Source organism: Natrix helvetica (genome assembly GCF_964273705.1).
Source record: "Natrix helvetica genome assembly, chromosome: 1".
Taxonomy (NCBI): domain Eukaryota; kingdom Metazoa; phylum Chordata; class Lepidosauria; order Squamata; family Natricidae; genus Natrix; species Natrix helvetica.
The window spans coordinates 115159128-115403488 of NC_138548.1; the positions used below are offsets into that span (position 1 = coordinate 115159128).

Sequence of the window (244361 nt, forward strand, 5' to 3'; positions counted from 1 at the left end):
CACCTGCATGCAGAAGACTAAATCAAGACTGGGCCTCTGCCCACTTGGAGTAGCTTCATGGCAACAAAGAAAACCTATATATATCCACTATGATTCAACTGAGTAGTACGCCAGTGAAGTTTATCTGGCTATATAAAATCTTCTTTTCTGCAGTGGAGAACTGCCTGATACAATTTCTAATTGAGCCAGTTACAACAGTAACTGATGGAAGAGAGTATTTTGGCTCCAGGTTGAACTGTGGCGTCCTCTCTGAACTTGGTTGTTTTCTTGCACTCATTTCACTACCAAACACTGATGATGTTACCTAGTTTGGCAATGAAACATCTGCAAGAAAACAACCAAGTTCAGAGAGCACCAATACCCCATTTACCCCAGTGTTATATATTGTGTTTAAACACTGTTCCCTATAGAAACTGCTCTACTAATCCAGATGCCTTGGGCATTGTATCACATTTCAGCGTATCAAGAATAGCAGGAATTATCAAACTGAGTTGGGATTCCGGGAAGGACTCACAAGTACAGTATCTTAAAGAGGAAGATCATGGTGGTTTTTTGTTTTAAACTTGATCATGCCATATAGGCCAAAAGAGGACCCTACCAAAAACTGCATTGGCTTTGCTCCATCTTTGCCTATGAAAGTCCAGTTTTGGTTCCTCAAAGTTTAAGTGCAGCTGTGATAAACTAATTAAAATTCAATAACTATTTATTACTTGACCAATTCTAACCCCAATTAACCTGTTTGCTTCATTCAGAGGACTCACATAATTATCATTTTGAGGGGTTGCAGAACCACACTAATGTATGAGAATAGCTTAACATTTGGGGGTACACTTCATGACCCCATGTTGAGGCAAATTATTGAAATACTGAACTTACAAATATTGAACTTTACAAATATTCAAAAATTCAGGACTGATATTTAAAAACCCACAATTACAGAAATAGGGCCAATCATATTTATTTTTCCAATCCACAGTCTATTGGGATAATCTGTTAACGAAGTTTGAGACTTTGTTCAGTGACCAAATTATAGCTATTGAATATTTAAATGTATTTTGAAATCATGTCATACTAAGTTCAAACCATGTAGTGGTAGAGGGCAAATTGTCCAGGGTTTCAAAATGTTTTTTTGTTCGCAATTCAAAATTGAGCAAATTCCTCTTTTATTTTGTGCAACTGAATTAGTACATTTATCCTTGGGCTCTTTTTATTTATTTGGTAAACAGTCATAGATGGAAAAATCACAAACCATTATATATACACAAGAAATAGATGTCACTATACATTTCATCTGACTTATTAGGACAGAACAAGGCAAATTTCAAAGTATATAGAGTTTAATAAAAAATGGATATAAAATGTTCAAGAATCACAAAGTACACACTTAATCCAGACTTAATTCACTGTGGAATATACCAGTAATTTTTCATGGTAATAGCAACACTAGACATTTTGCAATTCTGCTGGAGATTTTGACACATTGATCTTCCAAGTAGTTGATCAGTATAACTGCTGATTGAAATTGGTCTGCAAATTTGCTAAAAGCACCTTAATAATCTTGTAAAACCAGGTGTGATATAAAAGCCAGTTCTGTTAAGATATAACAAAACAGCAATCTCTAAATAGAAGAAGTGATTCTGGTAAAAGATAGCATATCTTTCCAGCATCAACTTTGAAAACACAGACTTAATTCATGCTAATGTAAATGCCCTTCTATGCAAGGAGGATTTTATAGAAATATCTATGTATAACAAAGGAAGCACAAATAAAAGTTGCAATAGCAAAATTGATCTATTTAGACATGTAGATTTAAATCTTTTCATCTGAGGTCTGCCATGGCTTTCCATGGGCCTTGTATAAATATAGGGGGGGGGGGTGCGGCGCAATCTGCAGTGGAGCCAACTGAGGTCTGTTTGCTTTATAAAAGAAAATATATAATTATCTGAAAGAATAAAATGGGTTAAAGATGCACTTTCAAGTATTTATTTTATTAGGTACAAATTTAAGTTGGCAGGCTTCAAACGAGCCTCAACAGAAATCTAACCAAAGTTCAACCGAAGGGTTGCATTTACTCTTGAGCAAAAGATGTGGATGATGACTCTCAAAACTTTAGAGTAAATAGCTTCTAAGGTGTGTATGTATATATATATATATATATATATATATATATATATATATATATATATATATATATATATATATATATATATATATATATATATATATATATATATATATATATATATATATATATAATCTTTATATACAGAATTGGGTCATTACATACACATTCTTAAGGCCATTCCCTTAAATAGTGTGATTGCAGTGGGAATGCATTTATTGTCCTTATAACTTGGAGAACTGATGATTGTAAAAACATGAGCTTTCAAGACTCAATGTGAGCATCTTCATTTGATAGGTCTACTAAGAGGCAGAAAGTTGCCTAATTTTCCCAATTAATTTATCAGTACAGTGTTTTGGAGTATTTATCTTTTTGCTACAAGATAAAAATATGCTATCACAGCGAGGTACTTGCAGAGGCCAACACAAGACCCCTGGGAATGGGGCAGTTAGTTTGCCATTGCTCTAACATCTGATTTGCAGGAAGGATTTTACATGTCATGTTATTATCAGTTTGAGCAGACAATCCTTGATGGAAAGAGATTACCCCATAATCTTTCAGATAATTCAATCAACGGAGAGCTCCTTGGAAAACTAGAAAACTCCTTTGCCATGTGATATAAATTTGCACACTGATGTATAGTTGAATACATCAAATGTTGAATACATCAAATGTTTTCCCTCTCTCAGCAAATCAGCAAAGTTATAATAAATGTTTCGTCTAAAACTTGCTAATTTTACCTAAAAGGCTAACTCACTTCTAATTGGGCAGTTTCTTCTTTTTTATAGATAGGTAATAGAATAATTCCTATTTTGGGGAACCAATAAGGAGTACTAGTAAATGGGGAGAGTGGGGTGGTAGGAGACAGATCCTTTAGTAATGGTTTATTTTCAATAATCTTGGAGGAATTAATTTCCTTGCCACCACTTTACCATTTTTCAGTAGAGTGATTAATTGTTAAGTATGTCTGAATTTGAAACCAGAGGCCAATCAGATACTCTTTGAAGGGGCAATGATCATGCTCCCTTTTCTTTAGCAATACATTCTGGTTGTAAACTAACTTTTTCATTCTGAAAGAAAGACTGAGACAAACAATAGTTAATGAGGAAGGAGGGTAGGCTGTAAAATCAAGGTGGTACAGTATAATTGTGCTACACAGCATATATTTGCATTATATTGCAGGCACAAGTAGACCAGAAAACAGGTAGTCTTTGACTTATGACCACAACTGATACCACAATTTCTGTTGTTAAGCAATTAAGTAAGTCATGCCTGATTTTATAATCTTTTTTTGCTACAGTTGTTAAGTGAATCATGCAGTTGTTAAGTGAACCTGCTTCCCCGTTGACTTTGCTTCTCAGAAACCAGATGGGAAGCTTGCAAATGGTGGTCATATGACCCAGGGATGCTGCAACTGTTGTAAATACATACAAGTTGCCAAGTTTTGATCATCTGACTGTGGGGATGCTGGAGTGTTGTAATGGGAGAGAATGACTTTTGCAAATGACTTTTTCAATGCCACTCAATAACTTTGAATGGTTGCTAAGTGAATGTCTATGAATTGAGGACCGTATTCATCAAATTCATCAATTTACCCAGTAAGTTAAGTTTATATTACTTCTATATCAACTGTACAGAAAACCCCCCTACAATTCACAGTTCTGTACCTATTACAAAATTTAACACGATTCCTGCCTAATAATATTTCTAAATGTATGTTATAATAACTAAATAACTAAAATACAATTATTTCAAAATAGTAGTGAATAAAACAGCCTTTATCATTTAAAGGTGTACTGATTCCTGCTCTAAGGTACTTTATGTAGAGATATGCTTACCTATGATTTTGTCAGCAATATGTCTGAAAATTACATATGATGATTTAAGTAATCTTTAAACAAATTGCTCAAACAATCACAGTAAGAAAATCCTTTTCTGAAAACCCAGTCTCTAAACTTCTTTGTACAAAAACACCAAATCTCTTGCATCTACCTATCTGGAATTTGGCAGGCAATGCTTACTCTGAAGTGGCAACTATGCCTGTAAATATAATCCAGCTCTGTTAAACAATAAACATCAAATAAATCCCTCTTTTAATACATTTTAGAAGCCATTTCCATGAAGATAATTGAGAGTATGTTATATAATTTACCTGCTTTAGAAATATATAGCGTGCTTTATACTAGCAACAATATCCCAGCAACATAATATCCACATAATTGTAATTTGTGTTATAATTAAAACAAACCATATACTAAAATTGCTTGGAGGCATCATAACAATATTTTTATATTTGCATGATACTATAAGAATGAATGATCATGATTCTAAAAATGGCATTGCATTAAATATGGCTTAATGATACACCAGACAATATGGTAAATCCAGTGGTGGGATTCAAATAATTTAACAACCGGTTCTCTGTCCTAATGACCAGCTGAGATAGGCATGGCTTGGTGGTCATGCGACTGTGTGGGCATGGCCAACTTAACGTCACTCATGTCGATGGGCACTTTGCCTTAGTTGTAATAAGGGTTAACCAGAGAGGCAGTTTCTGTAAGCAGAGCAATAAAGATTAGGCTAGAAACAACTCCAGAATGTTTCCTTCCTGCCTTCCTTACAGGATTAGCCCTGTAAAGTGGAAAAAAACAAAATAAGATTTCTTCCAACAACCGGTTCTCCAAACTGCTTAGAAAGTTAACAGCCAGTTCTCCCAAATAGGTGAGAACTGTCTGAATCCCACTACTGGGTAAATCTGTTTGCAGTATTCCAGGCACCTGTTTATAAATAGACACCAAGGTGTTTTCATTCATCCTAGGACTACTGGTTGTGTGTTGGTATGACAGGTGGAAACTGAGTCTCACTTCACCCTGTTTATGTCTCTCTTTTAAAACTTATGTACTCCCACAGAATAAAATTAACTAACTAAAAGCAGCAGAGATGCTGCAAGAGGTAGGACTGTTTTATAGTTCTTCTTGTAAGCATATTATTTTCCCATTTTCCAAGATCTGACCAGACCAAGTTAAATAAGCCAACCAAAATCAAGCCATGGGCACAGATTGTGGTTAAAATGGAGCATCTTTATCAAAATATGACCAACAGCTTCAGTTCAGACAATACACCAAATTAAATCAAGTATGACTTACCATATCATGTAATACAAACAGATCGGTTTCTATTCTGGTCTGCACAGGATAATTCATTGTGATAATAATTGGAAGACGTTGGGTTCTGCATTCTAAAGAAATTGAACTGATTCCAATTTTGTCCATCTAATTCTTTTACATTTTTGTTCTGCACATTTTCTACTGAACTTAAAGTCCTTATCCAAATGCCCAAAAATATTCTGAGATTATTATTAAAAAATTATAAATAGATAAGGCTTGGCTACACTCGTTCTATAGTATCTAATAATTGATTTCTTGGCTACTGAATGTAGTTAGCATGACTGTTTCAATTTCCTGTACACAAAAATAAATGTTCCCAAGTATTCAAAGGAGTTTGTTTGGAATTGTGTCTGCTAGCCATTACGTGATAAATTATGAACTGTAAAGATGAGTCTGAAAATAAAGGTTCATAAATTAATTTGCTTGATGTTAGGAACATGTCATCAGAATATAGCACTTGTTCCTTTCTTTTTTTTTCATGGACATCATATTGTTTCAATATGTGATTCACTTCCATCCTGAATAAGAAGCATCTAGCAGGTATCTTTTGTTTTACCCTGTTTATACTATGAAAAAGAAGAGTAAAAAAGCACTAGCTCAGCCTTAGTTTATCCAGGATGTCATACAGAGGATGTACAGAAACTGAAGAATTAAAAAAAAAAATCTTAGTAAAGGCCACATCATAACAGAGAAAGGGCATCTTATGCAGTGCCAATAACGACTTGCTATAGTAGAAATAGTCCCAAACACGTTAAAAATAAACCCTCTTCTGAAATCTTCACAGTTGTAGACTTCAAGAAGAAAGAAAGGGCTCATTTAAAAATTGAGTTATAGAAAGGTCTCACTCAAAAAGAAACAGCAGATCGTTCATCAGGAAGGGTTTACTGGATTGTTACTAGGGGCTGATATTCTGTTGTTGATTAGACTAGTAGCTGGATAAACATGAACTATACCATGAAAATGTTATCTGGTGTTGCATCATCAGATGGTGCAACTGCAGGGTAGAGACTGGGGGGGGGAACTAAGGCCACTGACCAATTGGATGATGAAATATGTGCCGTTCTTCACAGAGCTGATTTGTGTGAAGACAAGATTAGGCTCTACAATTCGGTGCTGCAGACATTTCTAAAGCTAATCTGACAAAGCAAATTTGAAAAGAATAGGCTGAATCTCATTTATCTGCCAGAAGATCCTTGACCACAGCCATCTCCACAGACAAAACAATGTATGATGTCCTAGGGTAGAATAATAAAACAACTACAGAGTTGGAACTTCTCATCCAACTCCCTGCACAAGCTGGAGAGCCTATATTATTTCAGACAAAATAGTTGTCCAGTCTCATGAAAGCCTCTAATAATGGAGCACCAACAACTTCTGAAGGCAAGCTATTGCTCTAACCATTAGGAATTTTCTCCTGAGTACTAGCTTCCTTGTCTTCTTGGTTAATTTCAAACAATTAATGGAAAATAATTTGACCCCCTCGTCTTTGTACAGTGATGTGGGCACACATTACAGGAATAATGCTGAAAATGAAATAGCATCAGGACATTTTAGCATGGGATGTCTGTAGCACCTTTTTATGCAGAGGTGTAACTATTCCTAATGCTAACATTTTAGACTTGGCAAAAGGGGCCTTGCAACACTGAGCACATGCTGATAAACAGAAACTTCAAGGTTGGGATTAATTTATGAATGCTATGGCATAGATGAATGTTCCAACAGCCATGCTGGATTCTACCTCTGTTAAAGAACAGCTAGAAAGCTGCAATAATCTGTGGCTCTTAAGGATATAGATGCTACTAGTCCTGGTTCTGTTATGCCTGTGCTTATTGCAACAGATCAAACTCAGACCATTTACTGGCACCAAACCCAGACTGTTTACTGGATGCTAAATCCTAGAAGTAGGCTAAGGTTTGGTGATTGGCTCAACTTGTAAAACGATTACAATCATTGTGAAACAAGCAAATAGTTTGAATTTTTGTCTTTATTTTATAGCAAGGCAGGCAAGTTTGCATACATTGATAATGGGCACATGCTCCAAGCCCCCTTTCCAACTTTATACCTTTTACAAACTGCTTTACTATTTGATCCTACTTTCTAGTTCTTATGAGTCTCTATAAAAATATACACTTATAGTACTGAGATACATAATACTAAAAAAAAAACCTTTCAAACTTGTAAAACTCCCAAATACATGCAAAACACATTTTATCACAACAGTTAAAAACAGAAAGCTTTGGGGCCACTTTGCCTGGGAATCAGTGTGCTGTACCATCTTCCCCCTGATATATTTCATTCTTAGAGAGAAATTTAAAAAAAAACCCTTTTGGTTCTATTTGACTGAGGAAGACACACAATGCAAAAAAAAAAAAAAAATTCTGGACTTTTATGTCCCACATGGAATCCTAAGAACTTATGCATTTAACTCACTATGAAAGTTACAAACTGTAGAGAAGCATGAAGTCGGTAGGGCCATAAACAACAAATCTAAAATAAGGAAATGTTCATTTTCTTATTTATAACAGAATAAGCCAGCTCATGTGCAACCATTTTCAATTGGGCCAAAGCTGAAATAAGCATTCCTGTTTAAATAGATTACCCAAATGCCAGTCTGGCTTTAGAACATGTGTCTAGCCATGAAATCTATGGCCTAGTCTAGCCTGCTTTCAGGTTTTGACAGGAGTAGATTGACAGAACCTGAGCCCTCTTTAAAAATGTGCCTGCTTCTAGGTCCTTTGGAAACAGGGGGCGGGTTATTGGATTGATTCAGGGTACTACAAAAATGCTTTTACTTGAAATATAGTGGTGTGGTTGGTTTTTACTTGTCACAAAACGCTCAATGCATAAATAACTCTGAAAACCTTAATACCAGTACAGTATCACTCCACAAATATTTAAATGGAGGGACACAATATAGTGGACCGGTGAGCATACTTAGGGTTTTGGGAGTGTCACGATATTGTGCCATTATGGACCCATACAATTGCTTAGGAATACACTTGCACCCAAGGCAAATGGATGAGATTGGTACCCACCGTTCTCTGCAACTGATCTAATTTCTAATTTTTAGGAACCAGGCAAATTTAAAACAAAGGCCTGGATTGTATCTAATCTCCCCTTGTTTGAAATATAGGATCTTTTGTATGTTTCCCTTCAGAACATTATTTCCTTATTTTTTTTAACACACAAGGCTGGTACTTTGCAGCATACCTGCTTTCTATTATTTTATTCCTATTTCGAAGAATCTAAAAATAATCAGTCAGATGCAGCAGAGAGCCTCGTGGCGCCAAGGGTGGTGTCTGTGTGGCACATTGCCTACCCCTTCGGTGGCAAAGGTGCTTAAAATGCAAAGCATTTTTTGTTCAGTGAGCCCCGTGCCATATGTGCTGGGCTACAGCCACCTTGGGCCTGCCAAGGGTTAGACAGGTGCAGGCTTTCCAGGAACGAATGCAGCGATGGCCCCAATCACCACCTTCCTGTCTGGCAGCTTCCCAAGATTCAAAAGCTCCGGCTAGCAGAAGGTAGCCATCACAACAGCCTTTTGTCCCTCAAGTTCTTACCAACGGCTTAAATACCTAGTTGGTGGGTACTACTGAGCCCCTACTGGCGACCCAGTGAGGGTCTCCAGCCCGCGAGGGAGGCAGTCAGTCATCTTACTAGCCCGACTAGCCCTGTGGGATGTTACCTAGTTTAGATAATGAAACATCTGCAAGACGACAAGCAAGCTCAGAGAGCACCAAAGAGCCCCCCCCCCCCCCCGGCAGTCTCCTTAAACTAGGCTCCTCGGAACTGGGTTTCACAGGGTTTGACTCTGTCCAAAGGATTCAGAAATAAAACTTCTAGCAAACGTGTCTGGGAGAGAAACTTAGCTAGTTTAAGGACTGCCCCCCCCCCCCTAAAGAGGGAAGCGGTTGGTGGTACCTTCGCTCCCTTCCTCCCCCCACGCCCCGGGTGCTCCTCCTTTTTGGGGGAGGTGACTTGTTGAATTTAAAACCTGAAGGGCGAACTTCACACCTGGCGCTCTTTCCTCAAGCAGGCGCGTCGGGACAGGGGCATCGGGCGGGGGGGTGAGGTGTCCCAAGCCAGGAAAGAGGCGGAGCGCCTCGTTGGCTTCCGTTCCGCTCCTCCTCGGCTTGGATTTGGAGCGAGAGGCTCCCATTCTCTCTTTCTCAGAGCGACGGCACCGACGACGACGAGGAGGAGGAGGAGAAGGAGGAGGGGGCTCCGGGGAGTGCCCGCCTCCTTCGCTGCCGAGCGCGGTGCACACGGGGCATGGAGCCTGCCTGAGCCAGTCCGCGGGCAGCTGCTGCTGCAGCACAACATGGAGGCGGCAGCGCCGCCGCCGCCGCCGCCGCTTTTGGTCCTGTTCCTGATCGCCGCCTCGCTACTTCGGTGCAACTTGGGGTCTGCCACGGGTAGGTTTCTGGGGCCGCTTCTCGCCCTTCCCGCCCCCTTGCCGGCTGTTCCGATCCCGCGCTTCGGGGAGAGGGAGCCCTTTTGTTGTGGAGATGGAAAAGTTCTTTGCAACTCGGGGAATGGGAGCGGGGGAGAAGGCGTGCGTGCGTGCGTGGGGGCCCCGCGAGGGCGAGCAGAGTGGGCGGCAGGGGAAGCGCCGTGGCTGGGACCGTGCGTTGCGGCGGGAAGAGGGGCGCAAGGCTGCGGGTGGGGTGGCTGTAGCCCTGCCGAGTCAAAGCTTCGGCCGCCTTCTCTAGGAGAGACGGTGCAAGGGGGAAGGACGGCCGTACTTCATGTCAGCCTAGGAGAGAAGGAGACCGACCGACCGACCCGTTCCCGATCGGGCAGAGGGGGAAAAGGAAGGAAGCTCCTTGGTTAGGTCTCCTCCAAAGCTTAAGTTCTGAACTAAAAGTGGAGGGCGTTTCCGTGCCTCGGTCAACGTAGCATTTCGGGGCGCCTGCCTCCCTCCCCCCCAGGAAAGGATTCCCTCGGCCTTTTTGCGTCACGGGGCTCCCGAGCTCAGCCTGTGCCTCGAGAGCCAGACAAAAGTGTTACTTTCCTAGCGCTTTGAGGCCCTGGGCCGCGGAGATTTCCCAGGAGTTCGGAGGAGCGGGTGTCGGGTGTCGATCCCGGGCTAAATCAAAACTTTTTGGCATCGGCTTTGGCGGAGGGGGTTGGGAAAAGAGCAGATCTAATTTCCTTTTATTTTAATAGTTGTAACCGGGGCGGTGGGGGGGGAGAGAAGCGGGGAGGGGGAGAGAAGAGAGACTTGCCTGACTTGTGAAACGTAACACTTGGCAAAACAGACTTCTGGGAAGAGTTTTGTCTGTCTGGGGGTTTACCCAGACAAAACTACAGTGAACATTTGTTCCCTTCCTTGACTAGAGGGAGTGATCAGACAATCACGTACATTCCCATATGCCGTTCGGATAAAATTTGAATAAAATTCATTTTATTCATATTTTAAGAAGGAGTTTCTGGCTTGATTTTGCTGAAATGTGCTTGGCTAGTATGTGGCCCCGATCTGTTCGATCATTAATCTTGAATGTATAAATAAAGAGTCCTCCCTCCTTAATAGGCTACTCTGTGTGTGTTCTTATTATGAACATTTGCGTTGATGCAAGAGGTACAGGAAGATTTGAGGAAAGAAGCCAGAACGGTGTGTTTCCTTATGGGATCTTCCACATCAATAAGGATATAGGGTGCTTTTCTTCTTTATTTTGTAGCTGGTATTCCATGTGCTGAGAAATCATACATTTTGTTTTGTAGTCCATTTTGTTTATAAAGTCTCTTGTGTTCTTGTAGCAATCCCCAGCACTACCACAAAAGGAGTGTTATGATATTATAGTTTGTCACATAGTCAGCCAGATGTTTAGATTGGATTTGGTGTTTTTATCCACCTTTTGAGATGTACTCAAGGACCTGGAATATGGAGATGTTGTTCTACTTTGTTAAAAGTTTTTATTATCTGTTAACAACAATTTGAAGTCACAGCTACCAGTTCTTTATCTAATGCTGGCCTCAAATCCTTCTCAAGAACCTACCCTATTGTGATGTATCAACAGATCAAGCAGTGTGACCTTTTGCAATTCATGGGTGGAATTTTTTTTCAATGTGCTGATGTTCTAAGTACTATCCAAGATTTTTTTGGTATGGCATCCTGTGTGTCAATAACCATTAGGACTATCACAGCTGCTTTGTGCCATGATTTTTCAATCTTGATTTTTCAATCTTGAGCTTTGTGATATTCTCCAATTCTTTGTCTTCTATTCTGCTATCTCCTCTTATTGCCACATCAGTTATCCACATTTTCTTTTCAACAGCAGTTAAATCTGGTGTGGTTATGACCCAAGACTTTATCAGTTTGTGTTCAGAAATCCCACAATATTTTAATGTGCTTGTTCTTGAGCACTGATGTTTTATTACTGGTTCATGATATTTTTTTACAAATGTTCTTCTAGTGAATAATTAGGGTGACTGTGTTACATTGTTTATACTCAGTTTGTGCAATCTTCTTGCAGGAGCTTGAGTATATGATCTACTGTTTTTCTTTGCACCATCTGTACTTTTAATAATTTGTTTTCCCCCCAATTCTGGCCTTGATTGCATTAAGCAACCAAAATGAAGCCTTCAGTTTCTTTTTAAAAAATGTTTCAGTTGTAAGCCATTGCCAGCTTTTATCTTTATCCTCTTTCCCAGGGGTGTCCAAGCATGGCTGGCTGGGAAATTCTGGGAGTTGAAGTCCACAAGTCTTAAAGTTCTCAAGTTTGGACACCCCTGCTCTTTCCCCTTGCTCTTTTAGAGAAATAGATTGTGTCTGTGTGTAAGTCGCCCAACTCGAGTAGATTCTGACAATTATACAGTAATTCAGAGGCTGCTACAAAAAGGGAATTAACTGTCTTTTTTGCTTCTTACTTGTACTATTACTTGCAGGAAAAAATATTTTTATATATAAAAACCTCTCAAATAGCCTAGCGTTTGTCTTCAGTTTAGCAGTCCTCAGCAAACTGAAGTTTTGACATACTAATGAATGTTAATTGTTGTAATTTTTCAATTAGTTGGAGAAATATACTTGTGGCTAATAATGCAGTCTCTTAGAGTAGTTATTACTGGAATTCCCCCTTTTCTTGAAATTATCTTTACTTTCCAGAATTGCTATCTAATAGGGGAGCTCTAACCAGTTTTTCCAAAGGCTATTGTGTTTTGTTTGGGGATGTGATTTGTTTTAGATATACAATAACATCTGTGTGCAGCTTTAATTGTAAATAAAATAAATCATTCACACACTTGATAATTAGCAGTGGGGGGGGGTCAATTTTCCAGTAGAGTTTTAAGTCAATTGATCCATCAGTTTGTTCCAGTGTTAAGAAAAAGGTGGTTATTGTGCTTTTTAAAATGTTCCTTAGAGAGAATCATAGTTAGGCCAATGAGTCCATCTCCTTAAGTCAGTGCAGAAATCCAAGTGAAAATATCCCAAAGGCATAGTTGTTTAGCCTCTGATTGAATGTGTTCAATGAAGAACAGCTCATCACCTCTCTGGGAGTCTAGTTTCTCTTGGCAGAATCTGCTTTTCTTAAAACTTAAACTTAACAATTATTTAAACCTTAAAAATTTTGAGGTGTAATGTTATTTAACCTAAATGATTATTTCTCATCTTTATGGTGTCATATGTACATCAAAATAAGCCCAAATGGGCATTCTTCTCTGACACCTAATTTAAATGTTTTATTTATTAAAAGTGGACCCTGCACTTGGGAAAAACACAGGAAGAAAAAATATATGTTATAAAAACGAAGGGTGTAACTGCTTTGTATTGCTACATGGGCCAAAGTCATTTTAGCTTGCATCAATGTATCCAGTAGGGGTGTATAGTTTCTATATTTGGTAACAATTCAGTTAATGTATATTTTGAGCAATCAAAGAAGGAATTTCCTTGAGGTAAAAATGCTTATACATAAAATATACACTAAATGCAGCCAAGCAGAGAAATTCATCTTGGCTTTTAAGTAAGAAAATGTTAGTCCCAGCTATTTGTTTTAGTTAAACAATATATAGTTAGTATATATATATATATTCTTTCTTTCTGTAGTGTTTGGCATAAGAACTTTACAATCCTAAAAACTCATTTTCGTCTTTAGTTACAGCGTACTAAAGCGTACTCAGCATTTTGTTTGGAAATTGGGCAGCATGTCAGAAAAATATTACTATTTTTCCCAATTAGATTTATTTATATGCAACAAGTTACAATGTATACCTTTTTAGGTGGAGAGTAAAAAAATGGATTCTGTTTTTCCAGAATATTTGTGTATCTTATACTGACCATAACTACAGGTAGTCCTTGATTTACAGCAACAGTTCATTTAGTGACCTTTCAAAATTAAAAGAGCACTTAAAAGTGACTTATGACTGTTTTTCACATGGTGACATGATCAAAATCCAGATGCTTCACAACTGTCTCATATTTAAGGCTATTATGATGTCCCAGGCTTATGCGATCACCTTTTGTGACCTTCTGACAAGCAAAATAAACAGGGAAGCCTGATTCACTTAACAACTGTGGCAAGAATGGCAAGAAAGGCTGTTAAATGGGACAAGTCACTTAACCATCTCGCTTAACAACAGAAAGGTGGGCTCAATTGTGGTCATAGGTCTAGGACTACCTGTATTAGCAGTATCTACTTACAGAAAAATGTTTGGTACATATCTATATTTCTCTTTAAGATAAACCTATTCCAGTGATTAAACTTTCATACAGGATTTTTAATAATTGTCCTAATTGGTAATATCTAATAGTTTTCTGTTTTATAGAGTAATTTAAATCAAGGCTGTAATATTTTTTAAATAGCCAGGAAAACATCTCAATTATAAAAGTTTGAATCTGCTTTTGTTTTTCTTTATATTGTACATTTAACACACACACTCTCTCTCTCTCTCTCTAATGGTTTTAAATAGAACCTTGATACTTGGGAAGATGTTCAATCAGCAGGAGTTGAAACTGTGTTTCTTTCAGAAATTATTTTTCACTGACTGTCCTTCCTCTTGTGGTCTTCCATTGTATTCTGATGGAATTCTCATCATCTAGATCAGCGGTGTCAAACTCCTATCATGATGTACCATCACGTGATGTATCGGGACTCCCCCCCCTTCCGCTAAAGCTAAACCAAGTGTGGCCAGTGCGTGACACATCCATCCTAAGGCCCAGGAGTTTGACTTGATCTAGATAGATAGAGATTTGGAACTTCAGGAGAAGGAGATATGAGAAAAATCTGGGGTTCCTCGGTTTTGAACCTCTGATGGATATGTCAGTAAAAGGATGCACATTGGTATAAAGTTGATAATACTAAATAATGTGTGCTATTTCAGGACTCAACTGCCAGATGACTGCTTAGTTTAAAAAAATTATCATGAGAATAAGGGTCTGCTAGTCTTAACAGGTATGTATTGCTTCCATTATTGGAGTTGGTATGCATCACAATACCACTTGTTGGAGATTATAAGTAGAAGGCGCTGCTGCACTTAATGCATTATTTGTAAGTTTCCTGCAGGCATTTATTGATTTGTGTGGGAAAGGAATGCTAAACTAAATAGGCTTTTGATCTGAACACATATTCACATATTCTTAACCAAATCTCCTAATCTTACACAGAATAACAGAGTCGAAAGGGACCGTGAAGGTCATTTAGTCTAGTCGCTGCTCAAGCAGGGGACCCCGGCCTATACCATTTCTGAAAAGTGGCTGGCCTGTCTCTTCTTGAAAGCCTCCAGTGATGTTTTGAAGATCAGGAAAAAAAAGTTTGAACAAAGTAAAGAAAGGGTGTGCAAGTCTTACAGCTGGATTCCTGACATAATCTGAAGATGTTTTGTAAAACAGTGTTGAGCAGATTTATATATTATGAATCAGTTGAAGTTTGTGTAATTGAATGTGACTCAAATGTCACTCAATTTAATCCATTTAATTCATGCATATTTTTAAATGCAGCTCATGTAAGGCAAACCAATGTGTGGATGATGCTCAGTTTTTTATGTCAGTCTCTGATGATGCCTTGAAACCCTTTTTCTTGGGTACTTGAAACTGATTTTAAAATGATAGGTAAAAATAAGCTTTAGCAATAAGACCAAGTGGCTTTTCAATGATGTACCTTCTATAGTTTTTACAATGAGAATTGCCATTGTTACAAAATGTGATCACGTGATGTCCCATTTTATGACTGTATTGCTTAGCGATGGAAATTCTGGTCCCAGTTACTGTAGTTAAGTAAGGATTACCTTTACTTAATTTGTTCCTGAAGAAAGAAACTACATTTCTGAATATGTTGATTGTTAATAGATTAAGACAGTGTAAGTACTAATTACCTTGTCTCTAAAGCCTAGAAAGGATAGACTGGGAAAGTTGTGGTTTAATGTAATTGGGTTTCTCAAAAGAGAGAATTTATGCCTTTAAAAAAAGAATAATTTTTGCATTAGCTTCATTTAAGACACGAATCTTCAATCTGATTCTGAAAAATACCTTGAAGCTCTCACTGATTGTGCCCTTGGGCTTTTCTTGGATCCCATTCCCATCACAAGAAACAGGATGTTGTCAGCCATGGTAGTAGTAGGGAACTCCTGGTAATAAAATATTTATTGACTATTCAGAAAAATGTGGAAATCCACCTGAAAGTCCGAACTCATGGTTTGATGTACAAAGATGTCACATTTGGGAGGTGAATTTAATTTCTTTCCTGTTCTTAATTTAATTGGCTATGTTTGCGTAACACAGAAAACATAAACAATGAATAATGACCCACAGTGGCTAAGATGGAAGCAAACAAATCACTTTATCTTGTTGTTTAAAACCATTAGGCTTTTTGTTTAGCATATTGTATGAACTATTTCTAGCATGTTCTGTGAACAAAGCTAAATGTGAGATCATAGAGAATGTTTTAATGTCCAATTGACTCATTTTCTGGATAATAAATAGTGGCTAATAATAGTTTCAATGTAGGCATTTTTACTTGTGATCCCTCATTGTATAAAACAAATGATAATTTGTTGAAATCTATATGTGAATCTATAGCAAAATCAGTTGAAGTTTGTTTTTCTAGTCTGTTTCACTGAAGGAAAACCAAATGCTATGCTGCTTACTAACCATTTCCCCATCCCACCCCCATCCAGTTGTATGTGATTCCTCAAAACTGCAAGGACAAGTCCCTGCAGTTTTCTTGGCAAGGTTTTTCAAAAGTGTGGTTTTCCATTATCTCCTTCCTAGGGCTGAGAGAGACTGACTGGCTTAAGGTCACCTAACTGGCTTTGTGCCCAAGGCAGGACTAGAACTCATAATCTCTCTATTTCTAGCCTTTATCAATCCTCTAAACTGGTTCACATACTAACCAGTTAATTTTTAAATCATCTGACAATTTCCTGAACTTTACTCTTTTAACAGTGTTATTTTGTAGCAGAACATATGCTGCATATGAATCATTATACAGATATAAAATTTCAATTTTGTTTGGCATGTTCGAAAAATGTAATACTCAGGCTAAAGAAAATAAATTATATACACACAAGTTGATTTCAGTTTTTAAATGTCTTGTATTAATGTGGATGCTTAGTCAGTGCTGTGTTTGTATTATGTGCATATGTATTTTAATTTGCTCACTCTCCCTCCTTTTTTCATTTACACACGGGCTGTCAAACTCGCGGCCCGTGGGCTGGATGCATCATGTGCTGGTCACGCCCATGCCCAGTTTAGTGAAGGGGGGAAAGTCCCAATACATCACATGATGCTGTGACAACGCGAGATTGACACCCCTGCTTTACACCATGCATCTGGCTGTCTAGGTATAAAATAAAACACTCAGCTCCTGCTTTCTAAAGTTATATGTACTATATGTGAATCACAAGTTCAGAGATGTATTTGAAGATTATTGATACCTTAGTTCTGTGATGGCGAACCTATGGCACACGTGCCAGAGGTTGCACACAGCGCCCTCTCTGTAGGCATGCGAGCCCTCACCCCAGCTCAGCTCTGCTGTGCATGTGTATGCGCCTCCTGCCGGCCAGTTGGTTTTGGGGTCTCTGCTGCACATGCACATGGGGTGGGGCACATGCAGGGGGGGCCAGGTGCGCATGCGAGGGGGCCATGCATGCATTGCGTTTTGGGGGTTCGGGCATGCTTTGGGCACTCGGTCTGGAAAATATTAGCCATCACTGCCTTAGCTTATGAAGACAAGGAGCTTGAATGTTATTAATTCTTGGCTGTTTCTTTTGCTTTGAAAAAGTACATGGTTGGAAAAATTTAAAGTTCAGAAATAGACTTCATAAATCAGCTGAGCTGGCTAATATATAAATTTCATCATAGTTCAGAATTATGAATATGAGCCAAAATTTTATTTGAGCTTCCATTGTTCTTATACATAGGCAGACTATCTGAAGTAATTAATGAAAGCGAGCATCTTTATGGTTTAAATTTGGTTTATTCTCACCAATGTTACACAACTGAAGTTAATGTAGAACTTGAATAAAACTGCTTTTAGTCTGAAGCGGAAGCCTTTGGTGTGCATGGAGAATGCTAGACATGATCATGTAACCTATATGCATGTTATCTATATGCATGTTATCTATATGCAACCTATATGCATGTTATCTATATGCAAGAATTGTGAAAAGAAGTGTGTCTTGGCATTATCCATAAACCACACCTTTGAGAAGACAATAACATGTGGCTCAGCTGAAATAACACATTTATCTCTATACAGGAGCCCTACAGTGTCACACGTACAGAAAAATAGTTTTCAGCTGGTTCAGATGCCACTTTCAGTACAATCACCATTTCATATACTCTCTCATACAAATATTAAAAGGTAATTTGTGCTGAGTTCCTATATAAATTTGAGCAATGTATGCAAATAAGGTATACTCTGAACTCTAAGATCTTTATTAAGGTAGGCAACTTTATGCCCTTCATATGGTCCGGACTTTAGCTCCTATTAACATCAGTCAGCGTAGCCAACAAACAGCAAGGCATTGAAAAAATTGTAATAAAATCTGGAAGATACCCTATGCATAGACTGGCATTCTCCCTAAAAGATTGTAACTAATTCCTTTAGAGTTACAAATACTTGTTCCTGCCTACTTATAAAACATGAGAAGTCCTTCAAAAGCTATAGCTGTGACTAATTGAAAACTTTTGATTATCACAATTGGGAATTTCTGGGCTTCTACAAGCAGTTTTGGTTCAGGTGTTGCCCGCAGTCTTCCAATGTCTTGGGTGTAGTTCCTAAATCTCATCTAAATATTGCTATTGAATTGTTAACTGAAATGCAGCAGAAACCAAATATAACATCAAATACATGCAGAATAATCATGGTGACTATATTTGGTTCCCCACGCAACTGTTTTTGTCCTGGCCCAACTCATTTTTGGAGTAAAATGCCCAATGTGCTGTTCATTTATGGTGTTTGAAAGAATTGCACTGGTTCAGCATAAAATAACTACACTGTTCTCTCAAAAATTACATTTTTTTCTTTTGATTTGTAAAAATAAAAGGCATGTTAAAATTGATTGCTCATTCAGCTTCAGCTTCAGCTAGCTTTATATACCTGTGCTTCTATATTGTATGAAAACCTGTTTACATTTAAGTCACTTCACCTGACATTAAAAGGAGAGAAGAAAACAAATGTATAAGTAATTCTGTATTAGGTGAATCTCTCATAGTTCCAGTGTATTTGAATTTTGCTGTATCAAACTTAACTTTAGATCTAATTAAATGTAACTTGAACAAATATTATAGTATTTGAACAAATAGGTTTTAAGGGAGTTTTGAGCACTCTTATGCCGCATTGCACGGATATTGAAAAAAGAGATATTTGGTGAACAGAGCAAATATGGGGGTTAGCATCTAAACACAAGTTGCAATTTACAGAAATGAGACCGTTTTCCTATATATGATTTGTAGTTCTTTTCTCAGTATCCTTGTGATGGTATGCAAACATTGTTTCATGAATAGAAGGGAACTTGTGAATACAAGTCAGTGTCTTTCGGTATTTAAAGGTTTGCTGGGCTTAAATGGCATGAGTTATATTGAACAACAGCCATATCTGGGTGTTATTATTTAAGCTGCATTTAGTGAGGTATAAGAAGAGTAGAGGAAATAGGTCCTTTATACTGTATAGTTCAGCAGAAGTTACATGCTCCAGTCTCTGGAAGCGGCTCCGTGTAACTTAACACATTGAGGTTGTATGATTTCTCCTTCTCTCATACCTGTCTTTTCATCCTTTGACAGTCAGCCCAGGAGTTGCTGAATTGGTTGATCTCATAGGATTGGTAGCACTCCAGTTGTTGATGCATATTTAGGGTTTTAATATCTTAAAACTTGCATATATTACATGGCAAATTTGGATATTGCCCAGTGTCTGATTTAAGCATATTTTTAATTTAAGATTTCAGTGATTAATGCACCAGTGTGTAAGTTAATAAGATGGTGCATTTAGATTGAATGCTTAAAGCAAGGTACACTTGTTAGTTGTGGGGCTGCAACTCTCTTGTGCCCTTTGTTTAACAAAGAAAAAGAAAAAAGAAAGCCTACTGTATGGGCAGATATATAACACAGATTAGTAATAAGAATGTATAAAACCCCTCAACAATTAAAAGTATTCAAGGAAGGCTACTCTGCAATTTGCAGTCCTTTCCAAAGCTCGTAATATTTGGAAGAATACTATTTTTATCTCTCTCTCGCTATTGCTGCTGAGCAAGTTATTTCAATCTGGAAGGGGTAACTACTATATGCTGATCAGTCTCACAATCCTTCATCTAGAGCAGGAGTGTCAAACTCGCAGTGTCACATTGTTGTCACGTGAACTGACTCCCCCTCTTCACTAAAATAGGGATGGGCATGGTCAGGACATGATACATCTGACCCGCGGGCCGCGAGTTTGACACTTCTGATCTAGAAGTTGCTTTTCCAGCTGTACTTTCTGGAATGATCATATGACCATTAGTGCATGACAAGCAATGACTCGTTTTCAACCCCCCCCCCCCAATATGTTTTGATGGGCCCTTAAAGTTAGATAGAATGCTGGTGTTCATACATAAACCTTTTGACCATAAACTTGGTGACCTTTTGAGAGCTGCATGCAACGAAATTTCATTTTAATGTATGCTGATTATTGTACATTCAGAATGACAATAAAGTTATTCCATTCCATTCCCCCATTTCAAGCAATCAATAATTGCATGAATTGTATGAAAGCTGTTGGGAAAGTTTGCTGTGCTCCATCCACCTACTTTCGCCTTTACATTGATAGAGGAAGTGTCTGAAATAAAACAATGTTTAATTTATAAAAAATATGAATATAAAATGTAATTATAAATATAATTCTAAAAATATAATTAAAAAAAATAAAAAAACAATTTTGTTGGCTAGTCATATTATTTCACAGTATTGGGAATCTTCTCTAGTCCCATAGAGTGTTATAACCATGTTTAGCCATATGCAGTCTCACATGATCTTTGTTTCTTCAGAGTTAGAACAAGTATTCTTGTCTCCTATCTGTTAATAATGACAGCATGCTTGTCATACTTTTCATACAACTGTAAATGGAACTTTTGAATTTTGACAATTCAGTCATAGAGACATTAGAGGGAGGAGCTTGAATAATATTCTGTGGGCTGTGTTTGGAATTAGAACTGGCTAAAACCATTGTCTTATTTCACCTGTCCAGCCACTTCCAGAAGAATCCGAAAGCTCACGTTCGTAAGTGCAGCACTTCCTCAATCAAAGTTCAAATACATGTAAAAAAAAAATCCCGGGAGGAAGGAGAACTGATTCCAGTGCAGTCACATTTGATTCTTTTATTTTCTACCTTATAATGGCGCTGCAGCAGCCTTCCTCAGCTGGAGTGCTTTCTAATCTTCAGTTGAGTAGGACAACACAATTTGGAGAACTTGAGATTAAAGCGTAATGCTGATATGAATGGGTTGGTGCATAAATAAACACTCAGGTTCGCCTGCATGTGTCAAACTTGTGCATGAGGAAGTCTCGGTCTATCCCATGGTTTTTAAAATAACGTCTTTCAGTCTGCTGTGAGCCTGATGGTGGTTATGGTGCTGGGGAGTGGTTATAATTCTTTTAATTAAAATAACCACATAGGCAAACCTAAGGAGAAACCTGTTAAGCAGCATTAGTAGATATGAGAAGGCTGCAGACACCTTAAACAGTCCTGGGACTAGCTCCTGTTTCCTTAAATGACAAACACCTGAACAGCCTGTTTTGAAGCTGGAGTGGGGGAGCTTGGACAATTCAGCAAAGAAATCATTTTGTAGTGGTTTAAAAATAGAGGTTTTCAACCTGGTTTCATTGGCAGTTTTTGCAAAACCATAAATGTAAATAAACAAAGGCTTATTTTAAGGAAATAAGTAATTCTAAACTATGATTTGCTATTGGCCCAGTCATTTCAGCTGCAATTTAGCATGCTTTCAAATAATAAAGCATAGATTATTGTGGGTTTCTGGATTATTCTTATCCACAACCAAATCTCTAATCAATTTACAGCAGTTAAAGTGAAGAGTGCTAAAAGAAAAGAAAGCAAACCAGGAACTGGCCAATCAAGTCATGAATAGTTTACTACTTGCAATATTATTGGCTTCAATAATATTCACCAATTTATTCACCATTGGCTTCAACCATGACTTAAGAATGCAACCTGTGTCTTAAGAGCATTTAGAAAGGGCAGGCTTGGATTTCCCCCCATCGTTCTGTCAGCTCTGCTGAAAGACTAATAATATATAATTGCTATTATTAATACGTAATATATAGTTTGCATATAAGCCTTGTAAGAGGTTTTGGGCGAATGTAACTCTAGCATAAAGCAAGGGAAACTTTATGCTAGGGTTCTGTTCTCCTAAAACCTCATAATTCTCCTGTGCGCAGCTTGGAAAGTCCAAGCATGGGTTAACAGAGTCTATCTGCCCGCGTGAATTTTTCTTTGACCACACCTCCCTTTGCCTCATTGAGATCAGTTTAAAAACTCAGTCCGCCCTTTAGGACTAATGTTGGGGAGCTCTTCAGTTCTAGGTCAGATAGATTGGACTCTCCAAATTGTACATAGAGAATTATCTCCCTTTTTTATTTTTGTATAGAGCTCTCTTTAGATAGATATACAGTAGGTATAAATGAGAAACGTGCACCTTTTGAACTGCTGAGAGGGCTGCCGGGTGCCAGTGAGCTGCTGGTCGAATGCAGAGTGAGAACAAGGGAGTTGCTTGTCTGGCAGCTGGCAGCGAGCAAGGGGGTGGTGGGAGGCTTCCTGTCCATTTTTCCCCAGCTGCTGTTGTTAATAGTGCCGCCAGGAGCGCTTGAGAGCTCCAGCGGTGTCGGTGGTGTCTCCTCAGCCCGGCAAGTGCGGCGGCCATTTTAAAGAATTTCACGTGCTTTTTGCTGGTTGCTAACTGTCATCTTGAACTCTGTGAGCGGTGGTGGCAGTCATTTTAAAGTGATGATTTACATTGAGAGCCGTTTGGAGCCGCTGGAAGATACACGAAGTTGCACTTAAGCCCCTCAGCTGCAGATCGCCGCCAGGAAGCATTTGGCCTTGTCCGGGACGCTGGCAAGGTCTACCTTCCCACACCGACCACTCAGGGACCTTGAGGGCGGCCTGAGGAGGGTTTTGACCAATGGGTGTCCCTCCTCTCAGATGTTGATCTGCGGGCGTTCCGTAGCCGGCTGGCTCGCGCCTGGTGCCTGTCTACTGCTTCATTACCTGAGAGGTGCCTGTCACCTCTGCTTCAAGCAGCTACACCATCAAGGCTTCTGCAGATCATCATGGCAGATGGAGGTTCAGAGGCACAGAAGGTGTAGGCAGGGGCCTCCTCCAAACACAGTAGGCTAGATCCTCCACCCAAAGGGGGGAAGGGAGGAAAGGGCACCACAAGGAAGGCCTCACTGGGACCCTTAGGGAATAAGGATAAACCCAGGGAGGGAACCCGGAAGCATAAGTCTGTGGAGCACAAACTCCAGCAGGCCCAAAGGCAGAGCAAATCCCCTGAGCAGAGGGATTCATTGCCATGCCCACCCTTTGGCCAGATGGAGGAGAGAGAACCTGGTTCGCTTCAGGGGAACAGGTCTCCCTCATTAATTGGGGAGGAATCGCTGGAGTCTTCCCCCGATGCCTCCTGGGGCTACCCTGAATCACCCAGTTTGTCCCTCAGAGAGGAGCTGGAATCCTTTCAGGGCATCCTCCCAGCGGAGAGGGAACTGGCTCGATTGGGAACAGGGGCCGGATTGCTCCATCGAGGGCTCGACCCAGGGAGGATAAAGGCCCAGCCCTGTCCACAGAGATGAAGGAAGTGATTGCCCAAGCCATCTCCCAGGGCATAGCCGAGGGGATCAGGCAGAAAGATGCCCGCATGGTGGGTACATCTAAATCAAGACCGCCCCCAGATCAGGTCAGGGACCAGGCCCCAGCCTCTCCTGGCACCTCGGTTGCCACAGAGGAATCAATCTGGGAGGAGGAGGACGCCAAGGAATTTGAATTATCTGAGGATGAGGATCTTCCTCCCGATAAGCCCACCTTCACCGGGTTGTTCAAGCCATCCTTGTTTAAGGCCATCCTACACAAGGCCAAAGCATCCACCGAGCTAGGGTCTACTCCTAAGAGTACGACCATACCATCCTCCTCCTCTAAGTACCCCAAGGAAGGTCTGTTCAAGGAGAATGCTCCTACTCAGCTGATTCCAGTTCCAGATTTATTCATGGATGTTGTCCAAAGACAATGGGCACAGCCTGGTACTTTGACCAATCCTAGCGGTGGGGATAAATCCTTGTATTCTGTAGAGACTAGGATGGAGGATATTTTGAAGTTACCTGAGATAGATGCCCCGGTGGTCTCCTTGACATCCAATCCGAACCTGCCGGTGGACCTACTGGACAGTCTCAAGGCGAAAGACAAAATATCCGAGAAGGCCTGTCATAAGACGCATCAGGCGGCCGCTTGGGCCATCAGGGCATCCACCTCTGCCTCGTTTTTCACCAGGGCCTCCCTCCTCTGGCTGAGACAACTGAGATCCAAACCTCCGTCTGAGGGATCTCGGTGGTGTCACGATCTCAGTAAAATTATTACCGCAGTAGAGTATTCGGCCAACACCTCGCTGAATGCGGTGAAGTTCGCGTCCCGTGCGTTGGCATCCAACGTAGCTTCACGCCGCCTGCTGTGGCTTCACAAAGGCAAAATGAAAGCTTGATTCTGCTCCCTGCAAAGGAGGACAGCTTTTTGTCAAATTTGTGATTGAGATGAAGGACCAACGGAAGGTCCTTCCAGCCACTCTGAAGAAAAATGAGCGGGAAAACTCCGGCTCGTTTAGAAAACAGTCCTTTCGAACGTAGGAGTCCGCCCAGGCGTCCACCTCCTCTTCCTACCATAGACTGTCAGGCAGGTGACAGGGCTCAAAATAAGAATTCCTTCAGAACACGGGGTAGGCAACAACAGCATTCCTTTTGGAAGCCATTTCATGGCGGTTCCAACCCCTGCCAATTCCAACGTGGCAAGTGACCATCACCGCGTCCCTCCCATAGGGGGTCGGCTGCAACTTTATGCCGACAAGTGGGAGGAAATCACCACAGACTTGTGGGTTCTCAACACTTGTGGGTCTAGTCTTAGAATTCATTCATTGTCCAACTCCCAAGAATCCCCTAAAGAGATCCCTCATGCAGGCGGAGATTCGCCACCTTCTCCAAAAAGGGGCATAGAACCTGTACCGAGGGATCAGAAAAAGCAGGGATTTTATTCCATTCTTTTCCTGGTCCTGAAAAGCTCAGGGGGGGTGGAGGGCCATCTTGGATCTAAAGCGCCTGAATCAGCATCTGGCCTACAAGCGATTCAAGATGCAATCCCTCTACTCCATCCTGGATTGCATAAGGCAAGGAGACCTGCTCACTTCCATAGACTTAAAAGAGGCTTACCTGCATGTTCCCATTCATGAAGCGCACAGGAGTTTCCTGCAGTTCCACTATGATGGGAGGCATTATCAGCACAGGGCTCTCCCCTTCGGCCTCTAGTCCGCACCCAGGACTTTCACAAAGCTTCTTGCAGCTGTGGCGGCCCACCTCCGGTTCCATCCCGTCTGATTCATCTGGAATGTTACCTAGATGACATCATCATTCAGTCCTCAAGCCATGACCAGTCCCGACGAGACGTTCAGGTGACCATACGACCCTTGCAACAACACAGCTTCTCGGTGAACCGGAAGAAGAGCCATATCAAGCTGACCACACGGATCCAGCACCTCAGCATCATCATAGACTTGGTTTCTTGCCAGGTGTTCCTGTCCCCAGACCATCTGCGCAACCTCAGGAGCAGAGTACATCAGTGCCCGCAGTCCAGGTCAGTGCCGATCATCAAACTTTCACAGCTTCTCGGCATCATGATCTCCTGCTTAAAGGTAGTTCCCTGGGCACGTCTTAATGCCAGGGAACTACAGTGGTTCCTCCTGCCGATGCAGAGGTCAAAAGACAACAACTCTCCGAGACGGGTCCGTCCGTCGCAGAAGGTGATTTGCTCCCTCAATTGGTGGCGATCAGCAGCAGTAGAGGGGGGGTGCCAGTTCAAAGAGCCCAAAAGACCTCAGATGCCAGCCTCTATGGATGGGGGGCATATTGTCAGGGTCAGCTGACGCAGGGCAGATGGACACAGAGGGAGGCAGCTCACAGCATAAACTGGCTGGAGCTGAGAGCTGCCTGGCTTGCCCTATGACGGTTTTCAACACAGATTGTGGGCCGCCATGTACTGTTACTAACAGACAACGTAGCACAAGACTCACATAAACTGGCAGGGCGGCACCCACTCCAGGAGACTCATGACAGAGGCGGAGTATCTGGGCAGGTGGGCGGAACGCCACCTAGCGTCCATCATAGCGGACCACATTTCCAAGATAAGCAACATGAAGGCAGACTGGCTGAGCCAGCAGACAATCGACAACTCCGAGTGGTGTCTGCACCCAGAACTATTCCAACAGATCGTTCGGAGATTCGGCCAACCGCAAGTAGACCTATTCACTACTGACGCCAACACACACCTGCAAGTAGTAGCCAAACTACTAGAGGAGGAAGTGGAGATCCTCCTTGTGGCACCACACTGGCCCAGGAGGTCCTAGTATGCGGACCTTGTCAGCCTGGGTCACTGGGCCGCAAGGCATCATCTTCCACCATTGGGCGTTGGCTGCGGGCCTGCATCAAGATGGCCTATGAACATCAGGGCAGGGCTGTGCCAGGTCGCATGACAGCACACTCCACGAGGAGTGCTGCCATTTCAGCAGCGTGGGTGACCCAAGCGTCCATCATTGACATTTGTAGAGCGGCTACGTGGGCTTCTCCCACAGCATTCATCAGAAATTATAAAATTGATACCTTTGCTTCAGCTGAAGCCTCCTTTGGAAGAAAGGTTTTGCAAAAAGTTGCCGAGGCTCTGGACAATCTGGACACTTCCCGCCCTGGAACACAATAGCTTGGACTCTCCAAGCAGCGCACAGGAGAAAGACCATTGGCTTACCTGAACGGTCATTCTCTGGGCGCTGCGGGAGAGTCCAAACCCACCCGGGGTCTTCTGAGGTGTTCAAGACTCTTATTTTTCAATTGACTATGGGATGGGTGTCCCACAATGGATACTTCTTCATTTTTAAACTGATCTCAATGAGGCAAAGGGAGGCATGGTCAAAGAAAAATTCACTCAGTCCTAGGGCAGATAGACTGTGTTAACCCATGCTTGGACTCTCCCGCAGCGCCCAGAGAACGACCGTTCAGGTAAGCCAACGGTCTATTTACATAAATGTACATAAAGTCATAGAAAAACAAGATTGCAGGATATACTGTGAAATGTTGTAACCCAGGTGCATTGACAAATGTGCTCATAAATTTTTAGAGCCTTCCTTCTTTTTAAGCACTGTTATTCAGACACGCTTTCTTCCTCATGTCATAGTTTATGTATTGTACAAGGAAACCATTTTAAAATTTATTTTATTTTTCACATTTCTGAACCTTAAATCTCCCTCAAAGAGGGACTCCTTTTCTCAATTTTCTCCTTCTTTTTTCCAGCTGGATTTCTAATGCAAGTGGTTATCATGTCAAAGAGGCAACATGCATCATGATACTTCAGATTTTATTAGCATTTTCATTATGTTACACACAGTAGATTTGCTTGGGTTAAAGAGTCATTTTAGAGCTGAGGAGCCTTACCGGATTCAGCACAATGTAGTTTGTTCAAATTTATTTCAAGAGATCCTTTTTCTCTTCCTTCTGAGTAAGGGGTTTGGACAAAATGGTGATGGCTATTTTGATCCCCATAACAATGGTTGCAATGGTTTGCAGGTATGGGAGTAAGCAAGCAAGGGAAATCTGTACTTCATTCAGTGGTTTGTGCAAATACTGAAGGACAAATCCAATGCAGCATGAATTCATGTTTGTGTGTAGTATGCAAGATGCTCAAAGATGTAAAATCTGGTTTGTCAAGAGTCAATTTCTTTATCGTGATGAAACAGTTGCTGATGAGTCTGTTATGGCAAGGTGAATAATTTATAGGATTAGCATAGGAAGATTGAGGCTATAAAAATGTTCATTGTTTTTTTTTCCCCACTAGTATTTTTTACAGAGGAAAGTGGATTACAGTGAGTTTTGCATTTTTTTGGTCATCTCCTTTTTCCTATCTAGGAGCTTCGAATTAAAAAGAAAACCAATCAAAGGAATGTGCTGGTTGTCTAGATCTTTGATTTGTCCTCCAAATTCACTTATTGTTAAACAATCTGGCAGACAGATCCTTGGAGGCAATTATTCAGCTGGCACTCCAGTTCTGGAGTATATTGTTCTCTGGTGTAACAAGTGCTCATCTTGAAAATAGCAATCAGCAGGAACCATAAGTATTTCTGAATTTGGATGCATGCATACATGTAATTTGCTTTTCTAAAGCCAAATGAATGGTAACAGGATACTTTCCCAACTGTTTTCCTTCTTGAATATGCCATATCTTCTGTATCTTGAGTATCTATTCCAATGCACCATTTAACTCCCAATTTTACTGGGAGCTTTAAATAGGAGCTAAGTTAATACAAAAAATAAGTAAAACTACTCAATTAGCTTTTACTGTGTTTTGTTTTAAATTGATATATCATCTTTTTTTTGGGGCTTTATACATTTTCAATGGCAGTTTCTTCTATTTGTTTCCAGTATGATGGAACTTGTTTGGTTAAAATTGGAGACATATTTAACTAATAGTAAATAAGAGACCAGCTGTAGTTTGACTCTCTATGTTTTATTTCAGGAAATCTAGAAATTTGGAAACTATTATAGCAATTGATTTAGAATAAATTGAATACTTGTAATCTCCCACATTTCATCCTAAATGTGGATTCTGTGACCAGTGCATTATCTTCTCCCCATTTTTAAAATATCTTATAGCACCTTTAAAAATCTTTCACAGTATTTTGTGATATTTAAATTTGTTTGGAAATTATTATCCTAACATGGATTGCAGAATTTTTCTTTTGACTAATACAACATTTTGGATTTTACTATACTTTTTCACACCTGAATCGTCTGGTTCTCTCTCCCCTCCCCCCATGAAAAAGTATTCTGTGTTTAATTAATCATACCAGACTGCCTCTGTCAATTTTGATAGTTGCACTTAATCTAGTCAGCCTTTTTCTTTTCAAATTCTGGCATGCATTGAACAGTAAAGAGTTTTCTTTTTATGATAAGAAATCTACCGATAGTCCTCAAGTTACGACCACAATTATACTCAAAATTTATGTTAAGTGAGTTTGCCCCATTTTATAACTTTTCATGCGACACTTGTTAAGTGAATCATTGAATTTCTTAAGTTAGTAACATGGTTGTTAAGTGAATCTGGATTCTCCATTGACTCTGCTTATCAAAAGGTAAAAAAGCTGACCACATGACCCCAGGATACTGCAACCGTCATAAATATGAACCAATTTCCAAGCATCTGAATTCTGATCATGTGACCATTGGGATGCTTCAACTATCATAAGTGTGAAAAACGGTCATAAATCACCTTTTTCAATGCCATTGTAATTTTAAACGGTCACTAAATGAACTTGTAAGTAGAAGACTTCCTGTACACACCTATTTCTTTTCTGCTTAATTATTGCTAAATACACCTTCTATTACTTCTTAATTTGGCAGTTTACATTGTACCATTAAAAATGTTAATTTATGTATCAGAAATTGAAAATTTCCATATCACAGTAATTGTTTCCAAATAATGAGTCCTTTGGGTGAATAGAAGTAAGCAAATAAGTTTAGCAAGAGAATTCAGGGAGATATTCTTAACAAATATTTCTTCAAACTAGTTAGTGCCGATAGTCCTTATAGTCAAAAAAGGTGACTTATGAACATTTTTCACATTTATGATCGTTGCAATATCACCATGGTAACGTATTCAAAATTCAGCATTGGTGAGAGACCCGGTCTTGTATATGGTGCCCAGCTTTGGACATTGCATTTTAAGGACTCAGGGAAAATGAAATCAATGAAAAGAATAGCTTTGAGGAGGATTGGGGTCTGAAAACCAAATCTGGCAGAGATTGAAGGATTGGAATAGTTTTAGGTTTGAGATAAGAAAACAGGACAGGCAAAGGGACTCCCTGACTCATTTGTTGAATGGGTGGCCATATAAATAAATTAAATAAAGAAAATAAATAAAACCTTACACAGACTCTCTTAGATTTAACACAGAAGAATGAGCCTAAATTACATGAAGACGAGCTGTAGTTGAATGTGAAAAAAATCCTAATATTAAGAGCGGTTCATTTGTAAAATTACTGAGAGAAATAGTGGGCTTCCCTTTGTCAGAAGCACCAAGTATCTCTGAAGGATCCTTGAATTGGGATTTCTGCACTGCAGAACCATACAATTTTGTGACCTAAATGCAAATGATAAAACCAGAATTGAATATTACATACTGGTATTAAGTTCCTCCGCATCCCCACTGCTAAGACTTCAGTCCTTTTGTGTGATTTTCCCTTTATGTCTGATTTGCCAATTACATATTCTGCTCAACTTTTAGAAATCTCTTCAAATCCTGTGGTAATATAACTTGAATCTAGAAATGTCACTAAACAGCAGTGTGTCCTTTCAGTTTGAAAATAACAAATATAAACCGAGAAGACATAGTGCTATTTGTTGAATAAAGTATCTCACAGGAAATTGCTCTTTTGACTTGTTTCGTTGTAAGTTACTATAAAATGTTGCTATTGGCCAATGCTTAGTACTGCAAGCTTTGTCCAAAACCTGGGGATGAGGGAATAAAAAATGTGTTATTAATAAAAGTAAAGCACAAGATATATGAGTAAGTGTGCATGTATTTGGTGCATAAATTCATAGGAATTGGTATTCAGTTGGGGGTATTAATATTTTTATTCCATTTGTTTGGTCTGAATTTATATTTGCCACATTTTGGTGTCTGTGTGAATAATATGCTAGCTAATAAATTAAAGGAATTATTGTTTTTAAATAAACTTACTTTGTTTTGGAATAATTCAATTCATTCCATATTTTAAAAGGTTCCAGGTGCCATAAATATGCAAGGAATGGTATTCCCTAGACATCTGTTTATATTTGTGTGTGTGTGTCTGTTTTTGTGTGTGTGAATTAAGTTTGGTTTGGACAGTACTGTAGTTAATAGACTTTACAATAGGAGGGCTTTTAATGACTGTATTAAATGATGGCTTAGTTACCATGGAAAATTTGACTTTCAAAAGCAGTATAAGATGTCAGGAGATAAAAGACTTTACAAAGGTATGCTTGTTTCAGATGTGATCTTATTTCTAATTCCAGATGTTTGCTCTGCTCACCCAAAGAACTTCACTGGCTTTTAGGATATTTAGACAGATACAGTATATTTCTGTTAGAATGCAAACCTGGAATGCAAAACTGAAATCAATCTCATATATAAAATGTTGCTCAGAAAAATACTTAAGGTAGGAGGAGGGAAACCCCTGTAGAGTGAAACTTTCATATTCTATGTTGGTATATTTTTGTATTTTCTTATAAAGGTAAACTTGCTATGTTTTTAGCCCTTTTAAGCTTTGATGTTGAACTGACTTGATTCTGTATACTCACAGTCCACATTGTACATGAAGAACACAATTAAAAGACTCAGAATCATTAAATAGACATTGAACAGTACTAACATAATAGGGACAAATCATCCTAGATAAGGTGGGTCTCCGTGGTCATTCACTAACAGCTTGATGATACATAATCAGTACATAGATATTATAACAGGATGTGTCTTTTGTTTAGAGACATAACATTTTAAAAGACATGTTTAAGCTGGGAAGTTTATTTTAAAGGTATTTTGAGGGAAATGAAATACACAAACTTTTTATCTGTTCTAAATTGTACAATATTTGTGCATCAAATTTAGCAAATAATTTGCTATAATTCCCTGGTAGCCATGGAGTTTTCTGATACCCCCCCCCCCCACACACATTACAAGGAGGAGGGACCTATTTGATCCATCCATCCCAGGGGCCTGATGGACCCAGCTGAATACCAGAGGGAATTTCAAATTTAGCAAATAATTTGCTGTAATTCCCTGGTAGCCCTGGAGTTTTCTGATACCTGCTAAAGTTCTGGTGCACGGTTCAAGTGAGGCCTGGTGTAGAGAGTAAGGGAGGAAAGCTTGACAGAAATATGTAAGAATTGTTACCTGAGTAAGAGGTTCTTTAAATCCTGGCAAACCAGATAATATTCAGAAGCAGCAAATACTTCCCTGATTCACTGGGGTATATCACACAATCATTCTTGCAAGATTCTGTTATTATAGCTGATCTCACTAAAATTAATTCTCGTCATCCTGTACAGTTGATTTTTTGGGTCAGGCAAACTTACTGGGGCTGACATCTAGTCACTGTTTGGACTGAGTAGATGTTGGCACCCTTACCTTGGATGATACCTAAATATAGTGCTGGTTGCCATATTTAAGGCCCTACCAGTCTTGGAGTCAGGTAAGTGGCAGGACTCCTTTTTCATCATGGCTTATACCCTTCCCACCTGGCAGATTGGGCATGTTTCAAGTCCTTTTGGGGAAGCAGTGTAATCTGGTAGGCCCTATAAATATAGGTAGGCCTCAAATTGCAATAGTTCATTTAGGAACTGTTCAAAGTTACAATGATGCTGAAAAAGTCACATGACATGACATTGTCATGACATTTTCACATGACATTGCAGTATCACCATGGTGATTATATCACCATGGTCATATAATCAAAATTCAATTGACAACTGATATTTATGACAGTTGCCGTGTCCCAGGGTCATGTGATCTGCTTTTGCGACCTTCTGACAAGCAAAGTCAATGGGAAAGTCATATTCACTTAACAGCCATGCGGTTACTCGGTATTTCATTATTTATTAAAATATTTCTTTTGGGGCTCATGCAGTCTTTAACACTGGGTACCTAATTATTAAAACAACTAAAACCCCAAAGCAGTTTCAGAACTGAGCAAAAGACCTTCCAAAAAAGTAAAATTCGGAGTTGCCTCCAGATGAGATGAGCAGCAGATAAATCCAATAAATAAATAATTAATAAAATACAATTGTCTCTCTTAAGCTGAAATTCAAATGTATTTGTTAATCTTGTAGCCCTGAAGAAGAAGAAAAATCTTCCCACAATAATTTCGCTATTTTCCCACCAGAACATTGCTGGGAAGAGGACTCAAATGGGGTAGTGGGGGTTTCATGTTACCCACCCATTCCAAGCAGTATGTAATAAACTTTATTTATGATAAAATGTGCAATTTTATGAATCTCTTGCTTGTGCAATTATTTGGGATTCCTTTCCAAAAAGGTACTTTGGAACGCAAAGAGGCCCAATCAAAACACCTGCCAGACAAGTCTAAAAAAAGATGCAGATGGTCTAAATCACAGGTGTCAAACGTGTGGGGTCACGTTGCCATCATGTGACAATTTTCCCCTTGGCGGAGCTGGGATGGGCATGGCCTGTCTATGACACCTCCAGCCTGTGGGCCCCCATTTGGTCTAAATGGTGACATCCCATATAATTTCTAATTATATTTTTTTCCATATTATTTCTAAAACACTTCAATACAACACAATACAATACAATAGCAGAGTTGGAAGGGACCTTGGAGGTCTTCTAGTCCAACCCCCTGCCTAGGCAGGAAACCCTATACCGTTTCAGACAAATGGCTACCCAACATCTTCTTAAAGACTTCCAGTGTTGGGGCATTCACAACTTCTGGAGGCAAGTTGTTCCACTGATTAATTGTTCTAACTGTCAGGAAATTTCTCCTCAGTTCTAAGTTGCTTCTCTCCTTGATTAGTTTCCACCCATTGCTTCTTGTTCTACCCTCAGGTGCCTTGGAGAATAGTTTGACTCCCTCTTTCATACAATATGTGCTTAATGAACAGCGTACTCTCTGGGTCAATTCATTTACATCAGTGGTTACCAACCTTTTTTTGGCCATGCTCCACCTAAGCATCTCTAAAATTCTGACCCCCCCCCTGACATATAATTCTTACTTTACTCAAAAGTGAACTCTACTCACGCAGAGGAAGCCTAAAAGGCCATTAACTTGGTTTAAACAAGGTTCAAATTGCCCCCATTAAAAATCAAATTGCCCCCCTGTGGGGCGTGGGCTCTACATTGGGAACCACTGGTTTACCTAGTAATACTTTTTAAGTTCCTAATTTCTACCCCTTTTATCCAACCTTTGATAAAACAAGTCCCAAGTTCAAAAATATTATGTCTTTTTACAATAATATTGTAAAACGTTATTTATACAATAACTTCAGTTTCATTCTACCTAAAATATATCACAACATATTCCAATCCAGTAAAATTTACCTCAAAAAATCCAAACCAAAGTTCCCTTGACTTATAACCGCCATTGATTCCAAAACATCTATTGCTAAGTAAGAAAATGCTGATTTTTTTTTCAATATTACTAATTTATTATACTCATAGTATGAGGTTTACCTTCTTTGGCATCATATTCTTCTAAAAATATGTCTTTTTGCAAATAGCGGTATATTTTTTTTAAAAAAAAACCAGCCCTCATATTTTAAGATATAAATTCCAACTTTTCCTTTGAACTATTTGGAGAAAATGTTTTAAGGAGGACAGAAGACAGGGAAAAAGAATTCTGCATTTTTGTGTTAGTGTAATTATGTATTATACATTACATATGGAAGAACTGGTTGGAGTAGTATGGATGCTGGGCAGGAAGATCAGAATTCTGATACTGGAACCTCAAAAATTCCAAACCCTGCTGATGACAGATGGAGAGGATGGTTGCTTTATTACCTCTAATGCAATGGAATGCTGCAAAAGAATTAATGGAAAAAGGCTCAGGACATTGTCAACAGGATTATTCTCTTTAAAAGAAAACATAACAGAACTGGATCAAATTTGGTATGGCAAGAGAAACCAGAAAAGGAAAGATCTAATTTTTTTAAAAAAAGAGCTGGATCAAGCTGGGGATTGCACTGATCAGAATTATTCAGGAAAAAACTCTGGTTGGGCAACAGCTCAAAAGTTTGCCATCTGCTCCATTCTCAGACTGCCATCCTCATTATGTGACCCAGATTAAAGTATATATGGTCCACCCTGAGCTTCTCATGCATATATTCACACAAGAATGCTAACCAAGGGAGAAACATAGCCATACACAGATGCAACTGATAAGTACTTTCCATAATTTGACCCTCACATAAACCCAGGCAAGCAGACACATAAGCTGACGTGATTAGTCCTATAGGGGAATAAAATCATACATAGATACATGTTATATTGCTGCACTGAAGGAAATAGTGGCTTCCTGTGGCCACTGCTATAATCTGCATGCTGCTCCTGCTTTGTTTATTACGACAGTTGTTGGACAATTGTATAACATAAGTTGGGGATTTATAGCCAAATGGGGAAGGTTTCTTCATTTAAAATAAGATTTCTCCTTGTCAGACTTGCCTTAGGGGGAAAAGCAAAAGAGTCTTTCTCAGGTAAAGTATCCTCACAAAGGAGTATAATCCAAAGAATTCTATGATCATAAGGAACATCCTCTCTGTAGAATTGGGAGCTGCAGTCTTAAGTGTGGAAAAAGTGTGTGGTTGCAATTACTACAATTTTTTTTTTAAATCTAAAAGCCGTTTGGGCTCTTTCTTGGCTTTGTATGGCAAATTTGGTGGGAAAAGAGTTAAACAATAGTGGTGTGTGTGTGTGAGTGTGTGTGGCCTTTCTTTAGAAATATATGACAAACTTCTTTCTTGAATATAATTCTGCTTTAGTCGGGAACATACTGATTATGGTCAATTCGGTCCTTATGACATCTGTTCCCAAGGGATCGCTTTATATTCCTGGAACTACATGAAGGGAGATTCACAAGTTTCTTTTCTATTGTTGTTCATAAATCCCAAGTGCTGCTTTCAGTACTACAGAGACAATGTCTGTGGGGTTTCTAAGATGAGTCTTTTCTGCAGCCACATGTGGCATAAGCCCAATTGTGATTGATGCGTTACCAATTTCAGCCTGTTTCTTTTGAACTGATTTGTTAACTTTAAAAAAAAATCAGTGTTGAACAAAACCAAAACTGGTTATAAAAATTCCTAAGGCTATGTCAAAGATTCCCTCTTGTCTTCCCACTCTTACCCCACCCTTTTCACTTTGTTAGCATGTATATGCACTGCAGGCTTGCATTGTGACCAGAAAAACTCTGCTTTTATTAAAATAAAAGGCTTTATGTCTTAGTAATAGAAAGCCTGAAAAATATAGCCATGTGCTTTGGAGCCATAGATTCTACATATTTCATTTCAGGTCATCTGCTTTCTCAGCCACTTTTGCTGAGATGCCTGGCCATTATTTTGAAAATTAGAACATTCCAGAAAATATTTCAGGAAGAGCATATTTGAAGCACAACTAAAAGGCAAGGAATTGTTCCATTAAAATGGGAGAGCAAGAGTTCATGCATACGTGGCAAGGCTTGTTGCTTCAGTGAAGAAACTGTGATTGGCATGTGACTATTTTGTTTTAAGGGGCTACGTAGTACCCTGCCTTTTATTCAAAGGTTTGATAAGTGGGTGAATGGGTGGGGTTGCTCTGCCACTTTGAGAATGCCAAATTGCTGTTATGGGTCTTAAATCGGGAGTGGCACATATAGCAACACAAAATGGTAGTGTTGTTTATCAACCCCTGACTTTAGGCATATTATTTATCACATTTTTGTGAAATACAGACAGGTAAATTAGTTACAGCAATTAAAGAGGCAAGCTGGCTTATCAGTTAATTGATAGTTTCATTAAGTGAAATTCCAATCCTGCACCTTAAGAGATTAGGTGGCCTTAGGCAAGCCACTCTTTCTGGGTCTCACACTTGATGTTGGACCTATTTAAGATAATCTCAAAATCCTGTCAGCAGTAAACTCATTTAACCTAGTTTTGTTTTGTGTAAGCTAAACTCTTGGACTTAAATGAAATGGAGGAGACATTGACCATGGCCTAATTTATAACCATAGTCTAATGTCTGGGAAGGAGAATGGGCTCCCCCCAATGGCCTACTGGAAGCAGAGGTGGGTTGCTCCCGGTTTGGCTGAACTGGGATTGGTGGCGGCGGGAGGCTCTGCCCAGACGCTTCTGTGCATGCACAAAAGCGTTGCACGCGCGCATGTGAGCACAAGCAAACTGGTAGTAAACCGGTTAGCAACTCACCGCTGCCTGGAAGGCATATTTAAACTTCGCTTTGCCAGTTGTTGGCTTGGGGCTCCAAGTGGGCACTCACTGCTGAAGGCGGTTGACAGAGTATAAAAAGTCTTTGTGCTTGTGTTTTCTGTCTCTTAGTCATGATTTGTTTGGTTCTAACATTTTAATTTGCAGAGTTTTAATATTTTAATTTTTTTTTCTATTTTTAAAAATCTGTACACTGCCCAGGGTTACCCTATAGGGGAGATGGATGGCATAAAAAATTTGATTGATTGACTGATTGATTAAAATCACTTCCTTTATATTTGAAGTAAATTCATGGCTATGAAACTGTGCTTTCCAATTTCTAGCCCCTTTTGCTAAACCTATACAACAAAGTGCAAAGTTAAAGCCAGTGTCTGCATTTTTGAACTAAAAAAAATGGAAATGTGTTAAACAAACTTGCAGAGTTGTGGTTAGATGGGTGGTGGTGGTTAGTATTGTAGCCAGGCTAGTTGATTTATACATGTGCATTTAATTTCACTAGGGCCACTTTATCTTCTATAGCAATATAGAAGATATTGCAAATAGCAAATCAGGACCTTTTCATCTCTCCATTACCTGTATGAGTCCTTTCTGAAAAGGAAGGAAGACAAAATTCTATTATTCATCAGTTGTATCAATTTGGGGGGGGGGGGAGAAGAGTGGTTTGCAAGCTGGAACTCCAGAACATGTGCATAATTTTTATAATAGGAACTTTTAGTATTTCAGTATTCATAATAGAGGAGCAAAATTGGAAGGAAGATGGAAAACCACAAACTGGAAAGGAAATAAGCTTGGTGGACTAAGCTATGGAGGGAAGTAGGGAAGCTTAAAGACAATTTCCAAATAGCTGGAGGAACAAGAAAGTATAAGAGAAAGAAAGTGAAATGAGGCACGTGCAGGAAAAAAAGATTGAGGACATAGTTAGGACAGAGAAGCTACGCAGAAATACGTGAATTGCAATTGCAAAGTGAAGGGCTAGGTTATGGCTAAGATAAAGTGTCTGGATTTGATTGGTTTATCTTTGTCATTATCCAGTAAAGCTGCCACAAAAAGTGGGAGTTGCCTAGATAAGGAGTTAACCAATGGTTAACTTCTCCTTTCTAGTCTCTAGGCACAATTGAACAGAGGAATTACTGAATAAACTGCTTCTGCAACTATAGTACTCTAGGTTTTTTTTTTAAAATAAAAATGTATATGTAAGTTTCAGGCTTCCCCTACTAATATCAGGCCACCCAGATCTCAAATCAGCCTTTGTTTTTTGCTTTAAAAAAGAAAACAAATGGGAGTTCTGGCCAGCCATCCTTGACATTGGCAGAAGAGGAGAGAGAAATACTTCAGTCAATTGCAGTTAAAGGTTCCTTTGATAAATATCTGGTACATAATTGATGCTAATTTAGAATTAATTTATCCTACCAATGGAGTCCTTTGAGTAGAAGGAAGGTCTTGTTATGGTCCCTGTCCTGCAATAATCTGGACATCTGAAATTTGAAGGAAGTAGGAATCACAAATCCAGATGCTTTCAAAGCCAAGGTACTGAAAAATCCTGCCCAGGGATTCGTTGAACCTAATTCACCAAAACCCAGGTTTGATGTGCCAGTCTTCCTGAGTACAGATAGTCCTTGACCTGTGACCACAATTGAGCCCAAATGCTGAGCAAGATAGTTCTTAAGTGAGCTTTGCCCCATTTTACCTTTTGCCACAGTTCTTTCTTGCCACAATTGTTAAGTGAACCATTGCAGTTAAGTTAGTAAAACAGTTGTTAAGTGAATCTGGCTTCCAATTGACTTTGCTTGTCAGAAAGTCGCAAAAGGCGATCACATGACCCCGGAACACTGCAACCATCATAAATACATGCCAGTTGCCAAGCACCCAAATTTTGATCACATGACAATGGGGGCCGCTGCAATGGTTATTAAGTATGAAAAATAGTCATAAGTCACTTTTTTCAGTGCCATTGTAACTTTGTCACAAAATGAATGGTTGTAAGTACTCCAGCTTTGCAGGCTTTCAATCTGCAGTCTATGTAGTTGTGCATCTGTCATTAGGGGTGCGAGAGATGGAGTGCTGTTTCCAGGCCACATCGCTTTAAAAAAAGGGATGGAGTTTAAAAAGTGCTGTATCAGCCAAGGTGTAACCTGTTTGAATTTAATCTCATCCTCATTAGATCAGGAAGTTGTTTCTTTGGAGCTCTCCGTGGTACTGCAACCACTGGGCTGCCTTGCCACAATCTATGCTTCCTAGTGCTATAGCAGAGGCTATAATTAAGAGACCCCATTAGAATACTGAATGAATGAGGTTATATATAGTACACAAATTGATAACAACTTGAGACACTTCTTAAAAAATAAAACACATTTTTATTATGTCCCTTTATCAGCTTTGCCAGAAAACATCGACTTTTTGTTTTGCACAATGTCTTTTAGATGCAAGTGTCCCCTGGGAAAGAAAGTAAGTTTGTCCAAATGAAATAGCATATAATCAGCGAGCTATATTTCGTTGTAAATAATAACGTTAGTAGTAACAAACTGTAGACTGCCAAGTAAAACCAGGATTCTGAAATAAATCTGTCTGGTTTCTGAAACCTATAATTAGTGCAAAAGATTTAACCTACACAGTGCCAAATATGCATCTTTTACAATATTCCAGAAAATATGCAGCACTTGACTATGCAAAATAAATAACCAAGACTAGCTGCCCAAATCGCCTGATCTTTGAGAAGGTGTTAACTATTTGAAGTGGGAGTTTGGAATGCAAATAAAAATTACAAATGTAATTACATTTGTTTTAAAACGTGTTGTTTTAATATAGCCTTGGGATAATTTTATATCCTATAAAAACCCTGGGATAGGAAAAACACATTTCTAAAACATGCCCTTTTCATATCAGCTGTCAGTTATTTCTACAGCAACCTGCTTCATTCTATCCCTGATGTTTATGTTTTGTAAAACTGGAATAGCAGGGCAGGTAAAAAAATGTATACCTACTTCCCATTAAGAGGAGGGAGCTGTTATTTTCTCATGTACTCAGTTTAGCTAATTGTGGCTTATAAATCTTTTTGTCTTTCTAATAAAGGATTTTGACTGTTTGAATAATGACGGAGTTACATGCATTGAGCTAAGCTGGTTAAATAACTGTGGTTTAAGAATACACCAAAATTAGCTGGATTTGCATATGCTAAATCATAAATTGGAATGTGCAAATGACAATGTGTGAACTCACACACCAAAACCACATGGGCTATGTTTTGGGTATATTAACCTAGCCAGTGTTGTCCTGAGATCTGGATGAATATAGAAAATTGATTTTGTAATTGATTTATTATGGTGATCTTAGGTAACTTCTAAACAGAAGTTGCCAAAATATCTTGAACTACAAAAAGATCCAAAATCAAATAATACAATACAATACAATAGTAGAGTTGGAGGGGACCTTGGAGGTCTTCTAGTCCAACCCCCTGCCTAGGCAGGAAACCCTATACCGTTTCAGACAAATAGCTATCCAACATCTTCTTAAAGACTTCCAGTGTTGGGGCATTCACAACTTCTGGAGGCAAGCTGTTCCACTGATTAATTGTTCTCACTGTCAGGAAATTTCTCCTCAGTTCTAAGTTGCTTCTCTCCTTGATTAGTTTCCACCCATTGCTTCTTGTTCTACCCTCAGGTGCTTTGGAGAATAGTTTGACTCCCTCTTCTTTGTGGCAACCTCTGAGATATTGGAATAATGCTATCATGTCTCCCCTAGTCCTTCTTTCTCTTAAGCTAAACATACCCAGTTCCTGCAACCGTTCTTCATATGTTTTAGTCTCCAGTCCCCTAATCATCTTTGTTGCTCTTCTCTGCACTCTTTCTAGAGTCTCCACATCTTTTTTACATCGTGGCGACCAGAACTGAATGCAGTATTCCAAGTGTGGCCTTACCAAGGCATTATAAAGTGGTATTAACACTTCACGTGATCTTGATTCTATCCCTCTGTTGATGCAGCCTAGAACTGTGTTGGCTTTTTTGGCAGCTGCTGCACACTGCTGGCTCATATTTAAATGGTTGTCCACTAGGACTCCAAGATCGCTTTCACAGTTACTACTACTGAGTAAGGTATCACCTATACTGTACCTGTGCATTCCGTTTTTGTTGCCTAAATGTAGAACCTTACTCTTTTCACCATTGAATTTCATTTTATTAGATAGTGCCCAATGTTCAAGTTTGTCAAGATCCTTCTGTATCTTAAGCCTATCTTCTGGAGTGTTGGCTATTCCTGCCAGCTTGGTATCATCTGCAAATTTGATGAGTTCCCCATTTATTCCCTCATCCAAATCATTGATGAAGATGTTGAAGAGTACTGGGCCTAAAACAGAGCCTTGGGGTACTCCACTGCATACTTCCCTCCATGTAGATGCAGTTCCATTGAGAACTACACGTTGAGTGCGGTTGGTCAGCCAGTTACCAATCCATCTGGTGGTGATGCTGTCTAACCCACATTCTTCTACTTTATCTAGTAGTAGGTTATGGTCTACCTTATCAAAAGCCTTACTGAAGTCCAAGTAAACTATATCAACGGCATTCCTCTGGTCCACTAATTTTGTCACATTATCAAAGAATGCAATAAGATTAGTCTGGCATGATCTGTTTTTGACAAATCCATGTTGGCTTTTGGCTATTACTTTGTTTGCTTCTAGGTGTTCGCAAATTCGTTGCTTGATTATTTTTTCCAGAATCTTTCCTGGTATTGAGGTTAGGCTGATAGGTCTGTAGTTTCCTGGATCTAATTTTTTCCCTTTTTTGAAGATGGGAACCACATCAGCTCTTTTCCAGTCCTCTGGTAGTTCCCCGGTGTTCCAGGATCTCTGAAAGATATAGTTCAGTGGTTCTGAGATCTCGTCTGCTAGTTCCTTCAGAACTCTGGGGTGTAATCCATCCGGTCCTGGTGATTTGAACTCATCTAGGGTAGACAGGTGCTCACTTACCATTTTCTTCCCTATTTCAATTTGTGTTCCTAATTTTGTGGTGCTGCTTTTGATAGGTTGGACTGTTTTATCCCTTTGTGTAAAGACAGATGCAAAACATGAGTTAAATAGTTCTGCTTTCTCCCTGTTGCTTGTCACCTTCTTGCCACTTTCTCCTAGCAATGGACCAATTGTTTCCTTAACTTTTTTCTTGTTTTTAACATGTTGGAAGAAGCTTTTTTTGTTAATTTTTACTTTTGTGGCAAGCCTTTCTTCATTGTGAGCCTTAGCTTTCCTCACTTCATCTTTACAGGCTCGGGCTATTTGCTGATATTCTGCCTTAGTTATGTCCCCCTCCTTCCACTTTTTATACTTACTTTTTTTGTCTTTCAGTTTGTCAGATAGTTGTTTATGCAGCCATGCTGGTTTCTTTTGGGAGCTGTTGTTTTTCTTCTTCATTGGTATTGTGTTAGACTGGGCTTTTCTAATCTCATTTTTCAAAATTTCCCAAGCTTCTTGAGTTGTTTTCCCCTCGAGGATTCTCATCCATGGAATTTTTCCCAAGCTCTCTCTAAGTTTATTGAAATTAGCTTTCTTAAAGTCCAAGACTCTAGTTTGACTTTGTTCTACTACTTGTGTTTGGATAATGTTGAATTCCAATATTGCATGGTCACTTGCCCCCAGGGTTCCTATGACTTCAACACCTTCTATCATTTCCTCTCTGTTAGTGAGAATTAAGTCCAGTATGGCTGATCCCCTTGTTTCCTTCTCTACTTTTTGGAAAACAAAGTTGTCTGCTAGGTTTGTTAGGAACCTGTTGGATCTTCCACTTGGTGCAGAGTTTGTTTCCCAGTTGATGTCAGGGTAGTTAAAATCTCCCATTACTATTGTGGTGTGCTTCCTACATACCTTAGTTAGCTGACTAGCAAAAAGTTCATCTTCTTCCTCTGCTTGGTTGGGTGGCCTGTAGTATAGACCTATGGCAATGTCATTTCCCCCACAACCTTTAATATTGACCCAAATGCATTCAAGATAGTTCTCATTATTGTTGTGCTCTATTTCTGTAGAGACATAGTTATTTCTTATATATAGTGCAACTCCACCTCCTCTTTTATTTGGTCTATTTCTTTTAAATAATTTAAATCCTTCTAGCTGTATGTTCCATTTGTCAGTTTCATCCCACCAAGTTTCTGTAATGGCAATAATATCATATCTGCCCTCTTTTACTTGAATTTCTAATTCTCCCTGTTTATTCCTCATGCTCTGTGCATTGGTATATAGACATTCATTCAAATAAGTTCATAAATTGTATGTGGTAGGTAAGATAGCTTAGTTTTCCAACAAAAAAAGTATTATGGGAAAGAGACACAATAGGCAGGTTATTATTATACCTGAATTTAGTCATTCTTCTGCTATATCAGGGGTGGCGAACAAGCGGGTCGCGAGCAGCATGCGGCTCCCGGCCAAAATAAATGAGGCTCTTTGCCTCTTATCATTATTTAGTATACTGTGGCTCAGATCGCGCGCTCCCTTTCGGAAGCTGGGAAGGTCCTTTGCAGGCAGCTAGAACGGGCCGCCTGCAAAGGACTTCCCCAGACTTGCTTTGAGGAGCACGGGGCGACTGAGGCTAGTTGTGAAGGCCCAAAGCCCCCACCGCCACCGGAAGAACTGCTGCCACCACCTCCTCCTCCTCCTCCTCTAACAGGCAGCACTGCCGGATTTGCTGCCCGGCGCTGCGGCTGAGATGAAGCCGCCAAAGCTCCAGCCGGCATCTCTGCGCGTGGCAGCGGCGCCTCCCCTCCGCTCGGAGCAGCTGAGCTCAGTCAGTGCTGGGTTACCCCTGCCCCCTCCTCCTCCTCCGCCGTGCTTTTGAGGAGCCATGAGGCTGCAGGAGCCAGTAGGAAGGCGGGGGGGGAGCAGGGGAAAAAAAGCCTCATGGCTCCTCAAAAGCACGGAGGAGGGGGAGGGGGCAGAGGTAACCCAGCGCTGAGCTCAGGAGCAAATCTGGTGATTCTGTTGGAGGAGGAGGAGGAGGAGGAGGTAGCAGCAGTTATTCTGGTGGCAACTCGTACTCGTCGGCATCTTCAGTAGAAGCCCTGCCCACAATGAAGAAAGCAAAGATGGAGCAGATCCACGCAGATGACGTCGCTGCAACATGACTGGAGGAGGAATTCTGGGAGTTGAAGTCCACAAGTGTTAAAGCTGTCAGGTTTGAAGACCCCTGGGGTTTTTCCCTAAAGGGTTAGGGGTGCAAGGGTCTTGTAACTTGACAGCTTTAAGAGTTGCGTGCTTCAAATGCCAGAGTTTCTGAGCCAACATTTTGGTTGCTAAGCAGGAGCGTTGTTAAGTGATACTGATATTATATAACACTTTGAATTAAGCGGGTACCTTGAAGAAACATAACTTTGAGTTTCAAATAATACTGATTTCGTTGTTGTCTTAGGTGACATCTGTGAAAAAAATTCGGGTGCTCAGGCATGAAAATGTGCCGCTCAAACACTATACTTTTCTGCTCACATCGAAAAAAAATTAGAGGGAACATTGCTTCCGGGTCTGTTTTGGCAGGTCACTGCGTGGTGTGGCTCTCTGACTCTCACAGTTTAAAATTTTGGCTCTTTTTGTCGAACTTGTTCGCCACCCCTGTGCTATATAATCTACAGTTGTTGCATTTGTATGCAAATAAATACTAAGCCATAAATCTTGAGTTTATAAAATCCTATAACTACATTCACACAGTAGTTTAATCTAAAACAAATAATAAATGAGCACAATGGATGAACTTTTTCATTTTGTCACAATCAAGTTATAAGTGATTAAACAAAAACCAAATATTAAGCAGAAGGATTTATATACTGTACCTTCCTTAAATATAATTCTTATTTTTTCTCAAAAGCTATGAAAAGCAATAAGCTAATTAACCGGCTTAGTTCAAGAATACTATTTCATTCAATTTGTATACATTTGGACTCTGAAATTTAAGGAGGGTATATGTCTGAGGGTTTTTGCTTTATATGATGATTGAATTCTTTATTAAGTAGTTTGCTTCTAGCTAGCAGTAGCGGAAGTCATATTCTTCAATATTTTTGAGGGCACCAGGAGGATTGTTCTGTAGTAATATTATTTTGATATATTTAGAGTTCAGATTGTATCTCTTCAACAATATAGTTGTTCAACAAAATGTTTAACATAACTAGAACTTATACTAAATGTAATTTGTACTTTGATACACTTCCTTCAATAGAATTGGTTCACAGAAATTGGCTATGCATAGCAACAATTTTCAAATCATAGCCTATTGAAATTTAAAACAAGGTTGAAGAGCCAGCTGCTGACATCTGTTGAAAATTCGGTGCATAAATTATTGTTGGGCTGAAATTTTATGTTAGTCTTCTCTTTCTCCAAATTTTAAACAGAGTAGAATAAGGTAAATCTTCATCTACAGTTTTACCTTACTGTGCCCAAATGGAAAAAGATGTGAAATTAATCTAACCTCTTCAAAAGTGGTTTTTAATGTGAATAAATACTGTCTTTTGAATACTGTTAAGGTGAGGATTTGTGTGTGTGTGTCTGTGCATGTGTGTGTTTGCTATTTATTTGCTGATGCTGGTAGGCCACAGGATTTCAGAAGGGCTGAGTGGATTTTGTCTTCAAATTCCATCAATTCCAACTCGTACACTAATTGGCAAGGGAGGTAGGAGTTCACATCTCAGGTTATATTTATCAATATACTGTATCTACCTGTTTCACTATGTAGAAATGTAAGTTCTTTTTGGGTCTAGGACAACTCCCCGTGGTTTCTCTTCAGAACGTATAAATCTTTCGCCATTGCCAACTCACTGCAGGACAACTTGCTGCATCCAACTTGCTGTGGGACAACTCACCATGGGGCAAGAGATACGCTAATATTGAAGAAATGGTGGAATAAAATAATTAAAGAAAGGATGCAAGAGGATGGGCAAAATGAAATGTGAATGGCAAAAATTAAAATATTTTTTTTATTATTAAATTGAATTGTTCCACAGCGAATTGGTCTGCAACGAGTTAGCCGGGGCAAGTTGGCAGAGGCAAGTTGGCTTCAGTGAATTGTCCCATTCTGTTTTGTTGTTGTTGTTTGCACATAATTTTGTATTAATTTTAGCTTTTGCCCTTTACTGGCACTGCTGAGGTATGTTAAATGATTATTCTTTTATACTATGTATTGCATAATCTCTGCCTTAATAAATTAATGTTGTAAATCTAGATTATAATATAATATTGTATTGTGTTTTATACCTCCTCTGTACAATGTGTACAATGTGTAATTTTTATAATATGTGTTTTATTTATTGTACGCCGCCCCGAGTCCCTTTGTGGAGAGGGAGCGGCTAACAAATTTAATAAAATAAAGAAAGAAAGAAAGAAAGAAGAAAAGACAGTATGGGGGAGTTAATATTAAGAAGAGGCTACCATTTTTAGGATTCCTAGTAGTGTTTTAATACTACAAGAAGCTCTCAGATGAAGGAGAAATCCCTGAAGTATTTGGCAGGGTTGGACCATGTTGTGCTATAAGGGCACTGTTTACATTTGGCACGGCATGATAGGCAAGCTACCCATTTTTTCCTAGTGTTCCTTGCAGGTTAGGCCACTACAGCTGCCAAAACAGAGTTCAAAATAGTTTTGTATTTTACGTCTGTGGAGGTCCTCAATCATTCAGGTCATGGTTGTCCTCTAGAAGCTTCTTAAATGAGAAGCAAAATATTTTCAAGGGGGGAAAAAAGCGAGGAATCCAGCTGCCTTTCGAAAAGTACCTTTGAGGGAGCTTTGTGTTATGTGTCAATGCAGTCTACATTTCAGCTATATACTTCCACACATTTTAACATTTTTTTTCTTTTTAAAAAAACTTTTTTTTTTGCTTTTCAGTCATTTAAAAAAATTATTCTATGGTAACTGTTGAGGGGGGACGAGTGGGGGGTTGGTGATAACCATGGAATTTTCATTCCATTTTTATGTTCTATGTTTTGTTGATCATTGCTTAAATAATAACATTATAACTTGCTATAATTATAAGTAGGTTACACAACACACACACACACACACGCACGCACACACACACACACACACACACACACACACAACACACCACAGAATAAGAATTCAGGCTTCCTGAACTGTTTCCTGGATTAATTTCCCACTTACAGTTTTTGTTTACTTCAGAGGGACAAAAATACCCAATAAGCCACTGTGTACTTTTGCAAGGTGAATTCCCCCTATACTTGTACACCCTTTTCCAAGATAAAAGGAATAATTTTCCATTCTTCACAAGGCAATACTTGACAAGTTTAAACTCAGGTTAAATATGAAGGCTCACTGCATGAAAAACAATGTTTAATCTATCTTTTGAAGTTAGTGATCAATGGATTTCAGGTGTTCTACAGTAGTAGCTGCCAATGAATAGCAAAACACAAAGCTGGGTTGTTTTGAGCAGCAATCCCAACTATTGTAGTATTTTAAAAAGGCTTTCTTTCCTGGTCTTTTGACTGATTCAGATTGAAAACGGCCCATTTTTCGCTCATTTCTGCCCTCCCCAACTCCCAGGAGCTTTCTGAAAGCCACCTAAAGGCTATGCCTAGCCATTTTGGTGAAGGGGGCGGGAGGCAAAAAATGCTGTATTTAATGTATAAGACGCACCCAGATGTTCAGCCTCTTTTTTGAGGGGAAAAGGGTGTGTCTTATACTCTGAAAAATACGGTATATTTTCCTGAGATAACTAAGCAGAAATACACAGTCCTGGTCTGTGTGTGGGTAATCCCTGTCATGCTATTCATAGGCTGTGTGGCCTTTAGAACAGTGAAGTTGGTTACTCCTGTCCATATCAGTGATTCCAGACTGGAATGTATCATTCTACCTTCACCAGTTGAACAGGCAGATTAGTCTTGCTGATTTCAGTTTGAGCATTTTTTGAATGTCTAAAGGCATTGTTAAGGGGAAAAAACTCATTCAATTGTATCTGACACAATTGTGGTATATTTGGCTTATCCGGTTTTAAAAACACGCCTGTCTTTATTCCATTATCAAAACCAGTATTGTTAACCACCTAATTCCTTTGGAGTCAAGTGTTGATATCACATTTCATTTATAATTCTGAGTACTTAGGGACATAATTGAACAAAACTCAGATAATTGAATTAAGAAAATGATAACAGGCATCCTGATAATGTTACAACAGTTTCATGTTTAAAAAATGCAATTTTCAGTGCAGTTGTTAGATCTGGCTATCTGTGTAAGTGGAGATGGTGCTTGAATAGGCAGTTTGTTCATAAAGACGTGTAATTTTCCCCAAGGCATACAGTAATTCTTGTCTGCAGCAGACCACATCCTGCCTTTTTTTTTCATTTGAGTATCAAATAATCTTCCTAACTGTTCTAAGTCTTAGTTACATTTCCTTTAAAAAGGGTGTGTGTGTGGCTTTTCTGGATGGAGACTGTACACCTGCCATATTTTATTCTCTCCAAAACAGCATTTGTCTGTTGAGGATGTTTGAGTGGTGTTTGTTTGACTGAATGGTTGTTGAAAAGCTTTAGATATTATTCCTGTTTTTCAGCTGTAGGAATTGTACTGTCTCCCCAGAGTTAATACAATACAATAGTAGAGTTGGAAGGGACCTTGGAGGTCTTCTGGTCCAACCCCCTGCCCAGGCAGGAAACCCTATACCATTTCAGACAAATAGCTATCCAACATCTTCTTAAAGACTTCCAGTGTTGGGGCATTCACAACTTCTGGAGGCAAGCTGTTCCACTGATTAATTGTTCTAACTGTCAGGAAATTTCTCCTCAGTTCTAAGTTGCTTCTCTCCTTGACACATTTAAGTGTCAAACTCTGGGGTTTTCAGGTTTTCCAACCAATTTTTTTCTCTAGTAATATGAATGAGGTGGATAATAGGAGAGGAGACTACTGTGAAAAGAGAAGTGAGAACTGGTGTGATATAGTGGTTAAATTGTTGTACTAGAAGCAAAAAAAATCTGCTGAGCCACATAATATCATTGTGTAACTTTGAGCCAGTCACTCATTCCCTCGGCACCGCCTGCTTCACAGGATTGTTGTGAGAGAAAATAGGAGGAAGGAGAAATATGCGTGCTACCTTATGTTCCTAATTAAAAGCAGAATATAAGTCAAATAAATGCATGCAAGAGGTCATCAATTGGAAATAAAAACAGGTCTATTAACATTGTAATGTTCTATGTTATATTTACATCTGCACTGTATAAGATTCTGGTCACTGCATTTGAAAAGGGACATAACAGAACTAGAAAAGTTTCCAAAGAAGGCAGCCAAAATTATTACCTTCCCTATGGGAAAAGGGTAGAATACTCAGGAATTTTTAACTTGGAGAAAATATTATGGAGACATGATAAAACAGTTGTAGAAAGAAAGTTGGCATGGAGATTTTCTCTCTGTCTTAAGAAATAGGACCAACTGTCATTTAATTGGAAGGAAGATATAGATCAGATAAAAGAAAACAGTTCATATGGTACTTAATTAATTTTGTAGAATTCATTATTACAAGACATGATTATGGCTACTAATTTGTTTGTATTTGAAAAAAGATTGGCTTCATTCATGGAGAACAATTCTCTAAAAGGCTTGAAAACTCAGTGTAATTTCTGGATTGGAATTACACTGTTTTTCCATTTCATTTGCAGAGGAACAATGCATGCTTTACATGTTTTTCAAGAACCCCTGAAATGTACGCTTGGCCACTCTGGGAAGCAAAATGCTGGACTAAGATGGGCCTGGGACCTACCTAGATGGGGTATTCTTAAGTTCTTGCTCAAGCTCAATGTAAGGGAATCCTTAACATTTTATGAAATTGTATTTATTTATAATATCTGCCTGGGAATCTGTGCCAATAATAGAAAGCCCAGGTACTTTCCCCCAAAGCAATCTGATAAATGGGTGACTAAAACCTGTCCTGTTTCTGAAGATGGGTACTTAGGCTAATCTATTTCTATTTTTGAGTGAGTTTACCCTTTGCGTACATCCACCTTTACTGTTACCTTGATATGTAATATGACGTTTTCATTCAAATGCTATGCAGAAACTTGATTTAAAGCACAATATGTGTGGTGGCAGTAATCTAAACTTTTTCTATCTTTGAAATCTATAATTGAGCCAGATGGTTTAATCTTTCCTATTATTTTCATAATGATAAAAAATGAATATTCTTTACATTTCTTATGCTGGTGAGCAGTTTTTACTCCTTCTCCTACAGCCTTAATGATATATTTTAAAAACTGAAATCACCATTAGTGGTCTGATACCTTAAATATGGCAACTGTAGACATATTTGAAAGAGATTAACTGTAAATATAAAACTTATTTTGTATTAATTGGATCAGTGCATGGCATGCTATTCCTTTGGAAATAGTCATTACAATTTTACAAATAGAAATATCTCTTCGTTTTTATTATTAATATTGTTAGATCGGGTAATGGAAAGGCATACAAGGCTAAAGGCAACAACAGCTCTTTATTGTAACAGAACAAGTATGTACAATCCAGCGAAGATTGACTCTGACAGCAGCCCTTTCATAGGGAGCTGTCAGACCCTTCGACCAATAAGATTAAACCTCTGTTCCCTCCGGAACAGACGACCTTGATGGAAACCCTTATAACTGTATCTAGTATCTAACAAATATAATGGTTAGCATGAGGTTTACAGCTTTTTTTGAACATGTTTTGCAAAGGATAAACATTATGTTATTCCAATCAATGAAGAAGGAATTGCTTGTGTGCAGAAAGTTTCTATCTCCAAGAAAGATATTGGAAATGACAACTGCCCAAAGTCCTAAACAGCTTCTGCACCCTTTGAAGTTGTTGCATTACATCCTAGAGCAGTCCTAGGATTGAAAGTTGGCCCCCAAAAGTATTACATTTTAAATAATCTTTGCTACCACTATAGCAAACTACAGTTTTGTATTACTTGGGGGAAATCATTGTAAGAGATCTCCCTACTGTTATTTATGGCAACAAATAATGTTTAAGAATGTTTGCTGCAGTGGTAGCAAAACAGTTGGAAGATGGATTTGAACCTAGTGTAGCAAAGTTGGTTTGTAAGTGACCCATAGTAGGATTCATTCTATCTTTAAGTTTTTTTTAAAAAAAAACTTATTTTAGTAGTAAATGAGTTTACTTACAAGTTGCAGAGGTTTTTTGTGCCATAAATGAACACTGGATCTAGTCAGTTCTCCATATTCTACTATGAAATTTTAAGCTGCTTGAGAATAACTGAGAACACTGTTATTTCAAATATGAAATAGCTTTGGAACCTAGAATTGGAAGGATTCTCATGAAGATAGATATGAATATGTCATAAAAAGATGGTGTTTGTCAATCTCAATATATAATCATACATATACTCACAGCAGCCAGGATTGCCTTCGCACAAAATTGGAAAAAAACTAATACACCCTCAGACGAAACTACAATCAGGAAAATACTTGAGTGTGCAGAAATGGACAAAATGACAATAGAACTAAAAGAAAGAGAAGAATCAGACTTTTATAATATTTGGAATAAAATATACAAGTGGCTAGAAATCAAAAGCCAAAATAGGAAATAGAGAATTCAAATAGATGGAGATACAAATAATGAATATTACTATAAGTGTTTATACTATGCTTGTTACATCATAGGACAAGGCTATAGTAATGGGAAGGCAATGCAGAAGGGAGAATTATATAAGCTAGGCAGGAAAGCCGATATTGAAAGCTGTAAAATTACTCTATATTGTTATGTATGTTCCATGTTTTGTTTTGTTTTATTGTGGTTTTTTTCCTTGTTGTGTCTTTTTTACTCTTTTTAAATATTAAAACATTCAATAAAAATTATTTTTTAAAAAGATGGTGTTTGCTTAGGTATTGTTTATGTATATTTAATACTTTTTAATGAAGTTAATGAGACAATGCAGATTTTCAATCTTTTTATTGAGTGTTATTTTTCTTCTTTTTTTAAAGCTTCTCCTCTCTTGCTTTTTGCAAACCGTCGAGATGTCAGACTGGTGGATGCTGGTGGAGTGAAGATGGAAGCAACAGTTGTAGTCAGTGGCTTAGAAGATGCTGCTGCAGTGGACTTCCTTTACTCACAGAATGTTATTTACTGGACAGATGTGAGCGAAGAAGCTATCAAACAGACTTATTTTAACCAAAGTGGGAATCTTGTACAGAGTGTCATCGTTTCAGGGCTGCTTTCTCCAGATGGCCTGGCATGTGACTGGATTGGGAAAAAATTGTACTGGACTGACTCAGAAACAAATAGGATTGAAGTTGCTAATCTCAATGGAACATCTAGGAAGGTTCTTTTCTGGCAAGATCTTGACCAGCCAAGAGCAATTGCCCTGGATCCAGCTCATGGGTAAGCACTCTGTCTTTTTAAACTTTCACATTCATTTGCAGGATTACTGTTGTTTTCATCTTGCCAAACAAAATACAATCTCTTCTCACAAATTTTGTTTTCTCAAGGTATTTTTCTCTGAAAGTATTTTACATTTAAAGAAAACATGGGATGAGGAATGGCAAGTCATAGAAAAGCAACCTGACTAATGTGCCAAACCAAACCTTTAAAAAATCTCATTTTTCCAGCTTAGAATTCTTTAAAACTTTACAAACTTTAAACTTTATAGCGTTTAACATTTGAGAACTTTTACAATGTTATGCTTTATCTATAATTAATGTGGCTGGTTAAAAAAAAATAGGGAGGCTGCCTGCTGAAATGCATGATAGTTTTGCAAATCTGTAACATTGGCTTTCCACTGAATCTTAATGAGTTTTTAAATACTGTGTTTAAGGTAAGAAGGGATCCAATAGTTTGAGATATAAAGAGTGGGGTTTTGGCATGTAAAATATGCTTCTGCAGTACAGAGGAGCAATCAATGAAAAGTTTGATGCAAGAAAATAAAGGTGTGCTGTTAAGTTGGTTTAGACTCTTGATCTAACCCTAGAATTTAGGAGATTTTCTAGAAAAGCATTTTATGAAATAATTACTTTATAAAACATTGCTAGCAGGAAAAGGGAAGGATGGAAACGAAATTACTGTACTTTGCATCAAGGTTAAAATTGACCACAGATCATCTTTCTGAGGCAAAAATGTAGAGCTTAAATAATTCAGAATTATATCACTCAGTTCATAAAATGGTACATTTATTAATAATAATTTGCTTCAGTTAGATCCACTGTGTAGTTCAGAATCAATACAACTTCTTAGAAATAATGTTTTCAATTACTTGAATTCCCAATTATCCAAATATTCTGGTTAACCACACCTAACAGCAGTTCTGGCATCCAATTTAGTGGGTTCTAATATTAGAGAGCAGGAAAAGAATTTTCTCATTTAGTCATTGGGGAAGAAATATTGTAAATCTCTTCTCAATGTTGGAGGAGAAAACATTGTATACAGTGGATCCATGCCCCCTTTTCTTAACAATCCTGCTTTAGGAATTCTGACTTATTTAATTGCCCGAGGGATTCCCTTCCAGAGGTTGTAGAGTGAAGCCTTAATTTATAAATATGGCTGAAGTGTGGGACCCTGCAGGGTGGGAAGCAGGGCCAAGTAGGTCGAGATGGGGGGAAGATAGGTGGGAGGCTGCCGCAGCATCACTACAGTCGTTTGTAACAGCAGGGAGGTTGCCTGGCACTTGAAATTTTGTTCACTGTAACTTTGAGGAAGTGTCATAAGTCCCTTCATTTGGCACCATTGTAATTTCAAATATTGCTGAATAAATTGTGGTAAGTCGAGGGCTATCTGCATGTATTTTATTTATTATTATTCCTGTTTCTCATTGTGAAAACAATTATATTAAACTATTAATTATAAATATAGGCTCAAAACTATTTGTGAATAGTGAAAATTACTCTTGAAATACATATTAAAGCATGTTGGTCATAACAGCATAACTAATCATAATGAATCACCTTAATTGTTTGTTTTGTTTGTTTGTTTTATTGGATTTATATGTCGCCCTTCTCCCAAAGGACTCAGGACGGCTTACAGCATTAAAAACCACATATTACAAAACTTAAAAGAAAATTAGAAACAATCCAAGAAACAAACCAAAGTAATATAACACTAACATTTTAAAAATTAGATAAAATTAATAGGCCAGGCCGGCTTGCTGGAAAAGCCAACTTTTTAGGGTGTGTCGGAAGGACCGGAGGTCGGGGATTATGCGAAGCTCCAAGGGCAGCTCATTCCAGAAGGAAGGCACTCCCCCTGGAGGTCGCTAGCTGACACTGTCTGGCCGACGGCACCCTGAGGAGGCCAACTCTGTGGGATCGCACTGGACGGTGGGAGGCTACTGGTGGCAGTAGGTGGTCTCGCAGGTACCCTGGGCCTAAGCCATGGAGTGCTTTAAAGGTCATAATTAGTACCTTGAATTGCACCCGGAAAACAACTGGCAACCATTGCAGGCTGCCTAAAAGGGTGTAACATGGGAGCACCTAGGTATCCCCATGATAACCTGCGCGGCCGCATTCTGGACCAGCTGAAGCCTCCAGGTGCTCTTCAAGGGCAGCCCCATGTAGAGAATGTTGCAGTAGTCCAGGCGAGAAAGGATGAGGGCATGAGTGACTGTGCATAGAGCATCCCGATCCAGGAAGGGGCGTAACTGACATACCAGACGAACCTGGTAAAAGCCCCCCCGGTCATAGCCATCAGGTGTTCTTCTAAACGAAGCCGCATGTCCAGGAGGACTCCCAGATTGCAGGCCCTCTCTGAGGGGGCTAAAATTTCTCCCCCTATCATCAAAGATGGAACAAGATGCACAAATCGGGATGACGGAAGCCACAGCCACTCAGTCTTGGAGGGATCGAGCTTGAGCCTGTTCCTCCCCATCCAGATCCGCACAGCTTCCAGGCATCGGGACATCACGTCGAGGGCATCGTTTGGGTGGTTTGGGGTAGAGATGAAAAGTTGGGTATCATCAGCATATTGATGATGCCGTACCCCAAAATCATGGATAATCTCACCCAGCGGTTTCATATATATGTTGAACAGGAGGGGTGAGACAACCGACCCTGGGGCACCCCACAAGTGACGCACCTCAGGGTCGATCCCTGCCCTCCAGTCAACACAAACTGCAACCGATCCAACAGGTAGGAGGAGAACCACCGTAAAACGGTGCCCCCCACTCCCAACCCCCCGAGTCGTCGCAGTAGGATACCATGGTTGATGGTATCGAAATCCGCCGAGAGGTTTAATAGGATCAGGACAGAGGAGCAACTCCTGTCCTGGGCCCGCCAGAGATCATTGACCAACGCGACCAATGCCGTCTCCATGCTGTACCCGGGCCTGAAACCTGACTGAAATGGATCCAGGTAGACAGCTTCATCCAGATACTGGAGAAGCTGACGTGCTATCACACTCTCGACAACCTTTGCTACAAAGCAAAGGTTGGAGACTGGACGATAGTTGGCTAAAGAAGCTGGGTCCAGGGAAGGCTTCTTAAGGAGTGGCCTCACCACCGCCTCCTTGAAGGCGGTGGGAAAGAACCCCTCTCTCAATGAAGCGTTGGTAATCGCCTGGAGCCAGCCTCGTGTCACCTCCCGGTAAGCTGAAACTAACCAAGAGGGACATGGGTCCAGCACACAAGTGGCAGCACTGAGTCTCCCCATAATTCTGTCCATGCCCTCGGGGGTCACAGGGTCAAACTCATCCCAGATTGCCTCCACAAGATTCATCCCCGTCGACTCGCCCGAATCTACCCAGTCAGAGTCCAAGCCTGTCCGGATCTGAGCGATTTTATCCTGCAGATACTGAACAAATTCTTCAACCCTACCCTGCAAGGGGTCTTTCCCAGTTCCTTGGTTAAGTAAGGAGCGGGTCCCCCTAAACAGAGCCCGCTGGGACTCTGCAGACGCAATAAGAGCGGAAAAAAGTTGCCGTTTTGCCGCTTTTATCGCCACTAAGTAGGATTTAATATGAATTCTTACTAGTGTTCAATCAGATTCGGACCGGCTGACCCTCCAACCACTCTCTAGGCTTCTTTTCCGGCGTTTCATCTCCCGGAGCTCCTCGGTAAACCAGAGAGCCACCCGGGATCGACACCGGGTCAGAGGCCGCAAAGGCACAACGCGATCCAAGGCCCCAGCCGCCGCCCTATCCCAGGCTTTCACTAGGGCTTCAGTCGAGTTGTGAGCAAGGGATTCAGGAAAAGTCCCAAGTTCCATCAGGAACCTTTCAGGGTCCATCAGGCGCCTGGGGCGGAACCATCTAGTTAGTTCCGCCTCCCTGTGGCGAGGGGTAGCAGTATGGAAGTCAAGCCTGATGAGGAAATGATCAGACCATGACAAAGGTTGAATAGAAATATCCCCTAAATCTAGATCATTCATCCACTGCCCAGAGACAAAAATCAGGTTGAGCGTGTGTCCCCTATTATGGGTGGGGTCTTGAATTAACTGAGTTAGGTCCATAGCCACCATGGAAGCCATGAACTCCCGAGCTGACTCAGATGTCTCGCCAATGGAAGGCAGATTGAAATCCCCCAGGATCATAAGCCTGGGGAAATCAACCATCAAACCAGCTAACATATCCAGCAGCTCCGGCAGGGCCGATGAAACGTAGCAGGGAGACAGGTATTTAACAAAAAGGCCCACCTGAACTCCAAGGCCCCATTTCACAAAAAGGAACTCACACCCGCCTATCTGAGGCACAGTGATCTCCTGAGGTCTGAGACTTTCCCTAATAACCACCGCCACCCCCACCACCGCCCCTGCCCTGGACTCTTGGCTGGTGAAACGCCCGGAAGCCTGATGGGCATAGTTCACTAAGGGGAACACCCCCCTCATGGCCCAACCAGGTCTCCGTAATGCATGCCAGGTCCGCTCTACCCTCTTAATAAAGTTATCCTGCCTGCAAGGCCTAAGCTCTTATGTGATGGAAATTGTCTTGTAATATTGGGAAGCAAGAGACTGAGGGCAGGGTTGTGTAATGGTGTAGCTGGCGGGTTGCTAGTTCTAGTTAAGAAAATTTGATAATATCCTCCCCCCAAACCTGGCTTGTACACCCAGTTAATATGGGGTGATTTGTGGTTAAGTATGCTAGCAAAAATCATACAAATAGGAAGACAATATTATGTCACTCAATTGTTCCTTGAGAAGAACTTACCACTTTTTTGGATGCATATAATTTATATATAATACTGATCATGTATTCCTGAAGGAGATTTTTATACCTTCTTATGAGATGTCTTTAAGCATCAAATAAACAACCTAAACATATTATTTACACTTGCCCTCCAGTTTGTCCAAATGAAGCTGTAATGATCCATTTATTAATATGGTTACTAACATTTTACAAATTTATTGTCAGGAACTTGCAGTCCCGAGTCTTATTCTCTCTGTGAAAGAGATTAAGAGGCATTTAGAAATTCATTCTGATTCATGTTGACTGTGGTAATGTTCATTTATTGGTCTGTTTTTCTATTCTCAATTCATCATTATTCTTTGTAAGTTTTATTTTACCTATTTCTTTCAGTAGGTTAACTATTTGGTGACAAAGTATTTTATTCTTGTAGCAGTACCTTCTTTTGCTTGGGCCCACTATTCATCCCATGCCAATCTTCATACTCTATTTATACTCTGTTTATTTATTGTCTCTTTTAAATTTTCCTGACGTGACCTCTTAATTAATTTTTCTTAAATATTCAGTTGGCCTTTTCTTAATCTTAAATTAAGAAATTATTAAAAACGAATGTCTTCTTACCTCTGATTCCCTCTTTGATGCATTACTTGGTGTTGCTTCTTTCATATTTCTAACTAATTAGTGCTTTGCTGAATTATTTTATTCTTTCACTCTGGTTCCTGTCTTAGGTAAAATATGTAATTGGTACTTGGTCTGTTTTCAACTCAGTTGTCACATTATATTTTGTTTTAGAATTGTAAGCCTTCAGGCAAGGCTTAATGATTTTTTTCCAAATGCATGCATATTAAGTGCATATTAAATTCTTTATATTGATAACTGTGATGGTTTTATATTTTCTCTGATATGCTTGTCCATCCCAGAGTCCTCAATTTAAATGCAAATAAGCTTTGAACCCACAAAGGACACTTACTTAGCTCTGGTATATAGTAACAATGCTGACTTGTATAGTTCTAATTGTTCCAAGAATCTGATACTGGAAATACAATCTTGGGCCAAGGCAATTGACAGATTTTCATTGGCATATTTAATGCTATTTTTTAAATGTTGCGTAATTCCAGGACTGATGTGAGCTGCTATATGGAAAATAGAATTTCGGAGTCTTTGCAAAGACCTGTGTAAGACATTAGTTACATGGAAGTTGACTGATTTAGTTGACAAACTTTAGAACGAAAAAACTTTTAATAATAGTTCTGCAAAATGCTAGAACATTCACAAAAACAGGAGGCCCTGTTTCTTAGGTTTATAATGTATGGTAAAGCAGTGTCTTTCTGCTTTCTTGCTATTTAAAAAAGACCTATACAACTTAAATTTGTTATTTAAAAAAGACCTACACAATTTATGTGCTAGGCTTAAATTAATAAAGTGGAATTTAAGTGGCAGAAATGTAAAATTCTGTAATTGGGTAGGAAAATGGATAGGATGGGGCAGTATAAGGTGGCAAAGTACATGATGTTGGAGATCACGAGACTTGTCTTAGTATCAGTGCATGTGAAAGGGATCTGGGTATCTTTGTTGCTCCCAAATTACATATGAGCCAGCTATGTGATGTAGGAATGTGTTATTTTGGAATGTATTAGCAGAATTAAATATTCTAGAACACAGGAAATAATAATTCTAATCTAGCCTTCATTGGTCAATTCCTACTTGGAATAATCAAATCTAATTCTGAATATCCTCACTGAAAAGGACAGTGACAAAAAGGTGGAAGTTCAAAAGAAAAGTTAACATTAAGTGGTGACATAATGTGATGAGTTAATCTGAGGTAAAGAGCCAGTTTGGTCTAGTCACTAAGGCACTAGACTAGAAAGCGGGAGATCTTGAATTCTAGCCTTGGCTTAGCTATGAAAGCCAGCTGAGTGATCTTGGGTCAGCCACTTTCTCTCAGCCCAACTTACCTCACAGGATTGTTGTAAGAAAAATAAGAGGAAGAAGGTGTGTTCCATGTGTATGCTGTCTTGGGTTATTTGTAAAAAAAATAAAAAATAAAAGCAGGATATAAATTAATAAAATAAAATAAATAAAATAAAATTCTAGTATTTGTGGTTTGAGGATGGGATATTCTGTGAGATATTCTGGTTCTTTTATGTACACTCTATATTCTGTTACTAAATTTTGAGCAGTTCATCTAAATATTTATACTAAAAAAAAGCAGTGATATGCTTTTATTCTTACAATTGTTTTTATTGAGTATTTAGGCTACACTTGGAGGGTTGTTGTTTGAGATATTGTGAAACAAGAATGTTACCTTGTCATACTTGCCCTGCTCCCTTAATCTAACTAATTCCATTGTACCAAGCTGTTTCATGGAAGTATATTAATGAAGTATGCAGTGTGCTTCTAATTTTTTCATCTTTGCATAGATCTATTTTTTATTTACCTTATTGTCTTTTGCTTTGCATACATTTTATGTATTTAAGTACAGAAATGTGGCAACATTTAGCAAAAATTCCGGAGGATGTACGAAATATGGGAAGCCCTAATCATATTTGATCACTTTGTGTTCCTTTCAGGCAACATTTGAATGTGTTTCTTTTAAGAAAATCCATTTATAATGGTAGTTGGTTGTGCATTGTTTACTTGCCAATTCTCTTGTGGAACTTGTTTGTTGCTTTTCTTGGTGAGGGAAGGGGAAGAGGAATAATAGTGGCTTGAGGTCTGTCCTTGTGGAATTAACTCTTCCAGCAGCTGCATTCCTTGTCTGTCTTTGTGGCATCCATCCCACCGGCTCTTTTTCTTTTCACAGTTCACTTCTTACCTTGGTTGTAAAAGGCCCCTTAGTGTTTTTTCTGCACAATTTGAATTTGAGGAGATGCCAGTCTTTTTAAGCAGCTTACTTTTCTGAAATTGCTCCAGAGGCTTTCTGACTTATTTTTAATATGCAGGATACTTTGGCAAGTTTGGTATATAGTTTCTTTAGCATTTGCTGGCATTACCTCTCTGTGTTCCTTGTAATTGTATTTCCATTATAAAATAATACTGTTTTCATTTCGAATCTTTCAATTTGCCTGGAAAACTTGAATTATAGCGGATGCAGAGTTTGTATAGGTTATTTTGTATAAGAGTTTGTTTGTTTTTCCTTGGTAAAGTTTCATCTTAACTATGAATACTTCAATATGTTTATCGAACATCCTATTCTACATTTTTTTAAGTGATGGCATCTTAGGCTAGTTTTGGCTACAATTTTACAGCAATTGTTGAGTATTCTTTTAAAAATCTAGGCAGTTCTAACACTTTTTGTGAATTCTGGCCTGGAAGAGAATAAAAACTGTGCTGAAGTAAACTCTTTCCATTCTCTCCCCCGCCCCCATTTTTTTCTCCAAATAATAGAAGGAGGGGAGTGGAAACTACAGTTGTTGATAAGAATATAAGAATCTGATGAAAACAAAGCAATGAACTGAGGTGCAAATGGCTGCAATTATTGCTGTGAAGTGTGGAAGCCTTTGTAGATTAGTTTGAAGATTAGCTGCTATGTGGGAAGGTGATTGGAATCCTCTTGTAATGTCTAAAAACCCCTCCCTCCTTATTTAATTTCCTTCCTCCCTTCTTTACAGCTACCCCTTTCACTTATCCCATCTCTATCCTCCTCTTCCTCAGAGATGGCTATGCCATCTATTATGATATTTATGTGTGAGACTAATTTGTGTACATATGTGAGAGAGCATGTTCTGTATACAGCATGTAGATAAGAGTCAGTTATATTTAATAAATGAGGCACTTATTTTATAAGTAAATTTATTTGAAAATTATATACTTCTAATAAAGTTAGAACTTTTGGATTTGTTTTTTTGTTCAGTTATGTCTGATTCTCACAAACTGCCTGGATAAAACACTGCAGTTTTCTTGGCAAGGTTTTTCAGAAGTGGTTCCCACAAGGAAATTGTTAATATTGTATTTCAGTACTGTAATTATAAAGCTGAGCAAGGCATACATAATTAAAACTTTATTAAATATGGGGTAATACGGAATGATTGGAGCCATGCTTAGAGATATTGGAGCTGAGAAAATTTGTAGCTTGTATGGCCATATGTTCCACTCAAAAAATTACCTCTTAGTCTGGATTCTTAATATTGTACTGTAAATTTAATCAACCACAATCAGTGAATTAGCCGCACAATCCAGTTTGAACATTATATTGGTTGGATTTGCACAGTAAACTAAGTCAGAACCAAATTAAACCACACAATGACTTAATACTTTATCTGACAAAACTCATGAATTATGGCAAGGAGATATACTAATCCTGCTATTCTTTTGTCTGCTTAATCTAAAGTACATCAACTACAGAACTGTACAATCTGGGCTCTCCTAATATGCTTGACTACAATTCCCATTGGTAAATATATATGTATTTAGATATTTAGGAGCAATTGCTGTAATCAACATCAGAGAATCATATTTCACAAGCAAAATCATGTTGGGAATTTAAGTATACATCTTTAAAAGATTATTATGATACTTTTCAAGTAACTATTCATACCATAATAACCACAAATTATGCTGAATTGGCAGAGAGTATTAAAATCTAAAACCGTTAGAGCGATAGCATTCTTTCCTGAAATTGAGAAATTTATATAAAGTTACAAATACATATATTAATAAAATGAATATATGAAATGGGTTATTAGAAAAGTCAGGACATTATCTGGTTAAAGACTTAACTGGGAATCCATCTCTGCTGATTTTTTTTTTTAAGAATTGGTTACAAATTTCAGCTGAATCAGGTTTTATCATTCCTTCTTAATTTTATTAAATTTCAGCAATCAAACCCTTTAGCAGTATTTGAAGAATGGTATATACATTATTTAAATTCGGGGAACTCTCTTTAGTTCTGTAATATGCTTCTGTACTTAGTAGTATTGTCACTGAAAGGAAGGTGAAAAAAAAGTCCAAGAATAAGTAATAAAATATTATGGGAAGAGGAAATGGAAGCTAAGACAGTGAGTTACATTGGAATCCTTTATGGCATAAATTCTATTTAAATCTACTTTGGAGAATTAGAATTAGAACAACAAAGTTGGAAGGGACCTTGGAGGTCTTATAGTTCAACCCCCTGCTGGGGCAGGAAACCTATATCATTTCAGACAAATGGTTGCCAATCTCTTCTTAAAAACTCCCAGTGTTGGAGCAACCACAACTTCTGGAGGCAAGTTGATTAACTGTTTTAACTGTCAAGAAATTTCTCCTTCCTTCTAGGTTGCTTCTCTCCTTAATTAGTTTCCATCCATTGCTTCTTGTTGTGCCCTTAGTTGTTTTGGAGAATAGCTTGACTCTCTCTTCTTTGTGGCAATCCCTGAGATATTAGAACACTGCTATCATGTCACCCCTAGTCTTTCTTTTCATTAAATTGATCGTCACCAAACATGTAGCTGTTAATACCTATCATTAACATTACATTATATGAACCAAAATCTTCCCGTACAGATTGGTAGGGATTACACTGCTGCCAGAGGCCTTTCTATTGTCAGATTAGCTCCTCATTCTGGCCAAATATTTTTGAAGTTGCTCAACAATCTTTGGAAATCAACTATATTGTACATTTATTTTCTGTATTTGCCAACATAACAAATTAATGTATTTTTCTTTCACTTTACAGATTTATTGTTGCAAAACATTAGAAAATTCAAAAACATTTTCTAGGGCCTTGAGTTTGATACCCTTTGTCCTAAAGGGTCATTATAGTTATTCATTATTTCTCTATTCTTTGACGCCAAGAAGCTATCTAAGTAATATTCAGTTTCCTTGATTTTCTGATTAATAGCCAGACACTCATGGTCACTCGGAATACAATAACAGCAGTTTTCCAGACTGGTTTGGTTGCCAGTCATTTTATAACCTTCTGAGAGTACTTGGTTAACCTTTCAACCTCCAGTGCCTTAAATAGTTTATCTTAAAAGAGCATCTCCTTCCATTTCTATTTCTCCAAATACCAAGGCCAACTTCTGAAGCACTTCTCGATTTATCAGTGCCAAAGAAAAGAAGTAGATGACTACAAAGACAGGGTGGTGTTGGGATCCCGCTTAAGAACCACGTTGACTTTAAGGCATGGTTTCGGATAACTGGTTTTAGTCCTTTCCGATCTTTGTGTTACTTAATTTCAGCTGTATGTGTCACAGTGTTTTCACCCAATTATTCATTTTGTTATATGCTGTTATTATCATTGTTGTGCTTTATTTTATTCATCTCTTTACTCTTGCAAAAGCTGAGTGTAAGTCATTAATTCAGAAGTTGATAAATTACCTCTACTCTGATGCAATAGTAGAATCATTCTTTTTTTTTAATGGCACTTCTTATTTTAATTTGCTGAAAACAGTTACTATATCTAAAAAGTTGTACAGGGTATGTGTAGCTGTAAAGTTTTTGCTGACGGATCATAATAGAGCCCAAGGGGCTCTACCAGTTGAGATAAAGAGTCCTTGTTCAGCAAGTAATGAAAAGACTTGTTTTAATTGAACTGCACAGGAAACAAAAGAATATATTTTTAGAGATAGTTAACTAAGGTGGGGGGAAATTTTAAAATAACAAAGTTATGTTTTACTTTTAAAGAAATGTTTGATATCTGTTGACACATAAACTTGATTTCAAGGAAATTCACAAAATTTCCTACATTCCAGGAAATTTCCTCCGTTTCTATTCTGTTTTTGTAATTGTATTTGGATTTTTTATTTATTTCTAGATACATGTATTGGACAGATTGGGGCGAAACACCTAGAATAGAGCGTGCTGGAATGGACAGCAGTTTTCGGAAAATAATCGTGGATTCTGACATTTATTGGCCCAACGGACTCACAATAGATCTCAGTGAACAAAAGCTTTATTGGGCTGATGCAAAGCTGAGCTTCATTCACAGAGCAAATCTGGACGGCTCTTTCAGGTAGGGATGGTGTGTGTGTATGCAAATCTGAATGCATGTAACCATCTGCAAATACATTTAATATTGCTTAGGTGCTTTCTATTTAAACTTATCCGCTGCTAAAGTATTTTCTGGCAACTATGACAACTAAGATTATCAACCTTGCATCACCAATTGCCCTTGAATGATTTGATAAGTGTCTGGCAGATCATTATTTGTTCCTTTTTCATTCTGCATGTTTCCATCTCTCCTTTATGGATGCTTGCTGTTAGTTCATGTTTCCTTGTGCCTCCCTTTTCACCCCATGATGATAGCTCATCCCTCATGGACATGGTAACATTGAATTGTCTGTATTGTTCAAAAGCACCTATGAATCAAGTATGTATGTCAACTGTATATAGAGAAAATGGGGACACACAAATGCATATGTTGCATAGCTGTGTATATACAGAGGGAGAGAAACTACTACCTGGTTGTTCTTTTCTTTTCCGGGGTATTTGGAAAAATTCAATCTGCAGAATTATATTAGATTCTCTTAAACTTCTGTGATTTGTTTTGTTGGGATCCTTAATGTCACTGTCAAATAAAAGAAGACATTTTCTGTGATCAAGCAATAGCATCTGTAACTCATATAAAAATAATAACAAAAATCTGGATTGCACATTGTATAGTCTGTGTAAAATTCATATTATAATGCTGTTATTGTAATTTTGCTTTAATTCTGTGCAACTTTAATCCAAACAGAGGGATACATTTTTTTGTAAACAAAACATCCTAAATGTTGCTCAATGCTATTTCAACATTGTTTGCTATTTTAAAGAAAAGAAGGGATCCTTTTTCCTATAAAGAAATGTATTTGTAGTGTAAAAATCCAATTAGCATGTTCGGTCAAAATGCTTTATGTTCTGAATGATTAAAAAATGAACTCATTTTGCTCCCCATAAATGCTTTCTTTGAAAGCTTAAATTAAAGCCCAGATTCAAGAAATACAAATAAGTACTATTGGAACATACATATCTCCTGCTATGACGAAGTTGTTCTAGCGATAACAAAGTTAGTTTCAGAATGTTAATCAATGTTCCTCATGTACATTGTTGTCATTTAAGATAAAATATTCCAGTAGTCTCATTTTTTCTCTCCTCCTCCTCTTCACTCGTGACTCGTGGTTGGACATTGTGCAATGGATATTTGTGTTTTGTGCACAACATAATTCCTTAGCTTTTTTTATCTTATTATAAATGTTTAAAATTATTTTGGTGCAGTAATAGAATATATGAATATGATATTTTTATGCCCAAATGACCTTTATTTTTAACAATACTAAATAAAATTAAACTTCAAAGAAATTATGTACACTACAAATATTGCCACTGTGAACTGACTAGGTAGCAATATAACATGTTTTCTATTGTGAATGGTAAATTAAAATTGCTGGAACAGACTCCTGTGTGATGAACCTTCACTTTGAAAACTCAGAATAATAATAATTTTTATTTAATAATAATTTTATTTGATTAGCCGCAACCCTCTCCCGAAGGACTCGGGGCGGCGTACAATCAAAACGAATAAAAATACACATAAGACAAACATATATACAAAAAGAACAGAGACATATACATATGTGCATGGAGGAGAGTTGACTTATAAGTGAAAGACAATTAAAAACACAATTTAAAATCCCCTTAAATAAAATTACTAAATTAAAAAACCCATCAGGAGCGATACGAAGTTATGGTTGAGCCAGGCCAGCTATTTGGAAAAGGTGGGTCTTGAGCTTGACACGGAAGGAGCGGAGGTCAGTAGTGGTCCTAATATCCGGGGGGAGGTCATTCCACAGGGCTGGGCCCGCCACAGAGAAGGCTCTGCTCCTAGGCGCTGCCCCATGGCACTGTCTGGTGGACGGCACCTGGAGAAGTCCCTCTCTGTGCGAGCGGATGGGTCGTAGGGATGTATGGGGCAGAATACGATCCCGCAGTAACTAGGTCCTGAGCCATGGAGCGCTTTAAAGATCGTAATCAAGACCTTGAAACGCACTCGATAGACCACAGGAAGCCAGTGCAGCTCGCGCAGGAGAGGTGTCACATGGGAGTACTTGGTACTCCCCATAATCACCCGCGCGGCCGCATTCTGGACCAACTGCAGTCTCCGAGTGCATTTCAAGGGAAGCCCCATGTAGAGAGCGTTACAGTAGTCCAGGCGAGACGTCACCAGCGCATGGGTGACTGTGCGTAGGGCGTCCCGGTCCAATAGGGGGCGCAATTGGCGCACCAGGCGAACCTGGTGGAACGCCCCCCTGGCCACGGCTGTCACATGTTCATCCATGGACAGCCTGGCATCTAGGAGGACGCCCAAGTTGCGCGCCCGCTCCACGGGGGTGAGTTGAATGCCCCCAATGGCCAGAGATGGAATTATCTGGTTGAACCGGGGAGCCGGAACCCACAGCCACTCCGTCTTGGAAGGGTTGAGCCTGAGTCGGTTGTCATCCATCCAGATCCGTACGGCTTCCACACACCGGGACATCAATTTGACGGCCTCGTTGGGGTGGTTCGGGGTGGAAATGTACAGCTGAGTATCATCAGCATACAGATGATATCCCACCCCGAAACCACGGATGATCTCACCCAGCGGCTTCATGTATGTGTTGAACAGGAGTGGCGAGAGGACCGACCCCTGTGGCACCCCACAAGTAAGGGGGCATAGGGTCGACCTCTGCTCCCCTGCCAACACACGTTGCGTCCGGCCAGAGAGGTAGGAGCCGAACCACCGCAAAACGGTGCCCCGGACCCCCAACCCCTCCAGTCGGCGCAACAGGATACCATGGTCGATGGTATCAAAAGCCGCCGAGAGGTCTAATAGGACCAGGTTAGAGGAACAGCCCCTATCTCTGGCCCTCCAGAGATCATCTACCAACGCGACCAAGGCCGTCTCTGTGCTGTGCCCAGGGCGAAAGCCGGACTGGCGCGGGTCTAGATAATCATTCTCCTCCAGATGTTGTGGAAACTGAGAAGCCACCACACTCTCTACAACCTTCGCCAAAAAGGGAAGGTTGGAGACAGGACGATAATTGGCCAGCTCCGTAGGGTCCAGGGAAGGCTTCTTGAGCAAGGGTCTCACCACCGCCTCTTTCAAGGCGGCCGGGAGAGACCCCTCACCCAACGAAGCGTTCACTAGGCCCAGGAGCCAGTCGCGTGTAACCTCCCAGGATGCCGGTAGAAGCCAGGAGGGACACGGGTCCAGTAAACATGTGGTAGGTCGCAGTCGTCCACGCAATCTGTCCAAATCCTCGATGACAACCAAGTCAAACTCCTCCCAAAAAGGTTTCTCAAGACTCGCCACTGGCGTCTCGACTGGGCCACTGAAGGGGACCCAATCCTTCCGGATTTGAGTGACTTTATCCTGCAGATATTTCCCAAACTCCTCTGCCCTACCCTGTAGAGGGGCCTCCCGCGGCCTCTGAAACAGAAGGGAGCGGGACACCTGAAACAGGGCGGCAGGGCGGTTCTCTGCGGATGCAATGAGAGCGGCACAATATTGACGTTTGGCCGTTCTCAATGCCACTAGGTACGTCCTTAAATGGGCTCGTACCTGTGCTCGGTCAAATTCGGATCGGGAGGATCTCCAACGACTCTCTAGGCATCTCTTGCGGCGCTTCATCACCCTTAGCTCCTCGGTAAACCAAGGAGCCAGGGTTGATCGTTGCCGCCGGAGAGGCCGCAAAGGCGCCACCCGGTTCAAGGCCCCGGTAGTCGCATTATTCCACGCGGCCACCAGGTCCTCTACCCGAGGGCGGGTCAGGGCTGCAGGAGGTGGCCCAAGCTCCGTCTGGAACCTGTCTGGTTCCATCAAGCGCCTGGGGCGGAACCATCTAGTGTTTTCCGGTTCCGCCTCAGGCGCTTGATGGAACCAGACAGGTTCCAGACGGAGCTTGGGCCACCTCCTGCAGATAGCAATTTAAATAATTTTTCAGAGCAACATATTTTATGGTAATTGTGGTTCCACTTTGCAGGCATAGTATTTTTTGAAATGATTCAGAAGAAAGTGTTTTGCTCAGGTATGAACAAGACCCATTCCACATACACTGAATTGCTGCTGTTTATGGAACAGTCACTGTTATTTTATTTACATTTTGACATCTTGTCTTTCTGTATTAATTTGTGAAGTAGTTTTTATAATCACTTTGGAAAATGTTCTTTCTTCTACAAACTAGGCAAAAAGTGGTGGAAGGCAGTCTCACTCATCCATTTGCCCTGACCTTGGCTGGGGACACCCTGTACTGGACGGATTGGCAGACGCGTTCCATTCATGCCTGCAACAAGAAAGCTGGAGAGAATAAGAGAGAAATCATAAATTCTCTTTATTCACCAATGGACATCCAGGTTTTGAGCCCTGAAAGACAGCCATATTGTATGTTTTCTGTTTGTTTCTTTTCCTCTGACATTAGGGATAAGTGGGATTTTAAATCTAACGCCCATGACTTCAGAGAAGGAAATACAAATCTATTAATTATGCAATGCAGGCCTCTGCCCTACTATAATTATTAACAAGCAACTGGTATGCTAGGCTGTTATTTGATTGTGACAGGAGGTTTAGTCCTAAATACCATGGCTTAGGTTCTTAACCTGATTGCTGTTTAATAAAGTTTGTTACCATCATATTTACATAAGATGTTGATTGCAGAACAGAATCACAAACTGTTTCATAGGAAAGAAAATCTCAGGGTCTCATCCTGTAGATTTTTCACCTTGCAGTTACTTCTCTGAGCTCTGATTTGCCTTGTCTCAGTGGAAGTTTGCAGGACAGAATTTCTTTGATTGTCAATGATGTGGCTGTTGCCTTAATGTTAAAGAAGCTCAACCAGCTAGAGCATAATAATTGAGTAGAAGTGCCAAGGAAGGAGGCTTGGGATTCAAATTCTGTGCAGTTCATAAGTTACTCTCATTAATATTATAGCTAATTCTCACTTGGATGCCACAGATCTCTGAACAATGTATCAGACTGAATAGTTGAACACTTTCCAAGACTTAAATGAGATCATCATTAACTGGTTGTGCATATCATTCATAGCGCAATGCAAATTTGGTTAAAAAGCAGGCCATAGTAATGCAAATTCTTTGCTGAGATGCCCTTTTTGCCTGCTTATTGAAACAGGCTTTCATTTAGAAATGTTAAAATTCAGAATTTCTCAGGCACATTTACGTATGTTAAATACTTTAAATCAGTTATTTTAAGGACTGATTTTTCCATTAGCATCTTGTTAATAGCATGTATTTTGTAATAGTATTTTGTAATACTGTTACAAAAACGTTAACGATGTTTTGCAGTAAGAAAAATAACTTGCAGGAGTGGCAGAGAGGAAGATACCTCATTATTACTCATGGATTAAGATTTTAATCAACAGGAAAAATCTATGGAAAAAATTAAAAAGCAGATTGTATTCCTTGATTGAATTCTTTAGCCACAGGATTTCCAAGCAAAATTGTGCATGCTAAATATTAGAAACATAATGTAACACATAAACATAGTTTTATCCTAAAGTTGAGTACTATCTCATTTAAGAGAGCATTGAGGCCTAAGTCTACTATTGAAAATCTCGGAGGCAGTTTGGTTTTAGCTCTGAAGAGCTGTGGCTACACTAAGAAAAAGGATAGATGGGTAGTAAATATTCATGGAGTAAAGAGAGGCATTTAAAAGCTGCTTTAGCTGAGAAACAGGTGCAAAGCTTCGGTAGATGTCATTGGGTATGTGCCCTGATAGAGTTTGTCCTTGCGTTCCAGATGACGCTCTGTGGTGCTTTCGGAATTCCTAACATTTCTGTCAGCTGAGAGCACGTCCCACCCCTGGGTCACAATATTTCTGGACAGTAATGAGGAAAGCCTGGCACACTGGGAAATACTATCTGCTAGAAATAGTTCAGATAATGCTGTCTCTTGATTCAACTGGATTTGGATGCCATTGCTCCAAGTCTTTGTACTGTATTAACTGATTGTGGATCATATATAGGGCTACCATGCTTTTGAATGGTTACACATGCACATCACTTTAAAATGTCATGCTCTCCTTTGGATGCCAGAATCAAAACAGATTACATATTGGGATGGAGAAGAACAAAACAAACAGAACACAAGGATCCTAAATTTTTAGGTTTGCTTGTGAGATAGACAAGTGATTTTGTATGTCTTCCAAAGTCCGCTAGCTATAATAAATAAAAATATTTAGACTATGTATAGCCAACATAATTGACTGGGACACAGCTGAATGTAGAAAATACTAAGAAGTTGTTACCATTGTTGCAGGGTGAGATATACAGAAAAGTATGAACTGATGAAACAAATAACAATTGTTCTGGTTCAACCTGCGCTGTAACTATAACAACAGTCCAAATAGAAATAAACATGCAGCATCCAGTTGTCCCTTAACATTTTTTAATACTTCTGAAACTATTATTGAATCCCCAACTGCATTTTAGCAGTTTGAGATACTGTCGGGTGAAAAGGTACTTTTCTCAGCACAGTTTTATTTTTATTGACACTTTCCTAAAGTCGTACGGAGCAACATTAAATGTCTGTCTTGTAGTCAATTATCTTTTAGCGATTGTCTTCTTTAGGGATCTAGGTTTCCTTTCTGTGTTATCAGAAAATAAAATAAAAAATGTGCATGATTTCCTTTCTTCTCTTGTTTTTCAAGTTCACACACCCTGTGAGGAAAATAACGGTGGTTGTTCACATTTGTGCCTGTTGTCCCCAAAAGAACCCTTTTATAGTTGTACCTGTCCTACTGGAGTCCAACTACAAGAAGATGGAAAAACCTGCAAAGCAGGTAAGGAAGTCTTTACCTTATCACTACTTGGCTTAACAAGCCTATTGAGACTCACAATTCAGTCCTTGTGATCTTACTTCAGCTTTGCTTCACAAATCCACAAAAGTTGTAAATGTGAGAATTGATCATAAAATTATGTTTACATCACTTTCAAAAACGCAACAGTTTCAGTTACCCTGAGGTAGGATGGGCGGCCAATAAATTTTATAGCTCAATAAAATAAATAAACAGTTGTTAAACAAGGACCATCTGTGGTGACTTCTCTCTAGTTTTTTCTTCTCTTCTCCTGAATCCCCCAATCAGTTCCCTCCATGCTTCTTATTTTATAGGTTATTTGCCCATTTATTAAAAGTTCATCTCCTTCAGAAGCCCTCAAGACTGTAGACGATGAGTCTACGTCAGTTAATTCAGGTTCAGTTTATAGTACAAAACCCCATACTAATGAATATATAAATATACAAGGGAAGAGAGAACTTATATCCTCTGGGAAGGTATTCTTTAGCTTTGTAGAAGCTGCTTCAGTAATGTACCAGTGGATAGATAACCACTTCAGATACCCATCTTAAATATTAATGTATGACTCCGACTAGGCCTTTTTATTGCATATTTCATGGCAGAAATGCAAGAATTAGAGAATTTTACAAGTGAATGCTCCACAAAAAGACCAAGTCAGACTTGGCTGTGAACACATTTACTGAATGCTGTTTATCATGTGACCATATTTGAAGAGGCTGTTTGGGAGAAAGAGAATTAGCAGCATACACCTTACTGGCTCTGACTCCCTGCTTGATTGCATGCAAGTCTGGGTTTATAATTTTCTGTGCATTTATTCTGTCTCTACATTCTTTCGCGTAGTGGAGTGAGCTCCCGTTACTTGTCCCAGCTTCTGCCAACCTAGCAGTTTGAAAGCATGTAAAAATGCAAGTAGAAAAATAGGAACCACCTTTGGTGGGAAGATAATAGCATTCTGTGCGCCTTTGGCGTTTAGTCATGCCGGCCACATGACCATGGAGACGCCTTTGGATAGCGCTGGCTCTTTGGCTTTGAAACGGAGATGAGCACCGCCTCCTAGAGTCGGGAACGACTAGCACATATGTGTGAGGAGAACCTTTACCTTTTACATTCTTTCATGCAATTACATGCATGTGACCTTATATGTGCATGTTTGTTTAGCTTGGCCTGAGGTCTTGTTCAATCCAAGTTTATGTCAGAGAAGTAAAGAGTTTGCCCATAATAGAAAGTTATTATAATTTAGTTATGATTTTCAATGATATGTGAAACTGCTCCCAGAAGGTAATCTTTTTTTGTTTTGTTTGGAACAACCACAAATTGAAACCATGCTAATTGGGCTTTATAGCAATAGTACTTAGATTTATATATGGCTTCACAATGCTTTACAGCCCTCTCTAAGCAATTTACAGAGTCAGCATATTGTCCCCGACAATTAGGGTCCTCATTTTACTGACCTCAGAAGGAGGGAAGTCTGAGTCAACTTTGAGCCTGTCAGGATTGAACTCCTGGCAGTGGGAAGAGTTAGCCTGTAGTATTTCATTCTAACTACTACACCATTATGGCTCTTTTATAAATCTTGATTTGTTCTAACGAGGGCATGTCTGAACCTAGAACCTGACATGTCCTGATATCTTTTGAGTGATGGTAGAATGGAGAATGTTGTGAAGTCATCATATAAATCATGATTATTTTGCTCACCTGCAACACTGATTCTGGTATACATAACAAATTATGGCTAAAATGTGTCGTGGGATAACAATATGAATAATCTCTGCCAAAAATATTCTGAGGTGGAACTTACATCTTCATAACGTTAGCTCGTCATCATGTCAAGACTGATATATTTATATATGTATGTATGTATGTATTTAGATATGTATGTATTCAGATGTACATATCTATATCCCTAAGAGAGAACTCAAGTATTTCATGAACTTCAGAAGGAAGACATTTGTATTAGATGATATTACAATTTTTTAAAATTAAAATCTATTTCAAATATGTTATTTTATCTTCTGAAAAGAAAGATGGAAAATCATGGCAGAAAACATATAATTATTAAAATAAAATATGTACCTTTATTGAAGGCCATTTGAGTATACAAAATAAATTTTAAGTAAGTTGTTAGTAATATTTTGCTTGTTTTTATTATGCTGTAGAATCCAGCCATGAAGCATTTAATGACAATGAATCGTATAGATGCACTTACTCTAGAGATCTTTGGGCAGCAAATGATGGTGGCCGGTGCCCACCACATTTCTCCCCCCCTTTTTTTGCCTCTTCTCCACCACTTGTTGTTCTTGTTTCATGTCTATGTGGACAATGTTGGAAATTGAATTTGTATCTGGAAGAAAGCAAGGGCAGGTTTTTTTCCCCATTATTCTGTCTGCTGCAATTGTGTTATTGATGTGCTTCCTAAGGTATTGAAAGAACAGGGGGGGTTTCCCCTCCCCTTAAAAAAAGTCCCTCTTTTCACAGCTTTAGAAACCCTTGATGAATGCTCAGAACAAGCCTTTCAGAAGACTCATGTTGACCTTGTGTTTCTGGCAATGGGAAAGAGCCCCAGTGGGCATTTAGTACTTTGGCTAAGGGCACAGAAATGAGTGACTGTTTAAGTGGTATTTGCACCTTTCTATTGTTGAGCTAGACATTCTTCCAGCCCTTTTTATCAAAAGGGTAGAAAGTGGGATGGGAACAGGAAGTCTGGTTTTGCATAAGAATATGTAGCTTTTTGGTTCACTTTTATGGATTATTTCTTTCCCAAGCTCTGCATCTTTTGTGGGTTCTCTGCCTTATGCCAACATCCATGTGCTTTGACTCCCAGTCTTATTAATTAACTCATTGGTGGCCAAGGACTTTTTAATATATTTTTCAGGAGGAATTTAACTTGCTTTACTATATCCACTTTTGAGATTTCCTCAGGAATTGTGTTCTTCAGATTAATATTTTGCATGCATAGAGAATGTCTGAATTGTTCCTTAAATAGTTTTGGGTGCATCTAGATAGAAACGAGGTCATTAGCGACCATAATGTGCCTTTAAATTTTTTTTTTAATGCAGAGCTGCTGGTTTGATTGTGAGAGTATTATTTTCTCCTTAAACCCATTTCTCCTGATTTTAAATTCTCTCTCGACGTTTTTTAAATGTAGTATATTTTATTATGGCTGCAGTATAGAATAGAATCTATGTGATATTTTCTCCTATTAAATTGATATATTGCTATTCTTCCATTTTTTACTTCACTAATGTGAATGTATATCATATTATAAATGTGTAAATGCCAATTACATAATGACATAATTTTTGAGAACATATAGTTTCTTTAGTGATAATATGGCCAAAAAGCTATGTATATATTAGCCATCTGTTAATTGTAAAATAGAATGTATGTAGTTATGAGGTGTTATATAACATTTTCTAAAGGAAAAACAGTTACCATTTCAACTGAGAGTCACATTGTGAATTAACTAGACTGTCCAGATGATTTATGTTTTCTACCCCAAAATGTAATAAAAATAAAAATGTGCATTAAGTGGCAAGGGACTCATACAGACACAAATATTAATTCCACATAAATTGTGTTAGGTTGAATTTGCTTGTCTAGCAATGAATATTGAGTAGTTTGTTTATAAAATGCCTGCTTGTTTTTTTTTACTAGATGGAACTATTTAACATTAGAAATTAGTTTTAAAATCCTATTTAACAAATTTTTTAAAATATCCCTCAGTTATAAGATTTTTTAACAATGGTAAACAACTATCTAGGTGTCTATTGTAAATATGCATTTGAAACGTTTCTGCAAGATTTTCATGATGGGATCATAATAATTGCATTTGAAACGTTTCTGCAAGATTTTCATGATGGGGTCATAATAATTGGATTTCTCAAAATGTGGAACAAAGTTATTTCAAAAAGAATTATTTTTTAATGGCAATATTCCTTGGCATTCAATTTTTTTCTGATAAACATTATAGTGGCATATATAATACAGTTGATTCTAGTGAAATAAAACTTTCTCCAGTTATCTTCTTTCTATAAGTTCCTATCTTTCCTCTGTGCAGAGCTGTGGATGAACAATTGATATAATATCACTTTGTAAAGGTTATACATAACCCTGTTCATTGTTTTGCATGGTTGGTCAGAGTAACTAATAAGCTCTTCTCCCCCCACCTCTCATGACCTATAAAAATATTTTTCTTCTACTATTAGTGGTAGGAAATTAGGTAAATGAGGCTCATGGATTTATGGCTTTAAAAATGATTTAGTGTTAATACTCTTCTGGGTATAATTCAGTATTGAAGAGGCAAATAGTAGATGATAGCTTTACATTAATTGCTTTCCAAAGATAGCAATGGTAGTGGTATTTGCTAGTTTTAGACTTTGCTAAACCTATTCCCCTTCCCAAGGCTCTGCCAGTAAAATGATGCTTGTAAGAAGTTAGTCCTCTTTGTTGGGAGAGGGGAAGGAAAGAAAAGAAGGGAAAGGAATATCTACAATAGACCATTGTTATAGTCTGATTAATAGAAGGACTAATGAGATAGGAATAATGCTGCATTTTCTGCATTCGCAAAAGCAAAACGCTGTCTACATTTGTTTAGGTTGGATGACTAAACCGGAGCATTTGTTACTATATTATAGGTGCCTTGTCACTTGTCAAACTCAGAGAGAGCCAAAGGGAAAATAACAAACAGCTCTTGTCTGCTTTGCTGCTGTCAGTTCTGATTGGAGATAATTTTGCCAATAGACTGCAGCTTCCATTTCCAGAGTAGAAAGATGGTTTTTTAATCACAGGGGTGCAAAGCAACAATATTGGAAGGCAGTATACTAGTATAGTAATTTAAAACTCACAGATGAAAGGGAATCCTACCTTGGTTATAAACCTTGACCCAGAGAGACGTGCACACAGTGCCATATTCCCTCACCATCTCTATTCTGCTTTCTGCTGCCTGGTTTTTCATTAACTACAGAAACAGAATATAGCATTCAGGGGCTGAGGATAAATAGACCAACACTTATGCATTGTGGCCAGTTTTCCTTTCAAATTCAGTTACCCTTAGCAGGTGTTTCTAAAATGCTAATTAAAAGGCATACGCTTCTACGGATATTAGTTTTGTCGAAAGATATGTAAAGCTCTGGGGAATGGAAAAAGAAAACAAGGCAATTTAATAATATTAAAGAGAATAAAGGATTGTACTACTAAAAACTATTATTATATGATTAATGGAAATTAGGTTCTTTAATTCCCCCTTTTAAAAGTAATGAAATTTATGCAATTTTTCTCGCTTGTTGAATGAATCGTCATATTTATTGCTTTCCCTTCCCTCTTTTTGGACAAATAGCTGCTGGCTGATGTAGACAGACTTTTTTTTAAAACCAGTAAGAATATATGTGCTGCCTTAAATAGTGCTTTGGATTCCAATGCTGGCCAAGGAAGGAATTTTCCAGGGCCAAGTAAGATTGGCTGATGAACCTCAACTTTGGCAGATTTATTATTTTTTTCCTTTTGAATGCCATCTGAGGAATGGCTGCTTGTACTGCTTGTATAATATGATGTGGAATAATATTTAGGGGCAATTTTGTAGGCAGTGAATTGACTGTGTCATTGAGTTTTGAATAGTTAGCCTTAGCTGTACCATCTCAGTTGTGTAGAGCATGCGTGGCCTCTTTAAGACCTGTGGAATATAACTTCCAGAATTCTGGGAGTTGCTGGCTCAGGAATTTTGGGAGTTGAAGTCCACAGGTCACAAAGGAGCCATAATTGTCCACCCCTCTGTCAGAATACAACCCTCCCTCCCAATGTCTGTGAATAGGGCAGCCTCCAGATGTTTGATGGCATTTCAGATCTCAGAGTTCCCACTCAGCTAGAATTATCCCCTGCTGTAAAGAATTCAGTGCTTTTAAAAAAGGAAAATATATATCACATTGAAGTTTTGGGATTTACTAACAGGTCTGGTTAGAATAGGATGAGCCTACTAATGCCTACTCTGGCAACTAATGAAAGTTGTAGTATTACCATACTATTGTTTTGAAGACACTTTAGTTGATATGTATGGTGTAAAATACATAGCCAGTGGTGAATTATGAAATTCTTACAGTAAGCACAAAAAGTATGGCATTTTGGGAACGTTTTTCCCAAGTGTTTTAGATTCAGTTCTCTCACTCCCCCCGCCTTTGTGGGGGGATCATGAGAAACTTTGCAATTCTATGAGAGTCCTGGTAGACACTTAAATATGAGCCAGCAGTGTGTGGCAGCAGCCAAAAAAGCCAATGCATTCCTAGGTTGCATTAACAAAGGGATAGAAAGAATCAAGGTCATGTGAAGTATTTAGTACCGATCTATAAGATCTTGGTAAGACCACACTTGAAATACTGCATCCAGTTTTGGTCACCACAGTATAAATAGATATTGAGACTCTTGAAAGAGTGCAGAGAAGAGCAAGATGATTAGTGGGCTGGAGGCTAAAACATATGAAGAAATGGTTGCAGGATTTGGGTATGACTAGTCTAGTGAAAAGAAGCCCTAGAGGTTACATGATAGCAGTGTTTCAATATTTGAGGGTGCCACAAAGAAGAGGGGGGAGGTGTCAACCTATTTTCCAAAGTACCAGAAGGGAAGACAAAAAACAATGAATTAATCGAGGAGAGAAGCAACCTAGAACTTAGAAGAAATTGCCTAACAGTGAGAACAATTAACCAGGGGAACGACTTGACTTCAGAAGTTGTATCACTGGAGGCTTTTAAGAAGAGACTGGACAGCCACTTGTCTGAAATGCTGCAGGGTCTCCTGCTTGAATAGGGGGGTTGACTAGAAGACTTACAAGGTCCCTTCCAACTTTGTTATTCTGTTATTTATTCATTCCATATATCTCTCCTTTCTACTGCTATTTTCTTGGCTAAATTTGTATTCAATGAAAACTGATTAATTCAACATTGTGGTGTATTTGCAAGCCATCTTAGAAAGATTTTTTTAAAAATTATGTTCAAGTTTGTTTAAATAAGACACCAGAGCTGGGCAGTTTATTAATAATGTAGTTTGTTTGGTTTAATTTAATGATAGGAATCAACTGGCCCTGCAAAGTTAAGGCAGTTCGAGACTACAGACCAGGCCATTTTGTGGCCATAAATGGACAAATATCCAGCAGTTCAGATTATTATCTACTACTAAGTGAATCTAGTCAATTCTGGTATATTCAGCAAAGCATCGTTTAGCAAATCGTAGCTTTGTATGGTGGATGAATTAAGTGAAATAAGATTGTGCCCTACATCCTATTCAAATGAAACCAAATGCACGTATAGCAGCTATGTCAGAGCGTAATCCTTTGCAAATGGTGTAACAATACCTACTGGCTTTTAACAAGGCAAGGTCATCATTTAAATACCAGTCGGCATAAATATAGAATCATGGAGTTAAAAGAAGAAAAATAACCTGTCTGAAGAGTTGACATGCTGCTTGCTTTCCCCTTTTTTATTTAAATACTTAAAAAAAAAAACCTGAGCAGTCCCCTAATGTTGGATATGTATTTAGTTGAGCCATTCTGGTACCCCATAGTTAAATAAAGCACCATCTGTCTGTCCACTGAAAATTGCAAACAGATATCCATACATTCTTGGATTCCGTGCTGGTAGTTGAAAAGTATTTTTCCTCCAAACTAGACTTTTGGCTTTTGGAGGGAGAGAGGGAGGAAGGAGTGATATTCATTTCGCAAAACTTGTTTTATGGTGAAACAATTTTTTTCAGTACTTCATTAGCTGCTTAGGACAGTTGTGTTTCTCCTTGTGAGGTCTTGATGTCTCTCTGTCATAGCAACAGTGGTGCTGTTGTTGGTTTGGTTGAGCCACCTGGACTTCACAAAGTGATGAGATTATACTCAACTTTATAGAGCTTAGGTGGCCATGGCACAGCCGGGGGATATTTTAGGCAGTGCAGACAGCCCAGGGTCTGTAAAAGGAACTTGGCAGCCGTTATCTGGTATGTGGGCTATAAATTGCACATTCCTCCATTGCATTTTAGAGAGTATTGTACACATTTCTTAACTAGCAATTAGGCTATATTCTTACCCATGTTTTCTTAATTCAAAATCCACTCCTGGGTACTCCTGGGGTAAATGTATGGCTACATTTCAACTTGTTGATGGTTGGAGCAAGTTCATCAGATCCATTTGATACTTTTTAAATCTGTTCCCCCTCCTGCCAGTCCTCCCTTCCTGGCTCTTGAGCAACCCATAGTCACGCTGGTTGGAAATTAAGGAAAATGAAGTAAGTTTTGCACATTTGTAGGGCTTATGCGTGGGGAAGTTCTTTACAGTTTTGTTTGATAGCCCATAGGGTTGTCAAGCTGAAGAGGTAAGATCATTTTCTATGGAATTTTCCTGGTTATCTTTTGATTTTAAATTCCTGGGCAGTTTTATTCATGTGATTTTATTTTTGTTTCATAACCAGTTTTTAATTGTCAAGCTGCCATAGTGATCTCAGAGAATCAGAAAGCAATATTGTGGGGTGGGAATGCAAAGGAGAAGAACTTCCCATTCCCAATCACTGAAGCTGGTCCAAAAGTAGCATGGTCAATGCTATTGAAAGCTGCTGAGAGGTCCAGGAAGGCCATAATGGTTGCACCATCCCCACTGTGAGCCTTCCAAAGGTTATCAAGAAGTGTGGCCAGTGCTGTGTCGGTGTTATACCCCCAGCCTGAACCTAGACTGAAAATAATCCAAATAATCTGCTTCATCCAAGGGCCTTTGTAGCTGTGCATCAGGAATCCTCTCAACATCCTTCTCTTAAAAGGGAACATTGGAAACTGAGCAAAAGTTGCCCAATACTGTTGGATACAAAGATCGCCCCTTGAGAAGGGGCTCACCACCACCTCCTTTGGGGAGGGTGGCATCATCCTCTCCTGCAAAGAGTCACTAACCATCACTTGTACCCAATCACATTCCACCTGATTTGAAAGTGGATTTAAAAATAACAAACAACAAGAATGATATGGGGAAAATGCTATACTGGATATAGAAATAAAACATCCTGATGTCTTAATAATTAAAAGAAATAATAAAGTAAAAGTGTTACCCGGGCAACTTCGGAGTCTTGCTACAATTTTGAAGGATTTTATGGGAAAGGACAATGAAAATGAAAAGAAATCTATTTCTAGGACACTATTTGAAGGAAATAAAGATCAAAATTGTTAAAAGTAGTTAGTATAAAGTTGGTTTATTTGACCAAGGTTAAAATAGATAGATGTTATAGAAGTCCTAAATGAATTATTGCCAACCCCCACATCCAATGACAAGATTTTAAAGATTTGTTTATGGGTAAGATATGGGAAGAAGAGATAATTTGTTGTATTTTAGGAGAAGGTGATATGTTACTAAAATATTTATATTCATTACTAAGAAAGGGTAAATTCATTTCTTTATATATTTCTTTTTTTCTTTCCTATATTATTTTTTCCCTCCTATTTTTCCCCTTTCTGTGCTTTCTATTATTCTTTTATTTATTTTTACTTTGCATTAGTTCTTTCTTTTAATTGAAGTGTTTAGTAAAATTGTTGTAATGTAGCTGCAAAAATGTTGTAATGTAGCTGTACCCTTTCCTAGGAAACAATCGGGCAGGTAATCCCAGGAAAAGACATGCCTTCAAGATGCTGCAGACAAGTACCATGTTGATAATCCTGTTTACACTCTTTTTACAACTATCAATAAGAAACTGAAATTGAAATGCTTCATGCATTGTTCATCCTTAACAAACTATTAACTATATATCTTCAAAGCTCACCTCTGAGTAGAAAAATGATTGAACAGGGAGCAAACAAGCTTGAACTAGGCAGGAAGAGAGAGGCAGAGGCAGTTCTTGCTTGCAATGCCTTCAGAAACATTCAAATGTGGAATTTGTCTATGTGCCCTTAAATGTATTATCTGTCATAATAAGGACACCCATAACCCAACAAAGCAGCTTTCTGGCAAACAGTTAAGAGCCATGCGGGTAGGAAAAAGAGCAGCTAAGATCACAATTGTTGCTGATTAAGTATTAATCTGATATTAACTTCAGGAACACTGACTAAATAAGTTGCACCTTGAAGAATTAATTTAGGCCAGTCCTTTCCCATGATCTAGACCAGCAGTCCTCAACTTTTTCTTCACCAGGGACCCTCTTTAAATATCTTTCATGACCATGGATCATGGCCATAGAGACCCAAGACTCAACTAAAGATTTAAATCATAACATTTGTTTCAATCGCTTACAGAATCCCTGTGATGACATTATGCCTCCCCGCCCCCAGTGGTTTGTGGACCACAGGTTGAGAACCACTGGTCTGGACTAATATTGTATAAATAATTTAACAAAGCATAACAAAATAATGAAATAATAAGTATACATACTAATGCAAGAAAAGCAAATATGTCAAGAAACAGGTTTATGCATACAAAGAATACTGAAAGAAAAGGACAGGATGTTCTGAAAGTGGTGTTTGGAAAAAAAGAGAACTGACCAAGATGTAGGTAATGCTTTTCCTGTGCATTTAAAGATGTCAGAACCAGACCTAGCTTTTGAGAGGGCGCAATACTCTTGACACTTTGAAGAGCAGGTTCTGAAAATGCTTTATGAAGATGTTTTTCTCATATAGCAGTAATATTTTCCCTCAGGTTCATAAAAATCCTTTTACTGTGAATATTCATGCCCAGTACTAGCAAAGGAAGGCAAACATTTTAAAACTTTTCTTGAAACCTTTTTTTCTATGTATCTTTTTATTTATTTTAATAAGAACAATCTTCACATATTCAGCTACACCATATAGCAGCTACAGATCCCACTCTCACTGTTTAAAATGGTATTGTTTAATTTGTCTCGATAGTAGAATATTTAGTACAATTCAGATGTCATTAAACTTATATAAGTCCTCCAATATTCTAGGTCTAAGTCAGTGGTGGTGAACATGTGGCACGTGTGCCAGAGGTGGCACGCAGAACCCTCTCTGTGGGCACACACACCATTGCCCCAGCTCTATTTCGGGTCTCTACCGTGCCTGTACACGTGCCTCCCACCAGCCAGCTGGTCTTTGGGTCTCTGCTATGCATGTGGAGGGCGCATGCATGCCTTGAAGTTGGGTGGGGCGCGCACTTTGGGCACTTGGTGCCTAAAAAGGTTCGCCATCACTGTTCTAGGTTGTCAAAAATGAAAAAAAAAGTGGGATGCGAAGGAAATTCAGGTACATAGCCAATTAGCCTGAATAATCAACTGCAAGTAGAGATCTAGTCTGAAATTGGGCTTTGATCCTAGTTTTAGCAATAGTGTGCAACTTTATTCAACATTTTAAGTTTAGTTTCCTATCCTCTGAGAGCTTGGCCATGGTTAGTGGTTCATTAAAGATGTCATCTTCATAGATGATGTTAAAGAATCAATTTTAAAGAGAATACTAGGATTACAGTGGCTGATATCAATGCTTTTATACAAATCTACAATGAAATATGCACAGTTCTGTTCAGCCTCATAAACATATTAGAAGTTTCTGTCTTATGGCTACTATTTAGTTTAGTTAAAAGAAGAAATATAATACAAGAAACAGGCACTGAAGGCATTAGAGGTTTGCATCATGTTCAGAGAACACCGCCTTTAGGACAATGCATATAGTATTTTTAAAGAATTTGATGACTCAGGGTGTTATTTTGGTGTTGGACTATAGGTAGACTGCAAAATGTGAATTAATGGCTTTTCCTCCTCATACTTCATAACCTCAATAGAGGCATGTCTACTGTGTGTTAATTCATACCCTGGATGACTATGCCAGAAGTATCTGTTGCCCCTTACATCCCAATTCCAAAAACAGATGGGCTCCTCAAGCAGCTCTGTATGCATACCTCTGTTTTCCAGTTCATCTTTTTCATTATCTTACTCAGTCCTGTCTTGCTTTTTGGACATATAAATATGAATGCTGCCTTTGCCTGGTGCATCTTCCATAATTGGAGAGGCATTGCAATTGGTGATGGGGATTGATATGACTGTTCCTATGAACTGCAAGATCAGGAATCATGATCTCTCATGACAGAAGCGTCAACTTTGAGTACATTGTAAGTGTCTTCATATAGGAGTTGTACTTGGGAAATGTATATTTTTAGTTGTACCAATAGAAACAGAACTTTCTTTTGTCCTTGTTCTTCCTAAAGCATTATTGCCATTGGAGAAAAACTTGTGATCTTCCTTCACAATCAGATTGCCTTTTTCTATACAGTCCATACATTTCATAATGTAAAGTTAATCGGAAAACTAGAAATTGAATTTTGTAAGCAACAATTTAACTGTGGCGCAAGGAAAGAACTGTTTACTAGCTCTTTACTGATCACTACTTTTTTCTTAGGTGCTGAGGAAGTCCTCTTGCTGGCTAGAAGAACGGATCTACGAAGAATTTCCCTGGACATGCCGGACTTCACAGATGTTATTCTGCAAATAGACAACATTAGGCACGCTATTGCAATTGACTATGACCCTGTTGAGGGCTACATATATTGGACAGATGATGATGTCAGAGCTATTCGCCGGGCATTTCTTGACGGATCTGGAGCCCAGACTCTAGTAACAACAGAGATAAATCATCCTGATGGCATTGCAGTAGATTGGGTGGCTAGGAATTTGTATTGGACTGATACTGGTACAGATCGGATTGAAGTTACACGATTGAATGGGACCTCAAGAAAGATCCTTATTTCAGAAAACTTAGATGAACCTAGAGCAATAGTGCTCAATCCTGTGATGGGGTAAGTCTTGCAAGTATTTGTTCAATCTTAAAACACTGGTGGTTGCTCTGCCTTTGCATTTCTATGCTATGGAACATGTTACAGGTAGTCCTTGTAGAGCCGTGGGGGCGCACTGGTTCGAATGCAGTATTACAGGCTAATTCTGCTTACTGCCAGCAGTTTGATTCTCACTGGCTCAAGATAAATTCAGCCTTCCATCCTTCCAAGGTCAGTAAAATGAGGAGCCAGATTGTTGGGGGCAATATGCTGACACTAAACGGCTTAGAAAAGTCAGAACAGCACTGACGCGGTATATAAGTCTAAGTACCATTGCTTAACTTCACAATTGGGATTGAATTTCCATTGTAAATTGTTGCAGTCATAAGTCAGATCCAATTTTATAGCAATTTTTTTACAATGGTTGTTAAGCAAATCAGTGCAGTTGTTCAACAAATCATATGATTATTAAGCAAATCCAGCATCCCTAATGAGCACACACACCCCGGAAATCATCTAAAAATGATCACATGATCCAGAGCCCAGTTGCCAAGAACCCAAATTGCAACCATGTAACTGTAGGGGTGGTGTGATGGTCGTAAGAGCGAGCATAGGTCATAAGTCACTTTTTCCAAGGCTATTGTGACTTTGAACCTTTGTTAAACGAACAGTTATAAACAGATAATATTTTTAAAGTACAAGGACCACTTGTACTTTAAAAATATTATCTGTTTCGCCATACCATGTTCTAGTGGTAGTGTAACAGAATATGTTTTTTTAATGCATGTTCTTTATTAGTACTTGGTAAATTTGGAATACACAACCATCAGCCTATTTATTCTAGGTAGCAAAGTCCATGAATTTTAAGTAAAAAAAATTCCTTCCTCATTTAAAGTGTTTTTCCTTATAATATTATTATCCTTTGGTAGATCTCACAAACTTGAAGTCTTTGAATGGACTTCCAGTTCATGGAAAAGCCTCTTGCTGAAAAGCACGCCTTAAAATGCAATAATATATTTGATAGAATTCTTGTGCATCAAAATAACATTGCTGTTCTTCTCCTTCCACAAAAGTTATATGTATTGGACAGACTGGGGCAAAAACCCAAAGATTGAGTCTGCTTATCTGGATGGGTCTGAGAGGAAAGTGCTGGTGAATACTTCTCTAGGATGGCCTAATGGTTTGGCATTGGATCTTGAGGAAAGCAAACTTTATTGGGGAGATGCAAAAACTGACAAAATTGAGGTAAGTGAGATATTTCCAGAAAACGGTGGTTCAGTTCCAGAGAAAACATCTTGATTTGTTTTCCTGTTTTTTGGAAACATTGCATTACCAGAGACCGTTTCTGAAAAGTTCGGGAGGAAAAAAGGCCCAACCCCAGCATAAGAATTTGTATTTTACTTTAAAAAGACCCAGCCTGTCCTGGCTCAACTGAGAACGAGTGGTGCCTTTTGTCCAGGCAAATACAGAGCTGCACTGTCAGAGGCCAAGAAGTAGAGAAATATTAGAGCTGGACTATTAAAATAAGTCAATTTATTAAAAGTTAGGTCTGGAATTCATTATCAAATGACAAACACGGAGAAAACTATTTAAAACAAATAATATTCTTCTTCAGAATTCCCAGAAGAGGAATTGTATTGCAGCTTAATTCTGTCTGGGTAATTTATGCAGCCTGCTGGAAGTATTTTGTGTTACGTTCAAGGCTTGCTGACTTTATACAATAAAAGTAGCAAAATCCAGCAAATGATATGATATAAGTCTTCAGGTTGGGAGTATTAATCTTGAGCATAAGATACTGAAAGGACATATTTATTTGTGCAGTTACTACAGTGTGACTTCTAAGGCAGAATACTTTTTAAAATGTGCCAGAAACTTTAGGATGTGTTGACAGAATAAAAATCAGAATTCAAAGAGACCAGGCGAGATCTGTGGTGGGGATGCTGAAGTTGGCCATTTGCTCTGTGCTCTGACTTACCAACTATACTTCTTAAGCACTGTGTTATTTCCTTGGCAAAAATGTAGAAGAATCTACATTTGGTTGTATAATAATGTACTTCAATTAATTGCATGTTGCATTTTTAGCTGTCCGTTGTTTCAGAAAATCAACCTTTTTGTTCCCGCGAAGGGGAGAAATCTACCCAGCCCCGCTCCCAAGCAGGAAAATACTGCTAGATACATAGAAGTGCGTTCCTTAATTATGTGTGTAAAACTTCACATGGCAGAAACAGCAGTTATTCATTCTTGCCAGAAACGTTCCCATCTGCAGCATTCAGCTGTAGATACAAAGGCCTCAGTCACTTCACAAGCCGTTTATATCCTAAAGAAACCATTTGGCGAGCCTTGTCAAACGTTGCGTGACAACAGCCTTTGGGGCTTTCACTGCAAATTTGGCACCCTGTGGTAACATTGTTCCCAGCTCTTAAAAGTTTTTTTTTTTCTAACTTGGTTTGGCAGCATGTTTGAAAGGTGGGAGAGAGAGAGGAGAGAGAGCAAAAAATTGTAGCAGATTTTAGAGAGATATATGGGGAAAGTATCTTGGATTCAGGAGATGCAACTGATTTGAAGTGAATGACGCAAAAGTAAATTGAAAGAAAATTTAAGATCCCGCCAGAAAGCAATACATTCCAGGAACAAATTAACGTGGCTTACAAGGTTCCAGCTGAAGGAGAAGCAAAGAGACTCTGACATCTTCCTGCAAAATTGCCTAATTCTCTTTCAAAACCAGTTTTGTGGGTTGTCTTGTCAACATTTGCTTAATGATTGTGTATAATTGCATAATTAAAAAATGTTGACCTATTTGTCTATTTTTAGAAGTGTTTCCCTAATTTAAACTGCTGTAAAACAACATGGTTAAAAGATAAAATGTAGCCTATAGAATCATCGCCTCTCTCCCCTCCACCCTCCGAAGCTTTGTGATTATTTTCTTCAGAATAAATTCAGAATTTGCACCCAGACATTCTCTAATTTATTGTGCAGTGATAAGCAGTGTCTGTGAGGCATAACACGGGTCTCTAGAGTCAGGCGCTTCACCTCTATCTACAAACCCAACACAACTCATTGATCCTTCTGACGACCTGATTCTTCCTACTTTTTCTCCCTATAGTTATTTGATGGATATTGAAGAAACAAAGTCTTTGCTGTATTTCAGGACAGGCTTTCAAAGTAATGACTTTTATGGGGAAATAGTTTTCATTCTAGGTCATTTCTGCATGTGCTATTTAAAATGGCGCTTTTAATCTCCAGCTCAGGTTTGAAGAATTTATTTCAACCTTGTAAAAGATAGAAGGGTCCTCTGGCATGGTTACTTTTACATATGTAAAATGCAAAACAGTTCAGAATGTAAGAACGCATGTCAATATTTATTTCTCAAAAATTAATTATAGTTTTTGTGTCTTCATTTTGTTTTACATTTGGTGGTGGTGGTGGTGGGGGAACCTGATCAAAATCTTACTCAAAACTTGAGTTGCAGGACAAATTCGCCTTCCCATCTCTTGCCTTTAGTTCCCAAAACTAAATTTCTTTGAGGTTGCAACAGTACTAGCAAGGAAAGTGACTGTATGAGTGGCTTCTTTGATTTGATATTCTAAATACGTATTATATGGTATTTTTAACTTGTTGAAATATTTCTTTTGGATCTATAAATAATTTGCTCTTTCCTTACATAAGTAAATCAACTCCTATTCCCTGAGCTTTTAAAAAAGAATTACTGAAAAAGTAGCTGCTTTATACTTAAAATCGGTGGCATATTCTTTGTCCTGCATTAAAATAAACTTTTTATTTAAAAAAAATGGGGCAGGGAGGAAGAGACGGTTGGGAGCCTTGAATAGGGTAACTGACCTTTGACCCATCAGGAGGCTATGTCAGAAGTAAAGCAGTTGCCTTCCCACAGTCAAAGGACAAATGGACGTTGATCATCCTGAATAGTACTGAGTAGCCTGACTTTCAGGGAACCAATTAAAGGACTGCTGTGGCTTGCAACAATACAGTTTCCACACAAGTCTGAAATTCTTCTGATTTTCTTCTTCTTCTGATTGAAATAGAATGTTGGGTTTTTGTCATTTCCTATACATTTGGACCATATTACACAGAAACATTACCATAAAAATATTTAGAACCGACCTTCCACTTAATGTGACTGACGCTTTGGTAATGCATACATATATCTCACCAAAACCCTTTCCTTAGTGATTATTGTGCTGAATCTTTTGATCTTTCAACATGCTTTGGATTGAGCGGGGGGGGGGGGGGAGAGAAGAGCAGTGGCATGGAACTGGAGAAGAACAGGAAGGAAAACTCACCCTGTGCCCCTGGGAGTAAAAAATATTTTTTCGTGCATAAAGATGGGGACGGGTGCAATTAGAACACATCTTATTTTTTTTTTAAATTATCTTGAAAAGTAAGCTTATTAAGAGGAAATATATTAAAATGTAAGGAATTACAGAGAGACCACTGCACAAAGACAGTTAACATGTGATAATCTGATTATAGTTCATTCTGGGTGCCTTGGTAGGCTATGAGAAGATGTGTTGTTCTAATCCAGAAAAGGGGAATAGAGATCTGGGAAATTTTGAGCATCTTGGGGAAGATTATTGAACAGTGTATTTGTGATCAGTTGGTTAAGAATATCACACTTACAAGAGCCAAAATGGCTTTTATTATGAATAAGTCATGCTAGGTCAACCTTACCTCTATTTTTGACAGAATTACTACCTTAATAGATCGGGGGAATTCCGCATTCATAAGCTCAGCAATGAATTTGATAAAGTCTCCCATATGTAGATTAATAAAATTGTAAAATATGAGCTAGATTATACAGCATACTTCTGAATGCCTCAATATCAGTTTGGAGAACAGAGCTAAGTGGACTGCCACAGGGGGTTCTGTCTTGGCCCTTTGCTGTTCAAGATTCTTATTAATGGCCTGGACGGAAAGATTGGGGAAATAATACAAAACTAGGAGGCGTGGCTAATTCTTTAGAAGAGAAAGAGAATTTGGAGGAGGAAGAAAAAGCATCCCTTCGATAGCTCAGCTGGTAGAGCGGAGGACTGTAGAATTGCTTGTACTGAAATCCTTAGGTCGCTGGTTCGATTCCGGCTCGAAGGAGGCTTTTTATTCTCCCCTTTGTTATCATTTCTAAAGTTGCTATTCATCCTTTGAGAGAAACAAATTGTGATCTTGCTTTAAGAGACAGTTTAGTCTAGAGTTTAAGGCACCAGACTAGAAAGAGGGAGATCCATGAGTTCTAGTCATGCTTTAGCCATGAAATCCAGCAGGAACAAATGTAAGATCCTACATCTTAAAAGAAAGCCTCATTATAGTTTAGCGAGACTTGACTTGGCAGTAGTAGAGGGAACTACTGGGTATTTTGTTAGATTGTAAATTGAACATAAGACAGTTTAATAAATAAATGCAACTTTTTAAAGTTAAAAACACTTAACAAAACTCTGGTGTTTAGTTATAGGTTTGGTGGACAAAGTGGTTTGGTAATGAGACTTCTGAAATAATTCTTAGTTGTTGGTTGTAAACTTAAAGTAAATAATTGTTCCACCCCACCCTTTTATTCAACCCCATCTCAAATGCTCTGTTCACTTTTGGGCATCCGCTTAGAAAAAATGAGAAGAGATGCAGAATAAAATGGTAAGGTCAATCAGGAAACCAGAAATGAAGATCCTATGAAGAGAAAGGAATTCTATGAAGGTCCTAATGTCAAGATCTGCTCTCTTTTATTGTAGAGTGTAGTACATGGAATAATGGATTTAAGTTATGGGAAATCCATTTTCAATTGAATTTTAGCAAATGGTTGATAACAGAAAGAACGTGATGAGGAACCAATTATCCAGTGAAGTGGCAAGTTCAATGGATTCAGTCAGATGCCAGAGAGATGTCCACTTGGAATGCTATAATGTGAATTGCTATACCAATCAGGGAACTGGCATAATTCTTTACATCGCCAGGGTGAGGAAGAGACTGTGCAAACCATACAGTTTACGTTCTTGTGCCAGGTGTTATGTCCCAAATACATCATCTCATTTGTGCAATGATATTGATGCACATCTAATTTTGATATCATAGCTTTGTCAGTCTTGAAGGGGGGTGCATTTTCTATTAATTTAGAAAAGGGCCTAAGCATTGTTTCCTTCATTGTGGATGTTTTGAAATATATAGAATATATACAAATGTATTATAATAAGAAACAGAATGTTTGAAAGTTGAAGCAGCATGTGAAAACATTGATTTGAATCTCTTCAGGAGTAATGTATGTTTATGCAAAGCACTATTTTCAGATTAATTCCACTCTGTTGGTTACCTGGCTTTAATTTGAAAATTTGCTAACATCTACAGGTATAACTGCCCACATTACCTGTGTTCGGCATATTTAGGTTCTGAAATCTGATAGAATTCTGTTTGTCTTCATACTCAGCTTTTTTTTTTTTTACAGAGTATTGTCCACTTCCAGGTGGAATATATATCATTCCTTCTGGTTTAGAATATATAACAGTGATCCATTTAGGTTTTTAAGAGCCCTGGTGGCACAGCAGTGGTGGGTTGCAGGTGGTACGCCCCGGTATAGGCATACTGGTGCCTGCCGGAAGCACTGGGTACCGTTCCGTTACAGTGCTCCGGAGGGCCCACCCGCCCGCCCAAGCTCCTTACCTGTATTTGAGCTCTTCCGCGCACGTGCACGGAGCGTACGATGCCTGCACGACGCTCCACTGAACAGCTGGAGCATCGTGGCGGTAAGGCTGCACACGCTTGTGCACGCATGTGCTGCATTCATGCATGTGGGGGACGCCAGGCTGGTTGCAACAGGATCCGGAACCCACCACCGTACTGGTTGCAACAGGATCCGGAACCCACCACTGTGGCACAGTGATTAAATACAGTATTGCAGGCACTACCTGGAGTTCGATTCTCACTGTCTCAAGATTGACTCAGTCAGCCTTCTGTTCTTCCAAGGTCGGTAAAATGAGGACCCAGATTGTTGAAGGCAATAGGCAAACAATGCTTAGAAATTGTAAAGCGCTACGGGGCGGTGTGTAAGCCTAAATGCTATTGCTGTGCTATTTATACACAATGTAGGTATTTTGTGTAGTGTTGCGAGATTAAATGAAACGGAATTTGTTTTTCTTTTCTCCAAACCCTGTACTTCAAGAGCAACGTCAAGTGAAAATGTAAGAAACATTTTCCTCACTGTGGTTACCAGTGAATAATTGTTCATGTTTTGATCTCTTTCATTTTAAATAACTGGGGAAATTCACCTCAGTGGCGTTGAGTTGCTCTGTTTAATTTCATTTTCTTCATGCTCAGCGTGCATGTGGTTAAACTGCCTAGAAAAAAAAATGTCTTCAGGATATGCTCTTAGCCATTGCATGTAAGCAATTGTATAGTGGATACTCTCTGGATTGTAGATGGCCTTGATAGCTTGAGTGTCACATTGTCTGAACCCATTTGGGAAAAAAAGAACGGATTAGAAGGTGGGTGTGCTCACTTAGCATTAACTTAAGAGAAATATTTAGGCTTCTTCCATTGATATTCAGCAACTATCAGCTATATTAAAGGGTGTGTTCAGCTTTTTATATTAGTGTCGTGAGGAGACATCTGTCACTCAAAAAAGGGAAGGGTTGCTCCTAGCATTGATTGACTAGAGTCATCCTGTGGGAAAGCATGCTAACTTTTTTTAAACTATGGGTGACCCCTGCCTCCTTTTTTTGTGAGCAATAAAGACATAAGGGGGGGGGGGCAAAGAGGGTTTAGCAGAACCCCCACAGCTATCAGCGCCCTTCATTGGTAGAAATGGCTTTCACTTGAACTTGCATTTGACAAGCGTGTTCTGTCTCATTCAGAAGGATCCTTCAAAGGCAACTAATTGAAATGCTTGCACCCCTTCATTCCTTTTCCAAGTCTTTCCCGCCAGGCACATGCCCCCAGGTTTGCTTAAACTTCAGGGCAGTAACATTCACAGTTAATGAGGGTTTGGGGGGGGGGGAATGGACCATGTAGATTTGCCTTTTTTCCCCCAGAAAAAAAAAGAGTAAAAGTCTGTGGGAAAGAGATTTTTAAAGTTCCCCTATCCAACCCCTTAATGCCAATGTCTGAGAATCTGGTAGTGCTAATAAAGAAGCTGGGCTGCTTGTTCCCTGCCAAACTTTTTGTTGCACACTTGTTAGAAATTCTTTTTGTCTTTTCTAGTCCTTGACTTCATGAAATGAAACACAAATCAGGTCCCCGGAATGAAAGGTTGCATGTCTGCCTTGTGGCATTTGGAATGAAACTATTCACTGCCTGGATGACTATAAACAGAAAGCCAGTAGCTGCCTAATTCTCCACTTTGAGGTTCCTGCGAAGAAGCCCTTTTTCCTGATGAAGGGTGACTTTTGAAAGAAAACTCGGCAAGTGCAAGGATAATTCTTATCCTTGCAGTTCTAGGTAGGGCAGCATTTTCTCTAACAAAGGTGTATTCTTGGACCCGTAGCAAGATATATCATCTCATCTGTAGAATTGCATGTGAAATTTGAATGCAGAACAAACACCATTCTTTCTGCATTTCGCTCCTGAAAGATTTCTTTGGCTTTCCTCCAACCGTCGGCTCCTTTTTAACTTGTATTCATTCTTCGGCAAGAAGACTAAATTAGTGGTGCAAAGGGGTGATTTCCCCCCCCTCCCCCAAAAATTCTGAGAGACAGAACAAGAATTGTGATTGTTTTTTTGAAAGCACGATAAAAGATCTTATTCTTCCAATGGACTTCTGAAGTTGCCGACGTAAAAATCCAATAGCTTACTGTTGCAGTTCTTCGGGCAATTTGTTTGGTTGATTTGGCTATTATGAATGCCTGAAAATGCTGTGTTGTCCTTTTATGCAAAGCGCTGTCAGCCATCTTTCTCCTCCCCTTCTAGTTCTTTCTAAAGAAATGGGGAGAACGAGGAGAAAAAGGGAGTTTCTGCCATACTTCCAATAGTTTGGATGGGCATACATGAGCTAAAGTGGTCAATAAATCATCTGCCTGAGCAGGCACTTTTTAAAACTGTCCCATGTCACCATTGTTTCTGAGTTGTGAGAGCAGGAATTGAAGCCCACTTTGAAGTTTTCTGCGGGATTAATTGCAATCTGAGCAGTTTTTTGTTACGTATTTTTTTGGCTGCTTATTACAAAGACATATTATGTACTCTACTGTAGACGTTATTATTTCTATGACTCATATTTGTCACTGCTGACCATAATTGATTTTTTAAAATTCAATTTTGCCTACCCTTTCCTTTAAAAAAAAAACCAGATGCAATTCTTAAAGATAATTCTAAGTTTTGCCCTCAGCTTGCTAAAGGAAAGAGTGGAAAACATTTTAACCCACATTTTGTTATTCCCATGCCTGGAATAGAAGTCTTGTATTTCTCTCTCCCCTCCTTCCAGTCCCTTTGTTGCTTAAACATTTGCATGAGAAAACAGTGCAAGGGGCAATGTTAATTTTCAATTGATGCCACCAACTTTTTAATCAGGGGTACTTTTGCATTTTTATGATGAGTCGTTGTTATGTCTGCATGCTGATTTCATTGTGATGGTCCATATGTTTTGCTTGTCACTGTTTATGGTAAGGCTTCCTTCACCTAAGAGCACCCTGCTGCCCTTTTGCATTGGCTGTGCCTAGAGATAGCCCTGCTCTTTTCCCTTTCTAACTAACTTTCCCTCGGGAGCCTGTTGTGAACTATTGAACACACTGACTCTTTTGTCAGTTTTCATCTTGCTTTATCTTGGGTTCTTTTGTCCAATACTCCAATTTTACAAGAGTGTTGTAAACACTGTCCGTCCACCCATCCATAGATGTAAAATTTGTCTTCCATTACTCACAGCTTTGTTCTGTTCATGAAGGCTAGATATTTTTCTTAAAATTTGCTCTTAGTTAAATTCGTTTCATGGTTATATCAGCATATCTACTTGGTCTTGGCTAAGGTGACCAACTTTTTTACAATGAAAAGGAGGACAAAACACGTTCTATTGTCCAAAATGCTAAGGTGACCAACTTTTTTACAATGAAAAGGAAGACAAATAAATTGGAAAAAATATATCGTAAATAAAAGAAATATTGTATTCATTGCAACAATAATACACTAAAATATGATATATGCATAATAAAAACATTTGCAACATTTTATATTGTAATTATGCTTACATGCCTGTTAATTATTATTTAAATGAGTACTTTTCCATTTAATTAATATTTTTGTCAATGTATCATCTTCTAACAATATATTGGAAATATCTGAACAAGAAATATCCTTCATATTGAATTTTACGGCAAGTGCTGCAGCTAGAGTATCAACATTCAATCTCAATTTCTCACTTGATGAAAAATCATTGGCAAGTGAAAAAAACTCTTTCAACTGCTGCATTAGTTCCAGGGCAGCACAACATAAATTGAACAAGTATAAATAAATGTTCACATGGAATATGTTCATTTTGAAATGGCTGAAAATATCCACCCATCTTTTATCAATTTCAACATGTTGATTTTCCCATTGTATTAATTTTTCAGAATTTAAATATACATTCAGTCTTCTAATTTCTTCAAAGAGACAATTGTCGTCTATTTTAATGTCTAGCATTTCTTTAGATAAAAATTCAACACAAGATTCAATACCTGTTCAATATACTTGCGATGAAGTAAAAAAAACACCATTAAAAACTGTTTAATAAAATACGTCACATAACGCGCAACAGATTAGCCTTCAAATACCAAAAAGGAGGACATGTAGGAGGACACTTTTCAAGGGAGGACAGAACTTACAAAAGAAGGACTGTCCTCCCTAAAGGAGGACGGTTGGTCACCTTATCTTGGCGAATTTCCTTCGGACACATTGATATTTCTGTTTACCAAAGATCATCATCGTATATTCTGCTAAATAGTATTCCCTTTCTTAGCTATAACTAGCTGCACTTTCGTGTTACAGTATTGTTATTGTATTATTTGCTATTTAGGACTAGCTCAAAGAAAATTGATATTTACTAGTATTAATTTCCAGCAGGCAATTGTAAAACATATTTTTTTTAGCAAATGATACAATTCTTATTTTCTTTTACAGAATTGTCTAAATAACTTTGCACATTTTCTGCAACAGTTTCAGATAAAAATGTCATCCTTTAAGTATAAACTATGTGCAGATCAATCACATACAAGTTATAAATAGAAAATATTACAGTATTGATTGTTGCTAGTAATAGAATGCTCCCTATTAGTATATTTATATTTAACACTACTACACTAGTAACATTTCTACATTTACATGGAATGTCTGGATGTAAAGAAATGGACTCATAATCTTATCCTACATTCATTTAAGTCAGCCTTTTACAATTTGTTCTCCATGTAGATGGTTTACACTACAATTCTATTACCCGGAGACAGCATGAGGGATTCTGATAATGCCTTTCATACCTTAGGCATGAAAGCCAGCTGGGTAACTTTGGTCCAGTCACTCTTCCTGAGTTCAACCCACCTCACAGGGCTGTTGTTGTGCAGAAAATAGGAGAAAGGAGTATTCGTATGTTTGCTACCCTTGAGTTGTATATAAAAACAAAGGTGTGATAAAAATCAAATAAGTTAGTACTATCTGCATTTGAAATACCACATTTCATCTAAAGCAAATATTGCTCAGGTCATTAAATGAAAGCTAAGTCCGTACATTTTCTCTTCGGTATAAAAACAAACTGAGGATGAAAATAATAAAATATTTTGTTCTAATTTTCAACCAAGGTTAGTGTGATGTAGATGACAAAAAAATTCAAATTCACAAGGGGCAGGTTTTTTATTGTTTTGCTTGTTGATGCATACAATAACCTTTTCTCTTGACAGTTTTCAGGTTAGGAAATTAAAAACAACCTCACCCCACCTTCTGCAAAAGAGTTTTTGACAAATTGTTTGGGAGGGAGAAAGTTGATTGCAGGTAACTTCAGGCCTCTGTCCTAGCTCATGCTATAAATTAAACCACTCTTCCAAATTTCAGATAAAATTATCCAGACTGGGGATCAATGGGTGAATTCTTGTGTCCTAAGAAATGTTCTTTGAGGTCCTTTTTTTTTCCCAAATCAAAACTACTGTTTTTAATCATGTTCCAGTCTGTAACACTAAATGAGAACTTGCCGAAACGGGCATAATTTTACGACATGCATCTTGGACCTGATTTTAGCCCAAAGGATAAATTACCTGCTCCTTGGGGGAATCATGGAGCCCCCTGCTTTTTCGATGTTTTGTAAGCCACCTGACATAACAAAATCCATCTCTGAAGACCTCCTATAAAAATTCCAAAGAAGTAAAAACAGAACTGGACAAATGGTAGAGCCATTAAACATACAAGCCTTTAAGAATAAGAAGCGTGGCAGAAGAATAAAGAGAAAGAGGCACTCTAGCATATGGTTTGTATGCTAAAGCCAGGAGGAGGGAGGAAAAAAGTTTGCAGAACAAGAATAAAACTAAATTTATCCACCAACGTTAAGAACACCTGCATAAAGTTCAGAATATCTAAACACAGCTAAGGTTGCAGAATATTATTCTGTAATGTAATATTTAATCTTTAAACCACTGCAAAGTGAATTTTAACAATGCCATAATGTAGTCTAGAAGCAAGTCTGGAGTATACCTGCTTAGGGAAGACTGATTTTATCTTCCATCCAATATTGCTGTCTTGGATAGCTAATCCTGCCATTAAAAATGCCACATGGAAGGATAATATCAGCATAGTAAGTCTTTGTACTTACTATGTCAGTGAAAGCAGAGTTATCATGCTCTCAGAGAATGCGTCTCCTGTCAGGAATAAATATACTTGTTTCCATTCTTTGCCTGTGAGTGAATCAGGGCCATTTGGCAGACTCTTGTTAAAAGACCAGAGGTTGACCTAGATGAGATCATTTTTCTGACCTGGCAGACATATGAGAATTCCTTGGGTTATGTAGGTGTATGTCTCCAAATGCACATTCCAGCGTGGGTGGTCTGTCCATTTTTCATTGCTACAGTGGAATGCATACTTGGATATCTGTCCAAATGAGGCAACATGGTACTTATAGCTGCATTATGAGGGTGCCAAGATGGGGAATGCTCTAAAGCAGGGATGTCCAAACTTGGGAACTTTAAGACTTGTGGACTTCAACTCCCAGAATTCCCCAGCCAGCCATGCTGGCTGGGGAATTCTGGGAGTTGAAGTCCACAAGTCTTAAAGTTCCCAAGTTTGGACAAGGCTATGCTATATGGGAAAGCATGACTATATAGTTCAACACATAAGGAGAATGCCAGTTTGAAGAACTCTTTTACATTTAAGAGATGCATTCGGCAACCACTTCCTCTTTTTTTACCCCCAGTCTTTTCCTCACACCTTCCCCCAACACCACATACATGTATTGATTTCATCAATTTATATGGCCACCTATCTGACAGATGTGATAGTCAGTAGCTAACAAAAGGTAAAAACATTAATAAAAATATTATTATGGTTTGTCATACAATCAGAGGTTCAGACAGGATTTCTTATTTTTATCCACCTATTGAGTCCTTCCCAAGGACCGGGGATAGGCAGATTTTGAGGTATTGTCGCAGGATGTAAGCTGTTCCAACTAAAGCTGCCTTTTGCAATTGACTGAGGGTAGTTTTGTCAATGCCAGTGGTATTCCAGTTATTTTAGGATTACACCCGAGGTTCCTATATTATTATGAAGTAAAAACCAACAGTAGTTAAGCCCAAATAGAACAACCAATAAAAGCCTTTTAGCAGGCCATCTAACCTCCAGAACCTCAGGCCCTGGAGCTTATGAAAGACTAGCAGGATTGGAATCAATGCTGTCTTGGAGCACATTGCAGTAATCCAACTTGGGTGGTGACTATGGGATAAATAAACATAAGCAGTACCTCCCAGTCCAGCATTGAGCATAATTAGTATGTAAAGTGAAATTATGCAGAAATAATCCTGGCCATGGCTGCCACTGATACTTCAATATTTATGAACTATGTGTCTTGGGTTTAAATGAGGCTATTACTTAATACGTCTCCAGATATTTGGCAAGCATAATTTACTTGTGTAGCCCAAGGCAATGAAAGTCCCTGTTCTGTATTAATTAAAGGTGGGGAGAATTACACGCATTGATCTTTAATTAGTCAATGGAGCATAGTTTGCAGATTCTTGTTAGGTATTAATAGAAGTGGGTGTTGGGGGATATGGGCAAGGGAAGAGCAAAATGCATGTGTAATTGAGTTTGCTTCTGATAATTCATTTTATCACACAATTCCGGCCTGATGCAGTTACTCCGTCTCACTTGTACTTGCTGATCTTTTTCACCTGCATGTAAGTAACACTTGCTTTGGCTTGCTGCACAGTTGTTTTGAATTGCAACAACAACCACACAATTGGATGTGATGTATGATTGATATTTATGGCTTTGTTTTCAGAAAGCGTTTGAGTCTTTATTAATGAGGCAGAGGAGCAAGGCTAACAGCAGAGACAAAATGAGGCCATATTTTGGATAGGTTACAGATGTTCTGAACTTGGCAGAATAGTTTTTTTTTAATATAGGACATTTGTTGTTTCGCCAGCAGCTTGTTTCTACATACAGGCTATATAAGCTATACATTTCTGGTAGAACTTTACCTTTTCATTACAAATATCGAGAGTTTATTCCCTGTAAAATTTTAAGTTAGCGTTAACGAGCTGAAAAGAGTACTTCGAAAGATGAGTGCTGGAAATTAATAATAATGCAATGGCAAGATTTTGGAATTCAGTTGAACCCTGTTGGGAACAAAGCTTTGATGCAATTCAGGAGACATAAATCAAAAAATACCTGGTGTTATCCTTACATCATATCATATTGAACTTCATAAAAGGACAGAAAACCCAGTGAAGTAAAACAGCTTGTTAAATTAGTTTCTTGCTCTCTCATTATCTCTCCACCCCTCTTATTCCTGCCATATATATATATTTGTTTTATCCATCAATTTCATCTGACTTTTAAAAAACATATTATGCTGGTAAGATTTAGATAACAGCTTTTCCAAATTATCAGGAGTGGAAGAACAACCAGACTAGCCAATTGTTTTTCTTTAGAGCATATGAATCATTGTTCTTAATATGGTATTTCCTTTAGGGGGTGTACACAAAAAGAGGAAAATGCAAACTTAATAAAATTGATACGTTCAGAACATTCTGGTATAATTTTCTGGGTGTTGTATGAAACAAAATATTTCTCCACTGTCCTATATTTGCATGAGACAAGCCCATAGAATGCAGTGAAAATGTTAAATGGGTATTTTGCTCTATGGTTTTCATCCTAGGATCATAAAAGTTGTTGAGGTGCCCGTCCATGTCAAATTTCTCTCCCCCCCCCCAGTAAACTTTTTTTAAAAAGTCCAACAGAAAAAAAATGAAAGCAATAGTTTTGCTATTGGAACTTCTCTCTGCAGAAATAACCACAAAGTTTATGCCCAAAGACACAATAGCATTGAATGTATTTTAACTCAGCCCACGAACAGAAAAGATTAATTCTGTCTTTGCAAAGGTCAAAGAAAGCAAGATAGTTTTTGTATTTTGCAACCAAAAACCCAGTAGCATAACAATGTGTAATAGGATTTTATTTAAATTATTAAAGATTAAGGATTTTAAATGTACTTTTTTAAAAATTTCGCAACATCTGCAAAACAAACTACAACACATTTAGACACACATAGCAAATAAGGAAAAGTTTGTATTATAAACCCATTAATTCTATGCTAAGTATATAAAGACGTAAAATGTAATGTAGACCTGGGTAAACCGGAGGTTTTTTTTTTTCTTTCTTACTTCTAAAACTGTTTATGCTTAGATGACTTTTCTTGCTATCCTTACTTCCTTTCAGTGATTTCTACCTAGTGGTAGAAGAGGCTTTTTTCATGGCTAATGCACTCTTCAGAATATTTTTGAAACAGTATAGAGTTTTGTCCTAGTATTTCTACTCAAAATGTATTGAACTTGGAATGGTTTGAGTATGCCCTGTTTTCCTTTTGAAGGGAAGAGGGATTGTGATGTTTTCTTCCTAATAGAATTATCAAAAATTGAGCCAGTACCATCATGTGGTATTGCAAAACAATAAACAACCTCCCCGATGACTTGATGATGTTTTGTGCTATTAAGGTGACCAACTTTTTTACAATGAAAAGGAGGACAAAGCACGTTCTATTGTCCAAAATTCTAAGGTGACCAACTTTTTTACAATGAAAAGGAGGACAAATAAATTGGAAAAAAAAATATCATAAATCAGGGGTGGCGAACAAGTTTGACAAAAAGAGCCAAAATTTTAAACTGTGAGAGTCAGAGAGCCACACCACGCAGTGACCTGCCAAAACAGACCCGGAAGCAATGTTCCCTCTAATTTTTTTTCGATGTGAGCAGAAAAGTATAGTGTTTGAGTGGCACATTTTCATGCCTGAGCACCCGAATTTTTTTCACAGATTTCACCTAAGACAACAACGAAATCAATATTATTTGAAACTCAAAGTTATGTTTCTTCAAGGTACCCGCTTAATTCAAAGTGTTATATAATATCAGTATCACTTAACAACGCTCCTGCTTAGCAACCAAAATGTTGGCTCAGAAACTCTGGCATTTGAAGCACGCAACTCTTAAAGCTGTCAAGTTACAAGACTCTTGCACCCCTAACCCTTTAGGGAAAAAAAACCCCAGGGGTCTTCAAACCTGACAGCTTTAACACTTGTGGACTTCAACTCCCAGAATTCCTCCTCCAGTCATGTTGCAGCGACGTCATCTGCGTGGATGTGCTCCATCTTTGCTTTCTTCATTGTGGGCAGGGCTTCTGCTGAAGATGCCGACGAGTACGAGTTGCCACCAGAATAACTGCTGCTACCTCCTCCTCCTCCTCCTCCTCCTCGTCCAACAGAATCACCAGATTTGCTCCTGAGCTCAGCGCTGGGTTACCTCTGCCCCCTCCCCCTCCTCCGTGCTTTTGAGGAGCCATGAGGCTTTTTTTCCCCTGCTCCCGCCCCCCGCCTTCCTACTGGCTCCTGCAGCCTCATGGCTCCTCAAAAGCACGGCGGAGGAGGAGGAGGGGGCAGGGGTAACCCAGCGCTGACTGAGCTCAGCTGCTCCGAGCGGAGGGGAGGCGCCGCTGCCACGCGCGGAGATGCCGGCTGGAGCTTTGGCGGCTTCATCTCAGCCGCAGCGCTGGGCGGCAAATCCGGCAGTGCTGCCTGTTAGAGGAGGATGAGGAGGAGGTGGCAGCAGTTCTTCCGGTGGCGGTGGGGGCTTTGGGGCTTCACAACTAGCCTCAGTCGCCCCGTGCTCCTCAAAGCAAGTCTGGGGAAGTCCTTTGCAGGCGGCCCGTTCTAGCTGCCTGCAAAGGACCTCCCCAGCTTCTGAAAGGGAGCGCGCGATCCGAGCCACAGTATACTAAATAATGATAAGAGGCAAAGAGCCTCATTTATTTTGGCCGGGAGCCGCATGCGGCTCGCGAGCCACGTGTTCGCCACCCCTGTCATAAATAAAAGAAATATTTTATTCATTGCAACAATAATACACTAAAATATGATATATGCATAATAAAAACATTTGCAACATTTTATATTGTAATTATGGTTACATGCCTGTTAATTATTATTTAAATGAGTACTTTTCTATTGAATTAATATTTTTTGTCAATGTATCATCTTCTAACAATATATTGGAAATATCTGAACAAGAAATATCCTTCATATTGAATTTTACGGCAAGTGCTGCAGCTAGAGTATCAACATTCAATCTAGATTTCTCACTTGTCGAAAAATCATTGGCAATTGAAAAAAACTCTTTCAACTGCTGCATTAGTTCCAGGGCAGCACAACGTAAATTGAACAAGTATAAATAAATGTTCACATGGAATATGTTCATTTTTGAAATGGCTGAAAATATCCACCCATCTTTTATCAATTTCAACATGTTGATTTTCCCATTGTATTAATTTTTCAGAATTTAAATATACATTCAGTCTTCTAATTTCTTCAAAGAGACAATTGTCGTCTATTTTAATGTCTAGCATTTCTTTAGATAAAAATTCAACACAAGATTCAATATCTGTTCAATATACTTGCGATGAAGTAAAAAAACACCATTAAAAACTGTTTAATAAAACGTGAATTGTACTTACCTCTGTATAATTGAATATTCACTGAGAAAGAAATAATTACTGTGAGTCATTCAATTGCCGATGTACCGTGAGTCTACTGCGTGCATATGTGCCATGTTGTGTTTTGGTAAGAAGTAAACAAAGCCACTTGCACGCGGCGCTCTCTCTCAAGGTCTCCCGTGCGGAGCGCATGCATCTCATAATCACGTCTTATACCGCACTATACCGAGTCTTGAGGAATTGTCATGTCAAATACAAATACGTCACATAACGCGCAACAGATTAGTCTTCAAATATCGAAAAGGAGGACATGTAGGAGGACACTTTTCGAGGGAGGACAGAACTTACAAAAGAAGGACTGTCCTCCCTAAAGGAGGACGGTTGGTCACCTTAGTGCTATTACTGTGATCAGTTTGAACACTGATAAATATAGATGATCTAATAAGTCTGAAGCTTTTTTTCCCTTTGGAGAAATGACTTTACAAATGAGCATATATAAGTTCTTTTTATTCAGGCCAGTGAGACCCACTTCAGATGAGAGGGGGCACTTTCCCTAATATTTTGGTGTTCATTAACATGGGAAGTAAGTCTTTAAACATGCTGTAGATAAAACTGAAATGATTGTCTCAAAAAGGTTCTTCATATGAGGTCATTCAGAAGAGATATTTTTATCCAATTATATCCTAAAGTTCTGAATAAGCATAAAGAAAAAGATAGTCAAGCAATTTATTACTTTGAGGAAATGTCCTACAGCTGCTAAGAGAGTGGCTTGCACTTCTGAACATAGGGGAATTGCATAAGTAATCCTGAAATACTTCTCTGTGGTTTCTAAAGATGTCGCCAGAATAGATGGGTATACTAAATTGTAATGCAAACAGATGTAGTTGAGAAGACCGAGCATAATCTTCATGATTGAATTTTGCCAAATTCTGGATAGACAATATATACCATATGATTATACACTGATTTCTTTAATTGGGACTATTTCCTGCTTTTGATTTTTGTGGAATATAATTTGAAATCTCAGTTGATAAATATGTTCTCCATTTTTGTAGAACAATGTGTGAATATAACCCATACTACAGCCATGGTCTAAAATTTAAATCACATTAATGTGTGAATAAAATATAATTAATAACCTGCATTACACACATACCTACCCTGTTTCCCTGAAAATAAGACCTTCCCGGATAATAAGCCCAATCAGGTTTTTGAGCGCATGCACTAAAATAAGCCCTCCCCCCGAAAATAAGCCCTCCTAAAAATATTGCAACACAGCTGCAGCCATGAGGTGTCCATGCTCGCCACCTCCTGCAACTCAAAAACAATAAGATCTTTCTAAAAATAAAGCCAAACTCTTATTTCAGGGGTCAAAAGAAAATAAGACCCTGTCTTACTGTCGAGGAAACATGGTAGTCCTTGACTTAAAGCCATTCATTTAGTGACCATTTGAAGTTACAACAGCACTGAAAATAATTACCATATTTTTCAGCCTATAAGACGTGCACCCCCCTCCCCCAAAAAAAGTGGGTGGAAATGTCTCTGTGTCTTATAGAGTGAGTGTTGCTTAAGCCCCAACCACCCACTGGCCTCTGCCTCCCAGCAATATGCCTCCTTGCAGCAAACAGCCTGGTCAGCTTCAGTACAGCCTGATTTAGTATGAGCAGCTGATTGGCAGTTGGATCGGTCTCCAGGAATACCACCAATTAGCTGTTCCAGGCTGCAGGGATCACCACTGCCACCCAGCACCGCCTATCACTGCCTCTGCACACACCATTTTCGGCCTCCGCTGTCCCGTTATCAGCCTCTGTGCATCCTGTTTTCAGCCCATTCCATGCAGTGGGGATTGCCACCTGGAACAGGCCAAAAATGGGATGTGCGTAGGCTGAAAATGGGGCATGCGAAAGCGGCAATATACAGCGACGGTGATGGGTAGTAGCAATCCCTGCAGACTAGAACAGCTGATCGGTGGTATTCCGGAAGGCCGATCCAACCGCCAATCAGCTGCTTGTGCTAAATCAGGCTATGCTGAAGCTGACAAGACTGTTTGCTGCAAGGAGGCAAGTTGCTGGGATGCAGAAGCTGAATATTTTTTCTTGTTTTCGTCCCCAAAAGCTAGGTGCGTCTTATGGTCTGGAGTGTCTTATAGTGCAAAAAATACAGTAACTTACAACTGTTTTTCATGACCATTACAACATCCCCATGGTCATGTCATCAAAAATTGTATGCTTGGCAATTGGCATGTATTTATGACCGTTATAGTCTCCTGGGGTTATGTGACCACCTTTTTCAACCTTCTGACGAGCAAAATTCACTTAACAACTGTCTCGCTTAGCAATGGAAATGTTGGGCTCAATTGTGACTGCAATTCGATAACTTCCTGTACCACACTTTTCAAAGAGTTGCATAATATTGACCAGTTCTCCACATTTTATTTTCTTGGGAAAGTTACCCAGCCTTTTGATAAAGGAAAACTTGCCTTGATCTATGATTTGTCAGGGATTTTAACGTCTTTAACAAGGCAGTTTTCCACCTTACTGCTGCCTTGCAGCCCTAAGGCTGCTTCATGCTTATAAGCCTGACCCTTGGGTGATGTGGAAAAAAGCCAAGCCACGCATTAGTGCACATGCAGTAGATATTAACATACTTTGACAGAAGGAAAACTTTCATAACGAATTAGAGCTTGATTTGGAGAAGTCCCCAGGGTTGAAATCTGTTTGGGATATCTGAGAAGCTAGTGCTAAAATAATTGTAGCTTAATTTCAGACCGTGTTTTTAAATTGCACCAGACCAAGTCTCACTTGTCAAAATTTTAGAAAAGCTTCTGTTAAAATTTTTCTTCGACCCCATGCAAAAGGAAATGGATGTAGTAGATATTTGTTTTGGTTAGGTTTGTGGTTTATTAACATAATTACAAAGAAGCAGAGACTGAAGTTTCTTGTTTTGTAAATCTGTTGTGGTTCACAGTTGCCTCCGCAGCTGGTAAATATTCTGCTCTCAATGCATTCTATACACGTTGGAGAGCAGATTGTGTGGGAATTTATAGGGTAAAGAGAAGGATGTAAAGTGTGTGTGTGTGTGTGTGTAGGGGAAATACTAGTTAATCCCCCCCCCCTATTCTGGGGAAAAAACAGCAAAGGATGAATTTTGTGTGTGAATTTCAAATGACTACTCAAATATAGTTAAGTTTCCTTACCGTTTCCTTTTGACAACATTGTCAAAAGAAGGTAGTTGAACTGTGTGTATACATCTAAATATACAAGTTTGTGTGCATTCAAAATGAGTTAATAATATATACTAATTCAGGATACAATTCCACCTCTGACTATTATAGGACTAGATCTCACTGGTGCTTGAATACTTAGGAGATATAATAACTTATGGACCTATATCGATTTCCTTGTCACAAGAAAATGAGTGCAACCACCAAAACAGAGATGATTGGGTGGAGTTAATGAGATCCTGAGAAACAGAAACAATATACAGATATTGTGGAACCAAGGATGGTTCACAATAACTGAAAGTCTAATGAATATAAACTAATGTCTGAAGGTTGAGTCTTGACAACTGGATTTTTTTCCCTGTTAGTTTGAGAATTTTCCACTGCTCATCTAAGTAGCTTCAGTCAGAACAAGTTAGTTAGGCAGGGTGTTCCACCTCCTCCTGCACCAATCTCAGGAGTTTCCTCTCCAAAGTGCTTTGCAATATATCGACGAAAATTCCAGCCAGTTAAAGTTGTCTGAAGGTTAAGTCATGGCAACTGGATTTATTGACTAACTTTCGGACAACTTTACCTGGATGTTCAAGAATATTCATCAGCATAGATTTAGCTATATTTCCCTTTCTTAAAGTTATGTTTTAAATTCCTTAGCTTACTATTTCTTACTTCATTTCTGTATTTTGCTTATCTCAAATGAGAATAGCATGAGTGATATGTATCAACAATATAGGATTAATTTGGATTATTTCTGAAGAGTAGATTGAAATGTTCGCTCAAATCCAAATATTCAGTTCTTAAGGGAGAGGTTGCACAGTGTTAGGAACAGATCTAATTAGCTGCGAAGGTTTGATAATATTATTGTAGATAGGAGGAATAATAGAGATTGAATTATTTTTATTTTAATACGAGTAAATAAAATCAATTTTTCACCAAATATAGTTGGACTGTATCTATGTAGTATTTTTATTTGTAGTGCAAATTTTTGCCAGGACCATCTTTCAGGATTATTTTTTTTAAAATCAATCTGGTCTATAGCGCTAATAATCCCTGATGATCTTCTAGGTAGGACCCATGCTTATGATTTTCAAGATCAGTGAAAGTTGGCTAAGTCCTACAGGCTTCTGCACTTCAAGATCAATAGTTGAGAATTAAAATTGGCTACGGCTTTATTACAATTTATAATAATTGCCTTCTTATGAATGAATTTACAAGTTTCTCATTCTCATGTGGTTAATCATCATGGTTGTTATCATCGAAGGTACTTGATTGATACCTAGGACACTGGTAGCAACCCGTATCAACCATTAGCACCAGGCAATGGTATTTGCGATGCACTTTTGAATGTTCAGTTGACTGAGTTTCATGTTTAATGAATAAAGTATATAATAATAGCTGGCTATTAGAATTAAGGAAAACTAGAAATATTTTTGTTTTGGTTCCTGTGTTTGAAACAGATTGCAATACTGGTCTCATGTTAAAAATAAGCAGTTTTGCAGGGATATCTATTGCTGAATCTGATGTTCCAATCAACCTTGAATGTCATACAAAAAAACAACAACACCCAGCACTCATAATTTACCACTGAGCTAGATATCTAACTTAAATGATAAATTAGATTTATCTCTTAATCAACTCCATGAAGAAAAATTTTTCATACAGAATTTTATTTTTGCTTGTTTACTGTAACTGAACTATATATACATATATTTATATTTTACAGGTAATAAGCCTTGATGGAACAATGAGAAAAACACTCGTAGAAGATAAACTTCCTCATATATTTGGATTTACTTTACTTGGTGAATATATCTACTGGACAGATTGGCAGAGACGAAGTATTGAAAGGGTTCACAAGAAGGGGGCAAGTCGGGACATTATCATTGATCAGTTGCCAGACTTGATGGGTCTTAAAGCAACAAGTGTCACCAGAGCAGAGGGTAAGTGAGGGCATTACCCAGTGGTTTGGACCGTGCTCCACTGCTCATGTTTGCAGTGAAGAGTTGCTTAATAGGAAGTGTAACCAGTGTTAAGATTAACTATAAAAATTGGGATCCTTCTTGCAGATTCACTCTCTGATAGGTAAAGGGGTCTGAGAACTTGCACGCCAGTTGTTCTCAGTCATCTCTTCCTTATTTGGTGAAGTAACTTTGAACCCATTGGTTGATGAGGATGAGAGTGACCGGTCTCCTCTTCATGTTCTCCTGTTAGATCTGGGTTGCACCTGCATGTTATTTCAACTGCCAAGAGTATTTCATGACAGTGATGGGGGGAAAGGTATAACCAATGGACTCACGGCCTTGTGTGTGAGATTTGGATATTGTGTTGAAGAGGCTTAATTATTGGCATGATCCTCTTTCATCTTTGCAGTGCATCCATTCTCTAAGGGACTGGGGAACTCCAAAATGGTTGGAGAAATGCTGTAATGGGAATACAGCCACCTGGTTTGAATAGTGCTGATGTATTTCTATTTTGTTTCTTTTTCATGCTACCTAGGTCATTTTATGAGGTAAACATGAATAATTTATCATGTATTCTTACAAATGAGAAATAAGTATGATTACAGGGATGCATCAGTTGGACTACAAAATATCCTCTAGGCAATACCTTCTGTTATAAAAGGCACACATTATTAGCTACCAATCCCATTATGCTGTTTTGACCTATGTTTATGTCCAGAGAAGCTTTTAGTTTAAGTATGGAGGTATATAAAGAGAGCAGCCATTAATATTCTTCATGTCTGCAGATAGAAGGATCATACTGAAAATAACTATCTTTTACACACATATTTACAGTGTGTGTGTGTGTGTGTGTGTGAGAGAGAGAGAGAGAGAGAGAGAGAGAGAGAGAGAGAGAGAGAGAGAGAGAGAGAGAGAGAGAATGAATGAATAAATGAATATATAAACATGAAAGCTTGGTTCCTGATTTATATATATGTGCATCCATTAAATTTCCCTAATTGGGGCTTTAGATACATCTCTATCCTTTAATTCATCTCACTGTGTTCTGTAAGATTCACTCAAGCTTTTTAACATTTCCTCATAGCAATGTTTAACCATACTGACACAGGGAACATTTTCTAGAAATATTTATTGGCTGCTATTCCCAGACAACAAGCATCTGGGGTGAGCTGAAGTCAAAATAGTGCAAAAGTTGGGAATTTATTACTCGTACATAGACAACACTTAGGGGTCTCCACAGTTTTAACACTTAAGTGCCCAAAGAAATTCATGATATTCCAAAAGTTTATTGTGAAAAGAAGGAATGTTTTACTCTTTTTTTTAATGTTAAATGAAATTTGCCTTTAAAATAAATTGTGTTTAATTGAAATTTTGTGATTCTTTTCAATAACCTTTTCTTTGAAACTGCAACAAAAGCACCCATTATCATAATGCCAAATTATTAGCTCTTATTATTAAGATACATTTTCACTCAATCCCATGAAATCTTGTTGAGTTTCACACATTTTCACTCTCCAAAATATATGTTACCCATGCAGCTAGCATCTGTTCATCATCCAGTTGCTGAATCGTTATTACAACTGCTTGTCATATCTTCCTGAGTCATGTTTGCTGCCTGTTGGAAAACTCTATACATTTAATTTTAGAAATTGGTTTACTATCTTTGTCATATTTGGAATTATCGTGTTCATAAAGTGAGCCAATAATTATTAATTATACTTTTGATGGAAAAGGTATGTTGGGCTGTTGGGAAAGTTATAGGAGGTTATCTAATAAGACTCCAATGAATAGGTCCAACTAGAAACAGAAATATACTTACCGGTACAGTTTAACAGAAAACTGAAATTGGTTGCATGTGATATGTAGTATATCCCCACTGCTTCTTAGTGCTGTTGGTTGGGTTTGGAAATTGTGTTGACTCTTAATTGATAGTGATGGGCATATTTTTCCATATTGTAAAATACATATTAATTCAACAAACTGTAAGATAAATTAATGTTGTCAATATTGGAGATAAGGGACTGAGACTGCAATGCATTGATGATATAAGGGATATTGGCTGAACTTTAATTTCCTTAAAGTGAATTTTCAGCCCAGGACTTTCAAATCTTCTTCAAGATTTGAGATAAATAATAAATGGAGGAAAGCTTTTAACCCAGTTTCCTTCAGTTAGATGATTCTAGAAGACATGGGGCAGAGTTTATCTTGAGCTGTTTTGAACGTAGAAGGGCCTATGCTTTAAAACCTAAATCCTGTCCTAGCCAAGCTTTTCTTTTCCTTCAGAGAACTGTTTTTCTTTTTAGGGACAAATCCGTGTGCTGAGAATAATGGCGGCTGCAGCCACCTGTGCTTCTTCACACCCCAGGAGTGCAGATGTGCCTGTCCAATTGGACTGGAGTTACTTAGTGATATGAGGACCTGCATCATCCCAGAAGCTTTCCTTGTCTTCACCAGCAGGGCAGCTGTTCATAGGATTTCTCTTGGAGCCAGCAACAATGATGTTGCCATTCCTCTTACGGGTGTGAAAGAAGCTTCTGCTCTAGATTTTGATGTATCTGACAACAGAATCTACTGGACAGATATTAGCTTAAAGGTATTCATGGTATCTTAACTGAAACGTTTGCTTTGTTAACCAGCTGTTCTAATGGACTCCTTCCAGAACAACATTTTGGTTCTAAATATTTTGTCGTTTAAATCTTACAAAATAAAACACATCCTTGAAGGAGCCCTGTCTTGTATAATACTTTGCACTCATCCATTAATTGCTTAAATTGTTTTATATTCTGAAATTCCTGTCATTTTTTAAAATGGTTTTGCAGACAATAAGCCGAGCCTTTATGAATGGAAGTGGACTGGAACATGTGATTGAGTTTGGGTTAGATTACCCTGAAGGCATGGCTGTAGATTGGATGGGAAAGAATCTCTATTGGGCAGATACTGGAACCAATAGGATCGAAGTGGCCCGGTTGGATGGGCTATTCCGGCAAGTTCTTGTGTGGAAAGATTTGGATAATCCAAGGTCATTGGCTCTTGATCCAGCAAAAGGGTAAGGGGAAAAAATTGTTGATTAGTTTAATTGCAAATGTGTTCCTCAAAGTATGGATATTAAAACACAGTCTCAAAGTTTATGGAATTGCATCTTTTCTGCCCTGTTGTGACTTCCATTTCTACTGCAGTGGGGCAAGGGGCTGCGGTTCCCCCTTGTCCATGACTTTGAACTTTGTGCCCAATTTTGGTGCAGAAGGAAAGACTTCTCTATCACCGTGGTATGTGTATTAAGTAGGGCAAACATTTTAATTTGATTTTCTCTCAGCCAGGACACTCAAGGTTGTAAATGCAAGGATTGATTGCAAAGCTGTTTTCTTTACACTGTCATAACTTCAGAAAGCCACTAAATGAGATAGTAAGTGAGAACCAGCGGTATAGGAAAGGAGAAGTAACAACTCCTGTGGGAGAACTGCCCTTAATGGAGAACGTTAATTGTGAGTTATGTAGCCAATGGGAGGACCATGCCTCCACTTCTCTTGCATGGTTCTAGAGTAGGGGTAGGCAAGTGCACGCTGCACTATGCAGGTATTCCAAAAAAACAGTTTTTATATTTGTCCCATTTTGCAAGTTGAACTTTGAGTTACTTTAAGTGTTGCAGTGGATACAATAAACCTTATCTTAGAGACACCATTTTCTCGCCTTAAAAGTCCTGGTATACAAATGGGGTGACTATCCCCAAATCATCCAAGACTCATACCACTCAGAATGCACCCTTGATCCCTGGGAGACCTATGCCTTCCCCAAATAAAGTGCAAATAGCCAATGTAAATTGATTTGAAACAGTATATATTATTTTTTTTCATTTCTGAGAACTCATAGAGCAACCTACAAGCCAAGCAATTGCTCTGCTATAAATTAAATATTGAATCATTCCAATGTTTGTTTCATTACAGATATATGTACTGGACAGAGTGGGGAGGAAAACCCAAAATAGTTCGAGCATACATGGATGGAACAAATAGCATCATGCTGGTGGATAAGGTGGGACGTGCCAACGATCTTACCATTGATTACAAGGATCAAAGAGTTTATTGGACTGATCTGGACACGAGCATGATTGAGTCATCCAATATGCTAGGTAATTTGCCAATATCTAGAATATAGAAGAAGTGATATACAAATAAGTAAAGAAAGATATGGGTGGTATGTCATGCTGCAGAAAGATCCTGAATTTATTTATTTTGATCTTTAAGACAAAGGAACTTAAACATATCAACTGATCCCATGAGAGCAAAGTATAGCAGCCTTTTTGTTTTAAGTAGCATCCAAAACATGGTCTTACTCAAAAGTTCTGAATAGGATTTCTCATTCCTTGTACTTTGTTCCAAAACTTTGGAAGAGTAATTAAACAACAACAAACCAGAGTGTATTAACAAAAGTAGTTGGAAAGTTTTAGAGACCCAGGTCCAAATTATGATTATGAACAATAAAATGGACAAAAACATCTATCTGGCACGTTTCCCATCTCTTGCTTCAGAAGAGCTGATTGCATTAGGAGTTCCAACTATTGCAATGCTAAGCCACCTGAGATCTCTTCCAGTGTGAATTAATAACCTGAATCTCCCTATAATTACCAAATTGTGTAGGGAGGGAGAAGGGGGCTGTAATTAACAAACACCAAAATAAACAAACATGTACAGGTATATTAGTTGGGTCACACATGGATGCAGATATAGCATCTTTATGGTGCTAAGGATTATCTTAAAACAGTTGTATCTTTTCTTAGGTTTGTGCAGTTATTTTTCTGCAGCTGACAAGAGGTACTGGGAAATGAATTGCTTAGTTGAAGATGCCCCTAAAAGGTGCCCAGAGCATGCCCCTCTTTTGTCCTTCAAACAAATTTCTGCACAGGCCTAATGCGTATGTGCATGTATATGTACCATGTACATACCTATTACATTATCATTTTAGATATTATGCTCTTACAGTCAGCAGGAAATAGATATAGCCTGATTGTAGTTATATCTCATAAGCTTGTCTAGCATTCCTTTTTTTTTCTTTTCTTTTTTTACTAAAAAATATCACGAGAAAGCCTTTCACCATCAGATCATGTTTTCTAGAAGTGTAGATATCATTTAGTTCAAACATTGATGACAATGGTGGCAGCCTTCACACATATCATGCTAATGATCTGTTTGGAAATTTGCTATGGAAGCATGGGAAAATACTCACTTGGTTTAAGGAATTGAATGCCCTAAAGCACTGATTAGAATCAAATCTGAAGCAGTGCACAGCTCTATTTTTTAATGTACCATCATATATTTTCCTCGATAAAGCTTTGCAGCAGAAAATAGTCAGTACTTAATTGAGAGTTTTCTCCTAAGACATAATAAGTTAAATAAAGGTACATCCCAAACTGTACCGTTTTGTTTCTGGTTCTTTATAGAATTAAAGCTTTCATCACTGATAGCTTTGTTTCTTAGCTGCCATATATATTAAATTTTGAATTATATTGTAATTGTTTTTATGATTGTCAACCATCCATTAGTCTGAGATGAATACTTATGGAAAATGAATGAATGATCAAGAGAACATCCTACATTCCATTGTTTTTTAAATTGGTCTGAGACTATAAATAACATTAACGAAGGTATTGTGTTTGACCATGGGATGTCATAAGTGTCCAGGGCAATTATTTTCAATGTACTCTGACAGGCAGTACTGCTTTATATGCTTCTTTCAAAAAAGGGGAAAGGAATAGCAAATGGCAGAGATAGATGACCTATATTAGTTGATAATTAAACATCACTGATAAAAATTGGAGTTAATTCATCCAACCATCTCCTTTTGGCTACCATAGTTTGAATCTCTGTGTTGATTAACAACATATGGTTTTTTTTTTCTTTCAGGGCAAGAGAGGGAAATAATAGCAGATGATCTACCTCACCCCTTTGGGCTAACTCAGTACAGTGACTTCATCTACTGGACAGATTGGAACCTCCACAGTATAGAAAGAGCCGACAAAACAAATGGGAGGAATCGAACAATTATTCAGAATCGTCTGGACTTTGTGATGGACATATTAGTTTTCCATTCATCACGACAGGATGGTCTCAACGAGTGTGCGCAAAATAATGGGCACTGTGGGCAGTTGTGCCTGGCCATACCCAATGGCTATAGATGTGGCTGTGCATCGCACTACACCTTGGATCCCAAGACCCGTAACTGCAGTTGTATGTATATTTTGCAGCTCTCTAAATATTTTCAGTTCTCTACCAATCCCAACTTGGTATTCTCTAAATAGGTTGGATTACAGCTCTCATCAAGGATGTGCTGGTTGAGATCATGAAAGTTATAGTCCCAACACTTCCAGGAAGGCAAGGTTTTGACATCTGTGTGGGAAGGACAGACAGCTGGAATGGACTGTAGGAGTGATTCACAACTCTTCTTGCCAGAAGCCGAGTAGCAGCTAAAGAACATAGTATTCTTGGGAGTGTGCACTTGCTCTTCTTCTGTTAGTTCCAGGCCTTCCTCCATCAAAATAGAGTTTTGGTTCCAGTAACCCCTGGGTAGAATGGGAGGAATGTCAAGGATTCTGCAACAGAACTTAAAAGAGGAGAGGTTTCACAAAGGAACCGCAGAGTTCCTGTTCCAGGGCATCTTGCCAGCCCATTTGTTTCTGATACCTGAAACCTGGTTGAGTGGGTTTTTTTAATCCTGCAACCCTCCAGATGAAAAGAAAGGGCTAATTCTTTTCTCCTGGCATTGAAGCAGCTTCTGGCAATTTTGTCATGTTGCTCAGTCCAGGGTTGAGCCTAGTGGGTGGCAATGAAAAGAAGTAGAAATGAGTAGCGTTAAAAATGAAACTTGAAGAATAATTTTTACTAAATCCACATGTCCTCCTAGCACACTAGATACTTATGGCTTGTATATATAGATATCTGCATCTCTCCCGATAAATGCTTTAATTTTCATTTATACGAAAATCATTATCTTGTATTCCACCAGAAGAGAAATTCAGGTATCGGTTAACAAACAACACAAAAAAATAAAAGTAACAACAAACCTATCATTAAAGCAACTGGCTAAAACTCAGCACAATTCTAGATCCAAACAGTATTGGAAAATAAGCATAAAGAGTGATTGCCAACAGTTGTCCATTTCAGAGTTTTCTAAAAAAAAAAAAACTGCCTTTGTGATTTACAGCAACACCAGCTTTGCTTCTCAGGGAGGAGAAGGGAGAGAGAAAGTTTGGTTAAAACATTAAATGAAAGGAATTCTAAATTTATTTTTAATGGATCTAAATTGAAGCAATGAAATTATTTTAAAAGTGTAGTTGATGAAAGTAATAATGGTAGGATTTGCTATTTCTTGGGGTAGTGCTTGTCAGTAAGAAGAGTACTATTTAACGTTGTTATTCGACACTGAAAAGAAGCTGGACATTTTTGCAGAAAATGTCAGCAGCATTTACTTCTTATACCTGTGATGACAAACCAGTCACATGCCACGTGCCAGACATGGCATGCAGAGCCCTCTCTGTGAACACACGTGTCGTCCCCAGCTGCTCTTCTGCTTTCTGGCGTGCACATGTCCACTGGCCAGCTGGTCTGCGGGTGCCAGAGTGTAGAGAAATGGCTGCAAAAACCGGCCCAAAAACCAGGCATGTTTGTGCTGTCCAGCTGGTCTTCGGGTTTCCAGTGCTCTGGAGCGCACACATGCACACATGTCCCGATTTGGGCACTTGGTGCCAAAAGGTTTCACCATCACTGTCCTATACAGTTGGCTTGGATGGCAAGTTGGCAGTTGCTGAGCCCTTTCTTATAACAAAACCCAGTGTTGGCCAGTACTCCTTGGGTAGACTGCTGCTTCTTGCTGTCATTCTTTATGCATATGTCCCTTCTATGCAACTAAGCACTGAGAGAGATAGGAGCCTTTCTTATAATTTGGCAACAGCTGGATTCCCCCACATGTATATGGCAGCAGCAATGAACAACATAGAATAACAAAGTTGGAAGGGACCTTGGAGGTCTTCTAGTCCAAACCCCTGTGTGAGCAGGAGACTGTATATCATTCTAGATGTTTGTCCAATTTCTTCTTGAAAACCTCCAATGCTTGAGCATGCACCATTTCTGGAGGCAAGACGTTCTACTGATAAATTGTTCTCATTGTTAGAAAATTTATCCTTAGTTCTAGGTTGGATCTCTCTTTAATGATTCAGATTCAACAAATGAGATTGGTAGAAGTTGTGGGCATCCTACCCAAGAGGGCCTTTAAAAAAAACCTGGACCTGGCATTGCTTAAATCAAAAGAGGATCCCTGGGAAAGTGAGGCAGAGCAGACTTTTAAATAAATCTTGCATGAGTTAGGCTCCTGGACTGGACTGAAGATCATAGGTGTCATTTTATCCCAAGTCTGGTAATGTGAAATATATCAGACTTTTTGGCAAATCATTCTGATGTTTTCTTTGAAGATGGGATTAAAATCATGTCATTCTGTGACCAATAACAGTAATAGCAAAAATATGGACATAGAAGGATTTATATTTTGATATTTTTGCATATGTGTATTTACTTTCCAAAAGAATTTTACCAATATTGTTATTTGGATTGTGTTCACTTTTTCTCTACCTTTAGCACCCAGCAGCTTCTTGCTATTCAGTCAGAGGTCTGCAATAAGTAGGATGATACCAGATGATCAGCAGAGTCCAGATATCATTCTTCCCATCCATGGCCTAAGAAATGTTAAAGCCATTGATTATGATCCACTTGATGCATTCATCTACTGGGTAGATGGACGCCAAAACATTATTAAAAGGGCAAAAGATGACGGCAGCCAGGCAAGTATTTTTATCTTGTAAATGTGCCTAAACTGATAGCATACAGCAGGGGTGTCGAACTCAAGGCCCCGGGAGCCAGAGCTGGCCCACAGGGTATTTAGATCTGGCCCACGGGGCTGCCCTAGAAACAGCAAAGGACTGACCCACAGTGCTTCTGCCAGTGAAAACGGTCTCCTGAGCTCTGTTTTCGGCTGCCACCGCCTCCTGCAACCCTCTGCCAGTGAAAATGGAGCTTGGGAGCCTTTTTTCTGCAGTGTCCTATCAAAACAAGACTTCCTTTACAGGATTTAAACTGAAAAGAAGCCATATATATATATGATAGAAGGCTGCAAATTCCAAACTAGAACATTTCTGAAGGAATAGAAAGAGGGGGAAAGGGCCCTCTTCAATCAAAGCACCTTCTATTTATACTGTCATATTTTAGCTGTTGCTAATGGAGCCCCTTTATTATTTCTTTCTTGGCAAGCTGCAGTAAAGTTCTTTTTCTATGGAAAATACTTGGATGTTCAATGTGCGTTTTCTTTCTCGTACATCCAAGAATGTATTTTCACTAGTTTGTGTTCTATAAAAATGAGAATTGGGGGGGGAGAATAGGAAAGGACCATCTGGGCTAATTTGATAATTTTTTTATGTAATATTTTCTACCAGATAATGAAATCTTGTTTGTACCAAGGAGGGGCTGTCTAGTGTCAGGCCTGCTCTTTGAAGAATATTTGCTAGGCGTTAATTGCCTAATTGTTTCCCATTAGTGTTCTTCTTAGGTGCAAATTACATTGGTGACTACTTGCTACAATGCAGTCTGTTGTTCTGTAGAAGCAAAAGAGTTTCACTGTTTGAAGAATACCTCCTTGCGACATTTTTAGTATCCAGATTTGCAGTGATATTGATGATTGGGGTATTTCATATTCAGTCTCTGTTAATTAGTGGTTTTGAATATTAATATTAATAATCAGATATTTCTCAGTTGTTTTTTCCTGAAATCACGTAGAAAAAAAGCAAGCTTGCCGCTTGGTGACTGCATAAACATGTAGATTTCCTTACAGTAATACATACAGTAAATAGCTTGCAATTGCTGTCTTTACAGCCCTGGAATTTCCCAAGCACTATTTTTTACAATAATTTTTATAAAAATTTACAGATACAAAGATAAAAAAATTAATACAACCTAAGGAAAATATAAAAAGAAAAAGGTACCAGAAAAAAAGGAAATAGAAAGAGAAAAAATAGTAGAAAAGAAATAATTACTTTCCCCATAATAAAGACAAGAACAAACAATTTTAACAACTTTTCAGGAACAACAACACTTATATTGTAACATTGATCAAATGTTTGATCAAAAGCCAACTTTATATTCCTTTCCTTTGCTTTTAAGAATCTTGACCTTTCATTCTTTTAAATAGTGTCCCAAAAGTTTTTCTATTACCCCTTTCTCCTCAGAAACATTTTTAATAAGTGTAACATGTTATTTTTTTGTAAATCCAAGATAACACAAATCAGACTCTTCTGATTTGTTATCTGTATGTCCCTTTTCATTCTTATTATTTAATTATTAAGATATCAGCTGGTTTCATATGTAAACATATTTGTGTTATATATTTTCCATATCACTCTTGTGACATGTCATTTTTAATTCTACATTTCAAATACACATTCAAAATAGCCATCAGTTCTTTTCTATCACCTTTTTAAAATCCACTTTGAAAATAGTTTTAATTCTTAAAGTTAAAAGTAGATAGTTTAAAAAGCAAATTATGAATGTATTAGCTCTTGCCTTAAATGTTTCAGTTCTTTCTTTTAACAATTTGTTTCGTTCCCTCAGTAGGCAGGATTTTTTTTTTATACATCCTGTATGCACATAAAAACAGCTACTGATAGTACAGTTTTAAAAAGTGGAGGATTTGTTGATCAGAAGGAATAGTTCCTATCAAAGTCTGGTAAAATACTGAGTGAAGAAAAAATAAGCTATGGGGTTTTTTTGACTATGTTTTTGTGAATTATTACCTTTATTGAATTGGTAGACTGAATTTACAATCCAGTAACCACTTACTTAGGGTTAAAAGTAATTGAGCTCAGAGGGATTGTTATATGGAATTATTACTATTTGGTTTTATTTATTACTAATTATTATTTGGTTTTAAACAATTTTTCTGTATACTGTGACATCAAATAATCTTACCTATTTTGTTCTTATTTTTCTTTTCCTTGTAGCCTTTCACAGTCATGAATATTCGCAACCAAAGCCAAAATCCAGAAAAGCAGCCACATGACCTGAGCATTGATATTTTCAGCCATACTTTGTACTGGACCTGTGAAGCTACAAATACAATCAATGTCCACAGACTTAATGGGGAGCAGATTGGAATTGTCTTACGGGGAGATCATGACAAGCCCAGGGCCATAGTCGTAAATGCAGAACGAGGGTGAGAATATTCTCAAGTTCTAAGAAGTTATATTGCATTGAATGTTGCAAAGTGTTCCATGGAGGCTGCCCATGCTACATTATAGGATATAGACATTTATTTTGCTTGTTATCTTGGGATACTTTAAGCCAATTTCTAGACCACCAAGGCTGTTCTAACCTCCTTTAACTTAATAAACCAAAAGCTACCTAAGAATTCTCTGGGATTAATTAAACTCTTGTCTCTGGGAATAATGCATTTATTTTTATTGTTGAAACTTTTGAATGTATAATAGGAAAAAAAATCTTGATAACATATCCATCCACAGAAAGGATTTTTATAATCTTGAGTTCCTAGAGAAATCATAAAAATAAATAAATATAGATAAATGAGGACAGCAATTTCATCTCTCCCCACACATCTACCTCAGAGGGTGGTCCAGAGCAGTTGTGAGGATATTGGGGCGATGATGGGATGGGGAAGGATGAGATGCCATGCCTACAGGCTTCTAGTCTCAATCCTTTTGGCTTTATTTGACCAACTGTACCATGTCCGTCGGGGGAATGTGGCTTGGGAGCGAGTGGACGGTATATTTCAGATATCCCTTTTCCAGCTGTAAATTTATTTACAAGCAAGAAAGATTCCATATTGGAATCTCCCTTCAGTACAAAACAAGATCGTAGTTAATCTGCCCTAGAAACTGAGAAAGGAAGTTCAACCTCAGAAAATAACTTCAGAAAATGGCAGAGAATATAATTATACATGATGTTTGTCTGCCTGATATTGAGAATTCCGTTGTTCTTATATGTTGTCAGGTACATGTATTTCACTAACATGCAAGAGCGAGCCCCAAAGATTGAACGTGCAGCCTTAGATGGAACAGAACGAGAAGTGCTCTTCACCACTGGTTTGCTTCGACCTGTTGCACTAGTGATTGACAATAAGCTTGGGAAGCTCTTTTGGGTGGATGCTGATCTCAAACGAATTGAAAGTTGTGACTTATCAGGTGTGTTGTGTTCTCTTTTTTGTATAAAATGTCCTGAGTGTCCCGTGTTACCCATTCAAACCATTGAACCTTTTGGTGAACTGCACAAGCTAGTAACCAGTTCAGTATTCTTGGATAATTCTGTAACTGAATGCTGAATGGATTTTTCTCTAAAGTAGGGTTTCTGGGGGGGTTATACTTATTCTCCTCTTTTATTTTCTTTGTAACTTTCCACCTTTTACTCTTCTCCTTGGTTATAATTAGTTCATTACATTTTTAATTATTTGCTCCAAGTATCATTACAGAATATGAATGTTTTGGATAGTGATAACCTGTTCTGGTGTGTGTGTGTGTGTGTGTGTATGTATGTATGTATGTATGTATGTATGTATGTATGTATGTATGTATAGCTATTTGTCTGAAACTGTATAGGGTTTCCTGCCTAGGCAGGGGGTTGGACTAGAAGACCTCCAAGGTCCCTTCCAACTCTACTATTATATTGTATTGTATTGTATTTATGTATGTATGTATGTATGTATGTATGTATATGTATGTATATGCATATGAAATTATTGTATTACTTTTTTTGGACACTTGCTTTGGAAATAGCCTCTGATTGTAATGTTTTAATTGTTTTATTCTGTATATTACCCAGAGTCCTGGTGGAGCCAACCAGTCTATAAAGTAGATAATAATGTATATATTATATTAATAGGGCCAGAAGGACTTTAGAGGAATATGAATCTATGCTCAGGAGAGGAAAGTTTAACATTACTATAATAGAATTTTGGAGTATAGCTGTACTAGAAAAAGATTAACATATTTGTATTTTATGTCAATATAGATTTTAATAATTCTGCTAAAAGCATATTTTAAAAACAGAAAAAAGCAAGGATAAAAAGACAACAAAACAAAACCCCTAAAACTGCAGGACCCTTTTGGTATAGTGAAAAGAAGAAAGATAACTAGGATAAAAGAAAATTTTAGCATTATTAAGTAGGCAATATGCATCACATATTATGATTCTTCAGAGTGCTACATTTTGTTTGTTCATAAATTAACATTAAAATTCTAGTGCTGCAAATAGATTGTCCATTACTATTTTTGCGTGAAATACAAAATTGGTTATACTTTTAAAGTAGTAGATTATGTCCTATTTTTCTAGGGCATTTTCAATAACTGTCAGTGGTGTAGTTAATATTTATATCCCATCTTCCCTTTAAGAATTCAGGATATTGTACAAAGCAGTTTCTCCTTCATTCTCCCCCCCCCCAGCTAATTTATAATTTGAAGCAGGTTAAGAAAGAGTTTCTGTCTGAAAGTCACCCAGTGAAAGTAGCGATTGAATAGACCTCTACCACCTTAGCCACAGCCCTCACCCTGGCTCTTTTGCTTTCTTTAATCAGTGGTGGGATTCAAATAACTTAACAACCAGTTCACCCAGGATCAGGTTGGCCACCATGGGGGACGTGACCCATCCCTGACCTCCAGCTGTGCTGCACATGGGGGATGAGCCTCCCATGACAGCTAACCTGATCATGGGCGAACCAGTTGTTAAATTTCCAACCTTTGCCAAAAGGCTGTTTCTGAGCTCTTGCCTGCATGTTGGTCTTGCTGCTGTTTTAGCCTTCTGGACACTTCTTCTTTAAGAGGCAAGGTTTCTGAGGAAATAGGAAGGGGGGTTACCATAGAGACAAGAATTTGATGCTCCTGAGCGCTCGTGCGGGAAGGTGAAGAATTGGGGGGAGGGATCCTCCATGGAGCTGCATGCAGGGGGTGTTGGTCAGTCTCCGGGCAAAAGTGAGAGGAGCGAGGAATTAAGTTGGCTGCACAATCGAAGCTGGGCCCAATGTAGGGGAGACTGCGGGGTTAGTTTGGCCAGGCAAATTATTACTACCACCCCCCACACTATCAAAGTGGATCCTGGCCTCTGCGCTGCAGTGGAGAAACAGACAAGGGAGCAGCCAGCACGAGGGAAGGAGGGGGAGCAGGGAGAAGAAAGAGGGATAGTGGCTTTCTCCTTCCATCGCGTTGGCTATTCCATTGTCTATTTCCATTGCACCCAGGATCCACTTTGATAGTGGGGTGCGTAATTTAATAACCAGTTTGCATGAACCAGTACGAACCGGCTGAATCCCACCAGTGCTTCTACTGTAATTTAATACGAAGATGTGTATCACATAAGGGGACAAATGTCCCCTCCTCTCATTCTCAGATTAGAAAATTTCACCAGTTCTCCAAATCATGTGAAGCAGCAGCCAGTGAGTTGGAGAACAAATGCCCATTTGCTGAAGAATGGCTCTTATGGCAGCAATCTTCTGTCATGAAACGCAAACCTTTTTTTTTTCTGATATAAGAAACAAGAAATCACAATGTTGATGTTGTTTTAAGTTAGTTGTAAACTTCCTCTGTCTCACCAAGGAAAACTAACCATCATGGAGGAGGCCTGTTTTCAGTTTTTTCCTGAACAGATGGATAAAACTGTCAGATTAATTTTAGCTGCCCCTAATATAAACTCCATCAGGAGTGGGTGGGCAGTGAGGAGTGTTAACATAAGAGAAAAATAGGACTTGATACCAAACATTATTTATTATTCCTTTACAAAATCTTTGTAATGATATCTTGGTAGCCCCTTTTCTCTGCCACCCTCCCTTTTCTTAGTGATTGGTAAAAGATTGGGCAGAGGCAACTATCGAAGAAACTGTAGGTTTGGCAGTACTGTCTTATAGATGCATCTACCCACAAGGTGGCCAGCACACCCACACCTGGTAATAATGACTCTCTGTTGGATAGAGAAGATGTAAAATTCGGCACTGATGTTTTGGAAACTTGGTGTGAATTGTTGCAATTCTCTATATGTCACTTTTGGCAGTTTTAGCCAATTTCTTCTGTTTTAACACCATCTTATAACTATGTAATCACATCATAGGCTTCTCTATATACCATATCTAATTTTATATATTAGATTTAAATAGATTTATATGATGCCATAATTCAGGGGTGGGTTCCTGCCAGTTCTAACCTCTTCTATAGAAGAGGTTCCACAAATCTACAGTGCCATTTAGAACCGGTTCCAGCTCCCTCCCCCCGCCCGTCCGCACATCATCAAGATGAAGAGCAAGAGGAGGAATTCTGGGAGATGAAGTCCACAAGTCTTAATGCTGTCAAGTTTGAACACCCCTGGGGTTTTTTCCCTAAAGGGTTAGGGGTGCAATGTTAGATATATGTTAGAATACAGTAGTCATTTTTCTAAATGTTATTATTCACTTCCACTTCGAATGATATATGAAATGTGATTATTAAGGAAAAATTGCTCATAAAATATTTCTCTTATGAGACGTTGAATATAATTTCACCTGAAAACCACTTCCATAGAAGAAACTACGTAACTTGGATATAGTCTTCTCTTTCTGGATTAGACAAAACTGGTTGTACTTCTTTTCTCATTGGTCCTTTAATAAGGTGTTGCAGTCTGTTTTCGTGTTTACTTTACTCATGTAAGGGCTGTCGAGTATAGAACAGTTACAAAAATCAAGTTGCTAATTTTTGCCAAACAACCATCTAGTAGTAGTTATCATAATTTTTAAAAATCATTATTACTTCCTCCCCCCCCCCAAAAAAAACCCTTCCTTTTTAAAAAGAAAGAGAAGAAAAGAAAGTCTGTATTGACAAAAGTTATATTATACTTTCAGGGGCTAACCGGGTCACATTACAAGATTCCAACATTCTGCAGCCAATGGGTTTGACCGTTCTGGGAAATCATCTCTACTGGATCGATCGGCAGCAGCAGATGATAGAAAGAGTGGAGAAAACCAATGGATACAAGAGGACCAGAATACAAGGTCGAATCGCTCACCTAACTGGTATACATGCCATTGAAGATATTGATATGGAAGAATTCTGTAAGTTTATTATAGTATTAAATTCTTAATGTTCTCCAATATCCTGTTACATTACCGTTTTTTATTCTCAGCTTGCTGCTCAGATTCATGAGTGAGTTCTAATAGGAATTTTAAACTCTGAAGGACAAGTTTTATTTGAGTCTAAAAAAGTTTGGCATTGAATACTCTGAGATCTAGGATCAAGTGGAATTTGAACTTTCAAAAGCTTAATCCAAATCCAGGTCCTTATCATTATACCATATTGTTCACTTCATGTACCTTGCAAATAAAACAAACCCATATTCACGTTGTGAATCTAACAATATATTTCATCTGACTGAGGCATTCTGATTTACTGTTTTTCAAAAGTGAGTAGAAATCAAGAAATAGCCATGTCTAAAACAAATGGGCTTCATATGTCAAATGTTAGTAAACCCAATTCCTTTGTTTTACAATTCTTGATTTGATATTGATCACTGTATATAAAATAAAATAGTTTGTATCAATTTCAGGGCTGAATAACAAAGTTGAATATTTATTCCAGAACATTCTCTTTTTTTCCTTTTTAATTAAATCAACTGAATGGCAATTCCAAGACTGATTTTGGTTTGGAAAATGAAGAATAGGAATAATAGGAAAGAATATTCAAGTATGATCCAATTTTAAAATAGTGCACAACTACCACTTTCTCTCGTCATTGACTGCTATTTACTTATTTTTGTTTATTAGGGTTATATTATCTACCTATTTTTTTAAAGTTACATATAACACAAAATTAGCAAAACTATATAGATCTGACTTTCCTCATCAAAACGACAGAAAAGAAACAAGTCATAAGAAAGGCTTGTCTATAAACATATAATAATTGAAATAACTCAAAGGATTTGAACAAATTGCTCAGCAGTCTTCATTCTTGCACCTGAATCTGCCCTAATTCCTAAACTTATATTAGTCACTGCCATAAAGCATTTTAAATGCTTTATATATGTTGTTTACATATTGTTTGCCATTGTTTTATAATAGATTTTTATAAGCTATCATGAGTTTACATGAGTCACCAAAATATAAATCCAGTAAATAAATGCATACATCTTTCAGTTGTACCCTGTGTACAACTGGTCTGCATATTTTGTTGCTTGTTCTATAGCCAAATGGCAGAAATGTATCTTTCATTGTCAGTGATTGAACTAAAACTTCACTGATGATACTATAGATTCCAATCCCCAAAGTGGCAACAGTGGGATATGCCCAGACCATATGAGATAATATTCCAATTTTTTATTTTCCTCTCCAGTTTCAGGGTGAATTGCATCCAATACAGAGGTGGGTTCCTACCGATTCAGCCCAGTTCAGCCAAACTGGTAGTGGTATGCTGGCCTGGGTTGCAAAACGGGCAGCGACCCAGGCTGGCCATGCCCCCAAACCAGTTCTCCAGTCATTGCCATTGCCATTTTTTTTAGTTCTGCGCATGCACAGAACAATTTCCATTGAACTGCCCATGCATGCACCGTGTGCATCCAGCGTGCGCATGAGCAAAACGGCAGTAACGCCCACCCCTGTTCCTAAACTGACTACAGATTCTTTCAGGTCTCCCGTCTAACAGAACATTCTATTATAGCAACCTCTTTTTAAGAAGGAATAAATTGACTTTGGTTGCTTCCTGAAAAGTCTCTACTGTCAAAATGTCAGAAATATCAATGATAACAGGACTACATAGTCCAAATGTACATATATACTCAACTTGCTGTTCTACATATATACTCAACTTACTGTTCTCTTTCAAGATAAGCAACATTAGGCAAAACCAGGAAAAGAGTGAGAAGTAGTGTGCAATAAAAATTAAATGCAAGAAGTAAGAGAAAAGAAAAGAAATCTAACTAGCCCTAGTTACAAAGCAGTGAGCACTGACATGCAAAAATTTAAATAATCTTTTCCAATAAATAGCTACTATGAACATCTTGAAGGATATTCGTGCCACAGAGAATTAATTAATATCTTATAACTTTACTTATAAGTGTAAGGAATTAAAATAGGCCGGCCTGTTAAAACTTACATTAACCTTGAGTGAAGTTCATCTTAAATGAGATTATTTTACCTCATGTATTTTCTGTTGACTGAGACCTAGTGGGATGTTCAAGAACTTTTAAAATTAAAGTTAAACTAAAATTAGAAACCTTTTACTGTGGTTCTGAAGCCACAAACACGCCAACTTTAGCTAAGAGTTCATTGGAGCAAAGTTCTCTAAATTTGGAGATGTATCCAGAGTGGATTGCATTATCTCAGAATTCATGCTTCAGCCACAGAAAAATACATTTAGCAAAAAATCTGCTTTTTGCGTGAATGAGGGTATCATTCACAAAAGGAGTGGTTTTCAGAATAGGTTAATAGGAAGACTTTTTTTTTTTTTTTGCTGTTCTCGCTCAGCAGAACTTTTCTCTGGAAATCATCTATTTTTTTAAAGGGATAAAAAAAAACCCTGCTCTCCACAGCCTTCCTAAGCATCACTGCTCTGTAAGCCCAAAATGCTACAAAACTCCACTAACAAACTATCTTCAGCCCTGGGAGGAAATCTTCTGATTTTTTTTGAAGATACTTGTTTTGTTTGCTTTTGGTATTTGATAGTCACAATATGAAACCTCCCTACATGTGTGGGCTACTGTTTCTAAAAGAAATAGGCTGTTACATGGTAAAACTGATTTATCATTCCTTCCTTCTTTGTACACTGCCCACAAGCATTATGTTACAACAACAAAGTCCTAGGTATCAGAAAACACAATAAGGAAGTTAATCCTTTGTCTTTTAATGATCAAGCAGGTACCTTTTTATAAGAGGCTGTGCACATTTCCCCAGAAGTAAGAAAAATGACTGTTGACCACGCACCTCCGCGTACGCACGCACACATACACACACACGCACACACACGTATTACAAGTCAGTGATTATTCTAATGCCACCATGAGTTTATATACTAAACTCTGAAAATCTTCTAAGTTTTTCATCAGAATGAACAAGTAGGCAAAAAAATTGTTATGTTTTTCCTCATGAAATTTCCCATGCTTGCTGGGAGTTAAGAATGTACCTGTAATTTGATCTCAGGTAATATTGAGCCCAGTTCTAGAAAGGTTATTACTTCAGCTTGTATCCTGGGCAGCTTGACTTTTATGCATAATTATTTAGAAGTCATATAGTCTTCAGAGAACATAGAAAGGGAATTCAATCTTTTTTTCATTGTTCATTAAACTCATTCTTTATCGAAGAAGACAGGCAGTCTATATATCAATTAAATAAATTAAAATAGGTCTTGAAGAGCTACTCTTTCATGCATATTGGAAACATTTACTTATTACCATTTGTAAAGTGTATAGAATATATTTATTATATACAAGCAGAAAACAATGTCCCACCCTATTCCCCATGTTTAAATGCCACAATTCAAAAGGAAAAGGAAGACAGAGGAAACAAATAGTTTTTAAAGTTATTGCTAATTAACAGTTTGAGTGGAAACAGATAGTTTAGAGAGGGGAGGATGTGAAGTTAATTTTAAGTGAATGCCTCAGCTAAGCTGCCGTAATGAGGATATGCTTGCAGTTCTTTCGTTGTTTCAGTGAGGTAGAGCCTCACTTCGTTGCTAAAAATGAAACAAGAAGGGCACAATTGACCAATATTCTAAAAGTGTTGATTGAGAACGCCTCTAATATCTAAAGCAGTGTTTTGAGGTTTTTTTCTCTTCTCTTTACCATGCCCTATTGCTGCCTTTATATCCCCCATCCCCTACCTGCCATCCCATAAGAGTTTAACTGTGATATAGCAATTTGAGGCAATAGTAAAGTGTCTGTAAATAAACTTGGAATTTACAAACTATTACAGGTGGTCCTCAATTTACAACCACAATGGAGTCCAAAATTTCTGTTGTTAAGTGACTTTTGCCCCATTTTAGGACCTTTCTTGCCACAGTCGTTAAGTGAATCACTGCGGTTGATAAGTTAGTAACCCAGCTGTTAAGTGAATCTGTTTCCTCCAGTGACTTTGCTTGTCAGAAGGTCTCCAAAGGAGATCACATGGCCTGGGACACAGCAACGGTCATAAATATGAATCATTTGTCAAGCGTCTGAATTTTGATCCCATGATTATGGGGATGCTGCAAAGGTTGTAACTCTGAAAACGGTCCTACGTCACTTTTTTCACTGCTGTTATAACTTTGAATGGTCATTAAATGAGCTGTTGTAAGTCAAGCACTACCTGTACTTAAGTAGTAATAGATTTAGGAAATTTCCCCCTAATTCTATAACTAATTGCTATCCTCCTTTTTCTTTGCTTGAAGCAAACCACCCGTGTTCCCGAGATAATGGGAAATGTTCACACCTCTGTATAGCAAAAGGAGATGGGACTCCAAGGTGTTCCTGCCCTGTTCATTTGGTACTTCTGCAGGACCTCTTAACGTGTGGAGGTAAGTAATCTTAAGCAAAAGCATTCCTTTCAGGAAAGATTGGCAAGCATTCGAGCTTTGCAAGGCAGATGTGTTTGTACTTCATGGATCTAGAACAGTTTTCCTCAGCTACTTCTCCCTAGAGGTAGCAGACAATGTGAGAATTATTTGAGTTAAACTCAGAGAGATCTGCAGGGCCCCGTTTTGTGGGAAGCCTTCATGTTGCTTGACCAGTTCATGCACTCAATCCCTTGCCATTGGCAGGCAGTATTTGCACCCAAATGAGATTATGAGAGCAACTTAAATTCACCAGGTAAATTTGACTACCATTTTTACATACATACATGCATCTTTCTGTAACTGTGACAGTATATTAACAAGACCTGTATAATATCTGTACTGTAGTTGGGAGGGAGTGTTATAGAAATCATAGTGAGTCTAATGTACACTAACTAAAGCACAGAACTGCAGTGCATTTTATTGTTTTCATAACTATGCTGGTTGTTCCCACCCAAAAGTACGTTGTGATACTTTATTCATTATTGCGAGGAAATGCTGTAAGAAAATCTCACCGTAGTGTTATCTAATTGTTTCTAGGGCTCTATATTTCAGTGAAATATAATAGAAGGTCAATGGAAAAAGATAACAGCAAGAGGCATTTTTATTTGCTTCCCCTTAAAACAAGTATAATCTAAAACTATTCCATCCAAAATATATTGCATCTGGCCCTCGTATTAGATTGTCTGCTGAGCAGCAGAATCGCTGTTTTGTCTGGACTGAACCCCAGTTTTTTTAATCTATATTGAGGACCTGCTCAGAATCACTCAATGAGTTGTAAACTAGAGATGGGTTTTATTAACCAAGTGATCAAATTCAAACCATGAACCCTTGAGTGATCTCATCAATACATCATGTAGATATTTGGAGACAGAGTTCATACCGAGAGATTCTCTGTGCAATAGTGCCTTTGAACTTCTTCAAAGTGATGCAACTAATCAAACATTCCAGGAAATGCTGTGATTGGAGTACTAAATGCTACTGAGAACATCCCTCTTTGTAGATGACATCTACCCTCAGTGTTTCTTTTACCCGTTCTCCTTCCTTTCTCATTTTCCTTTCAGGATTAAAAAAATAATAATTTACACAAGGTTATCCTTATTGTTCCTCCGTTTCATTCAAAATTGGGAATAACAAAACCACAGAAAAGAAGATTTTACAAAAATATGCAGTGCCCCAGTCATCATTTAAAACATGCATAATATGCACAAAAAGATCCACACAGAAATCATCTCCAAATTTGGGGTTATGTGAACTCCTTTACTGCAGATAATGAAATCTAGTCTGTATTTCCTCTGAATAAAGGAATCACACATAACTAAGGGAACCTGTTTGTAAGCCGCCCAGAGGCTTCCAGACAAGTTGAGTGTCACATAAATCCAATACAAACACACACACACGCACACAACCCTGTCTTTGAGTTGTATTTAATGATTTCTCTGTGAAGTATAAATAGCATGGACACATTTTCTGCTAACAACAGGCCACTTTTGGATGCAGTGAGTTTTAATTAACTAGTTCTGTTTTCTAAACTTGTAGATAGCTTCTAAAAAAACAAGAAGATTGACTTTAGAAACTGATATCACCAATATGATGAAGGCCTGAATAGTTCATAATTTCCTTACAAAGCTAATTCCATATAACATTAAGCCGTAAGTCACTGCTTGGAGCTTAGTTTCTGAGTTTATATGTAATATTCCAAAAGTGTGGCTTCCGTGTATTTTACAAAAATCCTGGAAATTGTTACTTTGGGTGGATAAACAAAAGGCAGTAGGAAATAGCATAATCGTGCTGTTATAATTACATACAAATGGCATTACGTAGAATAGATACCTTGCAACTCAGCGTTAAGCACTATGGTGCTATGTTTTTAGCTATGAGTTTCCCCTATTTCAGTGTATGCATACTGTCCAAATTTGTCCATTTTATTCCAATATATCATTTCTTTGCTTTTATGGAAGAAAACATTTTTCAAAATATTTATAGCTATATTTTCTGTGAAAATAAACATCTCTCATCAGGAAGGCTTTTTTCTCCCATCTTTGCAGCTTAAAGCTTCCTTTTCAAGTTTGTTTTGAAAATACTTCTTTCTCTTAAATGACACATTTGCTGTACTATGAGCTCTCCAGGGATCTCTTATAAACAGTTTCTGTCTCGCAACCACAACATGCTCTGTGGTATTGGAGTTGAACATCTATTCTATGGAGAAAGAAGTCAGTTTATTGGCTCATGTTTCTCCATTTGTGAGAGATTCCTCATGGCAAATGCACTCTTCTTCTTATTGTATGCTGAATCTCACATTTACATACCATTCCTAATACAGTAATTTTATATTTATCCTTGTCTTTTCTCCTAACATCCTAATTTGAAATCTTCTGTATCTCAGATTTGTCAACCATCACAGGCATACTTATGTAGTCTCTCTGCAGTCACTCTATTCAGGGCCAAAATACTGAGCATGATATTTTATGGTAGATTGCACCTATAAAGATGCCAAAAAATATGTGGGGGGTGGGGTGGGAATTCATTGTGAGTTTTTTAAAGAATAGTGATTCAAGTGACTCACTGCATTCAATAAACCAGTTATTCCTTGGGTACAAGTGTAATTCTTTATGGGGGAAAATGCATTGTCTCAGATCTGGTTTACCTATTGTTTAATTTTCAACTCAAGCCTTAAAAATCAAGGGATCTAAGAGGGCCTTATAAGAGATCAAACAACGTCCTGGATTTAGGCATATAGAAGTACAAGAGCAGAAACTCTCACCATTGTGTTGCCAGCCTTTGGAAAAGAGCTTTTTTCAAGAGGTGTAGAAGGGAAATAGAGTAAACTCTTTCAACATCTCTGCGTGGAGAATGTAGCTCAAATCAGCATTACATGTTTCACTCAGTTGTCCATTGTACCATTCAAGGTGCTCTGAATTAATTTCACCCCTTTTAAAAAGTGGTCAGATGAAATTCTTCCAGATGTCATATGGAGAGAAAAAAAAATTTATTAGCTAATAAATCCTTAGAAAAAAGGCACAAAATGTTGTTCTGTGATGATTATTTTAAGGAAACTTTGGGTATAAATAAGATCTTGTTATTCATATTAGAAATCAATTGACTAGACAGATTAATTTCAGTTAATTGTAATTTGTTCTATAAGAATTTTGTTCTATGAAAAAACATTTGATTATTGTTATCAACTGGCTTTTTTCAAACATGTTTTTTTGAAAGTAGTTGTCACATGCATTTTAAGTTTGAATGGCAAGTTTCTTCATGAAAGGCAGATTTCAGTACAGGGACTTGAAGGAAAAGCTAGTTTATTTTTTAATTATGTAAATGCAGCTCTTCTTAGTTATCATTTCATTTATTGCAGTTATCAAATTACAGTGTTTCATGTTAATTACTTAATTATAATTTAGACTTAGTGTATGGTACACATGACACTTATTTTTTAGGCATTGAATTTGCTCCTTTTGGAACTAGTTTTCCAGACTAAATCGCAAATTGAAATTTGTTGTCTCTTTGAGACTGATGTTTCCAAACATAGCATCCAAATAATAGATTGCAGATTTTCAATACATTCAGGAGGTTCTGCATATTTTATGTCTTATTTGTAAAGGTGGTAGAGTTTCCTTGTCTGGGCAGAGTGATTGTTCAGGCTGATTGAAATAAATTTCCTAATGTTACAGGATCTAGTATAAGGGCTTTACCAGGGGTGAAATCAACTTACCTTTGCTACCAGTTCGCATATGTGAGAACCTTCCACGCATGCCAGAGCACCAAAAACAGGATGTGATTACCTCCGGGCTGGTGGGCAGAGCCTCCCGCCGCCGTCGCTACCGGTTCACCCGAACCGGATAGAACCAGCTAAATAGCACCACAGGGCCTTATAAAGATAAAACAGTGCATTCTTTGTTGTAAATTATTTAATATTTTGAAGAGTTTCCTGCAGTTCTTAAAAAATTCCTTTTAGAGCCACCAACCTGTTCCCCGGATCAGTTCACATGTGCAACTGGGGAGATTGATTGCATTCCCATGGCATGGCGTTGTGATGGCTTTTCCGAATGTGACGATCAGAGTGATGAAGAAAACTGTCCCATCTGCTCAGCAACCCAGTTCCAATGTGAGAAGGGACAGTGCATCGATGCACATTTGAGATGTAATGGAGAAGTTGATTGCCAAGATAAATCTGATGAATCTTATTGTGAAAGTAAGAACTGTATATTTTATCTTATGTTCGACACATGCACGTTGTTAGATTCAGCAATGAGGGAAGCAAATGGAACTATGCTTATACATATACGCCTATAAATCTCAGCCTGGTCAAACAGGAGAGGTGGTAGAAGGGAAGCTGTCAGGGCCTGTATGAGGAGGGACAGTCTTAAAATGACCCTCTCCAAGACAAATTAGTTTTGAATTTCAAGGTCAAATGATATTCACTCTGAATGGAGTTTCACTCCCCTATTCAGAGATGGTTTGCAACTTGGGGGCTGGCAGCTGTGACCAAGAAGGCTTTTGTTTAATAATAATAATAATAATAATAATAATAATAATAATAATAATAATAATAATAATAATAATAATAATAATAATAATAATAATAAATTTGAATTTATTAGCCGCTCCCTCTCCTCGGGGTGGGACTCGGGGTGGCGTACAATAAAACATATAAAACATGAAACATATGTGCAAACACATAAACATCCAAATACACACATATATAAAGACATACGTGCACGGAGGAGGTAGCAAATTACATCACATTTAGACAATTAAAAGTCACCATTAAAATACCCCATTAGTAATACCACAATTTAAAATTTAAAAGGACTGTCAGGAGGAATAAGAAAAAAATTACGGTTGAGCCAGGCCAGATAATTGAAAGAGGTGGGTCTTCAGCTGTACACGGAAGGAGCGGAGATCGGAAGTAATCCTGATGTCACGGGGGAGGTCATTCCACAGGGCTGGGCCCATCACAGAGAAGGCTCTGCTCCTGGGTGTCGCCCCCCGACACTGTTTAGCGGACGGCACCCGAAGAAGTTCCTCTCTGTGTGAGCGGATTGGTCGTAGGGATGTATGGGGCAGGATGCGATCCTGCATGTAACTAGGTCCTGTGCCATGAAGCGCTTTAAAGATCATAATCAAAACCTTGAAACGCACTCGGTAGACTACAGGAAGCCAGTGCAGCTCGCGCAGGAGAGGTGTTACAGGGGAGTATCTAGCCCTCCCCATAATCACCCGCGCGGCCGCGTTCTGGACCAACTGCAGTCTCCGAGTGCATCTCAAGGGAAGCCCCATGTAGAGAGCATTGCAGTAGTCCAGGCGAGACGTCACCAGCGCATGGGTGACTGTGCGTAGGGCATCCCGGTCCAATAAGGGGCGCAATTGGCGCATCAGGCGAACCTGATGGAACGCCCCCCTTGCCACGGCTGTTACATGGTCATCCATGGACAGCCGGGCATCCAGGAGGACGCCCAAATTGCGCACCCGTTCCATGGGGGCCAGTTGCTCGCCCCCAATGGCCAGAGATGGAAGCAACTGGTTGAACCGGGAGGCCGGAAGCCACAGCCACTCCGTCTTGGAAGGGTTGAGTTTTAGTCGGTTGTCATCCATCCAGACCCGTACGGCCTCCAAACACCGGGACATCATTTCAACGGCCTCGTTGGGGTGGTTCGGGGTGGAAATGTATAGCTGAGTATCATCAGCATACAGATGATATCCCACCCCAAAACCACGGATGATCTCACCCAGCGGTTTCATGTATGTGTTGAACAGGAGAGGCGAGAGCACCGACCCCTGTGGCACCCCACATGTGAGGGGGCTCCGGGTCGATCTCTGCTCCCCTGCTAACACACGTTGCATCTGGCCAGAGAGGTAGGAGCCAAACCACCGTAAAACGGTGCCCCTGACTCCCAGCCCCTCTGGCCGGTGCAACAGGATACCATGGTCGATGGTATCGAACGCCGCCGAGAGATCTAATAGGACCAGGATAGAGGAACAACCCCTATCTCTGGCCCTCCAGAGATCATCAACCAACGCGACCAAGGCCGTCTCCGTGCTGTGCCCGGGTCGGAAGCCGGACTGGCGCGGGTCTAGATAATCATTCTCCTCCAGGTGACGTGGAAACTGTTGTGCCACCACACTCTCTACAACCTTCGCTAAAAAGGGAAGGTTGGAGACTGGACGATAATTGACTAGATCCATTGGGTCCAGGGAAGGCTTCTTGAGCAGGGGCCTCACAACCGCCTCTTTCAAGGCGGCCGGTAGAAACCCCTCACCCAACGAAGCGTTCACTAGGCCCAGGAGCCAGTCGCGCGTAACCTCCCAGGATGCCAGTACAAGCCAGGAGGGACACGGGTCCAATAAACATGTGGTAGCACGTAGACGTCCACGCAACCTGTCCAAATCCTCGATGGCAACCGAGTCAAACTCCTCCCAGAACGGTCCCTCAAGACTCGCCTCGGGCGTCTCCACTGGACCACTGAAAGGGGCCCATCCCATCCGGATTTGAGCGACTTTGTCCTGTAGATATTTCCCAAACTCCTCTGCTCTGCCATGTAAAGGGGCTTCCCGCGGTCTCTCAAACAAGAGGGAGCGAGTCACCCGAAACAGGGCGGCAGGGCGGTTATCTGCGGACGCAATAAGAGCGGCACAATGTTGACGTTTGGCCGCTCTTAACGCCACAAGGTACGTCCTCAAATAGGCTCGTGCCTGTGCTCGGTCAAATTCGGAACGGGAGGATCTCCAACGACTCTCTAGGCTTCTCTTGTGGCGTTTCATCACCCTTAGCTCCTCGGTAAACCAAGGAGCCAGGGTGGTTCGTCGCCGCAGGAGAGGCCGCAAAGGCGCCACCCGGTCTAGGGCCCCGGTAGTCGCACTATTCCAGGCGTCTACCAGGTCCTCCACTCGGGGGCGGGTCAGGTCCACAGGAGGTGGCCCAAGCTCCGTCTGGAACCTATCTGGTTCCATCAGGCGCCTGGGGCGGAACCATCTAATACCTTCCGGTTCCGCCTCCCCGCAGTGGGGGGTAGCACCAGGGAAGTCAAGCCGGAGAAGTGAGTGATCTGACCATGACAGGGGAATAATAGTTGAGTCCCCTATTCCCAGATCACTCGTCCACTGGCCAGAGACAAAGACAAGTTTAATTATATCTCATGCTCCAGTTGCGGTCTTTATTATGGGGCCCTGCTTACAATCACTTTACATAGGGCTGCCTTCGGAAAGCATTTGGAAGCTATAAATGATACAAAATGCAGAGTCCTAGACAGTGATGGATACATCCCAATATTCTTGGATGGCTCGACTGTTTTAGGACTTGTGTTGGTTGCTGGTTGGCATCTGGATGCAATTCCAAGATTCTGGCCCTACATGATTCAAGACCAGATTATCTGAGGGCCTGTCTTTTCCCACATTCATCTGACGTCCATTAAGATCAAATAAGATTTGGGCCTCCAGATCCTGTCCTGTATAGGAATGCTACTGGATGAGACCCCAGAAGCCAGCATTTTCTATCAAATCTTCCAGACTTTGGCATGCTTTCCCTCCTGATTTTCAGGAGAGCAATTATGGCTGTTTTCTTTCCCCCACAAGTGCAGACATAGATTTTGAATTGTCCTGTACATTTTCTTGAATGTATATTTTTGATCATTTGCTTTATAGTGAATGGTTAATAAATCAAGTGGGTTTTTGTTGCTGTTGTTAAGGAGATTTCTTGTTCAGTGAAGTTATTATTAGCCATCCGGAGACTTCCAGAAAAAAAGCAGCATATAAATAAAGCAAATGTAATGAATTAATTAATCAGTCACTGCCTATAGCAATAATTCATTATTGAGTTTTATTTTCATATTCTTGTTATATAAAACACCCATTCCAAAAGTAGAATAAAACATTCTGCTTATGAACTCTTAAATGATGCCAGGCCATCCTTGTCACATTCTTCATAGCCTTCTATTCTTTCTTCCCCCTACATTTTTTAAATTGTGTCCTCAAGCCACAAAGGGGCTGTTCATCCCTGTTTTAAGGGATTAGAGTAAACTCTAGATTGACACTATGATAGTTCATCCTTCCATATCTTCGGCGCTTAACAGAAGACTGTGAGTGGTTTGCATTTATGTTTTCCCCAGATGCTTGATTTCAAGAGGACTGAGTATAATGTTTATTTGTGCTTCTTGGAGGCTTATAAAACAACTGCTTTCTTGAAGAAAGTGATGTGTTTATTATTTAATTTAGGTTTGGTTGATTTATCTTGACAGTATTAAAAATTGCTTGATGATTCTCTCCCGTCCTACCCCCACCCCCTTGCAGCTATTTGTCTCCAGAATCACTTTCAGTGTGCCAATGGCCAGTGTATTCTCAAAAAACAGCAGTGTGACTCCTTTCCAGATTGCATTGATGGTTCTGATGAACTTCTCTGTGACAAGACACTTTTTACTGGTAAGTTGGTATTGTAAAAGGCCTCCTATTGTTAACTATATTTACACAATATGTGTTGGGCTAACTTTCCCCGAATTCCCAGCCAACTTAGCCAACAACTAGGAAATTCTGAAGCTTTTCAGCCCAGCATAACTCGAAGCTATCAGTTCATAAGGGCAAGTTTGGATCCAGGGATCACTGTTTATTCTCTGGGTCTAGAAAAGCAAATATAGTTATTTACTATTGCCGAGGCTTAATACTTCTGTCCTTGAAATGAAGTACTGGTCAATGGTGCTTTGCAGTTTTCAGAAAGCTGTCGTTTTTCTTTCTTCAGATGTAGCCAAATCCACATCCTGTGAAAAATAAAGCTATTATCAAAAGGCCAAAGCAGATGCAATTCTGTCTTGTCCCCCTGGGCCTTTGGTGGCTGTTCAGATTGGCTTTAATCCCTGCATCGTTTATGCTAACCAGAAATGCCATTTTCTGACTGTGGATGGTTTGATAATAATTCTGTATTTTCAGTCCTGGCATCTCTGTATTTGTTGGGGTTGAGGGAAAAATACTTAGAGATAGCAGCCACCTGATAACGTCCAGAATGTTGTAAAAGAAATTGAACTGTCTATTTATCATTAGAATTATTGCCATTGATAACTATGTTGCAATAGAGATAATCTTATACAGAAAAGAGCCACAAGGGTCCTTGTAATAAAATGCTACAGATTGCAAACCAGTCTACCCTTCCCCAATTTGGTGCCTTCTAAATGCACTGGATTACAAGTCCCATCATCCCATGGTCAAAAAAGAAGACCAAAAATAATTTAGACTATGTATTCCTTAGACCAAATTAATATGGGAAAACCACAAGTTACCATGACCCAGCCACCATCAAATCCTCCCTAATGGAATTTGCATATAAATAAAATGAAGTAAGCATCGAACAGCCTTTTAAACACTGAAAAGAACTATTGAAGTTATGAAGAGAAGATGCATGAAATATTGGTTCTTTTTGAATGCCCCTTTCAATACATTAAAGCTTGGGGGCTCCTAAGTGATGTTAGATTGGTTCCAGGTTTGAGGAGACCCTTATGTGTTATAGTTCGATTATAATCAAAGGTGACACTTGTGGACTCTGCTAGTTGAGAAAGGGTTACGAAGGCAGACATTGTGAGAGTGGGAAGGTGTCACTCTGAAACCAGGAAAGGTGATACAGTTGAAGATTCCACATCTTTCTTCCTTTGCAGTGTTTCAGTGCAAAGGTATGTGTATGTGTCTTGCTAGTAAGTTTACTGAAAGCTTCATTTACTGTGAATTATAAAAAGATGATAAAAGGAAGGCAACATCTGGTTTACTATACTAGACAGCTGATGCGTGGTGACAGGAGAAAAGTTATTTTATGCAAGAGGTGGAGATGGAAGTAAACTTTTAGTATTTATTTCTACAAACTTTGAAATAAACATTATTTCTCACAGGCTCCTGTCCTTCGTACTCTCATTTGCTGATCCTTCTCTGCCCTTTTGGCACTGCACACATTGTTAAAACTTCTTTTGATGTTAATAATTTAAAAATCAGTTGCTTTAACCACTTGTACAGAAAAATAAAGCGCCCACAGTGATTGCGGACCCTTTGCACATAAGGGATGACCCAAAGTCATCTAGGATTGGAAGTACCAATCTGCATCTGATTTGCAGTAGTGGGCTATTGATAGATATAAACTTTGGGGACAAACTTGGAATTGTCCCAACAGTATTACATTCTATAGAGGAGAACCTATCAAAGCCAGAATCTCCAACATCAAAGATGATAACTGAACCTATTGGTAACTCACATAAGTGAAAAAAAATACTTAGAATGTAAATTCCACTCGTCATGTCTGGGTTATGTTGTTAGTAACTGGAAGCCTGTGCTAAAAAGGCCCTCTACTATTTTTATACTAACATTTGCAGGGCTGTTAAAAAGGAGGAGATAGAGTTCTAATTTCCTTTTTCTTTTTACAGAAAAAATTAAATCCTCTAATGATTCTGGAGCCCACAGTAATGCTATTGGGCCTGTGATTGGAATTATTCTTACCCTTTTTGTCATGGGAGGCATGTACTTTGTTTGCCAGCGTGTGGTTTGCCAACGTTACGCTGGGCCTAATGGACCTTTTCCACACGAGTATGTCAGCGGGACCCCTCATGTCCCCTTAAATTTCATTGCTCCAGGGAGTTCTCAGCATGGGACCTTTACAGGTAATTGCAGCAGTGCCTCTATGTATTCCTATAATGTTCTTCAGATTTTGTTTTTTTTTTTACTTTGCCGCATGCTAAATAACAACTGGCTGTGGTTATATGATGATCTTCATTATATTGCTCCTGCTGTTGAATCTCCGGCCAAACTACTATTTTAAAATCTTTGGAAATAGAATGAAGGGCAATATTTTGGAGTGGATTCTTGCTTCCTTTGGAATGTCAGCACTCAGAATTTGAAATCTTTTATTATTCTTTTAGCCGTATCCTCTGCCTGAGTAGTATGCTTTGAATAGGATTGTTTATAGATATGATGCAGAACTGTATGTGTTATAGGATATGTATTTAATTTAAAGGGATTGCATTTTTTTTAAAGCCTTGTGATAAAACCAAGATTCTGCAGTCCATATAGACATCTTTTACCACAGTAATTGCTTTGGTAAATTTCAGTGAATATATATCTGAATAAATATATTCTTATTTCTTCTATCCATATAGGCATCTCTTGTGGAAAATCCATGATTAGCTCCATGAGCCTAATGGGTGGAAGCAGTGGTGCCCCTCTTTATGACAGAAACCACGTCACTGGAGCTTCCTCTAGTAGTTCATCCAGTACAAAAGCCACATTTTATCCACAGGTAAGTGTTGAAAATTGTATAAGCCATGTTGCAATTATGATTTCAGTTCCTATTAGCTCTGCTTGAACAGCACATTTAGCTATATAATTGTTGTGGAGGGAGGAGCTGCTATCAGGCAAACATGAAATTTGAATCAAACTTAAGGAAGTTAGATTGGGCTCAAAGATCTCAGTTTCCTCTCAGTCAGCCATGACATGCCAATAGCTGATGGGAGTTGGAGAACGGTTCTATTTCTCATATATACCCAACTTGAACATTTATATTTAAGAAAATGCACTTTTGACAGTACTCCTGGAAAGGACTATGGTAACATTGTGGAGAATTGCTGTCCCTGCTCATCCTGCAGTTCCAAGTTATTTCATAGAAATAAATTACTATAAAATGTACACTGATTTCATGATGTAATAATTAGCAGAACATTTATTTATTTATATAACTCTAAATAGTGGCACATTAATAGAATGGTCCCGTTGTTTTAGGGAAAACATCTGGATTTGAAACAGATTCTCATAATATGGGCTTTCAGATTATGAACCAAAGAAAGCACAGAAGGCCCACTTGTCCTCAGGCATCTCAAATGATTTCATTGATAGAAGTAGCTCCCATTGGACATTATTAAACTATTTCATTTTACATTCACACAGATTTTGAATCCACCACCTTCACCAGCTACAGATCGCTCCCTCTATAACACAGAAATGTTTTATTCTTCAAACATTCCATCAACAACAAGGTCTTACAGGTAATGGCTTTCAAAATCACTTGGTGGATTCTTTAACTCTTAGTCTTTAAATATCTGCTTCTTACTTTGTTTACATAACAGCTTTGGATAAAGAATACTTTCTTTTTCTAATAAAACTGCTCCAGTTGTCAGCTTTGTATGGTTTGATTGATGGAATCTTCAAACTGGAAAATAAGGCTTCGTGATAGGACTTAACATGGACATGCATTTTTAGACTGCTCAGAAAAACATGAGCACCAAGGACCCCAGTCTGAGGGTTAGTTGTCCCATTACCCAAGCTAGGTAACATCAGTTCTAGTAAGGAGTGGGGTTTACTCTCAGTTTATATTTTAGTGGCTTGCCCTGCTAGTGTGGGTGGGGATCTTGGAGGTTCTTTGGCAGTTCCTTGATTGGGAAATAGTGTTTACTTCTTGATTGTTAGTTTAATATTAATGTTGGTGTTAATCTATGCTCATCTGGGTGTTTATTGCTGTTGGGGAAGTGTTTGGGGGGGGGGTCTTTTTGTTTCTTTTTTGGTGTGCTGATTATCTCTTTTGCACCGTATGTAGATGTTGTCTATATGTCTATTGATGGCTAATTTGCTGCAGATAAAAAGAAGTGGAAAGCCTCCAACTTCTGTCCTTTCTCAGCCAGCAGAATTTTTCTACAATGCTACTAATGTGTATTTTGTATTTTAGGCCTTATCTTATCAGAGGGATTGCTCCACCAACTACCCCCTGCAGCACAGATGTATATGACAGTGACTACACCACAAGCCGGTGGAAAGCCAACAAATACTACATCGACTTAAACTCAGACTCAGATCCTTATCCACCTCCTCCTACTCCTCGCAGCCAGTACATGTCAGCAGAGGAAAGCTGCCCACCATCTCCAGCTACTGAGCGGAGCTACTTCCACCTTTACCCCCCTCCTCCATCTCCTTGTACAGACTCCTCATGATTTTAACAGAAGGGACTTGTCTTTTTCTGTAAATATGTTTTTTTAAAATATGAACAAAGATTTTAAATATATATATTTTATGATCTAAAATGGGGTGGGAACTTATAAAAATGTGAATAAAAATGAATGGGCCCGGGCTGTGAAAATTGTACAGCAAAGTGATATTTATGTTGATTTTTTTTAATTTAATAATCCATTCTTTTGTGCCATAATTTGCCTTTGCATTGAAGTCACAACATTTAAATTGACCTCCAAAGGAGGTAAGAAGCAGAAAATAATATGCTTGGAACATTTTGAAATCATCTTTTGGTTCAATAAAGGGGAATGTGCCAAGTTATTTTAACTAATGTAAAAGGCAAGAAGAAGTATGTATGAATGAATGAATGATGATGTTATTTGAAATACACACAAGGGAAATTCTTGTGTGTCTGTGTATGTCTGTATATGTGTATGTGTCTGTGTGTATGGATTAATACTTGATCCTAGGTACTTAACCACAAAAATGGGCTTCCTCTGCTTTCTTTTGTTTTATTCCATCATTCACTTTCCAAGAGTCAGTACATAAAAAAAAGTGAACTTCTAGAATACGTGTTAGATTTATTACATTATTCATCATGAACTACTTCTCCCCAAATTAAAATAAGCATTCAGTCCTATTGGACGCATCACACTTCTATTACGAGTCTGTCAAATTCAAGGCACTGCTTCATGTTTTAGCTTTCTCTAAAGGCCCCCCAAAACAGCTCAGGAGATTTGGAGATGAGAGGAGGGAGGAAAGGAAGGAGGTGGTGGTCATGATAGAAATAGAATTGAAAAGTGGAAAAAAAGAATGAATCAATTTTCTGAAAGATTAAAATAGTTTAGAAAAATGTAATCCCCCCCAAGTCTCTTTTTCTGTCATATCCAATGAAAATTTCTATTAAAAAACTATAACAATTAAAACACATTTCATCAATTAAAAACAGTTTATAAAGAGTTCACTGAATAGCAAAACTATCCATCCAAATGGATGTATTTGTATATTTCTTGAATAAGGGTCTACCAAGGTCCCTGGTTGTACAGAAAAAAAGCAACCCTTCCTCATTTTAAATCATAACTTACACTGCCACCATATTTTCCACTGGGTGAGGATCCAAATTTACCCTCTTTAACCTTCTATATATAAGGAAAAAAGGTGCATTTCATCACGGGTCAGGAAGAAAATGAGCAACACGTCTCACATTACTGACTGTGCTTGTGCTTTTGTTTGATTGCCTCACACAGAATGTTTGAAAGGTTGTAGAATTAGAAGACTGTGAACAAATAATGAAATATGATTGGAAAAAGGGGGGAAAGCCAAAATTACAGTATGTTTTCACAGCTGCGTAACAGCAGGTACAGCCGGCTGTTGACAGTCATAGAATCATTGACAATGATGAAAATTGTTGTTTTTTTACATTTATAGCTGGGTTTTAGCAAGTATTTCTGGCCAAGTGTGAGGTGAGACTTCTCCTTCCTCTGGCCCTTTTTTCCAAGCTTATTAATAAGGTGGAGGTCGATCTCTCTGTTATTTCTGAATATGTTCCCATTAGTCTATTCCTAATTGTTTGGACATGGTGGTTTAATTCTGAGGACCTGCAATTAGGATCTTTGAGTACAGGAGAATTCTGATCTCTCAGGAAACTTGTATTTTGCAATCATGCCATTTTACTTTTCTTTCCAAGTTTAATATGGGAGATAAAAAAATAGAATTAATTATTTGTATGCAAAAATATCCTTACCTGAATACTTTGGGGAGGTCAAAGTTGTTAGGGTGTATTGTCTGTGTGTCTAGAGCAAAAATAGTCCATAGCAATGCATCTAGAGTGCTCAGCTCAAAAATCATAACATTCCGTACTAATAGTAACTCAAATTGGGTTGGAAGATAATAAATTAACTTCTTCTAAGTCCAGGATTCCAGTTTTAGCTTTGTTACAGATAAAGCTTGTACGTGTGCGCGCACACACACACACACACAAAATTGTTGAGAGATTTGCATCCACTAATTTGTTTTATAATTGCTTTTAACCTTTTGTCTAGCATTTATAAAAAGATACCCTTTAATTCTTAACATTACATGCTTTGATTTACCATTGCCAGGTTTATGTTGTCTAAAATGTACTGCACATTAAAATTTGAATAAATAGTTTATTTTTTAAAAGAAATGTAAATAACCATATTAACCTGCTTGCTGAAAAAAGTGTACTGTATTCAATGGTGAATTGGATACTTTAAGCAATGAAAAAATAACTAAGGCTACCGATGTGAACAGAGTACTATAATATTTATGGCTACAATCATGCTTGCTATTGTAAATCTGTGTTAATCATGAAAATTAAATATTCTGCTTTCTTGATTAACATGATAATTTGGAAACATCTCACCAATTTCAAATAAATTATCAGATTTGCCCAACTGGAGTTGTTGTAGAACTGAGTGAAGTCAAAAATATCTTACCAAGAAATAATTGTTTCATTTTCGTTATTTTAAATTATTTCTCTCTCTCCAATCCACAATTTTAGCTAAAATATCTAATATCAGTAGTACTCTGGGCTATGATATTATCCATTTCTTTTTTGACATAGGCCTCAATGAATCACATAAAAAACCACACTGGGAGCTTGGGTCATTTGCTTGCAGACAATTCATTACCAGGGAGAAAACCACATTCCCATCAACACTGGCAGGGCAAGCTACTGTATATAAACAGAGAGCATACCCCACACTTAAACTAGCACTGATAATATTATCTAGTCTGGTAATGAAACATCTGCAAGTAAACAACCTTCCTCATAGAGCACAAAGGACTTCTCCGTTCAGCTCTCTTCTGTTAGAAAAAAGATACAGTTTACCAAATCATGAATCAGTGCGGAGATTAATTCTAATTTTTACAAGCTATTTTGAAATGATACCATGCAAACTATTGATTGTAATTTTGGCTTTCAAGAGCCATCCTAGTTTGGGATCATTGGCCATGTTGCCAAAGAGCTACAAATGACATAAACCAGGGGTGGCTAGTGAACTGACACTCTTTGGATCTCATTTTTTAAAGCCATGGTTTGCTTAACTCTGATTGAATAAATACAATTGCTAGATTTATGCTAGGCCAGAACCAAATCACATTATGACTTAGCCCCATGAATATGAACCCTATATTTATATACTAAATACAATGCATGTGAATATATGTAAATGTAACTGATTGGCTTTATTAAAATTTAAGGAGCAAGTAACTCTTCAGATCTAGCCATAGTGCAGTGTCAAAGGTTAACTTCCTTATATTGGCTTGCCATTGGTTAGTGGCTGTGTGTCACATCTCACTACCCTAGGGAAATTGATTTGAATGCTTATCTCTTCAAAAGTGATTGTTAATGTTGGTGAAATCTTAAGTAGCATATCTCTACCAGGCAGACTTGGTTTTACTATGTAGAAAGATACCAGATTGGATACCTAATCCCTGTAGCTGATGTTTGTTAGATCCATCTTCATGAACATTAGTTTTTAAAATCCATAATTCACTGAAAGTAGTTACTGATCTTGGACCTGAGAGCGAGCTTGCTCTTAGCAATTAACACGTTAGGACAACTAAACCTTTTTGAAAGGAAATGCTGGTCTTAACATGCAACGTACCAAAAGTCTTTGTCTGAAAAATGTTTTAAGCACCTTTAGAGATGGAGTTCAGTTCCCTGGAAGTTTCCTTTGCCAATTTTATGTGTGGATGTAGGTGGCTGGGGTATTGGATGGAAAGCAGTTGTGTGGTGTCAAATTTAATTTGTAAAATAATATTTGTTGAAAATATTTTGTAAATAATGTAATTGTGCTATTTGCAATTAGGGGGAAAAACAATCAATTTTATTAAATAATGAATAAAAACTATTGGGCCTGGATTAAAATGGAGCAAAATTAGCCTTGCCAAGTTACAAACTCATGAATCCTCTTTTATTTTTGAGCCAATTGAGCTCAGCTAGAGGAAACGTCAGCTAGCAGCTTTTCCAACTCGCCCCCCTCCCCCGGTCCTATTATATATCTACTTTTTGTGTTGTGGGATACATATTTCATTGCTCACATTAAATCATAGATCCTTTAATAAACCATCGGTGGTTGATTTTACAGAACACTAAGCTATAAACTATTATTTAACAAATCACAATGGTTCGCCCACTGCAGTAAACCAAACCCAATCATCTTATGGGCTATTGCAATATGTGAACTTTCCCATAGGATCTTCTTGGTCATTGCACTAAGTATGAGGAAAGCAAAATAACCAATTATGGAAAAATGGAGAGGGGCGGAAGAACAAGAGAAGCAGTAGCTGGCTCATCCCACTTTGGTGGGAACATGAAAGGGGTGGGGGGAATCATTGGATGCAACCTGGCAATTTACATTTTTAAGTGGGTTATGTTTTACTGTTCAGTACATAACTCGAAGGGCATTCTAATTAGAAATGAAACCCAGGCTGCTTTTTGTATTGTATCTAAGTATTTTGCAGTTGCTGCTAATGTAATGTAAATGTACATGAAAATATGCAGATATTGCCAAGAATTGTTATAATAGACTCATGCTGATCTGTTTTATATTTATATTGTAAAGTGTATTCTGCAAACCTCCTAAATATTTTAGCTTTATATTCATATACTGTTTTGTAGATACAGTTTGTCACACAGAGAAAAAGTGCCTTTGGTCTTTTTAAACAGTCTAGGATATTGACTTGGGCAGATGATAACAAAGCCTTAAAAACAAAGCAACCTTTTACTCATTTGCTTCATTTGTTAGTTTTTCATCAAGCATGGTGTTGCAAATATGTATTGTGTTCAACTCATTCCAAGTTAAGGCATTCACAGGATGGTGGGACTAAGCTTGTTTGTATATGTTAATGCAACGTCACTAATTATGTGATTTTTACAGAGTTGTGCTTGGGTTTTTTTTTTTTTTAAAGAAAATATTTTAGAGAAATCTGGGAGAATTTTTTACCCAGAAATTACAAAATTGGGAGCTTTAAGACACCCAATGTGCTCCTTTTCATTTCACTGTTTATATTTTATGGATGCTAAATATGTTCTTGGTATAAATTTTTGTAAAATTATGTAACAAAATCTGTTATTAAATTAGATTAATGTACTTTCCTAAGGACTGGAATTCTATTTAATTTTTACTACAATAATATTGACATTTATATCATAAGCACAAGCTTTACCAAAATCACTATTTTGAGTATTAATTGGGCAGCTGAAAATAATCTTTTGTCATATTAACGTCCAATATACGCCAGGATGTGCAAAAGCCCCTTTGCCAACAATAAAACAGAGCCCAATACTTGTTTGTCTTTTTAATTTTACAGTAGTGAAAAAAGCATATTTTTAATACTCTGGGAATCAAAAATATGTGTATCTTTGACTGAATTGTACACTTGAAAAAGAAGACAATTGTTGACTTTGCAACCTGTAGTTCCATGAGTGTAGGGTTTTAAATTTTTATTTAAATGTCTTGCTCTTAGAACTAAAATTTAACAACTTGTAGTACATTGCTTTTCATTGCTTTCCAGTTTTATGCTTCTGAAGTTTCAATATAATGAAAGTGTGGGAATATGTTACATAAGGAGGAAGATATACTGAAATTAGTAATATTATTTATTTGTTACCTCTGGAAAATATAAGTGGCTTGCCATTGCCTCCTTCCTGGGGCTGAGAGAATGACTGGTTCAAGGTCACCCAGACGGCTTCATGTCTAAAGCAGGATTAGAGCTCCCAATCTCCTGGTTTCTAATGTGCTGCCTTAAGCACTATGCCAAACGGCCCCCTTTAACTAACACATGGTGCTTAATTTGTCTTTGTGTAATTCTATACAAAAAACGTCGTTAAATTTTATTTATGAGATTTATATTCCACCTTTTCTTGTACAACTCAAGGCATCCATAATATTCCTTCATATTATCTACAACAACTCAGTGCCTGGCCCACAGTCACCCAGCTTCCGTGCCTGAGGGAAGACTAGCAGTCTTTTTGTTTCACATCAAGCAAATAATAATAATAATAATAATAATAATTTAATTTGTTAGCCGCTCCCTCTCCACAAGGGACTCGGGGCGGCGTACAATAAAAACATACATAAATGCATATAAACATACACATACACACATACACATACATAGACATACACGGAGGAGGTAACAATTAAATACATCACAATAATGATAATAAAATTAGCCATTAAAATACCCCATAGTAAGATTACAAATTTAAAAAAGGACTGTCAGGAGGAATAGGATAAACTACGGCTGAGCCAGGCCAGATAATTGAAAAAGGTGGGTCTTGAGCTTTGCACGGAAGGAGCGGAGATCGGAAGTAATCCTGATGTCAAGGGAGAGGTCATTCCACAGGGCTGGGCCCACCACAGAGAAGGCCCTGCTCCTGGGTGTCGCCCCCCGACACTGTTTAGCGGACGGCACCCGGAGAAGTCCCTCTCTGTGTGAGCGAATTGGTCATAGGGATGTATGGGGCAGGATGCGATCCCGCAGGTAACTAGGTCCTGTGCCATGGAGCGCTTTGAAGATCGTGATCAAAACCTTGAAACGCACCCGATAGACCACAGGAAGCCAGTGCAGCTCGCGCAGGAGAGGTGTTACATGGGAGTACCTAGTACTCCCCATAATCACCCGCGCGGCCGCATTCTGGACCAACTGCAGCCTCCGAGTGCATCTCAAGGGAAGCCCCATGTAGAGAGCATTGCAATTTAATACAATTTATTGAATATTTTAAAATAGTTTTTGAAAGCTTTAAAGCCATTATCCAGGAAATTTATTATTATTATTATTATTATTATTATTGCGTGGTTAATCTTTGGTGAGATTCACAGCCTTTGGGGCTGGTTGGTAGCTCAACAGCTCGAGTCCTAACCAAGGACCTAGGAACTGTTAAGGTAATGTCGAAGGATATAAGCTGTTCCAAGTAGGAACAGCTACCTTTTTTGTAGAATCAGAATGTTCAAATCTGATAAATTTAAATTTTTCAAATAGCGAGGTAGCCCTTTAGGTATTGCTCCAAGGGCTCCAAGTACAATCGGGACAACACATGATTTCTTTTTCCACAGTCACTCAACTTCAATTTGCAAGTCCCGGTACTTTGTGATTTTTTCTTGCTGTTTATCTTCAATTCGTGCATCTCCAGGTATTGCAATGTCAATGAACCAAACTTTTTTTCTTTTCAACTATTGTTATGTCAGGTGTGTTGTAGGCCAAGTGCCTGTCAGTCTGGATTCTGAAGTCCCACAAGATCTTGACTTTCTCATTCTCTAAAACCTTCTCAACCTGATGTTCCTAGTGGTTTTTGCTGTGCTCAAATCCAAACCTTTGGCACAATTTCCAGTGAATGATCTTAGCAACGCAGTCATGGCATTGTAGGTAGTCAGTTTATGAAATTTTGTTTCAGAAACTATTATTATTACTACTACTACTACTACTACTACTACTACTACTACTACTACTATTACTACTTTCTGCTGCTGGAAAAGATACGTGTTATGCAGCCTCTTGAGTCTAAATGGTTTGTGCTCAATGTATTAACAGTTGAAAACAGATTCTAGACACTAATTGAATTGCTAGGATGGGGTTTACGAATAACTGGCAACTCTTCTGTGTCCAAAGAATTCTACAGAAAGGTTTGTGAAAATGAGCAGTGATTCTTATATAAATAATTTAAAAAAATATTTCACTCCCGTGTTTTATAGAATGACAACATAAATTATTCTTACTCCGGGCTGTTGAGTTCTGCTAATTTTAAGTGGTCATATGTCACTGCTCACAGCTCTGTTGCTCATTATAAGAGCCCCAAATGACAAATATGACATGGCTGCTTAATATACTGTATATATAAAACCACATATTATTTTCCATTACTGTAGTTTCTAGGCATTGGGTAGAGCCCAACAGATAAGTAATCTAGCGTCTCTCTTGTGGATGACTTTTTACTACTAATCTATCTTATTATTTCTTTACCTTCTGGCCACTCTTTTATCAACCGAGGTATTATCTATGCACTACCTATACATTGAGTGCTTTTGACCCTGCTCTCCAGTGTTGGGAATGAATGGCAGTGTAAGTGTGGGCAATCCCCTTGTCTTGAATTTGGACTGATTTAGAAAATGTCTGGCAAGGATGGGCAACTTCTGATGGATCAGAGGACAGAGAACTGCAGGTGGCCAATAGGTGGATGTGGCAATTTAATCAGAAAGGGCATGCCAGAAACAATATTGGCCTATGGAGGGTGGGTTAAGAGTAGGGGGGGGGAATCAAGAAGTGAGGCAAACCCCTTTCATCTATATTATTTTAAAAAGAAACAATCCCCCAATGTGATCTGAGCTTTAGAAGGGTCACTTGGAGCCACTGGGTTGATGTTTGAAGGACAGAAGATCCTAGTTTTATTTTTGCAAACAAAGACCAAAAAATGTGCTATTAAAAACTGGCCATTTTTGCAGCCAAATCCCAGCAATCTGAACAGAGGCAGCAAATGGACTGCTGTGGGTGAGGGTGGGAGTGCGTGCTGGGGGCAAAGGCGGGTTCTGTTGACTTGATAGAGAAGATGAAAGAATCTGCTTTTTAGAAAAAGCATTTTTGGCTTCTGTACCTTCAGCAAAGGAATGGTGTGCCCAGCCAGTACTTTCTATAGCCATCCAGATTCAACATTCAACATTTTGCTATGCTCTATTTGTTCCACTGACAGGAATGGCTGCACTTAATTAGCCAATAGGTTATTTTAAAATTCAGATGTTTTCTGAAAACCAGTGTTACCCTTAAATCTCTCTCAGCCCCTTTGCAAATTTGGGTTTTTTAACCTCCCATGTTAAGCTAGGCTATTGGCTAGATATGTTTTGCTTGCAGGTTGTAGCTCTTTTCTATGCCATTTTATGGCATCTGGAAATAATTTTACTTGAGCGTGCTTTTTATCAGGAACCCTGCCAGTGTGTGTTCTGACCGTTGCCTGCAGACAGCCAAACTCTTTGGAACTGCCTGTTCTGCCTTGATCCAAGCATCCATTTTGGATTTATCCTGTTCTTCCCAGGAAAAACAACTACTGAAGAAAAAAAAAAACCTTCATCTGCAGCTCCCTTCAGAGACCATGCTGTGTATTCATGGCAGCGAAAAACTTATGATAGTGCTTTCTAATGAAAGCCATGTGAATTGTGATTTACAGCTAATTGTTTGCTTTAATTTGCCACCTGCTCTGCACCCATCCTGATATGTTCATTAAATGTAGCTCCCATCACCCATATCTAAGTTGACCCTGGGTCAGTATCATATTTACCTTCTTTTTTACAAAAAGATTTCTAGTTCCTTAACATAGGGCTCCATACATCTGTAATTTTCTTCTGCTGGGAAACTACATCTCTATGGTCAGTGGTGGGATCCAATTTTTCTTACTTCTGGTTCTGTGGTGTGGCATGGCTTGGTGGGCGTGGCTTGGTGGGCGTGGCAGGGGAAGGATACTGTGAAAAACTCCATTTCCTCCCCACTCAAGGGGAAGGATACTGCAAAATTCCATTCCCTCCTGATCAGCTGGGACTTGGGAGGCAGAGAATAGATGGGGGCAGGTACAGTCAGAGGTGGTATTTACCAGTTTCCTGAACTACTCAAAATTTCCGCTACTGGTTCTCCAGAACTGGTCAGAACCTGTTGAATACCACCTCTGTTTCTGGTGCACAAGCCACAACATTTTGCTCTATTGCTCCCCGCCCCACAAAGATTTTTACTGCATTTTGTTTTGTGCATTGTTATTGATATATTATACACATATTAAATGCCTCTGACGTTGCTGAGGATTCTTGAATTTACAGAAACTCTTTTCTGTTTTTTGTTGTGTTCAAATGCTTAATTATGGGTGCTTTGGAGATGGAATTTTCTGCACAATTTATTTGTGAAGGGGCTACTCTTTTTAAGTGCTCAAGCAGTATTTAACATATCCAACTGGTACCCCATTTTTCAAAAGTTGCAGTTTTCCAAAAAAGATGAACACTGTGCCTGTCACAACATAGAATATCAGAGTTCAATAAAATGCTGTGTATTTGCAGAAAGGCTGCACACACATTCATATACAAAAATGCTTTGGGGATCTGTTTTACAGTCAAGTTTTCAATAAGGTCTCAGATTATAGCCATACATTCTTTTTTAAAAATGTGCCAATTGAAAAGGCGACAGAATCTAGAACAGAACAGAACATGAAATAGTTTTAAGATAAGTTAGCTTTCATCAAAACTAAAATGTGAGAACGATTTGTTAAACAGAACAAGTTTAATGGGATATTTCTGGTTAATGCATGTGACATTTGGATCCCAATTCATATTCTACAAAAGTATTCATTTCCTCAGCAGAGTGTGAAGTGAAATTTGGAAAATAACTTTGGAGAATAATTTTATTCTCCCTTGGAGAATAAGCTGGCGGTAAGCAAATAAATTTGTCTTCTTTCTGCCTCATTTATACAAATAGGTATTTTATTTTTATAACAGTAAATTTTCATGTTTGTGACATCCAAATTTCAATTCAAGGAAACTTTTTGCTACTGAAATCTGAAATAAAGCCAACATAACAGTAACTGAATACAGCTATGTAGAATCCTAAAATAAAAGCTTAAAAACGATTGCAGATATTAACTTAAATTATTTTCATTTCCAAATATTCCATAAAATATTAAATATATTTGGATTAATCTCCTAATTTTTCAGGAAAAAAACCAAAATGTTGTTTATGGGTCCATTCAATGCATAACATTCATTTTTAGTGATTGAAAATAAAGTCTTAGAACAGGATTATCAGCGTAAATGTGACAGACAAGAAAGAAAGGCTTCGTTTAGCTAGGCTGATTGCAGAAGTCACTGTTTTTTAGGACGCTGGCAACCATCCATCATCTCGAGAGGTTCAGAATTCAAGTTTACATTTTGGTGAGATTTGTTTTTCCAAACTCAGGTGTTTTTCCAATTTGTGAAATGATTGAAGCCAGACTTCTCATAAAGCAAGCGAGAAGTCAGTAGGTATTCTCCTGTTTCCTAAATGTGGAGTGTCAGTTTCTTTTGATGAATTAACCAGGCATAAATAACAAGAGGCCACTGTAGCCTATTCCTGGATTCTGTATTTAGACAAGTGTTTATTGTAGAAACATATTCTCCATACTTTCCATGAGTTGAAGCCACAGATTCTTTCTTTGGGCAGATGTCTAGTACACATCAATAACAATTTGGTATGGTTGGATATGAGAGCAAGAAGGTTCATCATTTGCAGGCTACAATTCATCTAAATGTAATTTCTTTCTGAAGCATCTATGTCTCCAAACTTGGCAACTATGCTGGCTGGAGAATTCTGGGAGTTGAAGTCCACGAGTCTTAAAGTTGCCAAGTTTGGAGACCCCTATGTGGATTCTTCCTCTCTTTTTTTCCAACTATAGTTTTTCTGCCTAATTGTTTTCCTGCTGCATTGCTGGTTCAGCTAGCAGCTCTATGTACAGATCAGGTACCACGAAATACTACTTATATTCACCCCATATTGATCCCGTCTGTCACTGAACGAGGAGATAGTACAGGTAAATCACAATTGAACTCAGAATTTATGTTGCAAAATGGAAAATGTGTAAAGTGAGTTTTGTCCCATTTTATGATCTTTCTTGCCACATTTGTTAAGTGAATCACGCCAGTTGTTAAATTAGTAACAAGGTTGTTAAGTGAATCTGGCTTCCCCATTGACTCTGCTTGTCAGAAGATTGCAAAATATGATCACATGACCCAAGACACTGTAACCGTCATAAATATCAACCAGTTGTTAAGCATCTGAATCAGGGGTGGGTTCCTGCCAGTTCTAACATCTTCTATAGAAGAGGTTCCAAAAATCTTCAGTGCTGTTTAGAACCAGTTTCAGCTCCCTCCCCCCACCCATCCGCCCATCATCAAGATGAAGAGCGAGAGGAGGAATACTGGAAGTCTTAAAGCCATCATATTTGAACACGCCTGGGTTTTTTTTCCTAAATGGTTAGGGGTGCAAAGGTCTTGTAACTTGACAGCTTTAAGACTTGTATGCTTCAATGCCAGAGTTTCTGAGCCAATATTTTGGTTGCTAAGCAAGAACATGGTTAAGTGAGTTTTACCATGTTAGATACTTGTTTTAACTACAGTGGTTTCCACCCAGGTCCTCTGTTCTGGCGGGAACAGAGGTTTAATCCTATTGGTCGAAGGGTCTGACAGCTCTCTATAAAAGGGCTGCTGTCAGACTCAACCTTCGCTGGATTGTTCTCACTTGTTGTACTCAATAAAGAGCTGTTGTTACCGATGAAGGTGGGATAAGAAGGCAAGTATGCGAACCAAAAAGAGCGTAGCAATCCAGCAAGTACATCCAGCCTGGAGCTCAGCGCTGCTTCGAGCAGCCATTTTTGAGTGGCAAATTCCAAAACACCGAAGCTGAAGGTCACAGTCCTCATCAAGGACTCTCCATGTGAGATAGAGATCGACACCGGGTCATCACTGACCATCATGCCGTGGTCTACCCTAAAGCAGGCTATCCCTAGCCTAAAGAAGAAGCATCTTCGCACCCCTGACATCCGCCTACGCGATTACCAGGGAAACCGGGTCCCCATCGTGGGCCAAGGCACCTTCCAGGTGAAGTTCAACAGTTCAGAGGGAAACTCCAGTGACAGTAGTCAGCGGCAACCTGCAGAGCCTCCTAGGGCTAGATTGGTTCCAAGCCCTGGGCCTAGAAGTGACCGGTATCAACACCTTAAGGAGTTCAAGGATGTCTTCAGCACCGGTCTGGGTAAGTATGTTGGGACTCCAATTTCCTTCAGTTTGGACCGCAACATAGCCTCAATAAGACTAAAACCCAGGAGAGTACCTTTTGCTCTCTGCCCCAATTGCCAGGGAAATTGACAAGCTCGTAGGCCAGGGAATCCTAGAGTCGGTCGATCATGCATGCTGGGAGACCCCTACAGTGACACCTGTCAAATCTGATGGGTCTGTCTGCATCTGCGTGGACTACAAGTGCACAATAAATAAAGCGCTACAACAAAGCACCTACCCTGTACCTATTGTACAGCACCTACTTCATTCACTAGGCCCCGGACATTTTTTTGCAAAATTGGACATGGCACACGCATACCAACAATTGCCTGTAGATGGCGCTATGGCGGAGGCCCAAACCATTGTGACACACGGGTGCATTCAAATGTCACCGCCTGCAATTTGGCGTTAGTATCGCCCCTGGACTGTTCCAAAGTGTCATGGAACGGCTTTTGCAGGGGATTCCAGGAGTCGTCCCCTATTTCGACAACATCTTGGTATCTGTTGCAAACGAGGCGCAACTTTTGAAATTTGTACAAACAGTTTTGGCTCGAATTAGAGACAAAGGCCTCCTTCTCAAAAAAGAAAAATGCCAAATTAACATGCCAAGGGTTGAATTCCTAGGGTACCTAATCAATGGTTCTGGGATTCACCCAACCACACAAAAAATTAAAGCTATTCAGGACGCCCCCCACACCTCGCAATCAAACTGAGCTGCAGGCTTGCCTCGGGCTCCTTAATTTCTACAGCGTCTTTCTCAAACAGAAAGCCAATGTTGCTGTGCCCTTGCACCGTCTCATGGCTAAGAACGCAAAGTGCTCCTGGGGCAGAGCTGAGGCTGCCGCATTTACCGTGGTAAAAAAACTCCTGTCAGCGGACTCCTTTCTAGTACAATACAGCCAGACCCTGCTATTAGTGCTGACCTGTGACGCTTCCCCATTCGGCGTTGGTGCCGTCCTCAGCCACCGCATACCTAACGGAACCAAAGCCCCTATTGCATTTTACTCCAGGACCTTGTCCACCGCAGAGTGGACCTACAGCCAGCTGGACCGTGAGGCTTTGGCTGCAGTGGCCAGAGAAGAGAGGTTCCATGAGTATCTATATGGCCGGGAATTCAAACTGGTTACGGACCACAAGCTGTTGTTGGGCTTACTGGCTGGGGACCGACCTATCCCAGTGTTGTTATCACCTTGCATGACCAGGTGGACCATCTTCTTAGCTGCCTACTCCTACCGCCTCATCCACCGACCAGGTTCCACTTTGGGGCACACTGATGCGTTAAGACACTGCCCGCTGCCGGAACTTCTCACTGACCCTACCCCTGAGACGCCAGTCCTCCTCATTGACTGCCTTGAAACTGGCCCTGTCTCATCCAGCGATGTTGCCCGTCACTCTGCAAAGGACTCCACCATCAAGCAAATTTTAAACTGGGTGTGGAGGGGGTGGCCCAAGGGGCCTGTTGGGGTTGATTTCAAAATGTATTTTACCAAATGAGATGAGTTATCGGTTATTAATGGCTGTTTACTGTGGGGGTTCTGGGTCTTTGTTCCACCCAAACTGTGCATTGCAGTATTAGAGGCTTTACATGTAGGGCATCCTGGAATTGTCAGGATGAAGTTTTTGACTAGGAGTTATGTGTGGTGGCCTAACATGGACAGGGAGATCGAAAAAGGGGATTCGGTATACGCCAACAACTACGCCGGGGGAACTCTGTGGATTCCTGCCACAGTGATAGGCATCACCGGCCCTCGCTCTTACCTCCTAGAGCTTGAGGATGGTAGAAATTGGAGAAGGTATATTGACCAACTCCGTGGCCACCTCTCCAACTCCACTGTTAGACAACCAGAGGTAACTCCTGCACTAGTTAGCCAAAGCCCTACCCAAATGGAGCAAACACTCACTCCTTCCACGGCCAGCTCAAGCCCGAGGGTACCAGGAAAGTTATCTGGTTATGTTGCAGGCCTGCAGCGAGCTCTGAGCGAACCGGCTCCAGAAGCTCCAGCCGCGTCCTGTGAAAGGTTCCAGGAACTTCCACCAAGTGGAGCTGCGGAGCAAACAGGTCCGTCCGACCTGTCCAAGGAAACCTCTCCTACTGAACTGCGCAGGTCAGGCAGAGCTACCCAAAAGCCCGCCTACCTGTGTGACTATGTAACAAGTAGGATTGTTCCATCCAAGAGGGGAGGGGTGTTAGATACTTGTTCTAACTACAGTGGTTTCCACCAAGGTCCTCTGTTCTGGCGGGAACAGAGGTTTAATCCTATTGGTTGAAGGGTCTGACAGCTCCCTATAAAAGGGCTGCTGTCAGACTCAACCTTCACTGGATTGTTCTCACTTGTTGTACTTAATAAAGAGCTGTTGTTACCATTAAGCCTGTGTGTGCCTATCCATTACACAATCTAACACACCTCATTTTACAAGTTGGCCATGTCCACCCAGTCATATGACTGCCAAGCCACTCCCACTCAGTCACATGGCCAGCAAGCCACTCCCACGAAGCAGGCCACACCTAAAGAAGAGGTTCTAAAAAAAATTGAAACCCACCACTGATCTGAATCTAAATCATGTGAGCATGGGGATGCTGCACATGTCAATAGTATGAAAAATGGTCATAAGTCACTTTTTCAGGGCCATTGTAACTTTGAACTGTCACTAAATCAACTGTTGTAAATTGTGGACTACCTGTATTACAAGTCAAAATATAGCAGTCAAGTTTTGGTTGTGCAAGGAGCAAGGAAAATTAAATGCTAAAATACTTAGCTGTTAAAGTAAACCCATTAGGCTGCCTTTGCTGTTCACACATAGTATTTATTATGAGACATATCATGACAGCTTTAACATCAACTTGAGATTATTATGACAAATCCATTTGGGCAAAGGTAATAAGTGAGTCATCACCTGACGAACAGCTTGTCACTGACATTGGCTATTATTTATCACCAAAACTTATTACTGGGCCTGCCATGCTATTTGGCGGCCATCTTGGTTGCTTCTCTTCTAGAAACATAGGGCCAGTTTATCCTTGAAACAAAAAGAATAAACACAAGCATGCAAGTAATATCTGTAGTATTCTGGATTTCAACTTTGGCTGTGTCAGCCTCTGGTATCTTCATTATGTGGACCCTGAGAGCAGAGAATTAAAATTTGAGTCCAGCAGGAGGCAGCAGATGATACCAACATCTGAAAGTTACCCTCTGTGGAATGCGAATGAATAAAGAAAAGTACAGAACTGTATAAAAATATTGGAGCAGATGGTATTAGATTGCCCTCCAGTGGTGTATTTAAAAAATGCCGTCAAATGTTTGAAAATATTATTTTAATATTATATTTCTTTTTGAACAAAAACAAAAATATTTTAAAATCTCTCTGCTGATGTGCTTCAGTAGCACGTCAGACACGATTTTGAAGCAACCCTTCTGCCAACAAGTTAATATTTTAATAAGATTCCGCCTCCCCCCATAGTAGCCACCAGATGTCCAGAATCAATCAATATGTAGGTCACCTATTTTTCCCTTTTGGAATCTGGCTCACTCCATTGCACCCCTGGGTAAATTAAACCAGGATGGAATAGTGACTTTGCAGACATAATGTGAAAAAAATAAATTACTGAATAATTTTGACGTTACTTTGGTAAATTTTAATGCCACTCAGAAATGATTACAAATAACATGAAGATTCATTTTGAATCACCCCAAACCAGAAAAGACCTTAACATGCATATATTCAAACAGAATATTTATTATGCCATGACAAATAATATGACACCTCAATTAACTCTGTCTTGTTTATTCGGAAACCTATTCTAAGCTTTCATTTTATTTGCACTTTGTTAATGGATTTCAAAATTTTGGGATGGCCTTTGTAATGAAGTGGGACACAGTGGCTAAGACACTGAGCTTGTTGATCAGTTCAGCAGTTTGAATCCCTAGCGCCGCATAACAGAGTGAGTTCCTGTTACTTGTCCAGCTTCTGCCAACCTACCAGTTCGAAAGCATGTAAAAATGCAAGTAGAAAAATAGGGACCACCTTTGGTGGGAAGCTAACAGCATTCCGTGCGCCTTCAGCATTTAGTCATGCCGGCCACATGACCACAGAGACGTCTTCGGACAGCGCTGGCTCTTCGGCTTTATAACAGAGATGAGCACCACCCTCTAGAGTCGGGAATGACTAGCACATATGCATGAACCATTACCTTTAACTTTGTAATGAATTAGAACCAGTGTGTATTTATTTGTCCCATTGGAGTCTGTTTCTCTGTGAGTAGATTCTTAATACTTTTTCATCGACTTCGATGTGCACGTTTTAGACATATAGTTTAATGGACTTTTTAGATCTGATACATCTGGAAAGCGATGGAGAAAGAAATACAATATAACATTTAGTGTTGTGACAGGAATATTAATACTGAATATAGTTTAGACTTCTGTGGGGTGTGAAGGATTGGCTCTTCCACCAAGCACTGGGCTAGGATGGGTGTTGAGCTGTGTGGATGTTTGCCCGGGGAGGGGACTTTTGCTTTTAACTAGGTGTTATGGATGTAGTGGGCTGCCTAGAGTCATTTGATATGAGATAGGCAATCATATACGTAAATAAATAAATAAATAAATTACTGGAGTTACAGTAATGGGAAGCATGGCATGGGAAGCTCGACAGAATGAAGTGAAATAAGCTACAGATGAGGAAAAAATGCACAAAGGACAATGATTACTGCTGAAAATAAGGATCAGGGATATAATGTGTATATAGGGAAAAAAGATAATTGCAAGGAAATCGTCAAGGGATGATTGAGATTAAGAAATGCTATGAAGAGTGATTCTGATGGAAATAAAAATTGTCCTGGAAGTAGGTGAAGAGTGCTAAATAAGAAATTTCCAGGAAAGTAAATTTGAAAGCAATTCAATGTGTGCCTATTGAAATAATTGTGCGATTATGTATCTGAAACATAGAAAGATTCAATGTAAAAAACCGTGAGGGGTAAGTTTGTTAATGTGTCCCTTGGCAAAAAGAGACAATTAGCAAACTTTGGAGGTGCAACATGATTCTATGAGGGACAAAGATTGGACACAACAGTTTTGCACTTCAGCAAGTAAGTGTGGGGAAAAGTTCATTATACACTTCGTTGATTTACAAAAAATAGTGTCATAAACTGAAGAACAGGCGTGAATTTTCAAATATTTTGTAATAATATGAAGATGGATTACTGATTGCATTAAGAGCAGAATAGGATGGATGTAAAGCACATGTGAGACTAAATGGACTATGTAGCATTTAGCAGAGAATAAGGCACAGGTATCCTTATAAGTTTAACCCTTGATAATGAGAAAATGTATAAGGAATGCTGAAAGCGATAAGTGGTTGGGGACATGATGTAAGTTATTTTTGTACATAGATTATGCCATATTATTGGCTAAATATCTGAAGGATTTGCATGTAAAGGTTGGACAAATTGGGCAGTTAGGTGGATGCCACAGGTGTTGTGTTTGTGTATGGGGAGAGAGGGAACAACAGGAACAACTTGTGGCCTCCTGCCTGCTTCCCAATTGACTTTGTGGAAAGCAGGCAGGGAAGGTTGCAAATGATGATCACATGGCACAAGACACTACAAGTGTCCTAACAACCTGTTGCAAGCAATGATCGTAAAGCATCTGAATGTCAATAACATGACCACAGGAATGCTACAGTAGTCATAAATGCGAGGATCAGTCATTAAGTTACTATTTCAGCTCCACTGAAACTTTGAATCATTGCTGAACAATGCAGTCGTTAAGAGAATAGAAAACTGGCATATAATATGTTCCAAACAAAGAACAAAAAAATTACAATTTTACATTGGAGCAGTTGTGGAGAAAGTACTGATAGCACTGAGCAACAAGAATGAAATGACTGCAGAAATAATCCAGAACAGATGACAGTCTTATTTTCCAGCAACAGTTTACACTGCTAGTGTTCTGACCACTGCATTTTGCACCAATTGTGGTTACCAGGTTATGTTCAAAGGCATCTCTCCATTGCGTAGGCTACAGAAACCTGGCCTTATAGTGAGAGACGCAAGTGAGGGCTTTGGGGTCCAGTTTAGGATTGCAACTGGTGCATCAGCCTAAAACTTCCATGAAGGCCACCAGGCCACCTGTTCCTACAGGACCAACTGTCCTGGAGGAGTCTGTTGCATATTCCCCATTTCAGGGGGTGGGATGCAGGTCATTTCCTTTCTCTTCCTTTTGTTCTGCTGCCACTGCTACTCCCCTCTCAGGCATAGAATCTTTCAGTCTCTAAATAGATACTGTAGGAGAACAGCAGTCTGTTCTTTTACAATCAGATTTTATTAGAAGTCATGTCCTTTCGTGAGCTTTTAATAAAATTGGTTAGTTGCTACCAGAGTTCTGATTTTTCAGGCCCTAAAGTAATGTACTGAAATTTTATGGGGAAGATATCGGGGTAACCGAAGAAGAAATGGGTTTTATGAAATAACTAAAACTTAGTTTTTAAAACAGGTTTAATTATGTCTACAAATAAGCTTAGCCCAGTCTTAAAGTTATTCTCTAAGAAAAGATATCTTAAACATTTTAAAAAGAATATAAACATAAAACATGATAAACATAAAAAGAATGAAAAATATTCAATAATAAAACACGGCAAATAAACACAGTTTGTGCCATCAAGGGGGTTGTAATTAGTCAACAAATTCTCCTGCATATAAAATTCTACATCAGTGTCTAAAAAAGTATTTAAGCTTTAAACTAAGAAAAAAATCACATAGTTAACACTACCAAGAATTATTAAGTATAACAAATTAGGTCAATGTGAGGAATCTCTGTAGGTAAATGGATTCATTTGGATGCTCCCTTGCATGGCCAAACTCTTGCACCCAGAAGTGACTTTTGTTAGATTGGGTAATGGATAGGCACACACAGGCTTAATGGTAACAACAGCTCTTTATTAAGTACAACAAATGAGAACAATCCAGCGAAGGTTGAGTCTAAAGCAGCCCTTTTATAGGGAGCTGTCAGACCCTTCGACCAATAGGATTAAACCTCTGTTCCCGCCGGAACAGAGGACCTTGGTGGAAACCACTGTAGTTAGAACAAGTATCTAACACCCCTCCCCTCTTGGATGGAACAATCCTACTTGTTACATAGTCACGCAGGTAGGCGGGCTTTGGGTAGCTCTGCCTGACCTGCGCAGTTCAGTAGGAGGGGTTTCGTTGGACAGGTCGGACGGACCTGTTTGCACTGCAGCTCCGCTTGGTGGAAGCTCCTGGAAACTTTCACAGGCCACGGCTGGGGCTTCTGGAGCTGGTTCGCTTGGAGTTCGCTGTGGACCTGCAACAAAACCAGGTAAGTTTCCTGGTACCCTCGGGCTTGAGCTGACTGGGGAAGGAGTGAGCATTTGCTCTGTTTGTGTAGGGCTTTGGCTAACTCATGCAGGAGTTACCTCTGGTTGTCTACGATTGGAGTTGGAGATTCCTACCGTCCTCAAGTTCTAGGAGGTAAGAGTGAGGCCGGTGATGCCTATCACTGTGGCAGGAATCCACAGAGTTCCCCCAGCATAGTTGTGGGTGTATACCGAATCCCCCACGCTAAATGTCCGAATCTTGCTTGCGGAGTCTGGGGGCGATGAGGCAGAATAATTGGGATGTAGCCAGTCTAAGTGGGACCTTAGCCGGTGACCCATGAGAAGCTCGGAGGGGCTTCTCCCTGTAGTGGCACTGGGTGTGATGTGCTGAATTAGCAAATAGTGGTCAACCTGTGTTTGCCAATCACCCGGGCCTATCCTAGAGAGGGCCTCTTTTGCAGATCTCACCATTCTCTCTGCCTGACCATTGGAGGCCGGATAGAATGGTGTGACAAGGGCATGCCTGATTCCCTGAGCTGCTAGGAAGGTCTCAAATTGCATGGTCGTGAATTGGGGCCCATTGTCAGAGACCAAGACGTCAGGCAGGCCGTGCATGGAGAAAAGTCTCCGTAGCACCTAGATGACCGCTTCTGCCATAGTGGAGGTCATCAGGACCTCTAACCATTTCAAGTAGGCATCCACAACTACAAGAAATGTCTGGCCATGAACTGGGCCAGCAAAGTCAATGTGTACCCTATACCAGTGATGGCGAAGCTATGGCACGCGTGCCATAGGTGGCACGCGGAGCCATTTGTCAGGGCACGCAAGGCGCTGCCCTGTCAGCTGGCCAGCATGCATGCACGGGCCAGCTGAGTTCACCTTTTTTAAAAGCCATTTTTTGCCCTCCCTAGGCTCCAGAGGCTTTATAGGAGCCTGGGGAGGGCAAAAAGAGCCTCCCCACCCCCCACAGAGGCCCTCCGGAGGCTTCATGAGCTTCCCTGAAGCCTCCGGAGCGCAAAAAACCGGCCCTACAGGCAAACCGGAAGTTCGGGAACTGACTTCCGGTTTGCTCGGAGGGTCATTTTGACTGCTTTGGAGGCTTCAGGGAAGCCTCCTGAAGGTCCCTGAAGGCTCCAGAGGGCTTCCAGAGGGCGGGGGAGGCTGTTTTCACCCTCCCCATGCTCCTATAAAGCCTCTGCAGCTTGGGGAGGGTGAAAAAAGCATGCAAAAATAGGGGGGTTGCACCTGTAGTGTGCGCATGTACCTGGGAGGTCGCACATTGCATTATGGGTGCGGCACGCCTGCACACGACCCCTCTGTGCTCCCCCCACTTATGGCACGCAAGCAAAAAAAGGTTTGCCATCGCTGCCCTATACCATGGTGCTTGAGGTCGCTCCCATTCCTTAGCAGGTGCCTCTAGGGGAGCTGGTCTGGACTCCTGGCATGGTGTGCAGGTAGCCAGCCATTCTTTGATCTCCCTGTCCATGTTAGGCCACCACACGTAACTCCTAGCCAAAGACTTCATCCTGACAATTCCAGGATGCCCTAGGTGTAAAGCCTCTAATACTGCAATACACAGTTTGGGTGGAACAACGATATGGTCCCCCTACAGTAAATAGCCATTAATAACCGATAACTCATCACATTTGGTAAAATACATTTTGAAATCAACCCCAACAGGCCCCTTGGGCCACCCCCTCCACACCCAGTTCAAAAATTGCTTGATGGTGGAGTCCTTTGCAGAGTGACGGGGAATGTCACTGGATGAGATAGGGCCAGTTTCAAGGCAGTCAATGAGGAGGACTGGCATCTCAGGGGTTTGGTCAGCGAGAAGTTCTGGCAGCGGGCAGTGGCTTAATGCGTTAGCGTGCCCCAAAGTAGAACCTGGTCGGTGGATGAAGCGGTAGGAGTAGGCAGCTAAGAAGATGGCCCATCTGGTCATGCGAGATGATAATGACACTGGGGTAGGTCGGTCCCCAGCCAGTAAGCCCAACAGCAGCTTGTGGTCCGTAACCAGTTTGAAGTCCTGGCCATATAGATACTCATGGAACCTCTTTACTCCGGCCACTGCAGCCAAAGCCTCATGGTCCAGCTGGCTATAGTTCCGCTCTGTGGTGGACAAGGTCCTGGAGTAAAATGCAATAGGGGCTTCGATTCCATTGGGCATGCAGTGGCTGAGGATGGCGCCGACGCCAAATGGGGAAGCCTCGCAGGTCAGCACCAATAGCAGGGTCTGGCTGTATTGTAGTAGAAAGGAGTCCACCTGACAGGAATCGTTTCACCACGGCAAATGTGACAGCCTCGGCTCTGCCCCAGGACCACTTCGCATTCTTAGCCAGGAGGCGGTGTAAAGGCTCAGCAACAGTGGCTTTCTGTTTGAGAAAGACGCTGTAGAAATTAAGGAGCCCGAGGAACGCCTGCAGCTCGGTTTGATTGCGAGGTGTGGGGGCGTCCTGAATAGCTTTAATTTTTTGTGTGGTCGGGTGACTCCCAGAACCATTGATTAGGTACCCTAGGAATTCTACCCTTGGCATGTTAATTTGGCATTTCTCTTTTTTGAGACGGAGGCCTTTGTCTCTAATTCAAGCCAAAACTGTTCGTACACGTTTCAAAAGTTGTGCCTCATTTGCAGCCGATACCAAGATGTCATCAAAATAGGGGACAACACCTGGAATCCCCTGCAAAAGCCATTCCATGATGCTTTGGAACAGTCCAGGGGTGATACTAATGCCGAATTGCAGGCGGTGACATTTGAATGCACTTATGTGCGTCACAATGGTTTGGGCCTCCGCCATAGTGCCATCTACAGGCAATTGTTGGTATGCCTGTGCCATGTCCAATTTTGCAAAAAAAATTCTGGGGCCTAGTGAATGAAGTAGGTGCTGTACAATAGGTACAGGGTAGGCGTTTGTTGTTGCGCTTTATTTATTGTGCACTTGTAGTCCACGCAGATGCAGACAGACCCATCAGATTTGACAGGTATCACTATAGGGGTCTCCCAGCTTGTGTGATCAACCAGCTCTAGGTTTCCCTGGCCTACAAGCTTGTCAATTTCCCTGTCAATTTTGGGGCGGAGAGCAAAAGGTACTCTCCATGCCGGTGAATGTGCTTGGATGGCTTGGGGGCATAATGGGTCCTCAGCGTTTGCTGGAGCATGGACTAGGCGACTGATTGCAGCGGTGTCGGCTCAGAGAGGTTTTTCACCATCTCAAACACTTCCCAGCCACAGTATCCGAGGAACATGTTCTTCTTGCGGCCTTCAGAAAGGCCCATGAAGTCGTTTGCTTCGAGGAAGCAGTCAAATCATAGCATGTATATATCCCAGTGCTCAGTGACTGGGTCATACGGAGTCGGTGGGGTGTGCATGTCCATTTTGTGTTCTGAGGGCGTTTTGGAATCTGCTGCTCAAAAATGACTGCTCAAAGCCACGCTGAGTTCTGGGCTGGATGTACTTGCTGGATTGCTACTCTCTTTTTTGGTTCGCCTAGTTGCCTTCCAAACTCACCTTCGTCGCCAGTGTTAGATTGGGTAATGGATAGGCACACACAGGCTTAACGGTAACAACAGCTCTTTATTAAGTACAACAAGTGAGAACAATCCAGTGAAGGTTGAGTCTGACAGCAGCCCTTTTATAGGGAGCTGTCAGACCCTTCGAACAATACAATTAAACCTCTGTTCCTAGCGGAACAGAGGACCTTGGTAGAAACCACTGTAGTTAGAGCAAGTATCTAACAACTTTGATTGACATGCATCAAAGCTCTGCTCACTGTCCAAATGGTAGAAGCTTTTGTATCACTTTGTGCCCAGATAGAGCAGTCCTGGTGGCTCCTAGGATCATATATTTCTCTCTTTCTCTCTTCTCTTTTTTTCTGGGTCATATAATATATGTGGGTATATGATATATAATTTTGGATTTATTTATTTATTTTGTCATGTTTGTGTAATGTATATTGGAGGTGGTGACCCTTTGAGAGCTATATGCTGATAATCTGGCATTGCCTGGGTATTTCTTTACAGGAGGAAAATGTCCGGACCAGGGGTGTATTCCAGCAGGCACTACTGCCGGTTCACTCATGTGCACACTTTGCGCATGCGTGTGCTGTGTGCGCATGCACAGTGCAATTAAAATTGTTCTGCGCATGCACAGAACTGAAAAACAAGATGGGGGTGCCACTGGCACCACCTGGGGAACCGGTTCAGGGGCATGACAGGCCTGGGTCACTGCCGGTTCCAGCGACCCAGGCCACCAAACCACTACTGGTTCGGCCGAACCAGTCTGAACTGGTAGGAAGCCATCACTGGTCTGGACCAAACGTAATTTCTAATGTTGGATTTTCTCCCTTACCAGAGGGAGCCCCCTTGTGTAATGGCTACTGTGAAGCAGTTACCATGGCAACGCCGCTGTGCTGTACAGTAGAAGTCAGTAAGGCAGCATGGCACAAGATGCTGTATCTTAACAGAACACACACTCCGAGGAGTGTTAGGGTGTCTTACCCCCACAGTACTTTTCTCCAGAGAGTAAGTCATCTGTTCAAGTTTGGTTGAAATAGCTCAAGGCGTTCCAAAGTAATTCTGGAACACAGACACAAACACACACAGCTCTGTGTGTGTGTGTGTGTATGTATGTATGTTTTCGTAGATTTTCACGGGTGTAGGTATGCTGGTCTTGTTGTATTCGGGTCTTTTCCTGTGTAAGACAAACTCAATCTTACACGGGAAAAGACCCGAATACAACAAGACCAGCATATAGATATATACGATATACAGACAGATAGATAGATATACATTCAAAGTGACAATAAAGTTATTCTAAGTTCTAAGTTCCCCCTCCCCAAACCCTCATTCAATCCAAGGGATGTGCTGTGCCATTTGTATTTTTATTTGTTGAGTTGGTTCTTTTAAGTTTAACAATGAGGAGAAGCAAACAAACAGGCAGTTCAATAGATTCTCTTCTGGTGCTGGTGAAAGAAATGGCTCTTCTTCCTTCCTTCCTTCCTTCCTTCCTTCCTTCCTTCCTTCCTTCCTTCCTTCCTTCCTTCCTTCCTTCCTTCCTTCCCTCCCTCCCTCCTTCCTTCCTTCCTTTTCCTTTCCTATTTTTCTTTCTTTCTCTTTCTTTCCTTCCTTCCTTTTTTTTGCCCACCGCTAATGCTAAAAATCGCACGTTTGGAAATTGTCTCTGGAGTTTCTCAGCTATCCAGGTTGTCCCAAAGGTGCTTTTTCAAGAGACAACTGGATTTTCACCATTTTTCTTTGAAAACATTTCGCTTCTCATCCAAGAAGCTTCTTCAATTCTGACTGGATGGCGAGGGAATGTCAGAGCTGAAGAAGCTTCTTGGATGAGAAGTAAAACATCTTCAAAGAAAAACAAAGAAAGTCCAGTTGCCTCTTGAAAAAGCACCTTTGCGTCACATCTGGAAAGTTTCGGCCCACTGTCAACCCAAACCCAGTTTGGGGGAGGGGGGAGATTGCAGAATAGCGGAGATAAGAGGATTTAATCGTTCATATGTGCGACTCTGTGGTGGGGGAAAATATAATTAGAACCCGTGTTTGAGAAAAATGCTGTCATTAACACGACAAACTTGTGAAAACCTTATTTTTCACAAGCTTATATGATCTCTAAAAACTGGAGAATGCGGGCATCGATCCCGCTACCTCTCGCATGCTAAGCGAGCGCTCTACCATTTGAGCTAATTCCCCTTCGAAGCGGAAGGGTTGAACTTGCTTAGAAATGCCATTTTAACTGACCGACAGATTTCTAACTCCTCCCCTATCTATTAAAGAAGTCGTTGTTGTCAGGCAGTTCTAGTTTTTTAATTTTATGACGTTAATTTGGACTCTTATGTTGTCCAATAGGACAGCACGTTCGTTAGTAAATAGCGCCGTGGGAGGAGGCACTTCAGCTCTGCCCCCCGTGACTTGCAATTGGACTGAGCCTAAAACTATTGGCTGCCATTGGTTTCTTTTTAAACGGAATGGGACTTAGTAGTTGGGCGATCTGAAAGTCTTTCAAACTGATGTAAAGTTGTTGCTAAGGCGTGACGGTGGGAAGCCGGAGTCACCCATCCGAATACGCTGATTGGGCTAAATGAAGCCGTGACCCCGGCCTTTATCCCTTTGTTACCCAATAGTAATTCGGTTCCCTTATGATCGACTATGCTCTTGAACCAATAGAAAATAGAATGTTTTGCCACTGTCCAATAGAAAAAAATACTGCTGGGCGAAGGCGTGAACTGTGGAGGGTTGATTGGCAGGAATGGGGGGACGGAGACAGGAGGGTTCGAAGAAGCCGATATGACCGCCATCTTGAGGAGTCGATGATGGTAGGGAGCCGCAGTTTTCCCGCCTGAGTGCGGCAAGGGGGTTGGCTTGCCCGAGCGGGAGATCTCTTCGCTGAAGTGAGGGCTCCGGGAGTTCATCTGCCTTCGGGTAGGAGTTTGCGGCCTCCCTTCCTTCGTAGGCCCAGGACAGGGGGGAGCGGGGCGGGGGTGGCGGCGGTGGCGATGGTGGCTTGCTTCGTTGAAGAAACGCGTCGGCCGCAGGAAGCATCAGGAAGGCGGTCCTGAAGGAACCGGAGCTGGGAGGCCGGCTCAGCCTTTCCGTCGCCACGGTCAGCCCTTCGGCGTCCCGGCGTCTTAGAAGCGCTGGGGGCGGAATGCTGCCCTCTGGCTTATAACTTGGAGCGGCCGCGGCCTAGTGGCCCGGTTTGTTTTGCTTCCTGAGTGCAATCGGAGCCCCCCTCCCCTCCCCGGGCCTTTGATTCGGTGTCGCAGCGGGCCTGCGTCCTTTCTCCCTTTACTGTCGGTGGTGGTGGTGGGAAACAGAGACCCCCCGCCGCCGCTGCCTTGTGGGACGAATAGGGTTTCCATAAAGGGCCCCTTCCCCGACAGAATGAGAAGAGCCTCCAACACGCGTCCGTGCATTCCCACGTAATTCTTGTTTTCTTGCCACCCGCAGGCTTCCCCGGCAGCCCTTTGGTTTCCTTTCCCTGGGAATGTAAGGAACGCCATTCGTGTCCTTTTCTCATCGTTAGATGAATGGAAATTAAAACGATCGTTTTAAACATATAATTTTTCTTCTTCTTAATTGATATGTAAACGTGTCTCAGTCACTTCTGGACTCGAGATTTGAGGTTCAACTGTTTGTAAAAGTAGAGAGTTAGGCTGGGTTTTAGGTAGTGGATGCCTGAAGCCAGGGTTTTGATTTGTGGTGAGAATAGCTTCAAATTCATTTTTCTTAACAAATAAGAATATGTCCGTTCTACATTAGTGAAGAAGGATCGAAAACGTATTATCCCGTGTGAATAAAGCTACCTCCTGGTTAGTCTGTAATTTTTTCCCATTGCCTTTAAAACATTCCCCATTCCCTTAACTTGGCATAAGGGAACATGTTAACTTCAGCTGGGTTTTTTTAATGATAGTGCTCTAAAATCTTTTGAAGTAATCAGTAATTATTTCCAAAGTAGAGGTGTGGGTCTCTTGCTTCAAAATTGAATCTTAATAGCCTGGGATCTTAATAAAATGCTGCACTGTGTTTATGTTAGTGCTTTTTCAGTTCAACAGTGCTAATATCTAAACTGCATAATCATTTTAGAGGTGTCTGTGAGTTACTGATAATGTTCTATACAACTTTATTTAGTTTCCACCAAGTCTGACAGTGTTGGCATGGGGGGGGGGGCTTTCCATCAAGCAATGCATCTAGTGGGATTATGGGACCCAAGAAATAAGGTTTCTCTATCATGGAGCCTGCTCTGCTTAAAAGCTTCTCTCTCTTTCCTGTCCACCAGATTAGGATGGCCCCAATCATATTGACCTTTTGTAAGGCTCTTAAAGACTTCCTGTTCCTACTGGCGTAGGGCTTGAATGCTGAATGATTCCATCTCTAGGAAGTGGGATGTTATTTTGGTCAGTATCTTTGATCACCAATTTATTTGGTGGTTTTGATATGTATTGTTTTATGTTTTTTTTTATTTAGATCCCTCCTAGAGTCACTGGGAGTTGGCCAGCCATAAATCTGAATAAATAAATGTAGCAGGATAAATATAAATTAAATATTTAATACTTGTAGCTTTATGTCTGTCAAGTAGTTTGCATCGTTACTATCAAATTTGATTGCTCATGCTGTAATAGATAATACTGCAGGAGTTTTCAAACTAAAGGACAGGAACAGAGTGGGTCACAGTTGTTTCATACGTCTGGAAGTTAGTGATCTCCTCCAAGATGCTAGCGCTAGACACAACCATATATAATATCTAGATATGACTGATTTCAACAACTTTTGTAGTTTCAGCACTGACCCCTGCCTAATTCCATCTTTTTCCCTCTTCCAAGACGGCTTTCCCTAGTATGTCTGTCATGTTATATCTTGATACACAACCCACTGCAAACTTTGTGTTGATAGCTTATAACAGGAGGCCAGCATGTTCTACTGCAGATCTTTCTGGAGTGTATTCCTTGTGTGCTGGACTCCCTACTTAGACTTTTTCAGGGTATGAAGCAGGGGTGGGTTCCTGCCAGTTCTAACCTCTTCTATAGAAGAGGTTCCACAAGTCTATAGTACTGTTTAGAACCGGTTCCAGCTCCCTCCCCCTGTCCATCCGCACATCATCAAGATGAAGAGCGAGAGGAGGAATTCTGGGAGTTGAAGTCCACAAGTCTTAAAGCTGTCAAATTTGAACACCCCTGGGGTTTTTTTTCTAAAGGGTTAGGGGTACAAGGGTCTTGTAACGTGACAGCTTTAAGACTTGAACACTTCGATGCCAGAGTTCCTGAGCCAACATGACTGGAGGAGGAATTCTGGGAGTTGAAGTCCATAAGTCTTAAAGCTGTCAAGTTTGAACACCCCTGGGGTTTTTTTCCTAAAAGGTTAAGGGTGCAAGGGTCATGTAACTTGACAGCTTTAAGACTTGCGTGCTTCAAATGCCAGAGTTTCTGAGCCAATATTTTGGTTGCTAAGCAAGAGTGTTGTTAAGTGACTTTCACCACATTTTACAAGTTGGCCACGCCCACCCGTCACATGACTGGCAAGCCACTCCCACAAAGCAGGCCACACCTACAGAAGAAGTTCTAAAAAATTTTGAAACCCACCACTGGTATGAAGGTAGTTCTCTGTGTTGTGGATGTTATTTGCTTCTCAACTGAGGGATACATCCCCTCCTTCAGGTACCTGTCAAATGGCATGCTTATTTCATTATTTATGCATCTATTACTGGTGAGGTTATCACATAAATTCATTTTCCCATGAGGCCCTCATATAAATTCGTTTAGTTTATGGGATCATGGCATCACAAAGTTTGAGAATGTCAATTTACTGAATAATATGAGTTGTAACTAAGAAATATAAACAACTCTAGATATGTGGTAAATTTTAGACTGGATTACTTCCATTCCCAGACTTTAATATGTAATTTTGTATATGCATCCAGCAATATTAGTGTCAGGAAGGATTTCTTTAATTGTTTTTTACTTTTTAAAATACCATGTGATGTCCTTAGTATGAACCATTGATATTTTAAAACCATTGATCCTTTCCTCCTGGCATCTCAAACTTGATTTTTGAAAGTATTAGTCTTCTAGGTTTGAATTCTTAAGTTTTGTTTTCATACATGTGCTATCTGTGATTCTTGCACCTCTCAATTCTGTAAGTAGAATTTAAAATTTTATATTGGCTAGACTTCTTTACTATTCTCTGTACTACTACCACATTGAAAAGATAACATTTCTTTCAAGTCAAGCTCAAGTCCTGTTGCCTTAAAGACATGACCTTGGAAGTTTTGTGACAACAATACATAAGTGATTTACAGTTGCCTTTTGCGAGAAGTTCCTGTAAATAGGTTAGATTCTGTTTGTTTTTTGAGACTAATTGAATTTGGATATCTATATTGCCACCCAGCTTAACTAACTTTAAAATTATTTTGTCTGTGTGGCTCTTTTCAGTTGCTTTGAGAATTCATTCGATTTGTCTTTTAAAAAAAAATCCTCAAAGCTAATTTTACTGACCTATTTATTGGAAATGGAATATTTTTATTGCTGAGATCTACTGTTTGTAGGATACAAAACATCCAGTAATGAAATTCTTTTCTGTGAATCATACAAGATAGGGATTGAGATTGTGATTTTTTAAAAAATTTACAGCTAAGGTTATAATTGCAATTAAATTGCTTCCATATTGCTGTTTTAAAAACAATGTAAACGTGCCCATGGATCACCAACTCAAGTGGAGGGAGTTCTACCTTAAGGCTGTAATCATATATACTTGATAACCTGAAAAGAAGGGCCACTGGATTCAAAAACCTTTGCTTAGAAATGCAGAGGGATGAGGACATTTGCCTGATATTCTATTTTTCTGAAAGTTACTTGAAATAAAAGGCAGAAGTGTTCTTAAATTTAATGCACATTCTAGCAAATTATGGTGTTTTTCTAATTGCACAAGTGTGAAAAAAAAGATCATAGATGATGCGAAAACCATTCTTTTTTTTCATTCTTTTTCATTCTTAAGTAGAGTTCAGATGAGTCTTTATTTGCTGAAATTAGCTGGGCAATAAACTAGTCCTACTCTGTGGTAATGTCTCTAAAAAAATAGTAATTAGTGATACTAAGCTTTTCTGCTAAATGAAACTGGACACTAGAAATCCATGATCAAAATGTTTTTATGCAATATTTTTTTCTGAGAAAATATACTTAATTCATAATCATCTTTGACAGAAGACACTAAATTAAATAAGGCTGCAATGTTTGAGATAATACTTTTTTGTTTACAAAGATAACCCCCCCCCCCCAAGTTACTAATCATGCTGCTAGTGAAAGTGTAGATGTGAACACATGCTTTTTCTTGATAGGACACACTGTAGTATTTGCAATTTGATAACAAATACATGGGAGAAATGTTCAATTCTTTATGCTTTTTTGATACAATTCTAGCGTAATTGTAACTTCTTTTTAAAATGTTGACAAGAAAGCCTGATAAGATCTAAAATGCATAATTTAGCTTGTTCTTGATTTTTTATAAAGTTTAAATTATTAAAATAATACTATGATTTTTAAAGTTCAAAATAAGGTCTGAGATAATAGTTTTAGTGGTCATTTAGTATCTAACAGCATCTGGATTTTAGGTGAAAAAGTTGATATAAATTAATTATTGTCTCAGTTTAGATGGAAAACGTCAGCCTAGGCAAACATAATTAGTAGACATGCAATAATGTAATATGTAGATAAAACTTAAATATTTTTAGAAATTGCTTAGGTTAAAAAAAAAAGCAGAAGGGGCTATGTTCATTTTTTTGTTCTTCCTCTTGAGCAGAATGCTGCCCAAAATACATAAGTGGGAATACATGAAATAAAATTATTTATAAAAAATGTTCCATCTTTGTATCTAATACTATCTTTTTTATGGTTATAAAGTAGATTTTGGCAGAATATGATAGGATGTGCTGAATGATGAGGAAAAAAATCGAAGTTTTTTATAGGTTCGGGTTATTGATCTAATTTATATATGGTGCTAAACTATAATGGATAAAATGTGCTCATCGTGATGAGTCAAGAGGACATAAATTATAGTTTATGTGTGAATGCAGCCATTGTGAAATAGAAATAATGTGTGAGAGAAAAGCCGGTTGCTTTCGATTATTCCTCCTTAAATACCTGTGTTTCCCTAAGAATAAGACCCTGTCTTATTTATTTTTTTTGCCACCAAAACGGCACAAGGTCTTATTTTCAGGGTGTGTGTGTCGTCCACTGACTCACCTCACTTGCGTGCATCACCCCTCTTTTTTGCTATCAAAGGCCTTCAGGAACTTCTTCATCCAGCAAGGCTTTCCTGAAGACCTCTGCAGTCCATCTGGAGCTCTGCTATCGGCTACAGAGGCCTTCAGGAAAGCCGGCTGCAGCAGAAGAAATGTGCTGAGAAGTGCGAGACATGGCTGCAACTATCCGAAGGTAAGTAATAGGGCAGCTCCACACGCACCATCCCCACCCTAGCTTAATTTTTACCTGTGCACCCTGGATTGGGCGGGGTCTTAGTTTGGGGGGGGGTAATTAGGTCTTAGTTTGGGGGGGGTAGGACTTACATTGGGCTCACATGTAAAAATCAAACTAGAATTTACTTTCTGAGTAGGTCATATTTTGGGGGAAACATGCTACAAAATTTATTTCTCTCTAACTGTAATATATTTGCATTTTTAATTTTTTTGTTGCAGGGTTAATATAGAAGTTTGTTCTTGAGTTTAATGAATTCTATATACATACAGTTCTCGGGGTGCAACCATTGTTTAGTGTCTGTTCAAAGTTACCAGTGTATGAAATGAATGGTAAGTAGCCATTGCAGGGTTTCTATAGTCATGTGATCATCATTTCCAAAATTCCCTGCCACAAACACTGTCAATGGGAAGCTGGCAGCAAGTCAGAAATCACAGTCACATGAGATCCTTGCTTAATGACTCATGCTGGAATTGCCATTGCTAAGCAATATGATCATATGACTTTGTGCTTAGCAACGGTAATTCCAGCCCCAGTTGCCATTGTAATTTGAGGACTAAAATTGATGCGCTAGTTCAGTTTGTTTTTGTTAATATATACTAACAGTGTAAACTGAGAAATGAAATTAGTAATATATTAACGCAGAGTGTAGAATGTTTAAAAAATAGAATCTCTTCTCAAAATGTATGTGAAGGTCATTTGAAATAAAATAAACAATATTTAAAAAATAGGCTAGCAAGGGCCTAAAAGGCAGGGTTTGATAATTTAAGAAACTTCAGTGCCTTAATGCATTTAATTACAAACAGTCTATTTTGAATACTAGTTGTTTTAAAGGAGAACATAAATAAGATGAGTTATTACATAATTTCAAAGCCTATATAGCAAATGCTATAAGTATTTAAGAACTCTTTTTGGATTGGTTGCAAAATGTAAAATCATATCAGATTAATCCCTAATAATCTATTTAAAATCAATACAGTCTTAGTCCAAGATATATGATAAAACATTTGCTGAGAAAAAGCTACGTGGGATGATCTATGTATATTTATTGAGTTCCACAGAAAAATATATATGAAAAAAACTGGAAATTATTAAAAAGAGCTTATTAACTATAGTGAATGGATTCCTATCAAATAAGCCGAAACCAATTGAATCACATTATGATATAGCATGTTGTATAAGCCTAATCTAAAAATGATTTTTCTTCTTTTTAAGGTGTTAAGTTTCACAGTCTTCAGTCTGTAGGCTTGTGTTTATTCTCTTTAATAATTCTGAGCAGTTTCACAAAGGAGGAGAGAGTGCTAATCATCGTACTTCAGTAACATTTTTGGTTAAGTTGTCATGTCCTATGCCAGTGATGGTGAACCTTTTTTGCCTTGGGTGCCAAAGCATGTGTGCACACGCTATCGCACGCCCTTGTGTGCCAGCTCCCATAATTTAATTCCCCCCCGTACCATGCCCCCTGCGCATGTGCGTGTGACACACCACGCACATGCGCGCATGGCTTTCTTGGAGCCAGAGGAAGGGGAAAATGGCCTCCACCCCCGGAGGTCCTCCGGAGGCGGAAAACGGCCTGTTTTCCAACTGTAGGTCCGTTTTCAAGAAACTTAAGACTTAATCAGTTGTTCCAGGTTGCAGGGTAGAAAACAGTAAACACATAAACTTTAACTCAATGGAACACTTAAAAAGTACAGTGAAAAACCTATCCCTGGTGTATAGTCCATTGCAGATATGCAGATATTGCGTGCCCCATTTTTGGCCTCCACGCATCCTGTTTTCAGTCCATTCCAGGCGCCGCCTATCACCACCAAAGGCCGAAAATGGGGCACACATAGGTGCTGATTGGCGGCAGCAATCCCCACAGCCTTGAACAGCTGATCATCGGAATTCCGGGAGACCTATCCAACCACCAATCATCTGTTCATGCTAAATCAGGCTGTGCTGAAGCTGACCTTGCTGTTTGCTGCAAGGAGGCAGATTGCTGGGAGACAGATTTTTTTTCTTTTTTTCATCCCCAAAAGCTTGGTTTGTCTTATAGTCCAGAGCATCTTATAGTCCAAAAAATTTGGTTTATTGGTTATTTCCAATAATACTACATTTTTGTAATGATGGAGCATATTTTGTGCCCTTCTCAAGCTGTAATGGAGCCTTTGAAGTATCTTCCTTAAAAAGAGTCATAGTCATGTTTGCCATATTTTTTGTGTATGTTGGCAACCGCAAAATGTTTTGACAAAACTGAATCTTAGAGTTAGCAGAATTAGGCTTTTGTTACACATTCTTCTTTGAAATGCTTTCCAAGTTATTTTTATTCAGATTATCACTGCTATTTATGCCACTGAATACTATTTGAGTGTTCAATTTTTTTTGTATATTCCTCAGATTCTTACAAAGTAATTAAAAAGTAAACCTATAACATTTTATTCAGTTAGAAGTGTTATAGCAATATAATCTTTAGCAGTTTACTCATTTAGAAGTATTGTGTAAACCTTTTTCATTAAAACCCATGTCCTGTCACATCAATGATTAAAACCAATGGTTATGAAAATTGATTTTAATATAGAAATCATCAAACTCATAATCTCTCAATCCTAAATCTAGGAATCCCTTGAATATAGTGAATAGAGAGGGGCTATATTTTACATCTGAAGTTGAAAGGATGTTTGGAGCAGGGGAGAATATGCAAGCCTCATCTTCAATGCCCCCTTAAGAAGACTACATCTTTTCAATAGGCTTCTTATAAGTCAGTTAATGACAGTGTCAGGAAAATCTGAAATATATTCCTGCTAGTTTCTAAAAGTTGAAATTCTAACCTCATGTTTATGCCTATTTAGTTCATGTATAATTTGACATGTTTATCCTATGTGTATCGGTGGATCTGATTTAAATTAATTCCATTTAAATCATGATTTAAATCACTAGTAAAAAGGTTTGATTTAAATCAACTCGATTTAAATCATAATTTCTAAAGAGCAACTGTCATCTCTGTCCCGAAGCAGTTCCTCCTCTGACCACTGTTGACTCACCAATAGTCCCGTTCACTTTAATGGGACAGCTGGTGATGCGGCAGTGACACAACAAGGTGGGGGACATGGTGGGCAGCAGGTGAGTGGATGCCCACTAACAGGCACTGCCATGATGGATCTGAAATGACAGGTACTCTTTAAATGTAAGGACATATTCCTGCTGGTAGTTAGAATCTTTAAATATTATTATTTGCAAACAAAATGAAGGTTTCCTATTTAGCTTCCAGAGCTTGGAGACATTGAATGAGTTTACCAAAAATGTAAATGTTGCAGAATATATACAGCCTCATGCTACATAACTAAGCTCCATTTCATGCTGAATAAACTAAATGATTTATGTATCTTAAATAGAAAAATATCTTTAGATAGATTTTTACTCCAAAAGCATTTTATTAAAATTAATTTGATAAAAATAAAAAATCAATTTAAATAAAAAAATCTGATTTAAAAAAAATCCATCAATTTTTATCCACCCTGCTAATGCATAATATAGGACACTGAAGAGAGATGATGGTGTGCAAAATTTCAGTTTATGAATTACAGATAGTCCTTGTCATTTGACCACAATTAGGACCAGATTGGCAGTCATTCATTAGTAAGTCGAGATAATAACATGACCACTCCCGATTTTACAGGACATTTTGTGGGTGGTTGTCAAGCGAATCGTGATTAAGTGAATCCATAGTTCAGGGGTGTCCAAACTTGGGAACTTTAAGACTTGTGGACTTCAATTCCCAGAATTCTGGGAATTGAAGTCCACAAGTCTTAAAGTTCTCAAGTTTGGACACCCCTGCCATAGTTCATAAGTGTGAAATCATTCTCTTGAATGGGAGTTTTTTTGCTGGAAATGGTCAAAAAAGTAGCTAATTATGCTCATGTAACTGCAAGACACCGAAGAAAGCTATAAAGGCAAGCCGAATGCCTGGCACCCAAAATGTGGTCACATGACTGAGGATGTGTGGCATGACATTTTGCAGTGGGCATGCATCCTTAACATGCTGTAAACTACCTGTTCTTAACAGTTGTTAAACAATCAGTCATAAGTTGAGGACTACCTGTATTGTGATTTCTAATAGTGTTGCTAGAGTAGTCACGGATAGAAATTGCATCTGAACCTATTAAGGGTTTGGTCTTTGGGTCTGTTATATGATCCGTTATAAAATGTTTACTAATTTTAAATCACACTGAAGCCTATTACTTAAAGCCAAGAGTTTATTATCTGCAATGGACTATACACCAGGGATAGGTTTTTCACTGTTCTTTTTAAATTTTCCATCCAGTTAAAGTTAATGTGTTTACTATTTTCTACCTTCATCATTTACAGTGGCTTGACCCCAAATTATTAGCACAGTTATTTATTGATGTTATTTCCAATCAAAAATAGTTTAGCCACCAATAAATTTGTTAGCCATTACAGTATATTGCTACTAAAATCTTTGTTTTAATCAGTAGCTATAATGAAAAAAAGTGTGGTCTAACCAGAAAGCTTTTCTTTTTATTTTAAAAGGTAAAAGTTGTAATTAATTACAAACTGGCAGGCTTTAATATTTACAGTTATCTATTTGTATAATTATGTTAAATGAACGTGGCGTGTGTGTGTATGTGTGTGTGTATAAAATAGCCAACATCTTAAGAAACCCCAAAGACAAGATCCAGCTAGAAAACCAAGGAGTCTATGAAATACCATGCAAAATCTACCCAGCCACATACATTGGACAAACTAATAAGAGAATAAATGCACGCATCGCAGAACACAAGAACACAGTCAGAAAAGAAGAAAAAGCATCCTCCCTTTTCCAGCACCTTAAAGCAATAAGACATGAAATTGATTTTGAAGGAACCAAATTACTCTCCAAAACTGAACACTTTAACAAGAGAATAATTATGAAAGCTATCGAAATAGAGAAACATCCCCACAACATGAATAAACTTTATGATACCTCCTGCCTACCAGACATCTGGAAACTAGCCCTAGTCAATAAACGAGTCCCAGCCACAAAAACCGACACAGGACCCAGAACAACACAGGACACCATCACCAATCACCCTCATCAAACATCAGTTCCATCAACCAATCAAGATGTGACAACCAATCCGTTTAAAGCAACAAAGCCAACATTCCACACACCACCACCTATATTTATAGAAAAACGGCAGCTCCAATCACGCTTTGCTCGCATAAGCATGAAGCCAAAGACACCAGCCTGAAGACGAGTGTGACCTCGTTGAAACGTCGCCAAGATACTGTCAATCTTACATGGGAAAAGACCCGAATATGCCAAGACCTGCATAAATATATAAATAAATAAAAATGTGTGTGTGTGTATCAGTATTAAAATCATGCTTCCATAGTTTTGTCATAAATGTATTTAATCATTTTATTTTATATGTTGCATTGAAAGGACACTATCAGATTTGCAGCCTACATCAGATCAAATTGAAGCAGCATTAGTGTTATTGGTCATTCACCAATGTTATTGGTCATTCACTGAAGCGGCATTAGTAAATATGTTAATTTTCTAAACCAAACAAGTCTGAGAATTGCAAATTTTAGTTTTGTAAAAGTGTGTTGAAGATTTAGATATCTTTTTAGAACCACATTTCCTAGTTCTTTGGCAAATAGCTATGGAAACTGATCTGTTTTGAATGTCTTGCATATTAAAATTCATGTTATTGCTCAAAAGTTCAGAATGAAATATATTGCTAATCCAATCATACATATTCTCTGTTATTCACATTGACATGTAGTTCATTGTCATAGTTTACTCATTAACTTTTTTAACCTTCCTAGACTCTGAAATAGCTGTGTTTCAGTCCACAGCTGGAACAAGCAGCCCCATTTCATTCCAAAAACATAACAAAGCATCAGAAAATTTCCATGCACAGAAAGTATTGCATATCTCTAGCTGAGTAGAATATGCAAGTTGTGTGTATATCTGATAATCATTATATTTGCTAAATGTTTTTAAACTTGAACTTTACAGACGTGTTACATGTAACTCACATAGCTAACAAAATAAAACATCTGTAATTTACTTTTTATCTATTTCATAATAGATAAAAGATATAATAGATACAATCTTTATAAAACTACAGTGTTACATTTTCTTCTTTAAAAACACAAACCTTTTGATGTTTATACATACTCTATATTTGAAAAATGATGAGAATATAAGAAAGCCTTTGGATGAAACCTTAAATCATTATGCTGTTCTCATTGTGTCTAAGAATATATTTAAGAAAGCCACAAGTAGGTCACAAGTACAATAGCAGTCATATAGCCTTCAGTAAGGGCTATAATTTGAAGTTGCTGTTGCTACTAACTATCAATAATTCTGATTTTCATCAGCTTATCAAATCCACTTACCAAGTTGCTCTCCTTTAGTGGAATGATCTTTTCTTTTTTTACAATATGCACTGTATGAAAAAGTGTTATTTATGTCATGAATGTCCCAATTCAGTTTCATTGATGATCTTAGATTTCAATATTATGAACACAGATTTTTTTTAAATCTTCACTCGGAATATTTCTATCACATCCCACTAATTTTTGTACTAAAAAACTCAAAATATTCTACCATTCATGAATGAGAACTGCTTCACCCCCTAATAATTAGGATTTTATAATCTATAAATTGATTGAATGTTTCATTGCATGCCATCAAGTAGATATCAACTCTTAGCAACCACATACATTTTCTGTCTCTAATCTGGTTCTTCAGTTATTCCAATGATAGATAGTGACTACTTTAATTGAACCTGTCCATCTTGCTCCCGGTCGTCCTCTTCTTTTTCCTTCACCTTTTCCAGCATTAGAGCCATTTCCAGAGAGCTAAAGCCTCACATAACGTGTGTAAAATAGGACAACTGGTAATTTAAGCCTCAAGCAAGAACTCTGGGTTGTTTTGTTCAGTGATCCATTTGTTTTCTTGGCTATCCAACACAAAGTTCAAAAGTGTCAGTACTCTTCCCACCTTATTTTTTCAGAGTCCAACTTTCACTTCTGTAGACTGTCACAGGTTTGCACAATTCTGATCTTTGCACGCATTTCCAACCTGGAGCTGGTCTGTTTCATCATATTCTGCCTGCACTATGGGTTTATGATCTATGTTTCTCATGAGGACAATAATATATTCTGGGATTTCCATTTTTCTGAGCACTTTTCTCAGCTTGCTTCATGTGTGACATATTTTTTATTGAAAAACAATAAAAGAAGACACTGATTCATTGATTATATAAAGGTCATTGAAGGCTTTATATAATCGGTGAAGTATAGATTGATTTCTTTTTAATAATCTTGATTTTCTCAGTTATCTAGTGTGCATCAGTAATAATGTCTCATATCCTCCTCAATTGGTATTTTTGAAATTTAATGGGGGCACATGTAAAAAGAAAATGAAACAGGCTGCTATATATTTTTATAAATATATAACTTATGTGGCCATTGGTAGTCTATATATTTATCTTTTTGGTCTTTATCTAATTGAATTGGCTAATTAAATTTTATATTGATGTAATTAAATTAACTTGTTTTGTTTTTGTTTTGTTTTTGTAGGAAGAAACCTGCTGCATCTTAACCTAATTCAGTCTCTAATCTGCTAATACTGTAGACTGAAAGATTTTGCTGTTGCCAGGATACCTTGTAATGGGCAAGGAGCTAAGAAGACTAGATTTTTTTTTCCTTTATAAACTTTTCTTTTAATAGGTAAGAAATTTTGCATATTTTTGCCTCTGGAGGTTATGTTATATATATATATGTATGTATGCATGCATGTATGCATGTATGATTTTCAAAGTATTGGCTATACCCTTTATGTTTATCAAATCAGAAATTTGATTGACTTAAATGTTCTTTTTATTTCAGTATTCTTTCATTAAATTATAAAGGTTTCCCCCCCCCAACCCCCTTGGTAGTTTTTTTTTTAATTAGTTACAGATGAAACACAAAAAATTAGGATATCGTGCAAAAGTTCATTTATTTCAGTAATGCAACTTAAAGGTGAAACTAATATATGAGATAGACTCATTACATGCAAAGCAAGATAGTTCAAGCTGTGATTTGTCATAATTGTGATGATTATGGCTTACATGAAAACCCCAAATCCACAATCTCAGAAAATTGGAATATTGTGAAAAGGTGCAATATTCTAGGCTCAAGGTGTCCCACTCTAATCAGCTAATTAAGCCATAACACCTGCAAAGGGTTCCTGGAGCCTTTAAATGGTCTCTCAGTCTGGTTCAGTAGGAATCACAATCATGGGAAAGACTGGCAGTTGTGCAGAAAACCATCATTGACACTTTCCATAAGGAGGGAAAGCGTCAAAAGGTAATTGCAAAAGAAGTTGGATTTTCCCAAAATGCTGAATCAAAGCACATTAATAGAAAGTTATGTGGAAGGGAAAAATGGAAGAAAAAGATGCACAAGCAGCAGGGATGACCACAGCCTGGAGAGGATTGTCAGGAAAAGGCCATTCAAAAGTGTTGGGGACTTTCACAAGGAGTGGACTGAGGCTGGAGTCAGTGCATCAAGAGCCACCACACACAGACGGATCCTGGGCATGGGCTTCAAATGTCGTATTCCTCTTGTGAAGCCGTTCCTGAACAACAAACAACGTCAGAAGCGTCTTACCTGGGCTAAAGAAAAACAGACCTGGTCTGTTGCTCAGTGGTCCAAAGTCCTCTTTTCTGATGAGAGCAACTTTTGCATCGCATTTGGAAACCAAGGACCCAGAGTATGGAGGAAGATTGGAGAGGCACACACTGCAAGATGCTTGAAGTCCAGTTTGAAGTTTCCACAGTCTGTGTTGATTTGGGGAGCCATGTCATCTGCTGGTGTTGGTCCACTGTGCTTCATTAAATCCAGGGTCAACGCAGCCGTCTACTAGGAGATTTTGGAGCACTTCATGCTTCCTTCCACAGACGAGCTTTATGGGGATGCTGACTTCATTTTCCAGCAGGACTTGGCACCTGCCCACACTGCCAAAAGCACCAAAACCTGGTTCAATGACTGTGGGATTACTGTGCTTGATTGGCCAGCAAACTCGCCTGACCTGAACCCCATAAAGAATCTATGGGGCATTGCCAAGAGAAAGATGAGAGACATGAGACCGAACAATGTAGAAGAGCTGAAGGCTGCTATTGAAGCATCTTGGTCTTCCATAACACCTCAGCAGTGCCACAGGCTGATAGCTTCCATGCCACACCGCATTGAGGCAGTAATTGCTGCAAAAGGGGCCCAAACCAAGTACTGAGTAGATATACATGCTTATACTTTTCAGAGGTCCGATATTGTTCTATGTACAATCCTTGTTTTATTGATTGCATGTAATAATCTAATTTTCTGATATGGTGGATTTGGGGTTTTCATGAGCTGTAAGCCATAATCATCACAATTATGACAAATCACGGCTTGAACTACCTTGCTTTGCATGTAATGAGTCTTATCTCATATATTAGTTTCACCTTTTAACTTGCATTACTGAAATAAATGAACTTTTGCACGATATTCTAATTTTTTGAGTTTCATCTGTACACAAATCTGCCTGTATTGCTAATAATAATTATTATTATTGAAATTCACTTGCGGATTAACTTTACATTGATGTAAGAAGCTGGATTTAAGTTGCAGTCTTACTAATTTGGTTTGGTCCTGAAATGGTATATTATCTGATATGGCCGCTACAGTTAAAGAATATTCATGGAACAGAAAAAAGTTTTTTCAAAACAAAACTAACTTATACTGAATATTCCATTTGAATATTTTGAATGGGTTAGATCAGTGATGGTGAACCTTTTTCTTATGGCATGCCAAAATTGTGTTTGCGCGCTATAGTGCGGGCACGCATACCCCCACCAATTCAATCCTCCCCACCCACCTGCGCATGCAACCCCTCACCCCAGGCTCCGGAGGCTTTTCCTGAAGCCTGGGGAGGGCGAAAAACTGCCCCAATGGGTCTCTGGATGGCCAAGGGAGGCCATTTTTGCCCTCCCCAGGCTTCAGGAAAAGCCTCCGGAGGTTGGGGAGGGCGAAAAATGGCCCCAACAGGCCAACTGGAAGTTCGGGAACAAGTTTGGGAAATGTTCTATACATTGATTATTCAAAACAATATTGGCCTCTTTTGCTTGTCAAAAACACGAGACATCGAGAATGCAAGGAACGAAACTGTTGTCACCTTTTTTTAAACTGGTTGCAAAGGAGAAAGTATATGACGCTGTTCCAAATTGTATCACGTCAGGATAGTGTGCAGTATTTATTGTTGAATGCCTTCACTCTTTCACCCTGTAGCAGAAATATCCTGCAGTCCTACACCATGCATTTCAATTGTCAGGGTTGAAAGGGTGCACAAGGGGATTCTGTAATGAGGGACAGAAGAGACGCTAGACATTTTACATCTTGAATATAATGAGTAGTTGTTGAAACCATCATTTGGACCAAAGCACATGTAACTTTCAGTAATATTGAATCACTTGCTATTTGCTTATGGATTACTGTTACGATTACTATGGCAGCTTCCTCTTTTTCAGAAAGTATGTGTTTATCTTTTTGATTGTTAGAAATAGTTAGAAACACAGTTTGCCTAATATTGCCAACATTTTCAGAGACATTTTGGTAAAGCCCAGAACCTGATACCCCAAATGTTTTTGTGTCCTTGCCTCAGCTGACCTTTTTGGGTCATTCTGGGACCTTACTTCTGCTGATACACATCTTAGATTTGGATTTAGGCAATGTAACACAAATCCTTAATCCTTAAGTGTTAAGTTTACAATACTAGTCTCAGGACCTCTTTAACCTAATATCTGCTGGTTGTATGTGGGTCACCATTGGTCTTGAGCTGCATTTCAGTCCCTAGGTCGATAAAACAAGACCTGGCATTGCTACCTCCTATGGAAATGGAAGATAGCCTGGCCTAGTATTAGTGATTTTTTTTCATATGGTGGCAGTTGGTATCACAGCTGCTGCAACAGCAGCAAAATAACCATATGAAACTTAAGCCTGCTGCATGTATATCTTTCTTAATATATCTTTGTCTCTCTGCCTCTCCCCCCCCCTTCATGATTTTATTGTTTTTTGTTTTGTTTTTTGTTTTGTTTTTAGTTAGGAAATAGGGAACCTTTAAAAGATGTTAGGAAAACTATAAAGAAAAAAATGTAAGGCATCCAAATACTTGAAACAATGTAAAACATGCCTTCTTTGCTTTGAGTTAAGGAAAAAATTTAGAAACACTCAAAAATGATTTTTCTGCACAAAAAACATTTTGAGCTGGAACCCTTTGTATGTTCTTGTTAGCTCAGTTTTGGGTTGGAAGCTGAAGCATTGGATTATTGGGAAATAATTCAAGATTAAACTATGTGTTTGTTCACTGTGCTAAATCTTATTAAATATAATTACCTTGGTTTAATTTCTTTCTTCAAAAAATGTGCTTTAATTGAAATCTGCCTGGTGACATAAACTATAAAGATAAAGAAAAAAGAAACAAAAAACTACTTTATTACAAACTGCTGCCCCATGAAAACTTTTCTGTGAAAATTATATAGATCAATTACATAATTCAAGCATATCAAGTTCTCATCCAGGATTATGTTAAAGTGGTGAAATGAGAATATTCAAACTGCTGTTACTTAAACTATTTGAACAGTTTGTTTTGTGTATCCTTCGAAAATATGACTAGGTCTTATTTTCTTTTGACCCTCAAAAAAACAGCTAGCCTTCTTTTCTAGAGGTGTCTTAATTTCCCCCACACACACCTCGTCTGGCCACCGGTCCGCTTCTTTCGCGGCCGAAAAGAGCAAGCAACACAACCCATGCGCCTTGCACATCCTTGCGTACCTGTAATGGTCACTCCAGCTACCGGTAGCTGTCCACTTGAAAAAGTCTGCCGTCCACTCCGGCAAGCCTGGCCGTGCATGCGCTTAAATAGGGCCAAATTTTGGGGGTAGGGTTTAATTTTGACACATGCTCACAAAACAGTGCTGGACCTTCTTTTTGGGGTGGGTCATGTTTTAGGAGAAACATGGTATAATCTTTGAAATTTAATCAGTTCACTAATCAATGTTTGTTTCTAGGTTATGGAAGTGTGCTTATAATTTAAATCCTGTTCTGTCTTGATGTGGGTGCTGCTTATTGTTGAGGTGACATGGTACTTGCACAAGTTACGATGGCATTGAAAAAAAGTGACTTATGACCGTTTTTCAAACTTATGACCATTCCAACATCCCCATGGTCATGTGATTTACATTCAGATGCTTGACAGCTGATTTACATTTATCACAGTTGCAGTGTCCCTTGATCATGCGATCCCCTTTTGCCACCTTCTGACAAGCAAAACTAGATACATTTAACAACTGGGTTACTAATTTAATAACTGCAGTGATTCACTTAATAAATGGGGCAAGAAAAGTCATAAAATGGGGCAAAACTCGCGTAACAAATTTCTCACTTAGCAACATACATTTTGGACTCAATTGTGGGCATAGGTTGAGAACTACATGTACATGAAAAGATGATCTTGTAATAGCTTTGTCTCTGGTTACTTACTCAGGATTTTTGATTTAATGTATGTATTCTAAATAAATGCTTCTATAAATGACTTCAATTCTGGAATAATAGTTTTTACAGATCTCACTGTATACATTTGATTTAAATAAATATTAAATATATTCACTGATAATGCCCCTTTCAGAGCTACTACAATGTTTTAGACTTTGTGTCAGGGCATTTTCCAGAAAGTTTCTCACATTCTGAAAGTAAAAATAAATAACCAGAATTTAGTGGAAAGTATTCTGGTCTGCAAAGGATACTTGCTTGCCCAAAGTTAAGAGTGGGATTTAAAAAAAAAAACGTTTTAAAAAAAGTTTTCCAGAAACAGGGAAGTACAAGTTTTGCTGTACCCCTGTCTTAATTGAGTTTATTAGTTGATTCCAGACTCATCCAGGATAACTACTTCCTTACTATAAGAAGAATGAAAATAAAGTTGTTGATACTGACTTAATGATGGTACTGTACCTAATTGCCAGATTTCTCAGGGGTTTTATGGCAATCGGGAGTGGATGGAGCGTTTTCCTCCTCCTGCCATGCTCAAACAAATCTTTAGATAAACTCATGCATCCAAACACATATATATATTTACAATTCTTCAGATTGTTTGAAAATAGAATTTCTGTTGGTGATCCTGGAATTCAAAATACCTTGTTTTTGTGTTGAGGAAAGTAAGATATTTCCCATACCACCAACAAGCAGGCTATGATCTTTCCAGTGTCCTATATAACACTACCTCAACCTAATGAGTACTCTGCTTTGGAATGAAAACACTTTAGTTTGCCTGATTGTTCCAAGGCTATTCCTATACATGTGGTCCTCAACTTGCAACTATTTGTTAGTAAAAATGTTCATTAAAAAACAAACATAAAAATCCTCCTTCTTTACATGCTGTAGAAAGTGTATCAGTTGGTTACAAATGTTTTTTGTGCATATATTTTACCGTCATCAAGTATAATTCATATTAACTCTAGTATCTTAACTCAAATGTTTATACATATTACCATCATCATACCTCCACTTTTATTTGACTATTATTGTTTAAACATCCTTCATCATGAAATATAGCAAAATTTAATACATAACCACATACTGGCATTTCATTTACTTATTTATAAAATCCTCCATTAACATTAAATCCTTATATCCTATTCTAGCTAAACATCCATAATATTTAATAATCAAAACTTAACTCTGTCTAATTTATTCTCTTTTTATTTATTATTATTATTATTAACTTTTATATATAATCCCAGGTCTCATTCAATATTCATATCCAATTATTGCTTATCATAACACTACACATTGCATACAGTATTGTCATTACCAATTTTTTATTTAACTATACCTATTATCACAAGAGTTTCATTAGGTTTAGCCGTCCAGTACGATCCCACAGAGTTGGTCTCCTCAGGGTGCCGTCGGCCAGGCAGTGTCGGCAGGGGGAGAGCCTTCTCTGTGGGAGCGCCTTCCCTCTGGAATGAGCTTTCCCCCGGAGCTTCGCATAATCCCTGACCTCTGGTCCTTCCGACGCGCCCTAAAAGTTGGCTTTTCCAGCAAGCCGGCCTGGCCTGTAAATTTTAATTTTAACTTATTTTAAATGTATTGTCGTTTTGTTTTTTTTGGATATGGATTTAATCTTTTTTAACTTTTGGGATGTGTGTTTTTTAATGTACGCCGCCCTGAGTCCTTTTGGAGAAGGGCGGCATATAAATCCAAATAAGCCAAACCAAACCAAACCAAGCTAGTAGTTTTAAATTATACTCTTCCATCTATCAACCTATATCTTTCCAATAACAAAATCTTATGTCCTCTGCCATTTGTAGTATCAATCTTCTAATGAGCTTTGTATGGACTGGTCCTAGCAACTTCTTGCTTGTAAGATCTCTCATATAATCCTGATGCCCTCTTTCTGCCTCTTTATTCCACTTGTCTTTAGTTGTCAGCAGTGTTATCCATCTTTTCGTTAATAAAGTTTCATAGTCCATACATTCTTTACTTTTTTCTTCTTCTATGTCTTACCCTTTGAAATAGGTTTCCTCTCCATTTATTTCCTCTTTCAGTATTCCATTCTTTGCATTTTCAAAAACAAACCAATTGCCATAAATGTCAGTAAGTTTAATCGCTTTATATTCATTTTCCACTTCAATTCTTTGAGTTTTAATCTCCTCATTTTGCATTTGGTGAACATCATCAAATTTTCAATCACGTCTTTCTGTTAACTGTTCCAAAAGTTCCAGTTTTTGTTCAATCTTCTCATATGTATTTGTTAATTTTAATAATTCTGAAAATATTGTCTCCAGGCTTACAATCTCTCCATTTTCCTGACACTCCGCCATTTTAAACAAAGAGCTCTCGCTTGGAAGGTTTTTTTAAGTTAAAACATGGATTCACAAAAGCCGTTTTTCCCCCCTCTTCTCTGGTTGAAAACACGCTTCAAAAGGACATTTGGCTTACCCCTATCGCTCTGCAATGAGCCGTCAAACAAACCGTGAAGAAAGGGAAAAGTTCCGCTTGAATACACAAAGCTCCAATCAACAAAACCTCCCGCACGTAGCACTTTTAAGATATTTCTTTTTATATCTGTTTTGCATTTCAAATTAGAAAAAGAGGTCCAGTCTTTAAATGAATTTAATAATAATACTCACAGCGATGAAAGAGGAAAACTTTGGTTTATAAATCACTGAGTCACAGAAAAAAAAAGATAGAAACAGAAGACTTAATCCGTCCATTTTAAAAAGCTTGTAAAGGTTTCATCCATGAAGATAGCATATAAGAAAATGGAATAGCAACTGTCCAGAACCGTTGCAAGATTAATTTCGCCGCTTAAGTCTTCTATTCTTCAATTTAAATCAATTTTTAAGTTTTTATAGGCAGTCTCTCATTTAAAACAATGATGATTCCTCACCAGCTGGAAACACTTTCACTTTCCATTCCTTCCATTTTGGGGCTGCCCTGACTTCATCAGCCTTGGCTGGATTTTTTGTCACCAGCTTGACGGAATTTCTCTTGCTTCTTTCGGGGATTTTACGATATCCCCAAGTTCAGCAAGACATATTCTTCCTGTTCACTGTCTCTACGGGACAGTTCAGATCCGTTTGGATCCCCCAGTGGCAAAAGTGTCGATTGCGATCTCAGAGCATTGAGATCGCACATTGTATCGTCGTGACTTCGCCGCCCCCCCCCCCCCACGTCTCTTCTTTTGTTGTGATAATGAGAAGTAGTGTTTCCCAATTTTGGGATATTCCAATAATTTATTTTGTTGTTTTTTGATTTGAACGTCTTGAAGACAAATAAAATCTAATTTTAACTTTCCTAATTTGTTGAAAGTCCTTTTCCTTTTCTTTTCATAGGGGAATTTACTCCATATTATTTCATCTTCCCTAGTTTTACTTGTAGATAGGTCTTATTGTTCTGATTGCTCTTATTTCTCTCTTTTGTCTTTGCACCTTCTCGTTCTGCTCTCTCCTTTAATTTTGTTTCATCTTTTTTGTTGTACGTTTCTTCCTCCTGATGCTTCTTGTTTCTTGTCATCTATCTCGTCTCTCTCTTTTTCCTCATATAATCCAAATTGCTCATCATAAAATTGCTCTGCTTTCTCTATAGTATCAAGTCTATGCCTTTGATCCATCCAGATCTCTAGGATTCCCTCAGGTATTAGCATCTGAAATTTACTTCATGCTTAATTAATTGTCTTGTCAGAAATTGGTATTGTTTTATCATGTCTCTTACTCTTCTAGGGACTTGTTTCAGAACTATTATTTCTCTTTATATTTCAATGGGTTATCTCTTGCTTTTTGAAGTATCACTGTTCCTAGTGCCTTCTTAGTAAATCTCACATGTATTCCCTAGGTCAGTGGTTCTCAACCTTCCCAATGCCGCGACACTTTAATACAGTTCCTCATGTTGTGATCCCCAACCATAAAATTATTTTCGTTGCTACTTCATAACTCTAATTTTGCTACTGTTATGAATCGTAATGTACCTGATATGCAGGATGTATTTTCATTATTACAAATTGAACATAATTAAAGCATAGTGATTAATCTACCAATCTTGGTTTGGGAGATCAGCCAGGCTAGGATTTTCCAGGATAAAACGACCTCCCTGCCTGCCTCCAGCAGCAGTTCATGGCTGACATGAGTTTCACTTTATTAAGTTTACATTTTTTACATTCCGTTCCACCCACCCACCCAGTTTTCTTTCTTTCTTTCTTTCTTTCTTTCTTTCTTTCTTTCTTTCCATTCCTCCCTCCCTCCCTTCTTTCTTTTTCTTTCCATTCCTCCCTCTCTTTTCTTCCTTTCCATTCCTCCCTCCCTTTTCTTTTTCTTTCTTTCCATTCCTCCCTCCCTTTTTTCTTTTTTTCCATTCCTCGCTTTCTTTTCTTCTTTCTTTTCCTCCCTCCCTTTTCTTCTTTCTTTCTTTTCCTCCCACCCTTTTCTTTCTTTCCATTCCTCCCTCCCTTTTCTTCTTTCTTTCCATTCCTCCCTCCCTTCTTTCTTTCCATTCCTCCCTCTCTTTTCTTCTTTCTTTCCCTTCCTTCATTTCTTTCTTTCTTTCTTTCTTTCTTTCTTTCTTTCTTTCTTTCTTTCTTTCTTTCTTTCTTCCTTTCTTTCTCAAGAATCGTTACAACCAGGTATGGGAGCGCGTAGCGGTTAATTCATGCAAGCAATCGATTTAACACAGATTAAGAAGAAAATGGGATTTTAAACAGAGGCTTAAACTACATCGAACTGTGCTTCTATCCCAAGTGGAATTCCTCAGGATGGAAGGAATGGGTGGGCGGGGCCTGTCCTCCCCTCCCCCCCACCTTTCCTGCCAGCCCTTCCCGGGGGCCAAAACCAATGCCACCATATCTGCCCTCTTCAGGACAGGTCCTCTTTAGAAGGACAAGGCCCTGCTGGTCCCCTTCGCGTTACTCGTCAAGTGACGGCGTGATGATGCTAGTTTGACACGAGGTATAGAAAGCAATCATTTTCGAAAAATCTTTGGATGAATGAAATGTTGAATTAAAAGTTCTTGTCACTCTGTGAGAGGTAAGTTATCTCAATGATGGCACTCAAATATTTAAGGGGTTCCTTATTTTGTATTTGAAAGAATCCTACATATGTTGCTTATCTATAAAATCTATAGTATCCATATGTTCATCATCCATTTTTCTGGGATTGAGGTTTGGACTTAATGGTATTCAGCAGGCAGTAAAATATTTTAGGGTTTTATTAAAAAGTATTTCAGTTTGTTTTGAATTTGAAATGGTTATACATTCAGATTATCAGATGTTAATCTGTAAAAATGACTGGCAAAATTGTCAAGGTAGTTGTAAGTAACAATTGTCTTGATAAAAAACAAAAATTGTCAAAGTTCAGTAAGTAACTGCTGTAGATATTGGATTTGATATCGTCAAGTACTTCTGCATCTGGTCTTAAAGACTCAAATATTTCTCCATTTGTATTTATTACTTTGAGGTATTCCATATACTCATAGGTCTTTTAAAATTACTGTTTTTTCCAAGCTTCCTTATGATTTTTCAGTTTCATTACTTTTAGTTTAGTTTAATTTTAATTTCCAAATTTATATATAAATTTTCCAGAATTGTAGGCAGTATTGAAATTTAATAAAATAAATGAATCCATTCCATTAATTTTTAGTACAAATTTCAGAGTCGCTATTTCATTCTTTCTACTTTATTTTCTTGGTGTTGTAATTATCTTTTCAGACTTCTTTTGCTCTTTAAGGTACGTTTAACCTACAGCATGAACATCTATTTCAAGAATGCATAAATATTATGCTCTCCCCATGGACTTTTGCATTATTAATAAAGCAGATACTTTATTCTGTCAATATCCCATAAGAAATGTTTACAACCAATATAATTTTTGAAGTAATATGCTATTTTATGATTTTGTCTATATATTTTTTCCTCTGTATAATTAGCCAAGGGATTTTTTTCCTTGTAGAAATTGTTTATATTCTAAAACATTTTCTTCAGTAAATATTTAGCTAATAGTAAGACCATCTTAGTAATTTAAAAGCTTTCTTCTGGAACCTCTTTTTAGTTATTGACTGGTATTTCAGATAATATATTGCCTTTGCAAAAGAATGCATGATATATTTGCTGATCTTCAGATATTTCAAGAGATGCTTTTTAGTACAGTTGCTTAAAATATTTAATCATTAATGGATATTGATTGCACAGCCCTCTGATGTTGCTGATATTATAGAACCAGTAATTGGAGGGTTTTTAGGTCAAGAATATTGGAAAATTACTTGTTTTTATTAAACATATTGAACGTTGTACTTGTTGATCCTTGCAGTGGTAGTTTGGCATACAAGAATGTTTTTTGCCCTTTGAGCATTTCCAATTCATACTTCATCAACAGTGTTTTGTCAACAATATTGACCTTAGCCTGGGTTATAGTATGGAAACGCTTCTTAGATTTTTCATAACCATTTTGCTGAAGGGAGAATGTAATAACCACCTGCCATGTAAATTCTGTACTCCAGTCTGTACTAATGGATGAAGATATTTATTTATTTATTCATCACTCCATCCACACATTTAAAGACCCCTTGACTCCTTAGCAGTCCTGCACAGTTTATAAATAAAAAGGAGAAAAGGGATCCTTTGTAATGGTGGTGGTGGGGAATACTCGGCTGTTTTAACAGCACGGCATTCTGTTTCTAGAATAAAAACCTCCTGTTCTCCATTGTGGTGGAGATAGGATCCAGGAATGGGTTGACCTTGTCTGCTCGCTGATTGGACTGAGTCTGTCAAAGCTGTTGAAACACTCCCCTGTTGCTAGGGCTTCCCAGCTTTCGACTCAGTCCCTTAGCAAGGGCAGATGAGTCATTCCTTATTCCTTCCAAATTTCCTTCTATTTCTTCAAATCTTCCTGATGACTATTGCAGAATTAACCAAGACTTAAATTTGTGAGTAGATCATTTAGTGACCCACCTGGACAGATAGAGTAACTGAATCCCATTCAGTGCCTAGGCTAGGCTCTAGCCACTGGAGGAGTGACAGCCAACGCCAGTGTGCACGAGCTGGTATTCTCTCCACTTGCACTAACAGCTCCAGCAGTGGCAGAGAGGTCTCAGAAAGGGGCTTGACGCCCCCTGTCAGTGCTGGACTTTCATGTGCCTCTCTTTACAGAGCCTCGCGCTCTAATTACAGCCACCAGCTCTTAAACAATTCCCTGACCAACTGTGATCTAGCTGGAGCTCCATGCCCCTTGGTATCACTTCCATGGGCAGGAGCTTTGCACCCCACATAGAGGTGGATAACCTATCACAACAAAGCGGGGGAGTGAGTGGGCAACCATCAGCCTCAACATGTCTTTGCTGCTATTAGCGAGTGAAATGCACAGCCTGCCACTCTACGAGTCTCCTCACATCTCAAACTTTTAATGGCTCGAAAGAGCTAGGGCTCAAAGTGACAGCACTTTTAGCAAGGCAAATGGCTAGACTCCACTTTCCCACTCAGCAGTCAAGCCTGCTGCAAAAAGCGATCCCGTCTATCGCCAGGAAACACTGAAGCCATCATTGCACGGCGGGGGTTAAAAATGCTGCTTGTCAGGGAGTCAAAATGGAGGGCGCAGCAGCAGTTACTCACAGCAAGAGAGATCAGGCTGAAAGCACACTATAACATTTCTGGAACTGCCTCAACACCTACAATGCAGCCCTCTACTTCAACGGGCCACAAAAGCAATGCTAAAAATGCAAATAAGCAGAGTAAGCCATTTAAGAGCTCCAAGTCTGCCTCAAAATTTGAAAAGAGAAGGGATAAGACCTTGGACTGCCTTTGCTCTCAGGCTGGCAACCAAAAGTTCAAGGCTCCCTTATGAGAGGCGAGTTAGGCTCTTCCTATGCCAGGCACTCAATGACTCTGTCACCAGGCGGAGCTGAAGAGCAGATTTCTCCCTCAAGCCCTATTTTCCCTGTCAACACCAGAGGTCTATGGGGATCAGTGTCAGATTTGAATACTTCATCTGGCATCATAGACCAGCCTCATTCTTCAGTCAGGGCGGCTCCAGTAGCCACTTTTACCCCAACAGTTACGGGTCTTCACACAGAATTGCAGACCGACCCAATGGCCCAGCCTAATTTGCAGGACATTGTTGCCAATGCAATTAGGCAGGGCATTGCAGCTGGGCTACAACACCAGTCCAGACGAGCCTCCTTGGCAGCCTCTGAGCTGCACCTAGAGCATGCAGATATTTTAGCAGACCCTGAGGCTTACTCGCCCGCCCCCTCACAGAGTAGCCAGTCTCCGCCTTCTGAAGAGGGAGAAATAAGAGAAGCAGACTTGTCAGATGATGAGGGCATGATCACAGAACAGCCCACCTTCACTGGATCGTTCCAACTCGTCATGTTCAAGTCGCTTCTTTTCAAGGCTAAGAACTCAGCTAAACTGTGCCAAAATTGCTGACCTGATACCAGAGACTCTAACCACCACAGCAGACCCGCTCTTCTCAGAGCACAGTACGGAGGCGGAAACAATTCTAGTGCCTAGACACATCTTCGTTGATGTGGTCCAAAGGCAGTGGGGCTCAACTGCTTCCAGTCCTATGCCAATGTCTGCTAACAGGCGTTTTACAATGTGAGTCCTGAGCTTGCCCCGTCACTTCACTACCTACTGTGGACACACTGATGGCGGCCCTCTACACTTCATCCACCACGCCTGGTGTATCTGAAGAATCTGTGAAACTGGAGGACAGACAGGAGGATCTAATTCTACAGAGGAGCCATCCAGCAGCTGCGTGGGCATTCCGGGCATCTATGACTGTCTCATTTTTCAACCGAGCCTCGTTGCTTTGGCTTTGGCAGCTGCAGGAGAGGATCCCAGCAACCGATACCAGGATGCACCAGCATGTCAACAAGCTGGTGGCAATGATCCAGTTGTTGGCTGATGACACTCTCAGTGCTGCTAGATTTGCATCCAAGTCTCTGGCCTCCTCAGTAGTGGTGCTGCGCTTACTCTGGCTCCGACAGTGGCAGGCAGATGCTCGCCACAAGTGGTGTCTGGCTTCTGCCCCATTTAAAGGGGGTCACTTGTTTGGAGAATATCTGGAATCCGTCTGGGTGGAATCCAGGGATAAGAGAAAAATCTTGCCACCTGGTACCAGAAGGGGCTTTTTTCGCCCCTCACCATACACAAGACTTCCTTCCTTTCAGGCCCCAGACTCCAGACTGGCAAATTTCAGGCCACAGAGGGGTTACATCTCAAGGCAGCAACAACAATCGGACCATCTAGCTAGAGGTAGACAGTCCAAGCGGTCCTTTCATGGGGAAGGAGGTCATTACTTCCATCGCCTCTGATACTGACGCGTTCATCCCTCCCATCGGGGGGTCGCCTGGCCCTTTTCGCTGACATGGGAGGAAATTACTTCAGTCGCGTAGGTTAAAGATCTGGGCTCTCCCTTAAATTCCTCTCCACACGGTGCACAGGTATCCTACCTGTGATCTGACCAAGGTTTTAAACTCATACACCGGATCCCCCTTTGAGCCTTTGCGGATGGCCACCTTATGTTTCCTTACCCTTACGGTGGCATTCCTAGTGGCAGTCACGGCCAGGTGGATTTCAAAACTTCAGGTCCTTTCTATGAGGGAGGACTTCTGTATTTTTCATCCCGACAGAGTAGTCCTATCTCTGGATCCTTCCTTTTTCCCCAAGGTGTGCACCCAAAGGGCCCAGGAACTCCTGCTGAACTTCTGCCCAGCCCCTTCTCATCCTCTTGAGAAGAAGTGGCACACCTTGGATGTCAGGAGGACTCTCAGGATTTATATAATGAGGACTTCCTCCTTTAGAAAGTTAAAGTCTATTCCTGTCTTTCCAGCCATCATCTTTAGGCAGGAAAGTGAATTTGTCGACACTAGGGCGGTGGCTAAGGACATGCATAGACAAAGCTTACAGGCACTGCCGTTACCTGGTCTCATCACAGCGCATTCCACCAGGAGCGTGGCCACGATTTTGGGCTATGCAGGCATTTTTAGAAGAGGGCATTTTTAGAAGAGGTCTGTCGTGCGGCCACTTGGACCTCTCCTTCCCCCTTTGTCAGGCACTATAAACTGGACATTTTTACCTCTGCTGAGGCAGTGTTTGGCCGATGGGTGCTACAGACTGTTCACACGGGCCGGGGAACTTCGGACCAGACTGCGGCCCACCTGTAAGGACAAGCCAGCTTTGGTATGTTCCATTCTTGGATGTTATCTCCACCACAATGGAGAAAAGGGGTTAGTCTTACTTGATACCTCGTTGTTTCTCATAAGATGGAGATAGCATCCATCCCCATCCTGAAGGAGACTGGTCCTTGAGCAGGAGGAACAGGACTCACAACAGGACATGTCGAGTCTGTCACTTCAACTTCACTGAAAGCTGGGAAGCCCTAGCAACAGGGGGGTGTCTCAACAACTTTGGCAGACTCAGTCCAGTCAGCGAGCAGATGAAGTTAACCCATTCCTGGATGCAATTGCCACCTTATGAGAAAAGGCATATCGGGTAAGACCAACGTCCTATTCAGATATTTTTAATGTTTAAATACTAGTGGAGCCCACAGGAAGTACATTTGAACTTCCAAGTATAGCTTCAATGCAAGTTGAATATAACCTAGTACTGATTGGTTAGAATTCTTCAATTAACAAGTATGTGCTTGTGATGCTGAAATTGTGTCCCATGGAAGCAGGCCAGCGGGTGAGAGCTATGGGCAGGAAGGTCAGCACTAAGAAATATGGTGGGCAGGTGCTTCAGAGTATGGGCAGTGGGTCCTTCAGGGGATGAGATCCCCATGACACCCAAGGGCTCAGGAGAACAGCAACCCAAGAGCAACCTTCAGGAATAACTTGCCATCTTCTGCTGGCTTTCCATTGACGTAGCTGGCAGGAAGCTGACAGGGAAGGTTGCAAATGGCAATCTTGACCACAGGACACTGTAACCATTGTTATTATGAGTCGCTTGCCAAGCACCCAAATCACAATCACGTGACTGTGCAATGCAATGGCCACAGTTTCAAGGACCAGTTGTAAGTTCCCCTTCAAACTCTTGCTATACATGTCGTTGTAACCACGAAGACTACTTGTGCACAGACAAAACCCTTTTTATGAACCTTTAATCCCTTAATTTGAGATAGAGTCGGGGTGACTGAATGGAGCTGAGTGTTTTCTGGCCAGATGCCCTTCCTGATGCCAAGTAGAGTTCGCAGCAGATATTTTTTTCTTTGCATCCTAGGAGAGAAATATTTTTCATACCTAAGATTGAACTCTCAACCTTCCAAGTGAATGTCTGCCCCACTAGGCTACTATGCCACTCTTGCGTCTAAGTGTTTGCAAAATACCAATATGAGAATGAAGAAGGAGGCGTACACAAAATATCCCATCCATTTTATGAGTTTATTCACTACCTTTCTTTTCTTTCTGGGAGTAGAATAAATTGCACTAACAATGGACTGAGATGCCATTAAAGAGCATGAATCATAGAAATATTAGTAATTTCTAGGTGTATTGAATATATTGGATAGGTGACTTGTCAGTTTGCAGCTGTTGCCTTGTTGATCCAGAAGTTTCATATACTTGCAAAAGATGCTTGCAAGCTTCTTATTTGTGTAATTGCACCTGTCTAATAAGTCTGACATCAATAGTTTGGAATGATATGTGAAATTGAGGTTAGATTTCCCCCTCCTGATTTAACAGAATAAGGCCAAGAAGTTAAATATATCAAATACATATTTCTATAGTACCTTTTACAGCTGCCTTCTAAAGTAAAAGAAGCTGTCTTCTAAGGTAAAAGAAGAGTGTACTTGCAGAGTGTAAAAGGACACTGCAAAATGTACAAGTGTTAATATAAAATTAAATATCAGTATTCTTGGTGGTCACCTAAAAACTGTGGAGAAATGCTCATGTCCTCTGTGATGCAATAATGCAGATCCCTGACTCACCTGTGTGTAAAAACAGCATAAAACATGGCATGCATATTGAAGGCATTAGCCTCTAATTGAAAGCCCAAAAAGTAATATTACAGCTACTGTGTTATGTGCAACCTTAGGTCTTGGTGCATTGATAGGAAGTTAGCAAGAAGAATTACTGAAATATCCAGTAGTGAGAAGTTTCCATGTATACTAGAAATGTGAAAAGAGAACATAAAGAATTTTGGAAGTTTTTTTAGTCTATGGAGGTGGAGTATGGTCACTTAGAATTTGTTTTGTACATCTGGAGTAAAGATTATGAATATTCCTGGTAAGTAATAGAACAACACAAAGTCCATTTACGAGAGGAGATTGCTTCACTATCTGTAATATATTGTTAGGGAAAGGCTGAAGACTAATAAGCTAGCCTTTTTTAATGGAAATTCTTAAATACTGAAACAATCTTCACAAAATGATTTAGTATCTCTTTATCGTATTTGATGAGATTGCAGCTGTTGAATGCAAATAAGCCGGGAAAATAAAATTTTAGGGTCAAATCATCCAGATGCCCCCTTACATTTTTCACTGTTAAAGTAGAAATGCCGATTATATATTCAGTTCTTGGTATATTTGGGCATTTTGTGTCCTGCATGCTGCGACAATAAAAACTGCTCTTATGCCCCTCAGTCATTGTGAAGATAAATGTCTTTTTTGTCTGAAAATGATGAAATTCAATAAACTATTTTAGTACATCCTTGAATCCTATGTTCAGTTTCTTTCTTCTCTTTGACAGCTAGTCTGGTATAATGGTTAAGGTAGTGACCTAGAAATCAGGCAGCTCTGTGTTCTAGTCCTGTCTGAGGCATGAAAGCTGGCTGAGTGACTTTAGATTGGTCATTTCCTCTCAACCCAACCCATCTCACTGGATGGTGGTTGTTGGAAAAAATAGGAGGAATGTTATTTTGAAATTGCCACTGAATTATAAAGTGATAAAGGCAGAGTAAAAATCTATATTATCTTCATTATACTTGTTCAAAGATCAACAACCTTTTCAGAACAACATATACTTTGCTTTAAGCAATTTAAACAAATAATAATGAGATGCCATAGATTTGGCTGTCATAAGATTTTGATATTTTTTTTAAAAAAATCTTTTTTAAAAAAATATATATTTTGAAGGTCAGTCTAGCTCTCCTAAGAGCCCTCCATCATTGTGTTCAATCCTGGTTGTAGCCTTCTGTTGCAATGCTCCATATTCTCTCCTTGGAAGCAAATACCATGAGACTGATAAGACTTTGCCAGAACAATATGAAATTAGCTAGCTGTTTTGCATCTCATTTGAGAATCAAAGAGCGTTCTATTAGAATAGTAAGTGGAACTTGAATAGAATATGTGTTTGTAAGCATAATTACATCTTAAAGATTTAAGTTCAATCAAATACATCTGTTTGGGGCTCCTGCAATTTGATCCATGTTGGGTATTTTTCCTTATTCCAAGGGTCCTGGTCTCCTGTTGAAAGTGATGGAGTAATCTGGTCAGCATCTGCCATATTGAGAAACCAGCTCCTAAAACAGCTTGCCTGGGAGAAAGTTTGTGAAATAACGCAGTAACATGTTTGCAGTAGTATGCTTTCTTTTTTGTTGATATTTAATATTGGTCTTCCTTGACTACTATTACAAATCAGTGGGTCCTATATATTGTAGAATTTCATGTACCATGAGGTACATATGTTTTCTTGATACTAAATTCCATCTTCTTGAAAGGTCTTCTTTCTAAATATCCAATGTGCTAGAAGGATTTTTCATGGATTTTTCATTCACAAAGATTTGGAATTCTTTTGAGAAGAACTGAAATCTGGAAATCAGATTTTTAATAGGATATAGATAGAATTGCTTTATATGTTAAGAATGAGTGGTAGCAGTGGCCTGATAAATAAGCCAATGTTTGATTTTCATTTGTGTAAAATATATTTGATGTATAGAACTTAAATTCTGCAAAAGTACTAATATATTAATTCATTGGTTATTCTTCTGCCTTTTTAATCTTATGATGATTAGGTAGATACCAAAAGCAGGTGGTTGTTAACTTTATTAGGTAGGGGTCATACTGTAAGAGGTAGCCAAGCCAGAAATTGGTTTAACTATTTATAGTTCTGTACATACTTTTTAAAATCCTGTGTCAAATACTGTATCATCCTTTTGGTCCCCCCCTTGTATGTCTGCTAAATATTGTTTGTTACTGTAATGCTAAGGATCTGCCTTTAGAAGGAAGCTTTATTGGTTTCACTGGATTCAGTTCCAGGTGTGTATATTTAGAGAATTGCAATCTATTTTTAAAAGGCCAGTGAGTTGAAGTATGGGCCCACAATATGTGATTGGCTTTGATAAGATAGCTTCCTTCCACAAAATAAAAGTGTGTATAGTTTGCTCCCTATGTTTAAATTATCATGCATGTGCTTAATTGAACATAGCTAGTATTTAATTCAAAACCGTGCAGGATTGGTTGTACATGAAACTTGTTCTCTCTGTTGTAGTCTTAAAATGAAACAGAGTTATCATTGTATGATGTTAATTCACTGCAGTTTCGTAAAATGAGCACATAATATCTTCATAATGTACTTAATTGGTGGTTGCCATTACCCTGCTTTAGGAAATTACTAATTTACTAAATAATTGATGGATATAGAATTGCTGAGCATTTTGAAATTTAACATTAATATACAGAGAATCATCTAGCTAATTCCTATTTTTTTCTGTGAAATAAAATTTTTCTAATGCATCCTTATACTAATTTATCTTTAATACAACCCTCTGAGCCTGACAGTCGATATTTTGGTCTAACTCCCATCAGCCTTAGTTAATGTAGCCAAGGTTTGGATAATGGAAATTGTAGTCAGTTGAACATCTAAAAGATCCAGCTTGGGAGAGGGTGTTTAATAATACAAGAGGTTTTTTTTAAGTTTTTTAAAAAAACAAATAATTGGATCCTGATTTTTAAGAAATTATGTAAGGATTTTAACTCACCTTGACACTTCTTAATTTTTAACAATAATGAGGCAGTATTGATTTATTCAGGAGATAATGAATACTTTCCTAATATTCTATATACGCCAATACATTTTAAACATTTACTTCATCAAATAAATTTATTCTCGTAACAAGTATGAGGCCTGACAGATGCACTATTAATGGTTTGTTCTGATTGTTGGTGCTGATGAGTTTTACAACTCCAGAAGATATCCAAATTTCATTCAAACAGTGAAGGATTCATTATATTTTGCAAATAGGGTCTGCAGAAAAATATATGAGAAAATTCATAGACACTTAAGGATGGAAATGTGGATCAGCAATAGGATTAGATTAATTTGCTTATAGCAATTTCCTGAGTTGACCATTGTTGTAATCAGGCTTTGAGTAAAAAGGACAAAAATATGCTAAAATACTCTAAAATCAAATGTCTGAGTCATAAATACTTTTCTTGCTGCTCTTGCATTAACATTCAAACTATTTCCATATTAAAATCTTGTGATGACTAATCACTATATTGATATATTAAAGACATTGGCTTATCATTTAAGGCACTTTGATACTGGTAGCATTTTTCTTCCTTACATTTTTTTTTGCTATAGTAGTTTCTTGCTTTTACAGTTTCTTTTGCATACAAATTGAGAAGGCTGGGAGGGGTAGTGGAATGGCCTTCTTAAGCAGGCTTTTTAAAAACACTCCATTAATTACAATTCTGTATGATTTTTCCCCCTTTCTGTAGACCAGCATGTTTTGGAAATTTGATCTTCATTCATCATCCCACATAGACACACTTCTGGAGAAAGAAGATGTAACACTGAAGGAACTGATGGATGAAGAAGATGTGTTACAAGAGTGTAAAGCTCAAAATCGCAAACTTATAGAATTTCTTTTGAAATCGGAATGTCTGGAAAGTCTAGTATCATTCATTATAGAAGAGCCACCTCAAGACATGGATGAAAAGATCAGATACAAGTAAGAAATATGTTTAATCTAAAGCACTGGAAAAATAGGAAGTTGGGAAAAGAGATTTGCATGCTACTAATTTTAGGGAAGTATGCATTGTATGCTAAGATAGATACTCTAAAAAATCTTCCCTTTCATAACTTGTTAAGACCATATCAAATGAAAATAATTGTATCAACAAAAATTATTTATTGTTACTATTAATATTTGAACATTACGTTGTCTTGTTCCGGAGTGGGCAGTTAATTTTCCCAAGGGGCCATATGAGAAACTGGGATCATTGTGAAGGCCTTATCAATAGGCTGAACTTAAATTCTGCTCAATTGTATGTGTGGTGTATAGTTTATTTGATTACTAATTTGTGATTGCTTTCATGAGGGCTGGACAGGGACAGCCGATGGGCCGGATAAAATGCCGAGGTCTGATCTTATTTGAAGTGATTTAACTTTTCTAATAACATATTAGATATTAATATTATTAATTTTATTGGTAATAATAGTTATTGCTAATAATAGTAAAAGGTAAGTAACGGGATTCAAAGCCAAAGAGCCAGCGCTGTCCAAAGATGTCTCTGTGGTCATGTGGCCAGCATGACTAAACGCCAAAGGCACACGGAACGCTGTTGCCTTCCCACCTATTTTTTCTACTTGCATTTTTACATGCTTTCAAACTGCTAGGTTGGCAGAAGCTGGGACAAGTAACGGGAGCTCACTCCGTTATGTGGCACTAGGGATATAAACTGCCAACTGTGCCGACCTTTCTGATCGACAAGCTCAGGGTCTTAGCCACTGAGCCACCATGTCCCTATTAATAATAGTCCTAACATTCAAATGTAAATTAAAGCAATATAAAATTAATAGTTTCAGTTAAAAATGAAGGGGTGAAGGAAAACAAAAATGTAACAAAAGCAAAAACAACAACAACAACAAATTCACACAACATTTCATACAGGGACATGGTGAAGAGAGAGATTTTTCCATATGGCATCCCCAAAAATGTAATTTAAGAAATTTTATGAATATGATAAATATGAGTGCTTCTTGCTACGTCTCATAATAGCTCGCCAAAGGACTTCTCACTTAGCTTCCCGTTGCTGGTTTTTGCCTACTGGAGGCCTACCTCTAAGTGGCTCTGACTTGTGCTTTTTCTCATTCCTCTGCCATGGTGTATGAACACCACATAGGGAAATGCTGATGTTGCTACACTGCCCAGCTTCAACTTTAGAGGCTTTCTGGATGCCGCTTACTCTTTCCAATTTGATGCTGTAATATATCCTTGGAGAACTGTATATTGTTACTTTGCTTTTTTTATTCTCAACTTTTGCTTTTGCTCAGCTCCAGAAGTTTGGGTTTGTGCCAGGGCTAGATCTGATACTGATAAAGACACTTTATATTGTTTGTATAAATAATGTCTATTGTATACATAAATCAGTTGAAGAACCCTCTGTAAAGTAGCTTCATTGAAATGCTATTCTCAAATGGAAGTCCTATGAAACCTGTACAGATTATGAAAAATGGCTGGGTTAATTCAGAATGTAACAGGCTGTAAAAGAATAATGCTTGTCTTTTTTATGTATGGCTTTGTAATTGTAGTAAAATAAAACCTCAACTATTTTCTTTTAGATATCCAAATATATCTTGTGAGCTGCTTACTTCCGATGTTTCACAGATCAACGATAGGCTCGGTGAAGAGGAATCATTACTAATAAAACTGTACAGTTTTCTTCTAAATGAGCCACCTCTAAATCCATTATTGGCCAGTTTCTTCAGCAAGGTGCTGAGTATTCTTATTAGCAGAAAACCAGAACAGGTATTTGCTTTTTGAATCTTCATGTTTGAGAGTCTGTCTTTCTAATACTGTGTGGAGATATATTTCTGTATCTATATGCTTGATAGAATTGTGTTGATTTAACTCAGTGGTTCTCAATTATTTTCTGTCATGCCCCCCCTAGGAAGAAGAAAACATTTCACGCCCCCCGCGCGACTGTAAATAGTATCATTTGTCTATAAAATTGTTATAAGTACACCTCTGCATACCTCTCACAGGGTTGTTGTAGGGAGCACTAGATGTATTATGTTCCAGCAGGGGGCTGGACTAGAAGACCTCAAAGGTCCCTTTCTCTTACCTTCCTGTCTCCTTCCCCCACTCTACCCTATTCCAACAAAAACATTATAAAAATATTTATTTCCCATTTCTTGCCAGCCCTAGCAAAGAGGTTGGCCTTTCCTAATGGCCTCCTCTCCAAGCCCTCCTTGGCCCAGTTTCCCCGCAGCCCACAAAGCTTCCCGGTTTGGGTGTGGGGGGCAAGGGAAATCCCAATGCGGCAGCTGCGATGTTCCCGACGGAGCGATTCCTGGGTTTGTATTTGCGAGCTCCGAAGCGAGCGCTCCTCCGGGGCGGAGGCAGGCAGGCAAGCAGGCGGGGCGTGCGCTGGGGCGGCTCGGCCACCGGGCGTGGCCAAAGCGGTCCCCGAGAGGCTTGTTTGCTCGGCCAGCAGGGCGGAGGCGGAGGGGCGGGGAAGAGGAGCCAGTGAGGAAGAGGAGCCGATGGGACCCGCCGTTGCCGCCTTCGCCGCCAGTTATCTCAGAGGAGACGCGAGCGAGGCCACAAAGACCTCTTTTTGCACCGGCGGCCGCGGCCCCCTCGTTTGCACCCAGATGGAAAGGGAGCCTTCGCGCCCCCCTTTACGGAGCCTTGCACCCCCCCTGGGGGGCGCGCCCCACTATTTGAGAACCGCTGATTTAACTGAATCAATAGGAGCCTTTTTTTTCAGTCTGAGCACTGTTTTGTACCTAATAGACTAGAATGATCCATATATATATATACATATAGGGATACAGAATTAATCATGAGCCTTTGCTATATTTTTCAACTTGAAAAACTTGCCCATCTCATAAGCTACTTATAGTAATGGAATATAATTTTTAAAATACCCCCCCCCCAAATGTCTGTAATTTAATGCTTTATTTTAAATGTTCTCTCTGCTCAGAAAAAAACTGGGAACATGGGGACTATAAAAAAATAAATTTCACATTTGGGGTATATATAAGATACCTCACAACAGTATTTAGTAAAAAAAAAACACCATCATGATATATTCAATGTCAGGAATGAACTTGTTCAGCAAATTCAACAATGTATCAATTGATGCCAGCAATTTCTTCAGAATTTCTTCTTATGCTTTATTGGATTCAAAAACTTTTAGAACATTCTATTAATACTTGTTCATATTTTTCCAGATTGTGGATTTCTTAAAGAAAAAACATGATTTTGTAGATCTCATAATAAAGCACATAGGAACCTCTGCTATTATGGACTTACTACTCAGGCTACTGACATGCATAGAACCTCCACAGCCAAGGCAAGAAGTATTAAATGTAAGTAGTTTATTCTCCTATTTCAAATCCATATCTTAATAATACAATTATTGGATCACTTAAACTTAACAGCAGTTACTGTTTCAAATTCTTCAAACTCTTTATGGTTTATAGTGGCAAACAAAGCAAACAGAAATACAGGGAAGAGAAAATAATCAACTGTTGATGCTACATTTACTGTTCATGGAGTTTGGAATAAATTGTGCAAATTTAAAATTAGGTTGTATATGAAAATTTCAGACAATGTTGAAAAGATAATACCAACCTGACCGCAAATCATACAGAAAATGGAAAATCAATAATATATATCCTTATCACCTGATAAGCTTGACTTACTGAGAAAGATAGGTCTCTGGATTGTTGATTTAGTTATACAGGCTTGCATAAGTACAAAATAGTTATTTCTTGAATAATTTATTATTATCTTGTTTCAAAGGTGCATAAGAATGAGCTATTTTCATGATGTCATTGTATAACAAAGTAAATACATAGCATGTTTATACTCACTGATAGTATTTGTAATTTCCTTTCTGTAAATTTTGAATATCTTAAAATTTCTGAGAATGCACTTTAGTATTAAATAACACCAGTGGGTGAATTATACAGTAATTATATTTAATCATAATTCTGGAAGATGATTTTAAAATAAAACAACTACCATATGTCTTCACAGTGGTTAAATGAAGAGAAAATTATTCAGCGGCTTGTGGAAATTGTCCATCCTTCTCAAGATGAAGATGTAAGAAATATATTTTATAATTCATATTTAGTTTTATATACTAGTTTACTTTATTCTGCTTACAGAGTTTAAATTTTCTTCATTATATACTTAATTATAACAATACATTAAAATAGTGGGTACTGTAGTTACAGGACTGAGGAAACAACTTAATCCACTTACTTGAAGTGTAATTGTGCCTTCTAGAAAATAGTGAATCTGTGTTAAATTGTTTCTGGTATTTATTAGCAAATAAAATTGTTTAGCTTTCTTTTCCCTTTATAAATTCTCTCTTGTTCTTCAGAGACAGTCAAATGCATCCCAGTCACTTTGTGAAATTATACGCTTGAGTAGAGACCAGATGCTACAAGTACAAAACAGTTCTGAACCAGATCCACTGCTTGCAACACTAGAAAAGTAGGTTGGTGTAAAGATATTACTTTACTTTTAAAATAAGTATGTTATCTATGGATTCTGAAAGTTTAAATGTATTCCTTCTGTTAGGAAAAGTAGAGAGATTAATAATGGAAAGAGTGTCCATATATGCTGTAGCAAGCAGTAAATAAATAAAAGCAAAATATTTAGAGCTCTAAATAGCAAATATGATATTCCTGCTCCAGAACTGCTTAGAAAAATAATTCAAAACACATGATAACACGGAGTTCATTCATTTACTTATGTAATGTCTTTGCTGCCTTAGCTCCACTACTTTCCATTATGCTTTGGGGTGCAATTCATGGCACTAGTTATCACCTTTAAAGCCCTATATGACACAGGGCCAGATTACTTGTTGGAACCACTGTCTCCAGTTGTTTTATCTATCCCACCAGATAGAGCAAAGTGGCATACTCCCCAAGCCCACTTCCCTGTTCCTGTCAAGGAAACAGTGGCATCTTGTGGAAACCAGGAGACGTACTTTTTGCATTGGAATAGCATCCCCCTATCCATGTGGTCCTGATCTCATTGCCTTCTGAAAGACTATGTAACCCACAGGTTTAGGGGCAGATTGTTAGTGAAGCCTGACATAGATGAATTTGTCACTGAAGAATACGTATAAGGTGCCTCGTTTTTTATATTTTGTTCGTTATGCTTATATTTGTATGCATGTGGTTTTTATTCTTTTTTATTGTGAGCCACTCAGTTAAGAGCCGAGGTGGCACAGTGTTTAGAGTGCAGCACTGCAGGCTACTTCAGCTGACTGCTAGCTGCAGTTCGGCAGTTCAAATCTCACCAGGCTCAAGGTTGATTCAGCCTTCCATCCTTCCGAGGTGGGTAAAATGAGGACCCAGATTGTTGGGGGCAATAGGCTGACTCTGTAAACTGCTTAGAGAGGGCTGTAAGAGCACTGTGAAGCAGTATATAAGTCTAAGTGCTATTGCTATTTGCATAAGATAGAAGGCCACACTAAATAAAAATAAATATAATGCCAAAACATGATTTAGTGATATATCTGACCTCAGCCCTTGTATTTATAACAATGTACTTTTTTAAACAGGTGACTCATACGTTTTAGGTATAATAGTAATATTTGTAATAATAGATTATAGATTAATCCACAGATTTTATTTAAAAAGCATTCAATAAGAAGGTTATCCTTTACAAGAGAGTAAGAATTTGTGATACATTTAGACGTGTAGAAGAAGGATTAGGTTGCCTGGACATACTGTTAATATAGGCTTAGATTGTCTTGTTTATATATCAATGTACAGGTAGTCCTCAACTTACAACCATTTGTTTAGTGACCATTCAAAGTTACCATGGCATTGAAAAAAGTGACTTACTAGTCTTCGCACTTACAACCATCTCAGCATTCCCATGTTCAAAATTCTGGTACTTGGCAACTGACGTGTATTTTGGATGATTGCAACACCCCCTCCACCACCCCCAAGCTGACATGAATACCATTTTTGACTTTCCTAGCTGACTTCTGACAAGCTAGGACAAGTCAGTGGAAGAAACTAGATTCACTTAATGACTGTGATTCACTTTACAACTGCACTGATTTGCTTAACAAGTGCGGCAAAAAAATGTCATAATATTGGATGCAACTCATTTAACAACCACCTCACTTAGCAATGGAAGTCCTGGTCCCACTTGTGGTCATAAGTCGAGGACTATTTATACCACAAAAGTAAGAATCCAGTTCTACACAACTTTCTCCTGCAACTCTAAGAATTAGATTTGAAGCTAAAATAATTGCCTAAATATTATATAAAGAACTTTTCAAAGTAAACTGCAAAGGTTTTCTTTGAAATTATCTGTGTACTAAAAGGTATATTTCAAGCATTATCTTTTTATTATAGACAAGAAATTATAGAACAGCTGCTATCAAATATTTTTAATAAAGAGAAAAATGAATCTGCAATAGTCAGTGCAATTCAGATATTACTGACTTTACTGGAAACAAGACGACCAACGTAAGTTAATTTTTTATCTTTCTATTCTAAAGATACTTTTAATTTTTTAGTAGCTATTAGGTTATTGTTATATTTGCTTATCACTCCTTCCTCAGATGTATAAATGATGTTCTCTTAAGTACACAGAAACATTCTGAATCAATATTTTTCTGATAATTCTTACCTGATCTGTTCAATTCCAGGTATCAAAAGCGAATGAACAAGTAAAATCTGAAGTTTGCATTGATAACGATAACAGATCTTCTGTTCATCCTGGTACTGAGCCAGTTATTTTGAATATAGCCAAAGATTTCTTGTTCATAATACAGCAAAGCTTTATGGTAGTGAGCCTGTTGTACGCAGGCTGCCATACGTATTTTCAAACTAATATTTATGTATACTTCTTCCATGACGATGTAACTGAATTAATCAAGGGGTTAATACAATCCTGCAAATATGAATTATGTTAAGCGTTAACCTACTATTTGGAATAGCCAATAAACCCTTTATATAACGCAACAAAAAGCCTTTATATAACGCAACAAAGCTTTGAGCTCATTTCATTGTCTGAAAATATTGCTTTGATATCTAGAAAAGGTTGAATGGTTCTTACGTTGTGGTGAGCAGTTTTCTGAAGATGAAAAGATAATTTGAACTTGTAATTGAAAAAGCTCATGCTTGATAGTGCCGATGGTAGCAAAAATAATCTTTCAATAGCTTTGCTTACTGTATTAATAGGCAAACATTTTTTCTTTTTATGTATGTGTTACAGATTTGAAGGTCACATAGAGATTTGCCCTCCAGGTATGAACCACTCAACATACTCAGTCAATAAAAGTGTATTAGAAGCCATAAAAGCACGACTTTCATCTTTCCACGAATTGCTCCTGGAACCACCCAAAGTAAGAAAAACACCCAACTCGGTGTAAATAGATTGATTCAGTTTTGTGACTTCTAGAGCAAGAATATATGTGCCATCTTGCTTAATCTGAAAGTGAATTCCCTTTTGTAGGTTGACACCTTGGCTTAGCTTTCAGTAAGGCTGTATATATCAACATAATCCTGTTTCAGGTTACTGGTGGTATTTTAGCTTTAGCTTTGCTCACATAACAAAAGCTCAGGTTTCCTTGGAACTTAACCAGCAGATCTGAGTGTGTATTACCTGGGTAGCTAGTCAATGTTTGTTTTCCTTAGATTTTGTTTTAGGGCTGTGAATTTAAGAAGGCTGAGGAGGCACAGGTGAAACTACTAGCATCGGGAGCGGGGGGCACAATGAAATGTTATATTTTTGTAAAGAATCATGGCTTGTAGCTATTCCTTTACCTTGACTCCTCTGAGAGATCCTCAAGTCCTCCAAGCATGGTAGAGAACAACTGGAAGAAACTAGTTGAGGATTGATTCCATTTGGGACCAGGTATCCAAGGGACCATCTCTTCACCTGTGTCTTTCACGTGAGGGGTGCTTAGAAACATAGAAAACTGACAGAAGAAAACGACCCAGTGGTCCTTTGAGTCTACCGTTTGAGTCTGTCTGTTTTTTGTTTTCTGTTTAATTTATTTATTTATTATTTTCATTTTTAAATATTTTATTTTAATTTTTAATTGTTGTCATATGATGGACATATGTTTATCCCAAGTATGTGTAAACTGACATACTGATGATTGACCCACTACCTCCACTGGAAGTTGATTTTGTATCTAGTCTGGAGTCATTATTCTTTGATTTTTAGTGGCATTTATGTACATTAACTACCCGGGATATTACCTATTTTATATGGAGCCCAAGACATTGAGGCTCAGGCAAGCCAAAAGGTTAGACACCCATGACTTACACAGTTGTTTGGAATAGCATAGTCCAGTGATGGTGAACCTTTTTGGCACCGAGTGCATGTGCGTGCGGCACCAAGTGCCGAAAAGGGAGCACTTTATGTGGCCATGTGTGCTTGTCTGGGCCATGACCAGGAAGAGGAGCTGCCATGGAGGCATGCACACACTGGAAAATGCACTTCCGGTTTCTGTTGCACACATGCGCCCCAGTCAGCGGGTCTTCCAGTTACTGCCGTGCTTGTGCACACGCCAAACAGTTGGCCAGCGCACATATTCACGGCAGAAAACAGAAGACCAGCCCTTCTGGTTTCCGGCACTGCCGCACACACAAAGGCCAGCTGATCGTTGCATCTTCATGCATGCCAGAAACCTGGAAGAGGAACAGGTGCTGCCACATGTGCCAGGTGATGTGGCTCCACATGCTACTTTGGGCACACGTGCCATAGGTTCACCATCAGGTGCATAGTCAAATGGTTTGTGGAGATTTTTGCATTGCCAGATATCAGAACTCTTAGATGTATGGAATTATTAGAGGAGGTTCCCTTGTTTCAGTAATGTAATTGAGGCATCCAGTGCAAAACATGCTTTGATTGTCTGAGCAATTGGGAATATGACTTCCGCTCTATTACATAACTCTGTCTCTACTATATCTTACTTTCTTGGTTTTCAACACAACTAGCTAACTATTGCACCTCCTTTCCTTAATAATGGCACTTTAGAGAAAGCAAAACTTTCTACTCTTTTCCTAGTGCTTACACATGTCTAAGAAAATCAAAACAACAAATGTATTTCCTCAATTTATATTCTCCAAAGGCCCTGCAGAATCAAATAACTGTGAAAGGATCTTTGGGTTTGGCTTAAAAAAATAAAACCCTCCTTTGCAATAGAAGTACAACCCTAAGTATTTGGAAGACAGGTTTTTGTTATTGACAGCTTATGAAAACACTATAGTCTACTTAAATAATTTTCAGTATTCCAGAACATAAAACTATAGAAAATAATCCTTTGAATAAAATTACATAAGCATTATACTAAACACAGAATTATGTTCCTGTTACTTAAATATTTCTTCAGGAGTTGGAATTCTATTTTAAATGTTGCATTCTTCTATTTGTATAGAAAAGTGTTATGAAGACAACATGGGGTGTACTGGATCCACCAGTAGGGAATACCAGGTTAAATGTGATTAGGTTAATATCCAGCCTTCTGCAGACAAATACGAACAATGTCAACCAGGAACTTATAGAGCTGAACAGCATAGGAGTTATACTGGTAAGAAAACACATATTTTTAGATTTATTTATTTACTTACTTAAATACTTACAGGATTTGTATGAACGCCTATTGCATATAATGGTTCTAGGAGGCTCACAATAATGTATGAAAAGAAAGATAAAAACAGAAGCACTTTTGACTTCCAAGTGCTAGACTGCACAGCCTCTGAGCTCAACCCCCAATCTCAGCTGGATTACTGGTCTCCCTCGATTAAGGATCACTCCTTCAGTGACCATTCAAATTAGTGACGATTCTGAATGAGGGGAAATTATGGCTGGTTCTCAAACATTCAGTCTTCACAGTGTCCCTGAAGTCCAGGACTAAATGTATGTAACTCATGGGGAAGACACAATAGTAACCATATTATTGTATTAAACCTATTCCCTGCAGTGCAGGGGAAATTGGGATATTTTCATTTAAAACGTTACCCTTGATGGGAGAATTTATTCAAAAAAATTGAGAGGCTGTACATCTTATTGTTTCATATTAAATGGAATGAAAAGAATTGACACTTAACTGACATTTAATCTAAGTGTGGGCTGTAACATGGCAGATATTTGTCTGTTTGAAAGACTCAGTTGAATATTATTATTTCCCTCCTTTTATTCATTTTGGCCAGTTCAGAGCAGCTAACAATAACTAACCCAAAGGCTCATTATTCAGACACTTGGCTCAAAAATACTTCAAGTCTCCTCTTCCCTTCCCCCCTTGATTGATTGCTCCAGCAGCTGATATATGTAGTGCAAATTCATACTCAATTGAATTCATACTCAATATACCAAGTCTTTTAATCAACATTGGTGGAGGGCCTAACTAATATACGCTTTTACACACACACACACACACACACACACACACACATGCAAACACACACACATTACTGAAAAGATTCCATAATCCTTACGTTAAACAAATTCTGACAAAAAGGGTGGTTAAGATTTCTGTTGCTGCTTCTGGCAAGCCCTGAGTTCAGCTTCCTTCATTATTATAAAGCAGGGGTGTCAAACTCATGTCATCACTTGACATATTGGGGGGCTGCCAGCGCATGATACATCCGGCCCGCAAACAGCAAGTTTGACAATCCTGTTATAAAGAATATCTGAGAGGTTTTTTAAATGAGGAAGAACATTTTTAAAATCACTTTATCAGTAGAAAAAAAATATCCAAACATATTTAGTAAGCGGTATGGATACTTCTGATTCCTGTTTATTTTTCTCCGGCAGGACATGTTTTTTAAATACACGTGGAACAATTTTTTGCATACTCAAGTAGAAATTTGTATTGCACTGATTCTTGCAAGTCCTTTTGAAAGCACAGAAAATGGTACAGTCTCAGATCCAGATCCCACAAGAGGCAACCTTTTGCTGAAACACGTGAGATATTTTTTTGTTCTTAATCATTGCTGCACTTATGTACAGTGGTAGTAAGTTCTCTAACTAAATAATAATTTCAACTATATTTGAGAACATTACAACTATAATAAGTGAGTGGCAGAATAAAGAAATACATGCTAGCATTATATTTTAATAGGATTCTAATGTATAATAACCTCTCCACTCCAAGACTTCATGTACCTCTATTTTTTAACAGATTTTATAGCAAGGATAGAAGCAAAAATGCAAGAAATATCCTTGCCGATTATTTCCCGTTCATAAAAACTGCACCTAGTTCGTCTTGTCAGGTTACATAGAGACCCCCCCCCCCCCCCGGCAAAAAAATCTGTCTCTAAAACTGTAAACAGTTAAGCAGTTTATTGAGGACAGAACACATAATATAATTGCAGCATGTAGTTAATTTGAGTCTAATCTTTATTCTTTCCATTAAACATTGAAAATCAAATGGCAGGGTTGAAGAGAGAGAGAGAGAGAAAGAGAGGGAGGGAGGGAGGGGGAGAGAGAGAGAGAGTGAGTGAGAGTGAGTGTGTTGGAAAAATAGTGCTTTTTGCACTGTACAGTTTGGTGGCTAGCCAGTCACTGATGTGATAAATAGTTCTTTTTACTATTTGATCAAGTTTTTTAATTCTTCTGCAAAACTCAGTAATTTTTTTCTCTATAGCTTTTCCTTAAGTGCCATTTAATAGAACGAATACTTGAAGCATGGGATATGAATGAAAAGAAACAGTGAGTAGTCAGAAACTTTTCTAACTTTGTACCTTTAAGATGCAGTATAAGTATCACAGACATCGATTTACATCCTAGCTATAATTAGCAATTTTATAAAAACTCTTAATTTCATACACCTCTTTTTCCTGTGACTCTTTGGGGTATGAGATCCCTCCATGAGAACAAATAAGCTTGTTAATTCTCCTTATTTCCACTGTTTATTATATTTGCTTTAATTAAGCACTCACTTTTGTGCACTTTTGTCTCTATGTTTTGGCTATCTTTCCCATATATAATTATAGTCATAGAAGAAATGTATATTGAAACTAAACCAGAAGAATATGCTTTAATGCAGAATGCTGTTTAAATACTTAGATTTTTATGTGGAGGATTAAGCTGTCATATTTTATCATAATTCCATGTTTTGCACAATATATTTGAATTTCTTACTGAATTCACCCATTGCAGTTCTAGACTAAATCATAAATGAAGCACTGCTGCAGGCTATCAAAAAAAGAAAACCCCAAACGTAAAGCTAATGAACTTTGGCGTGCAGTTGCTAGTCTTTAACTGACCTATTTTTCCATTGTATGCTGCTTGAATCAGCCTTTGTTTTTGTTCCATTTTCTACAAGTCTATAAAATAGAAATCCTATAATTGAACAACTAACTAACTTTGTTTAACTCTTGCAGAGCTGAAGGCGGAAGACGTTATGGCTACATGGGTCACTTAACAAGAATAGCAAATTGCATTGTGCACAGTACTGATAAAGGGCCAAACTGTACACTGGTGCAGCAACTTATTAAAGGTAATCCCGTTGTACTTTTGCTTACTGAGCCTTATGTCAGTGGAATTCACATTTTCATAGGCTCCTTTTACCATGTTTTTCTGTATCCGCTATGTCATCCCCACCCACCCTCCCAATAGGATGTGAGGTATTCTACTTCTAGGTGTGATAACTTAGCAAACGTCAGATTTGATCAATTTGATTTTTACTCTCAGTGGGTCCGGATGAATAATGTAAACACATGTCTAAGCTAATAGTTGCATGATGTGTTGTAACAAAGTTTAGATGAAGAGATTTAAAATTACTTCTCGTGAGTTTTTGTTTAACCCCCCAAAAGCCAAAAATAGAAGATGTCTTCAATGTGTCCTCTGCTTGGCTTGATTTTTGAACACTTGCAGAGGTTACATTTTATTGTGAAAGATGAATAATTAATCCAAATCATACAGGCTTTATTTATTTATTTATTTTGGTGCCTTCAAGTCAGCGTTAACTCCTGGTGCCTGCCTGGACTAGTCCCTGCAGTTTTCTTGGCATTATTTTGGAAGTGTTTGTTACTGCCTGCCTCCAGGGGCTGAGAGTTGGCTCAAGGTCACTCAGCTGGCTTTGTATCTAAGGTACAAACTCAACAGTCTACCACTTTTAAACTTGACACTTTAACCACTACACCAAACTTCCAATGTGACATACAGCTGTGAATTCTCTCCTGAAGTTATAACTTGAAATTTAAAATCTTGCATACAAATAGCAAATGCAATGTAGCAGTTTCCTAATTACCTTGAGAAATAAATGTGTATATTTTTAATAATATGTATTTATTAGTAAAATTCTAAATTACATATAAAATAATCTACGGTACCTGGAATGATGTCAATCTACATTCTTGATATTGCGTTTTTCTTTCTTTTTGGACTTTCTAGAACTTCCAGAAGAAGTCAGGGAACGATGGGAATCTTTCTGCACAAACCCGTTAAGCGAAACCAACAAGAGAAACACAGTGGACTTAGTAGGTTTTATAAGATGGCATTTGAGAAATTAACTGCAGTTTTTGCATTACAAAATGAAAACAGCATATAATAGCAATCATAACAGTAGATATCTCATTCTATTATTTTTATGTCAGATTTAAAAGATCACAGCTTCATTTTGCTGATATTAATCATTCCCCAAAACCACTGAATCCCACTTCCTTCTTTATTAGACAGAATTTAAATTTTCACTTATGTTAATTTTTCTGCACTCTATTCATTTGGATTTTTGTTGTTGGTGAGGCCTTCTTTCTTTGGTTCTGAGTTACTGGCCACTTCTTGTGTTTGTATTACAAAAAAATTACAATTTCGTAACCTAATTTTTTTCCCTTGGGTTCATTAACTTATTTTATAAGTCTGTTTATCCAGAGTGCCAATTCTAATCCTAGTTTCTTATTTAATCTGTTTACCATTCTACTTTAGAGCTATGTGAGATACATTTCATCTGTTAATATGATTGTTTAATATTTTGTTCAATATACATTAAATAAAGCTGCCCTGCAGGTATAATGATTTTGTTGTAAGAGCAAGCATAGTGCAAATGCTTTTTAAGTGCAGAATTTAACATAAGAACTGTTTTCATCCACTTAAAGATCTATGTTCTTTGTTCTTTTGTCAAATGTTAATTAGGTCGCTTGTTCCTGTGTGACACTAGCTTTTTGCTGGTTTTGGATCTAGAGATGACTTGAGCAAGCAGAGAAGTATCTCTGCTTGAACAGAATATTGCTGCCAACTATTTTTCTCTATAGTTGTGCACAAAGATAGGAAACTATATCAAGAAGTAACTGAAATATATTGATTAGTGCTATAATTCTACTTCGATTTGTAAATGTGAGTTTTATTCGTTAGCTTGTTCTTAATCAGTGGAACGGCTTGCTTCCAGGAGTTGTGAGTGCTCCATCACTTGGAGGTTTTTAAGAAGAGATTTTCTGAAATGATACAAGGTCTCTTCCTTGAGCATGGGGCTGGACTAGAAGACCTCCAAGGTCCCTTCCAGCTCTGTTATTCTATTACCTTGGATGTTGTATTATTTATAATCTGCCCAATAATTGGATTTGAATTGATTGAAAAGCAATTAATAGTCTATTACTTAATTCTATATGCTACTTTTATCTCATACAGCAAGCAGAGAACTATCAGGATCTGTATGAATTTAAGGGAAATGTGTCTGTAATTTAAAATTTAAAATGAACTCTATTTTTGAGGAAGGATCCAAAACAAAATACTTTTACAGCAATATAGAAAATAATTCTAAAAATTAAAAGTTTCATATTTTATCAATAATTTCATAGAAACGGTAGATTGTAACTATCTTCCAGGGAGGTTTTTGTCAGTTGAATCCAAGTTAGATAGGGTGAGGCTATGTTTCAATTAATTTTTCTACATAGTGAAATACTTGTGTTTTTTTTCCAGTTTTATTACTATGAAGGTAGTCCTCAATTTACGACTCCAATTGGGACCATAATTTCTGTTGCTAAGTGATACAGTCATTAAGTGGTGCAGCATTCATAACTTTGAGGACAGATCATAAGTCACATTTGAGAAGACTTGTAACTTTAAACCATCATTAAATGTACAATTGTTAAGTCTAGGATAACTAGTATGGATTTTTGTAACTGATATTTATTCAGAACTTTTTTAACCTGAATTCCTTACCTTTCCACTAGGTTACTACTTGTCACATTCATTCATCCAGCGATGATGAAATTGATTTTAAAGAAACTGGTTTTTCACAAGATTCTTCACTGCAAGAAGTGAGTTAAACTCTAAGCTTTACTGTTTGCATGTATTATTTTGCTAAAAGCTTCTGATAAGGGATTCACTTTCAGATTTTGCAGTTGTGTAAGGTATTATTGTATTTAAGAAGAGAAACCAATTTCATAAAATAGAGAGTTGGAAGTGACCTTAGGCATCATCTAACCTGTTGACCTGTCCAGCCTCTGGGTAACACAAGCGAAGAAAAACTGACTACATTATGGGTCAACCTCTTCCAACAACTTTTTGCAACCAAGATAATCCTCCTGTTTCTTGTAGTCAAGTTAGACATTTGGGAACATGTTCTAAAAGTATAGCTTAAGCAACATACAACCATAAGCAAGCAAACAAACAAGTCAGGGAGCACCAAGGAACCCAGAGTTCAACTCTCAACTACATATATTTTCCTCTGATGGAATTAAGATTTCTTTTAGAGTCAATAGGATCTCAGTGCTGGATTCTAGGCTCTCTTCTATGGGATAGCAGAGCACTCGTAGTCTGTCTTCTCATGGACTAGAAAGCAATATAAATATTCACATAACCGTAAAGCCCTGATCTACAAAAAATATTGATTATAGTAAATTCTCTAATAGTCCTTCAGGGCTCAGTGTCATATTAAAAACTACTCATTGTCTAGAAGAAGCTCATACAAATAATCCAATCGAAGAGTCAAAAACATCAAACTGCCTAGATCAGAAAATCAAAATATGCCAAAAAAAAGATAGGTTTTTGTTTTATGCATGTAAATACATAGAGATGGTGTTAAATGAGTTTTAGGCAGTAATGAGTTTCATATCATTCCTGATTTCACTGTGGGGATACAGTCACTTACCTTTGGCTGTATCCTTAAATAGGAATTTTGTCAAACTTTAGGTATTGGGAAGAAGATGCAAGAGATTCACTTTAAGTGTAATTCTAGAAAAAACTTTTTTCTCTCCACATTTCTTACATTTTACCAAATATTCTGGTAGGATTAGTTTTGTAAACTGGTTTTTTTTAAAGCAATAGTGACACTCTCAAAACAAAACAAAACATAAACCCCCTTATATCTATTAATGAGATTAGTGGTGGTGCCATCAGGTGCAATTTTAATACTCAATTATAAAACAGTGACCCCCTAAACTCCCAAATTACATACATCTGATAATGACAAAACAGCCCTATCCATATATGGTATATGTATGCGTGTGCACGAACACACATATGATACGCAAATTAATGAAAGTATTAGTTCTGGAGCAAATTGGGCAAATAGTATTTAGACTATTATTAGAATCATTATATCACTGTCGTTGGTCCTGGGATTGCCAGGCCTTTTCTGATTATCAGATGCAACAAATGACGTCCAATTTTATTGACCAGTTTGGCTTCAACGATGAGAAGTTTGCTGATCAAGATGACATCGGCAAGTAAGTACAGTCCTATTTTAAAAGTTATTTTTGTTTTCCATGTCTTGCATCACAGTGGTTATTCATTACCCCTAAAAACAATAAAATACTGTTTATTTAGTTTCGTTCCATAGATATTTATGCTTTTTGTATACTCCAAAAGAAATCTCATTAATTTGTAATTAATTTAAAAAGCAAAAAAAAAAAAAAGTGTGACCCTAACTAAAATAAAACAAGTTTTGTTCTATTTTATGAGTTCCTTTCTCTTAAGTTTCAAGATAAGTTCTAGAACTTGGGATATATCACGACCTGGTTTGAAAAATACCTTTGGGATTGAATAATGGATATATTCTATGGGGCCCATATCTCTGTATTTAGAACCACAGACTCATTTTCATGTGGGATGAGCAATTACACGCATATGATAAATAAGTAAAAATAAATTAGTAGTTAGTAGTATTAGTAGTATAAAAATTGTTTTTCCTTAGGTGATGAATTCAGTTGGATTGAAATAAACTTTCATCTATCACCTACTATATTATACATTATGACTTTTTAAATTTTGCTATCTCTTAATTTGTTCTGAGAAAATTATTCAGGCAAGTTATCAGTTTCTTGGTATATTTCAGTAATAAAATGGGTAAATTGACTGCTAAAAGTTCCCTACAATTAAAATGTTTAAAAGCACAATTCAAGCTACATATAAGCAATTGCTCATACAAAAAGCTAACCTACAACTAACACAATGTTTATGCACATTCTGATGTTTTTTCACAAATTAAATTAAAATCAGTAAATAGCTAAATAATGATTTCCAAATGCATAAGATGGCAGCTTTTGTGTAAGATGGGCAAGAAACAACTTTATGCCTTTTTTAACTTATGCATTTGAAATTCAGTAATTTGGATTATGTAGTGTTCTGTTTTAATTTGGATTTATGAAATGCATCAATGTAACTGCACACATTCCAAGAATCTGTATCAAAATCTGTATCCCAGATCCAGCAACATGAATGCAAATATTGCATATCAGAACTTTGGCATATTAAAATTCTAATTTTGAAAACATTTCTGACAGTCTGAGCATAACCATTCTTGGAATGGTGGACCTAACATTGTTTTTCTGCTGACATCCAGAAGTAGTTTGGTAGCAACATAGATTATTTCATTTCCCTTCCCATAGAATTATCCAAGAGTGTCCATATTATCACATTATTGAAGGGAATACTACTGCTAGAAGTGATGCCTGTCATTGAGACAAGTGAGTTTAATCCTTGTCCTACTTGAGCTTGTTTAAAGAGCTTTTAGCTTAATATATTAGCAATCAAGCTTCCTGCTCATCTTTGAAGATGTAATGTAGAACACCTTGACATATTATAGTTACTAACAGACGCATAAGTTGAATCCTTTGCAAGCTCTATTTAACTGTTAATCATATATGCAAATTGCGATGACTTGCGTGTTTGAAGCAATGCATAATTTTTAAACCTGGCTACTTCATATCACCCTCAGAGGTAAAAATATTTTGAAGGTATGCATTCCCTTTTGAGATACCAATTTCATTGTATTTAAGTACAATGACAATAAAGATATACTCTTCTTAATAAAGGAAGAAGCAGTGTTAGGCGTGAAGTTTATCACGATCTGAAAAAAAGATTCAAGTTTCATTTTTTCAAGTAATTTATATGGGCTATTTGAAAAGGCTTAAAATTCTGTACTAAAATTTTGGTTTGTTTTTTTTTAGATACGTAAAGTTATTAAATTAAGTACTTCAGTATATCCTATAAAGTGATACTTCCTTTTTGTTTTACTGCATAAATTTGTACTTTGTTCACAGTGTTTCTTTTGATCGGGTATCAGACATCAATTTTACCCTCAATACAAATGAAAGTGTAAGTATTTTTCCATTTTACCCTCAATAGAAATGAAAATGATTACATATCTCTGAATGAGAACTAGCCTGCTCCACAGCCTGCTGGTGTATTTTAAAAGAGTATAATTTTAACAATAGAAACTCTACTCCTGCATTCTTTACAGAAGGAATAATTAGAAGAAACATTTTGTATAGCAATAGTGCTTAGACTTATATACCGCTTCACCGTGCTTTTACAGACCTCTCTAAGTGGTTTACAGAGTCAGCCTACTGCCCCCAACAATTTGGGACCTCATTTTACTTACCTCAGAAGGACACAACAGAGAGCAGGAAAACCTGGAATTCTTGTGTTCTTATTTTAATGTTTTTCCCCCCTCTCTCTCTCTATTAAGTCTAATTTGAGATCAGAGATCAGGCAAGCAAGTGTTTGGAGGGAGGGATAATTAGAAACGTTTGACATGAAAACTTCGTCCAACTTACAGAAAATTATTTGAACCTTGTTTTTGAACCTTAGGAGGCTTTTGCCTATATGCACCCACACATATTTGGATAACAGACAGTGCATAATGAATGAGAAAGTCAGTATTTATTAATAATGCTTTTTTTCACATGTCCAGGGCAATATTGCTTTGTTTGAAGCATGCTGCAAGGAGAGAATACAGCAATTTGATGATGGTGGCTCTGATGAAGAAGATATCTGGGAAGAGAAACATATTGCTTTTACTCCAGAATCTCAGAGAAGATCCAGGTAATCTTCAAATACTCTAGCAGGAAAATTTTATTTTGTTGTTGATGATGATAGCTAGTCACGATCTTCTACTAATTTCCTCTGGCAGAAATGTAGGTGACAAAGCAAATTTTGACCTTCAGCACTGCCTACTTTTTATGTTGCCCAGTGGTTAGAGGCCTTCTGAAATATAACAGCTGAAAACAGAACCCCTTCATAGTTTCTTATGACATGGACTTGGATACTTTAAATTCATTAATTTAATCTGTCAAGATATTTAGGATAGTGTCTGATCAGATTTTTTGGAGATCACTTTTAAAATTAATACAAAGGAGGCTTCAGTCGGCCACCTACTTCCTTGAGCTTTACCATTAACAGTTTATCACATCTAATAAAAAAGATGTTCAGTAGAGTCAAGTAAGTTATAAATTCCTTCTTATGAAAAGAAATGGCTCCTAAGGTTACATGAGCTACACTGGCTCCTAGATGGCCTCCAGATGCAAAGTCAAGGTCTGGTTGTCACTTTAAATATCTACATGACATGGGTCAGATCAACCATGGACTACCTATCCCAATTGTTTTTGCTGCTTCCGTTAGTTCTGATAGAGCGGGCATGCATGTCCCATCCGTGAGGCAGTGTCACCTGGTAAGGTCAGAAAGCGTAACCTCTCTGTCATGACATCTGTTTTAGGAAAGAGTCTGCCCCTCCCCTCTGTGGTGGCCTCATTAGTCTTTCAGAAGGCTGTGAAGACCTGGCTCTTGGACTCTGGCATCGAATGGTTTTGTTGAATAGGTTGCTAATGTAATTTTAAAGGCTCAACCCAATTTTTAAAATTAGTTTATATAGTTTAGTTATATTTTATTTACATACACTACCCAGAAATGCCTGGCTAAAATTGTTAAATAACTGGATTTTTCATTCGAGGGTCTAGTGACTTTACAAGAGTCCATCTGTATGTTTCCTTTGGATTGATATTATCTAAGTGGCAAACATAACAGAATGTCTAGCTTTGCTATGTTGTTTAAATACACTGTAATTGTATTCATAGTTTTCCAGTTTATCAGTGTGACTCTTGAAACCTGTAGGCTCATGATGAAGCCTGAAAAAGGTTGTGTACTTTAATGAATAGAAGAAAGCTGTTCTGCTTGTTTGAAGGCAAAACACACTGTAAAACATTTTCTGAAAACTCTACTATTGAACGGCGTTAAAATCGGTGGACGTTCAACCATGAGTTCAGCAAAAAAAGTCCTCTTTGTAGCATTATTTAATGTTAATGAACAAGGGGGAGGAAATCAGTCAGACCTCTTCATCTATTCTTAATCCTCCAAAGTTTTAAAGTTTTAAAAATGGTTACGTAATAAGGGAAGGGGAGAAAATTCATGTTATATGTCTCTCTCATTAAAATAAAAAGTTCAGGCAGTACAGACAGTGAAGAGAGTACAGATTCTGAGGAAGAGGATGGAACAAAGCAAGACCTGTTTGAATCAAGCACCAATACAGAAGACAAGATGGAAGTAGATTTGAATGAAAGTAAGTAGCTTTTTTCACACAGTTTCTCATGCATTCAAATTCAGATGCAGGTATTGCACTGTCCTTACTGGATTTTTTTTCATGTGTTAAAAAAAAAAGTGGAAGCCTTTGGCCTTCTTTTTTTTTCATTATTTCTACTTCCTCACGTTAACTCCATAAAAATAAAAGTATTTTACATCACTTCTGTTATTATGGTTGCTGCCTCAGTTGGACCAAGATGGACCAAACTCTCAACATTTAATATATCACAATTGTGTTATATAAATTGGGTTTGTTTTTTGGACTGTTTCTAATTTCCTTTTAACTTTTGTACTATGTGTTTTTTAATGCTGTACGCTGCCCTGAGTCCTTGGGAGAAGGGCGGCATATAAATCTAATCAATCCAATCCAATCCAATCCACAATGCAAGGACAATATATGGATGTACAGAGGAACTTAGGAACTTGTGCACCACCCCTTCCTCTCTTGGCATTTTTGGCTTGTAGCAGGTGGCTGTGAAAGACAATCTGTAGACATTTTCCATTACAAATGAACCTGTGTAAAATGTAAAGAGGTATATTCTAAAAAGGCACGGAATTTTTGTAAAATTGAGTTGTTTAAATATGGTAATGGGAGAATGACTAGTTGTAAATGATTCTATTTTTTCTCAGTATTCATAGAAGTAATAACAGTTGACAAATTTTCCCTCTGACTTTGTTTAAAACTTAAACAAGCTGCCTTGCTATAGGCTTAGTATTAGAAAATAATATAATTGTAATGTTACATTTCCCCCCAGCACCTAATTGGTCAGCTAACTTTGATGTTCCTATGGAAACCACACATGGCACTAATCTGGATTCTGTTGGATCTGATGTATGGAGCACAGAAGAACCAATGCCAGCAAAAGAAACTGGTTGGGCTTCCTTTTCAGATTTCACTGTAAGGTAGGAAAGTTTTTTATTCCTGCAAAACCTACAAATGAAATTAAAGAAACAAGAAAAAAACCCATATATTTTATTTTCACATATTTTATATTTGAAATGAAAGCATTAGCTCATTAGTTTGCTTTGGCATCTTTTAAAAGTGCAGCTGAAGTAATAGATTAACATGTTTAGGTGAAAAATAACTATCTGTTGTGCAATTTGAGAAAAAAAATGGTTGCCATTATTCGAGGCCCAAGTCAGTTTTTTGTCGCTCATCCTCAAACCACATTGCAGAAATTCATCAATAAAGTGCAGAATTGTAGTATTTTTCCCCTACAAAAAGAATTATTTTACTGAGAAAATCTCAGTCTCTAAAATTAAAACCTAACTTCATTGACTCATTAATTTTGTTGCAAATTTCATTTCTGTACAGAAAATCTTGAATAATAGGATAAAACAAGCAGCACTAACATTTTCTTCCCTGGCACTTCAAGAAGTTTTTCTCTCTTCATTTTCTCTCTATCCTCTTCTCAACCATTATCCTCCTTTTTTCTGCATCTCATTCTGCTGAACATTATACTTTTGTTTTCTGGATTAAAAAATAAATCTGTAGCTGAATAGCCATCTCTTTTTCTTCCCTGTCCTAATTGAAAGGTGAAGGTTCAAAGAAAGGATAGTTTAGTTTTCAGAATTTATACAAACTTCTATAAGGTCTCAAGTGCTCATTGATGTTTCGATTGCCTTTATTTGCTATATAAGCACAAGTATACTCTAGAATCCTGTTCCAAATAGTTACCATTATCATACAGAAGTGACCAATTGAATTATATCCTGTGTACTCCTTGCAGATAATAAGTGAAAATGTGATTCATCAATTTATCTTACTTTTGTTTTTAAAGTGCAAAAGAGTCTTTGAGAAGTAATTCACCTGTGGAAATGGAAACCAACACCGAACCAGTGGATCCTCTGAATGCAAATGAAGTTGCCCTTGTGACCCAGCCAGAAAGTAAGAGCTCAGGATGATTTTGATTAATAATGTGTGGCATTAGACTCAACATATTCCACTGATGTGAGAATGCCATTTTACGGGAACTTGGAATTGATCCTTCTCTGGAGTTGTGTCTGCTATATCCCTAAGTCTGCCATCTTTTATGAAATCCTGGCTCCGTCAGTACAGCTTGGGCAAAGACGGTTTCCCCCAGTTTGGTAGAAAGTGAAAAGAAAATGTTAAGGGAACTTGGCAATGATTTTATCAGTGTTTGTAGATTCCACACAGTATCATTTCTCTGACATGGGTTCTGACGACTTTCATTATTATTTTTGTTGGATTTTTGTTGATGCTTTAAACAGAATTAATTATTTTTTAATTTTTAATTTTTAATTAAATATTTATGCTGCCCATCTCCCCATTCTTACTTGTCATCCAGAGTTGCTACTGTAACAGTAAGCTCTCAATAAGAGTTTACTCCTAATCAGTTAAATATATAAAAGTTTATTCTCCTTATTGCTGACAGTTTTTTACAGCTCAGTACAGAATAGAAGAGTAATACAGATATAAAATACAAAATAAAAGAGTAACTGTCCAGTTTCATTGTTCGAATTCTTTTTTCAGATGTAGGAAGTATCGCAATGGAAGCTGGTTCTGATGGAGAAGATGATACAGAAAATGCAGATAAAGTGACTGAAACAGTAATGAATGGCAGCATGAAGGAGACTCTTAGCCTTACTGTAGACGCTAAAACTGAGACTGCTGTCTTCAAAAGGTGAGGCATTAAACTTTGCTGCCCTGTAAGTTTGAAGAGTTTTCATTAACCATATTGAAAGGTGGCCTGGGGTTGCATTCTCAAACCATTTAAAACAAGAATTTGGCACAAGCTTTCTGTGAAATTGAGATTTAAACATGATTTTATTTTTTTGTGAGTGCTAAAAGTTTAATCAAATGAGGTATTCCTATTTTCACTGAATATCATTGGACAGATTTTTAATTTTAAGTTGATAGTTGCTGTTTTTTCTTACATAGCCTCTGAAGTCTTTTCTGTGCTTTATGTTGACCTCTTTTTATTTTAAAAAATAATTTTCTAATCTACTTATGAATGAATTATTGAAAATAATAGCTGCCATGGGGCTGATGTGATAGCCACACAACAAGGGCCTTTTTCCCTCTTCACTTGTACTTTGAGATAGTTATATAAATTTAGCATGTTTTATGTGCTCTTCAGTTCAGCTTTTTGGTCACAATTCTGACCTGAATATTAGAAAAAGACCTGAACTCACACAATACAAAGGGGGGCTCACCCACCCTTGCAGATTTCTTTCAGTACCTTAAGGAAAAAGTGTTACCCCAATGGCTAAGAAAATGTATAACTTCCAGCCAAAATGATCTGGGCGGTTTACAAAAAGTTGGCCTTTACTATGCTGGTAGTTATGCTTAGGAACTAACTGATCACTATTATTGTAGTATGACAGGAATAGGGAGTGTCCCAAAGGTGCTTTTTCAAGAGGCAATTGGACTTCCTGGTTTTTCTGAAGAAACTTCTTGGATGAGAAGTAAAACATCTTCAAAGAAAAGCCAGAAAGTCCAGTTGCCTTTTGAAAAAACATCTTTGGGACAATCATGACCTGGATGACTGAGAATCTCCATAGATGAATAGGGAGTGTGTTGCAGGCAATTTTGATTTCATCCTCCAATAGGTGTTGGAGGGGAAAACGGCCCGAGGCCTCCACTCCCTGCTGTGGAGGCATAGTACATGACACAAAGATGACAATGATACTTCTCGTTCGTTCTCTCTCTCTCTCTCTCTCACACACACACACACACACACACACGTACACACTCACACTCCCTCCCTCCCTCTCTCTTTCCCCCCTCTCTTCCCCCTCCCCTTTCCACCTACAAGAACTAAGAGATGCTGTGAAGGCATAGTACATGACACGAAGATGACAATGATAGTTCTCGTTTGTTCGTTCGTTCTCTCTCTCTCACACACACACACACTCTCTCTCTCTCCCTCCCTCCCTCCCTCTCTCTCTCCCCCCTCTCTTCCCCCCTCCCCCTCTCCACCTACAAGAACCAAGAGATGGATGGGACATGGTTGAGGTCTTACTCCATCAGCTGCCTTTAGCAGTGAATGCCTCCCTTCGGGCCCTAGGTCAATCGAAAAAGTCAGATTTTGATACTCTGCCAGAAGGCCAAAAGGGAGGGAGCCAGTTCTCACTTCTGGTGGTGGAATGTTCCACAGAAAAGGCTCTTCTCCTTGATCCCGCCTGTTTCATTTCCTTAGCAGATGGGATTCATAGAAGACCTCTTGCACAGGACAGACTGGGGAGGCTTTTCCCATCTGGGAGAGACCACTTCTCAGATGTCCTGGACCAATGCAATGTAGGGCTTTAAAAGTAATGACTAAGACCATGAATTGAATACGAAACCAAACTAGCAATCAATGCAGCTAGTGCATATTTGAAATAATGCAGCAAAAACTTAGGCACGGTATACATATAGTATAGTATATCTAAAATAAAGAAAATATGAGGCATGATAATCAGAACATTTACAAAGAATTAAGTTAAATTAAGTTTGGTACTCAAAATGTATTCCTTGGCTCAGAATTCTTTAATTATAAGTAAATATCCCCATAACAAGATTTGTTTTTACGTTCTTGGATGAGTTTTCTTTTTTCCCCCTATAAAGTCTGCTTAAAAAACAAAATACGTCCTACAAGTGAACTTTACAGGGGCAGTATGTTAAAACAGAAAATAACCAGGCTAATAACTAATATGTATATATTAGAAATGAGAATGCAACCGAGGGTAGGATAGTACTTTTATGTTGGTTAAATATTCAAATTCTGAAGCTGAGTCAGTTTAGATGAGATGCAATGAACCTTGAATCCCATAGCATTCATAATTCAGATCCCCTTTGGTTTGTTAATTAGGATGTTTACAGCTCTATTAAATTGTGAGCTCTCAGTGATTACTTTGGAAATCCACCAGAGACAATAAATGTTCTCTTGAGAGACTGGCATTTCAGCTGCTACGTATTTTTCTGGATTGGATTGCCAGCTTTTTTTTAAAATCAGGCATACTGAAGGACCAAATATTAAGCAGAATGCCTTATTCTGTCTGTTCTAATCTGAATCTCAGGAGCAGAGTTCTATCATCTAGTGCTCATGATTGTGTTGTAGTCTCACAGGATTTTTGGTTTCAGCCTCCATTTCTACATCTGGATTTGATCCCCTCTGTTTTCAGAGTCAAAATTTACACAGAAGTGGCTGATCCCAAATATTATTGATTATTCTAATTTCTACAAAAGAGATTCTGTTTGCAAAATTATCAAGAAACTGTGAATTTTCTTTTTGTACTGATTCAGAAATAAAAGGATTTTATTTTCAAAGTGAGTGGGTGCAGAAGGTATTCAGAGTTGGAATGAATACCAACTCTTAGATCAAGCCAAAGGTTTGAAATTTTAACTTCAGCTTCACCTGTTTTTGCAGGGAGCATATTTTTTCTTTCCAACCACGAACAGATTGCAGCCAGAATTACAGTAAATGTTTGACATGTTACAAAAATCATTTCAAATACTAAATGTATCTGCAGTTAGTTTGAAAGATTTCAAAATGCAGATAATCTTTTATTTTTTAGAATGACTAAATTATTGTTAGACCAGTTTATCTATCTATCTATCTATCTATCTATCTATCTATCTATCTATCTATCTATCTATCTATCATCTATCTATCTGACTTATATGGCCTCCAATCTCATACAACAACTTTAGGAAGCTCACAATAATTCATGAAACTAAAAAAAAATGCTATCATATTTCCAACTTTAGATACTTGCTTTCACAGATGAAGAATGATTGGTTTTTCTTTGAACTTTTCCTCTTCTCATGAAAACAGGGTAACTAATATAAGAGCAATCAACCTGGTGGCTTTTTTTCCTTTCTCCTTTCTTAGGACAAAGCTTTTGGGAGAAACACTTTTTGAATTTAAAGCATCCTGGGTTAAACCTTGCCATTGCTATATAAGACTAGGAAAAAAAAGTATCTTTGAAACAGTTCATCCTCCCAGAAGACTATTATACTTAATAGAGTGGTTGGGATAAGGCATTTTCCTTTGTTGTTCATTTTCTGTTCAGTTACTGTCTATTTTATAATTTGACTCTACTAGTTTTATTACACTCCAGATCTGGATGGATGATTTTTCTTCTATATGGAAAATAGGAAGTTTGCTTGCATTAGCTAGACAAGTGGAATAGATGCCTCTGCACTGGCTAGTTTGTGCACTATGAAACACCAGTGCTAAATCCACCATATTTTCTTTTTGTGTGTGTGTTAATTTAGGATATCCTTTTCTTTCCTCATAAAGTGATCCAAATTCTGGATGTTTTGTAAACTTGGTTTGTGAATATAAACAATGATTACTTAAGCATAGTACTCGTGTAGATTTTTCAAGCCACGGATTGCTGATTTGCTTCTTTCCTGTTTTCTGGAGTACTTTTTATTGAATTGCACTCTTGGATGCTGGAAAAGGACAAAACACATCATTAAACATCTGGTTTTCAAATATTTCGGTTATCTTTATTCAGGAAAACTCAAAACAGTTTATTTTATTTCATGAAAATGGAAGCTGATTTCTGGTAATAGGTTGGTTGTAAACTGTTGTTGGATCATTCCAGCCTGCAGTTGGGACCTGTGATTACTGAATATTAAGCTTGTGAAATCAATCCATAGGTGTCCACAAAGAAGCTTAGTTTTAAAAATGTATCCCAACTGTTCTTAGCAGCAGAAATTTCTAGTTTGTTTAAAGAATTTGAATAACAATACCACTATTTTTGTTGCATCCTAGACAGACTTGATCCAAACATTCTTTTTTTCTGGGAAAATCTTGATAGTCTTTTTTTATATTACTTTTCTGTTTTTTCCACCCTTCCCTTTCACTGTGGCTTCAGAGTGTTGAAATCCTATCGGTATGTACTGTAAAAGGATCATTCATGTTTTTGTTTTATTTTTTTCATTTTGGGCATCATTTACATTCTTTATTCCTTTTTTTTTACTACTCTCTCCTGCATTTTTTCTTGTCCAATTCCTTTTTAATAAACATAAACTGATGGGAGTAATGAATGTCAACAGAAACAACAATCTTGTGCTTGTTTTCCATGTTTCAATCATATTTCTAAAATCTGTCTGCATGTGACCTCTGGATCCTTTTCCCCAAGTCTTTCATTATTGCATGGCAATACAAGCATTTAAAGCACAAACAAAGCTGTAATTTATTTATTTTTATTAGTGAGGAAGGAAAACTGTCTACCTCGCAAGATGCTTCTTGTAAATATGTGGTGGAAGAGAATGCAGATGCTGGAGAAGAAAGTCCTGCAGCTCCGCAGCCCACTTGCAGCAGCCTGGAGCAGAGGTACTTCTTGTTGCCAAGTCATTTTTTAAAAATTATGAACAGTGTATGTATATGAAATGCTTATAATCTTGTCTTATTACCTGCTCCTAGAATGTCTTACACATGGGCTCTGATATAGGCTGTGCTTTCACCCTTATAAACTTTTGGGGGGAAAAAGTGGTGAGGAAAAAAAGAAAATATAGGTATGTGTAGTCATGAGGTAGACCCAGCTGTATAGATCTTCCTTTCAAGGAAAGATATTTTATGGAAAACCATACAAATAAATGAAAAGATGAATATGTATGGCAAAGTGCTCTCAACTATATTGGAGACTCCTGGAATTATGGGCTATTCTATATCCTATAGGATGGGGTCCCCCAACCCCCAGGCTGTGAACAGGTACCCATTTGCCATGCAAGTGACAGGGGAGTGAGCAAAGCTTCATTTGCACATGCGCAGGAACAAAACACACACACACACACATGGTCCATGGAAGACAGTTTTTCTTACGAAACTGGTCTCTGGTGCCAGAAAGGTTTGATACTGCTGCTATAGGATTCTAGCACACTAAACATTGCTACATTTTACCATCTTGTTATCTATGTGCTTGTCCATATATGATAAAGCTGCACAGAGACTTCTGAGCATATTGGAGAGCACTGTGTCCTTACAGGAGTAGAACTCTGAATTAGCCTTCATAGACTTTCTGGCCAAAGTACTAACAGCTTGCAACAGCCTTTTGATTCTGGGACGTAATAAAAAAAAGGCTGCTCTGGCAGTTGTAAGTTTGCTGCTGATAAACTCGCTTTGTACTTATGTCTGACCTTAAGTATGTATCTTGGAGATGGGAGAAAGCAGCTTAGCTAACTGGGAAGATAGGAAATGCACAGATCAGGCAAAGCTTTTTTTCTTCTCCATAATAAGCTAAGAGCATAGGTTACAATGATAAGCAATGAATATGTTCACTGTTTATTCTAGCAATTAGAAATGCAACATGCTTTAAATATTGGTTGTACTTTAGTAACATATTGAAAAATACTTATTTACAACAGCTTTCTCATCCCCATAATTTATAGTTTCTGCTTAATAAAGAATATTTATAGTGAATTTCATTGAATTAGTTTTTTTTGTAAATTGCTAGTGCTTTAGAAAAGGGCTCGCTCTTCTTCAGATATATAAAGGCTTGCAGAGATTGTAAATGTTAACCTTTTCCGTATTGATATTAGGATTTTTAAAAATATTCTACTATCCTTTTACATATTTAGTGAATTTTTGTTAGAATTTGTGATCTGAATGAAAAATATCTAGGTACCCAATGTTGTTGAGTTAGGGCAGCGGTTCTCAAATAGTGGAGCGCGCCCCCCTGGGGGGGCGCGAGGTTCCGTAAAGGGGGGCGCGAAGGTTCCCTTTCCATCTGGGTGCAACGGCGGCGAAGGTGTGGGCGAGGCATAATATATGCCGCCTGGAAGTGGCAGCACTTCGGACTGTGGATTTTCATTGGAGCCGCGGGCTGGAGCTGTGCAAGAAGCCTGCTCGGGCGGGGGTGGGAGGGAGGGAAGCATGGGACCGCCCGTCTTCGCCACCGCGTAGCTCGCCTCCCCGCCAGCAGCTCTACCGCCAGCATTCCGTCTGGAAGCTCCACCGCAACAGCCGCTGTTGGGGAAGGGACAAAGGGGCGGCGGTCGCCCGATCTTGCCACCGCCACCCCTTCGCCCCTGGTAACGGCGACTGTTGTGCTGCTGCTTCCAGCTGGGATGCTGGAGGAGCTGCTGGCAGGGAGGGAGGGAAGAAGGGCAGAAGGGAGGTGGAAGGAAGGAAAGAAAAGCAGACACGCCGGAGGGAAAGAGGAAAGAAGGCAAGCAGGCAGGAAGGAGGCAGAAGGAAGGAGGGAAGAATGGAACTGGAAGGGAGGCAGGGAAGGAGGGAGGGAGAAAGGAAGGATAGGAGGATAGGGAAAGAGGAAAGAAGGCAGGCAGGCAGAAGGGAGGGAGGTGCAAGGAAGGAAGAAAGCATAGATAAGCAGGAGGGAAAGAAGGCAGGCAGGCAGGAGGAAAGAGGAAGGAGGGAACTGGAAGGGAGGCAGGGAAGGAGGGAGGGAGAAAGGAAGGATAGGAGGATAGGGAAAGAGGAAAGAAGGCAGGCAGGCAGAAGGGAGGGAGGTGCAAGGAAGGAAGGAAGCATAGATAAGCAGGAGGGAAAGAAGGCAGGCAGGCAGGAGGAAAGAGGAAGGAGGGAACTGGAAGGGAGGCAGGGAAGGAGGAAGGGAGAAAGGAAGGATAGGAGGATAGGGAAAGAGGAAAGAAGGCAGGCAGGCAGAAGGGAGGGAGGTGCAAGGAAGGAAGGAAGCATAGATAAGCAGGAGGGAAAGAAGGCAGGCAGGCAGGGGGAAAGAGGAAGGAGGGAACTGGAAGGGAGGCAGGAAGGAAGGGAAGGAGGAAGGGAGGGTGGAAGGAAGGATAGACAAGTAAGAGGGAAAGAGGAAAGAAAGCATGTGACTACGGTGGGAGACGAGGAAAGACCGGTGTGCTATGTTATGCAGAGGTGTACTTATAACAATTTTATAGACAAATGATACTATTTACAGTCGCGCCGGGGGGGGGGGGGGGAGCGCGAAATGTTTTCTTCTTCCTAGGGGGGGCATGACAGAAAATAATTGAGAAGCACTGAGTTAGGGGTAAAATACCTGTAAAAGAAGTGCTCCATTCAAGTTGGTTGCACTCCAGCAGATTAAAATTCAAACTTGTGATTCATATTCTGGCAAAACAAAACTTGAACCTAGAAAACACTCTTGATCTCATCTCATTCCAACAGTGGTGGAATTGGGGATCCAACCATCCAACTTGCAGAAATGAGCCCAAGAAGATAATTTTTAATATTTACAGACACACAATTATCGCTAAATTGATGCTAATTGTTCATTATTGGCACCTGTCGCTGATCAAAATTAATTTGCTATAGTTGGAGCCATATATTTGTCTTTCTAATGCTGAACACCGTCTTTTGACTAGAAGTACATTTTCCTTGAGAAGTCAACTCCTATGTGATACAGAAACTTCAAAAGAATATAAACATCTAATTAACATCTTCATCTTAATATATCTAATTGCTTCTTATTAAAATAAAACAATATATGTAAATAAATTATTAATTTGACTGCATCTCCAACAATATAAATGCAGTGAGGTCATTGCTAAAATATTGCCTATATTTATTATTGCATGCATTATGCGGCTTTCATATGCAGCCGTAAGCTCATCATGTTGAGGGGAAAAAATTCCCAGTGTGTTCTTGTTTTCCAACTTTTTATTTTTAAAGAGGATTGGTAGCAACCAATTTCTGAAATCTCAATGCCATGGCAAAAAATGCATCAGGTAAAAATGCTGATATCCTATGGGAATGTTAAGCAATCTGTGGTGCCAAATTTGAATCCTAAGCATTATGTACTGATCTCCATTGTGTCCTAGGTCACTTCCTGGGAAGCCAGGGAAATTTCACAAGGCAAATCTTCATTGTAATGCTGAATTATTTAATTTACTTTGCAAGTATATCAGTGCCATAAGGCCTATTCCGTTTTTTAAAATCTAAAAGTAATTTGATTAACTTTGTTTTTCAGTGTTCAGAATCGTGTACTCTTTTAACAATTTGATGCTTCTTTGATCTTCTTAGGACTGATCAACAAACCATTCTAGCAGAGGCATCTGTTAATGGCCCTGTATGATATGTGATATTGACTGATGATAACTGAAGAATATGAACTGATTTCAAGGATATGATTCTTGAGAATTTCATCTAGAACCTATTGGAGCCAGTCACTGCTGCATTTAATTTCACAAGTGATCAGGACCAGCAACATTTATATTCTAGATTTTGAGACATTGTACAGAAATTCATAAGTGTAAAAATTGCACATTGAAGAATACCAAGAAATTTTTGCGTATGTTTATATTGTATTGTTCTAAATGATGGGTGATTGTGAAATAAGAACTTGCCACCCAAGTAACATTAGTAATGATACTATAGTTAAAAATGGCTGTAAGAATAGTTTTATATAAAAAAAAGTGAATACCCAAATCTAATGTATTTGAGGCATACTATTTGACAATTAGTGACCAAAGTATGTAGCAATTTTCATAATTTTTCACCCAAAACATTTTTAAGTCTATCTTTCTTTCATTTTGGCAAAGAAATTGTTCAAATGCAATGCCCTTTAAATGTTTGGTTGCTTTAGATTTAAAACAATGATTTAAAAAGAATTTTGGTGTTTGACATACTACAGCAAGCTTTCAACTGGTAATTGTTTTCTGTATTGTTTAAACCAGATCAAAATGTAAGTCTATCGGTAGAGATTTTAAGTATTTATTACTACAGCTTAGTTGACAGATTGATGTTACTGTAAAGCCATATGTTCTGTTAAGTCTTGTTTGCTTGAAACAATACCTTACAGGTGAAACACTAGAATTTTGAAGTGCACATGGCTTGTTGTGTATTTTTACAAGACTCACCTTTTTTTAACCCATTCACCAAGATGTACTTTTAATTTAGAGCATTACAAAATTACACATTTTGAAACAATCTTCATATTTAAAACACTGTAATCCTTTTGACAAATCAAATAAATATAACAAATGCCCATGCTGCTCTTGTAATTAAAGTTTGTGTTTTAAAGATATAATGTCTTTAAATATCCAAATTGGGCACTTGAGCATGTTAATTGTTATATTTCACTGTTTTGATCTGTGTGAAGATTTCATTTGTAAGTTTTAAACCAGTTTTTTTCATAACTGGGTTGTGTATATATATATAGTGATTATGGAAACTAATTGTAATTTATAATTTTCTATGTCATAAAATTCCAGCCGCCTTTTCAAACAAAAGCAATATAATGTATATTGCCACATTCTTTGGTGGAAGGGTTAAAGGACACCTCTTGCACTTTTAGGTGCAAAATCCACTTTCTTTCAAAAGAAGTTATTCATGTATTTTTACATCATATGTTTTCCTGACCAGTATTTAAAAGCCAAAAGGATACTCTAAACAATGGCCAATGATTTATTTTAGAAAGTGTCCCAAGCTATGTGCCTAATATTACATTGCATACAGAAATAAAAACAAATGTATACTGGTACTTTTATTTTCTCATTACTTCTACATATGTATATGGTCATCATTTTGATGTTAGAATATGCATAATTGTGTGAGCTACACAAAGAGGATAAGAAATAATAAAATAAATTAAAGGGAGGAATAAAAAAAATTCAACTAAAAGGTAATTTATATCAACAGCATTCACTGTATTTATTTTATATCATTAAACACTGTCATTCTCAAGATAATTTTCAGCTCAACCCAAGGGACCGTACACATCCACATGGGCTTTTTAGCATAATATGAACATGATTAACCGTATTACAAGATGGTTTTCCAACTGTCTCATCCATAGCCCACAAAGTCCCGATGCCTCCAGTTCCAAATAGAAATTAGATCCCATCATTAGTAGTTTGAAATCATTCAAGGTCTGATGCCTTAAATTTACATACTATATCACACATCCACAGGGTACATATAATTTGCCTACTAAATGTAGCATACCTTTATCTTACATTTAATGTAATCCATCCAAAGAGTCGCTTTGAAGCAAGTGGTGGCAAACAAATTTAAGAACAGAAAGAGTTGGAAGTCCAACCCTCTGCATAAGCAGGAGACCCTATACCATTATGGACAAATGGCTGTTCAATCTCTTCTTCAAACCCTCCAGTGATGAAGCACCCACAACTTCTGAAGGCAACCCATTCCAGTAGTTAATAGATTTCCTCTTCTTTGTGGCAGCCCCTCAAATATCAGAACACTGCTATTATGTATTTTAAATAATAAAATATATTATTAATAAATAATACCATTGCAAGTTCTCAGAAATCCAGATATCTAACTGAAGTTAGTCTTAAAATAGATGTCCAGTATTTATTTGCATATTTCAGAATGTTTTGTGGATAGTATGAAATGTCTACAAATTAGTTAATTTGGCTATGGTTACCAACCACTTGGATTGTTTCCAAGTGGTTATTAGTGAATTTCTATACCTTGATTTCTGCAAATGATCAAAAAGTTTGGGGAATGTTCGAGAGTTTAGAGTTTTGGAGGACTTCTATCATTTCTTTGTCCCAAAGACTGCAGAAGAGTCTGGACCTATTCTCCATAAAATAGAAAAAAGGAGGATGGCATGTAAATTCAGAGAGGGGGATATGAACATTACAGGATATTACTGTCTATCTTACCTGGCAGTCTGAGTGTTAAGGATAAAACCAAGTAGTTGAATAAGATATTTCACCGAGAGTTCAGGCTTGTGGAATAAACCCTGAGCTGTGCAGTGTGCAACCCTAACTGGTTATCTTGTAAGCAAGCCCAATAGTTGTTGCTGCCCATTTTGAGAAATACTGCATAAAAACAAGATAGCCTTAAGCAGGCCCTGGTACCAAACAAATATTAGGATATTTATAGACAATTAGAAAAGGTTTATGTAATTAGTCTTGAATCATAAAAATGATGTTATTAAAATCACATGCTTGAAAAACTGAAAGATGAAATGGGTCCATGTCACTTGTTTTAGTGGTATTAGGAGGAATAATGAAAATCAGCCACCCTAAAGACTAAAAAGTGCTGTCCTCTAGTTGTAAAATAACTTTCCCTCATTGAGAAAGACATTATAAAGGGTAACCGTCATGTTAACTCTAACAAAAGGAACCGTGTTGGACATACTGTATGTGATGAAATTGGCAATACAGAATAGCATCCAGAGTCAATACTAAAAGACCTTGACAGCTATGTTGCAAAATCAGAAGCACAATATTTAAGGAACGCATGGCTATAAACCAGACTTGGGGGGGGGGGGGGGGCAGAAATCAATGAGTTTTTCTTCCAGCCCTAGAATAGTTGCTGTCAATGTGAATGTGAAATCAAGAATATAAAAATAGGCATATTTTATGTCCCACCCAATCTCATAGGGAAAGCCACCAGGAAGGAGATAGGAGGCTGGGTTAGGGCAGTAGTAAATGCATCCTTGGATAGAATATGGTGCCATTGGTTCAAAAGAGATAATGATCTAGAGGAGAAAAGGATAGCGATAGCACTTACTTATATACCACTTCACAGTGCTTTTACATCCCTCTCTCAGCGGTTTATAGAGTCAGACTATTGCCCCCAACCCCCAATCTGGGTCTTTATTTTACTCACCTCGGAAAGGTGGAAGGATGAGTCAACCTTGAGCCTGTTGAGATTCGATCTGCCGAATTACAGAAGTAGCCTGCAGTACTGCACTCTAACCACTGTGTCATCACAGCTCTGGATACTCCATTGCTGGTTCTGGCCAGGGTTATTTTTTCTCATTTAGAATTGGCTTCTAATTATTCAACACACAAACCTTTCAGTCACAGCCAGATAGAAATTAAATGGAAATAGGGGGAAATGTAAGGCTAAAAAGAAAGGAGTGCAATGTTTCAGACATTTCTGCTCACATAAAAAAAATCAATGAAACATCAGAGAAACTAAAGTTTTAGCATCATTACGGAATTATCACTGGGAAATTAATGGAAATGTTGTATGAACAGATTAGCATTTAAGGTCTTACTATCTTGGAGATATTTTTTTTTAAATCTGGCAACTATTATTCATAGAGCTCCCCAGCTATCCTGAGATTTATTTATTTGAAAGCAGTCCACTGTATCCTGCAGCAAGAGGAGTCCTACTGACCAAACAATATGCTGGGCACCCTGAAACTCTTGGATTTCTGAGACGCTATCTTGGATGTCAGATGTACGAGAACAGTTGAAGCCTTGCCCTTATGGGCATGCTACAGTGGGAGTGGTGTGTTCCAGTCAAAAACTTCTAGAGCTGGAAAATTCTTGACAAGTCCTGAAATATGTGCATCCCTTTAACTTCCCAAATCAATATATTGGATCCATTTCCCTCCTCTGCTTCTCAGAAGCTGTCTTGGCTTTTTTTTAAAGGAAGACACTGATAGCCACACTTCTTCCCTAATTAATTCTATTTTAAATTACAAGAATCCTAACCTCTCTTGTGAATGATCTGTGCTTGCAATTTGTAATGATAGAAATGGAAAGAAACACTGTTTCAGAACTGACTTTGCTAATTTGATGGTATGGTAAAGATACATTGTTTTAAGATCTCATGGATTTTTATGCCCATCTGCCATGCTCTTTTAGGAGTTTTTTGAGTTCACATATCTCAAGTTCTCCCAATAGGTAGAGATATCATCCAGACATGGATTATTCCAGCCAGTATCCAATTGGGACTGGGTCTACCAAATTAATAAGTCACGCCCTCCGTGCTAGCTTCTCCCAGCTTAGACTAAGTCCCTTCCTTGGACTTGCTATGTCTGGTGATCTCTCCACAATGGTTTTTTTTTTTTTTTTGCTGTTAATTGGATAATTTTGAGGAGAATTAAGCCCATGGGTATATCCCTCCAGCCACTATTGCCGCTTTTCTCATCGCGTGACATCTGACGGTTTTCACCTTCGCCTTCCTGCACTAATCGCCGTCTCCTGGCTCCATTTGCTACTTTCAGTCGCTTGTAATATTGCCGCTCCCACTGCTTCCAGCCATCAGACGCTGAGGCGCCAACAGCAACTCATGCAGCCTCACTTGAACCGGAATCGCTGACTGGGCCACCAATATAGCTGCCTTGATCCCTGGCGTTTGCTGTTGGGATTCCTCGCGCCTACGCCACTGTAGCCTTAAAACTGACCAGGAGGTCAGTGCGAAATAGCCGGCATTGCCGGTTTGCATTCCTTGTCCCTCCGAGGACACGAAGATTCCGGGCAGCCATCTTGCACAGAATTTTGGCGGGAAACAGCTCCGGTGGCCATTTTGGGCACTCTGCAAGCTCTGAGGCCATTTTGAGTCCACGACACGAGGTTATGAGTAATATGGCTGCCAATGCCTCAGATGCTGGTGCCCCTGGGTCCCTTCGGGAATCTCCTGCATCCTCTATACCACCTTTGACCCTTAAGGAATCCGGTTCTAAGAAGGGCTCTTCAATGGGGGAGGATGCTCCCAAGCCTACCAAGGTTTCTAGGCCATGTCTATCTCAGGAGCAGGCCCTTAGTAACGAGGGAGGGACTCCAGCCTCAGTACCTCACAAGGCCAGGAAAAAAATCACATAATTTTGAGGTCAAATCAAATCAAATTTTATTTGATTAGCCGCAACCCTCTCCCGAAGGACTCGGGGCGGCGTACAGTCAAAAAGATAAAATACACATAGGACACACATACATACGAAAAAACAAGGACAATTACATTTGTGCATGGAGGAGAGTAGACCTGCAAGTGAAAGACAATAAACACAGCTAAAAACACAGTTAAAACACAGTTTAAAATCCCCTAAATAAAATTGCTGAATTAAAAACCCCTCAGGAGCGTAACGAAGTTATGGTTGGGCCAGGCCAGATATTTGAAAAAGGTGGGTCTTGAGCTTAACACGGAAGGAGCGGAGGTCTGTAGTGGTCCTAATATCCGGGGGGAGGTCATTCCACAGGGCTGGGCCCGCCACAGAGAAGGCTCTGCTCCTAGGCGCCGCCCCATGACATTGTCTAGTGGACGGCACCTGGAGAAGTCCCTCTCTGTGCGAGCGAATAGGTCGTAGGGATGTATGGGGCAGAATACGGTCCCGGAGGTAACTAGGTCCTGAGCCATGGAGCGCTTTAAAGATCGTAATCAAAACCTTGAAACGCACTCGATAGACCACAGGAAGCCAGTGCAGCTCGCGCAGGTGTGGTGTCACATGGGAGTACCTGGTGCTCCCCATAATCACCCGCGCGGCCGCATTCTGGACCAACTGTAGTCTCCGAGTGCATTTCAAGGGAAGCCCCATGTAGAGAGCGTTACAGTAGTCCAGGCGAGACGTCACCAGCGCATGGGTGACTGTGCGTAGAGCGTCCCGGTCCAATAGGGGGCGCAATTGGCGCACCAGGCGAACCTGATGGAACGCCCCCCTGGCCACAGCTGTCACATGTTCATCCATGGACAGCTTGGCATCCAGGAGGACGCCCAAATTGCGCGCCCGCTCCACGGGGGCAAGTTGAATGCCCCCAATGGCCAGAGATGGAATTATCTGGTTGAACCGGGGAGCCGGAACCCACAGCCACTCCGTCTTGGAAGGGTTGAGCCTGAGTCGGTTGTCATCCATCCAGACCCGTACGGTCTCCTTTGGTTCCTACTTCAAGGCCACAGAATCCCCCTGACAAGCTTTCCACTGACACAGATGGGTAATTTCCACACCTGCCTCCCCACTTCAGCCTGAAAATGGGATGACCTTCCAAGTGGTAGAAGGCTTGGAAGATGAGGGGAATCTAACTCCCGAACTGGAGGGTGTTTCACCTAGCCCAGTGGTCGGCAAGCCGCGGCTCGCGAGCCAAACGTGGCTCTTTACACATTTTAATGCGGCTCTTCTGTGTGCCGGGCGCCCGCACCCCTCCCTCCTCTCGGGCTTTGGAGGGAAGCTTCTTCAAAAGCCCGGGCGAGTGACAAGTCTCCCAGGCTGTAATTTGCCGAGCTGTACGCGCACGCTTGTTTTCCATGGCGTGGAGCAGCGGCGAGATTCTGGGCGGCGAGCGATGATTCCGGGGGCCATCAGTGGGGGGGCAGGGTCCCCCCTCGCGTTCCTCATCTTCCCGGATGGCCCCTGGAATCATCGCTCGCCACGCAGAATCTCACCGCTGCTCCACGCCGTGGAAAACAGGCGCGTGCGCACAGCTCGGAAAATTACAGCCTGGGAGACTTGTTGTCAATCGCCCGGGCTTTTGCAAAAGCTTCCCTCCGAAGCGTTCCGAGGGAGGGCTGTAAACTTCCCTCCAAAGTCTTGGGAAGTTCTGAGGAGCCCCCCAAGGCAAAACGCCGCTGCCAGGTAGTTAAAAGTACGTCTCTGATTCGTCTCTGTCAGTCTCTCTCTGATTCCCTCTCTCACTCCCTCTCTCTGTCTGTCTGTCTCATTCACACACACACACACACTGTGGTCACCTTGTTGAGTGTTCCAATCACATTTGAAACACACTCAACAAGGTGACCAGTGTGTGTGTGTGTGTGTGTGTGTGTGTGTGAATGAGACAGACAGACAGAGAGGAACAGAGAGGGAGTGAGGGAGGGAATCAGAGAGAGACTGACAGACACACACACAGAGAGAGAGAGAGAGACAGAGAGACAGAGAGACAGAGAGGGGGAGGGAGGGGGAGAAAGATAGACAGACAGAGAGAGACACACACAGAGCGAGTGATTAAGTGAATGAGTGAGACAGACACACCCACATACACAGAGTGACAGAGAGAGAGGAAAGGAGGGGAGAGAGACAGAGGGAGAGACAGAGACAGACACACTCACACATAGAGTGAGTGAGAGACAGACACACACACACACACACACACACGCACAGAGTGACAGATGGGGGAAGGAGGAGAGAGAGAGAGATACAGAGAGAGAGACAGACAGATAGACACCCAGAGAAAATGACAGAGGGAGACAGAGAGGGAGGGAGGAAGAGAGAGTCAAAGAGCCAGAGAGAGAGAGAGAAAGAAAAAGAAAAAAAGAAAGTAAGTGGGAGAGAGAGATGAAATGAAAAACAACAACATACAAACCTGACTTACTCAAACTATCCAAGGAAATGCAAGGCCAATGTTCACATTAGTGGTTGTGACTTTGTCAGTCATTGTCAGGATGTAATTTTCTCTACATTGTAAGGCAAATTTTACGGAATTTAACGTTATCGATAAATAATATCGTTCTAAAGTTTTTGTTTTATTAGTTGTGTTATTTGTATCCTCCCGACCTATGTGGATACTTGCATGCAGAATATTCTCAATAAAAACTTATTGAAACTAAAAACAGTGTACCATCCTATGTATTTTCGGTTTTAAAAATGCGGCTCTCCAAATAAATTTCAATCGTGGTTTTGGCGAGATTTGGCTCAGTTGAAAAAAAAGGTTGCCCACCACTGACCTAGCCCCAAGGGACTGCCCTATTACCCTTCTGATGTGGCTGACATTATCTCTGCAGCCATAGAGGGGCATTGCTGCTGGCCTGCAACATTGTGCTCCTGTGGCCTCTACTTCCAAGGGTTCCAAATCTTCCAGAAACTTTTACTTTACTTTACTTTTATTTAGATTTTTATACCGCCCCCTCTCCCCAAAGGGACTCGGGGAAAGCAGAAGGAACACTCTTCCCTCGCAGAAGGAGCCCCTGTTGACTCTCTTTCCCAGGCTTCTGTCTTAGAGGTTGACGAACAGGTTTCCAGAGACTCTGACCTCTCAGATGATGAGGACCTCACTCCTGTCCCTTCCTCATTGATGGGGCTGTTTAAACCTGTCTTATTTTGCTCTCTTCTTTTCAAGGTGAAGAAGGTGTCCGGCATCCCTGCCTCCAAGCTGACTCCCAGTACGGAACTGGACAATGCTGATACTACTGACCCTCTTTTTTCCAGGCCTACAGTCGAGAAAGATGTGGTCCCATCCCCAAAGCTCTTTCTGGAAGTAGTCCAGAATTAGTAGGTATCTCCAGGGGCGGGGCCTCTCCCCTGGACAAGCAGCTGTATAATGTTAATCCTGAGTTGTCTAAGTTGTTGGAAGTGCCATCCATAGACCCTCCAGTGGTTGCTCTCTTTTCTCCTAATGCTGCCACGGCTGCTCAGGAGGATGCCCTCCGCCCGGAGGACAAAAGGTTTGAACAAACTTTGGTCAAAGGTCATCAGGCCTCAGCATGGGCGGTGAGGGCGGCTTCTTCTGCCTCCTTTAACAGGGGCTGTTCTACATTGGCTTCAACAGCTTCAGGACAGGCTTCCTCCTTCTGACACTAGATCTTATCAGGACATTAATAAGCTCAAAGCTGTGATGGAATATTCAGCGGATGCCTCCTTGGATACAGCTCGCTTCGCTTCCAAGGCCATCACATTTTCTGTGTCCACCCGGCATTTATTGTGGTTGAAGCAATGGCAGGCGGATACCAGAGCAAAATGGAGGTTCGCTTCTCCCTTTTCGGCTGACCGTCTCTTTGGGCCTCCTCTGGAACCTCTTTTGATCGAGTCAAAAGACAAACGGAAGATTCTGCCTTCTGCTAATCGCAAATCTGACACTAAATCCTCTTCCTTTTTTCGCAGGAAGCCCTTTTGGGCCTCAGACGGGGGTTTCAATTACTCCCATCCACAACATCAGGCGCCACTCAGACAGGGATCCTCTTCTTATGACAGATCTGGAAAGAATAACCAACACTTCTCCTCCAGGAAGCCCTACAGAGGCAGTTCCAATCGCCCCTTCCGGAAGCAGAAGTGACTCCTTAGGTGTTCTTCCCATTGGGGGTTGTCTGTCGGCTTTTCCCGATCGTTGGGATGTCATCACCAACAATGCGTGGATTCAGCACACAATCAGATTGGGCTTGGCTCTGGAGTTCCTCTCCACCCCCTGCAGGAGTTTGTCACGTGTTCGGTTTTCAAGGACACCATCAAAAGAAAGTTGGTGGAAAAGGCTATCCGGCATCTTCTCCAGATCCAGGCCATTGAGGAGGTGCCTCCCAACCAATAGGGACAGGGGTTTTACTCCCGTCTCTTTATAGTGCCAAAGTCTTCGGGGAGGTTGGAGAGCAATTCTTGACTTCAAATTCTTCAACAAATTTATAGTTTACCGGAGGTTCAAAATGCACTCCCTGCAATCTTGGAGAGTGCCTGACCAAATGACCTCCTCTCCTCAGTGGATCTCACGGAAGCATATCTCCACATTCCCATTCTGTCGGAGCACAGGCAGTTCCTGCGATTCTACTATGCCAGAATTCATTTCCAGTATCGGGCCCTTCCATTCACCCTGTCATCGCCCCAAGGGTCTTCACAAAGGTCCTCGCAGTGATCGCGGCACATCTACGCTCTCTGCCAATTCGCATTCTCTGCTACTTAGACGACATATTGTTGCTGTCCAGGTCATCAGACCAGGCACACAGGGACATTCAAACCACTCTCCAGATCTTCCAGGATCACAGGTTCCTGGTCAATGCCAAGAAGAGTCATTTAACTCCTGCCACTCGTCTCATCCATCTGGGGGCAGTGAAAGACACAAGCCTAGGGAGGGTCTTCCTTTCTCCGGAACGAAGGGTAAGCATACGCAGATTAGTCTCAGCCACTAGTCGGCAGCACAGAGTCCTGCTCCTCCAATTGTCATAGCTACTAGGGAAAATGGTGTCGAACTTCCACAACATGCCATGGGATCGCTTCCACAGTCAGTATCTACAGTGGTTCCTGCTTCCCCATACAGTCCGGGTACGTCTCACTCCGCAGGTAAGCAGGTCTCTACAGTGGTGGCTCTCCCCTGCTCTGTCTCAGAGCGTTCTCTTCAGGGAACCCCATCGAATCGTCCTCACCACCGATGCAAGTCTCCTGGGCTGGGGTGCTCACATACAAGAACATGTGGCTCAGGGTCTCTGGTCCCGCTCCAACCTAAAGAACAGTATAAATTGGTTGGAATTGTGGGCAGGGTATCTCGCGCTACTCCATTTCAGGGACATAGTCACCAATGCGCACGTACTCGTCTTCATGAACACCTCTGATTCAATGCATAATTTGAAAGATGCTGATGTAGGAGGCGGAGCTGATCCTTCTAGCTCCCCACTGGCCCTGCAGGCCTTGGTTCGCCGACTTGCTCAACCTATCGGTGGCTTCTCAATGGCAACTTCCTTAAATCAGTTCCCTGTTAGTACAAGGGTCCTTCCGGCACCCCAATCTCGCCTGGCTTCGTCTCACCGCTTAGAGATTGAGCGGGAGGCCTTAACAGCAGCCAATCTCGCGCCTGAGATAATCCAAATGATCCAGGCTTCCAGGCGTTTGTCCACTAATCGCATTTATGATGCCACTTGGACTCAATTCTCTTCCTGGTGTCAGCTACAAGGTATTGCCCCTTTTGCAGGCCTCCATCCCTAATGCTCTTCAGTTTCTTCAGCTAGGACTTGACAAGGGACTATCCCCAAACATGCTCCGGCGACAGGTGGCGGCTTTGTCCTCAGGTTTGTCCATCGCTACATCTAAGCTGCTCTCCAACCAGCCTCTTATTTACCGGTTTCTCCGTGCGCTACCAATCTCAAGCCCCCTACTGTGCATAGATTCTCTTCCTGGGACATTATCAAAGTCCTGGACGCCTTAACAAGGTCCCCATTCGAGAGTCTGCACTCTACCTCTTTGTACCATCTCACGATAAAGGTTGTTTTTCTTGTCGCAGTCACTACGACCAGACGGGTTTCCGAACTAGCAGCCCTGTCAATTAGACAGGATTTATGCCTCTTCCATACAGACAGGGTTCTCTGCATGGATCCAAACTTTACACCTAAGGTGAACTCGGTCTTTCATAGAGCACAGGAATTGGTACTTCCTGTCTTTTGTCCCAACCCTTCACATCGACTGGAACATAAGT

The 244361-nt window shown here is 39.0% G+C and overlaps 2 protein-coding genes across 8 annotated transcripts; both read left to right on the forward strand.

Moving 5' to 3' along the window:
• Nucleotides 1-9352: 9352 nt before the first annotated feature.
• On the forward strand, nt 9353-145425 carry LRP5 (LDL receptor related protein 5). The gene is made up of 23 exons (XM_081939649.1): nt 9353-9704; nt 51899-52295; nt 63751-63948; nt 68135-68331; nt 70612-70743; nt 83101-83497; nt 84547-84718; nt 106534-106750; nt 109075-109364; nt 109591-109817; nt 110713-110897; nt 112669-112992; nt 115393-115595; nt 117804-118015; nt 118810-119000; nt 122672-122881; nt 127182-127307; nt 131302-131538; nt 135633-135761; nt 137735-137968; nt 138464-138603; nt 139248-139345; nt 140023-145425. The coding sequence occupies exons 1-23, from the start codon at nt 9611-9613 to the stop codon at nt 140282-140284; spliced, it is 4872 nt and encodes a 1623-aa protein (XP_081795775.1). The 5' UTR covers nt 9353-9610; the 3' UTR covers nt 140285-145425.
• Nucleotides 145426-166697: 21272 nt separating this feature from the next.
• PPP6R3 (protein phosphatase 6 regulatory subunit 3) lies at nt 166698-234043 on the forward strand. 7 transcript variants are annotated; one of them, XM_081934120.1, is made up of 26 exons: nt 166698-166861; nt 179983-180132; nt 198357-198482; nt 200625-200857; nt 202471-202657; nt 204088-204225; nt 204899-204964; nt 205248-205360; nt 207247-207360; nt 208112-208241; nt 210285-210437; nt 211664-211813; nt 212496-212560; nt 213235-213350; nt 214247-214332; nt 216022-216108; nt 217421-217518; nt 219334-219388; nt 219987-220117; nt 221509-221627; nt 222403-222550; nt 223429-223535; nt 224142-224292; nt 228479-228496; nt 228817-228939; nt 232585-234043. In XM_081934120.1, exons 3-26 carry the CDS (start codon nt 198471-198473, stop codon nt 232634-232636), a joined length of 2652 nt encoding a protein of 883 aa, XP_081790246.1. In that variant the 5' UTR covers nt 166698-166861; nt 179983-180132; nt 198357-198470; the 3' UTR covers nt 232637-234043. The 7 variants fall into 7 exon arrangements, with proteins under 7 accessions (XP_081790246.1, XP_081790249.1, XP_081790251.1 ...); XM_081934123.1 differs by having other exon boundaries at nt 217439-217518; XM_081934125.1 differs by having other exon boundaries at nt 217472-217518.
• The last annotated feature ends 10318 nt before the right edge of the window (nt 234044-244361 follow it).

What these genes read in the sequence shown, in the direction of transcription:
- PPP6R3 (XM_081934120.1), top strand. An exon ending in GATGAAAAGATCAGATACAA is followed by an intron (nt 200,858 to 202,470) that starts GTAAGAAATATG and finishes ATTTTCTTTTAG; the next exon opens with ATATCCAAATATATCTTGTG. An exon ending in ATCCTTCTCAAGATGAAGAT is followed by an intron (nt 204,965 to 205,247) that starts GTAAGAAATATA and finishes CTTGTTCTTCAG; the next exon opens with AGACAGTCAAATGCATCCCA.
- LRP5 (XM_081939649.1), top strand. Translation starts at nt 9,611, where the DNA reads ATGGAGGCGGCAGCGCCGCCGCCGCCGCCGCCGCTTTTGGTCCTGTTC. An exon ending in CAACTTGGGGTCTGCCACGG is followed by an intron (nt 9,705 to 51,898) that starts GTAGGTTTCTGG and finishes CTTTTTTTAAAG; the next exon opens with CTTCTCCTCTCTTGCTTTTT. An exon ending in GGACCTCTTAACGTGTGGAG is followed by an intron (nt 127,308 to 131,301) that starts GTAAGTAATCTT and finishes AATTCCTTTTAG; the next exon opens with AGCCACCAACCTGTTCCCCG.